This window comes from Podarcis erhardii (assembly GCF_964252035.2).
Source record: "Podarcis erhardii genome assembly, chromosome: 2".
In the NCBI taxonomy this organism is placed as follows: domain Eukaryota; kingdom Metazoa; phylum Chordata; class Lepidosauria; order Squamata; family Lacertidae; genus Podarcis; species Podarcis erhardii.
Window position 1 is genome coordinate 77169530 of NC_138498.1, and position 243793 is coordinate 77413322.

Genomic DNA, 243793 nt, shown 5'->3' on the forward strand with positions numbered 1-243793 from the left:
TCCATACTGTACTGAGTCATCTAGAACGACAGGGAACCTACGCAAGGCTGTTGTTTGTGGACTACAGTTCTGCCTATAATACAATTCTACCAGACAGGTTATTCCTTAAAATGACCAATTTGGGTATACATCAGAAGATCTGTTTGTGGGTAAGGAATTTCCTGACCGATAGGCCGCAGACAGTGAGAATGGGACCTTACTATTCTTCTACTCTAGTATTAAGCACAGGAGCCCCTCAGGGGTGTGTGTTAAGCCCCTTTCTCTATTCCCTGTACACATTTGACTGCACCCCACTGTATAAGTCCAACACAATCATCAAATTTGCGGATGATACAACAGTGGTGGGGCTCATTAGTGAGAATGATGAGGCTGCTTATAGGAAAGAAGTACAGGGGTTAATTCAATGGTGTAAAGAAAATAATCTTATGCTTAACACCAAAAAAACCAAAGAACTCATAATTGATTTTAGGAGAAAGAAAAGTGTATTTTTACCATTGCACATAAATGGCGAGGAGGTGGAGAGGGTTGGTAGTTTTAAATACCTGGGCACTTACATCTCTGAGGACCTCTCATGGACTGCAAATATTAATATGGTTGTGAGGAAGGTGCAGGGGAGGTTGTATTTCCTGAGAATGCTCAGAGGATTGAATCTATCTCAGCACCTACTTCTGTCCTATTATCATAGTACCATTGAGAGTGTCTTAACCTATAGTATATTATCGTGGTATGGGAGCAGCTCTGGAATGGATAAAAAAGCTTTACAGAGAATAATTAAAATTGCCCAGAATGTTATTGGGCTCCAACTACCAACCCTGGATGAGATCTTCACGTCTCGCAGCTTGAAGAAGTCGCACAATATCCTGAGAGATCCCACCCATCCTGCTCACAACCTCTTTGAACTGTTGCCTTCGGGCAGAACCACACGCCTTCTGAATAGTTTCTATCCAAGAGCTCTGATTGCACTAAATAATGATCTCAGGGCCAGTTGTAAGAAATAGCAAGCAGTGAGTAGTAAGGAATGAGATAGGTTTTAGGTTATGCTATGCTTTTAATAGGTTGTGTTATATTCTGGATTATGTATGTTTTAATAGATTATGTCTGAATAGGATGAGAGTGTTGGAGATACGTGCAAATGTGTATGTGAATCCGGTCTTGGGTGTTTGATTTTCGTTGTTGTGTATACTGTGTATATACGGACAATGACAATAAATTTATCTAAGAACCTTGAGCTCCTTGGAGACAAAGGTGGGATATAAATGCCATAAAAAAAGGATTGCCGTACTTTCTCTAGAATAGGTTTACTGAAGGGTCGATGCCCTAAGAATGCCAATCTGCAGCCTGCCTTTAAAGATGGAGAAACTTTCAAGTGTTTGTCCAAACACTGCAAGAGTCATGTTGTGGAAAAATTAGCATATACAGTGGTACCTCTGGTTCTGAATTTAATTCGTTCCGGAGGTCCGTTCTTAACCTGAAACCATTCTTAACCTGAGGTACCACTTTAGCTAACTGGGCCTCCCGCTGCCACCACCGCAAGGTTTCTGTTCTCATCCTGAGGTAAAGTTCTTAACCTGAGGTACTAATTTCGTGTTAGTGGAGTCTGTAACCCGAAGTGTTTGTAACCCAAAGTACCACTGTATTCATTTCCAGTAAAGAAACTTGAGCATGGTACCCATTGGGGCAGGGCTTGGGATAGCTTCATTAACTACAAACCCCCAAATTTGGGATTCCTTCCAAACCATTGCCAATTACACAGTTTGGAGGGGGGCACTGCAAAACACCCCCATCGTTCAGCCCAGACACTGAGGTCCAGCTCCGAGGGCCTTCTGGTGGTTCCCTCACTGCAAGAAGTGAGGTTACAGGGAAACCCAGCCAGATGGGCGGGGTATAAATAATAAATTATTATTATCACATTATTATATAACCAGGCAGAGGGCCTTCTCGGTAGTGGCGCCTGCCCTGTGGAACACAACTCCCAACAGATGTCAAGGAAATAAACAACTACCTGACTTTTAGAAGGCATTTGAAGGCAGTTTTTTATGTTTGATGTTGTATCGCTTTTTTATTATTACGAATATTCTGCTGGGAGCCACCCAGAGTGGCTGGGGAAATCCAGCCAGATGGGTGGGGTATAAATATATTATTATTATTATTATTATTATTATTATTATTATTATTATTATTATTATTAACATAAATTTTTCACTGCAAAACTATTGCAAGACTTTGGCACCAGTTTGGAGGGCATCCCAAATTTTGGGGTTCTTAATTAATGAAGCTGCTTGAGAACAGCAGGGGCTACCTGTTCTAGCTGCTTCTTGCTTGGGGTTGCCCCACTCATGGAAAACAGCTGAGCCAGACACACATTAAGGAAGAGCAAACCATTACTAGAAGAAACTAAAGGGAACCATGTTGTAAATGATTTGCCATTAGCCTTTTACAAGCTTTCATTTTGTGTTTGCAATTAATTCATTAGCTGTAAAAGAACAGCAGTGAAACATGTTAAAGCCCATATTGTAAAAAAATCCTTGTAAAAGCAAAGATGCCAAACTATTTTTAGCATTTTAATGGCTGAAGATAATTTTTTGTACAAAGGTCTTGCATGCCCATTAGAAAGGCATCTGCACTGACAGCTTGAAGAATCATTCACACAATTAAAAAAAAAAAGAAGAGTTCATCAAGATTGAAAAAAGTACGCCTCTGTTAAATTGAATAAAATTTTTAAAAAGCAACAATAAGGGACTAGAAAAACATTTCATATGGAGAAATGCATCAAACAGAGTGTTTTCATAGCTCATTTTTATTCTATTTGCAGGTTTCATCTGTAAGCCCCAAATCCACAGAAACAAACACTTAATTCTCATGGGAAACCGCACTAAAATCAGTGGGAAAAAGTATATTATTTTAGTTGCACTGGGGGCCTTGTTTTATGCCATGTTATATATGTTGATGAACAGTCTCCTATAGGGGCTGAAATGCAGTTTGATCTGTTTGTACAACCAGGAACTTCCTTTAGGTACAAAATGATGCATCAGTGATACTGCCAGCTAAAATGCGCTGACTGTTGCTATGGAGGCGAGAATGAGCAAATTAATAATAAAAAATGTGCGCCTTACCATAAAATCTTGCAAATCTCACACTTCAAACCCCATGATAAGAGAAGTCAGTCTCAAAACTCTTAACCGGTTTCACTGGTAAAAAAAGAAAAACTGTTATTCATGCTTCAAAGAAACAGACTGCCATCCTAATCCTAAGCATTTGCATGATAATTATTTGCCTGCAATGTCAGTGCAACGTCTCTGCAATATCATCATAGCATCATAGCTTGTTACTTGCATTGCAATGGCACAGCAGTTAGTATGCCTCAGCCTAAGCACTTATCTGCTAACACAGCAAGTCTCAAAATTGGGCTGCAAATTATTCCAAACACACAAACTCCTTATGCTATGCCGACATTCTGTACTATTTGTGGACATACAGATCATTTGGAAGTGTAAATAATAATAAAAAAACCTACATGACTATGGGGAGGGGTTTTCAAACACAATGGAAAACAACTTTCCATTAAAATTTAATATAAGTCAAGCACCTTTATGCTATCTTTTCCCTGGTAAATGTACCTCTAGGTAAGTAATGAAATATTTAAACACCAAAGGACATGTCTGATTTTTTTATTTATTGTGAGAATATAATGAGTGAAGAGCTTTTTTTTTTTTTTTGTACAATTATGTAGGATGATTTTAACTGTATTTATTTATTATATAGATACCTCAAGGGGAAGAGGAGATTGACAAATGATTCCTGGGTGATCTCCCATCTGAGCAGTTTCATGGGGCCAGGTGCTTAGCCTCAACAATTAACCTGTTTCATGTACTTAAGATCATTCTTTGAACTTATTAACAGGAGATCTATTCTATTATACATATTGAAGCCAGCTGCTAGCCAGCCTGCACACTGTCTCCTAGAGGAAACGCCATTCCTACCCAGCAGGTCCATGATCACATCAATGAACAAAAGCCTCAATGCATGTCGGCAAACCTCAGTCCCTGGAATTAAGTCTGGATGGTGTGGGACTTCCTGCTATGCAAATACACAATGATCTTTCTCTGCTGGGATATGTGGGACGATGATCAGATAGAGAAGACAGCAGCAGGGAAGGCTCAGAAAGGAGAGTTCCCTCCTTGAAACCACCCAAAGCAGGCAGAGACTGCACCAGGCTAGTAAAAAATCAAGCACCTGCAAGGTGAGTTTTGAGCCCCACATGATACTGTTCCCTGCCAAAGTATATGGACGTGTGATGTATCTTGAGGCCCTGGTGCATTCACTTTAACAAATATGAAGGACTGACAACAGGTTGACCACTTGGGATACTTCTGTGACACTTTTTCTTCTCTGGTCCAGCACTGGGAACATTCAGCAGTTGCTACCATTCTCTAGCCTGGCCCATGTTATCCCTGCTCTAGCAAACTTCCACATTCCACAATGCATCGTAAGTGGGGCTGCCTTTGAAGACTTTTGGAAACTTCGGTTAGGATAAATACAGCTGCCAGATTACCAGCTGGGACCAGTCTTTGAGAACATGTCATCCTGGTGCTTCAAGAGCTTCAGTGGCTCCTGATGTTTCTGAACACAACTCAAAACAGTTCATGCTTACCTTTAAGATCCTGTATGCCTTTCGGCCCAAGGAGCTGAGGAAGGAATGTCTTCTTCCAACGCTGTGTGCACATCTGTCTGCAGACTGAGACCTTTAGAGATCTCCTCCAGGCATTGCTGCTATCTGAACTAGAAAAGGGGCCTTCTTAGTGATGATCTCCCTATGGAATTTGTTCTTCAGGGATACTCACCTAAGTTGATAACTTTTTGTTTACCAGGCATTTAAACATTTGTTGAGCTTTTAACACGTTCTGAGTTTTTAATGCTCCTATTTTGCTTTCCTGGTTGGTTTGTTTCAATGTTTTTATGATTATATCACCATTGTATTCTATTCTTTTGTAAGCCCCCTGGAAATACTTATTGAATAACAACATAGAAGCCCATTCAATAGAAAATATATATAATATTAATGCTTTTTATTTTTATTACTTAAGTAGTTCTGTATTAAAATGCAAACGAAAACAATATGCTCATATTGATAAAATTAAAACTATATCTAACCCTATTTTTCTATCTCTATAGCTTTCTTTCTTTCTTTCTTTCTTTCTTTCTTTCTTTCTTTCTTTCTTTCTTTCTTATTATTTTTATTGACGATTTTTTTGGCTACAAAAGTACCGGTACATACAGTGTCTCTGCTTTCAAAGAATCCCTCCCACTCTTAATTTTGAACAGGCTTCATAAACACAGCTGACCTACTGACAATATGTATAAGAGTAAGCTTGAAGGTTCTTTTAATGTAAAATTCTTGACGCTCATTGAGAAATCCTTGCAATTCTTTCATAGCATTGTTATTCTTAAAATCCATGCCCACATTGTAGATACAATTGTAGATTTCGAATGGGGGGGGGAATTCCATGTAACTTTCTTCTTGTTGTTGTTGTTGCTCTGGGTGTGTGGTTTTGACAGGGGAGATCCGGGTATTTGATACAGAAGGCCTTCATTTGTATTTTCAAGCACTGCCAGCACTACATGTTATATGTAAGACATATTAATTCTCCACTCCCGTCCTCCTGCAAATAAATAAATTGTGCAGCTACTGCTGTTAGAGTTACCATTGCTATGTGGAATTTGTTTTAGGTCTACAAGCACCTATTGGTGTGGACAACAACCATCACACCAGCCGATCCAAGACCATCTGCTTCCTAGAAGACTTGATGAGCAGCTGTCCAGTGCTGAACTCAGGGGATGAGTGAGTAGTATTGGAAAGTTTGGTGGGGAGCTTTCCTGCTAACATTCCCTCAGAGTTGAAGCACAAGTTTTAATGGGCAGAAACAATATGCAATTGTTTATAATTTTGCCACGACTGGTTTCATTACTGTAGCTGTTGTGATTTTAAATATGATTTAAAGCCGTCTCCAGTGCAGGATGAGGAAGGATATTCATATCTAAAAGAATGGATGGGTAAATAAATGGAGGGAAAAGGGAAGCATGATCTGCAATAATTTAGAAGGAAAACAAGAGATATTTTTAGATCAATTTCCAGCAATAAGATAGCTGGGTTTTATTTTTATTTCATTTTATTTTTTACTACTGCAACCAAAATCATTGCAAGACTAATTAACAGAACAAGTACAAATGGATACAAAGTCATAAGCCAATTAATTACTGAACATGTGGTGTTAACACGTGTATGACAAGTCATGGCTTCTGAGTTGTTGTTGTTATTATTATTATTATTATTAGCATTGGATAACTTTAAAACTAAAGCTATTCTATCTTTTCAAAGAGCAGCTCCTAGCAGAAAGCAGGAAGAAACTATTTCAAAAGATGAAGGAACTGAATATGTGTGTTCACATATAGCTATAGCTATAGATGATATAGATATAGATACTCAAACACAAATATGCATATGCAGTTAGCCTGCAGTGACAGACAAGCCACCTAACTCCATTGGAGCATACAGGTGACAAAGTGATCAGCTATCTGCTCCCTGCTCTTTTATATTTGGCTCAAAATGTCACTTTAGCTCAATGATTCTGTTAACTGTGGGCTACGATTAGGTGGAGCATGTCGAGGGCCAGAAAAGGTGTGACGAATTGATGAGAAGGAATAAGCTGTTCCTGAGATCTAGGAAAGGAACCTGACATTTGGTTTCCTGGTTTGGAAAAGAAAGCTCCTTTGGGCTGAATAACTATCTCATCCCCATGCAGTGGCAGCTCCACCCGGCTACCCCATCCCAGGGTGCCACCCTGAATAAAATATTGGAGGGGGACAGGGAAGCCCCGCCCTGTATAATCGATCCCAAGACGCAGGGCCTACACACACACACACACACACACACACACAAACACCATTTTATCAGCAATGCCCATCAACTTTGGGGGGACCCACCCCCTCAAATATTTTAGGAGGGCGGCAAAAGGACCTAAGGACTTAGGAGTTTTCTCCTATGACCTAACCATATGCTGATGGGGATGGCTGTGGCTCCTCAGACTTTGAGTCCACAGAAGAACTGGAAAATAGCACAATGTGTAACAGATGAATAAGCTGGCATGTGAGAAGGCAGCCCATGTCATGAAGGAAGCATTTCTGACAGCCTATTCTTACCATGTTTGCTGTAATGTTTCTTTGGAATGATGTGAAGCACCACTTCCATGTATTTGGCAGACAAAAGAAGACCTAAGGCATGAGTAGGCAAACTAGGGTCCAGGGGCCGGATTCAGCCCAATCACCTTCGAAATCCGGCCCACAGATAGTCCGGGAATCAGCGCGTTTTTACATGAGTGGAATGTGTGCTTTTATTTAAAACGCCTCTCTGGGTTATTTGTGGGGCATAGGAATTTGTTCATTTTTTTTTTTTTCAAAATATAGTCCGGCCCCCCACAAGGTCTGAGGGACAGTGGACTGGCCCCTTGCTGAAAAAGTTTGCTGACCCCTGACCTAAGGAGATCGGGCCATTCCCAGCCCTTCCCATGTACATCTTCTACATCCCCTGAAGACATCTGTTAGTTGACTCTGATGTCTTCTGGAGCACTGACTTCTCAGAGGGTCTGTAAACACTGAGAAAATTCTTCCCAAAGCAGTCCCCACTGCCTGGAAAAAGCAACTAGCTGCAGGAAATGTCACTAGTCCTTTCATTGGCCAGATGCCACATTCAGGGGAAAGAGGTTTCCTTCAGACTACGCAGCCAAGGCTATAAAGCTCTGCCAGTTGTTCAAATATGTGCTACAGTCACCAAAAGATTTCTGACCATGTAAAGATTCATTCTTGCTCTCCCGTGTGAATCAGCCAAAAAGCGACAGGTTAGCTAAAACAAAGTGCCAATATGATTGAATATGTTACCACACAATAAAATTAATATTAATGGCCTCTTCCTGATATTTAACTTATTTTTTGTTTATCTTTTTATTTCAGTTTTTCTACCCAGTGTGCTTAGCTAATAAAACCTCCATTATGAGGAAGTGGCACTTGTAACATTCCATGCTACATCAATTATTATGACTTTATTGTGACTTATTGGAGTTCAGCAAATCCCAGAAGACTATGCTGATGCCTTGGAAGCAATTAATTTTTGATTGATCTAATTCACTCCAGTACTGCATGTAAAATGTTTGCAGGCGTTTGAATAATTCTATTATATGTGGGAGAACACTGCAGGCAAATCATTTGAAAATTAATTGCATAGTTATTTTCAGTAAATATAATTTATTCCACTTCTATTGTGGTAACTTATGTAGTTGCTTTATGGAGTAAACTAATGAAACAAATGATCTTTGGCAAATTGAAGGGTGGGGAAGGGATAGGAACAGACACAATATTCCATTTCTTTCTCAGAGTTAACTTTCAACTCTGCATATGTGAACCAACAGGACTGGAAAAACAATTAAACATAAAAGTACAGAAATGAATGTAAAGGGAGTGTTTAAAATGGTTCGAAGATGCAAATTCTATATCCTTTGTCAAGAGGAGCAAGAAAGCATCTAGATCATTCATGTGCATCCACTCACAGTACAGTCAATAGGAGAGAAGTTTTGACTAGAAGAGTATATGCAGCAATGGCCAGTGGGGAGGGATGCACTGTCGCTCAGCCAGAGGTGAACCAAGGAAGGGAAAATGTATATAAAAAATTCTCTCACATGCTTTTTTATCCTAACCTTTCTCTAAAGAGCTCCTCGCTGCAGTTTCCCTCATCCTCACAACTGCTTTAGAGCAGGCACGTCCAACAGGTAGGTCACTGGACGCCTGTGGTACATCACTGGCTCCCCCCAAAGAGGCTCAACAACTTTGGCTCAACAATATCACCCTGCACCCCTTAAAAATGGGGCTTTCCTCGTCTCGAAATAAAGCTCAACAACTTTGACCTGAACCCCCCCCCCCCCCAAGGGGTAGATCACTGCCAGTTTTTAACTCTGCGGGTAGATCGCAGTCTCTTGGGAGCTGGCCACCCCTGTTTTAGAGTTAGGTTAGTGTCAGGAACTGCTGGTCACTGCCCCGTGTGGTTAACTGCATAACTGCAACCTATCAGGGAAGAACCTTCCAGATCATCTTGGCTGCACCTAAGCTGAACATTGGCTCCTGCTGGACTGGAAAGGATCTACATGGCTTCCTTTTCCAGCTGAGGTTGAGCAAGGAGGTGTATGTGAGTGTTAGCATTTGCTGTCTGACGCTGGTGGTGCTTTGTTGTGACCTCTACTTGTTTCCCAGTCCTGCCTTTTCCCTTCAGTCCTGACTCTTTCCAGATTCCGCCCATGGCTGTCCCTGATAGGCTAAGGTCTGTGGCTGAGCAGGGATTTGTTTTTGTTTTTTTTAATAATATTTATTCAATTTTTTAAAAGATTACAAAGAAAACATGGGGGGGACAAAAAATACACAATACAACACAAAAGGCAGAGAAGAAAAAGAAAAAAGAAAAAGAAAAAACAAAGCAGAAAAATACATTGAAAAAATGCAATCATTAAAAAAGAATCAAGAAAAAAAAATTAAATCCTTTACATGACAACTTCCCTTTACTTATTTTCTTGACCTCCCCACACCTCCCATTTCTGTATTCAAGTTCAAATTTTTATTTCAGCAAGTCCTTTCATATGTTATTCTTTTACTTTCTCTCTTTCATCCATTTCTCAGTTCATTTTTGCTTAATCTTCTATATCTAATCATTTTTCTTATATATCCTTCCAACCTTATTTTCATTTAATTTAGTTCATTTTAAAAACCACTTTTACTTTATCCAATCTTAACTCTCATCCAAACTTGTACATCAATGCTTATTCTTAATACATTTCTCTAAGGTCGACCAAAATTCCCTTCCACAAATTTTCCATTTTTCAAACAGATAACAAGACAAAAAGGAAAACAAATTATATTTATATACCCTTTGAGTTCCCAATTTTATTCCACCCATACCCCCTTCCCGGTATCAGTCCCCAACATATGTCCATCAGTCTCAATATACAATCAGCCTGGAGATCTTACATCCGAGGCTCTTAATTCCCTCTCACTTCCTCTCTGCCGGTCTTTTTGATAGTCTTTGATATTGAAAACCAAATCTCGGGAAAGCTCCGGCCCAACAGGATCCATATTTCTTCCAGCCAGGCCTTCATACTTAAAGGTAAAGCCTATGGGGTATTCCAAATCTTGTTTCATACTCCTTTCAAATCGAAATGTCCCCAAAGCTTCAACTTCCATCTTGATCAAATTTGTAATCCTTAGGTCTTCAGATCTCCACACAAGGAGATCTCTCCATTTTTCACTCTCCAATTCAGGCCGGACTTTCCACATCAAGTTTTTATTTTCCTTTATTGCCATCATGTCAGGCCTCAAATTACAGCTCTCCTTTAACATCTGCAAGTTTGCTGCTCCCCCTTCCTTTTCTTCAGGGACAACATATGTCTCCTTCTCCACATTCTCAGAGCTCTCAAATTTCTCTATTTGTCCACTTAAGTAGGCTTCCTGTGTCAAATCCTTATCAAATTCAATGAAGGTATTCAATGTTAAATCCAAAGTTGTAACACTTGTAGCCAAAACATCAATTTGACCTTGCAACTTTCCCAAGAGAACAAATGCTCTGTTCAGTTCAGCCTGTATTTTTCCTCCTCCAGCCATTCTTTGTAATGTCCCAAAACCCCCTCTAGGGGAATTTTAGTTCCTTGCTGTTCCTCTCAGCTCAAATCCAAAGGTCCGGTTAGTTTGTATCAGCCCTTCCTTTTTTTTTTCAGGAGCAAATTGTAACAAATTGTAACAAATGTAACCAGCAGAAGCAACAGAAACAAAGTCCTCTTTTTGCGTCTTGACAGCTAGCTTGACAGCTGTCAAGATCTTCTATATCTCATCACCAGGCTCTCGCGGAACACTCCCGGGTCCAGGGGGGTGGCACTTCAGCTCCCAGAATTAATTCTTTTTTCTGCAGGCTCCCCTGCTTCCAATAAGATTTCTTATAGTGCCAAACCGTGAAATTAAAGTCTTTTACAAGAAAAAAGAAGAAAAATTCTCCTCGACCTTAGTTAACAGGTCCTTCGCTTTAAATTGTTTACAGAGAGGGAAGGCGGACTTTCTGTTAGACCTTCCCCGATCGTGCCGAATTAAAAAAAAATTCTTTAAAATTCCAATTTCCGTACTACTCACGGGTTGTTGCTTTAAAGTCCAATTGTTCACAAGAAGAATAGATAGATAGATAGATAGATAGATAGATAGATAGATAGATTCTTTATTGTCATTACACAAGTGCAACATTGCACAAGTGCAACGAAATTGGATGCCATCCCTTAAAAACAACAAAAGCAAAACAACAACAACAACCAAACAAACCACATTCCAGCCACACCCACACCCACACCCATCAAACTCCCAGGTCACACTATCGAGTTACTGCATTTAAGAAGGCCACAGCTCTTGGATAGAAACTATTTTTCAGTCTATTTGTCCTTGACTTGATGTTTCTGTATCTCCTGCCAGAAGGCAGTAGTACAAACAGACTGTGTCCCGGGTGAGATGCATCCTGCAGGATATTGTTTGCTTTCCTAAGACAACGGGAACCGTACAGTTCTTCCAAAGATGGGAGGGGATGACCAATAATCCTTTGGGCTGTGGTTATGACCTTCTGGAGCACCTTCCTCTTCCTAGCTGTACAGCTGGAGAACCAGGCACAAATACAGTATGTGAGAATGCTCTCTATGGAGCCTCGGTAGAAGGACACCAGCAGTCTCTCACTCAGATTGTTCTTCTTTAAAAGTCTGAGGAAATAAATTCTCTGCTGGGCCTTCTTCACCAGAGCAGTGGTATTTGCGCTCCAAGTCATGCCCTGATCGATAGTCACTCCCAAAAACCTGAATTCCGCCACCCTCTCCACCCGTTCCCCGTTGATATACAAGGGCTGAATGTCCGCCTTTTTTTCCTGTAATCCACCACCAATTCCTTGGTCTTAGCCGTATTAAGAGCCAGATTGTTCTTTCCACACCAAGCACAAAGCCGCTCCACCTCGTCCCGATAGGCGGACTCATCCCCTCCTGAAATGAGCCCCACCACCGTAGTGTCATCAGCAAACTTGATGATTTTGTTGCTGGAATAAATGGCTGTACAATCATACGTATAGAGAGTATAGAGCAGGGGACTCAACACACAACCCTGTGGTGAGCCGGTGTTAAGGCTAAGGGCTGTGGACATATGTGACCCTACTCTAACCCTCTGAGAACGTTCTGACAAAAAGTCCAAAACCCAGAGACAGGTGGAGTTGGAGAGTCCAATCGCCTCTAGCTTGGACACCAGTCTATGGGGGAGGATAGTGTTAAAAGCAGAGCTAAAATCCACAAACAGCAGCCTCACATAACTCCCCGGCTGCTCCAGATGGAACAGAGCAGCATGGAGAGTGGTAGTGATAGCGTCTTCCGTGGATCTATTTGCCCTGTATGCAAACTGGTAGTTGTCAAAAGTTGATGGAAGACAGGAAATAATGTGACGGCGCACCAGTTTCTCAAAACACTTCATGATGATGTGCACTCTCAGAAGTCAGCACTCTCTGACAACGGCTGTGCGGCTTCACTCCGCGGAAGAAGCAATTGACTCTCAGCACTGCGCCGCTCACCCCGTCCCGTTCCGGAGCCTTTAAAAAGGCTTCTTCACGGCTTGGGGGGGCGCAAATGGTGCCCGCCGAGTCCCCACGCTCACAGGCTTCACCCGCCTGTGATTTTTAAGGGTCCCCGCTTTGCCGCAGCGGTAAGACCCGATCCCGCAGAGCCGATCCCTCCGGAGCTCAGAGGGAATCCGCCATTAGTCGTTGGCGCTAACCCGGAAGTCCGAGCAGGGATTTGAATCCTGACCTTCTTGGTCCAGGTCCAGTACTCTAAGCATCATGCCATTACTGCATCATGCCAGGATGCATTTTGCTTGGCTGCTCTAGGGAAGATGCCAATATCTTCCTAAAACAAAATTTAGAATGGGTTTGCCAGTTCTGAGGGATGCGAAAGAGGTTTCAACATGATTACAGTCATATTTCTCAGGAGGCTTCACAAATCTGTACTATCCCACACACACATGAGCTTCAGGGGGATTTGAAATCTGAGGCTCATAGAATTGCAGAAATGCTCAGTGGTCTATTGCAGGCATCCCCAACATGTGGCACTCCAGATGTTTTGGCCTACAACTCCCATGATCCCTAGCTAACAGGACCAGTGGTCAGGGGTGATGGGAATTGTAGTCCAAAACATCTGGAGGGCTGAAGGTTGGGGGTGCCTGGTCTATTGCATACAGTCCTGTGTATCAGCCACCATCATTTCAGATTCTAAAATTGTGGGGGGGGGAGGACTTTCAAGAAATTGGCCAAAATGTAGTGGTAAACTTCGTCCTGCATGATGAGCACTGCTAAAATGAAATGTAAGAAACTATCTCTTCATCACTATGGTATGTGTACACTGACTGGCAGTAGCTCCCCAAGAGCTCAAACTGGGGCCTCCCCCAACCCTATCATAACTGACAACTTCTGCGTACCAAGCAGATGTTCTACCACTGAGCTACGGTCCTTCCACCCAAATGAGTGGAAGCTACACAACACCAGCTGGAGGTTGAATTTGATTCCCTTTTTGATCTCCAGTGCATTAAGTTTAGTAGGGCCAACACCAATACATGACATACGCTGGCAAATACTGCAGCCCATGAAGGGTCTACTGCTGACACAAGGCCTGTGAACATCCTTTGAATTGTAGCATAGAGTAGTTAGATTTTCTGGCACAACCGGCATTTTATTTCCCCCACAATGCAATGCCTCCTGTCAGAGACTGCACTGTGGGGAATTTAAAATGGCAATCCAGGTGTACAGGCCTTTTGTCCAGACCATTGCTGCTGCCTTATTGCCCACTAGGCTGTCTTCCTAACAGCAACACTGAAAGGAATGCCAATCCAGTAGAACTGGACTTCCTGGGTGTGGCAGCCATTTCACTGTATGCATAATGTGACTTGTGTTGTGAGGGACTTAATGGCTGCTGGATCAGCAGATTCAGTTACATGGGTATTGTTTTGTGTTCTGCTGCGCTGCCACTAGGCTACCCACACCTCCACAGGATCCCTTCATGCTGCCTGGAGCTAGTTAGACCTGAAGGCTGCTGCTGCCTGATACACAACTGTCCCAAATTTACTTATGAAGATTTCTGCAAAAGGTTCCTCTTCCAGCACAGAAAACGCTTCACCTCAAAATACAATCCATCATCATCAGACACATTTGTTACAGTTTCCAGCTAATGTTATTCAAAGGTTATTGACTTTAAAGAGAAAGCCATGACTTTAATCAATACGTATTTACAGTGCTGCCAAAAACAGAATTGGAGATGAAGAAGAACTGTTCATCTTATGTCAGTGAAACACAGTTGGAAAGAAGATGCAAAGCAACTATAGATGACAGGTTAAATTAAAGGAGAGACCTTTACCATTAAAACAATGAAATAGTCCAATCCCTTAAAACAGCAAACGTTTTTCTGCCATGTTCGGGCTAACCAAGGGAATGAATTCTCATTGCCCAGAAAACACACAAAGTAGGTTGAAGAATAATCGATTAAAATGAATTTGTTCTAAAGGGTTCTTTCAAAAGTCACTTCTGATATTTTTATTTTTGCAATGCTTAAAATTCTGCAAGGCAGGCTTAAGCAGTATGTGGACCAAGAACTCCCAGAAGTGCAAGCTGGATCTCGAAGCAGCAGAGGAACCAGAGACCAAATTGCAAACATGTGCTGGATTATGAAGAAAGCCAGAAAGTTCCAGAAAAACATCTACTTCTGCTTCATTGACTATGCAAAAGCCTTTGACTGTGTCGACCACAGCAAACTATAGCAAGTTCTTAAAGAAATGGGAGTGCCTGATCACCTCATCTGTCTCCTGAGAAATCTCTATGTGGGACAAGAAGCTACAGTTAGAACAGGATATGAAACAACTGATTGGTTCAAAATTGGGAAAGGAGTACAACAAGGCTGTATATTATCCCACTGCTTATTTAACTTATATGCAGAATTCATCATGCAAAAGGCTGGGCTGGATGAATCCCAAGCCGGAATTAAGACTGCCGGAAGAAATATCAACAACCTCAGATATGCAGATGACACAACCTTGATGGCAGAAAGTGAGGAGGAATTAAAGAACCTTTTAATGAGGGTGAAAGAGGAGAGCGCAAAATATGGTCTGAAGCTCAACATCAAAAAAACAAAGATCATGGCCACTGGTTCCATCACCTCCTGGCAAATAGAAGGGGACAAAATGGAGGCAGTGAGAGATTTTACTTTCTTGGGCTCTATGATCACTGCAGATGGTGACAGCAGTCACGAAATTAAAAGACACCTGCTTCTTGGGAGAAAGGCAATGGCAAACCTTACAAGACAATGACAGCATCTTAAAAAGCAGAGACATCACCTTGCCAACAAAGGTCCGTATAGTTAAAGCTATGGTTTTCCCAGTAGTGATGTATGGAAGTGAGAGCTGGACCATAAAGAAGGCTGATCGCCAAAGAATTGATGCTTTTGAATTATGGTGCTGGAGGAGACTCTTGAGAGTCCCGTGGACTGCAAAAAGATCAAACCTATCCATTCTTAAGAAAATCAGCCCTGAGTGCTCACTGGAAGGACAGATCCTGAAGCTGAGACTCCAATACTTTGGCCACCTCATGAGAAGAGAAGACTCCCTGGAAAAGACCCTGATGTTGGGAAAGATGGAGGGCACAAGGAGAAGGGGACGACAGAGGATGAGATGGTTGGACAGTGTTCTCGAAGCTACCAGCATGAGTTTGACCAAACTGTGGGAGACAGTGGAACACAGGAGTGCCTGGCGTGCTCTAGTCCATGGGGTCATGAAGAGTCAGACACAACTTAACTAAACAACAACATTCTCTGAATGTGTGGATATTGTTGTTGTTTTTAATTTAAACCATTTATATATCACTTAACTGCAATAGTCTCTAAGCCATCTAGAAAGATGCTTAAAATAAAAATATAAAATTAAACTTCAACTGTTGTAATTGAAATAGAAGCAGCTGCCTTTGGTAGGCACCAGAAGTTCAGTCAGGACGGGCCTGTCTGACCTCAACTGAAAATATTGCCTGAATATTTGAGAGCATTGACATATTTTACTTCAGTATCTAACCCTGGATAGTTGGGTTGTTTGACTGGAATGGTCCCAGCACACTCTGCATTTTGTTTCACACAGGCACACCTTGCATGAGCCAACCCTGCAAATGAATCAGTCAGGCCCCCTCACCCTTGGCTCAGCACCACCCCATCAAGTAATGAACTAGTGTGTGTGAGCCAGAGCCAGCCTAAGACATTTCGCTGCCTGATACAAAAGTCAAGGCAGCAACCTGCTCCCATTTAAGGCCAACTGGACCAGCAGCTGACTCTAACTTTGATCCTGGAGAGGGGACATCCTCCATAGCTGGAGGTCAGCAGGCTTGGTGACTGCCTGGCCCCACAGCTCCATTCTCCAACACCTTGCCATTGCTCCCAACCCCTCAGCATCCACACTTGATGTGGCTGCCTCACTCTACCTAATAGTCCTGCCAGCCCTTCATCCATTGCCTGAAGCACTGTGGTCTTCCTCCACTCCCGTGACTTGAGTTGGCTAACAAAACCCTGCAATATGATCAGTGCTCTAAAAGGTACCATTATCAGTCTGGGAGTCATTGTTGCACTCCAGTTTTCCCAAATTACATGGCGCTAATATAGCTATCTATATTCTTCTCAAACCAGATATGGTGTCATTGCCGTCTTTCTTCTTCTTTTTCCAAGCCGCATTCATGGGCAGCTATGAGTGCTTTAGTGACAAAGCAACATTATATTTGGTTGCTGCATTTCTCTCCCCAGCCCTCTAAAGCCTAATTCACAGCTGCAGGAAAACCTAAGCAAACCCGCCGAAGCAATTTACGAAACTGATGAAAATGATTAGGCAAACATTCTTAAGCATCCCAGCCCCAATTCTGGTGGCTGAAGCAATTTGTTTCCGGAACAGTGTTTTTGCTTAGTGCCCTGTGATTTCACAGCACATCATTTTCATGTCCTGTGTTTCAATCGTTATATAAACTTTACCATGTCAAGTAAAAATCACACACTGGAATTCACACTAGCATTAGATAAATGCTTGTGAGACATTGATGTGCCTCGTTCAATTTTCCCTTCTATTTTCTGAACAAGCAGGCTCACTCATGTTGAAAGATAGCACCTAAAGACCAACGCCAGCTTGCAAGAAATTAAAAAAGCAAGAGCCAAATTGGTTGACTGCTTACAACAGCAGCAACACAGGACCTAAATCTGAAAATCAATAAACCTTAGAAATGGCCGCTGGAAGGAGAATTGTGTAGAAGCCTGCAGCACTGTAGGGACTGGGACTGGGTTTACAGGAGGAAGAAACAGACTGGGATGGAAGTGTGGAAACCCAAGTTGGAGGAAGAAGGATCTCTCCTTTCCACCTTGACTTCAGTCGCTTTGGGGGAGAGCAAGGATACTGGCTGCCCTTCAAACCTTCCTGCAGAGCACAGAGCCTCAGTGGATTTTGGGAAGGCCTTTGAGGAAGTGAGGGGGGAAGCTGAACAGAAAGCAATGTCTGAACCAGAGCCGGAACTGCAGGGTGTCACCCAGGTGCCTAAAAACAGGTACTGCTTCCTCAGATGGGAGCAAACTCACTGGTCCTGACAAGAGCAGGCACTCGCTATTTCAGCATTCCCACAAGGCGAGTCTCACAAGCGAGCACACCACTAGGCAGCGGGAAGCGGGGGGAATGAGGAAACTGTTGGGATATCTTCCATTTCCATCCAGTTTTGAACTTTCCCTCCTACTCCTGAATTGTGACTCAGATAAACATTATCGCGGATCTGTATTCTGCATAATGCTGCTGTTGTGAGTCTGCTCAGGTGCCATTTCCATCATACTGTGTGAGAGACATGATTCTTCACCTCTGTGAGCAAGCTAGAAGACAAGATACTTCTTTGTAGAGACAGCAGTCTGTGTGTGAATCAGATGAGGATGGAAGAGAAGTGAGATATAAAATGGGTGTTTGTGAGGGCCTAACTCACACACTCTCTTCTTTGGCATAGTAGGCCCTACACCTATTTCTGTTTCATGTGTTCATAGAGAACACAGGAAACAGAAATAGGTGTAGGGCCTACTATGCCAAAGAAGAGGAAAAGATTCAGAATAAGTAACCAAAACGAGCAACGTTTGGAACTTTTTAGTCCAGAAAAAAGGCAAGTAAGGAGGAATATGATAGAAGTCTATAAAATTTTCAAAAAAAGTAGGTGGAGGGCAAGTTTTTTCTCCCTCTCTCATGATGATAGAGCTCGGGGCCAGCCAAGGACACTGAATGTTGTAAGACTCAAGAGTTGACAAAAGCAGTTAGTATTTCACACAGTGGATAAACTGTATCAGGCATAGGCAAACTCAGCCCACCAGATGTTTTGGGACTACAACTCCCATCATCCCTGACCACTGGGTCAGGGATGATGGGAGTTGTAGTCCCAAAACATCTGGTGGGCTGAGTTTGCTTATGCCTGAACTATATGGAATTCCCTACCACAAGGTGGAGTAACAGCCACCAACATGGTTCATTTTCAAAGGTTAGCCTTATGCTCCAATAATCTGTCTTTTAGTAGCTATTAAGTCATGATAGCTATGTACTACTGCTAGTAATGTAAGTGGTACGCTTCAAAATGCCAGTTGTGGGGAACATGAACAAAGAGAGTGATGTTGTGCTCATGTCCTTTTTGGGCCTTCCCATAAGCACCTGGTTGGCCAATGTGGAAAACTGGGAATAGGATGCTGGATGGGATGGGCCTTTCATCTGATTCAGCAGGGCTTTTCTTTCCTCCCGGTGGAAGAACACATTGCATGTTGACCACACATACCCTGATGCTGCTACATAAGGGTAGCAAAAGAGGCCCTTGCTTCCCACAAATTAAGCCAATTCCTCTCACCTTGTAAGAAATTATTTGTTTTCTCTTGTTAACACTTCCAGGCAGCAAGGTTCATTGTTATTTCTTTATTAAAAAAAAAACACTTCTCGTTCTCATTAGTAATTAGCTCTCAACTAGCACATGTTCTGCTTCTAGCTGTACTCAGCCTCACTTCAGCTGACAGTTCGACAGAACAAAGGGCTGCATTTGTAAGGCATTTTCTCCTAGTGAACAGTTTCAGAACAGGATTGGTGAGTCCGTCACATACAAGAGAGTAATTAAACAGAATTTGGAACGTAGAGGTTTCAACTTGGCATCAGAACTGAAAGCACGTAAGCCATCCATGCAAAGTTTATTAAAATTTTGAAAAGCATTCATTTTTTATTTCTACTTTCCACAATCCACCAGAATTTGCACATGAAAATATTCAGGGAACATTTGTGAAGAATACCTCCAGTGGGCTTGGTGTACTTTCTAAGGGCATTTATAACTTATAGCAACCACATTGCTGTTATATATTTTGTTGGCTAATCCCAATGTTTTGACTTTTAGGCCTAACATAAAGAGGACTGGAAAATAAGTATGGCTATAATATAAGGTCCATGATGTCTTGGAAACTGAGTGCATGAGCTGTACACCAAGAATAAAAGCCTGGTTGCTCTTTCTTTTCTAGTCATCAAAACTGCCCAAGAAAGAATAATCATGAGGATAATTTATACTGTACCAAAGTCTGGCCCCGACCTTAGAGCCCTGTCTTGGTGCCTACCTCTGGCCCTTTCAAATCTTGTTGTTGCTTTTAGACTTGACCTAAGCCTCTGGCCTCTAATATTTTGATCCATTTGTTGCCATAAGCTCAAATTATTTAAGATCTCATTGTTGTTAGCTGTAACAGTGGCTCCTGGACTCATACAAACCATTTGCAAGTAGGATCCTGTCTATCCAGTACCCTCCTGCCTTTACAAGTGCAGTTAGTTGGTAGGTCTACTCAACCTTGAAAATACAGGAGTGATCACAAAACCAACACTGATCAGTAACTTTCTCCCAACCCCATCCCTAATCTCTTAGCACCAGACTACCCTGGTGGTACAATTTTTGCTCCACCAACTTTAGTTCAGGTCCAGAATCAGCCTTTCAAAAAGGCATTGTTACCTTGAAAGTTCTTTTAAAATCAAAAGGCATTTTAAAATTAAGGGTAGGGGTTGTTCCTTAACACCCATTCATACACAAAGCATAGCCAGATGGTTTCTATTTGCAAATCAGCTCACTGCTCCAAGAACAACATTTGCCAAGGGCAAAGTCAGTAGAATGTAAACATCTTCATGAATTGACCATGTAAAAACAGAAACATATAAACAATGGGCAGTATTTGAGCCAATTTCCGTCATTTTGAAGGGCTTTAATGCAAACTTCTTAATGCAGCTATCAGAACAGCATTTTGTTAATTAATCCATTTGCTCAATTATTGCTGCATTCCTCTTCATATTCCATGGCTTTTTGATCAAAAAATTAAATAAAATGATGGAACTGATGGCCATGAAATAACTGAACAGTGACAGATGAAGCAAATTAATCACAGGAACCTTCTCACCTCTCAGTTTCATGAAACACATTTCCTTCTGTCCAACATTCAATTTTTATAATAATATTAATTATTATTATTAAGCCCAAATTTCTTTTCAGACATATGGCACAGAGAAAAGTCTGATAATCATCTGTTTTACAGGTCTGGAATCAAAATACATGAAATTCAATGCTCGTCCCTCATCCCCTCCTTGGTCTACAGCCTTCCAATTCCTTTACCAACTCACTTCCATTGTCCTGACTGCAGGCAGTCTTTTCCTCTTTCCTCAGTTTCCTTTCACTCTTGTTTATGTAAGCTCTTTGCCTTTCAACCCAGTATCTGCTCTGTCTTATTTCATGTTCTTTCCATTTAGAACTTTAGCCTCAGTTCCATAGCTGCTCACAGGATAAATACTTCACAGCCCTCCCCCAAACTGTTTAAACTGTTTTTCAGTTTAAACTGGAGAGCCAGTTTCACACTGGAGAGCCAGTGTGGTGTAGTGGTTAAGAGCAGTGGACTTGTAATATGGTGAATCGGGTTTGCGTCTCCGCTCCTCCACATGCAGCTGCTGGGTGACCTTGGGCTAGTCACACTTCTCTGAAGTCTCTCAGCCTCACTCACCTTACAGAGTGTTTGTTATGGGGGAGGAAGGGAAAGGAGGATGTTAGCCGCTTTGAGACTCCTTTGGGTAGTGATAAAGCGGGATATCAAATCCAAACTCTTCTTCTTCTTCCAACACTCCAAAGGGGGGGATCCAATACAGTCTCTGCTTCCATCAGTGCAAGGATTTCTCTTTGTGCAATTGCATGTTCTTCTCACATCTCCTCTCCCTAAATCTTTTCTAAGGATCCTCCAACCGTCTGAGGCAGATTTTGAGAAGGTGCATGGGGAGGAGAGGGGGGGAAGTCCTACTACACAACTGGAAACCTTAATGCTAATAGGATGTGGTAGTTGAATGCCTCCCACAGTTTACAGCAAGAGTGGGGAAAATGTAACCCTCCAGATACCGCTGAACTACAATCCCACCAGCCCCAGCAACTATAGCCAGGGGTGATGTAAGTTGTAGTTCAACAACATCTGGCCTGATTCCCATTTTAAGGAATTAAGAGACCACCGTTCCTTTATAGACCAATCTTTGGAGAAGGAAATCTATACGAACTACAAAGAATTATCAAAACAGAGTAAGATTTGCTTTTTTTATTATAAATAAAATGAAGACAGGAAAGAAAATAGAACCAGACTTGCCTTCACTTTTAGAATATAAAATATTCCAACTTTTTGTTTTATAAGGCAGAGCTTCAATAATACATATTCAGATTACATCAAACTTTGGAGAAATGTTAAAACTAATTCCAGAGAGGCAGTTTGTGTTGTTTAGTCTATCTTGTAGGATACGTACTTGCTGTGGTATGGATTTTTGTAGGTAAGATTACATGTGAAAATTAATCAAAATTAAATAATTTAAAGATTTGATTTACAACTCGTGCAGTGCCTACACATGACCCTACAAGGGCAGAATCAGGAGTGTGCCTGCAATGGGTCAAAGATAGCAATGAAAAAAGCATCTTTCAACACCATACATTTAGCAACTGCCTCACAAGTTTCATAGAATCATAGAGTTGGAAGAGACCACAAGGGCCATCGAGTCCAACCCCCTGCCAAGCAGGAAACACCATCAGAGCACTCCTGACATATGGTTGTCAAGCCTCTGCTTAAAGACCTCCAAAGAAGGAGACTCCACCACACTCCTTGGCAGCAAATTCCACTGTCGAACAGCTCTTACTGTCAGGAAGTTCTTCCTAATGTTTAGGTGGAATCTTCTTTCTTGTAGTTTGGAACCATTGCTCCGTGTCCGCTTCTCTGGAGCAGCAGAAAACAACCTTTCTCCCTCCTCTATGTGACATCCTTTTATATATTTGAACATGGCTATCATATCACCCCTTAACCTCCTCTTCTCCAGGCTAAACATGCCCAGCTCCCTTAGCCGTTCCTCATAAGGCATCGTTTCCAGGCCTTTGACCATTTTGGTTGCCCTCCTCTGGACACGTTCCAGTTTGTCAGTGTCCTTCTTGAACTGTGGTGCCCAGAACTGGACACAGTACTCCTGGTGAGGTCTGACCAGAGCAGAATACAGTGGCACTATTACTTCCCTTGATCTAGATGCTATACTCCTATTGATGCAGCCCAGAATTGCATTGGCTTTTTTAGCTGCCGCGTCACACTGTTGGCTCATGTCAAGCTTGTGGTCAACCAAGATTCCTAGATCCTTTTCACATGTACTGCTTTCAAGCCAGGTGTCCCCCATCTTGTATTTGTGCCTCTCATTTTTTTTGCCCAAGTGCAATACTTTACATTTCTCCCTGTTAAAATTCATCTTGTTTGTTTTGGCCCAGTTCTCTAATCTGTCAAGGTCGTTTTGAAGTGTGATCCTGTCCTCTGGGGTGTTGATTGACATTTGCTACCAAGTGTGCTTTCCACTAGCACTTTTACATTCACACAAACACCCAAGTTAGCAACCAAGGATGCTTTTCTTTCAGAAGTACAAATTTAAGGACTTATTCAATTTTAACATTATTATTTTTTTAAAAAATTTTTTTTACTCATTTTGGGTCCTGCTTTACAATCTTAAGCACGTTTCTCAAGAGGTATATCCCGTGGCATTCAACAAAGCCTGCTCATTAGTGTTTTAGAATTACAGTGAAAGGAATGCAGAATGTCTAAAATCCAGCAACCCAAAAGACAGACAATTTTAACCAACAACAAAGAAGAACAGGCCCATTCGCTTTCATTAATCATAGCTTACAATTGCAGGTATGTTTTGGCCCCCTACAACTTTACTGCATTCTTAAATGTATATCCCTGCCATACAAGATAACAAGCAGTTGCAAACTCTGGAGACAAATTATACATTTAACTAAAAAAAAGGCGTTGCCTCTATAGAAACCTTTTAATTTGTTTCTGACATTTTTTGAAACAGTGAATTGGCAATGTATGCATACTTATGAGCAGAGAACAGAAGTCAATCCTGATTCCACGGAACATTTCATGAACATGCTAGAAAACGTATATTATAAAAAATACATTCAATTAAACAACCTTTTGGTTTAACTGTTAACATTTTGGACAACTCTTCAAGGCTGAGGCCTGGTCTGTGTGAATCTCGCCTAGCAACAGCAAGCTTCTGTACTTCCTGAGGCTAAGATTGGCCAAAAACTGTTACCTGGCAACAGCAGAATAATCAAGTCTATTGACTAATATTGGCCAGAAAAATGTCTCTTCAATAAGAAAAAAAACTACATACCAAAAGTACTATTTGTCAAAACAGCACATACTAGATGTGCCCATTAAACTAACACAACAAACCATTTCCCCAGTACAAGATGCAGTAAAAATGGCTATTTTAAAAAAATACCCTAGCATAGTCCATAAAAGAAAAATGCACAGCATCTGTCAACATGCTACTCTCTTAGCAAATGTTTAACTCATTCATAATAATAATAATTTTCCCCAAATTTTGTATGGACCACCCTCAAATTATGTCTCCTACATGTCCAGTTTTCAAAACAAACAGCTGAACCATTTTCTAATTGTAAATCATAGAACATACTTCCTCAACCATAGTCTCATTATACTTCAGAATATGATTCAGCTGAGACTCTTACCATATCACACACACACACTTGTTATAGTCTTGTTCAAAATTTAGGTGTGATGAGGCCTTTATAGTGCAATCCTATACATTGCAATACCTCAAGCTGAAGGAAATAGGAACAGTCGCTTTTAGGCTTGATTTGTTTGCGTTAAACAAAATAAGAGATGTTTATAGTAAACAGTTATGTTCTTAATACTTTTCAAGTTTCAGTTTTACTGACAACAAACCTTATTTGTCCATATATATTCTTGTAATACTGTATCCTGGCTTTTGTTTTTACCAATTCTCCAGATAATCTTCCTGTTCCCCTATAAGGCTTTCAAAACATTAGCTTACAGCAGTCCTCAAAACTATTTTTAAAATAGTTAAGGCATCAATATATGAAAATCCTGAATTTAAACGAGGAAAACTCTCCTATGCTTATTTTATGCCTCTTCTATCCATTTTTACTAACAACTGTTTTAAGAATTACTGGTAAATCATGATATATAGAATACATGGAAAAAAATATCTCATTTTCTTCAGAGGTCCCAATGTAGTTAAGGGGTTTGCTGCGATGTGCTACAAATAGCACTTTTTACAGGGGCCAGAGATGCTTGTCTAGATTACAATAATCTTATAAGGGCAGCAAAAAAATTAATTTAAATTCTTTTATAGTGCCTTCCAGGCTCAGGCACAATAAAGTAAAGTAATTCAATCCTAAAATGCGCCATAGTCCAACAACAAGTTTGCATGGCTACATGACATTTCAGACAAACTACCTATTAAACACAGCAATCCAGCAAACTGAAGGGTGTTTTGATGAGGCAGAGCTGTCCCATTCACCACGTTCTGTATGGTTGTCCTGGCATGGGGGCCGCCACCTCTCTCCTGGCTGGGCCCACCTAAACTGCAGGTAAGCAAAAGATACCAGTAGCATATACCTCTCAAATGGGGCATTCTGGTTTGTTACCAGAAATAGGCCTAATCCAATCTCTCTGCTGCACCAGCCTCATGCTGCCACAGCAAAATCCACCTCCCCCCCCCCAAAAAAAAACCTTCCGCCCTGGCCAGTGCAAATAGCTGGACTCCAGTGTACTTAACTATTTTTTTGTCTTGGGATTAGAATAAAATTTGGGAGTAAACTAACTGTCAAGAGTTAAGAAGCAGTCAGGTGATGTGCACCTCCAGTCTCTAAAGCAGTGTTTCCCACCTTGTGCCGCCAGCTGTTTTTGAACTACAACTCCCATCATCCCTGACTAGCAAGACCAGTGGCAAGGGATGATGGGAATTGTAGTCCAAAAACAGCTGGAGGCACAAGGTTGGGAAACACTGCTCTAAAGTATATATTACAGTTCAATGTGACATTAGTGTAGCATCACAAGAGCAATGCCCAGTGCTTTCCAGCTACTAGCTTCCGCAAGTGAGGATTAAGCGTAATATTTCCATTCATATACCGGGCAGCAGTAACCTTCCGCTGTAAACTTACCAAGTTGCTTGCCACGGGTGTAATTTTGGTGTTTTGAACAAATGTATCAGCTTAAATTGCTGTGAATTACCCTGTTACCAGTTGTGTACATTTCACGGACAGTATCACCTGTATATTATAGTAGTTACGTATTTAATTCTCCGTATATCTCCTCCATAGCAAATATATACATTTCATATACAGTCATACCTCGGCTTGAATGTGCTTCAGGATGAGCGCGTTCAAGTTGGGCTCCGCGGCAACCCGGATGTAATGGAGCGCGTTACTTCCGGGTTTCGCCACTTGCGCATGCGCAGATGCTCAAAATGATGTCACGCACATGCACAGAAGCGCCGAAACATGACCCGCGGACACGGGTTACGTTTGCTTCTAGATGCGAACGGGGCTCCGGAACGGATCCCATTCACATCTAGAGGTACCACTGTACAGAAATTAGCTTGTACACGATTATTTTAGCACTTCTTTGGTATATCTTGACAAAATGTGTTTCCTAACAAAATGGATCAGCTTGGTCTCTGTGAAGAATATAGTGGCAAGAGTTGCTGTAAAACACAGTGCTCCCACAGCAACGTGAATTAACCTGGCCAGCCACCCTTTATCACAGCACAGGAACACCTACGAAGAAAGAAAGTCAGAATGTTAACTTACTGTTTTAAGAAATATATTATTTTAAGTTACGGTTCATGCTCCGATTCAGAGATAAGACAGACCCGGTAATTCTCTTCACAGTAATGTGAAAACTAAAACCCAGTAAAGCCTCCCTGTGTTTATAAGATAGTTTAGGTAGGCCAAACAATCACATAAAAGCTAGTTTAGGTTCTGCAAACTTCTGTCACTCTGTTTTACGGAATGGTGTTCCCTCAGAGACTGTTCATTAGCACCTTCATTCGTGTTTCCACCAGCAATTTTATTCACCCAAGCATTTGAATCATCAGCTCACTCATTCATGTCTACTGATTGCTGCACCTTTATGAGTTTTATATTTTTGTGTGTGCATAAAAATAAGTTGTGCACTGCTATGATAAACTGAGTGAGAAGCGCTGGAGAAACTTTTTAAATAAATAAATAACACAAAGAAAGAAATAACATTTCAAAGCGTTAAAAAATTAATTCTCTACATGTGGGTATGTTTCAATATCTTATGCATATCTGTAGATATGCTCTGTGTACATCATAAACCGGAACTAACTTGCGGGTTACTTACTAGCAAAAAAAAGGACTATTAACTTGTTCTGGCAGAACAAAAGCACAAAGAAAAAGCACTACCCACCTCTGAAAAGCCCGTGGCCACTCCACAGATGACATAAACAACCAACAGCAACGGTGATATAAGGAGGCCCTTTAAAGGCTTGTAAGGGCTCTGTGCAAAATAGTTGTGGATGTAGCGGATGCTGTGTGCGATTCGGATCCCCATGTTGAAGCAGTTTGCAAAGATGAATCCTATGCTGCCTTGCCAATAGGTCAAGAAATAGGACATGCACAGAAAAACCAAGGACAAAGCGAACATGACAAAATTGTACCTAAAAACAAAACAAAAAAGGAACAGTTCGTATGGTTTCAGTATTTGTCTTTTACGAGCTTGACAAGTTGCTTTCTAAGATGAATGGGATGGAGGAGGAAAATTCATTATCAATGGTAAAGTGCAGCAGACCCATATCTGGTAGCATATATGTTAAGTCTCAATTGTTAGTAGTTAAGAGATTTGTTTATGACTCATCAGCAAGTCAACAATAAAAATCTTCCCGTATCTATTAACTCAATAGATAGCCACAGATGAGCTACTATATACCAGCTTCCTATCTGTAATATGAGAATAGCAATAGAGATGGATCAACTCCCAACCATTGGCTCAGAAAGTAAGCCGAGCTACCTCCCACCCACCCCCACCCACCCCCACCCCCAAATTAGAAATAGATTGGCTTATTTTCTGAACTAATATGACATTCAAAAGTTGTCCACTTTCTCCCCTAGCCTCTTTAACCAGACAACTTATCCATCTGAGCAAAAGCAGGAGTGCTCCAGACATAGTAAGAGAGAAAGAGATTCAATCTCTTCCGCCTGCGCTTCATAATCATAATACCTTGAACATTCCGTTTCTGTCTACTTTACAAATATAACCACTATTATACCATTGATGTTATTATACTATATTGGGCAAAGAGGCAGGATATTACTTTCAATATTTTTATATATGAAATTGTGATTATTGTGACACTGGAGATGTAGATTAAAAAGTAATGGTCAAAACACATCTAATATTGTTACAAAGGACTTCATGTTTGTTTATTTTAGTGACACAATAAGCTGTTTTTAAATATAATTATGTTGTTACAAAATGTGCTTTATAAACATGAGTACACTGAGATAGATAGATAGATAGATAGATAGATAGATAGATAGATAGATAGATAGATAGATATTTCTAACACTGCACTCCCCAACTTGGTAGTTGTTCTTTCAGAGCAAAGGTAAATTTGGGCACCTGCTGCCACAGAAAGACTTGCCAACTTTAAAAGTGCTGCATTATAGCTCGAAAGGAAGAACTGGGAATACATGCTTGTGCACTCCTTTCAAGCTGAATCACTTGACGTTATGTGACATCAGGTGAATGACAGGTAAACATACCATTGTTAAGATTAAACATGATTTTGAGTTTAGAGAAAACAAACTACTTTTAACTGAAAAAGAAAGCACTAAGTTCTGATCTCCTCCTGCCTACCTGAAAGAAAGGGGGGTAGGCACATAAACCTGGGGTTTGTAACTCTAAACCAAGGTTGTGGAACCCTAGGCCTGGAGTCTGACTGTGGCCCTTCAGGGAACTCTGTCAGGTTCCTGGGAATCTGTCCAGGCCACAGCACTCACCACGAACAACATTAAAAACCCAATATGAAAAACAGTTTAAAACAACTCCTAATCACATAAATACATATGCTGGAGCCTAAAAATGTACACCTCAAGTGTATATTTAAATGGTTATTTGGTATCTCTTCTCATCTCAGCATTAAAGGTTTCTTCAGTTAAATAGCTACAAAGTTTTATTTCTAAAAGGAAGTGCTCATAAATTCTTGAGAACATTGTTTATTGGTGAGATTACACATGTGATAACTAGAACAGCTAGTATCAAAATAACATTGATTATGCTGAAGAGAAGGACAAGGGTCTTAAAATTATTGTCTCTCAATATTTATTTTTCTGCTCTGTGGTTGCAGGCTTATAATGGTATTTTGGGATGTCCCAAAACGAAAGTAAGCAGAGGTTGGATGACCATCTGTCAGGAATGCTTTAGTTCAGATTCCTGCATTGCAAGGGGATGGAACTAGATGTCCCTCAGGGTCCCTGCCAACTCTACAATTCTATGATAGTTCAGAACATCGTCTTCCCCCTCTCCATTTACATTTAACTTGCAGAAATATTTTCCCAAGACAAGATCCCTGCATATTATCCCAAACTTTATTCCAAATGAGTTCATATCTCTACTTGACACACAGTTGTACTATGTCAGACGGCTTCATTAGTTCACAAAGACACACATGTAAAGGAAATGTGAGCTAATAAGTAATTCATGAAAATGATAAATGAGGATAAGTCAACATTGTACTGATCTTCGTCTAGAATGCTGTAATGAGCATCTTCAAGGATGCTCTCTTTCACTAGAGGATACATTTGCTGGTGCTGTAGTTTCCAATTAATCACATCTTACAAATCCACAGCCTTAAAAGTGCATTGTACTTGGAAAAAAGCAAATTTAAAATGAAATAACAAAAAAAATCTCTCTCACTCTCTCAGTCGCAGTGACAGTAGCCAGCAATTGCATTACCCTAAATATGTAACTCAAAATCTCAAAACAGCATGGAGCTCAACATTTGTTTTCAGCAATGTGACATTTCTATAAAGATAGATGGGACTTAAAAGATCCTTCAGCTACTGCAGCACAGAAGGTACCCCAAGCAAGCACAGACGTCTGTAGAGCACATGGCATTAGAATCTACACACTGAAGAGCTGCACTGAAGAGATGTCTCACCATGAGGCCAACCACAAGAAGAAGAAGAGTTTGGATTTGAGATCCCGCTTTATCACTACCCTAAGGAGTCTCAAAGTGGCCAACATTCTCCTTTCCCTTCCTCCCCCACAACAAACACTCTGTGAGGTGAGTGAGGCTGAGAGACTTCAGAGAAGTGTGACTAGCCCAAGGTCACCCAGCAGCTGCATGTGGAGGAGCGGAGACGCGAACCCGGTTCACCAGATTGTCGCGAAATTCCTTGCGGCGCTTTCAACAGAAACGCTCAGAGTCCCAGGTTTTTCCCAGTGCAGTCTTTTTAATGTGAGCTATATACAGGTATTTACAAAAACAGTCCATACAGAGTACCTGCTCCTTAAGGCAAACGAATACTCTCCACACAGCCTCACCACACCACAGCACAACCACCACAGCAACCACACCCACTGTTAAACAGGCTTTCCTTTTTAAAACAGGTGATAGCCAATCACATTAATCACACACTCCTGCTGAGTCACTCTGACCCAGCACTTCACAGAGTATTGCATCATCCTGTTGAAGCCTGCAGACTTATTCAGTATCCTGAGAATCCCAACACAGATTACGAGTCCACCACTCTTAACCACTACCCTACACTGGCTCTCCAGGAAACTCTGTCACAAGCTTTATAGGTGCTCTTATCTACCTGTGCCCTCCAGTAATATGCAGCTGTGTCAGATAGAAGCTAACTCAAGGACCACCTCTTTCCATATGAACCTACCCAGACCCTGAGATCATCTTCTGAAGCTCTTATTTGCGTGCCTCCTCCTCGAGAGGTTCAGAAGGTGGCAACAGAAGAATGGGCCTACTCTGCAGTGGCTCCATCTGTGGAATGCTCTCCCCAGAGAAGTTCGCCTGGTGCCTTCATTATACACCTTTAAGCGCCTGGCGAAAATGTTCCTTTTTAACCAGGCCTTTGGTTGATTTGATTGACATCCTATGCCCTTTTAAAATGTGGTGGGTGGGGGAGGCTTTATTGGTGTCAGGAACGTGGCTCACCAGTGCACAGAAGAAGAGTCAGACTCAGAACTTGAGCTAAGTGGAAGAGGGACAGACTGCAGATGAGAACTGGCTGACAGTTGAGAAAGAGTAGTTCGACTCCCCTTCCAGAGGAAGACAGTGTTAGCTCTCAAGAAGAGGAAGCGTTGGAAGGCAGCCAGAGAATTGCTAGGCAATCAGCAGATAAGCAGAGGTCTGAGACTGTGTCGAGTGAAAGTGCAGAGGGCAGCCTCTCAGTCCCTTTTCTAGGAGACTGGATAAGAGGGCAACGGAAGGGGAAGAGGGGAAAGGTGGGAGTTTGGCGTCCTTCCTGCTGTGGGAGGGGCAATGATTCAGACTGACCAACTATCATCAGTGCGAGCAGGCAAGAAACCATGTTCTGGATGTGTCTTTTTGTTAATAAACGTACATAAAACTGCCAGAGAGTCATTACTTATCGGGCTTGCTTGCCTGCCAGAGTTCATTACAATTGGGTTGGTTGTTTTTATTTTTATTTTGATTATGTGTTTTGTGGTTTTATATTTTGATTTTATTTTGTGAACCGCACTGAGACCTCCGGGTACAGGGCAGTATACAAATTCAATAAATAATAATAATAATCTAAGTACGTAAGGAGAATCCGCTGGATCAGTGCGGAGACCCATTTAATCCAACACTCTGTTCTCACAGTGGCCAACTATGGCAAACCTACAAACAGGACCTGAGTGCAACAGCATTCTCTCTTGTAATAATAAGCACACATCTAGATCCGTAAGTACATATACTTAAAAGTATATTATTATTTGAACATAGCAATTTTTTTTTAGTACCTACTGAATTCTTTCAATGCTTTTTATAGAATGCACCACTTTAAATCCCATTTCCTATGACAGTGAACAAGTCTAAACTATCAGCTAAGCAGGAATGGGAGAGTCTAGTCAGAAGAAAGATAAATAGCTCTGAAACAGAAAGAACAGAATATATGCATTCGATTTCAGAGAAATACCTATTCAAGAATCATTATAACCCACACCCTTCAGAAGGTTCGCAGGATTCCCAACAACATAAGATATTCAAATGTAAGCGCTTATTCCTCATATCATTACATTTTCTAGCAATGGGACACATCAAGCAGTTATCAGGCACATTATTCTGAGGTGTGTATTGTATAAAATATCCTCAAACAAAGTTACATGCAATCAAAGAAAAGCTAAATAATAGTATGGAACTATGCCCTTTTTAAACTCACCTGTCCACTTCTTCTTTACACATTGAAGCAAATGTAAAACATTCTGTTACCCCATTAACAGCAAGCAGCAAGACATATAAACTATAGCAACGCAGGAGACTTGGCCCTGTGAAAATATTATGACAAGAAGATTAGTAAAATGAAACCCCTCATTGCTGAGATCTGTGCATTAACGCAATTTAACATGTCATTAATGAATTATAACAGCATCAGACTGTCAACTTGCAATAAAAAAAAATCATGTTCAGAACAAAATATATCTCTACTGTTACTTGAGCAGCAAGACACAATGGCCAATATCCAATGTTAGTAATACTCTGAGAAGGTCCATTTGTTTTCATACTCTGAGCATGACTTAGTTGGAAATCACCTACAGTAAAACATTTTGTACTAAGTCACAGACAACATTTAGAATTTAGTCCAGGGTTGTTGCCACTCTTCTGGTGGGTCTTTGACAAGCAGTTATAAGACCCAGTCTAGAAAATGTTGCCCTTTTTTGTTGCATTGATCCAGCCAATATGAGGGAGACTGGAGTAATTTATTACCACAATACTTTGGAGAGCTCCTTGATTTCTTTCCCCACCCCCATATCACTCTTGGCATCTGCAAAATTCAATATATGTTCAAGAGAGGAAGAAGACCTTCCTTTCTTCTGCTTTGTTACCTTCCACTCAGTCACCTGGTCTCACAATTCAAATGGACACATGGCCTCCTCCCTTTTCACTTCAACCATGATGAATTATCACTTCTAGTTGGGGAATTTATTGAAATAAATAACAGAAGCACAAAAAGTATATTCCACCTGATACCACTGTACCCAATTCTGACTGAAACTAGGGGCATGCACCAAATACAAAATTCAATTTCAATGCCACTTCAAGAAGTGAGTCAGTTCAGTTCAGACTGCTTTGGAGGACACTTTTCACTTTGTGACTGAATCAGAACTTCACTTTAGAAAATGTGAAGCTTCATGCCACCCCATTGACTATAACGGGAGAATCAATAAGCAGTGACAGCTTATTTGCTTTTTTACAGAATTGGATGAACTTGACAGAAACAGTAGCAGTTTGTGAGTGGATGAAGCCTACAAAATATCAGAAAAAAATAGGTGCAGGGATGTTTGTGCATGTAGACTTTAAGTTTTGAGTTTACTTAAGAGTGTGTGTGTGTGTGTGCGCGCGCGCGCGCACGCGTGTGTGTGTGTGTGTGAGAGAGAGAGAGAGAGAGAGAGAGAGAGAGAGAGAGAGAGAGGAGAGAGATATGTCATGGGGAAATTGGTGAAATGCACAGGGGATGAGCAGTCACATTTAAATTTGATATTGGAAGAGTGAAGATGGGATCTGCTCCATTGGGAACAAGGGTGAAATAGAAATTTTATTTACTTCTCTGTTTTTTGATAGTGCTATCAATCACAAAGCTCCTCCTCCTTCCCTCCCTGGCATTTTGCTTATATGGAGAGCTGGGGGGAAAGTATGAATTTTAAAAGACCCAGTGTCTATGTGCCTCTGAATTAGGCCTGGATGTTCAGGAACAGTCTGATTAGCTTAAAACCAATCTGAAGGGCTTCTGCTTTGCTTCAAACAGCTACCAAATCTCTCCAAAGCAGCCTGATTCAGTCTGGGTTCACAATTTCTCTGAAGTGAGTTCACGCCCCTAACTGGAACAGGACAACAATTCTTACTAGGAACCCTGCCACACAGTTTCAAAGGCCTTTTTGAAGACAGTATAGCAGCTTTGCTAATACAGATTGATCTTATTCATGTTTATCTAGATAAATAAATGAATGTAGCTGCTGATTATTTCCAGTTAACTGTTCTAACTGATAATTTTTAAAACCACAAAGATCAAACTGCATGCCAGGAAGCCTGATCTAAGTCCGGTTCTGCTGAGAAGCAGCATATAATATAGAAAATGAACGTTCCTCTATTAATCAGTATTGGATCAATTTTTTGAGGAATCCATCTTATCTTCTTTTTATAGCTTTTAAACATTTATATCCCAATATTGTAGTGATTACTATCTTCAAGAGGTCTAAGTACTCAAGAATACAATGATTAACACTGCTGAAAAGAGATGTCCTGTTTCTCTCAGCACTAAAAGCGACATGCAAAATGTTATACTGCAACCATCCTAGATTGCTCTTCCATAAGGTATACCGTATTTTTTGCTCTATAAGACTCACTTTTTCCCTCCTAAAAGGTAAGGGGAAATGTGTGTGCATCTTATGGAGCGAATGCAGGCTGCGCTGCTATCCCAGAAGCCAGAACAGCAAGAGGGATTGCAGCTTTCACTGCGCAGCGATCCCTCTTGCTGTTCTGGCTTCTGAGATTCAGAATATTTTTTTTCTTGTTTTCCTCCTCCAAAAACTAGGTGCGTCTTGTGGTCTGGTGCGTCTTATAGAGCGAAAAATACGGTACATAATGAAATTTCCAAACACAAGGAAAAGCACCATTTCTGAAACAGACATCGTAGGGCATGCAATGCAAATGGATTGGATACTCTGCGTTAGTTCTTCCATGTGAATATAGTACTTTCATATATGAAAAGCAAACTGAGGAAGCTTTCACAAAATGAAGCTACTTTTCAGAAAGACAGCTGCAATGTGACATTACCTGATCCCAAACTGAGCATTGAACCTCCATAAAGATCCAGTGCCAACTGGGAATATGCATAACCAAAAACTGTAATAGTCAGGCCAATCAGAAGCACAAGTTTCAACAGTGATTCTAATACAGCTGCTGCCATGGAGATATCATCCTAAAAAAGAATTGCATTTATTTAATAGGCAAAACAAAACAACATATGCCAGATTACACAAATACACATTCTTCAGTTGCCCCAAATCCTTCTTTTAACACAAATACACATTCTTCAGTTGCCCCAAGTCCTTCTTTTAAACCACAGACCCCCCCCAACCATATAATTTCAGTAGATTAACAAATATACACACCAGGACCACAGAATTATTTAAATTTACTGGTTTGTACTCAACCAACATTTAATTTCAACAGTTCTACTGTGAGTAGATATTCGCTGAATACAACCCATTATTTTTATTTATTTATTTCAACATGCATACTCGTTCTATGATAAATCTTACTCAAGGCTACTTATGAAGAAAAAAAGTATTAAAGACCATTCTTAAAAAATGAAACAAATAAGACAACAGCTATAATCTTATCATCTATTTATCTCTGATAATGCCTGCACAATTAACTTTTATTCTCACTTCATCCCCCATAATTATCTGTGAAGCCTAGTATTTTGAAAGGATTTTATCCAATGGTACCCTGATAACAGAAAACTTATTGGTTTAGAGGAGGCTTCTGTCAGCAGAAAACAAAAGGTTTCCCCCCCATATATTCACCCTCCCCTCTGCAGCCCCCATCACTTCCCCAAATCTGGTAGAGAGGACCCATCGGGACAGTGTGGGATGTTTTGGAAGTGAAGAAAAGGGGCAAGCAGGTGAAAATAGCATTCTCCCCATCAACAACATTGGCTCTAACCCCAGGAATTATTCTATTTGTGTAAAATGCCCAGTGAAAGTTGGCATATACTTATTTTAAATCAGTAAACGATATTTATCCTTCGCTTTAAATGTACATTTTCAGACTACTGAACAATAAGACTAATTTACCTGTTTTTGAAACCTGGTATCTTTTCCACGTTCCAGAACCTTAGCAAAGTAAACATAAAAACTCTCCTCTATTGGCAAAAATATAAATCGAGCCGTCAGAGAACCAAGGTTGTTCACTATGTCATACACTCCTTTATAAATAAACAGAAACATCTAATTAAGTGTTTAATAGTAAAATTATTGCTTGGTTTAAAAGAAGGAGGGGAAAAAATTAAATGGATGCAGAACTTAAGGCAACCGTTCCAGTACAAACATTTCTGCTTGCTCAACGGAACAATTTCCCCACTCTTCCCCTCCCCCATGCATTGTTTTGAGGGTTCTCCTGGCCCTCCAGAGTGGAGTTGAGGGTGGTGTGAAGGGTGCATGGGGGTAGAATGGTGGAAAGTCCTATTGCACTAGCAAGAGTCCTTGTGCTGGCTTCCACTAGCACAGGGGTGTCCAAGAGGTCAATCTACCGGTCAATCGCGGGGTGCCCTTGGTCGATCCAACAACTTTGGCTCATCCTCCCCCCAAATAGCTCAACAACTTTGATGAAGCTTTTCCAAAAAAAGCTCAACAATGGATAGATCACTGCCAGTTTCTTGGAAGTTGGACAGCCCTGCACTAGCAGAAGAGGTAAATCACTTTTAAAGTTCCAAACATAATTAAATGCATTTCCATATTCAAATTAAAAAGAAAGCTGCCGCCTTTGCACTTATTTTATAGCCATTCATCTGCAGACTTACCACATTTCTAAATGAATGTGGAATCAGATTACCATTTACTGGCCTTATTCACATGAATAAACTGTGGTTTAAAGGAGAGCATGAAAGCATGCTGGTTGGTGCAAACAAACCACAGTAACAGTTACAGATAGGTAGCCGTGTTGGTCTGCCATGGTCAAAACAAAATAAAAAAATTCCTTCCAGTAGCACCTTAAAGACCAACTGAGTTAGTTCTAGGTATGAGCTTTCGTGTGCATGCACACTTCTTCAGATACCTTCTTCAGGTATCTGAAGAAAAAAAGCTCAACAATGGATAGATCACTGCCAGTTTCTTGGAAGTTGGACAGCCCTGCACTAGCAGAAGAGGTAAATCACTTTTAAAGTTCCAAACATAATTAAATGCATTTCCATATTCAAATTAAAAAGAAAGCTGTACTTCTTCAGGTATCTGAAGAAGTGTGCATGCACACGAAAGCTCATACCTAGAACTAACTCAGTTGGTCTTTAAGGTGCTACTGGAAGGAATTTTTTTATTTTGTTTAAACCACAGTAAGTAAGCCAAGAACGCTTCTTCCAATTTCAAGAACCAAGGTAATATAAAAAAATGTCTTGCTTACCCTGGTCTCCGAAATTTAACACGTTCAGGAACGTCATGACATACCGTTCACCTACAAAAGTAATACTTAATATTAGTATTTATTTATCTTTCCATTATACTTACAAGCGGCTGCACAACAAGAAACTTCAAACTTATCCTGAGCACAAGAGATGTCGGACCCAGTGACTGCTATTCAGTATCACAAAATCAAAGAGCTGGTAGCCATCTTGGAGGTCATTTACTCCCAGCTTGCTCAATGCAGAATCTGCAGCGCAGGATAGCACTATGCTGAATCTTGTATTCCAATTTCTCGAAAATTTCCTTTCTCCTGCGAAAGAGGCTTCCATTTTTTTTCTGCATCGTTCTCAAGGTACTTCAGAATTTTTTTAGGATTTTTGTAGATTTCTCCAGGATTCTGAAGCCTCCATTTCCTGACCCCAAAATATCTCATAGGAGACGTTACCACATGATATCTTCCCCATAGCTTTTAACTGACACTTGTGAAGCTGGGGAGGTTAGCTGCAGAGATCAGTACACTTCCTGATTTTGTCTTTAATGGAAGAGCTTCCTCTAATCTTAAAAAAAAAAAATCTCTCTGTACTGATTATTTCTTTAGAAGTAAAAAAGGCATCACTTTAAAAACAAACAAACAGTTTTCAGGCACACAGTAGGCAGTCTCCCCACCCGCTTGCTCTTAGAAGGAAGCCCAGCTGTGGAAATCAAATGAACTTTTAGGAAGTACAGGCACTTGAGAAGGCTGCAAAATATAGAATGGTTACATTATGCTCAGATTAAAGAAGTTTTTAAAAATGATAAAAAGTTAGGGTTCCAGGTGGAGAAATCGAAGTTAGAAACTGAATTGTTAGAACCAAAGACTAAGGTTCTATCTAGAATGTATAACTTGCTGTTAAAATGGAATACACAAGACGAAATGGTTAAATCGGCTATGATAAAATGGGCACAGGACATTGGGCATAACATTATGTTTGAGGACTGGGAAAGGTTGTGGACCACTGGGCTGAACTTCACCGCATGTAATGCTCTGAAGGAAAATGTTATGAAAATGATATATAGATGGTACATGACCCCAGTTAAACTTGCTAAAATATACCATTCGTCTGATAATAAATGTTGGAAATGTAAAGAAAATGAAGGAACATTCTTTCACCTCTGGTGGACATGCCCTAAGGTGAAGGTCTTCTGGGAAATGATATATAATGAACTGAAAAAGGTATTTAAGTATACCTTCACAAAGAAACCAGAGGCCTTCCTCCTGGGTATTGTCGGCCAGAAGGTGTTAAAGAAGGATCGAACATTTTTCATGTATGCAACAACGGCAGCAAGGATTCTTATCGCAAAAAACTGGAAAACTCAAGATCTACCCACACTGGAAGAGTGGCAGATGCAGCTGATGGACTATATGCAACTGGCCGAGATGACCGGCAGAATCCGTGATCTGGGAGAAGAGAAGATGGAGGAAGACTGGGAGAAATTCAAAATGTATTTACAAAAACATTGTAATTTGGTTGAATCTTAAGAAGGATGCTGGATTATAAAAAACTGCTCACCACTAAATTAGATCTAAATTTGATGATAAGTGAGACTAAAGAAAATATAAAATTTTTTGGGAAGAAGTGCTAGATTATATTTGAATGAATGGACATGAGATTGAAAACAAGTTGATAATTTGTGTGGAAAAAATTTTAACAATGCAAATGGGAGCGGGAGACGTGAGGGAGTCCAAAGAAGTGATGAAATTGTTATGACAGAAATAAGATTGTTTATTATGTGTGCATTTATATTTTAAAATCTTAATAAATATTTATAAAAAAAATATAGAATGAAAGGACGGATGCTAATAAAACACACCTTGACCATCTCAGAAGATAGATACCTGCAACAAAAAACCTGTGTTCTACCCGTAAGGATTTATCTCCCTTTTCTTTTCTTTTCTTTTCTTTTCTTTTCTTTTCTTTTCTTTTCTTTTCTTTTCTTTTCTTTTGTTTATTTTTTTCAAATCTACTTTACTAAACCTTCTTAATATAATTTTCAAATGCAGTTCCTTCTCTTATTAATTGGTGGAGAATTGTTTTTAAAAGGAGGATTTTTCAGTAGGATGCAACTGCAGCATCCTTGAAAGATAACTATCTAGTTTCTGCATAATTATCTCCAGTATAGGAGAGTTCACCACCTCCTAAGGCAGTGGGTTCCCCTGTCAAAGAGCTCTTACCATTAGAAGACTTTTTCTAATGCTTTGCCAAAATCTGCTTCTCAGCAGTTCCATCCCTGCATTTGTTACAGCCCTGCATTTTGGAGCAATAGATATTTGTAAACGTATTGCTAACCGCGTAAGGAAATAAAAGAAGTTGAAAAATAAGATCTAAGCAAAGTGAATAATGTAACGACTTTACTATGACAAAACTTCTGAAGCTGTGGAACTAGAACCCTAGGAATGATCTGAGAGGTATCTCAGGTGATAGATACTTGAGAGGGGAAAGGGAGGGAGAGACAGCTTTTGTTAGAGACATCTGATCAATTATTATTTCAACATCAGCTCAGAGCCAAGTCCAATAATGATTATGAGCTGCTAATAAATTTTTACCGAAGGTTACAAGTGCCAATTGTACAATTTTTGGTCCATATGAATAAAGAGATATTATATACATACCATGTCATCATTTCACCATAGTGACACAATTCCACTAAGCATTCAGTGCATATCAGAATATTTTTTTTTTAAATAATTTTTATTAATTTTACAACACAAACAAAAAACAAACAAACATAACACGACTTCCCCATACCTCCCCTTCACTGCATCCTTGTTTTAAAATTTTTTAGCAATCCTTCATCCATTTTTATATTTAATTCTCTTTAAAAATTTTCTTAATCTTAAATTTTTACAGCTGTAATTCTTTATATCAAATCCCTTGACATCTTAACATTCCGAAATTTTACAACAGTTTTTAAGATAAATTTTAAATTTTTCCCAGTCCTCTTCCACTGTCTCTCTCCTCTGGTCACGAATTCTGCCGGTCATCTCTGCCAGTCCCATAAATTCAGTCACCTTGGTCTGCCATTCTTCCAGAGTAGGTAGTTCTTTAGTCTTCCAATACTTTGCCAAGAGAATTCTTGCTGCTGTTGTTGCATACATAAAAAATGTTCTATCTTTCTTTGGAATCATTTGGCCTACCATGCCCAAGAGAAAAGCCTCCGGTTTCTTTACAAATGTCCACTTAAGGATTTTCTTAATTTCATTATAGATCATTTCCCAGTAGGCCTTAATCTTCGGGCAGGTCCACCAAAGATGATAAAAAGTTCCTTCGCATTCATTACACTTCCAACAGTTGTTATTGGGCAAATGATATATCTTTGCAAGCTTGACTGGGGTCATGTACCATCTATAGATCATTTTCATTATATTCTCTTTTAAGGCACTACATGCCGTGAATTTAATACCTGTGGTCCATAACTGCTCCCAGTCAGCAAACATAATATCATGACCAATGTCTTGTGCCCACTTAATCATAGCTGATTTGACCGTTTCATCCTGTGTGTTCCATTTTAGCAGCAGATTATACATTCTAGACAGATTCTTAGTATTGGGTTCTAACAATTCTGTTTCTAGCTTTGACCTCTCCTTCTGGAATCCTAGTTTCCTGTCCTGCTTAAATGTCTCATTAATCTGGTAATAATGTAACCAGTCTCGGACTTTAGGTTTTAATTTCTCAAAACTCTGTAGTTTCAACTTTTCACCATCATATTCTATAATTTCACAATATTTTGGCCAGTCTGAATCCATGTTCAGTCTTTTTACCGCCTTAGCTTCCATTGGTGACAACCACCTGGGGGTTTTACTCTCCAACAAATCTTTATATCGATTCCATACATTATACAGTGCTTTCCTGACAATATGGTTTTTAAAGTTTCTATGAACCTTTACCTTGTCATACCATAAGTATGCATGCCAACCAAAGTTGTTATCGTAGCCTTCCAGATCCAAGATATCTGTATTCTCAAGAAGTAGCCATTGTTTCAGCCAGCAAAAAGCTGCTGCTTCATAATAAAGTCTTAAGTCCGGCAGGGCGAAGCCCCCTCTATCCTTTGCATCAGTCAAAATCTTAAATTTTATTCTGGGCTTTTTGCCCTGCCAGACAAATTTAGATATATCTTTCTGCCACTTCTTGAAACAGTCCATCTTGTCTAAAATTTGCAGTGTCTGGAACAAAAATAACAATCTCGGCAATACATTCATCTTGATAGCAGCAATTCGGCCTAACAAGGAAAGTCTCAGCCTAGACCATATATCAAAATCTTTCTTCACTTCCAACCAACATTTCTCATAATTATCTTTGAATAGGTTCACGTTCTTAGATGTTAAATTCACCCCCAGATATTTCACTCTTTTTGCAATTTCCAAACCGGTTTCTCTTTGGAAACTATCTTTTTCCCCCATCGTTAGATTTTTTTTCCAGCACCTTTGTCTTATGTTTATTTAATTTAAAACCTGCTACTTGACCAAATATTTCAATTAATTCCAGAACTCTTTTTGTACTGGCTTCTGGCTGTTGCAATGTCAAAACTAGGTCATCTGCAAATGCTCTTAACTTATAATGTTTAGTTCCGACCTGTATTCCTTTAACCAGCTGGTCCCTTCTAATCATATTCAGGAAAACCTCCAGTACCGATATAAACAATAGGGGGGATATTGGGCATCCCTGTCGTGTCCCTTTCTCAATTGGGATCTCGTCCATGACCATACCATTTACAATTAGTTTAGCCTTTTGCTCAGAATATATTGCACCTATACCGTTTTCAAAATTTTGGCCTACCCCCATCCCTTGAAGATTCCTCTTCATAAAGCTCCAGCAAATATTGTCAAAGGCTTTCTCTGCATCCACAAAAATCAACACAGCTTTTCTATTTATGTCAGTTTCCAAAAGTTCCAAAATGTCTATAATGTTCCTCACATTATCTGACATTTGTCTGCCTGGTAGAAAGCCTGTTTGGTCCCTGTGAATCTCCTCTAACAAAACTTTTTTAAATCTTTTTGCTAAAATGTCTGCAAAAATTTTGTAATCCACATTCAAAAGTGATATAGGGCGGTAGTTCTTAACTTGATGTTTCTCAGTTTCTGTCTTCGGTATAAGTGAGATGAATGCTTCCTTCCACGATTCGGGAGCCTTTTTCCCCTCCAAGATTTGGTTACAAACTTCTTTCAATGGTTGTACTAACCATTCCTTCAATGCTTTGTAGTATCTCGCGGTTAGCCCATCTGGTCCTGGTGATTTCCCTAGTTGCATATCCTGAATGGCACCCTCTATTTCTTGATCTGTAATTTTCTCATTCAAACTCCTTCTGTTTTTTTCCGAAATTTTTGGCAGGCCGTGTTTTTCAATAAATTCTTCTATCTCTTGTTCATTCTTTGGCCCTTGTTTATACAGTTTCTTGAAAAAACTTTGAAAACAATTACTTATCTCATTTGGTTTATTAATAAACTTCCCATCTACTTCGAGTGATGTCACCGTATTCAGCTTTTGTCTCTTTTTCAATTGCCATGACAGTAGCTTCCCACATTTATCTGCTGACTCGAAGGTCTTTTGCCTCATTTGTTTTATTTTCCATTCTATTTCCTGATTCATCAGTTCCATATATTGTGTTTGATGAAACTTTATTTCTCTTAAAATCTCATGAGACTTAGGTTTAGATCTAAGTTTCTTCTCCCCTTCTTTTATTAGGTTCCAAATTTTCTCTTTCCTCTCATTCTGTTTTTTCCTCTTTATTGAATTCTGTTGTATTAGGAAGCCACGCATCACGGCTTTGCTTGCGTCCCAAATTACTCTTTTTTCGACATCTGATCTCAAATTTATCTCGAAGTAATCTTTAAGTGTCTTTTGGGCCTTTTTACAAATTGCTTCATCTCCAAAAAGGGTGTCATTCATTCTCCATCTAAAGGTTCCAGCTGTTGTCAGTCTCATTTCCATCTTCACAGCATTATGGTCGGAACAGGTTTTTGGGCAAATTTCTGTTTTTTTAACCCTTGATGCCAGATTACTAGAAATCCATATTTGGTCGATTCTAGTCCATGTCATTTTTGCTTCAGAGAAAAAAGTCCCTTCCCTTTCCAGAGGGTTCCTAGTTCTCCAAATGTCAATCAAGTCCATAGTGTCAGTCAGTTCAAAGAAAGTCTTTGGTAGTCTTCCATCCTTAGATATTACTTGTCTTTGGGCCTTGTCCATGTTTGTGGAAACAACTCCATTCATATCGCCAATCATTATACTTGAGAGGGGAAAGGGAGGGAGAGACAGCTTTTGTTAGAGACATCTGATCAATTATTATTTCAACATCAGCTCAGAGCCAAGTCCAATAATGATTATGAGCTGCTAATAAATTTTTACCGAAGGTTACAAGTGCCAATTGTACAATTTTTGGTCCATATGAATAAAGAGATATTATATACATACCATGTCATCATTTCACCATAGTGACACAGTTCCACTAAGCATTCAGTGCATATCGGAATATTTAACAATGAAACCACAGCATGAAGGACTAAGGAGAAAACCCAAAGTAAGTATATGCCTCCCTAAATATTTTATCTACAACTTTCACATTCCAATGAATATGCAAAACCAAATTGGTATCTTTCAACAACAAACACGTTTCTCCTAGCTGTCTAAGCCCAAGCTATAAAAACAAACAATTCTGGAAACCGGAAAATATTGGGGGTAGGTGTTTGCAGAGAGAGGCTAAATTGATGTTGAAGAGGCTGTCATACTCACCCTCTGTTAAAACTTGCTTCAAGAATGATTGCTTAAAGAAACTCCAAGTCAATTTAGCCTCTTCCCAGTTAACAAATTCCTGAAAGTTAAATAGATACAAAATTACTGTGAAGTATTGAAGGAATTAATACTCCTAAGACATCAATATGACTAGTAAACTGTGTACAACATGCACGTAATACTATCTATTGCTGGTTCACACAGGTGAACAACCTTGACATGGCACCCTGAGACGTATTCTAGGTGAAAGGATTATGTTGAAATGGATTCACATATAAATTCCTATCATGATTTCTACAGTCACAGCACTTTGGGAGATGCTACATCACGGCAACTGCAGCAGAACTGCATCCATGGAGCATCAGTTCATACAATACTATCATCCGTGAGAACTCTGTAACTGGCTACTCAGAATTACAAACCCAATAACCTTTTGGTACTCTGCTCAGGGCTGTACAAGTTTCATGTAGCCCACGGGTTGTTACACTGTGGCCCTCCAGGCTGCCACAAAATTCCCTGCACAATTAGGGCAGGCGATAGCTAACCGCCACAAAGACATGGTTGGTTCAGCTCCAACACCAGAGCTCCATCATCCAAATCAGACACAGCATACATTTTTGCACCAAGAATACAAACAAAAAATTCACTTGACTTTGTAGATAGGAACAGTTACATACTCCTCAAGCACATATCTCAGAACAGCAAGCTTCAGCTTTCTGATAAGCAAAGCAGACAGACATTTGTAAGACAAGGCCTTTTGAAGTGAAAGGTATTTAAATTATTTCAGTTGCCTAATTATACCTTGATGCCATGGCAGGATGCAAAAAATTATTGATATTAAAGTCTGCTCAAAGTGGTTTCTAGCCAAGTATGCTTTTCGAAATGATAATTGCTTGTTGGTATTTGATCACTCTCAATATTTTTGTGACCATTAAGCTTTACTCTGAAAAACAGTTTCGATGAAGCTTGCATTTTATATCAACTGTAATTGAGTAAGTACATGAAAGGGAGAAGCATGCAATTATTAGAAATATTATTTGCAGAAAGAAAAAAGGCAAATTGTTGCTATTTAGAGTTCTGACTGATAAACTTTCTGCTGCATTATATTATAGATCTGGTTAGGTACAATTAATCTTATAACTAATCAAATATTAAATTCAAGAATACAATCTAATATGCTATGTAAACCTGTACTCTCATTCTCTTATTCTGAACTGCAATTAATATTTTGCTAGTAAAGTAATCCAGGCAGCTTGGTCTCAGAAATGTATTCTTATAAATACTCATCATAAATATTTCCGTACAGAATATGGAAATTCCTCCTTATGTTATGGCGACTGCACTGTTAGTTTCCTTCACAAGTATGTAAGCTGTTTTTCAAAATTCCTAACAGAACAACCAAAGCAGCTATACTTCACTGCCATTTAAGCTAATTTATGCTTTTGCATAAAAGTCAAGTGTGCTGCTTTTTATCACAATACAGTGTTAATATTTTCTTTCACTTCCCTGCAATACCATCCCCACTAAGGAAGATTTAGCTAGGATCAGCTATAGACAAAAGCGGGTCAGCTATATCTACTGTGCTATGAGACAAGAATAGTCTCTGGAGATTTAAATGTAATACTTTGGTTATGTAAATAGGAATTCTATGGAGAAAAATTTTAAATCTAATATTAGAGTAGCTGAAACTGTATTCTTACTTAATAAGGCTGGTTTACAGTAGTTCATTCCACCTCAGCCCTTTCCTCTCTGAAATATTTCAGAGTAGTTTTACAAACTTTATGCAAACCAAGCAATGTCAAGTTCCATTAAAGTTAGGTCTGTTTTCACCTTAATATATTCAATGATACAGAGGCTGAAAAATGGGACCTTTATTTCTTTTCATGCATGGATTTCTTAACTATATTAAATTTAATCTCTGCTCCACAATTTATTGAATGTATTGTGCACCAGATGAGTCAGCATCTTCAATTCATGCAAGTCGTCTTTTATAAATGTATCTGGCACATATAATCAAAATACTGGGGATAATACTGTATTTCTATAGCTGAAATATTAATTTAAGCATAAAGGTTTGTAAAGCTCCTTTTGAGATAATATTTTGGCTTAACGTAATGGAGTAAAAACATGTATATAGAAAAACCTTATTTCATCCAGAGTGTTGGCTTCTTTTAAACATTTTTGCTTTGACTCACAGAAATAATGTATTATTATGGAATTTGTCAGAAGAAATTACACTACCTGTGGTAAAATGGCAGCAAGATATAGCAAAAGATGTAGGGAAATCAAAATAGCCACTATATCCAACATTCTAAGAAAACATTTTAAAAACGACAATTACATGGAACTTTAATATCTAGAGAAATTTGGAAATATAAATGCATATATTTAAAAGCTATGCTATGCTAAAAAGAAGACCATACAAAGTGAAAATACACACTAATATAAATTATGTAGAGACTTATAAATGTAATGCAAGAAATACTGGGATCCACACATGTTTTTGTTAAATTATAAATTTTGTTAAAATCCACACATTTTTGTTAAATTATATATATGAAATTGTGAGTAGCTGGTGAACAGAGGCTACTCTATTGGAAATAGAAATATACCGGAATAATAGCTTCTAAATGAAAGTCAGAAAGTCTGTCTATAGACTATTTGAGGGGGGGTTTCCTACTTTTCTATAATTTGAGGGGGGGGGTTCCACTTTTCTATAACTGGTGCTACATTCAGAAATGGATTTGTTGTATGAATGAAAGCAACAACCGGGGAAATGCAATTAAAGAGACTTTGAAAATGGCAGCATGCCCCTGATTTGATTGCCACTAAGCAAGCCACCTATAATGAGATTCACTATAAGAATTAACTTGGGACAATGGCTGTACATGATCATCATATTTTCTTGTGTCAAAATTATGGATAGTTGGTTTTTAACATAAAGCTGTTTTACTTACCCCATCTTGTCCAAAATTAGGTAAAACAGATATCATACGAGTAACTGGAAATGATTTTTTGGTTGCTTCAGGAGAACCCAGAAACATCATGAAATACATTATATAGCACAAAACCAGAACGCTGGTATATAGAAGCTGCAAGAACAAAACCTCATTAGCTACACAGCATACCATTTATTGCAGCATTTCCACTTCAGCAACAAAATAAATACCAGTAAAATTCAATTGCCAAGTACTCAGCTCCAGTTCAGACATGATGGCAGCTCCCAGGCTTAAGGCCTCACAGCGCTGGCACTGTTTGCATGAACCAGCGCCTCCATGTGGGGATTGCCTAAACTGCAATTGCAGTGGGCCTTTTTCAGACTGCTGGAACTGCAGAAACCTCATCAACAGAACACAGGTGACTGTGCAGTTCTCTCAAGGCCTTTAAGGACGTGCAGTCCTAAATCAAAGCACTGAGATACAAGCAGTTGTAGAGGAGCTTAACATGCTGTTGACTGTTATTACAAAGATGCTCAAGGAACAATCTGGTATTATGATGCTCAGTTTATGTATTGCAATTCATAGAATCATAGAATTGTACCCTGAGTATCAGCTAGTCCAAATCCCTGCATTGCAAGAATATGTAGCTGTCCCATACGGAGATCGAACCTGCGACCTTGGCATAATCAGCACCATGCTCTAACCAGCTGAGCTATCCAGGCTCTGTAGTTACTTCTTGCACTTTTATCCTTACCATTAATCTAAATTAATACAATTAAGAAAATTCTCAAAAATTAGAGCCAGGGTTTTCATGAGTTCTATTTCAAGTTCATTCCTGATCCTTTCCACACCAGTTTTTGTGGGGGACTTAAATGGACCAGAAAAAGGTCAATTGCTTATAGTTTTTTCCTCCTAAATTAACAACACAATTCTATATATGTCTACTCAGTTCACTGGGGCTTACGCCAAAGTATGCAAGTAAAGCGTTGAAGCCTAACAGTCCAAAATAATATTTTCTTTATATGCTTAACTGAAATACAACTGACTTTAAACTGATCTACCCAACAGCCTTATGAACCATGTATAATGGGTCGATTTTAAGTAAACATCTGTTGAATAAAAGTGCATTTGTGTATGACTATGCCCCTAATCTGACGTTATCTTAAGCTAGCCTAATATTGGGATACAGGTACTAATAGTGTGGACTGCAACATTGCTTTTATCCATGAAAAACTGAAGGGACCAAAGCATGGAAGCTATAGCAAAAATAATGATAATTTCTTCAACTAAAATTATTATATCAGATCAAAGAGACAATAGTAAAAATTGCAGAAATCATACCTGGGCCAAAGAAAAGATATAAAGCCCCCAGTGAGGATACGTAACTACTAAAATAACTGTCAAAAAGCATTTGCAGATGATTGAGAGACTTTCAGCAATTACCTACAAAGAATATACAAAAAGCATGTTAGACATAGACACTATGTTCCTAATGGTAATTCTTACATGTGTTGGCTTCAAAAATCCTGTGATCAGATTTTGCATTTCAAACATCTTTAAGAATGTTTAATTGTAATAGTGACAAATAGTCTCTGCAATTAAGCCTATTTTCATAAGAGGTAAAGTTTAGTATGGCATGTACAAGCCATACTTAAGCTGCTGAGCAAGGTTTGAATACAACACTAAACCATGGTTAAATAAACCATGGTTTAGCATTGTGTGCAAGTCAGACAAATTATTTATATCAGCTCCTAAATCAATACTTAATACAAGACAATGAAAAAAATGTTTTGTTGTTGTACATCACGCTCTCCAAATTTAGAGTGAAACTAGCTCTTTTTAAAAAACAAACACTAAACAGCTTTTTTAAAAAAAAGATTCACTGCTTCATTCATCAGTCCATATAAATATATATATATATGTCACATTAATAAAAACCCAAACAAGAACAATGCTGCATACATTTTACTAACCTTTAGCCTTACAAATAAGTGTACTTGGGCTAAAACCCAAAAAGGTTCACCTAGAAGTTCAATTACAGCGGAAAGACCAAAGGCAACCACTCCAAAGTTGTAGTAAGGAACAGCATTTTCATCAGGAACTTCAAGTATATCTAGCCAGACCCAGCCCAGGAATACAGACCAACACACGCCCAAGGGGACTCTATGAAAGTTGAAAAGATGAGTCCTTTAGACAGAATTACATGTTGTCCTTTTCTCTGCAATTTTTATAAATGAGCTGGTTTTGCAAGCCAGGAGGCCAAATAAAATCAACATCAAAAATATGTGCATCTGTTTTCTATACATCTGTATTTATAGGCTACTTCTAAGTTACTTACACTACCCCTTAGAATGCATGGGAAATTCATCAGCCATCTTATTATTTATACCCCGCCCATCTGGCTGGGTTGCCCCAGCCACTCTGGGCGGCTTCCAACAAACATAAAAACACCATAAAACATAAAAAACTTTCTGATACAAATACCCAATTCCTCAAGAAATCTACACTTTTCCATTTGATATACCCCCAACCACTACATCGATCTAGGGCAGCTTTCTGCACACCGACTTAGAAGCTACATCAATCCCCAGCTGTGTTTCATGTAGACATGGTAGTTAATATATGCATTAGATTCTCATGAAACAAGAGTTAGATCCCCAGAAACGCAGCACCGCAGATAAGCTCAAATATTTCATTTGCAGTTTAGATAGGTACTGAGTTATTTACCGATAAGTATTCCATTTTCTGGGGACTGGGTAGCGCTGTGGGTTAAACCACAGAGCCTAGGACTTGCCAATCAGAAGGTCGGCAGTTCGAATCCCCGCGACGGGGTGAGCTCCTGTTGTTCGGTCCCTGCTCCTGCTAACCTAGCAGTTCGGAAGCATGTCAAAGTGCAAGTAGATAAATAGGTACCGCTCCGGCGGGAAGGTAAACGGCGTTTCCGTGCGCTGCTCTGGATCACCAGAAGCGGCACAGTCATGCTGGCCACCTGACCCGGAAGCTGTACGCCGGCTACCTCGGCCAGTAAAGCGAGATGAACGCCGCAACCCCAGAGTCGGCCATGACTGGACCTAATGGTCAGGGGTCCCTTTACCTTTACCTTTATTCCATTTTCTACCTTAACTAAACCAAAAAAACTAAACTGCTTACTCTTTTATTCATTCATGGTTTGAAAGCAAGAGGCTGCCTTACCTTTTCAAAAGTACACGTAAAACTCAGATAAATTAAACAGGCACTTCAAAAGGATTTAACCTTTCTGAGATTATCAGAAGTGCTACAAACTGAAACTAGGATGGCCACCTGTCATTCCAGGCATCCTACCTGTTCCCTTAAAATGTAGGGAGCCAAATGAGCCAATGTATCCTATATTACTTCACTGCCTGCTGTAGAATAAAGCTTCCTACAGCAAGTGGAGCATCTGCTTTGAATCTTTGAAAATGCAAGTATGAGCTCCAGGATGACAGGTGAAACCCTTGCCAGAGAAAATAAATTAGGATGGTAGTTTTTTGTTTTTACTATGTACTTAGACATAAGAGGAGAAATGGGGGAAGGGTTAACTGAGTGAGCTAATGAGAGTAATTAATTTGAGGATTCCAATGTCTTATTTAAACATACATTGTCCACAAAAGATTAAATGTTTTGGTCCAGTTTCTCCTTGTACTTCCACTCAGACAAGCTCTTCGGAATGCCTCTCTGGCTAAGAAAACAACTGTAGAATAAAGCAGCATCAGCCTAAACGTTTTAAAAAAGGAAAATGAGTAATTTCAGTACAAGATGAACTGTCAACGAGACAAAAACTTCCAATAATAAACAGCACAGAAGGTTGGGTTAACCAACCAATCCAAATTTTGTTTGTCCCCTTATAAGTGGTTGGGGGCAGAGAATGCCAACACTTACAGTAACATATCACCAAATGCAAAACTATACTGCTGCCTCAGACAGACAAATGTTTCAGCAGTATATTTTGTATCAATTATTTTTTATATGTTAACATTGCTATTGGCATTGTTATAACAGTACCATCAAGATAAGAACAGTACAGCATGCAAGCAACTTCAATATTTCATTTCACTGCTAGCAAAAAGAAAAGAAAAACCAGAGAACTTTGCAGTCCAGAAGACAGATGAGATTTTCAATAAAAATAGATATATGTTTCAAAACTCACATTTGGTGGAATTGGAATGCCCGCCCCAGAAGAACACCATGAGAATATAATAAAAATCAGAGAGGTACACACCACACATCATATTTCAAGAAAGACTAAAAATTACTGAATCTCCACCCAAGTCATAAACTAGTGCATAAACACAGCACTCTCAATAGTACTATAGATTTGCATACTAGAGGATGGAAATTCATTTGTCCAAGAAACCAAATCACAAATTCAAATTTGCATTTAGACAACACAGCAGACATTAGTTCAACGAAACCATTCAAAATGTCTCTCTGCAGCATCCCTGCCAAGCAAAAAGTTAAGTGGAGTAATTTACTTTGTCACTGCCAAGGTTTAAAAAGAAATCAAACAGAACAGAATATAATGAAACAAACTGCCGTAATTTGGAATCATGAATCACGCATACCTTAAAAGAAACAGATTACTATTTATTACCTTACATTCACAATGCCAATGATTTCCTTTGAAACATATCGTAGGGTAAAAGCGTTTAACCCAAATGTAATTAGGCGGAACAGTATCTGTAAAAAAAATTAAAAAATAGAGTGAAACAGGAAATAGAATCATAGAATCATAGAATCATAGAGTTGGAAGAGACCACAAGGGCCATTGAGTCCAACCCCCTGCTAAGCAGGAAACACCATCAGAGCACTCCTGACATATGGTTGTCAAGCCTCTGCTTAAAGACCTCCAAAGAAGGAGACTCCACCACACTCCTTGGCAGCAAATTCCACTGTCAAACAGCTCTTACTTACTGACAAATAAATTTCCACCAGCTTTCAACTCATGTAAGCAAAATCAGATTCAAGGAGCAACTTACTAATTATGTAAACTGGAAGTCTTGAATACAAATTTCACCTCAGCCATACTCACTAAGGCTGCAATATGATAGATTTACACTAGGCCCACTGAAGTTAACACAGCTTACTTCTTGGCCTGTATAGCATTGTAGTATTATACTCCTAACTGCAGTTATGTGAAAGCAAGCCCAGCTGAACAGAATGAAGCTAACTTCTATTTTCTTTAGTATTAAATGACTAGTACTTATAATAAACTTCGAATTTATCATTTGTAGTGTGCAATACTTAATTGCAATATATATGGAATCTTTAAATATTTTCATTATTGTTGCTTTTATACTAGTTGCTCAACTTATCTGGATCCTGGTTATTCAGCTAGCTGGCAAACCATTCCCTTCTTCAATGCCATTGTTTGCTTCCCATCTGCAAATTTGTAGACCAATCCCTTACAGTATTTGTAGCTTTACCTATCATTTTTATATATGCAGATTGTTTCTGCCCTCGGTTTTCTCTTCTATGACATTCACGGGATTCCTCACCATAGTTCACACAAAAGACTAAACCATGGTTTAGCAGGAAGAAGACAAGCCATCAGGAGCATGACAAAGCTTTGCTCTTACACACTTCCACTCTCCATCTGCCAATTTAGCTTTCCTTTAAAAGACTCTCAAACCAAGGGTTATGAAGTTGGCTTCTTAAACAAAGATGGTTTGTTTGAAACCAAGCTCTGGTTCATAGGTAACACTAAGTGAAGATTCTTCAAAACCAAACTAAAATCAAAATTCATCCTCCCAGCCACATGGGAGGGAGCGGGACATGATCCACAACTTTAAATCATGATTTAGCATTTCATGTGAACTTGGCTCTGTCTTCCCATGCTCCAACCTAGAGTATAACCAGCAGCATAACTCAAACTTAGGAAAACATAGACACCTTTTCTCTTGTATAATAATTTTGAGCATGGGAAGACAGCCATGTAGACTACACAACTACAAAGATTCTATGCAGGTTCCTCTCAGTACCATGCTAGGCAGGACACTTAGATCATCACTTGAAAGTACATCAGGGTTTCTTTGATTTTAATTTAGAGCAGGTGAGGAAAGAACAGATTTTCTCAGGACTGAAGAGTGTAGGGAGAAATGTGTTCCTTCCCTGTCCAGCAACAATCCCAGTGAAAATCCACCGGATGCCATTAGTCCTGGGGGAAATGGTCTCCACTGTGTGCATATATATGGTTGTGACCTGAGGCTTCTAAAACCACATTCCTGAAATGGAAGTCACTTTATTATTGCACTCATATCCCAACTTTCATTCAAGGAGTTCAAAGTGATGTGCGTGGCTCTCCTTATTAACATCATAACAACCTTGTAAGGTAGGTCTGGCTGAGAGGTGACTTAAGTCAAGGTCACCCAGTGAGCGTTATTGGCCTAGTGGGAATTTGAACCTAGGTCTTACTCAGACACAGGGAACCAAACACTAAATAAACAATCTATTTATGCTGAGACATACAGAAAGCAAAGAACGCAAACATGAATATAAGGAACAGTCCTAAAATCACATGATTTTGTGTTGTTGATAAACAGCTCTCTCCTATGCACATATTCTGCCACAAGTCACAAATTATTTGAAGCAATTAACTGAATCGCATGAACTCACAGCTTTCTGAATTTATTCCAACAACTAAATACTGGGCATTGCTGGGGAATTGATGCTCAGGAACATTTTGCAAATACTACTTATTCCTAGAGAAGGCACTTTTGTGAAAGATGCTCCGAAATACACGTGAAGGAGACTGCACAAACCCCATGTATAGAACATGTCCATACTATACATGTGTGTACTTGTACAGGGACACCAACAGTCCAATAGACTATTGGGAAGCCAATAGTCCTGTTCACATTTGGTGAAGAACACTCATGACAATGAGGTACAGAGACAATACTATCTGAGGAGACCCAATTGGGTCCGGCTCCAAAAAAATGCATGCCTCATATTCTTCCATGACCACAAATGCAAATGGAAAGCAAATGTGTGGATCCTACGCAGGATCATACAAGGGACTTCTAGTCCAACCCCCTGCCAGGAATCCTCTTCCCAATGTGGGGCTTAAACCCAGGACCATGAGATTAAGAGTCTCATGCTCTACCAGAGTGTTTCTCAAACTCGAGGACCCAGCTGTTGTTGCACTACAACTCCCATCATCCCTAGCTGGCTGCGCCAGCGGTCCGGGATGATGGGAGCTGAGGTCCAAAAACAGCTGAGTCTACCCACTGAGCAAGGTAATGTGCCATCGCCGGCGAAGGGTCTTTTCTGCGAGGGAATAAAGAGATGTGGATGTCTCTCTCACACGCACATCTAATAGTTTGGAGCTGGAAACAGGTGACAGGGTGCAAAAGCAAGCAAGCAAACCAAATGCAACCAAGCCACAGGGGTGGCCAGTGAGTCCGTTGCGCAAACCTCTTGCAGGGAGGAGGCAAGCAATTCAAACTGCGGGAAGAGGCATCCCTGACTGGGTCGAGAGGGCGTTTCTGCAAACGAGTCACCGAAGAGAAGCCAGGGAAAGGGACGAGGCTAGGGCTGAGCGAGCACCGCCTCGCCTCCGTCCTCTGCCACGACGGATACCTGCAAGAGGGCGCTGGAAGAGGCCAGCCGGCTGGTCTGCCGAAGCACGTCCTCAGAGCCCATCTTTGCCTTTGCCGCCTCCATCTCCTCCCTGCCACAGACAAGCCCTCCGCCGCCGCCTCAGCTGGCGCGTGCATAAGGGGAAGGCGCTCCCGCGGCCCCGCCAGCCTCTTTTCCTCCCTTCCTCTTCCTCTCTCCCTGTCCTGCTACCCGGCGAGCGCCGCTTCCCAGTCAGAGGGCGAAGCCCAACATGGCTCCTCCCCGTCGCGCTCCGAGCGCGTCAGCCCAAAAGGGGAGGACGAGAAAGAGGCGGCCGCTCGGCTTAGTTGCAGCTACGACGAGCTGGGATGGGGTGAGGCAGGAATGCTCTGCCTGCTGCTCGTCTTCCATAACTGGGGAATACGAGGAGCCACGCTGGCAAAGCTGGAAATGAGCCCCCCCTCCACGCCCCATCTTTCTGAAGGCTCTTGGAGCGCAAAAAGCCCGTGTAGCGCCTCTCCCTCCACGCTGTGCCGGTGCTTTCTGGCACGGGAGGACGGCTGGGCAACCTTTCTCTGCCTCACCACAGTTTCGGGGCGGGGGTCAAGTTGTTTGCCAGTTCCCTGCTCGTTCTGTATTTCCTTATCGAACACACAAGTGCAGGTGCAGCCGGGTTAAGGAGCAGGGATTTATTTGAACAGCCTTGCACCCCCAAGTGACTGCCAGTCATCCGTATGGAGAGGGTCGGGAGTTTAGTATTGCAAGGTGCCCTGATAATGTGGCTGAAAGACCCAGGGTTCATGTTTCCTTTTGGAAATGAGGCACAGCAGCGACTGTGGTGCCTTTATGATACATGGTTTATTTACACTATATGCAACCTGAACCTAAGAGGGAGGAGTTCACAGCATTAACGTCCCAAAAGTCTCTTGTTTTTTCCATATGCAACCCTTAAATGTTGTTTTTGTTTAGTCGTGTCCGACTCTTCGTAACCCCATGGACCAGAGCACACCAGGCACTCCTGTCTTCCACTGCCTCCCGCAGTTTGGTCAAACTCGTGCTGGTAGCTTTGAGAACACTATCCAACCATCTCGTCCTCTGTCCCCTTCTCCTTGTGCCCTCCATCTTTCCCAACATCAACTTCTCCTTGTGCCCTTCATCTTTCCCAACATCAGGGTCTTTTCCAGGGAGTGTTCTCTTCTCATGAGGTGGCCAAAGTATTGGAGCCTCAGCTTCACGATCTGTCCTTCCAGTGAGCACTCATAGCTGATTTCCTTAAGAATAAATGTATGTTTAGTCAATTGTTCAGTCAGACTTGGTCCCATGTTAACTGATATCTTCATGTTAACTCGCTATCTCTACAATGTAACCGTTTTTGTGTTTTTTTAATGATCAATATTTTTCTCCGGCTATAGTATTGATTTCCATGGGAATGAAATTATTACTATCACATTTTTAATGTAGAGAACGCCATCACCCTGCAGCAAAGACTTTGCTTGATTGCATTTGTGGAATAGCTCCACTGCATGTGAACCTCTACCCTGAATGCTGGTACTTGTGGTTAAAAGAACGGATCTAAATGATGTGATGCTAGCACCCAATACCAAGATAAAGGTCTACCAGGCTTGTCTGTTGAGGACACTGCTTTATGGAAGCAAGCTGTGGGCAACTTACCCACGAGGAGCGACGCATCAATGCCTTCCATAGGTGCTGTGACAGGACGATTTTGGGCACCCCCAGAGGTGCTCTCCCAAGCCCACATTCCCAGTATGTCCACTCTTCTTTCTCAGTGACATCTACACTAGCTTGGTCACATACACAGAATGGAAGAATCTAATGGTAAGCAAGAATTAGCTTAGCAGTTAGGACTTTTTGTGTGTTTGGATGTCACACTATGCTAAACTGGTGACTTTGTGTTTTGTTTTCCTACTCGCTAAAGGAGGGAGCAAGGCAGAAGTGCTCAGGCTGCATTAACTAGCACAGCATGACTTAATAAACCTTACCTTCTGGCTTAGCGTAATAGGTAGAAATGGTCACAACAGATAGTTTAATGGAAAAAAACCTGTGACATCTAAAGCTATTGGTGCTAAGAGCAAATGTACTTTTATGATCACTGATTTATAGTCCTGTATCACATCATACACTTTCTAAAAGTACAGGGGGGGAAATGTATAATAAGATAAATGAATAACTGGAACAGTTAAGAACTTAAATTCACTTCTTTCAGTTGGCATTAAGGGGTCTTTTCCTCAACATGTTTTTATCTGTTGGATCCACTAGATGGCAAGCCTTCCTCAAGGCAATGAGTAGGAAAAATTGCTGCCTCAGTCTTATTTCAACCTTGTATCCTAGCATCATCTTTTCTTTTGTGACCATCTATCATATCATTGTAATTGTGTTTTATTTTGAAATTGTGTTTTAACTAAATGCAACAACCTGTAAATGGGAAAGTTGTAGTATGGGGCATGGGTCCTTTTGCATTTCAGCAGAGAGGACATTCCACAACATGTAATGAATTTGTGCCTCATATCCAAAACTAGCATCATGAACAGCCTGTGTTATTCCATGCTGACACCTTGTAAAGGATTTGTGGTTTATTTTTCCATCTCATCATGGCCAGTGTATAAAGAATTCTGCTTAGGCTACAAACCATGCGTGATAACACTTCTTGGTGGCCACTCCCAGACTTTGGAACACCTTTCCTAGAGAAGTTAGACTGGCTCCTTCTTTGTTATCCTTCCTTCAGCAGAAGAAGACTTTCTTTTTCCAACAGCCTTTTGGGAACTGACCATATTTAAGGTAAGGGATGGTACTGTGATGTTTTTATTGTAGTGACCTGGATGATGTTTTAATATATTTAATATTAATATAATATAATAAATATTGGGGGGTGTTTAATTGTTTTTAATGATGGTTTCACACACCCCATGTTTTTAGCTGTTTCTGTTTTGTCTGTAAGCCACATTGAGTGCCTGTAAGTGAAAAAGGCAGGCTATAAATAAATATTTTTATAATTAATAATAGCCCAGAGAAAACTAGCTCTGCCTGGTAGTACAGCCACCACCCCTGTACTCCCCCAATCCTGAGCCAGGATTGTTTCTCAGATTGTTTCTGGGTGCCCCTGAAATTTGGAGAGACAGGAGCCAAAGTGTCCACTCACTATCTTTTGAGCCTCAACCTCACAAATTACTCAGTAGTGTATGACCAAGCAGCCATGTGCTGGATTCAGGCCCCAGCTTACTTCTGTTGGCGCAAATGAAAATATAGAAAGGAGAATTCCTGGATGCCATAATCCTAGTTTTGCAAGTACTCTTTTGGTGAGAGAACCCCGGCAGAGATTTAAAATCATGTAATATGTAGCAAAGTAAAGCATGGAAGTACAGTGGTATCTTGGGTTAAGAACTTAATTTGTTCCGGAGGTCCGTTCTTAACCTGAAACTGTTCTTAACCTGAGGTACCACTTTAGCTAATGGGGCTTTCCGCTGCCGCTGTGCGATTTCTGTTCTTATCCTGAAGCAAAGTTCTTAACCCGAGGTACAATTTCTGGGTTAGTGGAGTCCGTAACCTGAAGCGTCTGTAACCTGAAGCATCTGTAACCCAAGGTACCACTGTATTGGTATAGCATGGTTTGTGAGAGCCATGCAACTAAGCTGGAGCAACCAGCTGAAACCTCTTCACATGCTGAGTTCATCTACAGTGGTGGGCTTTGGTGTCTCAAATTTCTCGTCTTCCATTGGAGTAATAATGGTGGCATCTGCTCTGGCATCCCAGAAGCTCCACACTGCACTTATCTAGAGCCACCTCTTATGTAGACTAGTTCTCTACAATATTTCCAGTTTCAAAAACTGTAGAAAACCATTGCTTGTGTTACAGTTCTCTGGGGATGTCGTCCTACCCTGACAACAATCTTTTTGGGTAATATACTACACCTACAAAACCCACAAATGTACACATGTTTGTGGTCATTATACTCAGGTTGTTTGGGCTAATACTTATAAGATTGGCTGTGCTATTGTTCACTGTCCTGCGTCAACTAATAGCAAAGGAGCCAAGACCAAGAATTTTTCATATTTCGTTTGTACTTATGGTCCACCGGGCAACTACGCGGGAGTTCGTCCTTATAAAGCGGGAGCTCCATGTAGCCAGTGCCCAAAGGGAGACACTTGTCAAAAGAAACTCTGCAGAAATCCTGAACGTGAGAAAGAAAACAGCATATGCTATTCACGATGGTATCCACCCTTTGAATCCCGGATTATATGTGATGAATCCTGCATTGCAGTTGCAATTTTAAGACCGTTATTAATGTTTCTAGCTTTTGCAGCTGTTTATTACTTAAAACTCCGTTATCCAGGTTTAGGTTATAAAGCATAATTTTTGATAGGCGTATATAACTTGAATATAACTAACAATAATATTTATAAGAATATTTTCCTGCATTTTATATTTTAAAAGTAGATTTGGTTTGTTTCTACGATACTTCAATTTTTCTGAACTTGTAAAAAGTTACTTGTTGCATATTAATGAGTTGTAAATACTTTAAAAACTAGAATACATTAGTGTAAGTAGAATATATGGAGTGGTGTTCAGCTGTGTTTTACTCGGAGTGGACTCATTTAAGTTAATGAACATGATTAAGTTAGTTTCATTAATTTTAATGGATTTATTCTGAGTAAAGCTTAGCTGAATGCTATCCATGGCCATATCTAGTATGCCATGTTCAACATTAAGTGAAAATAAAGGCTAAGCATATTAAAAGGGGGGGGACACAATATTTTTGGGCCTGTGGACACATTTACAAACAGCAGAAAAGTGACTTCACTTCACCAATACAGGATTATTAACAAGGTTTTGTATAGTTCCCTCTAGGCCTGGGGTATCTCTACTGAGAACTTTTAAGAAAGCCCTGTGGCAGTCAACACTCAGAGACATTTATTCAGAATGCCTTGTTTTATTTTTAAAGCAGAGCTAAATGGAAGCTGCCTTTTCGAGAATAAAAGATGAAGATAACCTAAAATACATCCACCCATCAGGAAAACCTCAGCTGTGCAATTCCGCCTTCCACAACCTCCTCAGTCAGGATGATGATTATGGAGGACTGTACTCATGGCCAGGATCTCATTGCTAAGGCAAAGGAAGGCACCATGTTCTCCAAACAATCACATGCCGGAAGTCTAATTACTGGGCTAGTCAGGATTTGCTTTATTTGCTGAGCTATATTAATCCCAGTATAGAAATAGTCAACTTTGTAACCAAATCATTTTCGCAGTTCCTTTTTATAGTTTCAAGAGTTTTGCATCACCTTAAAAGGCTAAGCGATTCATTGTGGTATAAGACTTTGTGGACTAAAACCCACTACATCCGATTGCATGGGCACAAACATAGATGAAGTATTGTCTTCAACTGGCCTGTAGATACAAAAATAGATATACACACATATAACATGGTACGGAAAGGGCAGACATATACATGGCATACCCTTCTTTCCTGTTGTATGTTAATTTCACACTTGTATCAAGGAAGAAAGCTGTTGCTGCTGCGGCGGCGGCAATTTGCACATAAAATAATTTAAAACAGTTGAAAAACAGAAAAACAACATGTACAACTCTAACAAATGGACCCTCATGTTAAAGACTCGTTTGTCCCATTGGGAAAGCCTTCCAGAACAAAAAAAAAGGTCTTCAACTGTTTCTATAAACTGCAGATAGTGAGCCCTTGTTGTATCTCAGTGGAAATGCTGTTCCACAGAACATGGGTAGCCACACAAATATATCTGCTCTGTATTTCTGTGGAGAGTAATTCCAAGTAAATGTGTTTAGGATTGCAACCTTAAATACAGGGATGCATTCTTATCACTGCAAGTCCTACTTTTTAATTGTTCAAAATGAATAACGACCTACAGTTAAACAGGGCAGCAGGTCAGGTGAATAGTTCCAACACATGGTAAGTTGTAGGGGCAAGCCATATAGCCCAACGCTCTGTTTATTTGAAAAATAAATTCTGCTGAGTTCAATGTGACCGTCTTGGGTAAATGTACAGTATAGAGGGTTCGTGTTAGTGTTTTATGCTAGATGTGATTCCTGCAACACTGGAGAAGTGTGGGAGCTGATTCCCTGTGATTCACTCCCACACTGCTCCAGGAAACATCTCTGCATGAGCCAGGCAAATTACACAGTTCCTTGCCTTGCAAGTGTCACTCTTCTGGGCAGATGGGTAATGCTTGTGTGGGAAGGAACCATATCATGCATCCTGCCCATACAGTTTTTCCACACAGCCATTACTATATTGTCACTTGGGAACGAGTTGAAGGCGTGGTACACCCACTGTGGTCATGAATGAATCAGGACTTAGTCCAACTCTACAGGAAATAGATAAAGCAGAGCACAGGGAGAAAGACCAACTTGTTCACATGCCAGGTACAAAGGTCTCATCAGCTCTTCACAACACAGTGCCTTCTGACGAAGTCAGTTCACATTTGATGACAAGTTCATTGAATGTGCCTCACTGTGCTTAAGCCTAAAGACTGTATTTCCCTATATACAGGGGGCAAAGTTTATTTTCCCCAATTGCAGTGTCTGCAGAGGATTCACTTATAAAACTATATATTTGTAAGCATCCTTACCGTAAACTACTTTTCTTTCCTCTGGAAAATATAAATGGATGACATGAATCAAGAGACAGACAATGATCATTGACGGCTAAACTATCAACGCTGAAGATTTCCTCCAAATGCACTAATTAACGTCCTATTTAAAATCCACATCTTATTTTGTGGTTAACACACATCAAGGTACTCGGCAAGGACATCTGAGTGTTTTAAAAACCCTGCTTGGCACAGCAAATGGGTGATAATAAAATAAATTTCTTTTGTAAAGTGCCTATTAAAAGAAGGTTATCAGTGGAACAAATTGTAGCAAGTGGCACATAATTCTGCTTTGCAGTGCTTTAATCCCTTCATTTTATGCTTTTGTACACAATAAATCTAAGTGCATTACTGGATTACAAAAACAGAAAGGCCTTTTATCCATTCACGGCTCAAAGTAATGAACACAATAGCGCATTAGTCTAGTCAATTAATGGGGATGTATTTAATTATAAAACATTCTAATCAGGGCATTGCCCTGAGATTGGAATTAAAACCCATGCTAATTCTGAAGCATGGACTTTGCTTTTGTGCTGGAGATTTCGCAGGCTTTAGCTCCTTAATGCACCTCCTAGCCTCATGCCGAGTTGTTCGCCACTCTGAAGCACCTTTCTTCCTCGTTTAGCTATGATACTTGGATTGACAATGTACAGAAGCAGTGGGGGATTTTGGCCATATGTACAAAAGAAAGATGTTTTCCCATTTTTCGTGGGGGAACAAGTAAGAAGTTGCATATTATATACTAAGAGTAATTTCATAATCTATTTCAGGATAGTTCAGACATTTGGACATTTGTTGTTGTTAATTACGCACCATTCACCCTAAGGTCCCAGGGCAGGTTTCAACATTAAATAATAATAAACAGTTTAAAAACAAGTTACAGTCACAAAAACAAGGTGGTACCTAAAAATATACATCTCAGGTGCCTAAAGCCAGAGTAAAAAGATGATTAACTATAACCTTCATCCATTCTTTCTTCATTTTTACATAGATTTTCTGTCTGGTTACTGAAAACATGCAGTGTGCTGAACCAGAACAGGAGCTGAAACTGAGCCAGTTTGAATGTAGTCAAACAAACATTGCCTTTGTTTGAGTTCTGTACCTCCATTTAACTACGGTGTAATCTTTTGAAGCTCTTGGGGCACTGGATATCAAAACACTGGTCTTTTTCTTTTCTTTTTAAAGTAGCCATGCTCAGTGAGTTTAATCAGCAGCAAATGTATAATACCCCTTTGGAAAATGCTCATGGTGCCATGGCACAATAAATTTGTTTCCAATACTTTCTTAGGTAGTACATGAACAAATAAAAATGATAAGTCAGCGATGACTTTTTCCTTGGTTAGATCACACAGCTCAAATAACAGGGAACTGTTTCATGTGGTAAGTAGTCCAGATTGCTAAATGATAAAAGGAAAAAATTCTCTTCGACAGATAGGTGAATTTGCCAGCTCGGTGGGGGGGGGGGAGACATACCCTTTTTTTCTTGATGCAGATCATCTATTCAAACCTGTGTCTTTATTCAAACTAGAGCGATTTTAAAATAAGATCTGCTTTCAGATGGTGGTTCTGCCATCCCTGAACTATATGACTAGAATGAAAAATAATCAGCAAAGACACCATAAATATGTCTTCCCTAATTTGACTTATTTGCATTCTACAGTGTCTAATTTTATGTTGAGTCAAACTTAAAAGAGCTTAGGTAATCATTTATAGTGAAATGACACCGAATAAACTTGGTATGTAAATTTCCTTTCTATCACAGGTATTTTAGCAGAGGTGTCACATGCTGTCAGCTACCTAGCCATTGTATTCTGCACCAGGTGAAGCTTCTGAACCAGGACAAAGGGCAGCCCCATAGCAAGTGCATTGCAGTAATTTAGTCTCAATGGATCGCCAAAGAAGAAGTCTGCTTCTGTTTTGCTATCATTTTTTTGTGGTAGTTTATGTATGTATGTATGTATGTATGTATGTATGTATGTATGTATTTGGACTTTAAATTTGTGAAGAATCTTGGAATGGGGATCACTTTTGGTTCAAAATGTGGGCTATACATATATACAATTAAATTTGCAATTAATAATACAATTAATAATAAGTGACTTGTACAGAAATTGCACTAAAATATTTAGTAAGAAACTGCTGGTGCATAAAGAAGCATAAAAAGAAGCAAGCAAAAGATCCAAGAAGTTTCATTTCTCCATCAAGAAGGAAAAAACTGCATGAGAGAACAGTTCTTTGTTTGAGGGGTTTTAGTTTCAAAGGGGAGCAGAAATATTCTCCCCAAGAGAGCTGACTTTAGGCCAGCTATTCTGTTCTTAAAATACTAGATGCAAAAGCCTTCCCCTTTGTTCAATCTCCAGTCTGTAGCAGCTGGATAATAACTGAGCCAAGTTCATTTCTGCAATGGATAGCTAGTAATGTTTCCAAGCACAAAGTTTGGAAATTATTAGTCATCCCTCCCACCCCCAAGAAAATCATTAATCTGAACAGGAAAATTGGGGGGTGCTTTTTGTGTTTTGACCCTAAACTATGCTGTAGTCAGGTTTTCAGGTTCTGAAGAAGATTGATACTTATTCTAAAGCTTAATATTTTATGCATCACACAAATGAAATCATAATTTAGGGATAATTCACTCAAGCAGCTCTTGGGCTTATTTTCAGGCCTTGTATACATTATTGCTTACTCCAGCGCACTTCAACTGCTAGTTTTTGAAGCCACATACACACAACATTAGCCCCAATCCACACTCATCCTGTAGTTTCTTGCTCTTTGATGTTTTTTCCCCTCAAGGGAGCTTCAATCTGACTAGAAAACTTAAGTCACATTGACTTTGTACTTAAGCTGAGCATGTACATTTGAGACAGCTGGCACACATGTGCAGAGGAGTGCACATGCACAGACAAGAACTTCATGAGTACCAGTATGTGTTCTGGAGCATTGGTGGGGCAGGGAAACAAAACAGGCCATGAGCATTGGGTGAAGACATCCCTGCCCCTCTCTGATGTGCACAACACTGCAAATTCAAGTTAAAATGCAATGGGGGTGGGGAGTGGGAGCAAACTCGCTGTGTTTTATGCCTTTAATGTGTACAGAGCCACAGTCCATTCTGGAGTACTGTGCTCCAGTAGTTGTATGATTTGTTTAGGTGCCTGAACACAGATTAGTCACCTGTGCATACCGAAATATAGAAATACATACATACTGTGTGGTCATAGATTTGGCACAAGACGCAATTGTGTGAATCAGACTTCAATCTGTGTAAAGGGAAAAATAAAATATAATTTGTTTCTAGTATCTATATTTTTGGGATAAAAATATTTATTTTGATTCATGGCACATTTGCAATGTCAACACCATTGGTTCAGCATTTACACAAAATGATGGGAATGGATCAATTCATGCAAATAAGGAAACAAAAAACACTTCATTTTCCAAAAAAGGCATGCTGGGACTGGTGGTTGTTTGAAAGGAATGGAATGCTTGAATGCCTGCCAATTACCCTCCTTCTCAGATGCTCTCCTGTTCCCTTGGTGAACTGCTCAGTTGAATTCCATTCTGGTAGTTATTTTTGTAACTTCAATTACTCGATGTCTTCCACCACTTAATGCCTATTTCATCTGTATATCCTTCATATAAAGGTTCTCATTCATAATTTTTAAAAATATGCTTTTTTCAAGTTATTGTCTTTAGAACATGTGAATTATGAAGATTCCCTCAAAATCTACTGGGAAACTCCCATTTCATTGCAGCGAGCTCCTCATTGTGTCATGGATTTCTAAGAATAGTACAGCTTGGTTAGCTGAGGTGTCCTCCAGATATTCTTGGACTACAACTCCCATCAGCCTTAGCCAACATAGTCCATGGTCAAGGATGATGGGAGTTTTAGTATTGTAGTTAGAGGAACACAGTGACTGCAATATAATAAGCAGATGCACCAGTCAGTGAAATGTTCCTTTTGTTTGTATCTCTAGTGCAAGTATGGGGAACCTGTGGCCTTCAAATGTTATTAAGACTCCAACATGACCAAAGATCAGGAATGATGGAAGTTGTAGTCCAACAACAGTGGGAGGAGCCACATATTCTCCCATCCTTGCTCTATTGTCTTCCTACATTGAACACAGAAGTACAATCCCGGTTGAGAGCCACCCTATGTGTAAGAACTCCAGAGTCAAATTTCTTCACATGATTCTGAAGTTACCAAAGGAATTGATATGAATATGTGAACCAGCCCTAAGACTAGAAAAAGACATTCTTTTCTCTCTCATTTTCAGGGCAATGTTCTCTTTATTTGTTCATTAAACCATGTTCATCCCACTTAACTAGCCCATGGGATCCCTCAAAGCAGCATATATCAGATAACTTCAGTACAGTACAATAAAAAACACAATTAAACACTAAGATTATTGTTTAAAGTCAGCTGCTGAAAGGAAAACGAGCAGTGCAATAAAACAACCCAGAGTCCTAAATGGTATTGGTTTGTTGTTGTTGTTGTTGTTGTTGTTGTTGTTGTTGTTGTTGTTGTTAAAAAGGCCATAGCAACCTTTCTAAAAATTCAGAGATAGTCAAAAGGGGCTCCCTAAAAAAGGTATTTCAGCGAAAGAACCTAGTGTCTGGCAGTCACCTCAGGCATTGAGTGTTGTGGGGACTTAGCATTGAGTTGAGGACAGTGCTGTGTGGGTAACGTAGACTGCCCTGCACCCCTAAAACTTGCTTGCTACCCTCAGGAGCAGTGGACAATGCTGGCCCATCACTACCAAGGAGATAAGATTCAGCTGCCAGTCAAATCAGCTTCTCTTTGTGGTATGGGGTGGGCTGCCATCTTGTCCATCACCCGAAGAAGCAAAATATCTTGATTACACCCACTGCTCCTCTTGTGAAGTAGAGTGAATTAGAAGGGCCATGTACGAGCAGGAGCGGCTGTTCTGGATCCAAACCATTTGCAAGCAGATTTACATCCTCAGTTCTAGGCTGGCTTGAAAGAAGCCTTGCACATGACTTTACTTGGGAAGCTCAGCTGTACTTCACTTGAAAACTAAGGCAAGCATTTTGTTAAGGATCTAGACTCTTTAGTGAACTGCAGCTAGTAGTTCAAGAAAGACAGCTCAGTGGTTTGTTCCAAACAGAGGCTCACCTTTCAGCATGTTTGGAAAAACTGGACGGCTTGCTACAATGCCACTCAGCAAACCCATGAAGCTTGTGCATCTCATTTTTTAATGCTAATACTCATTACTTCTCTGCTGAACTCTGACCCAGTTAATATCTATTTGAAGCCTGTTGGAGGATAAGAAAATAGAGTCATCTTACTGTAGAGCTGTTCTATTGACTTGAATATGATTACACTAGTGTATATTAGTGGTGAAGCTGCAGCTTCAGGCTTTTCTCTTTAATTCCAGATATCAAATCCAGAAAAGGTCCCTGCACAAGAAAAACATATTATCTTAATGTATCTGATGACTGCAGCTATTTTCTTTCCCAATAAGGCATTTTTCTCTGTCTCAATCTCGATGCCTGTCTTGTAAACTTTTCATCTCCAGGGAAAGCCTTTATTTTGGGAATATGCTGGCCAACGTGTATATATAGTGTCATGCATTGAAAAATCATTCTGAAGGCTAGCATGTAAAATGTGTGTTCAAAATATGTGGCAAATAAAATAGATGGGTGTGTACCTCTCCATGCGTCATGGGAGGGCCAGCCCTGAGTGCAAGTGGCTGGTGCGTTCAGACAAAATGGCACCCATTAAATGTGTGCTTTGGGTGTGGCAAGTGTGACATCTAAACGGGTCTTCAGTGTATTTTGAGGGCCACACTTTTCAAGATTTTCAGTGTCAGACATGGTGATTCACTGTACATTTAACTCCTGCAGCACTGTTGGGTCTGTGCTCCACGTCTGAAGGGCCAGTGGTAGACAGCAACTCTCAGTGTCAGAACAGGTAACTGAACCCCAAAGGAACGCTATTAGGTGCACATAAAACCTATTCTGCTTGATATCTCATAGTAACTTGTTTCCTAATTCAGATTTAGCACAAAATTAGCAAGGAGAGAAAGCTACCACCTGGTAAGCTTTTGGTGAACTTCTTTGATGGCACATGGTGAACATTCCTATGATCCAATATCTATTATCACCGGTAAATGGGCAGGCAGGTGATGACAGCTTAATGTGGAGCCAGCTAGGGGACTTTTTTGTATCACTCCGAGGAGTCGGGCAATGTTAGACTAAGAATACAGCCAGAAATCATATCTTATCCAACCTTACACAGTCAACAATGAAAAGGCAATCAAGCACTTTATGAATAATAGATAGCCAGCAGCAGCCTAATTGAATGGGATGATAGGATTTATTCAACAAGTGGCTTTTGCCCCAACAAAAGGGTGAAAACGAAGAACCTTTTTCAAAGGCTTTGCAACATTTCTAACAGCAGTGAGGCCTGATGCTCGTCCTGGAGAGCATGTTCTGGGAAAAGGCCTCTCCTCTTTAAATGAATAACATGAAACACAGGAAGTGAAGGGGAAAAGCAACTTCATTCTTCAGGTTGCTTTTGGTAGCATGAGAGGACTCTAAAGCCTTTATAACTATGCAATAGGAATCCTGTATATAGGAACATGATTAAATATGTTTATGCACAGAGCTGACCCAATACATTTTGGCACCTGAGGTGAACCACGAAATGGCACACAGACCAGGGAAGAAGGGTGAGCTAAGATCTCCACTGGGGGCAAGGGTAGGAGGAGACCGGCAGTGCCTCCTGTAGATGCAGCATGGTGCTGCTCCAATCTTGTATAAGAGAGAGATGATAAAGTTCTTGTATAGCATCCTGACTGGTGTATCTCTAAATGGGCAGGGGGACCTTAGACCCAGGGATCACAGGTAGCCTCCCAGCCTTGTTTATTTGGCACTCATAACTCTCAACAATGTAAAACAGGGCTGTGTTCTTACCCCAACTCTCTTTGGCACGTTCTTCTCCCTGTCTTAGCCAGAAGACTAAGTGTATCTCCATTCCAGAGAGCAATGGGGGTCTGCTCAACCTGACACATCTACACACCAAGAAAAAAGTGTGGCAGGTCCTTATCCGAGAGATGTTGTATGCCTTGACAGCGCACTCTGAGCAAGCTCTACAGAGGCTCATCAAAATAGGCTATTGCACAAAGGTAAAATGTACACTTGTTGCCTGCTAGCTTTTGTCTCTGGCCTTACACACTGCTAGGGCATGACCCCTGGAATGATGCCCGGAAGGTACAGCAGCCCCCAGGCTCAAAGAAGTCCCCACTCCTGCTGGTAAGTCATTCATACGACCTCTTTAGTCATGCTTAAAAGAATTCCAAATGGATAGAAGAGATTCTTTGTCTCAGAAATCTTTAAAGTCTTTTAAAAGTCTTTAAAATGTTACAGGACTGTTGTTTTTGCTGCCACAGGCCAACATGGCTACCCGTCTGGGAGTTATACTTTGTTGTTTCTCGCTCTATATGAGTTCTGGCGTGGCAGAAATTGCTTAGCATGAGGCCAAATGAAACAAACTGTCTCATCTATTCAGTCCCATGTGTAACACCAGAACTGTACCTGTACTCCCAACATATACTGTTACTGTCGTGCTTGGCCAAACATGTGTCATTTCACTGTACAACCCATACATTTATGGATTACACAAAAAAGCACAAAAATGTGTGTTCTTAGGCTGCCAACCAGACAATATATACAATTTGGAATGAGGCGAACCTTGTGGAAAATGCTGATCAAAGCACAAATTAAAAACAAGGAAAATAAATACTTCAGGCAGGGGTTGAAATCTGTGAGCTCTACAGATTCTTTTCAAAATTACTAAATCTGTTTTCTCCAACTGGGTTTCTTCCAAAAATTTTGGACTCCTACGGTGGTGCTGTCTAGGGCTGATGGGAGTTGTAGTTGGTGGAGGGTACAAAAGCTCCTAGTAGTGACCATGTGTTAAGCATACTTAACTTGATGGACTATATGGAACTGGCCGAGATGACTGGCAGAATCCGAGACCTGGGAGAGGAGAGGGTTGAAGAAGAGTGGAAGAAATTCAACATTCATTTTAAAAAATACTGTAATTTGGTTGAATGTTAAGAAAGGATGCTAGATCATAAATAATTGTGCACCACTAAAATAGAAGGAATTAAGATGATAAGTAAATTTGAGGAAAAATTATAAACCTATTGGAGAATTTATAGATTATATTTAAATGAATTTGACACAAGAGTGTAAACAAGATGATAAATTGCTGGCAAGAATTGAAAATGATGCAAATGAGAGCGGGAGGCGTGAGGGAGTCCATAGATGTCAAGAAAAGATGTTATGATATATGTTATGCTGATTTTATTTTTGCATTTATGTTTAAAACCCAAATAAAATATATATATATTTTTTAAAAAGCATACTTAACTTGAAACCAGTAAAAGATAGTAAAGGTAAAGGTAAAGGGACCCCTGACCATTAGGTCCAGTCGTGGCCGACTCTAGGGTTGTGGCGTTCATCTCGCTTTATTGGCCGAGGGAGCTGGCGTACAGCTTCCGGGTCATGTGGCCAGCATGACTAAGCCGCTTCTGGCGAACCAGAGCAGCACATGGAAACGCCGTTTACCTTCCCGCCGGAGCGGTACTTATTTATCTACTTGCACTTTGACGTGCTTTCGAACTGCTAGGTTGGCAGGAGCAGGGACCGAGCAACGGGAGCTCACCCCGTCGCGGGGATTTGAACCGCCGACCTTCTGATCGGCAAGTCCTAGGCTCTGTGGTTTAACCCCCAGTGACATAGATAGATTTAGGACCAGAAGTTAAACAGCTGCCCCGCACACCCAAATCCTCCCCTGAACCTCTAAGTTACCTTGGCAAACGTGGGCTCAGGAACAGACTTTGTGATGTTTTGTCATTTTATTTTAATACATAGGATTAGAAATCAGTTCTTTCTGTTTTCTCTCTCTTTGACCTTGCATTTGTGTTCTCTAGTCATTAGATTAATAATATTCATTGAACTGTGTTGAGCAAATTTTGAAGACCTGCATTTTAATGGACATGTATATGGTATATGTCATTATTCAAGAGGAGAAGGGTGGAGCAGCACACGCAACCAGGGAGGGGATCTTGGCTGGATCTTCTTCCTCTGAAGGTATCCAGGCAAAGGGGAAAGGAGGGCATGTGTGCTAATCTCCCAGTGATGAATCCCATAAGTTAGAATCATGGAAAACCCTTTTCCCATCACATAATCCTATTACACAAATACACATCACTTTTAAATATTACCGTGCAGCTAAAAACAGCAACCATACCCCACAGTATTCCTAAAGAATCCAAAGCTAAACAATTATAAAGAACATTTATACTGTTCCTTGTGAATTAGGCTCACACTGACCCAGCTAAAAATGAAACCAGCTGCTGCCTGGAAGCCATTCAGATTCAGAAGAAGTGGCTGGGCCACAGCAGCACACCAGAAATAAATGTGCCAGCCATTTATTAAACTATATACTTCTAAAACAATGCTGTTGAAACTCGGTTAAACTGTTTCACGAAAACAAATTTATGAGGTTGAATGGAAAAAGAAAAGTCCAATTTGTTCTTCGAATTGAAAGGAGGGAGGAGGAGTCCAGAAATAAGTGTCCTGGGAAAGCAATAGCAGACTTTACACATGGGTAGTTTTACAATGCTCCAGTGTCGGGCTGTGCAGACTTTTCTACCATGTTTAAAGCTTTCAGGGCAATGTCTCATCATGTCTAGCATTGCTAAACAAACAACATCTGCTTCTCTTCAGTTACAGGACTTAACACCACAGTAATATAATGCCAGTAGTAAGTAAATCCTGCTGGATGTCTATGCAGTGTTCTGTTCTGATTTCCCAGTTAATGGATACAGAAATGCTCTGATGTACAGAATGAGGTTTGTTCCAAGATTTGGGGGTGGGGGGGGGGGTTCAAGCATGTCACTTGAAGTGGGTTTGATTAAATAAGAAAACCCATAATTCAAGCTGGACTAGTTTTCTCCGATAAAGTTGACACCCCTGAAGTCTTCCTTTATTTCTGCAGCTTCCTGAACAATAAAGGTAAAGGGACCCCTGACCATTAGGTCCAGTCATGATCGACTCTGGGGTTGCGGCGCTCATCTCGCTTTATTGGCCGAACAATATTCCTGAACAATAGCCTTGCTAAAACAAACAGATTATCTGTTTGATAAAGCCTGTATGCGAAATCAAACAAAGCAGCATGCGTATGGCAAGGGAAGGAGCTATTAAGCCAGTGACACGACTATGTGGATATGAATGGTAAGGTGGCTGGGAGTAATTGGTCCTGGTGGATTGCCATTCTCGGAATCTGAGATTTGCAGAGTTCTGCGTTGGCTCAGGAAATGAGTCTCACAAAATGTGATTGCCTGAAAGTCCTCGCTGCATTCTAAACTATTGCCACAATCCTCAAGCCTCTTACTTCAGAGTAGTCCTTATGGTTTTAGTAGGATTGCTCTTAATAGGCTTTAAGATTACAGGTGGCAACTGAATTTATATTGAAACAGAAGACGCAGAATGAAATAGCGGAGAAAGGGGCATGTTCATACCAACTTGATGCCGTCCAGATATTTTAGCCTACAAACCTCCCATCAGCCCCAGCCAGCATGATTTGAGGATGCAAATTTCATAGTTTAACTTGGTACCTCTTCTCGTATGTCTTGAATCTTCCAACATTCAGCTTCACTGGAAGGCCCTGAGCAGGGATGAAACTGGACTTTATTTCAACTGGGACAAAGACCAAGTTTGGCATCCCCACACACATTTGCGAACACACACACAGGCCGGCAACTTCAATGGTGGCCCTATGGAGGCTTCACCTGGGGCAAAAACCCTAGCTAGCTACCCCCCTCCCCCAGTAGCTACAGCTGAATTGGAGGATTATGAGAGAAGGAGAAAAATAGATTTCTATATATACCTTCTCCACCCTAGGCTTAACTTCTGTTTCAACCTCCACTAGCATTTAGAGGAAACACTGCAGTTATGGCAATGCAAGTGTTATTAATCAAACAGAGGGTATTGTTACACGCCACCCCAATCTCCAATTGGCAAGTGATTGCAGGGGTTCCAGTCACTTACCCAGGGTTCAGTTTGCAGAGCCTGTGTTGTCTTCTTGATGTAGGGTTTAGTGCCTGGCGTGCTCTGGTCCATGGGGTCACGAAGAGTCGGACACGACTAAATGACTAAACAACAACAATAACAACAAACAACCTGAGCCTAAGATGGAGGGGCTCACAGCATCAACAGCCTGAAGGGTCTTGCTTCTCCCATAGTCACAGCCTTAGAATCAAGCAGAAATCAAGGCTGGCCTTTGTCTCCCAGCTCAGTTCTCACACCCTCTGCTTTTGTCTTCTAACTACAGTGGTACCTCACGTTAAGAACTTAATTCGTTCTGGAGGTCCGTTCTGAACCTCAAACTGTTCTTAACCTGAAGCACCACTTTAGTTAATGGGGCCTCCCGCTGCCGCCGCCGTGCAATTTCTGTTCACATCCTGAAGCAAAGTTCTTAACCCGAGGTACTACAGTGTATTTTGGGGTTAGTGGAGTCTGTAACCTGAAGTGTCTGTAACCCAAGGTACCACTGTACCAGCCAGGCAAGGGAAGGGGCCCACCCATTTTCCCTCTGGCACAGAGCAACGTATTTTGTTATATTAACAATACTAACTTAGGTGGCACTTCTTAGGTGACAAGTGCAGCCATTACCTCACAAAAAAACATGCCTAACTAGTACAACAATGGAATCCCCCCATTAGATTTTAACCCTTCTGGAAGTAGAAGGAACTCAGAGTATCATGCAGACTGACCCCCCTCAACTCACAACAGTATCTTCACATTTTCCCTTTAAAGCACACAGAAGTCTGTTTCACCCACTGCACTTTGAAAGCAGGCTCCCCATTGCTGATTAGTCTCTGATCCATTTCAATATGTGTTCTCACCCGAGGGCATTGATGGAGTAGTGGTGTTTTCACCCTCGGTGCAATGTTGTACTCTCTGTTCCACCTGTGCATGCTCAAAGGTTTGAAAGCAAGAGTGGTAATCTGGATGTGATGTAGCAGTCATCTGCACACCACTCTCTGCACACCTGTACTCTGAAGAATTTGAATTTGGTCCTGTTTACTCTCACTATCACATCACATCACATCACACACCACTCTCTGCACACCTGTACTCTGAAGAATTTGAATTTGGTCCTGTTTACTCTCACTATCACATCACCAGTGTGGTGGAGTGGTTAAGAGCAGTAGTCTCGTAATCTGGGGAACTGGGTTCGCGTCTCCGCTCCTCCACATGCAGCTGCTGGGTGACCTTGGGCCAGTCACACTTCTCTGAAGTCTCTCAGCCCCACTCACCTCACAGAGTGCTTGTTGTGGGGGAGGAAGGGAAAGGAGAATGTTAGCCGCTTTGAGACTCCTTAAAGGGAGTGAAAGGCGGGATATCAAATCCAAACTCTTCTTCTTCTTCTTCAGTGTAGGACCACCTACAGCAGAAGAAGTGGCTTTGGTAAAGAGGTTCACACATTAGCTAAAGATGATATTGCATCAGCTTGTGGATTCCAACTGTTGTGAAGCGAGTTTGAGAATGAGCACTTCAATCGTGTTTTTTCTTCAAAAATAAACAGGATGCACATGCATTGCTGAGAACATCTAATGAAAATACGGTACGGGAAACATGGTGAGTACACATTGATCATTAGTGCAAACATACCCATAGTTTCGCTGCTTCTGTTCCTTTGACTTAACAAACTTAACAGCAAAGAAAACATTATCTCCTAACATGACCACCATGCAAAATAATATCTCAGCATGTAGCTATGTGGGTTTGCCTCCCATGAGAATGATTGTCCCAACTGTCAAGAGTAAACATGCATGATTCGTGTGGGTGGCAATGCCCACACTGAGCAGTCATCAGTAGGTTCAGAACTGACATGTGGAGTGACGTTTTCTATTTTGAGAACATCATAGGATCTTTTTAAATGTACATTTTGTTTGTTTTGCAAATAAACGGGCTCATGGCGAGAAATACAGCCAAACATATTATGTCTTGACTAACGTGAGCATGACTCAATTTTGTCATCACTGGGATCAGATATCTCTTAACAGTACAGTGAGACAGTACAGCCCTGCTCACAATGACAAAAATTACCAACTGAGCACAATGAATGTGGGGGGGGGAGGCGGGATTGCAGGAGGAGGCACTGCCCTTCAGCTCTTCACTAGTTATTCTGCACAGTCTCCATGCACAAGTCTATCTGCAAGTGGGGTATGCGGGTGTGATTCACATACCATTTCCTTGTCTATGCACAAAACCTTCAGCATGATCAGAGCTGATCTTTGGTCCTTAACCTTTCTAACTCATCTGCTGAATAGGGATAATAACACTGAAGTCTTTTATTGGCTAGTTGTAAAGCCACCAAGTTAGATGGCTTTAAAAAGGGCTAAGACATATTAAATAAATAAAGTTATTATAATAAATAATATAATAAATAAATAAAGCTATTAATGACTGCTAGCCATGATAGCTTTATATTTCTTCCCTCTAGGTCCGGGAATAAACAAACCATAATCCTTGCTTTACCGTTTCCCATGGACCTAGGATTCAAATTTGTTTCACTCCAAACAAGCCACAATCTGTAGCCAAGGTTTGTTTTTAGCTTACTCAACAAAGTTTTCTGGATATGCTACATTTTGTTTATATGCTGGTTTTTGTGCTGTTGTGTGTAATAATATTCATTAAAGTTCAAGTTACAGACCTTATACCTGCCCTTCTTAAATCTCAGCTCATCTGTAAGCTCCTTATGCAGCCACGCTGGTTTCTTTAGATGCCTCCCACTTTCTTGTTGGAATTGTCTCCCTTTGTGCCTTCAATATTTCACCTTTAAGAAACTCCCACCCATCTTGGATTCAGGTATTTCTGACCATGGGCCCTCACCCTGTAGCTCCTTAAGCTTTTTGAAATGAGCTTCTTAAAATTCAGAATGCATGTCTGACCACACTCAGCTTTCTCTTGCCTCTGTATCATGAAGCCAAGAGGGCAGGATCACTTCCTCCCAAGGTTCACATTACTTCCACTTTGTTGATCAGCTCCTCCTTGTTGGTGAGGACCGGGTCCAAGGTAGATGATCCCCTTGTTGCTTCTTCCACCTTCCGGGAAATGAAATTGTCAGCGATTATTGCAATGAGCTTTCCTTGGGGCTACCTTTGAATACAGTCCAGAATCTACAGCTAGTGCAACATGTGACTGTCAGTTATTAACTATGGCAGCAGGGTGAGATCATCATGCTAACACCAATTCTAAAAACACTGCATTGGCCCTGTGTGCTACTGGGCCCAGTTCAAGGTATTAGTAATGTTGCACGAGGCCCTAAATAGTTTGTTGCTCAAATATTTGCAGGAGTACCTCCATTATCAGCCAAAGTGTCTTTAAGACCAGGGTTGGGGGATTGGGGATGTATGCTCACTGTCTGTACCATGATCTAGTGAGTACTGATAGGTCTTTTCCCTGGCTGGGCCCCCACTTTGGACGGTCTCTCCCCAAACGCTTTCGTTTAAACGAATCTCATTCAAGATGTGAATCTAGCCAGTATTGCACTTGTTGATTAATTTTCTGTATAGGTTCCAGACTGGGGTGGTTGGTGACAGCTAGCGTTGTGATCAATGTGGGTGTCAGGACTAATTGTCCCAAGTAAATACCAGGAGTTATTCATCTCCTGTTTGTCATTTTCTAGGGAACAGGAGTGTTTGTCTTTTGAAGAGCGCGGCAGTTCATTTCAAGAAGCTGCGTAATGAAATGATTAAGTGACATGAGAAATGCTCCCACAAAAAAAGGAGGGGGACACAGCAAATTCTACATGCACCCAGAAAAAAATAACTGGAAATTATTTATGCTAATAGGACATGGGTTGAAACTGTATGCTAACAAAAGTTGCCATTTTTATCACTTGTCCTAAGAATGGGTTATGTCCAATGCCGGTGTTGTGCAGGTTGAAACCACTTCCATGATGTCTGATTTTTGCTTCCTGCTACATACTGCAGTTCTTCCTCCAGCTGGGGACTCTCTGTAACATATTGAAGATGGCACAGAGGGTTGAGGCAAGGGGGAGGGGGCATGGAAAACTGGGTGTCTTGCCTTGTGCATAATTAAAAAGGTAAAGGGACCCCTGACCATTAGGTCCAGTCGTGGCCGACTCTGGGGTTGCGGCGCTCATCTCGCTTTATTGGCCGAGGGAGCCAGCGTACAGCTTCCAGGTCATGTGGCCAGCATGACTAAGCCGCTTCTGGCGAACCAGAGCAGTGCATGGAAACGCCATTTACGAGCAGCACACAGAAAAGCCCTTTACCTTCCCACCAGAGCGATACCTATTTATCTACTTGCACTTTGATGTGCTTTTGAACTGCTAGGTTGGCAGGAGCAGGGACCAAGCAATGGGAGCTCACCCCATCGTGGGGATTCGAACCGCCAACCTTCTGATTGGCAAGTCCTAGCCTCTGTGGTTTAACCCACAGCGCCACTGTCTCCTCCTTTTTTCATAAATGTGGTTGAAAGAATTCACTTGTCTGAAGACCAAGTATACCACAACATTTTGATGCTGTAGGTACAAACTGATACTTACACATAACCTTCCCTTTACAATGTCCCCAGTTAGAATTTCTTCCCCAATTAGACTTACCAGAAAGGAAGCCATATTTATCTGTTGCAGCAAAAAAAAAAAAAAAGTAGTGATGAAGTCTAACAAATTTCTTATGACATAAGCTTTTGTGGACTAAGTGGTCCCCAAAGGTTATATCATGATAAATTTCTTAGACTTTAAAGTTCCAGAAGACTCTGTCAATAAAATGACACTCTGTATTAAAGTTTCTGCGCAGTTACAAAATTCAGATTCCATATGACATAAAGATTCTAACAGTTTTAGAGAATTGCTAGAAAGTACTAGATGACGGGGTAATAATGCTGAACATAAGGGAAATCAAACTTTTAAAATATTTTAATAAGGAGAAACTCTTAAGTTAAATGAGGAGAGAACTAGTTGTCATTTTAAAGCACTGCCAGCACAATCCTATTAAAGGAAATGAAAATGCTTTGGGTTGTGGCTAGAGGCATTAATCTCTTAAACCTTTGAAACCACAGGAAACATACTTTCTCATTTTCCTCAAAACTGCGATCATTTGTAATTACACCAATATATAATGGTAACAATGTTCTCCTGCTGATACATGTAAATGCAACACATTCGGTGAAAAGTGGCTCTACATACTAAAGTTGATACAGTATCTTCTGATACTGTTTCTCTCTCATTGTTCCTTATGTTTCAAACACAGGGATGGGGAACCAGACACCCTGGAAGCAGAACTCCCATAATTCCTGGCCATTGACCAGTATACTGGCTGGGAGCTGATGAGAGTTGGGAGTCCAAAACAGCTGGAGGTCACCACCTCTGCTTTGCTATCTCTGTGCTTGAATTACAAGAGGTCAGAGGGAGGGTACCCCCTTATCTTCTGTGACTTCCCCCTTGCTTCTGTTTTGCACACCTACAGTAAAGTGACATGATTTGGAAGGAGGCTGGGGCAGGGTTTGTGGATTTCACTAATGCCTGCCCAACCTTTCTACTATAATTTGAATATTGTAGCTGAAAAGCTGTTGTCCTTGAAACAGTCTCTGTTTTAATTGCCATGTATCTCCTTGATCCAAGCAGATCTCTTGAGCTTATGAGGGGGTATTTTGTAATTCTGAAATGCCTGCCTGTTAACATTAGGCAGACATCCTTGTTGCACTGTTTCAGAAACGTTCATATATATATATATATATATATATATATATATATATATATATATATGAGAGAGAGAGAGAGAGTGGTTATATTACATTACTATTGTTATTTTTTATGAGTGGAATGGTTATCTGTTCCATATAACAATCAAATTTATTTTATTTTACTTTTATGCAAAAGCATTGTAACTGCTTAGCAGACTAGGCCTGAAATATATTTATTATTTTTATTTATTTATTTATACCCCACCCATCTGGCTGGGTTTCCCCAGTCACTCTGGGCGGCTCCCAACAGAATATTAAAAACACGATAAAACAACAAACATAAAAAACTTCCCTCAACAGGGTTGTTTCTCTTGTTGTGACAGTTCATGAGTAATTTAAATGTCCCACTGAAGAAGACCTTTCTAGAGTCAAAGTGTGTTTGATTTCTGTCACATATTGTTGGTTGCTGAATATCAGCACGTTCATTGCTTTCTTTCCATGTGATAAGTCATTTTAAATATATTTTAAGACATCAGTGTTCATAAACATTGAGAAGCTGGCTTTTAAAATATATTTAGAATTTTTGCAAGTGCCCCCCTCCAAACTGTTCGCCGGGCATCCTGTGGCATTAGACCACTTAGGTGTGCAAATGCATCTCTGAGCAACATATTAAAAGGTTAATGAAGAAGGGGTAATAGCAGTTATGTGGTAGTTCAAAAGCTAACAAAAAGTAGTTTGTTGGTAGGCATAACAATATCACAATTTAGCTGCCAAAAAAATATATATATTCTAGGTGAAATACAGCAGAAATGCTTTAAGATGTATATTTTCTATGAATGGAGAAGTACAAATAAGAAGCGATATTCAATATATATATATAAATTACTCTTAGAACTGAATTAAACCTAGAAATCAATGTTAACACATTGCTTAGAAAATAATATCGGAGAGGAGGAAAGCAGAGAAAAAAGTACTGTTTCCATGTTTTCTTCTTCAACTTGAAATCATATTGATATTCAAGAGTGGTGGCAGAATTGCTGTGGACTTCTTAAATATCTAAGGAGCAGTAGAAATATGTTTGTGCAGCTGCATGGTCTCCTGCTGATTCCTAGCCAACTCGTTCTTGAATACTCAGTAGTTTACATTTTTACCAAATGACTGAGCTCATAAGGTCAGTCACAGAAGTTCAACTGAATGCAATAATCAATGCAATTCTTAGCAATCATTTTTCCCAGAAGTCCTTAGATGGATACTAGGTGACTTTCTTCTACAGCAGCGATGGCCAAAGTTGGTCCTCCAGCTGTTTTGGGACTACAATTCCCATCATCCCTGACCACTGGTCCTGTTAGCTAGGGATGATGGCAGTTGTAGTCCCAAAACAGCAGGAGGGCCAAGTTTGGCCACCACTGTTCTACAGGAATGGCTCTGTAATGCCTCAGAGAGAAGCCATCTCCTTCAGGCAACAGCTCCATAAATGGCAGAGGGTACACGAAGGCAGGAGTGGTGACAAAAGACTTTGTTAAAGTGTTGACTTTGGCATGGTAGGGCTGCGGAGGGATGCCCCATTTGGGATCTGCTTCAGGCAGCAAAATGTCCTGAGCAGGTACTGTCCTTCTGCTCTCTCCCACCCAACTAGAAATGATATCCACAAGGACCTGATCTTATTGTGGGGAGGAGTTTCAAATGCAGGTGTTTTCCATCTTGCCTGTTTCAGACTTTCCAAGGATCATAAAAACCCAATTTAAAGTGTGAAAGGTCTGAGACAACACTGGGATGGGGAGGGTGTTTTGTAGATACCTCTACATTAGTGAGGAAACTGATTAGTGCAAATCCTCTATTCGCTCTGGTGTGGCTACACCCTAAGCGAAAGAGCAGGCAAAATGTTCCTTTTGGAGGAGACGAATGGATAGAGAAGGTTTGCAGAGGTGGCAGGGAAAACTTACACTTGTTTTGAAATAAGAAATATGTGATTTCAATTTGACCAATGTGATCCCTATAATAAAATGATTAAGCAGGAAGGACAGCCAGAGTTATACCTGATGTTAGTCCAGTTGTTTGTCTCCATCAAGATGGTGATAATGTGGCAAGAAAAATTAGGAACACGTAGAGAGGAACGTGCAGAAATGTATGCCAACAATTTCCGACGTGTTTTCTCTGAAGTTTGCAAAATCTCCAGACATACTTGGTGAATTTCCCCTTTTCTAATGACCTACTTTCTGCACTGGGCATGCTGTAGAGAAGAGAGAGCATGTGACTTGGGCATGCAATGGCAGCCAACAAAGTGAGATTTTCTGTTCCTTAAACTGCTGGTGAATAAAGTCACACTCTTAGATTTTAGGCAGCAGCCTGAAAGCCAAACTACAAAGCCCGCACAACTGGCTTAGCCAAGACACTAAACATAATCATCCCTTCACAGAGATTTCTACAGTAGTAGAAATTCTAAATCTTATGTAAAATAATTTAATTTCCAAATGTTGTCTGCATTAGAAAGAGTTTTCATAACTTGCATGAGAAATCAAAAACAGATGCATTTGAACTGCATGGATAACTTAACCCCTTTTAAAAGAAGATGTACCATACAGGATTTTGCAACTAAGATGAAATAGAGGCTTGTATTTCCATACAACAAAAGACCAAGCAGTGACAGAAACTGTCAACCCTATCTTTGATATATTCTCATGAGAGGAATGAGGCCCCCTGTGTAACATTTCCAGCAGTGTGTACATAGGGAAATGGCAATAGGCTGTTCTTGTTCAAATATAGTGACGGCTTAGGCATATCTGATACTGGTTTGCTTTGTGCTTTGAATGTCAAAAGAATAGAAATTGTTTGGTACAAGTTGAGGTAATTTTAATCTGCTTTAGCATTTTAACTTTTGTATGTTTTGAAGTAAGGTTGTAAATCTTGCTTGATTTTACTGTTTAATCTTTTGTAAACCTCTTTGAGGTTTTGGGGGTTTCTTTTACAACCAAGCAGTGTATAAATTCAATGAAATAAATAAATAGTTTATTATTGTATACGCTGACTGGCAGAGAATCTCCTAGGATTCAGATGGGAGATACCTTGCCCTCCCTGCCTAGATTGTCCCTGCGACATTCTGCATATAAAGCAGATGCTTGAGAACTGAGATACAGAATACATGCTTTTGTTCTGACAAGGGCAGAAGGCAGATACCTAGTACTTACACCTAATCTTCCCGGTCCAGAGGTCTCATGTTATCTGGCCAGTCACATGTGCACACCCTTATTCCATATATATAACTTCCCATGGCCTTTGATACGTGAGGATTTTTTTTAAAGGACCCACCCTATTCTTCTGATTCTAAATTGTTTTCACTGATTTTAATTTTGAATTATTACACTGTTGTAACCCGTTCTGAGACCTTATGTTGAAGAGCAGGTAACAAATGTTATAAACAAGGGGGGAAAACCCAAAAAAGTCTATAGGAACTTTTCAAATTAAATGAGTCTGTTAGTCTGCCATTTTCTTTGTTCATTATTTCCTCCATTAGTTAAGCCACTGCAACTTCCCTGTGTGTCTGGACAGTTCATATAATCTCAGCAGGCAAACCAGCCTTCAGTCAAGAGAGAGAAAAGGAAGGGTTTCCTGAACTATTCTAGTTGCTGTTGTCATGTCTGCTTGTTTGTGCAAGATCCTCAGATAAAAGTGACCAAACTAAGAAACCTTAGACCACAAGGTGTGTCTGCTCCAAGACTGTGGTTGGACAGATCTGCCATAAATGCTACTGACCACAGACAAGACCTGTCTAAAAGGCAAATGGTCACCATTCAGACCTGAAAGAACAATATACGTTGTAGGCTTTATCACATATTTGTGTTATTTCCCCAGAGATTTGACAAAACACAAAAAGCCGTCATTTAACTGCAAGCCGGCCAGCGTGACGAAAAGGCCACATTTATCTTTAAAAAGAGTTGCATTCTATTTGCGGCATGCGTACAAATCTTCCTGGTGTCGCTCAAAATCTGGGTATGGTTCCAGCCTAGGCACACTTTGGCATTTCCCAGTTTTAGCACTTAAATTATAAGTTGTAAGTGGTTTCTTTGACACAGTTCCAGAAAACAAGTGGCAGGCTGAATTTGTCTATGTAGAAGAATCCAAGGACAGAGCTGGTCTGTGGCTGTATAGGTAAGTGTATCAGACAGTATGAGGAACCACATATGCAAGCATGCACACAGACATGCTTTACATTACAGGTATAAGGTCAGCCCAACCCAGCTCAGTCTTTCACCGTTCCTGTTTCTTTAATTGACTTCTGGAAGTTTTCCAGGAAGCAGCTTGCAATGTGTACTAGGAGAATTCCTGATATGTAGGTTTCTAGCTTTGTTCCATCTGGGCTCCTGCAGAGCCCCAGTAATAAAGCAGCGGTCTGGATATATTTGGAAATCTTAAAAATGTCAGAACCTCTGCCTCCACACACACAAAAGGACAAAAGCCCAAACAGCATAAAAAGAAAAAAAAAGCTGGCAACACTTCCTACTAGATAAATAAATAGATTTCAAGTTTTTAAAATTAATAATTAGGAGGGGCAGGGGGCCTTAAGTGGTGAGAGCCAGTGTGGTGTAGTGGTTAACAGCAGTAGTCTCATAATCTGGGGAACCGGGTTCGCGTCTCCGCTCCTCCACATGCAGCTGCTGGGTGACCTTGGGCCAGTCACACTTCTCTGAAGTCTCTCAGCCCCACTCACCTCACAGAGTGTTTGTTGTGGGGGAGGAAGGGAAAGGAGAATGTTAGCCGCTTTGAGACTCTTTAAAGGGAGTGAAAGGCGGGATATCAAATCCAAACTCTTCTTCTTCTCTTCTTAAGTGACCCAAAGTGGGGTTTTTTAGTACCCCAAGGTGCCCACAGGCACCACATTGAGAACCCCATGTATAGACATAGCTTGTTGAGACTGTTCTAAATGAAGCTAGTTTCTGTTACTAAAAAACACTCTCAGCATCCCTGTGTTTACACAACTCCAAATGTGTCCTGAGTGGAGAGCACTTCACAGTATGATACTAGAAGTATGATCACAGTATGATACTAGAGTCTTCCCTCCTCTTCCCCCTTTCGATTGAGAGGCCTGGGATGAATTACGTACCACACAGTGGCAGCACTAAGCTTTGTGGGAGAGTCTCAGAAGGCCAGATATGACTCATAGGTTTTACATTGCCAATATACTGATAAGCTGCCCCAATGCCAAATGTCAGCAGTCTCGACTGCAAATGCACAAGCTGCTTAGTTGCCAGTGACTTGTGCATTTATCTCATTAAAGGCCTCCTGAGAAAGAACACATGGAACAAACTCAGGAAGGAGAGAAGGCACTTGCTATCACTATTCTGTTTTGCTTTGTTTTTTTACTTTAATATTTTCACCACCCTAAAGCTCCAGGGGTTCTTCTAATTTAATTTAATTTAATTTAATTTAAAAATTCTAATTTAAAAAATTAATGCCTACTAAGACTACTTCCCAGTAGTGATGTATGGAAGTGAGAGCTGGACCATAAAGAAGGCTGATCGCCGAAGAATTGATGCTTTTGAATTATGGTGCTGGAGGAGACTCTTGAGAGTCCCATGGACTGCAAGAAGATCAAACATATCCATTCTTAAGGAAATCAGCCCTGAGTGCTCATTGGAAGGACAGATCCTGAAGCTGAGACTCCAATACTTTGGCCACCTCATGAGAAGAGAAGACCCCCTGGAAGAGACCCTGATGTTGGGAAAGATTGAGTTGAGGGCACAAGGAGAAGGGGACGACAGAGGATGAGATGGTTGGACAGTGTTCTCGAAGCCACAAACATGAGTCTGACCAAACTGTGGGAAGCAGTGGAAGACAGGAGTGCCTGGCATGCTCTGGTCCACGGGGTCACGAAGAGTCAGACACAACTAAACGACTAAACAACAACAAGACTACTTGCTTGTGTGAAGCAGTTCTAACTCCTGAGCTCCTCAGCTGAAGCAGAGCAAATTGCTCTTGGAGAGTTATTCATTGCTTCTGGAAGCAAGTTTGTTTTTCCTGTTATCCTGGGCTGCTGATAACCATACTGCTGACATCTACATGCTCTAATCAGTAAAGCTGATCAAACCCACGCAGAAAGTAAGAAAGCAAAACCATTATGCAAGAAGAAAATAAAAAGTGAGCAAACCATGTAAAGTTAAAAAGCTGACTACTGCAGGGCTACCTTCCTGAGTCATTGCCTGAGCAAACAAGGAAGTCCTAGCCGAAACAGTCCAGCACCAGCACCCGAAAGCAAAACAAAAAAATCAGCTGGGAATTTCCTCATGTTTATGCTCATGGATCAGGTTAAATGCAGAGGAATAGCTGTGCTAATTTGCTGCAGTATTAACCTTCCCCTTGCCTCACAATCTACAAATAATAAATGTGGTGTTACTTTAAAACAAATTCATATAATTGTGGACTAGAGCAGGCTTTGGCTGTGTAAACGTGATACCTTTAATGCGCGTTTGAAGCACATTCCTTCGCTCAAAGAATTCTCAGCACTGTAGTTTAATTCTCCCAGAATTACAATTCCCAGAAATCCTTAACAAACTACAGTACCCAACATTTTTTGGACGGGGGAAATGTGTTTCAAATGTGCTTTAAAAGTTGTCACATGTATGTAACAAATGGTCAGCTAATCATGACTCTGACATATTTCTTCTCCTTTTTCATTTCCTTCCCCTTGTCCGTGTCTGTCTGTCTTTCACTCTTTTTGGCTAAAAGGGGGCTATTTGGGGCATGCTCACTGTCTGACCTTGGGCCATTTGCCGTATCTCTGCCCCTCCTACCTCCCAGGGCTGTTGTGACGATAAGACGGAGATGGGGAGAGTACATCACCTTGAGCTCCTTGAAGGAAAGGTGGAGTATAAATGAAATAATAAATAAATAAGGGAGAAGGGGATGTTAACTTGCCCCCACGCCACTTCCTCAATGGCAGTCACAGAGATGCACAAGTTGGTCCTGACGATGGAAAGCAAAATACTGCATACAAGTGTAAATTGTTTGCCTGTATGTTTTCCCCACCACAGCTAATAACAGGAGGTTGGTTACAGACTGTGTCAGAGAATTGGTATGGGGTGTGTAAAACGGTTAGATCTTCTGTCATACTCTGTTATTTTCTTCTGGGCTCCTCTGGCACTCGGGAACTCCTTGTCAAACTCTGGGTGGTTTTATTCTGTTCTGATAATGTCTGGTGTAAATTCTTCAGGCTTGAATCTCTTTCAAAGGAACTGGGTCAAATGAAGTCATACTGTCGGTTCCACTGTAGACAAAGAACTGCAGAGGGTGTTTTGTGTGGTAGCAATACATTCCCCATAAACTGCATCTATAGAAGAATGAATAAGAGGCTGAACGTACTATGTTAGTTTCATGGTGGGATTTAAATTAACAAAGCATCCTTTGTTAAACATTTGCTATCCTGCCTTCCCTCTACAGTATTTACTCTTGCCTAAGAATTTTTTTCCAAGACTTAGAGTAGTTATATAACACCAGTTAATCAAGAGTAGATCCATAAGAAGGGTTGTCATGAGGGCATGTACCTTAGTCATGAAACTTAATCAGTATGTAGTAAACAGCACATTTCCTGGAGAGAAATTTATCCTGCGGGAGAATTTATCCAAAGCACAAACAAAACACGGCTTCATTTCAACTATGCCTCAGCTGGAAAATAGGCATTTTCTCCCACCCAATCCTCAAAATGGTAACATTTTTTTTAAGGCAATAAAGCAAATTAGAATTGCAAATAACAATCTCACAGGGAAGCATGCTGCTAATGCTGGAACCAAATTCTCTCCATAAATAAAAAGTCATAGAACAGAGGAACAAAGAAAATATACAAATTAATATTACTAAGTTATTTATTAACAAAAAAAATCCTTGCATACTGAACTATGGCAGCTCTTCAGAATGATGTTTAAACAATGAGTAACTCCACTGATTACAGCATTATTAATTATCTGACTGAACTATAGGCAAATGCAGTTACTCCTGCCAGACACAGGTCCTGCCAAAGGAGGGGGGAACCTTATGGTCAAACTCTAGAGTAAGCCACTGCATTAGAACAATGGAATGAAAAGGAAAAGGAACCACTGGACCAACATCATGACTCAAACTGTCATGTTCTGTTTGCAGAGAATGGCCTGAAGATTAAATGGCTGAAGAGAAGGGAGTTTGACTCTGAATGGTGCCTGGGTTGGAGACCAGTAGGAAAATTTATTGATTTATTAAGGTACAGTCATACCTCGGGATAAATAGGCTTCAGGATAAGTATTTTCGGGTTGTGCTCCGCGGCAACCCGGAAGTAATGGAGCACATTACTTCCGCCTTTTGCCGCTCACGCATGCGCAGACAGTCAAAATGACATCACAAGCATGCGTGGAAGCGGTGAAACGCGACCCACGCATGCGCAGACACACAGTCACGTCTTACGTTCTGTTCAGGATGTGAACGGGGCTCCAGAACGGATCCTGTTCGCAACCCGAGGTACCACTGTATATACAATCCTCTCATAAAATAACCTAGTGGTGTACATAACAATACATGTAATCCACGCTGAGTTGATGTTAGGGACTGGACGGAGGAGGAGTGGTGGAGACTGCCTCCCTAGTCTCAACTTTCCAGAGAAGAGGAAGACAATATAGATTTACAACATTGGTTTGCAGGAGGTCATAGCTCAGAAGCAGATGAAGGCCAAAGTTGGGAAATAATAGCAGAGGCGGAGGAAGAGCTGGAACAGCTGGCTGACATGTTATCACAAGAAAGCATTCCAGACCCTCCTTCTCCCAAACGCTGGCGGGCATTGAAAGTAGTAAGCAAAGGGCTCAGAGACAAATGACCCTAAGCGACCACTGTAAGGTGGGTGATGCTGTTGACAAATAATGAAGCGGAAAGAAGGGAGGATGGAGATTTACTCAGAGCAACACCATTAATAGAAGAGGCTGCGTTTCTAAGACTCTCTCTGTGAGTATTGAATAAAATATATTGGTAAGAACTTTCCCTGTCTTATCTATTCCAGGCAGCCTACTATGCGGGGATCAGATTCCCTGACACCTGACAGCTCTTGAGAAGAAGAATAGGGTATGGGGGGAAGGCAGCATAGCACTATGGCATTTATTCTGTCAGTGCAAGCTCTCCTCTCCTCTTTGCACACAATGTTTTGAGGGACTTCCTGACCATTTGTTTTTTTTTTGGGGGGGGGGATGTGTGTGTGCAGGTCAAGACAGGGAGGTGGAAAGCCCTGTTGCACTAGCAGGAGCCGTTGTGCTGGTTTCCACTGGCAGAAGTCGATAAGTTGAATCCTGCCCTGTACATTTAACAAACAGATAAAATTGTGAACTGACTAAGAACATCAGGCTTGCCACTGCTGCCATCACTCTATTGTACAGAACACTGCTCTGCAATATGAGTAAAATGGGATCCCTAATAAGGATTGGCACAATATGACCCAACAAGTAGTAAATTTGGCTACCTGATAACCCAGCAGGTGTTTCTCCTTACAAACCCTTGTGCATTCTAAATGGCTTAAGGCAAATTTTTATCTCCTGCTCTTCATATGAAGCAAGATAGGCCATTAGACAGGTTAAAAAACAAACTGTGGCATGAGCAGGAAGGGTTCCACCTCACCTTCTTTTAGTTTATTCAGTTGTCTTTGAGTACCTTTCCTAAAGTGTTTGTTCCCCAACATTTGGCCACTCTTAACTATGGCCTTTGTTGCCAATGCCTTGCCACCTACTAGCAAAAATAAGTTGCATATGTGTTTGGTCTGACCAGTGGCGTAGCGTGGGGGGTGCCAGGGGTGCCGGCCGCACCGGGCGCAACTTGGGCAGGGGCGCACTCGCACTAGCAGCTCTCTGCCCCTACTAAATCCACTGGTTAGGGAGCCCGCGCTCGCTCGGCTTGGCGAGGAGGTCGCAGAAGGGGGAGAGCAAAGCCTTCTGCCGCTGGCAAAAAAAGGAGAGGAAGCCGGGCGGGCGGGCGGGCTGGCTGGCTCGCGGGGGTCTGGCTGCGCCTGCTGCTGCCGTTGCCGCTGCTGCCGGGCTTTGACAGCTTGGCGAAGCGGAGGGAGAGGTAATTGCGTCTCTCTTTCCACTGGCCGCCTGGGTAGTGAGCCGAGCGGAGCAGGGAGTCTGGCGAGGGGGCGGGAAGAGACTTATCCCCTTTTTCCCACCTCGCCTGGTCAAAAAGGAGAGCGGAGTCTCCTCAGGGTGCCCTCAGGCAGGGCAGGGCAAGGCAAGCAGAGCGAGGAGGAGAGAGAGGGGAAGGGGGGGGGAGCAGCCAGGAAACGACGCGGTGTGGAGGGGGAATCATTTAAGGAGAGAAGCCTCGCTGCTGCTGCTGCTTGGGAGAGTAAATTACTGTACTTGCCTTGCCCCGGGTTAGGGGGCGCAAATTATTTGCCTTGCCCCGGGTTGGGGGGCGCAAATTACTTGCCTTGCCCCGGGTGCTGATAACCCACGCTACGCCGCTGGGTCTGACTACCACAGAAACCACAGCAAGCTCAAGTAATTCTTCATGTCTTGACCAATGAATGCAGAAACCTTGAAAGATACATTTCAATGGAATTGTAAGAACTGATATTATACACCTTGGTCTTTTCAGTACTGGGCAGTTCAAAGGATTTGTAAGAACTGATGTGCAATTCAGCCTTTTCAGTCCTGGGTAGCTCTTTTTGAATATAACAAAAGACACTGAAAGATAAACCTGGTCCAGAATCTTATCATATGTTCCACCTCAGTACTTTTACATTGTGTCTTCAAGCTCTTCACAATGAAACATTTATACACTAATGAAACCTTAAAATCTATTACTTTGGAAGTGTGGTTTTCAGACTATACCCTATTGCTTTCAAGCTCAAGAGTCTGGAAGTGCTTTCATACATGAATCCCAGCTGTCTGTCCTACCCATACGGTTGTTTTGGAAAAAACAGTAGTCCACAGCAGTTTTAAATTACCAGGGTTATGAACAGAACCAGATTCAAATGCTGGAAGCAAATGCAGGGGATATCCTTTGCACAAAATGAGATAGATACAGGACAGTGAATGCAGAACCTACCTTACTCTCACTTCCTAATTTACATTAAAGGTAAAGGTAAAGGACCCCTGACAGTTAAGTCCAGTCGTGAACGACTCTGGGGTTGCGGCGCTCATCTCGCCTTAGAGGCTAAGGGAGCTGGCATCTGTCCACAGACAGTTTTTCTGGGTCATGTGGCCAGCATGACTAAGCCGCTTCTGATGAAACCAGAGCTGCACACGGAAATGCAATTTACCTTCCCACCAGAACGGTACCTATTTATCTACTGCACTTTGACGTGCTTCCGAACTGCTAGGTGGGCAGCAGCTGGGACCGAGAAACGGGAGATCACCCCATTGCAGGGATTTGAACTGCCGACCTTCCAATTCACAAGCCCTAGGTTCAGTAGTTTAGACCACAGCGCCACCCGCGCCCCTTTTACATTACATTACATTATATTAGACGTGCCTAAATTTATTGGAATAGATGTCATTGCCTTAACTAATAAATGAACTGCTTCTTTCCAAATCATGTTTCTATCACTTAACACCCAATTTGCAGGTGTCAGTATCATTTACCATAATGCCCTCAGGCACACACAGAGAGCCAGGCCCTCTGCCCCTCCCATTTTTTATTTTTGTTTTACATTGATTTGGTTTTGCTTTTCACTCATTCTTTGGACTGGGTGGTGCAAGACTGGCTGGGGAGTGAAGAGCAAGCATCCAACCATGCCACTCCACCTCTCTTTCCTTTCCCCATAAGGCCCTTGGACCACATTTCTCACAGGAGGAATGTTTAGAGATCCCACAAGGGCCTCCAGCGCCAGCCCTTGCCTCTTCTTCTGTAAGCTGAGACTGCTGAAGAGGCCAGAGACCATCTAACTGTAAATCCTAGAAGACCAGCTCTCTGCCTTGCAGGCCTTCTCCCACCTGGCCAGGGAAGTTGGGGTCCTGACTGACTCCAGCTGCAAAAACTGAGGCTGCTGAACAGATTACTGGGCTGGGGTGTTGTTTGAGGTTTTTTGTTGGTGGGCGGTTGTTGCTGGTGCTGCTGTTGGTTTTTTGTAGTGTTCTGAATTTATGGGTGATAGACTTCTCTAAATTCCTGGATCAAGTTAAGCGTTATAATTAAGCTTGGAGTGTTAAGCTGGGTGCCAGACTTGCTTTTCACCAAAAATTCCAAATTCAGCAAAAGCTCATCACGTATCTTGGTGTTTATACTGCATAAGCAGTTTTTACCTAGATTTTATTGATTTTTGTGGTTTACAGTCATATCTTGGCTCCCAAATGATCCCTTGGGAGTCGAACGTTCCGGCTCCCAAACAATCTAAAACTGGAAGTAAGTGTTCCAGTTTTTTCACGTTCTTTTGGAAGCTGAACGTCTGATGGGGCTTCTGCAGCTGCCAGTTGGCTGCAGGAGCTTCCTGCAGCCAATCAGAAGCCGCACGTTGGAAGTTCAATGCTTTGGAAGTCGAATGGACTTCCAGAATGGATTCTGTTCGACTTTTGAGGTATGTCTGTACTTTGATTACATAATTTACTTTGCTGCTGCTACTCCAGCTGCAGCAGTGGCAGTGGTTGTGCTTACCTCAGGCAGCATCTCGATCAGGGGTCAGCAACCTTTTTCAGCTGTGGGCCGGTCTACCATCCCTCGGACCATGTGGTGGGCCGGACTATATTTTGAAAAGAAAAAAAATGAATGAATTCCTATGCCCCACAAATAACCCAGAGATGCATTTTAAATAAAAGGACACATTCTACTCATGTAAAGACACGCTGACTCCCGGACCATCTGCGGGCCAGATTGAGAAGGCGATTGGGCCGGATCTGGCCCACGGGCCTTAGGTTGCCTACCCCTGCTCTTGATCCACCCAAGGCAAGGGGATCTGGCTGAGCAGCCTAAAAACTGGGTAGAGCACGCTGGCCTGAATGAAAAACTCCATGGCTCACCTCTAGCTATGAAGGTCTTCTGGCTACTGGTGTCTCAGGTCACCTGAGCTGGATCTAGACACATCAAAGAAGTGTTTCAGGAAAACGCATTGTAAACTTTGAATGGGAAATCACATTGGCAAGAACAGAACTCCACATCACCATCTGGTGTCACAGTATTATAATGCATATACAACGCATATAAAACACTTTTTCTTTGCCAATCTAGCTGAGTCCCTGCATGGAGCTAAGATGAATTCCAGCAGCCTATGTAGAGGACATGGGAATAATTATATTGGCTTTACAGATAGATAACTGGTTCAGAGCCAGTGTTGTTTCCACAAATGGGAGGGTTCCTTCCATCTATTGCTACACTGTACGGTTTTCAGGAGAGCACAGGAAATGACAGTGAAGGCGGGCAGGAAATGATTTAAAAAAATCCCTCTCCCCTTTTTTGTCCAGCAGAAGTCTCCCATGAGCCAAATTCTGCTTACAAAGACTGAGGACCCAAGCTAATATCTTGCATCTCGTTTGTTTATAGCGTAATTGTTTCCTTGCACTCAGGTGGGCAGCCAGACATTTGCTGGGCTTGGATTTATGTATTACTTTATTCATTAATAAAAGGCCAGGAAACGTCTGTCTGCTCACTGAGTTCAGGCAACACACTCTCTCCTTGAGCGCGATGGGGCCAGCTCCAAAGCCTCCAGGCAGGCGGCATGATTAATGTCTTCAAGGTGACTTCCTAGGCTTTCATCAACATCACCTGCCTGAAGTTCAAGGCGGCCATCCAAGCTGCCTCTCGTTTCCAGCTCTAGGCAGATCCTGCAGAGACTGGTTGGACTGTCTCCCTTGAAGTCTTTTCTCCTGTGAGGGAAAGCAAGCTCAGAGAATCAGCAGCATTTTCATGATCTGCTTTGTGTTGCATGTTTCTACATGCGTATCAGATATTTAACATGAGCAAATGGAAGAAGCGTTCTTTGATAGACCCATATCTTTTATTCTCTCTGTGAGACAAAACCTTAGGTATCTCTGAATTCTCCTGCTTGGGGTTTGACTAGTGTTGTAATCTATTCTAGTTATTTACATTCCATTCACAGAATTAATGTTCTGGGCTTGGATCACTGTCAGATTTCAGTGGGTATGGCAGGGTATTATGGCCTCATTCTTCTCCAAAGCATCCTCTGAGATGAATAATTGAGCTATTCGCAGCACATTTTCAGATGGTGAAACTGTGCAATTATTTAGTGAGCTTTCTGGCTCCAATTGAACATTATTGATCTAGTCAAATAAAGAGGACCCTTTTTTTTTATCTTATCTGAAACGTAACTGAAATAGTAAGTTTTGTAAAAGCAAAAAAACAATATAAATTGTCCTGAAGGTAAAAAAACAGAGTTTTTTCTCATCATCCAGTGCTTTAATGTGGGAAATTTATGGCATAAATTGTACTACAATGTAACATGACATCCTGATTTTGTGCAGTAACAATAGGTTGTGTCCAGTGCTGTCCTTCTGTTCACAGAAGGCTCTTTACTGCAACGGAAGCTGTGTGCCACGATGTGAAAGTATTTGAATGTTTTTATGTGGTCTTAAATGTTTTAGATGGATTTGATTGTTCAAAATATGATTTATTTTATTTTAAGTCGTATTTGTTTAACATTTTGATCTTTGCTGCCCTGGGCTCCTTTGAGAGGAAGGGCATACAAGCAATCAATGCTTATTTTTGCTGCTTATTTAACTGCAAGCTGCACACTTGGGTCTTCAGCACAAGGAGAATGTTAAGTTCTCCCACAGCTTTCCCAGGATAACTTAAAGACCATGTGCTCACAGAAAAGGGCAGCAGAGGATTTGCCAAGGTCAGGGAGCTTGTACTATCAACTATCAGAAAGACTCAAAATGGCCTGAGATGATTCTGCTGTTTCATTGTTTTGCCTTCTGCCTTTTAAATATTTTTGGCTTTAAATTGCAAACCACTCTGAGTGCCATAGCACTCAAGGCAGTATATAAATGAAGTAAGTGAGCAAGCAAGCAAGCAAGTAAGTAAGTAGATAATGCATATTTTCTAGGCTCCAGAGTCATTCCTGAATATGTACATTATGCCTATGGCAAAACAGAAGTTCTGCGTAATTAACCCATAATCATTTTTGCTAATCAGATGCATTAGCAAAATTAGTTCACGTCAGTTATGATGAACTGATGTCCTTACTTGATATTCCTTGCTTTCACAGAAACATATTTGCAAAGACTGATATTATTTACTGATACTACAGAATGAAAGCCACAGAAAAGGGACTAAAGCATATGTGCATATTTCACTGGACTAATTAATTAATTAATTAATTAATTAAATGTCTTGTACAATTAGAGACCTGGAATAATCCCTCAACAATGGCCTTTAAACAGTCAGAATCAGTAGAATATTTTCCCTCTTTTTTGCATGATCAGCCTGACAGGATTCTCCAAGCATCGTAAGGAAATGAATGTTGGTTCCTATGTAAATAACTGGGGAAAATACAGGGTCACCCAACCCAACTTGGTTGTACTCCATACAACTCCCATCATCCTTGATCATTGGCCATGCTATCTAGAGCTGATTGTTCAAACAGGCTCCTTAGCAGTGGGACTATACTCACAGCAAGATGCTGCAATTTTACACCATTGTGACTACTAAAGGGGATTCTATAAAGGGAATTATATAAAGGGACCGTTTCTTACAATGGCGTCTTTGCATTTGCACATTCTTGGTGGTTGCCAACTACTGCAAACTTCCTCTGGTCACTGTGCCGTTAACATATGAGAGAGTGCTGGAGGTGAAATAGTTAAACAGGTTGCCCAGTCAGGACCCAGGGGGGTGGAGTCAGAGGGACTATAAAACCAGCTTGGGGGGGGGGTGAAGGGTGAGTTCGTTGGGAGTTGGGTGGTTGGTGGGACTGGGAGTGAATTGGGCTAGAGTTGTGGGTAGGTTGAGTTAGTGTAACGAAATAGGCTGAGTCAGGAACAGTTAGGGGCTAGGCAGACAAGTAAATATCGGAGAGGTGGTTTAGTGAGTGAGAGCAGGTAGCGAAAGTTATAGGACTGGATAGGCACCCCATGAATGTAATTGACTGATACTGTTTATGAAACCACACGCTTGTTAAACTGCAATAAATAAACAAAAGTTTATGTTTCAATTTAACCCTGACTGGACTCAGTATTGTCCCAGGTAGGGCCTGGGTGGTAGCAGCAAGAAAGAAAGTGGTGGCACAGGGATCAGTAGACAGTGAAACGTCCGGGGACCCTGTGTGATCGCCACAGTCACTCAAAATCCAAGGGAAGAAACGTTTCATTATGTCACCTAATAGCAGGATGGCATATTCATTTTGTTCTTGTTGCTGCTGTTGCTGCTGCTGCTGGATGAGTAAAATATTTCATCCAGTCTTTATGCTTTTTTATATATATAAAAAAGGGAAACAGCTGGTGCCCTAAAACATATGATGACAAAATTAGGAATAGCTGCCTATGGTGTTGCTCTTAATCTTTGTGTGTATCTTAAAATAAAGTGTAGGTAGTCATTAGCTAATTCAATATTTCCTGAACTGCTGTGAATCTTTTGAGCTGTTTTTCTTCTTCTTCTCACAAGTGGGTTGAATATACAGGCACTCCTTAATAAAAGCCTTTCCTCATAGGGAGGTATCGCCATCCCCTTTTCTGAACCTACATTATCCTTTTCAAGGTGAGGTGACTAAGGATATTGTAGTTTAGAGAAAATGTGAGTAAGAGGTAACATGACAGAAATGTATAAAACTAGGGATAGCATGAAGAAAGCGGAAAGAGGAAAGTTTTTCTCTATCACTCATATCACTAGAACATGTGGACATCCAGTGAAGCTGAGGGCTAGAAGATTGAGGACAGACAAAATAAAATACTTCTTCACAGAGACCATTGTTAAACTATGGAACTCTCTCCCACAGGAGGCAGTGATGGCCCCAAGTTGGATGGCTTTAAAAGAGTGTTAGACAAATTCATGGAGGATAAAGCTTTCAATTGCTATACACAGTCAAAGGCAGTATGTTTCTGACTACCACTTGCTGGACACTGCAGGAGGGGAGATTACTCTTATGCTCAAATCTTGTTTATGGGCTTCCCATAGGGCACTTGGTTATCTACTGTGAGAACAGAAAAAAGTAAAAGACTCCTGGACGGTTAAGTCCAGTCAAAGGCGACTATAGGGTTGTGGCGCTCATCTCGCTTTCAGGCCGAGGGAGCCAGTGTTTGTCCACAGACAGCTTTCTGGGTCACGTGGCCAGCATGACTAAACCGCTTCTGGCACAATGGAACACCATGATGGAAGCCAGAGTGTACAGAAATGCTGTACCTTCCCGCCACAGCAATACCTATTTATCTACTCGCACTGGCATGCTTTCAAACTGCTAGGTTGGCAGAAGTTGGGACAGAGCAACGGGAGCTCACTCCGTTGTGGGAATTCGAACCGCTGACCTTCTGATCGGCAAGCCCAAGAGGTTCAGTGGTTTAGACCACAGTGCCACCCACATGTGAGAACAGAATGCTGCACTGGATAGGTCTTTGGTCTGACCCAGCAGGGCTTCTCTTATGGTCTGGTTAAAATGACTAATATGGAGTTGATCAAATTAAAAAATTAAATGCCAATACATGAAAGGAAACAAAAAACATAATTTAGGTCCAGGAAAAAAATATGTTTTTTATTAGCTTTTGGAATAGCGAGCCTGTACATTTGGGAAGACTAAATATATGTTCCTCTAATAGATTACAGCACAACAACAACAAATGGTTGGTTGGTACAATAATTATTTCAGATATACAGTATGTAGTTCTGTAGTGGCAGTGGAAAGAAGAGAGGAGACGTATGAAAAATGGGCCATTCAGCTGGCTGTGCTTACTTTCCTAGACTTTTCAAGCAATTCTGCATGGTAGCACACTGAGCACTGTGTCCTATATGTGCTCAGCCTAAGAGGGGAAAGTGAAAGATATCACTTGGGAAATAATTAAATGCCACAAAAATGGCAGCCATGCCCTCAGAATCCTTAGTAATGCCACCAATTAGGAGTTGTGTGGCTATGACTCCCACATGCCATCCACACACACAGGGAGACAATGAATCCCCAATGACAGGGACACCCACCCACCCACCAGAACACACATAACGCTGTTGCACCACCCTTTCCATGATCTCCTGTGCACAAGCACCAGCAACCCCTCTGCTGTGAGTCTTCAGGCAAGGGTTGAGTCCTTTGAACAGGCATCCCCAAACTCAGCCCTCCAGATGTTTTGGGACTACAATTCCCATCATCCCTGACCACTGGTCCTGTTAGCTAGGGATGATGGGAGTTGTAGTACCAAAACAGCTGGAGGGCCAAGTTTGGGGATGCCTGCCTTAGAAGAACACAACTCAGATGATGGGACATGCTTCATAGGGCTACATCTCTCCAGCACCATGCTGTGTGTGTTACAGCATCACTAGCTACCAGCTTATTTTCAGGCACAATTGTGGTAACTAGAAGATGTACAACCAATGTTGAGGACAGGTGGAACAAACGTCCTCTTTGCTGAGCTTCTAGTGCATGATTGAGACTTTCTTGTTCCTGCAGGCATTCAAAGGTAATGTTTGGCTTTATGACAATTTTAAAAATCATTTTATTGTCCCATTTTCTGTGGATTTTTTTTTTAATGTTTGCTTAGAAATGTGAATACTTAAGTGTTATATAAATGTATTAAATACATAAGGAAATGCAGGTTAGGACTTACAAAGCCCAAAGAGTTTGGGATTATGTTACCTGATGGACTGCCTTCTTCCATACAAGCCTGTCCAAGTTATGAAACTTCCCAGTTGCTTGTCTCAGTCACACCAGTAGCAGAGGCAGCTTTGACAAAAACACAAGAAAGGGCTTTGTCAAAGGCTGCACCCACTGAATTTCAGAACTCAGACTCTACAGGGCCCCTCTATTTATTTATTTTTGAACTTCAGGCAGGCCTATCCTAAGGGCTCAACAGTGAATAGAAACTATTTAAAAACAACAGAAGAATTGAAAAGAAAAAAATCACTCTAGATTTACATGTAGCCACTTTGCATACGGGCAAAGCTATGGCAAACCTAACCTACCTTTGTGTGAAAATAGCAGGAAAATAAAGTTCTACTACAATATTTAAAAATAAAATCACCTCAATTAAATTAGAAAAGAGGAATGGAGAGCAGGAAAAGGTAAAACACAAGAAATTATGTTTCCTTTATGAAAAAGAGGTTGCCATAAGGACAGCTGTAATAAGAAATTCATCAGTACTTGGGGAAAGAACACAATGATACCTAATAAAAATATATACTTTTCTCTTTCTTTTACTATCTGTTGCCTGCTAACATCATGTAGCATTTAAGTGGTTTTTTTAAAAAAGAACAAGGAGATTCATCAACATCATCTTTATTACGGTCACAGACCAACATAAGTTAAAATAGAAACACACAGTAATTTAGGAAATAAAACAGATAAAAGGAGTGACTCAGAGAAGGGGGGATGCATGAGGGAAACTTAACATCAGCTAGCGAGTTAAGAGCAAGCAATTGCAAAAGTAACTACAGAAGGGAGGGTGCAAGAGAGGGCACAGGTCTTGCGTATGAGCCTTCAGTTTAAGTCTGGTGCATGACCCAAAGCATTCTTCGGCGAATGTCCATCATAGCAGCACAAAATCTGGCTGCCGAGTATGTTACGTCTAGGTTTCCATCTTGAAGTAGCAAGGAGGTATAGAGTTGCTCTGTCTATCCAGGGAATTCATGTAGCTGACTTTTAACTAAAACTATTGTAAAAATGGTTTGATGATAATTAATAATAAATATTCTTCTTATTAAGAAGTTTATTGTACAGGAGCAACCTTTATCGAGCAATACACTAGTCTGCAACACTTTGGGTAAGAAAGTATATATAAGATTCACTGGGTACATTTAGAAACCATGTATATTTTACTAAAAAGTTAAATATCAGGCTAAATAATAATTGTCAGAAATATTTTGCCCTGCATATCGTTCATCCATCCCATGTGCTGAACAGGTGTGTCAATACCAACCACAATAAGAAGCAAGTACGTTGAAGATAGGCAGTTCCGGTTAAATTTTTCAAGTGATTTTAGCTGACGAATGAAAGCCCAGGAAAGTGCTTTGACTGATTTTTTAAAAAAAAATCAATATTCGTAAAACTTTTTGTAAGCTTATGTATGTAGGAAATAATCAGAAATCTAGATACTTGTCCCTCTTCCGCTTCACTTTCTTGTGTGACATACCACCACATAATCCTATTTTACACATGAAAATTACTACATGTGTATACACAGGTGCACATGAAGGATACATATCCATTCTGTCAAGTGTGGAGATGTATCTGCAGAACTGAGGGAGAGTTGTTTTATCTATCTGTCATCTACCTACCTACTAACCTATATAAAAGCAGCAGATTTTTCTCCAGCACTAGTGTGATTTGGAAGTAAATGTATATACAGTATACACACTTATGTTTGAGGAAGAACAGATGGAATTCTAGAGATGCAGCTTCAGTTGAGAAAAATAGCACAGTGGGCAATGAAGCTGAAATGAACAAAGGACTTTAAAATTCCAGAATTTATGTCTTCATTTCTCAAGAGTTTAGCTGCTTTAAAACATAACTGAATTTTGAATCATTTTAATGAGAAGGATTTGTTATTAATTAATTATTATTAATACTTATTCCTGATTTGGTAATTCTGAATAAAAGATTTTTGTAAAAGCCAACAATTGCTTATAGAAGTTCACATAATGCAGCTTCTTTGGTAGCTTCTGACTGAATAGGACGTTTGTTAATTTTCCACTCTGTTATTGAAATAACCTTATCTGATTTCTGTGGAAGAAATGATAAAAGTTTTGCCGTTACGAGTGGATTTACAGCTAGTTAATTCAGTTTTTTCTTTTCTATTTTCAAGAAATACCATATTTTTCGCTTTATAAGATGCACCAGACCACAAGAAGCACCTAGTTTTTGGAGGAGGAAAACAAGAAAAAAATTATTCTGAATCTCAGAAGCCAGAACAGCAAGAGGGATCGCTGCACAGTGAAAGCAGCAATCCCTCTTGCTGTTCTGGCTTCTGGGATAGCTGCGCAGCCTGCATTCGCTCCATAAGATGCACACACATTTCCCCTTACTTTTTAGGAGGGGAAAAGTGAGTCTTATAGAGCAAAAAATACAGTACATACTCCAGGAGTCTCGCAGAATAATGTAGCCAAATGCATTACATTACGTCTACTATATATTTTAGGAAATGGTTTGTTCATTTGCTCTCTATAGGATTTGGCCTCCTCTATAGTTATCATTGCCAAACTTAGCACATTGGTTCCTAAGGTGGGGGCAACATGCTTTATTGATATTTGGATGCTGACCACCATTTTGAATCAAGATGGCAGACCAAAATGTCACTTTGGCATGACTTCACCTGTTTTTTGACATAGATTTGGCTGCCTCTTGAGATACCGCTGCCAAACTCGGCATCCGGGTTCCCAAAGCGAGGACAGTGGTCTTTACTGAGGCTTGGGTGCTGAGTACCATTTTGAATCAAGACAGTGGACCAAGACATGACTTTATTTTTGGTGTGAAAGATCAAAAGTAACAAATTACACTATCCTTTAAAAAAAATCCAGTATTTTTTGGTTTTTAAGAATTCCTAGGTAATGCCAGGCACACCCTGCTAGTATTCAACACGTTTAACTTCCTAGTAGAAGTGCATTTTTAAACAATTCTCTCAATATGCATAAAACTAGCCTTGTTTCATTCTACTCCTTAACTTTGAAATTGACTGTAACTGTAACCTTACAACCATTACCAGGCAGTAAGTTCTACTGAGTTCAATAGGACTTACTTCTGAGTAGACATGCATAGGCTTGCTCTGTAAGATACATGAGAGATATCTTATACTTGAAGGGAGAAGGAAGCTCCATAAATTGAGAAACCAAAATACTGGAAGTTATGTTATTTTAATATTTATCAGCATGATATGAGAAGGTGGCAATGGTGTAAGTCTTTAAACCCATCTCCCAGATTGAAGAAGCAGACTTTAGAAAGCATTTTCATAAATGGTAGTAGGAATGGAACTTCACATGGGTGTGTTTTGGCAAGCAGGTTTTTTTATTAGGATAAACAAACCATTTATACAGTGGATCAGAATTTGTCTGCAAATTGAGTGACCCAGCATTAGTGACCCAGCTTAACAATCAAGTCAGCATGGACAACAGCCCAGATCTGTGCCCTTTCCTCTGATGCTCTGGAGGACCAAGCTCCCCTTATAGCCCTTAATTTGCATCTGGAACACTTCCCAGTTCCTCCTCCAGTTATGAAAAGAATATTGCCATCCTTCTCCCTAACTCACTACAGCTGCAGTCACATTCTGAAGCTGTGCTTTCCAGACTGTAAAAGCAGAGTAAGCATACTGCACCTACTAAACAAAAGCAATACAGTTTCCTTCTTCTTCCCAATGCTTAGGGAACTATTAGAGGGGTGGGTACAATTGCTGGATAGATCAATTTAGCCATAGAGAGAAGTGGAATCTACACACATATTTTAAAAATGCTGTGAAAATGTTTTTTTTAAAAAAAAATTGAGAAATACATTGAATTTTGCATAGCTCAGTATCGCCATCTAGTGTCACATTTGTAAATTGCCCTTTACAACACATTTAAAATGTTTTATTTGCAGCTGAATAGCTGGGTCCTGGACTTCTCTGGCAACAGGTCGGTTCAGTATGTTTATTCTGTAGTTTGCTGAAGTGGTTTGAAATGTTTTACAGAAAAAACTATCCAGCCGCCTAAATTAGTTTTGACTCCTGCCAGAAACCTACATCCTCTAAAGTTTAAACTTCTCCCACAGGCACTGCAGGGATCACAATCCCAAGTTCTGGGATCACACTGAAATTGGGATCCCTGCAGGTATCACAATCACAATGGCTGATTGCTGTCCTCAGGAGTGAAGACAAATCTGCTAAATTCAGCTGGTGGGATTGACCTTGTGGTTCAGCTTTGGAATCATAAAATGTACACTTTTCATTAGTGTCAAATTTCACTTGCTACTAAAAGTTAAAAAGTTCCTGGTCAACTAACCTGAGGCATTGGTTGAGGAAGAGGTACAAAAATTCCTGCATAAATAACTACCGGTATTCACAGTTGTATATGTACGCAGAACAACTTCAGTTGCCAGACATAGGTATTTTGATTCTGATGGTCTTAAATAATTGAGATTTATAGCCATGCTAATAAATGAGGTTCAGTAATATATTGTGGACACACATTTATTAGCCAGTACTTGGTCTTAACCTTTTTTTTAACTGTAGGAAAAATATAATTCTTCAGTATAGATTAATATACCTAAGACTAACACATAATGATTCTCCTAATTATTTACCCAGGTGTTGGATTTTCAGTTATCTGAACTGACAGGTGATACTGTAACAACCAACTCGCCTTCTGAAATTTTACAAAGAAAATATAGATTGTATCAGGATAAGAAATGGTTTGTGGATACCATGCTGCAATTAACCTCTGTACTATGCTTGTTTGCGCATTCAGAATATTTTTATATACTTTGCTGCCTTGTAGTGTTTGAGGTTCCTTACACAGGCATGGTCAGGATTTATGTTTGGGGGAGGGGGCAGAACAGAGCTATCTGCCATGCAATTGGTTAGTTAGTTAGTTATTTTTATTTACTTACCATACTTGATTGGGGGGCAGCTGCCCCCTTCTGCCCCCCTTGGCTATGCCCGTGGTTCCTTACAAAAATTGCCTGCATGTTGCAGGAGACAATGGCATAGAGGGAAATCAATATATTATTTCTTCTTTTTTTTAATAATAATTTTTTTATTGATTTTCCAATTTTAAAACAGAATAACAAACAAACATCAACAAACTAAAACATACAAACAAGTATAATTTCATATCCTCATTTTCATAAGCCTTCTTTCTCGGACTTCCCCATACCTCACCCTTTCTGCATCCTTATTTGACAGTTTTTTCAGCAACCCTTTACTCCAATTAAGTTGTAACTTATTTTCTTTCTCAGTTTCATCTTAATTCATCAAACAGTTTCAGCTGTAATTCTGCATCTTCCTTTCCCTTGACATTTTAGCACTCATCAATTTTAAAACAGTTCTTAAGATAAACTTTAAATTTCTTCCAGTCTTCCTCCACCGTCTCTTTCTCTTGGTCACGGATTCTGCCAGTCATTTCTGCCAATCCCATAAAGTCGATCACTTTCGTCTGCCATTCTTCCAGTGTAGGTAATTCTTGTGTCTTCCAATACTTTGCTAGAAGAATCCTTGCTGCTGTAGTAGCGTACATAAAAAAAGTCTTGTCCTTCCTTGACACCAATTGGCCGACCATGCCCAAAAGAAATGCCTCTGGTTTCTTATGGAAAGTACATTTAAGTACCTTCTTAATTTCATTAATTAATTTCATTTAATTGATTTTTATAATGTAATATTTTTAGAATGTGTGAATATTTGATTGTTTGATTGTTGATTGTTGTTAGCCGCCCTGAGCCCGGCTTCGGCTGGGGAGGGCGGGATATAAATAAAATTTATTATTATTATTATTATTATAGATAATTTCCCAAAAGGCTTTAATCTTTGGGCAGGTCCACCAAAGGTGAAAGAAGGTACCTTCAGTCTCATTACATTTCCAGCATTTATTATTGGGCAGATGGTAAATCTTCGCAAGCTTGACTGGGGTCATGTACCACCTATAAATCATTTTCATAATATTTTCTCTTAAGGCATTACATGCCGTAAATTTAATGCCGGTGGTCCATAACTGTTCCCAGTCAGCAAACATGATGTCATGACCAATGTCCTGTGCCCATTTAATCATGGCTGATTTAACTGTCTCATCTATTGTATTCCACTTCAGCAACAAATTATACATTCTTGATAAATTCTTAGTATTGGGTTCTAACAATTCTGTTTCTAGTTTCGATTTCTCCACCTGGAAACCAGTTTTCCTGTCTTGTTTAAAAGTCTCCATTATTTGATAATAATGGAGCCAATCTCGTACCTTGGACTTTATTTTCTCAAAACTCTGTAGTTTAAATTTGCCACTTTCTTGCTCTAAAATTTCAAAATATTTTGGCCATTTAGATTCCATATTAAGTTTCTTCACCTCCTTAGCCTCCATTGGTGATAGCCACCTAGGGGTTTTATTTTCCAACAAGTCCTTATATCGCATCCAAACATTGTATAATGCTTTCCTAACAATATGGTTTTTAAAACCTTTGTGAACTTTAACCTTGTCATACCATATATATGCATGCCAACCAAATCTATTGTCAAATCCTTCCAAATCCAGAATGTCTGTATTCTCAAGAAGTAGCCAATCTTTCAACCAGCAGAAAGCTGCCGATTCATAGTACAGTCTTAAGTCCGGCAGGGCAAACCCCCCTCTGTCTTTTGTATCAGTTAATATCTTAAATTTTATTCTGGGCTTTTTGCCCTGCCAGACAAATTTAGATATATCTTTCTGCCACTTCTTGAAACAATCTAGTTTATCCACAATTTGTAATGTCTGAAACAAAAATAACATTCTGGGCAATACATTCATTTTAATCACAGCAATTCGACCTAACAAGGAAAGCTTCAGGTTCGACCATATTTCTAGATCTTTCTTTACCTCTGTCCAACATTTATCATAGTTATCTTTAAATAAGTTCACATTTTTAGATGTCATATTAATCCCCAAGTATTTCACTTTCTTTGCCACCATTAACCCAGTTTCACTTTGAAACCTCTCTCTTTCAACATTTGTTAAATTTTTTTCCAAGACTTTAGTTTTTTGTTTATTCAGCTTAAATCCTGCTACCTGACCAAAAACTTGAATTAGTTCTAAAACTCTTTTTGTACTAGTGTCTGGCTCTTGTAAAGTCAATACTAAATCATCTGCAAATGCCTTCAGTTTATATTGTTTGGCTCCGACCTGAATTCCTTTTACCAGCTGGTCCCCCCTAATCATATTCAACAGAACCTCCAGGACTGATATAAAAAGTAATGGGGATATTGGGCACCCCTGCCGTGTCCCTTTTTCTATAGGAAGTTCATCAGTAACCACATTATTTACAATTAACTTTGCCTTTTGTTCAGAATATATTGCACCTATACCATTTTCAAACCTTTGGCCTACCCCCATCCCATGGAGATTCTTCTTCATAAAATTCCAAGAAATATTGTCAAAAGCTTTCTCCGCGTCCACAAATATTAAAACTGCCTTTGTATTGATTTTTACTGTCAGCAATTCCATAATGTCAATTATATTCCTTACATTATCTGATAAGTGTCTTCCTGGGAGAAAGCCTGCCTGGTCCTTATGAATCTCCTCCACCAACACCCTCTTCAGTCTTTTTGCTAAAATGTCAGCAAATATTTTGTAATCCACATTAAGTAATGATATAGGGCGGTAGTTCTTGATCTGATTTTTTTCAGTTTCAGTCTTTGGTATAAGTGTAATAAAAGCTTCTTTCCACGATTCAGGTGCCTTTTTCCCCTCTAGTATTTCATTACAAACCTCCTTCAACGGTTGTATTAACCATTCCTTCAAAGCTTTATAGTATCTGGAGGTTAGTCCATCTGGTCCTGGAGATTTACCTAATTGCATATTTTGAATGGCACCCTCTATTTCTTGATCTGTTATTTTCTCATTCAAAACCAACATACTTTGTTGCGAAATTTTTTGTAATCCATATTTCTTAAGAAAATCTTCTATATCTCCTTCGTTTTCCGGCCCTTGTGCATATAGTCTTCTGAAATAACTCTGAAAGCAATTGCTAATCTCATTTGGTTTAAATATGTTCTTTCCTTCCACCTCCAAACTTGTAACTGTATTCAATTTTTGTCTCTTCTTCAATTGCCATGCTAGAAGTTTCCCACATTTGTCTGCTGATTCAAATGTCCTTTGTCTCATTTGCTTGATTTTCCATTCTATCTCTTGATTCATCAATTCCATATACTGCATCTGATAAAACTTAATTTCTCTCAAGATCTCATGAGACTTTGGTTTAGACCTCAATTTCTTTTCTCCTTCTTTTATTTTTTCCAAAATCTTATCTTTCTTCTCATTTTGTTTCTTCCTCTTTAAAGAATTCTGTTGTATTAGGAAACCTCGCATCACGGCCTTACTTGCGTCCCAAATCACTCTTTTATCGACGTCTGTCCTCAGATTTATCTCAAAATGGTCCTTCAAAGTTTTTTGGGCCTTTTTGTGAATCTCATCATCTCTAAATAGGGTGTCATTCATTCTCCATCTAAAGGAACCAGCTGTTGTTAGTTTCATTTCCATCTTTACGGCGTTATGGTCAGAGCATGTCTTTGGGCAGATTTCCACTTTTTTTATCTTTGGAGCCATTCCACTAGTAATCCATATTTGGTCTATTCTTGTCCATGTCATTTGTGCCTCAGAGAAAAACGTTCCCTCTCTCTCAAGAGGGTTTCTTGTTCTCCAAATATCAATCAAGTCCATATTTTCAGTCATTTCGAAAAAAGTCTTAGGTAATCTCCCATCCTTAGAGACCACCTGTCTTTGTGCTTTGTCCATATTGATAGAAACCACGCCGTTCATATCTCCTAACAAAATTACATTGTAATCCAGATAGTCCATTAGTGTCTCATGCAATTTCTTAAAGAATTCTGCCTTCCCTTCATTTGGTGCATAAATACCAACTGTCAGAAATTTTTCTCCTTGGATTTGTATCTCAATTGCCAAGAATCTTCCTTGTTCATCTTTAAAAATCAATTTTGGGGCCAATTTCTCCTTTACATAGATCACCACTCCTCTTTTCTTGACTTTATCCGATGAAATAAATTCCTGTCCTAATCTTTTATTTATAAGCAATTTTCTATGTGCCCTTGTCACATGGGTCTCTTGTAAACAAATCAAGTCCAATTGTTCTCTTTTCAAAATATGAAAAACCTCACGCCTTTTTCTGGGAAGGTTCAGTCCGTTACAGTTCCAGCTTATAAATCGCAGAGACATTGTTATTTAGTTAGTTACCTCCAGCTGCTCCCTGCAGCTGTTCTTCTTCCATTGGTGATTTAAGTCCAAATGTCAGGTTTCCAAGATCTGTTTCAGAGGCCAATTCTACGACTCCTTTCTGAAGGTCCTCCTCGTTTCTATCCAGGAATTGTTCTTTATCTTGTACTGTTCTTATTTTAACTTTCTTTCCTTTGTAATTAAAGGACAGACCTTGTGGAAATTCCCACCTGAAAGGTATATTGTTCTTTTTCAGCAAGTAAACCAGGTTCTTATAATGAGTTCTTGCCTCCAGAATGTATTTTGGGATGTCCTTATAAATTTGCACAAAAGCGTCTTCAATCTCAAGAGTTCTATGGTAATGTAAGTTTAGTATTTTATCTCTTTCCTCTTTAGATCTCAAAGTTATTAGACAATCCCTTGGAGTCTTTCTGTTTTGCCTTCTACCCAATCTGAAGGCGGCTGTTATCTTAAATTCTTCTTCCTCTGAGTTTACCTGCCAAAATTCTGAAAATTCTTTTGTGAGAAAGTCCACTAGGTTGTCCCCTTCACTTTCGGGGACCAGTCTTAATCTTAAGTTCCTCTCCTTCCTCTGCATCTCCCACAACGACAAGGCCGCCTCATGTTCGTCCAACTTCTTACAAACTGGTGCTAATTTTTCCTGTGTAGTATCTGCAGTAGATTTGGCTTCTTCAGCAATTTTTCGAATTGTAGCGTTTTCTTCAATCAATCTATGTATAGTTTCTGTGTTGGATGTAATGCTTTTGGTGTTCAAGTCTAATTTTGTTGTAAGTTCTGTCAACTGTCTGGTATTTTCCGTACTCTGCTTTGTCAAATTTTCTAGAGATTCATTTATTTTAAGTAGTGCTTGTGTCACTGAAACCATGAATATATTTGTCCCTTTTTCCTGCCCAGCTGCGCGTGTTGGCAGTATGCCTGATATTGAGCCCCTTTTCTTTTGTGTGGCTTTAGCTTTAGATCTTGTTGCTATCTCTTCTGCTGAGCCGCTCATGTCCCAAGGTCGTTCCCACAGGAGCAGCTTTTGAATGGAAAAATCCAGTGACTTGTTTTTTACAGTCTGTGTTACAACTGTTGCCTTTCAACCCTCTAGAGGGAGCAATTCAATGTATCCAGTAAACAGAAAAAACAAAGAAACCAAAAGCCCCCAGGGAGAGAAAGTTTTTAACAACGATCTTCCGATCTTCTAATTGCAACAGACTGTCAATTTGTTGTTTCAGTAGAATCCCAAAATTGTATCAAATAAAGTCTCAGCTTTGCAGCAGATCTTATCTGACAGTCCCCCGTCACAGTGTTTCACCCAGGCAGTCTGTTCCCAGAGTCAGAGACAGCAGAAAATTTTCTCTTTTAATATCCTTTCATGCAGGTTAAACCAAATTCCCTTTTCTTCCCCCCTTGCTCCTGCTTGCTGGGGGGGAGGTTCAAGTTCAATGTCAAAGTTAAACAGTTCAAACAGTTCAAAGATACTTTTCCTTCAATTGCAGCTTTCTAGTTCCGTTGCTTTAAATATCATGCAGTCCGGGGGAGGCAGACTTCCTTTATTTACCGTCCCCGTTTTCGGCCAAATTTCAAGCAATTTTTGTAATCCCAAGTAAGTTTTCCAATCCTACTTACGGGTTTTCAATTTCAGTCCAAATTTCAGGAAGGAATCGGCGCTCTCCGCCTATGGCGACGCGGCTTCACTCCACGGGCTGGGTAGCGACTCTCAGCACCGCACGCACCCCCGATGCCACTCCGGAGCCTTTAAAAAGGCTCCTTTACAGTAAGGGGGGGCCCAAATGGTGCCCACCGAGTCTCCTTGTTCACAGGCTTCCGCGCCTGTGATTTTAGGGGTCCCCGCTTCGCCGTAGCGTTCAGACCCGAACTCGTGAAGCAGTCCTCCTCCGGAGATCGAAGGGAGGACCGCCATTAAGCGCTGGCGCCGACCGGAAGTCCATCAATATATTATTTCATCACTTTAATAAAAAGGTCTGTTTTAAATATTTATTTATTTATTTGTCACAAACATTACTTAGGCAAAAGGGCACCTTCCCTCTCTGTTTCCTAGCTCTGAGTGGGCATTTTTGGTGAAGAAATCAAGTAAGAAGATATGATGTACTGTAACAGAGAACTGTGGTTTAAAAGAAACCATACTAAAATCAGGGTGAAAGGAAGGGGCAAGGGGGAGCACATGGATAGTTTCCAGTTTAATAAACGTTATATTTTGTCAGAGTTCCTGAGATCCTGTAATACAAAATTAGGCTGTGTACACACCATACATTTAAAGCACATCCCCTCCGAAGAATCCTAGGAACTGTGTGATAAGCCTGATAAGTGTGCTGGGCATTATAGCTCTGTGAGGGATAATTTTGGGGTGGGTGTGTACTTGAAATGTGCTTTAAATATACGATGTTTGTGCAACCTTGTTTTTGTATTCCAATATCTCAGTCTTCAAGATAGTTATCTACGGTATATTCATTCTCCTTTGAAAACAAGTATAACCATTAGGCTGCCATGTGAGCTTAAATCGTTTTGTTTGAATCACCAATATCATTTGTAACATAAGATCGTTTAGTTATAATTTATTACATTTTTAACCCACCCTCCCTCCAAATTCAGAGTGGCATACATTGTTTTCTGCCCCACCACATACGCATACATTTTATCTTCCAAGCTACCCCATGGAGCTAGTTAAGCTGAGAGATAGTGATTGGCTCAAGGTCACAGTGAGCTTCATGGCTGAGTAGGGATCTGAAGCTAGGTCATCCTAATCCAGCATTAACCACTACACCAGGGGTCAGCAACCTAAGGCCCATGGGCCACAAGCAGCCCATGGGGGTCGTTTAACTGGCCCATGGACCCCCACTGCCCACTCAGTCGGCTCCCATGTGCCTTGCTAAACCAGCATGGAGCAGAGCGGGGACCGCCTTCCGCAATGCTGGCTGGCTTCCCATTGGCTGCAGGAAGCTCCTGCAGCCAATGGGAAGCCGCACACGCCTCCTCCGTGCCAGAAGGAGCACGCGAAATAGCGTTTTCACATGCATGGTGTGCACTCCGGCCCACCGCACCGTCTGAGGGACTGTGAACCGGCCCAAGCCACAAAAACTTTGCCAACCCCTGCACTACACCACTCCATCTCTCCGGTTTATGACATAATCCTCTGTTTGAAGTTCAAACATCAGCTTGAACCTGCTGTTTTGAAAGGGTAAAGGCAAAAATAAGCAGAATACAGCGCAATGTGATTTCTGAAGTAAGGGCTCTTGGACACCATGCTTTTGACATTTCAATAGGCTCCACAAAGCACATTATCAATGTTATTTTTACTATAGAAACGATTAAACAGGCACACTTCCTGTTTCACTCAACACTATTGAAAAAAATGAAAGATAACGGACACAGACACACCAGTTCTGCATAGTTTGAAAGGGCTTAATGTAGACTAAATATTGCAATTTGCGGTATTTTTAAGAAATGTAAAGTGGATGAAATATAAAAGACAGGTTAGGTCAAAAGAATGTTTTCCAATTTTGTTGCTTACTTGGTTCTGAAAATATCTACCACCAGACAGACACCCACCCACATCTCTCTCCCTCCCTCTGTCAGGAAAGAGGAAGTGAGACTTTGAATGACATAACTGCCAGTATTTTAAGGCCTAACAGCAGAATCCTATGCATGTTAACTTTGAAGTAAGTCCAGTTATTTCAATGGGGCTAACCTTGGGCCGATACATGCTGGTAGACTGGCATACAACCTACTTGAGCTGTACAGTTGAATGTTTGACTCTTGCTGTTGAGTACAAGGATATCCCAGAGGCAAAATATGCTTATTGTGTTCCTGGTTGAACAGCATCAATGCACTCCACGTCACTTGTTTCCAGAATGATGAGGAACCATTAGTGAGCACTGTTTGCATTTGGTCAGTTACAGATAGGTAGCCGTGTTGGTCTGCCATAGTCAAAACAAAATAAAATAAAATAAAAAAATTCCTTCCAGTAGCACCTTAAAGACCAACTAAGTTAGTTCTTGGTATGAGCTTTCGTGAGCTTTCGGTATCTGAAGAAGTGTGCATGCACACGAAAGCTCATACCAAGAACTAACTTAGTTGGTCTTTAAGGTGCTACTGGAAGGAATTTTTTTATTTTGATTTGCATTTGGTCAGTCAACCTGCTACAAATCCATCTAACAGTGACCACATCCAGCCCACATTTTCTAGGTTCTGCACAAGAGTATCATGGGGGGTTATGTCAAAAGCCTTACTGAAATCAAGATGTACTATGTCCACAGCATTCCTTTGATCCATCGAGCTTGTAACTATATCAAAAAAAGATCATTGCTGCTTTGCTGCTTCCAATATGACTCTTGGGTATAAAACATTCAGGTAGAATATTGCAATGAATTAACATTTGTGTTTTCCTAAGAGCTACAAGTGTCCAAAAAGCAGAGAATCCTTTACAAACTGGCAGTAGGATAGGGCTTCTGCTAGATCTGGCAGTAAAGGAACAAGCAATAATTAGCAGATGGAATGCCAGTAATAAATCCAACAACATATGGCTTGCATTCTTGGAATTGTTTGAACTGTGCTCTGTTTTTATATAGACTCACAGCTAACTTTCCTTGTTTCCTTCTTCCTCCACCCCCCCTTTTTTTTTTTTTTTTTTTGCTTTCTGCATAAGATTTTGTAAGTGTATGTGACTATCAATTTTGAAATAGGGCTAAGTGAGTTAGGCAACAGGAAGTGTCACTTGTTCAGGAAGAAAGTTTATCATTTATCGTTATTTATTTTTTAAATGTATATCCCACCCTTCCTCTCAAAGGAGACTAGTTTAACGTGGGACTGCTCTGCATTTTATACAAAAATAGAAAACATACATTTCTCCAATGTTAATGTAAAACAGAACTATGTGCGCCCTTTCCCCTACTAAGCTAGCCTTAGGCCCTCAGGAGTAGCAGAGGACACTATCCCATCCCTAGTGTTGAAGTAATATTCAGCTTTTCTACATGGAACGGGAAGGACACCATCTTGTCCTTTGCCTCAGGCAGAAGTTAGCCTGGGGCCAGCCTCCTAGATTCCACGAGAAGAGAAAACGATAAACTGCAGAGAGCAGTGTAGAAAGGCCTTTATAGGTACCAGATGTGTCATGCAAGCCAGCCAAGCCAAATGTTGCAGAGAGAAAAAAAAAAGTAAAAATGCAAACTTCTATCAGACCTAGGTCTTCGTTTTTTCAATTCAGCTCTACACTCTCACAATCAGCTGCAGACTCCATCCATGGTTGGCTCTGCCCTGACTGCCCCTCACAGAAAGTCAAGCACCTCACCTTTCCAGGGCAAATGCACCACATAAGTCAGCTTACATTACAACATTAACAATACAATATGTTAGGGGTGGCAACACAGGAGAGGGGGTTCTATGTGGCAGCCCCCACCTTGTTGAACTCCCTCCCCACCAAGGGGAATCTGGCACCTCCATTATACAGCTTTTGGTGAATGCTGAAGACACACCTCTTCACCCTGGCTTTTGACACCAGAGGTGCATATTTTTAGAACCCACTGCCCTTAGGGAGAGAGACAATAAATAAACAACAACAACAACAATTTAATAAACAATTTTACTAAATACTGCATTGTCAATAAATACATTTTACTCTTTGTTTAATTATATTTATGAATGACTTCCCACAAGGCATATCAAAGTGATTTACAAAGGTCTGTATAGTTAAAGCTATGGTTTTCCCTGTAGAGATGTATGGAAGTGAGAGCTGGACCATAAAGAAGGCTGATCCCCGAAGAATGGATACTTTTGAATTATGATGCTGGAGGAGACTCTTGAGAGTCCCATGGACTGCAAGAAGATCAAACCTATCCATTCTTAAGGAAATCAGCCCTGAGTGCTCACTGGAAGGACAGATCCTGAAGCTGAGCCTCCAGTACTTTGGCCACCTCATGAGAAGAGAAGACTCCCTGGAAAAGACCCTGACGTTGGGAAAGGAGAAGGGGACGACAGAGGATGAGATGGTTGGACAGTGTTCTTGAAGCTACCAGCATGAGTTTGACCAAAGTGTGGGAGGCAGTGGAAGACAGGAGTGCCTGGCGTGCTCTGGTCCATGGGGTCACGAAGAGTCGGACACGACTAAACAACAACAAAATACCACTTGGAAATTTTACGCAAGGGTGTCATATACTTTTTAGAAATAAAATCATGGGCATAGAAACAGTTCAAACAATTGCACAAATAGCAACTAACACCCCTCCCCCCCAGACAGAGGACAACACATACGTAAAATAGTATCAATTCCAATGCCATACGGTCTAAAATATCGGTAAGTAACCAGGAAACGCGATATTAAAACAGCATTACTGCACCAAAGGCAGCGGTTCCAGAGCCGCAAACATACTGATGTTATTAATTAATGAATTTTTAAGCAAACCTGAGAAATAGTGATGCAGAGGGTATGGTAAAGGAAGCGGAGACCACCTCCTTCCCCGGGCCAGCCTCTGCCACCCAGCTTTAATCAAACGAGACACTTTTCCCCGCTCGGCCATGACCTCTTTGAGCCCCGAGCGACTGCGAGGTCTGTCCCGCGTGGCTTCGAGAGCCCGCGCCCGCAGCATCTCCACGGGGAAACCGCCCGGCCGCGACAGCCCCACGAGGCGAGGTGCCGCTGAGAGCGGGAAGGGGGAGGCCGGCCGACTTTAAAACAAAGCGAGAAGACGAGGGAGCTGCCGGGTCAGGTAAAGGCGCGCGGAGCTGGGCGCGCCACCCACCCCCGGGCAAGAAAGGCCGGCCAAGCACAGGCCAACCGCGAGAGGCCTGAAGCCGCGAAAGAGCTCCATTCGTCCCGGGAAAGTTCCTCGACGGCGACGGGAGAAACCGGGCGAGCGGCAGAAGAAGCAGGAGGAAGAAAGAAAAGCGAAAGGAGACGCCTAAGCCTCCAAGCGCCTGCTCGGTTCGAGGCGGCCCGCGCGAAGCAGGGGATTCCCGCCCCTCAGCGCGCGCCCCCGCCCCGCTTTCTTCCCCTGCCCGGCTGCAAGAGCAGCAGGTGAGCGCGTCCGGCATAAGTTGAGGCGGAGCGCGCGCGGGCGGAGGGCGGGGCGAGCGAGCGGAGGGCGGTCCCGAGGCGGAGGCAGCGCCGCTTGACTGCCTCTCTCTTATCGGGGCAGCGCTCTCGGCCTCGGAGTGCCGAGCAAGTCCTGCGCTTCCTCGCGAGGGTCCTTCGCGCGAAACGGGTGAGTGACTCGTTCGTGCGCGCGGGCCGCCTCATACCTGCTGCGGCGGGGCCGCCACTTTCGCAGGGGCCGGTGGGGGGGGGGGAGTAAGGAGGACGGCGAGGTAGTTCCTACTCCGCCTGCCTCCTCGGTGAATGAGGAAGCGGCGCGGGCAGCGCCTCCCCATCCCTTTTCGAAGTGAGCGAGTGTGTTTGTGTGAGAGAGAGATTTTATCTCTCGCCCACCCCACTTTCCGGCGCTGAGGGGTTGTGCGAATGGGCTGAGCGCTTCTCGTCACAGGAGCGGGACCCTCCGGCGCTCGAGGCGCTGCCTGGGCTGGGGGAGTTGGGCGCCCGCCTGCCTCTCGTCTGGGTGTGCTGGGTGGCACACTTTCGCCACAGGCGCTCGGAGTTGCCCTTTCTCTCTCTCTCTCTCTCTCGCCCTCTTTCCTGCTTCTCGCTTCGCAATCGGGGGCAGCCCGGCACGGGGCAAGGCGCGCGCGCCCTCCAGCGGGTCCTGCCCTTGGCGGAGGGGGCGCGTTGCACAACCGGGGCGAGAACACAGGGCGACGGAGTTTTAACATCCCGCGGAGGTTTGTCTCCACCGGGACTTCCTCGTTTTAAGAGCCTCCATGTTTTCTTTTAAGTGCTCCGCCAAATTCTTGCAAATCGAATGGCTGACTTAGTCAGGGGAGGGGGTGGGGCTGATGGGCTCGGACTTTTCTCTCTAGCTCACTCACTGCATATACTTGCATGGTGCAAGTTACCAGCTCCTCCTCAAATTTCTTTTCTGAATGGTCTTCTAGCACCTTTAGGGAGTTGTTGTTTTTTTAAAACCCAACAAACTTAAAGACAAACTTTGTTTAACTAGAAAAACACACACACACACGGACACTCCCAACTTATCAAAATCACTTGTAAAAGCTGCTGTCTTTTAGTGTGCCAGAATGGCACTGTCTGAAATCTGGCCTCCGCAGCTTGGGGTTTGTAGGAATTGGGTTACCTTGGCAGAAGCGATGCAGGAGTCAGGACAGGAAAAATACAGCGACAGTGTTCTTCAGCTGGCAGTTATTGACATGTTAAAACTGAAAGGCAGCCTCACATGACCACACTACTGTATCTGATAGAAGCATTCAGCATTTGTCTGTTTGCCTGATCTTTAGACTTACTACACCAGTGGGTGCCTGGGTGGAACACAATGGCTGTCATCTGTATTAACAATATTCATTGCATTTATGAAGTGTGTATTATGATTGCTATTTCGATTGCCTCAGTTGTGCTTCCCTGGAGTCCTGATGGTTTTCACCCCATTTTCTCTACCCCACAGCTAGAAACAGCATGTTGAGTGGTTTGGGGTTGAGGATTAGAAAGGGTTTTCCCCCAAGCTTGGTTAGTATCTATAGGCGTTTCCTTAGTTTGGAATGTGTTTGCCTTCCCATGCAGCGTACAGCTAGGTTCGCTTGCATTTAGTCATCTCAAGTTGTTTGCCATCTGAGTTTGTTTATGTTGTGCACCTGTTCTCTTGAGCAGTGGGTGGGATGATGTTCATGGACTGGATGTTCATTTGGTATCTTCCAACAACTTCTTTGTCCTGTGAATGCAAACCATGTTAAGTGTTTCTATGGTGCTATACCAGCATTGCTGAGAAATTGTATCAGATGCTTCAAACAGGTACAGGAGTAGTGGCCAAACGTTTTGATATATGTGCAGCAAATGAACTCTCAATTTGTGTAACATGGACATTTAAGGGCATATTAATAATAATATAGAGGGATGCGGGTGGCGCATCCACTGAGCCTCTTGGGCGTGCCAATCAGAAGGTCGGCAGTTTGAATCTGTGTGACGAGGTGAGCTCCCATTGCTGTGTCCCAGCTTCTGCCAACCTAGCAGTTCGAAAGCAAACCAGTGCAAGTAGTTAAACAGGTACTGCTGTGGCGGGAAAGTAAACGGCATTTCTGTGTGCTCTGGCAGTCCTCCATGCGCCAGTAGTGGTTTAGTCATGCTGGCTACATGACCCGGAAAGCTGTCTGTGGACACATGCCAGCTCTCTCGGCCTGAAGTGAGATGGGCACCACACCCGATAGACACCTTTGACTGGACTTAACCGTCCAGATGCCCTTTACCTTTACTTTAATAATAATATGTAGCTACGCACAAATGCTTGCTGTAACAAATTTCCAGTTGTGAGACCCATGCCGCAGGTTGACTGCCTGCAAAATATGCCAGCAGCTTTTTATTTATTTATTTGCCTTGATCTTTAGACTTTCTATACCCGAATATGACATTTTTGCACTAGAGAAAAATCAGCAAATTGAGCAACATGTTGCTTCTTCCTGACATGCTAGCCATTAAATTTCTAAATGAAATGGCTGAATGATCTGAACAGATGGGTTAGTCTAGGCTTAAGCCATAAAATAATTAATTCCAGGAAGTGTAGCTAGCTGTGTCTGGAGAGCATACATGGATGAGTTAATAACTTTAGTCCTAAAGATCCAGGAATACGTACTATGGATTGCTGCAACTTGCTTATCTTTAAGTTTGATTTAATGCAGATTGTGAAAATGCTGTGCCATTAGGTTAATGGGAGGGTGAAGCAGCATGTTAAACAATGTAATTCATTTACTCTTTGGCTACAGTGCTATGTACACTTTTCTGGGAGTTTCATCCGTTGAATCCAGTGAGACTTACATCTGACTGAACATGCGTAGGATTTTCCTGTATTCGCTGAACAAATTGAGCATGATAATCACATCTTTAGTGTTACTTAAATTATCAGAGCACATGCCAAAGAACATAGGGTTCTGAGTGAAGAGAATGCATGAGAACCTATGTGGTATAATGGATGGAATGTCAAGAGTAGGATTGAGGAGGCCCAGGTTGAAATCCCTGCTCAGCCATGAAGCTGAATGGGTTACCTGGGCCTGTTGCTGCCTCTGAGGGTAAAAATGCTGGGGTGGGGTGGGGGTACATTTTGATCATATCTTAAAATGTAGGAAATAAAGGTCTACATTCTTGGTATTTGTGTGTGTTGGGCAGTTGTACTTTAAGCTTACATTTATTAGAATGTATTAGCCACACCCACCCACCCACCCTCAAAGCAGTTCTTTTTTTAAAAAAAGTAAAACAATAAAATTATCAGTAAAAACAGTTTTAAAAACTCAAATGTTTTTTTGTAATCAGGTCAAAATTATATGTTTAAGAATGCAGCATATAATAGGAAATCAGATTGTGTACACTTGGTGTATAGAATACTAAACTTTCTTTGTTCCTGAGTAGTCAAATGGCTTTCAGATTTTGAGATGTGAATCAGTGAAGGGTTGCAGCCTGCTGTTATTCATTAAATACGAAAAATGTCCTTAATTTTGTCTGTTCCCTTGATCTGGCAACTTGAGCCTATGAAGTACTGTAGCTTTCAGGAAGGCAGGTGAAATGGCATGTTGTACTTGTCAAGTAGTCCCTTTATATAATTACATATTACGAAGGCAAAGTAGTGCATTCCTGACTCTTGGGCTTGTGGATGATTGGATGCTCTACATTGGAGTCAGTGCACAAAGCAGGAAATGAATCCACCTTGAAGTGTTCAAAACCAGCCTTTGCCAACCTGGTGCCCTCCAGATGTTTTGTTTTGGACCACAACTTTCATCAATACTAGCCAGCAAGTGCACTGGCTGGATCTGATGGCAGTTGTATTTCAGACTGGAGGGCACCAGATTGGTGAATATTGGTTTAAATAAAGAAAAGAAGTAAAAGAATGTGACCCCAAGAGATTTTTAGTAGCAGCAACTGCATCTGTGGACAGGAACAAGACTATTTCCCTGGAGAGCTGGGAAAATTCAGAGGCACGAGGAAGCAGAGTGGGATGTGCGGCGAACACGAGACCAGATGAATAAACAAAGGGAACAAACATGTCCAGAGTTGGGCTTATTCACACTGAAGCAATTCATCAAAGGTGCCTTCGGTTAATCAAATGTATTCTTTGTTATTAAAAATAATTACCAAAGAAACTTTTTTTTTATGCTGTTGGTTTGCATACAAGAATTGACACTTGGTGGTAATATTGTAGTTGCAGCAACCTTTTCTAAGACCTTTTCTGTGGTGGCACCCTCTCAGTGGAACTCTTTCCCGCCCTTCATAGCTTCCAGATGTTTTCAGATCCAATTAGTTCCACTTGTTGTTTTATACCCCACTACCACCACCCCGGCAGGTGCTATGATGTTGTCTTAAGAGTGTAGTTCACCTGTTGGGCCTTTTGAGGCCAGAAGAGCAGCTCATAAATAAATTTATAAATAAATAAATATAAATGCTGTGGGCTCTAAAATGTCCCTTATCAGTTTAGGAATTAGCATATACATATGTGTGCGTAGCATTTCCTGTTCATTTCCTGGAGATGTCTGTAATCTGAATGCCAGAAAAGATTCTCAAAAGTATGATTGCTGTAGTGGCCATCAGCCAAAATGACAATGATAAACTTGGGTGGAGAGGAAAGTACAGTAAATAAGATTAGAAGGCAGCTTTGAAAACCATAGCATATTTAGCTTTTGTAAATCAAGGTGCTTATTAAATCCATATAAAAAGTTCAGAAAAATATATTCTTATTTTTATAATTATTTTGTTACTTATCTATCAAAGTTAAATGTCTGCATTTGAAGACAGCAAAGTGATAATAAAAAGTAATGTTTGAGATTTATTCTACAAATTTTGACACCACAAATGTTTTATAGTTCACCAAAATGTGTGTTGTTGACAGTTACTTGCAACTACTCCTGTGGCTGTAGAGACCAGTATAGGAGAGACAAGTCCGGTTGCAGCTGGGGCAGATGAAGGCATCTGGTTATACTGATGTAGATGTACCATGGTGTTGCTTCTTTATGTGTTCCTCCTCTGGTCACTTCTATGGATTCATGACCTGACTGTATATCTCCAGGCACTGTGATCGTCTTCATGAGATTTGCACATGACGGGTTTGATGTCGCCAGCCTTCATGTCTTGTTGTATGCGTGTGAATACTTGTTTAAATCCACCTACAAGTTTTCTAAATTGTGTTTGTGCCTGCTTGCTGAACTTCATGCATTGAATATTCCTTTGGAAAATGAGGAGATCCCACTCCAAACACTTGCAGGTATTGATGTGTCATCTTCAAAATCTCTGAATGGGAAAATGAGGTTTTGAATGATGTGAACCGTATTATGCAGAATAGCATGCATATACAACCGAAGCTTCATTAATTCATTATAAATGAACACTATCAATGCTGTATGCATCAGTATTCTAGCAGAACATGTTTGATAGGCCAAATTATTCTTCACCATCTCATTCTGTAAATCATTACAGTGGTACCTCGGTTTACGAACAGTCCTGTTTACGAACTACCGTATTTTTCGCCCTATAGGACGCACTTTTTCCCCTCCAAAAATGAAGGGGAAATCTGGGTGCGTCCTATGGGGCGAATGCAGGCTTTCGCTGAAGCTTGGAGAGTGAGAGGGGTCGGTACGCACCGACCCCTCTCGCTCTCCAGTCTTCAGGAACACATCCACAGACTAGGCAGCCCTGCGGGAGTTCCCGCAGGGCTGTCTAGGCTGCAAATAGCAGCCTGCTTCCCGGAGCGCCAGGCGTGCTGAAAGCAGAGCACCCGGCGCTTCGGGAACATATCTGCAGGGCTCCCCACGCTGCGGATAGCAGCCTGCCGCCTGGCGCCAGTGGTGCCCTGAAGCAGAGCGCCCCGCACGCCGGACAGACATCCGCAGCGTGTTGAAGCCCTGCGGGAGTTCCCCGCAGGGCTCCCCACACTGCGGATAGCAGCCTGCTGCCCGGCGCAAGGGGCACCCTGAAGCAGAGCGCCCGCCCGCCGGACAGACATCGGCCAGCCCCACAAGCTCGGGGGACAGCAAGGAGGCGCAGTGCCGCCATCCCGCTGTTCTTCTGTTTCCCCGACCTGGTTTTGGGGGGGAAATAAAGGAATTTTCCCCCTTTATTTCCCCCCAAAAAACTAGGTGCGTCCTATGGGACGGAGCGTCCTATGGGACGAAAAATACGGTATTCGGTTTACGAACTCAGCAAAACCGGAAGTAGTGTTCCGGTTTGCGAACTTTACCTTGGTCTACGAACGGAAGCTGAACAGTGGAAGGGCACCAGCGGCAGGAGCCTCGGTTTAAGGACGGATTTGGTTTAAGAACGGACTTCAGAAACGGATAAGTCCGTAAACCGAGGTACCACTGTATATAGCTGAGATCTAATGTGAAAATTCACGATCCATTTCCTTAAAATCACAACTTTGCTTAATATATGGTTTTCAAATAATTTAAGAGGCTACTGCATTTCTCCTTTCTTCTTGCATGCACTGCTGCTATTTCATTTTCAGCCACGTACCCTGCTTCTCTTACCATGCCAGAGAGCAGACTGGCTTGTCCTACCTCAGGCTGTTGTACCTTTGATGCTGAGATGGAGAATTCAATTCTCTAAAACAAAACAAAACAAAAAAAACCTTCAGATTTTTACAAGCAGGAAAGGGGAGCCTCTGGCTCTCAACTGTTGTTGGGTTCCCAACCTTCAGCCTCAGCCACCAAGTTGAATGGTCAGAGATGATGGGAGATGGAGTCCAGAAACACATGGGGGGGGCACAGGTTCCCTCATCCCTGAGCTTCATCCATTCAGAGAAAAACACAATCCTCATGTGGAACAATAAAGCCCTAAATCAGTATAGCAGCTGAACTTGTCAACATACAGTCCTTTTCATGCAATTGTTACTGGCAGGCTGCTATAAAAGTAACACCAGTTTTTGTAAGCGGAATTTGAGGGCAGTTTAGCATAAATAGAAACTTGGCTTTTAGGTATTTTAGTTCTCTGAATTACTATGCAATTTGTTTACCACACTGCCCAGTCATGTATTTTGGTGTTGTTTATGTAAGGTACATTCTTGGACATATTTAGTGGTGATTATATTGCGATTGATAGTGTTATAAATAATTGTGATGGCCATGTAAAACCGTAAGAATCTTGCATTGCTGCATTTACTATTCGTATTCTAAGTGTATCTAAAACATTTAATTCACTCTGGAAGTGTGCTGCTCTGCATAATCTGGTTTATGATTATGCCTTTTAAACAGATAAGAAGCAGCAGGGAATCAAGCCTGTGCGAACTGCCTATGAACAGTAAAATAATAGATAGTAACAAAATGCATGTGTCTTCTAATTTGATTGCCACATTTTCCTGCTAGATCCAAGTTCTTGCTCCTTCTTCCATGTGACAGCCCTTCAGATATTTGAAGATGGCTCATATCTCCTCTCAGTCTCCTCTTTTCCAGGCTAAACATACCCAATTCCCTCAACCTTTCTTCTTAAGGCTTGGTTTCCATACCCCTGGTAATCTTGGTCACCCTGCTCTGTGCATGTTCCAGCTTGTCAATATCCTTCTTAGAACACCATTGACATGTGCTTCCCTGTCTTCAAGTCTTGCAAGAGGATTTGTCAGCTTTCATTTTTGTACATAACCATGTTTAGCATTATATCTACACTAGCATTTTTGCTAACCATGGACATGGCTGATCCAGTTTTTCAATCATGGCTAGGATAAGGTTTTCAATTTGTGGCTTGATATAAAAATGATTATCGTGGTTAATTCATAAAATTACTTTAAATGAGTAAATCATAGAAATGATTATCATGGGTAAAAATGACCATGGGTAATTAAAAAAAATGGAAAGGGGGTCAGTTTGGTGTAAGAAGGGTACTATAGGGTACTGATGATGCAGTTCACAATTCCCAAAATTGTATTAAATGAGTGGATGTTCCCTAGCATGAATAAAGGAGAACACTCAGAAATAACCATGCTGTTGCAGAAATCCCAAACTAGGCAAATCACATTCTTTCCTCCAATAGTTCTTCTCCAGTTTGTAATCCAAGCCCTGCTCTGCTCATTTATCTCTCTGTGGATGGTGCAGCGAGGAAAGTCTCACTCCCTCTTTCTTTTAGCAATGTTACAAGGGTGACATTGTAAGCCCAGTTCAGCCCTGGTCTTAATCCTAAGTAAGCACAAATATGATCTGGTTGGGTCCTTGACTCTAGCATTTGCTCCACAGTTGAGAGAAACTACAAAACTCAAAACAACAACACCTGTCATTTGGACACTTAGTGTACTCTCATGACATAACATAAAAAGAACTGTGTTAGATCGGACCAAAGGCCTATCTAGTGCAGTCTATTCTTCTAGTGGCCACTGGCCAACCAGCAGCTGGACATGAGTGGACTAGCACACTCCCACTTGTAAATCCCAGAGGCATGCTACTTCTGATACTAATATTCATTGAGGGCCATATCCTCGTGAATTGTGTATTTATACATTAATAAATAGTAACAATACATTTGTTGTCTGTGACACAACATGCAGTGCCATCTTAAAAGAAGCACTGCATCTCTCTACCTCTGTGTGCTGCTGTTGCCATGTGTGGTGTTGCATTGGGAGCTTCTTGGTGTGGAACTGAAGCAAGCTCAAACCTTCCATCTCTAAATGACTGCCTTGAACGGCTTTCTTCATCTTGCTTGACTTATGATAAGGCTGCCTCTGAGTCCTATCCGAAATGTGATTATTTTGGCTGCACTAATATGGTGACTGACTTTGTAGTGATCCCACTTTATTGACAAAGTTGAAGGTTAGGTGCCATGATGCATGTGACACTTGTTGTGTCTTCATGAGCAGGAGAGTTAAAACTCCTGTGAGGTGGTGGTAGTCTAGAATTGTGCATTTTGCTAATTAACAAGAGTTTTCTTTCTTCTGTGCTATCCCCTTTAATTCTGAAAGTTTAGAAGAGGGACATGATTAAGAGCCTTTATAGATACATGAGTAGCTGTCTAAATGCAGTGATTGGAAATTGCTTAGTGTGGGCAATATGTTTTGTGGGTACATTTTTGTACATGGGAGAAGAGCACGCAGGTTTTTAATTAAACAAAGAGGGGGCAATTATGCTTGGACACTTGACGAGCTTAAAAACTGAGGCTGGTAATTCATCAAGTATTTTTTAAATATTAATATTGTAAGAACAATAAAATTATCAACAAATTTCATACTTAGGTTAATAACAAAACCTGAATCAAATAACTATTATTGTGAAACAATATGATTTCTTTTAAAGTTAATGTTCATGAACTATTGGTTTTATTACTTTTTTGTTCTGCGCTCTTCTCCAACCCTGTCACTGAAGGTTGTGTGCAAGGTCTTTTTCTCCTCACAAAAAAATCTGGGGAGAGGCTAACCATGTGGCTGGTCTAACTTCACCACTGAATGCCATGGTTGAGTTTCCCTCGTTCTAATCAATTTACCCATGAAGCAGTGACCTCTGTCACTGATGGTTGCTTGTGTTCCTCCTGTTCATATAGCTAGTAGTTATTGCCCTATTGCTGCAGAGGCAAGCTGTACCTGCTCCTATCCTTTCTAGCAAATAATACCAATCTTGATTTAAAATTAAAATAAAAATGTGTGCCATCTACACAATGGAGTTCCTGTAATATCTAACAGGCCAAATGGAAAGAGGGCCCATTGTGGTAGAAGGCTGTAGCTAGCCATGTTGTCATTTTCTAGTACTTCCAAAAATAAACAAATAACCTATTTTCTGTATCTTAGCATTTTATCTATAAACAAAGCATTACTAATGGCAAACAGTAGTTTTAAGGAAAAACAACCACCTTAGCTGCTGCTAGTACATAAAAGCACAAGTCCTGTGCATGCATTCAGTGGGCCTTATTGCAGTGGGAGTTATTACTTGAAGTGGAACTTATTCCTTAATAACTTATTGCTGCAAATATGCAAAACCACAGTTTCCTTAAAACACAGGTTTTGGGGACATGCAAGACTATTCTATGTTTGTTTGGAATGCAACATTCCAGTTTCATTACTCATGTTTTCTAGAGTCTTGTTTAATAATCTGGAAATTCATTTACCATTGGACACATTTTTTAAAAAAATCAAATTTACAAGCCTTAAAAAAAAAATACTCAGAATGTCCTTTAAATGTTTTGTAAAACAATTTTGTTGAGTTTACGTCTGCTGCTAATGGGTGATGTAATTAGAATACTGTGGACTGAACTAGTGCAATTTCACCCCCACCCCCTGTATTTGACTACTGATATAAGAATTACCGGTACTTCTGAGACAGTAGCACTTTCGAATGAATAGAGAAGTAATCTAGTGTTGCTCACTGGAAGGACATGGCGTGGGGAGGGTCTATAAATGTAAGGATCTACGTAGGGCATAATACAATTATTCTCACATCCACTAGCATCAGGCTATTCACATTAGAGCAGTGTGCCTGTTTTCTGTAATTACCTTGTGTGATATTATGTATGTGCAGCCAAGGCAGGCAAAAAGGGAGTTTTATATTGTTCTGAGGGAATCCTGCCTGTATGAGGCAGGATCAAGCCCTAAGCGTAGGCAAATTTAGGAGTCAGGCCTAAAAAAAACCATGAAATTTGAGAATGAGATTTTTCTCTAACAAAATATATTAAAGGCTCCTAGCTTTGGTTGCTATAGTGTGACAGTATAAACTATGTATGTTTACTCAGAAGTAAGTTCCACTATATTCAGTGGGGCTTACTTAACCTGAGACATCTTTATTTTGGATGGAGTAGGGGGGAGAAAAGCAATTTTGTTTTCTGCATGAGTTTGTATTCAAATGGCTCGTGAATGAATGCTAACAGGGATATTCTTGTGCCCAAATAGTTAATATATAATGCAGATATGTAGTTCATTAATTTTGAGTTATTAACACTGGTCAAATAAATGAGATTCTAACATTCAAGTATTCTCTCATGTCTATAGCGCGGAGAGCATACACAGTAGTCTTGGCTACTGTTATTTGGGATGAAACAACTTGAGTGCTTTCTATTATAACTAGCAGCTCTCCATATTAAGCATGCATGATATAGAGCATATAAAAAATAGTTGTTGTTTTTTAAATCCAAAGGACACTGGTCATATTTCTAATCTTTTTCTTTAAGCGTTATCTCAGCCCAGTCATATGCAGATTTAAGTGGGGTGCACAGTGCAATCCTAAACAATGTCTATGAAGAAGCAGGTCCTATTGAGCTCAGTGGGTCTTACCACGAGATAAGCATGCATAGGATCACAGTCCAAGTCTATGGAAATAAATGCCTTTAAGCCCATCTTAATGCTGCTGAGGATCAGACTGTATTGATATAAACTCCTTAAGCCATGAAGCAGACATCTCTCTGGTTTACTGGTTTCTTTTAAGATCTTAAGTTTTAAAGCATTTAAATGTTGATACATCCTAGAATAGGGTGGTGGCAGAGACACACAGTAAGGGTGGGTGCAAATGGTTAAATGAAAGCAGTTTCAAGGATGAATTAACAGTAGTTCTTAGTCTTCCAGCAAACATCTGGGGGTAATTTTTGCATGTAGCCATGACGCAGCCCCTTATTGTACATACTGTATTTGTACAGTCGTACCTTGGAAGTCGAATGGAATTTGTTCTGGAAGTCCGTTCAACTTCCCAAATGTTCAGAAAGCAAAGCGCAGCTTCCGATTGGCTGCAGGAACTTCCTGCAGCCAATCGGAAGCCGCGGAAGTTCTGTCGGACTTTTGGCTTCCAAAAATAGTTTGCATACCGGAACAGTCACTTCTGGGTTTGCAGTGTTCAGGAGCCAAAATGTTTGAACTAACATTTCGAACTAAGCTGTTCGAAAACCAAGGTACAACTGTACTAGTTTTTGTAACAGCACTTTATTTATTCAGTTGCCGGCTGTTGTAGGTATGATAAACTTCCATCAACACACATGAGCATTTGCTATTCTCTCTTATCAGTGACTAATGTGACTTTATTAATATTACATTTATATCCCACCTTTCCTCTAAGGAGCTCAATTCCCCCTCTTCCCCTTTTATCCACACAACAACCCTGTGAGGTAGTTTAGGTTGAGAGACAGTGACTGGCCCAAGGTCACCAGGTGTGCTGGATCACCAAGTGGGGTTTTGAACCCCAGTCTCCCAAGTCCTAGTCTAGCACTCTAAGCATTACAGCACACTGGGAAATGCACTATTGGCCTTAGAGCTGTTATTGCTTATTATACCCACCATACTGGAACAAGATTCTGTAGTGCAGTGCTGAGGAACCTCCAGACTGGGGGCCTAATTAGGTCCTCCAAGCCTCTTCATCTGGCCTGTTAAGCCATTTAGACCAAGCCACACCCACCTGTCATACACCTGATATCACATAGTATCACATGCGACGTCAGGCGTGTGTTGGGTAAACTAGTGGGTGGACCAATAAGGGGGTTGCAGGCACCACTGATCTCCTTATTGTTGACAACTCCAAAATCCTATGTGCTACGCTTTGCAAGTGAGCTTTTATAGAGCTGTGTGCAGTGCTTTGATGCCCCAACAACCAGCTGATTGCCAGTGCCCAATTGTTGGGGTTTGAGCACACAGTGTTTACCACACAGGTAAAAGTTGGTCATCTGACATCAGATGATTGACAGTTCCACTTCCCCACCCTTTTGATAGTTAGAGGTGGTAAGTGGCATTTTGTGAGAAAGCTTTAGTCCCTTCAAGGGAACTGCCTGGCCCCTAAGCAGCCAAACCACATCCCCCCTTTTCTTCTTATTTTTTTGCTTTGAAACTGCTGTTTCGGGCAATGGTAATTAAGAATGGGAAGGAGATAACTGATGCAGATGCTCCCCCCTCCCCCAGCACTCCCCTCTTCCTCTTTTCTCTCCACACTGCTTGTGAGAGGGCGGGAGTGCAGATGAATGAGTAAGAAAGGATGGGTATGTTTTCATGTTTTCTCCCTCTTATCATTTATGCAACAGCTGCTTTCCAAAATGCTCCTTCCTGGAATGTGAAGAAAGATGAGAGGGAATTCTGGGCAAGCGGAGCCATTGTTAAGCAATGGCTTCTTGCTGCTAATAAGAAACATTAGGAAATTGTGCCACTCAGGGCTGCAGTTCTCTACCAGAAGAAATGCAAGGGGGAAAGGAATGAGAGCTGGGAGTAGGGGTGCATCTTGAGAAATGGGCAGTGGAGAGATAGGGAAGGCATTGCTTGCGAGATGCCTATTATGGAATTAAATTGGTTTGTTCCACCACCTCCCAGCATCTTCTCAGTGGAGTCTGCCAGAGTTGTTGGAAAGTGAATTCTATTTTATGTGCAGGGCTGGGTCCAAGATATTTTGGTGCCGGGGCAAAGGACAAAATTACACCTCTCTCCCATTCCATTTACAAAAGGCAAACCAGACCTGAGAGCAGCAGACCAGCTGCACAGGGTGGATAGCATTATGCACACAGTTCTGTCTTCTACCATGAGACATTATTTGGGCAGTACTTCAGCGTCTGATTTATTTATTTTTTGGTCAGTTTAGTTGTCAGCAATCAAGCTTAAATACATATAAAATGTGACCCTCTTACTGGAAGCTTAAGATAGTTTCTGGGGTCTCCAGGTGGCCATTGTGGTGGAATGTGATAATTGTATGTAGGCTGAATCCCTATTTCTGACTTAATAAAGCTGGCGACTCAAAAAGATAGGCCTGAACATATTGCATGACAGGACTCATCACAGCTGGAAGCTGCAAATATGCTTCCTGGTTGTTCCAAATACCACTGAGGTGTGGACAAATTAATAAGCACAGGTCAGGGTGGCACATGCTAGGCACATAGCTTTGGGTTTTTTCTTATTTCAGGTCCTAGTTTGAGTTTCCTGTCTTCCATTAATTTCTTCCCATGAAGATGAAAATGTATTTGTCATTCAACGTTGCCTCAAAGTGGCACAAATCCATATCCCTTGGACACACCAGTTCTGATGTTTATCATTCTCACTTCTTTTACGAGAAGCAAAGCTACAGGGAACCAGGCAGAGGGCCTTCTCGGTAGTGGCACCCGCCTTGTGGAACGCCCTCCCATCAGATGTCAAAGCGATAAATAACTACCTGACATTCAGAAGACATCTTAAGGCAGCCCTGTTCAAGGAAGTTTTTAATCTGTGATATTTTAATGTATTTCTGGTTTTTATGGAAGCCGCCCAGAGTGGCTGGGGAAACCCAGCCAGATGGGCGGGGTACAAATAATAAATAATAATTATTATTATTATTATTATTATTATTATTATTAACAGAGCCATAGCATGCAGAACAGCTCTGACTGAAACATACTGTACATGAGAGTATTTGGGTTGTGTTCAGTGTTCTCGACGAAATGTCTTCTCAGTTTCAAGAGTGCCTTGTGAAACCCATGTGTTCTTACCTTTAACAATATTATATTGATCCTGATGCTGTAGAGGAGCTTGAATCCTAAAACAAAATGCCACTACATAATACAAGGCATACTGTGCCAAGAGCACAATTTCAAACTAAGGCTTCTTTTAAAAAATTGGAAGTACTTTCCACTTTGGTGCCCTTTGTTTCTTTTAATCCCTGACACCAGTAGAGTACTACTGGAAGGAGTATCTATGGTTCTTTTATGTTAAATTTCACTACAAATAATTGGTATGTATTTGTGAGGTTAAGCACGATAATAGCTGCTAACATCCTGGTCATAAGTTCATTGCTTAGAAATGAAACCCTACTAGTTATTTCTAGTAGAGTTTGTTGAGGACCAGAGCCTAAACCACATGGTCAACAAATAATTAGAAGTTGCCAAGAACTAATGCCTGCTTTATTCATGTATGGAAGATAAGAGCATTTTCCTTTTGGCCTGGGAGATGCATGCTCAAATCCCAGCCCAGTCAGTGTTGTTCAAAATCATTGTGCAAGCTGAAGGCAGTCATTCATTGAAAGCCACTGAAATAATAACTGACTGCCACTTCTTTTCATGGTTACATGTTTAGAGAAGATGAAGCCCTAATGCACTTGATAATTATAGGAAAAGCTTCATTTTAAGGCTCAGCTGGATATTGTACAGAGCTGTAATGCAACTGCCAAAATAAAAGTGACTATCTGAGTAACACTCTGATGATCAGTAGAATGATTCTTTTCTACAAATATAAACTGAATTTAATAGGTTGTTCATATGGGTATTAAAGTTTATTCCATATTGTTCCCGGCAACCTCTGAATTTGGTGTTGGAGAAGTATGTACAAGCTTATTAGTTCTAGGGCAGAGTGCAATAAACAAAGAAAAAGAAAAGTTGAAAGGTGTTACCAGCCATTGATTGACATGCTAGGGCGTCATACTCAATTACTTCTAAACTGTCCTCAGACAGAAGAAATTGTGTATCCATCTGTTCCTCAAATTTGAAACAGAGTTTACAGTCAAATGCACCAGCAGGCTGTTCTTAGTTCAGGACCCTAAGAATGATATCCATGACTAGACAGGTAGCCACTCAATGGTACCAGCCAATGCCCTGATTTTTTTCTTTGAACTAGGAATCAATATAGGTTTTTAAGAAACAAACACTTAATGTGGGCAGAATTTCTGTCCCATCAACAATTTCCTTGTAAAACTGCCAAAAGATTTCTTGGCTTTCTCACAGTGTTGTTATCAGTCCCTGGATTAGATGTGGAGCAGTGAGAGACATACATCTTTAGGAAGCCTCTGGAACTATGAAAGAATGTAATCCTGAGAAGTGTGTGTGTGTGTGTGTGTGTGTGTGTGTGTGTGTGTTAGTTAAATGGCATCATACTTTCCCCCTGCCCCAGAATGTATGGGGGAAATGGATTTTTAACTTCTGTGTATTTTATCCATTGAGGATAAAGGAGGTTTGAGATGAGAGGTTGGATTGTGGGATAATTGGACTGGCTGGGGGTTGATTCATAGCAAGCCACTGATTCAAATGGAAATGCTGCTCACAATCAGCAGTGCGGGAAAATGGCCTGAATACTATTCCTCTCTAGTAAAGGAAGTATGATGAGTTGCCAGCTACTGCATAGATTAAAAAAAGAAATGATGGAAAGAAACTAAATTCTAGAAATGCTGCAGACAAGGAAGATCCATTCTAGACTTGGACACCTATGAGATTCTGGTGATTCTATGCAAGTAGAGCATGAGAGTTGCACCCATAGCCCTACAAATGAGAGAGAAAACTCAGGTCTGGGATTTTTAATTGGCAACAAATTTATTAGAAAAACTCTGAAGGATCTGCAAATAGGTATTGATGCTGCGTGAAGTGGTTCAAAACAGTGTGGGCTCCTCTAAGTCAGAGAATCATAATACATAATCCTTGTTTTTTTGGACAAGCTTTAAAATGATTTACTTAGTTTATAGGTCTCAGATATGCATTTTCACTATGCAGCAGCAATAAAATAATGCAGGCAAAAATAATCTTAGTTGAAATTCAGCAAGATAGCACTCCATTATTTGCAGTGTGAAGAGTGGGGTGGATGACAGGAAACAGGCCTTATTTACTTCCTTTCAGGAGAAGAGAGTGTGTGAACTAAATTAGCCAACTGTAGCAATTAGAACTCTGTGGTCCTTAACTCCTTCATATACTAACTAGGAATAATAATAATAATAATAATAATAATAATAATAATAATAAAATTTAATTATAAATACCCCCCCTCCCCAGCCGAAGCTGGGCTCAGGGCGGCTAACAACAATCAAAATAATCCAACGATTCTAAAAACATTTCATTATAAAAATTAATTAAAATCAAATTGATGGCAACCATTAAGCAAAATTCTGTGCAGGTTGCCAGAGGAGGGGGGGGTCAGGCCTGGTGGAACAGCTCTGTCTTGCAGGCCCTGCGGAAAGATGTCAAGTCCCGCAGGGCCCTAGTCTCTTGTGACAGAGCGTTCCACCAGATTGGAGCCACGGCCGAGAAGGCCCTGACTCTAGTTGAGGCCTGCCTAACCTCTCTGTGGCCTGGGATCTTCAAGATGTTTTTATTTGCAGACCGTAAGTTCCTCTGTGGGACATACCAGGAGAGGCGGTCCCGTAGGTATGAGGGTCCTAGGCCGTATAGGGCTTTAAAGGTTAAAACCAGCACCTTAAACCTGATCCTGTACTCCACCGGGAGCCAGTGCAGCTGGTATAGTACCGGAAATATGGATTGTTAGGTTTGACTGCAAATCTCCCACACCTGGGACCTTCTGCATGTAAAACAGATGTGTTACTTTCATCTCCTAGAAGGTGCCTCAAGGTGTTCACCATTTTTTCCCTTCACACCAATTCACCTAACCCAGCATTGTATCTGCCAAAATGGGGAAAAGGTGGGAGCCTCAACAATTGCCAAACTTCCCAAGCCCAGTGTGACTTAGGCAGAAAACCTGTAAAATCCAAAAGTAATCAGGAACTCCAGGGAAGGAAAAATTCCTCTGTGGCTGCAACAATTGGAAACTAGAAAAAAAAAATCTCTCACTGATTCAAGGGTAGGTGGGTGGGTACTGGTCAAGACCCCACTGCAGAGGCTGCACTGGATAAAACCAGTCCCAACCCGCGTCCTTCCCATCAAAACAAAACCAGTCATTTTGCAGTTAGTTCCAAGGTCATCTCTGGATGGTTGGCCAGGTGCAAACCATGTTCCCTCCCCCCCCCTGCAATTCTGAGGGAGGAGAAATAGTGTGATTTGATCTGCATGGAATTCATGTCACAGCAAACATGGTTATGGCAGCTAGCAAACAAAATGTTTGTTACTCTAAAGTGAGAGTGTGCAATAAAGGGACAGTGTGAATTTCTGATCACGGGGGTGATATGAATGAGTGTTTACATCCATCTGAACTCTCACGTCAATGCTGCAGTCTTGCTGGGAAGCAGCTACAGTCTTCAAACCAACCAACTATGTGAGTGGGAGGAGATCGCTGATTACCATCAATTAGAAACTCAACAAAGAGAATAGAAACTAGAAAGCTAGCATTAAAACTACATCCTCGGGCATGCTGCTAAATTCGATGCCGTTCTTTTAGTAGCAGGCACTTATAGATATATTTATCTTTTCGCTTTTTGGGGAGGGCATGTAGGGAAGGAACTAGAAAATATCTGAAGATATGTGCTGGGGGGTGGGAATATCTTATTACTGAGGGTCAAACTACATGTGCTTGTCTTTTGTGTTATATGTAAATATAAGCCAAGGGAAAGCCTGAGCAGCCTTGCCACTGTGGAGGATGGGGAAGAGAAATGTAACTCTTCCACTCCCTGACACAACTCTGACCATCTCAACATGTCTGGTAGTGCTGGGGAGCAGGAGTCTGTTGTCATTGTGCATGTCGTAACCAATAACATGGGGGAAATGTAACCATGCAGTTCCTGAAGCAAAGGTTTAGATAGGAGATTAAAATTTGAGGTAGTTGTCTCAAAAGCATGTGTGCAGATGCTGTGAAGAAGGTAAATTCCATGTTAGGTATTGTTCAGGAAGAGATGAGAAATGAAGCTGCTAATATTATAATGCCTATGACGTGGCCACACTTGGCATGCTGTCTAAAGCTTTTGTCATTTTTGTCAAAACGGATACCGTGGAGCCGAAAAAGGCACAGAAAAAGGAAACTTGAAATGATCAGGAGCAACTCCCTATAATGAAAGGTTACAATGTTTGTGGTTTTTCAGATTAGAAACACACACACACACACACACACACACACACTTAAGTGGGGAGATGATAGAGATGCATAAAATTACACACAACGTGGACAGAGTGGGTAGGGTTACTAGAACCCAGAGTAATTCAGGGAAGATGGGAGATTCACAACAAACGTGAGAGAAAAGGTACTCCTTCATTCTCTTATGTAGTTGCACTGGTGAAGCCAGTGCCACAAGATGGGATGATGGCCACCAACTTAGCTTAAAAGTAAAATTAGACGAATTCATGGAAGATAAGGCTATTGATGACTACTAATCATGAGAATTAGCGGGGACACGGGTGGCGCTGTGGGTAAAACCTCAGTGCCTAGGGCTTGCCGATTGCATGGTCGGCGGTTTGAATCCCCGTGGTGGGGTGAGCTCCCGTCGTTCGGTCCCAGCTCCTGCCCACCTAGCAGTTCGAAAGCACTCTTAAGTGCAAGTAGATAAATAGGTACCGCTTTATAGCGGGAAGGTAAACGGTGTTTCCGTGTGCTGCGCTGGTGCTGGCTCGCCAGAGCAGCTTCATCACGCTGGCCACATGACCTGGAAGTGTCTCCGGACAGCGCTGGCCCCCGGCCTCTTAAGTGAGATGGGCGCACAACCCTAGAGTCGGACACGACTGGCCCATACGGGCAGGGGTACCTTTACCTTTAATCATGAGAATTATATGCAACCTCCAGGATTAGTGGTGACATTCCTCAGAATACCAGTCTCTGAAGGGGAAAAGATTGTTGGTGCATTCATGTCCTGCTATTGGCCTTCCCAATGACATCTAGTTGAGAATTTTGATGCTGGACTTGGATGGGTCTTTATTCTAATACAGGAGGGATCACTTGTGTTTTTATCTTCCTACGTGACTTCTAAGAGAAACCCCCATTGGACACTTTCATTGAAATCAAAATGGTAACTTCAAATATCAGTCCGTCCGTCCCCGTACCTGGCAGAGTGATACTTAAACTCCCCCCTCTATAGACCCCACTGTTCCAGGGCTGCTGAGACTTCCCTTGGCCTTCTGTTTATGTAACACACATCCTGATTGCATTCAGACAAATAATATATCTAATTTAGCCCTGAAAGCTTATCTCATTCTGGTTTCTCATACATGTTCCAGAATTGTTTTGTCAAATAATTAATTCTTGAATTTCTGCTTTAAAAAGAAATAAAAATCGGTTTACAGTATATCAACTGATCACTCTGCAGTCATTGTGACAAGTTCACAAATCTTAAATAGTTTGCTTACATCCAAGTATCTTACCTTATTTTTCTTTTTTCTGATTGATTATAAATCCTCTGAACAGGAACTGCAATCATTTCTTTGTTCTGGGCAACATCTAGTACAGTCAGTGCTTGTTCAAAAGAAATCTTGCCTATGAGAGGAAGCTAAAATAGAGATTCAGGTTCAGAGTAATAGATTTAATCCTTGAATTAAGGCACCTTATACTCTTTGGTTTGCTTTCACAGTTTTTTGGTGTATAGCTGGGAGAAAAACGATCTAGCTTGATCCCAAAAATTGATAAAGAATTGGTTTATTTCTACGTTCACCCCCCTCCCCCACCCATGCACTAAATTATGTGTATATGGTCCAGATGCTCATTATTCACACTTACATTTTCTTTCTGTTGAGCATAATCCCCTGGAGACGAGTAACTTTTCCACTGTAGATTTTGTATTATATTAAAAAGTCATGTTATAATGGAAATGTACTGTTTATGGATTGTTCAAAACAATTTATCTGAAAAGAGCTAAATCCAACTCTTTGGTCTGTGAAATTTCCATTTGGTCTTCGAGAGCGGGGAGGAGGATGTTGGAAAGCAAAATATAAATGGAAATTGCTCCATTAGCTGTTTGGGACTCCTTAACATTTGTGAACTATTGGTGCAGCAGAATCCCTGTAGTTAATCCATTATTTCAATTATGTTAAGCATTGAAGTTAGACTTGTGAAGGAAGTTGGCATTCAGACGGAAAGTACCGCGGAGCATAACTGTAAATGGTAGAAGGCTAAAGGCTGCCTATGCAAAAGCAAAAAGCAAAACCACTAACACTTTCTACAAGCATTCATTATTCTTAACATAAAGAATCTTTAAGTTGTTTTACACATCTTGGGAGTTGAAGTACTTTAATGAGAGGAAAGAGGGATTCATAAATAGATGAAGTACATTCCATCTTGCCCAACATCAGGGTCTTTTCCAGGGAGTCTTCTCTTCTCATGAGGTGGCCAAAGTCTTGGGACATGTAGGAATGGAGAATAATTTTTCTCATCAAATAAGCTGTTCTGTTCTTGTTATTTATTGTGTTTTTATATTTTGCTGGAAGCCACCCAGAGTGTCCTGGGCAAACCAGTCAGTTTGGTGGCATATAAATAATAAAATTGTTGTTGTTACAGATAGGTAGCCGTGTTGGTCTGCCATAGTCAAGACAAAATAAAAAAAAATTCTTCCAGTAGCACCTTAAAGACCAACTAAGTTAGTTCTAGGTATGAGCTTCCGTGTGCATGCATTGGTCACAGGACATATGCCAGAAAACCTTTTTTCCATATTTCCAGTCAAAATTACTGTAAGTTTGACACTTGCCCATGAAACATTAGCTCATTGTGTATATTGCTGTAAGTGGAATTTTGGTTTTGATTCATGTTTTAGTGAGAACAGTTGTCATGAAGTAACAGATCAATTCTTGATGTTGCAAAACTGTTACATGAATCACATTGATTATATTTGTAGGGAAGATCAAGCTGGTTAACGAATAAATGGTTTAATGTTAATTGGAGTTCAAATAATATGAGCTAAAACACAAATATTATGTAAAGAAGCTTACAAATGTTACATTTGTCACTATGGATTTACACACTGCAAACAGAAAAATGCCAAAACAAACCATACAATTCAACTGAATTAACTGCATAACTCTCTAGATGTGTTGTATTGCATCAGCAGCCCCGTGCTAAGGACAAATCTAGGGGGGAAACGTACCCACATGCTATTTCTGCATGTTTTGAACCCACTATTATTCACCACGGGTAGGAATCCATAAAAACAACATGAAGAACTGGTCCTTCTGCTTAGTTCTGTTGATTTGGAGGTACTGAATTTACAGTAGTTTCAATGTTGGGTGTGCCCTGATTTCCTAGCACGCACCCAGCTACATTTCATCTTTTTTGAACTAGCCAATAAATTTTACATTGTGTGGCTATGCAGCTTTCAAGTGTGTAGCATACTGAGAGGGGAGACCTGTCAGGCAGTGCTGGAAAAAATGGATAGAACCTTGGTATAAAGAATAGGAATAAAATTGTATTTCTACTCACACTGTTAGAGGAAGGTTGTTGTTTTTAATGTAAGGCTGCAGTTTTAATATGACAAAAGCTGGGTGATTAATTTGCCAAAGAAAAAACAATTTCACTTGTCTTCAGAATAGAGAACAAAATGTCACTGTTGTTGCCCTCCTGGTAGAACAAATTGTGAGATTATTAACATTCCAGTTTGCAACAATGTCCCTAGTTATGATTTTTTTACACATTTAATTGTATCACTCAATTCAGAACACTCTTCTAAAAAGGAGCTAAATATGCTTTTTAAGGTACATTTCATTCCGCCTTTTAAAACAAATGCTTGGGGGGGACAAGATTTGTACATCACAGCCAGTGTTGCAAATTGAGACATGAAAGCTAAGGAGCTAAATGGCACCTTAAACCTAGGTTATGAGCACAACGGAATGTCTAGGCGCACTTTTTTATAAGAAGAACACAAAGTTGAAAATGAACTACAGCTAAAATATGTTCATTTTTCACATGGTCTAGTCCTTCCCCTGCCCACACCCCTAATATTCTTAATAGGGTCTTTTCTCCAGCCTTCAGAGAGTAGCTGGAAGTGAGGAGGCAGAAAAAGGTCCTCCTTTCCTTCCACTCTGCAGTTTTAATTTGAAATCTTAGGCTCAGTACTGTGCCCTGAGCTCAGAAACTGCTCACACTAATGAAATTCCCTCTCGCAAAATGCACCTAGAAGTTTCAAACACTGATTACAGTATAATTTGCTAATCAAAGCCTGCTACTGATCTTTTAATCCCAACCCTTTCCAAACACCAAAGCTTTGCATAATAAGTTGTGGTTCTAGTATGTTTATTATCTCATTTACACAAAAGCATCTATAGCAAATAGCAACCTTTTAACTACTTGTATATTGGTAGAAACATAGCTTACACTGATACAGGAGAAAAACAAATAAACAGGAAAAGAAGATATATAAATATTGATCCAGAAGTATAAGTGGCTAACTTGTGAAATGGAAATACATATTTTATTTAAATACATATTTTATGTAACCAGCAAGTATATAAATGACTGTTTATATATAAAACAAAATGTCTAGTCTCAGTAAGAGCTTGCTTTTTTCTTTTTCTTATTTTTGAAGACAGGGTTGGGGATTGCCTGACAAGGTAGCAGGGAGGTCAAACTTGGGCCTTGGTAACACTTTCAAATCCATTTTTGCCTTGAGAATTGCAAGAGATTCTCACTTTGAAAACTGATGTCTGTACCTTCCAAGCTTTATGCATGTGTATAGAGTGGCTTCTGGGGGTCTTTTGGCCAGATAAGAAGGTTCCAGTATACAGTGGTACCTCGGGTTAAGAACTTAATTTGTTCCTGAGGTCTGTTATTAACCTGAAACTGTTTTTAACCTTAGCTAATGGGGCCTCCCGCTGCTGCGCCGCGCAATTTCTGTTCTCATCCTGAAGCAAAGTTCTTAACCTGAGGTACTGTTTCTGGGTTAGCAGAGTCTGTAACCTTGAAGCATCTGTAACCCGAGGTGCCACTGTAGTTCCTTAAGTTTTTTTTATAGCATAAATTCATATTTCTTTTTTGACTGAGAGGTTATCAACCTTTTTGGGTCCATGGCTCCCTTGACCAACTACATTCTTTCTGTGGGACTCAGGAGCCCAGTTAGGTCACCCCTTGCCTGCAGAGCTGGCAGCCTCTCACCCTTTTTTGAACACCCTCCCTTGTGAAGTATTCCCTCAGCCTCCTCTCCTCTCCCCTCTCCTTAGGAGTCCTCTGGGCAACTGCAGCTGCCACCCTTGGTCTCTGAGCTTCCCCCCTGCCCCAGGTGTACTATGTTCTGCTGCTTCTCATTAAAGCATAGCTTATTTTTAATGGCCATTTAATGTGATTTGTGAACCAGGCCAATATATTTTCCACAATGCACTGAAATATTGTGACTAAATCTTTACTTTTATTTCTCATAGATTACTGAAATATTGTTTCTACATTTTGTAAGTAGCTTATCCTCCCACCTTAAAGCTATCACAAACAAAATATATTAACATTTTGTTTTTGTTTTGTTTTTTTAACAGATAAAGCACTATGTTTCATTCCAGTAAACATTGTTTTGTTAGCAGCTGTTATGTTCCTTGGAGTGCTATGAGAGCTGCTGTAGAGACCTCTGAAATATAGGAAAGCAAACCGTTTCCGCTCAGCTTTTGTCAGTCTAGCAGTACTTTGTTTTAAAAATGGGAGATATTGGTCCAGTTCATGCACAATGCTCAAACATGGAACAGCATAAATGAGTAAATGTGGATTCCCAAGGTGAAGTTTGTATCTACTGTGTTCCTCATCTGCTACTGCAGCAGCTGCAGAAAACAAATATTGCTTACAGCTTGAGATTTGTCTGGACAAGAAAAACCACAGCCTTGGTTCAGATGTATTACAGCTGTACCTCTTGTTACGTCAGTCTCCGCCTGCGTTTTTTCAGGATACGAATGCGGCAAACCCGGAAGTGTATACTTCCAGGTTTCGTCATGCGTGCATGCACAGGAGCGCTCTGCGCATCTTGCACGTGTGCAGAAGCGCTCTATCATGCTGTGTGTGTGTGCAGAAGTGGCACTATAGTTGCGGACTTTTTAGGGTGTGAACAGCACCCTAGAATGGATCGAGTCCATAACTAGAGGTACCACTGTACTGAGCCCAGCAACAGGACTGGGGAAATAATGCAGCAGGTGTGATCTTAAGTTTTGGCACCCATTTGTGCACACTGAATCATGATTATGTGTGAACCAGGCCAGCGAGTCACCAAGTAATTGGAAACTATCAAACCTGAATTCTTCTTTTCCTGTTCTTAACAGTCAATGATATCTTGAATAAAATTTGTGGAAAGCCTGTTGGCTCTTAAATGTATTTTAGGATCCTTGCTAAACACCACTTGCTTGCAGTGGGTGTATCTGTATACGGTACAAAAAACTTATGCAAATATCAGCTCAAGGAGTAGATAGGAAATGCTGACTTCTCCCCCTAAATGGTAGTCGAATAATCATGTTGGCAATGATGAACATTAGTTTACTAGGAAAATGCTCACCACAGCAAAAATAAAAAGCATTTGATCCACATTACAATCTCTTCCTCTTTAAAATAATATTTCATTTATCTTCAGTTTTATAGCCTGCTGTAAGAGCTTCCATTTTCAAAGAAGGATATGTACCTTGGAATGAAAGGGTTTATAATAGTTCGTTCCCTACTCAGTAGCAAGCAAAGCATATTATCTGAGAATGTCAGTTCAGGAATATGTACTATATTAATTCAAGGTTTGTAACTGTTTAGAGAATATGATTCAGAAAAAGACCTTCAGTTTGAACTGTTTAAAAGGATCTGATTCATACTCTAGAAACTGTGTCTTTCACATATATGTTTGGGATAAATAGAAATAATTGGTGGTGGGTGTAATGGTTCTAGGGGTTGCTTGTGCGTAAGTTGCCGCCACTCTTGTCTTGGTTACCTGGCTGAACCCTTTCTGTCTGGACAGCCCTTCACTTCGTGGCTGTATCAGTCGCTAGCAGAATCCGTCAGTGGGCGTTTTTTGAATCTCTTCCAGCAAAGGAGTTGTTTGACGCCAAGTCTCCTCCTACTCTCCCTGCGTGGAAGTCTTCTGCGCAGGGAGGGAGTGGGCAGCGGAGTGCCCGTGCTCTCCCCGCTGGTTTCTGGTGAAGAGTCTTGGAGCTTCCTCTCCGAATCCCCCATCTGCCCCCTTTCTCCACTGGTGTTACGCTGATTTCCTTCCCCAGCAGATGGGCTGCCTCTCTCCCTACTGGGACCCTCTCCGGCATCCCTCTGGAGCCTTCCCTCCGCCTCTAGCTCTCATGGCAGTTCCCTGACAGCGGGGGATCTAAACTCACATAGTCAAATACACAGCTAGGAGATGTACTGGCAACACCAAGAAGTGCCTCTGAAAGATGAGCTGCCAGTGAGAAAGGCCTTTTCCTGGCTTTGTTTCTGGCCCTCCCCATCACCTGTGCTGTTCTTCTAGAAAGAAGAGATGCCAGTACTCATCGTGAAATTGTTGTTACAACAAGTGCCATACTTTTACCCTTGAGCGCCCCCAGAAAAAGCACTGCCCATCACTGATACTGTCTTAACTCATGGCAGCAAGGGATAATAGGCCTCTGGCAAAGGTTAGAATCATAGAGCTGGAAGGGACCCTGAGGATCATGTAGTCCAAACCCCCTGCAAGGCAGGAATGTGCAGCTGTCCCATACAGGGATCAAACCTGCAACCTTGGCGTTATCAGCACCACGCTCCAACCAACTGAGCTATCCAGTGTTATGTTATTACTGCAAAATGCATGTTCTTCTCACTTCCATTTCGCTTTGAAATCTGCTCCATTCATAACATAGTCTGGAGTGAAACAAAAAGAAAGGGGGACTTTCTGCAAAGTGGAACTGGAAGAATCTGGAAGGTGGCATACCTGTGCCAATGACTGGAATGACCAAAGGATGGGATGGTGGTGGTCTGACTAATCAAGACTGGAAGAATAACCCAAGAAAATCTTTAATAAAAACATTTTTTAAAAAAATGAAAAAAGAATGGAAGAATTGAAGGCTGGACCTCCTTCATTTATTCACACCAGCCATTCTGTGAGGTGGCAAATGGTGGCAAGGAATTTGTGGCATCATTGTGTATCTTATGGTTGGCTTTGCTTATAGTAATCAGGGTGTATTTCTCAGTTTAGGTTATAACATAATAAGTGGTGCTTATTTGAAATTATACACCAGTTATTTATGGTTATGTTAAAATACAACATTAAAATACGACATTTTTAATAATAGCAAATGAAACCCTTCTTTGGTCTAACAAAACAGTATGCAAGAGTGTACTGTGCATTTAAAAAAATGGTTTTAAGCAAATTTAAGACAGAAGGGACACTTTGCAACAATTCGTGTTGTAGTATGGTTTCTGGAGATCAATTACTGATACAGTGGAAAGAGCGCCACCTACTGATTTGCCAGGATGAGCCACTGACAAGCAAGTTTTTTGCAGATCTCATGTGGAAATCTACCTGTGGAACAGAATTGCTCTGTGATTAAGATTGACTTCAGTGTAAGGAAATAGGAAAGGTTATATTTGTGTGGTTGCTAATGCAGGACAGGTGAAGAGTGTTACTAAAAGCAATGGAGAAATTAAATATATATAGATATACTGTATAGATATAATGGGGATTACAATTGTGAATTCATTTTTGTCTTTTAATTGAGGAAACAAAGATGTGTGTTTGCCCTGCAATCTCATGCCAAAATACATATCAGATCTGAAAATATTTTTATAATAATATGCATGTAATTGAGAGAACAAGCAGACAGTAGGAAATGGGATACAAATAATTCCAAATGATTTAAGCAAGCAAATTGGGGAAAGAAGAAAGACAGGATAGAACCTGATCTGATTTGTGGGTTGGAGTAGTAGTTTTTTTTTTTTTTAAAAAAAAGAAGAAGACTGAAACTACTAGGTGGCAGGGGAAAGTACTAAAACCAGATGCTTTTGTACTTCATGCATATTTCACAAGTGAAATACTGGACTTCTTAATTATGCAGGCAAATAGATAACAGAAGTTTATCTGTGTGAAAGTTTTCCCGTGCACATGAATGATGATTCAATCAAGCTTCACATATTTTGAGGTTTAGATCATAGTTTCTGGCTGTAATGCTTGAAGCTTGTACTGAGAATGTGCAGACTGAATGTCTTGTGATATGTTAGAAAATGTAAGGATGACCTCATGTCTATTTGTAAACATCTAACAGACTTCTTTTTAGTTTATCTTTCATCACAGATTTTGTTTTTCTTTTATAGTAATATTGGACCACAGGCTTTCTAAAGCAGAGTTTTCTCTTAGGTCTGAAATATTTGTCATCTAGTGTTGCTTTAAAAGATGTATAGCTAATATGTCAAATTGGAAGCATTTTAACTTTAATGTTTATATTTAAGTATGCATGATTTGCTTATAATTTTGTACTGTATTTATTTATTCTATGATATGCTTTTATGTAAGCCACCTTGATTTCAATTTGGGGGTTGGGTGAGATATTAGTGTTTTGAATGAGAAGACTTATAACATTAAAATCTTGATACCAAGCCGTCTAGACAAAGTAGGGGTAGTGTTACCGGAGAATCCGAGGGCTCTCTTGGACAAATGAAGACACCAACCAGAGCAATTCAGAGCAAAACAGCAGCCAGTAGGCTCGGTCTTTATTTAAAGGAAAAGACTGTCGCGACAGGACTCCCACCGCCCACGAGGTGAAGCAAGATGGAAGCCCCGAACAAAGGAAGACCCTAACTTTTATTAGTTGCTAATCCCCTAAGCTACACCCTCGGAATTACATCATATTTACATCATGATTACATTAAAATTAGGAGGAGTCGAGGAGGGGCTACCCAGGTAATCTGAGTGTCCTGACACCTGGCCAGAGCCTCCTCTCCCTCCCCACATGAGTCATCTTTCAAGAACAAAGGAGAAGGGCGAAGTTTCCTGCCCCCTGAGGGGAATCCGGTCAGTGTCCTTTGTGAGAGTCCATGTGGAATACACTAAAGGGTGCAGCTTATTGTGTCTTGATAGCCTTCTGTCTGAGCCCATCACGATGGCTATCAAGGTAGTCACGTCAACTGAGAAGGGTCGCTGAGTACGTGACCACTCGGTCGAAGGATTACGGCTGTCCAGCATCAGGCCACCCCCCTTTGATAGTCCTTGAGATATGTAGTAAAATAAAAGTGGTCCGATGAAAATCCAATGTACGGCTGATTTTTGGTGAATATAAAACGACAAAGGCTTTGAAGTTCAAACCAACCCCAAGTTTAGGAAACAATGTAGCAAGGCCTTGATTGGATTAGTCATGGTTGATTGAATTCGGAAACGTTGTATCAGCGGGCTGTCAAACAGGGGAAGCAGCAGATGCCGGCTGCAGTACCAGCGCAGCCGCCACCAGGGGCGCTGTTCGCTAATGCTGATTGGTTGAAGCGGCAGGCAGCTGACCCAGGGTTCGGTCGCCCGGTCTACTCATGTTAAAGATAGGGCGATGTGGAGCGCTAAAACGAAAAGCTGTCAGGTTAGCGCTTCCTTATTTACGGAAGGCTCTGAGAGATGGCCCTCTAAAGAGACATCTCTAGGGTCAGGGAGGGGAGGTGCATGCATGTGTGAGTGTGGTGCTTGTGCAATACACGTGTCAAGGGGGGGGGTGATTTCCGGCGACAGTAGTGATTTATTTAAAGTAAGATGAAGCAAACAAATGAACAACATTTGTGCTCTCATTTAGTCCAGAGAAGAATGAAACATTCTACTGATGACTTCTTTTTGGTGCTCGTGTCAGCCTTAAACACAATGACAGAACTGCAGGGAGCCAAACACATGTTTGCTTTCTGTTAATAAATTTGTCATTAGCTAAATACTGGTGGGGCTTAAGTGTCTTATCAAGATGGACAGTGATCTAGAGCAGTGTTTCCCAACCTTGTGCCTCCAGCTGTTTTTGGACTACAATTCCCATCATCCCTTGCCACTGGTCTTGCTAGTCAGGGATGATGGGAGTTGTAGTTCAAAAACAGCTGGAGGCACAAGGTTGGGAAACACTGATCTAGAGCAATAAGTTTCCAGCAGCAGGATAAGAAAAATGAAGATGATGTATGATGTGTCAGTTAGAAAGGTTAATTATGCCCACTAGCCAAAGATATGTTTGGTTCCAAAAAGTGTGCACTGCTCATCCAAGGAAGGCGTTCCTGCAGTTTTCAAATCTTTCGCCCATCTGCAGCCTCTCTTATGCCATATCTCACACCATTTCCCTGGGTCCTCAGACCTTATAGATCTGGGTTTTGGGGTACAGAAAGTGTGAAAACCTCTATTCCATGAGAAGAGCAAGACACTTAGTTCTTAGGATCTGAGACAATATGCACACAAGAACATGATGCATTTTGGGGTTTGGTTTTAAAAAGCTATATGTGAACTAGAATGTCTGGATTCAGATTTCCTCTGAATTGGATTTATTATAACTTTACCAGAAAGAAAGAAGCATCTAATCTTTTTCCTATAAATTTAGCCAACTCAGCAGATGGGTCTCAGAGCACAGCAGGAGCTGATTTCAAGCAAGGTTTACTGAGTCCTTTCTTCGTCTTATTTTCTCCACACAGCCCAATTTTTAACTCTAGCCTTAACTTTTTTGTTTGTTTTTCCCCCCTGTGTAGGTTTACAATTGTGCTATGAGAAATGGCTCCCTTCTTACGAATATCATTCAACTCTTTTGAGCTAGGACCTATGCCGAATCAAGGGGAGCAACTACAGCCATTCTGTGCAATAAAAATGAAAGAGGCCTTGACTACAGGTAAGAAGATTGATCAGTTGAATTGATTCCATTCGTGGTCTGGAATTCCTCACATATGGTCTGGCAGGACCAGAGTCTAATTGTGTGCTTGTTTATGAGAAAGGAAATCTCACTGAGTCGGTAGCGATGTACTCCAAAGTAAATGTGTATACAATTACAACCTTAAGGTGTCAAAGGATGCAGTTTCTAGTCTAATGTATGTGGCATAGGCCAGTTTAATCCCAATGACAGGGAAAGAGTGAAGAATATGGCTATTTGTGTACAGCATCATTTGGATTTAAGTCATCTGATCATAGGCAATGTATCAGGAAGAGATGATAATAAAATAATAATAATAATAATAATAATAATAATAATAATAATAATAATAATTTATTTATACCCCACCCATCTGGCTGGGCTTCCCCAGCCACTCTGGGCGGCTTCCAACAAAATATTAAAATACCGTAATACATCAAACATTAAAAGCTTCCCTAAACAGGACTGCCCTCAGATGTCTTCTAAAAGTCTGGTAGTTATTGTTCTCTTTGACATGAAGGTTTTACATGTTGATACAGTACTTCCGTGTGTGTGTTGTGTTGTGTGTATATATGTGTTTTGCACTGAAAACTCTCAGCATCTGGGAGGAAGGCTTTCCAACTAAAAAAAGAAAAAAAGTCACACCTTTGGCTAAAGAGGTCAGGGAAACAAGATATGCCTGCATCTTAGGAAACAGTATCTTGGATGGCCTTATATCAGGATAAGGAGGTTCCCTAGAGCTTCTATGGATAAACCCTGGCCCTGTGTGACTCCTTTCTTAGAAGGCTCAGGAGTATTGCTGGCCTTCCTTGCTGAACTTTAGACCCTTAAAAATATTCTTGAGGCCTTTTCTTTTGCACTGCATGAAAACCAATTGTCACCCAGGGCTTGGACTAAAAATAGTTACATAATAAGTGCTTTCTTTCCCTCTAACTTTAAGCTAATAGCTGTTACTATTAGAACTAGAAAAGCTTGTTCATTTCCATTCTATTTGTTCCATGGATCCTTTTTGGAAAGAAATGAATGGACCCTTTTTGTTTGTTTGTTTGTTTCATTTATTATGGAACAAATGCATATCCATACTGTGAATGAAGATTTAAAAGTATTGCTCTGGTTTATTTTGAATACTTTTGGGTACACAAATTGTTCAGCAAAATGGATAAACTGAAAATCTTTAATATTTTATCTGTTCATAAGTGGTACATATACACTTTTATGTCAGTGTAAACATTGTGGGAGAGCATGTTGAAGTTGAACAAAAAAAAAAAATCATTTGCCCTCTGTCTCATAATTAACATTTTCTAATTCGGGTCCATGTACCAGTAAAATTGGTACACCCAAACGTCACTCAAGTGAACATTTTCTGGCAAAATGTAAAATGAGGGAAATATTTTCTTAGGCCCAGGCTGATTGCTGCATAGTTGGATTTCCTCCTTTTAGGCCAACACAGTCAAGCATGTGTTAGATCACCACGAGAAATGGATAGGGTTCCTTTAAAATCTTCAAGAAAAAATGTAACAGATGCTGGAGGGGATACTAGAGCAGCATTTATCTTTATCTGGAAATTCATGGGCTGCCGATCTGCCTTTGAGGACATTGTTATAGAAGTTGCCACAACAAAATTGCAGAAAGGGTGGAGGTTGGGAGCTCTGGAATTCACTTTTCATTAATTGAAAACATCTGCTCTGAGTAGCTGTTACTAGAAAGGATCTCTGAGACCAGGTAAAAGCTTTTTGGCAGAAGCAGAGGAGATAAAGCAGAAGTCTGCAGAATGCAGAATATCCTCAGGTGGCTATTTGTGAACATTTGGCAAGCTAACATCAGCCTGCTTGTCAAATACCTAATTTATAATGTTGGTTTTGGCAGTCCTTACCTAATAAAGCCAAACTGAGGTGCTATTCTTTACTACTGTTTGGACAGTCCATCATACTGAGAGACGTGCATCAAACAAAACAGCTGTTGGATAAACATAAACTTAACTCTGAACTTAAATCCTATGTCAGAATATTAAGGAACCGATCACTCTCCATACAGTTTACAGAGATTCAGCTATTTATCATGGCTCAACTAACACAGTTGCCAAAATTGGGCCTGGATATTAGGCCACATTTGGAAATCTGAGAAACTCTTGTGGGCACCACTATAAAATGGCTACCCTTGGGCATCTATCTAGTCACAGAAAAGCTGCCCAAGGGATCATAACTTTGCAAAAGAGAGAGGGAGAGCATGCCTATAAGAGAGAAGTTGGCTCTGAATCCCAACTTTCAAAACAGACATTTCCCATGCCCCAAAGCACAACCACATAACCCATTTCAGAGAAGTAACACACATCCACCCCCCAAAGCAGCTAAACAATTTTGGCAATTCCCCAAATCTGGAAAAGCTGTGGGGGCATTGGGAAAATCAGGGGAAATCCACTCACGACCTTAAGGCACAAAAAACAGGCAAACTCTACTGAAGAAGTCAAACAAGTGAGACCCACCTATGTACCCCAAAAAGCAACACACATGTTGAAGGCAAAATCCATCAACACATACAAGAGAAACATCCCACATGGGTCCCAGTGTCATTCTGGGGAAGGGGAAGGGAAGAGGGGTGATGTGGTTGGAGGCCTGTACTTGGTTTTCCTAGGAGCTCAGTGCCACCCAAAGCACAATAAAGGAAAATAAACTTTTTAAACAATGAGAAGGGCCAGGGTTCTCCATTGGGGCAATGGGCTGGGGACCCTAGGGATAAGGGACTCTAAACAATGACTAAAATAAGACTTATTCAATGTTCATTGGCTGTTATTGCAGTTGATGTGTTTGGAAAATATCCTTCCTTGTTATCTTAACATTGTTGAGATTATTTCCTGGCTATAGTTCTAATAAAATTAAAATCATCTGTTGGTTGTGATTGTGAAATTTAGTGTTTTCCTGGCAGCTCTTCATTTATACCTTTTCTGTGACATTTCCAGACAGAGGCAAAACCTTGATTCAAAAGAAACCCACTATGTACCCAGACTGGAAATCTTCATTTGATGCCCACATTTATGAGGGCCGCGTCATTCAGATTGTTCTCATGAAAGCAGCAGAAGACCCATTATCTGAGGTGACTGTGGGTGTATCTGTTTTGGCTGAAAGATGTAAGAAAGGCAATGGGAAAGCAGAATTCTGGGTGAGTATGACACCATGTGATTAATTATTTTCTACTGTGTTACCCTAGGTCTATACAGCTTAGGACCAGATCTCTAGAGGACCACATGCTCATAGCATATGAATTTTTCACTTGTTAAGATTATTCTCAGCAGAACTTCATGTTCTCAAAAAATGGGAATGCTCCTTGTCTAGTTCCTTAGAAAAGGAACATAATGTGTGCTTCAACGTGCCTCATGTCCTTGATGTCATTACTGTGTCTTATTTCCACAACCTTCCAGTTACAGATAGGTAGCCGTGTTGGTCTGCCATAGTCAAAACAAAACAAATTCCTTCCAGTAGCACCTTAAAGACCAACTAAGTCAGTTCTTGGTATGAGCTTTCGTGTGCATGCACACTTCTTCAGATACACGTGAAGATACACGTGTATCTGAAGAAGTGTGCATGCACACGAAAGCTCATACCAAGAACTGACTTAGTTGGTCTTTAAGGTGCTACTGGAAGGAATTTGTTTTGTTTCCACAACCTTGTTCTGTATCCCTGACGGGGATAGAGAAAAGATTAGGCTAATTTGTGATAAACTGATGGGCCTTGCAGTTGTGACGTGTGCCCTCAGGATTTTAATCTGTCGGATGAAGTGCTGGTGAGCTAGTGGATCTGAGGCTGATAATTTACCCCAAAGTGAATTTGCCAGCAGTGGGTGGCGTTGTAACCTGGTAGTCTATAAATCGGGGCAAAGCTCAAATGATGTTCTGCTTATTTAGAGAGGCGCTCAGTGGGAAAATGTGGGAATCGGTGGTATTTGGGTTAATGCAAATGATGTGGAACTTCCATACAGCCAGACAATCCTTGTATGGTTTTATTGTTTACATTCAGCTGACGATAAATGAAATGTGGGGTGACTCCGTAATAATTAAGAAACTAACAGTATCAACATTGTTGTCATTGTGAAATAGATGTGAGAGAGAAGGAAAGTAGTCTTCAACTGTGACTTGCCCCTCTGCATGTGATATTTTCAGAATGTAGAACAAGATGTTTGTAGGAATTTTAGTGTAACTGGAAGGTAATTTGTTGATTTTGTTCTTCTTAGCTTGACTTGCAACCTCAAGGGAAAGTATTGATGGCTGTACAATATTTTCTAGAAGATGGAGGTAAGGAAATGGGTGAATATTAATATTATTATTCTTCAATATGATGATGATGATGATGATGATGATGATGATGCAATATATAGTAAACATTAACTTTAAATTGGATGACGTTAGCTTGGATCCAGAGATGTGAGAATGGAAGGTGACTTCCCTGCTCCTCCTTCAGCAGCCTTCTAAGTCCCCTGAAGAGCCTCTTGGGATAGCCTATGGAATGGAGTGAGTTGTGGCATGGGAGCTGAGGGTGGGGAAATCTTCCCAGATGGAATGGGAGGTTCCCCAACCCTCAGAAAAAGTTTGGGGGCATCTCAGAGGTCTGCCAGGGGAAGAGTGTGAGCTTCTTTGCCTCGCCCAAGTCAGACATGTGTGAGAAGAGGTTCTGTGTACATACTCACATGAGCATTCTTCCATGCAAGGGGGAATATGCAAAGGGCCACAGCTTAGTGGTAGAGCATTTGCTTTTCATGCAGAGGGTCCCAAATTCAGTCCTCAACATCTCCAAGTTGGGCTGGCAATGTGTGAAGACCTGGAGAGCTGCTGCCAGTCATTGTAGAGAAAGCTGAGCTAGGTGGAATGATGATGTAAGTCAATATAAAGTACTTTTCAAGGTTGCACATAAATGAGCGTAGATGCCCTTCTGATGTGTGCATGGACATTGATGGATGGGTGACTGGCCATGGGATGTGGTGAGAGGCCAGCTGATAGGGACTCTTAACCACCTTATGCGCCCTTTTATGTGTTGTGGTCATCTGGACACAAACTCAGAAGCTTCTGCTTCATAAGCGTTGCTGAAAATTCATTTTCTATACCACAGGTGTTCCTCAGCCTGTTATCAAAGTGTTCTTGTTACCCGAAAGTGCACTGGCAGACACTTTGCTTCAGCAAAAGAAGTCACTTTGATCCTCTGCCACCCTCAAGAGGTTGCACAGGGTATGAACATTTCTACCGCTGTTCTTCCTTTTTAGCCCATCATGGTTGCTCAAGGAGTTACAAAATCCAATGATTTCCTTGGGCCTGGCAGGACTAGAACAACATTGGTTGATACATTTGCATACTATGCCCAGTTTAAATAAACCAGTGTTTTGCTTCCAGGGAAAAGGTATTGCATCAGCACCGAAAGCTCCCTAGTTTGGTGAATTTTTACTGGGTAAACTACCAAAAGCACATCTTGTCAGTCACCTGAGGTACCATGATCTCCCGTGAAGTGTATTCTTTTGCCCATTTGATTGCAAACGACATGGACAAAGAAATTCTCAAGGGGTTGCAGGCACCATGAATCATTGCCTGTAAAGCCTGCTCCCATTGCCTGCATGGTTTGATTTCTGACTATGCAGGCAAAGCCTTGGGGGATTGCAAGCAATGATGGTCATATGGTTGGCATATGGACTGCAAGAGGCCACATCTTTACTTGCCCCTATGTGTGGGCATGTCTTGGGAGAAACTACCTTGTGTGCCTAATTAGGACCTTTGCTGGGTCCACAAGCCAGAGGTTCCTTGCTGATGAATTAATCAGTTAAATGTTGTAGCCTTAGTTTTCAAATGTGGGGGTAAATTAAGAAAAGGAACGTGTAAGCAGAAAAATATTCTCATATATAGTACTTGTAATTTATTATGCAAGTTTATGGCAAGAAATTTTACAATACATCCGGTCCAGGAGCTCCCTGCACATATCTCCAATGCACACATGGCACTCTTACATGCTAAGGATCTTCACCTATTCAGTGGTATAGGCAGCTTGCTGCACACATTTCATTAAAAAAATTAAGACATTTATTCAAAAGTTATAGTACAATTACTATACAATACATTTTCAGTCAATATATCCCCTCCACAGACAGCTCTGTGATGATGGTGGCATTAAAATATTCTGTTCCTCTTCAATAAAAGAGAAAAAGAAAGACCAGATTGTCTCAAAGCTATCTTTTTTAGAGATGCCTTTGATTAGTTGCTGATGGTATGTGAGGCATTCTGATAGAGCAATGATCCCGATGTTATTAACCCAAGCCTCTATTGGTATATGAGAAGTTTCCTTCCATAGTTTCATGATGTACAGAGCAATTGGCTTGTCATTTAACTAAAATGGCATGTTTCCAAATTGATGTGCCCTAGATTAAATTCTCTTCTCCATATGAGAGCAGAAAGAATATTCCATCATTCCTGGAATTGATGGGTAGAAGGTGGTTGAACGCTAGACTTGGGGTCCCACAAATGAGTCTTCTCCCCTCCCCCCCATATAAAAATGATGCTTATAAGAAGTAGAACTGGTTGCCAATTTCTTTGTTTATTTTAATGAAGTTATTGACCTTATCCAGTCACAGAACTTAGCACCTCAGTGGTTGGTTTACTTTCATACTGAGTGTCTCACTCTCTGTGTTAAGCAGCTTTGGAGGCAGCAAGAATAGCTTTCTCTTTCTGGAATTATGCCGCGGACTTCAGCAATAAAACGGAAGGGTTTGTCAATTGCTTTCTTTGAAAAATAGGTAGTTTCAGTAGGGAACAAAGTATTTTAGCATTTTCAGTGGGTGGGGAAGATTATATGGATTATCGAATGCTCATTAACTGCAGGTTAATGCAGGAAAGAGTTATCTGAAAAGTGTTGCCTATTTCTGTGTGATTTATAGATTGTATTAATACGTATGCATGTTTTCCATAGCTAAATTTCTTTTTAATAGACCCACAGTAAATGGCAATAACTGGCAATATTTCCATCTGATAAAACTCTTAATGGGAATTGTAGCTTTCTTGCACTGTTCATTCACTACCCCCATTCATTTCAATGGAAACTGTGCCAGAGGTCTGAGCAAAGGTTTTTCCTTTGTTTGGTAAGATGTGAAAGCTTGGTGGCATGTTCTAATATTTATAGGCTTTGACAGCTTTCCACATTTTTTTCATGCTAGTTGCTATCACTTGAACTGCTGTACATGGCAGAATTCCCTAAATAGTGTGTAAGAAGTGTAGATTTCCATTTTTTAAAAAGATTTTGCTAAACGTTGTCCACATCTTCATGGCTTCATAAAAATAGAATGCAGGGAGGATGAGGGGTGGGGTAAAAGGGATAATTTTCCCTTCCACTTTGTTCCAGATGCCTCCTATCCTTGATTCGGTTAAATATAGAGGACAACTTCTGCTAGGCATGTCACTTAGTGGATCAGGGATTATGTTTGTGAATTGCATCCAAATGCAGATCTGAATGTGCATCCCATTGAAAACAATGTAGTGTTTACAGACTAGCTGTGCACGTTTTGGTGCATTTGTATGAACATCTGACACAGTGAGTGACTATGCATGGAGATGCATAATTCTGAGCACGGATCTCCTTTCCTGGATTAGTCCATAGTACTGGCGACAGATTCCATAGCCCACCTGGGCTTCAGAATGCCTATAAGGGTGGGGGATTCTGTGCATGTCCTCCAATACCAGTTCTTCCCTTGTGATCCTTTAAATGGCAATGGGGAATTATTGTGGCCAAGCTCCCAGACTGAAGGGGAGCAAGCACCAAGCCACTTTATTCACTTCAGCCAATCTCCCATTTCTGACTGGATGAAAGCTGATCCCTCAATTATAGGGGAAAGAGGTGTACAGTCCCTGCTCTTGTGTACAGTCCCTGCTCTTGCCAGCCTTTGGGAAGCTCAGTATTATCTTTTTTCCTGCATACCTCAGGAATCCATCTCCCCAAGTATGCAGGAATCTGCTCCTACCCTCTTCCTAGAACTGCATTATGCAGACCTTTTTGGTGCCTTGCATACATACATAACACTACACCATTGTTTAATGCTAGATGAGCTGCACTTTCCCTTTCTTCCTCCCTCATGACCAGCAGGAGGATTTCTGCAGTCATTAGAGTCCCTTTCACATTAGTGTCATGTTGCATGAACCAGAAATCCTGCCTTAAACTCTGCAAAGTTTCAACACAAGCCACCTTCAAACCTGTGGGCTTGTTTTGAAGCTTCCTCAAGTTTGTCGTAAGTCTGGGTTCCTCTTCCATATAACATGACAAGCCGCCAAAGGGAAGAGCATGTGAGCCCAGTGCATTGCCTTCTGCATCTCATTTACATAGCGCTAAACTATGGCTTAGCATTATGCGTAGGGTGCAGTCAGTGTATTACATACAAAGCACTCACTTTACTGAAGGGGAAGTGATGCTTTGTGAGGTTAGCAAATACATGCAACTTCCAGCAGCATCTAGTATTACACCAGTATCCTGATGTGTATATGTGGATGTATTGTAAAAAATGTTTCTTTAAAAATGTGGAAAATAAAGCATCTCGATTTTGGGAGAGAGAAAATTATTGCCGCTCCTTTGACTTTGACTTGGCCAGTGGTGCAGCAGTAAAACTGCTAGTACAGTTTGCAAAGCTAAGCAGGCTCCAGTATGGTTTCAAATAGTATGGGGGACAGTGTGTTGAGTTTCCTGCATTGCAGGGGGTTGCACTCAATGACCCAACTGTACAGTTCTATGATTCATCTGGTTACCAACCAGATGAATTGACTGGTTGCTTCAAAAACAGTTCTCTTTCTAATTCTAGTAATTTATTTTTAAATAGAGCATCATTTTTGCATATATATTGTTAAATATCATTGGCATTTCAGAAGCATTTTATAAATTTTAAATGTTACGAGCCACATACAAAATCTAATTTTGACTAGTAGCTGCAGTTCCTCCTGTTACTTCCTTCCTTTGCAACAGAGCTCTCTGTCACTTCTTCTTTCCCTGACACCCTTACTTTTCCTACTTCTGCTCTGTATTGATGTTCTTTTTCAGATGTACCTTTTATACACTTGATGCATACATTCGTAAATGAGTAAAAGAAAAACTTAGGGAAGCAGTTTCCTTCCTTTCAGCATACAGAAGAGATCCCTACTGGCATTCAGCTCTCATTCCCTGATCTTCAGGCAGACTTGCTGCAAAGCATTCAGCCATTCCAACTAATCCAGGGCCCTTCCGCTCCTTCTTAATCAGCTGCTGGTCTTCTCTTCTACAAGACTCCAGCCCACATCACTCTTTATACTCTGAATTGTAACAGCTTGGGGGAAGAGCCTGAAGAAAGCACTGGATATAAGGGAGGCAGAGGGGGACTTGGGGCTCACAGGAATTGCTAGGAGTGTTGCAGTGAATTTGTTACAGTGGAAGCACACCTTCGAGCACCAGGATTGTTCCAAAAAATGTGTCACCAGAGCAGACAATTTTGTAATTCCTGGGCTGCAATGGAGAAATGAAACAGCTTGGACTTTTATCTTGGTCCTAAATGCATTTGCTAGATTTAAGTGCAGCATGTATTTATTGAGATCAGTTTGAGATTACAAAAACTAAGGAAACATTGGAATAATTTTCCAGACTTGCAAATGTACTGGTTAGTATCTTGCTCCTGTCTTCCAGGCCTCAAAGTTCACAGAAACTAACTGTTGTTCCATTCACTTTGAGAAAGACAGAGTGCTAAAGCCATAGAGAAAATGGTGTCTATGTACTGATACTCTTTTAACGGGAAACTCATCAAACTCAGGTTGTCTCTAGCTTTCCATTGCACAAGAGGAAACAGCACTTGTGTCGGAAGATTGAAAAGGTCAGAAAGGGGATTTCCCCTTGTCTTTGAGACACATCCACAATTTAACTGTTTCTCCCCTATTGCTAAAGGAACACATTACACACAGCAAAACCAGATTAGTTTGGCACTTTGCTGTACATGTTTTGTGCATGTGGGGATAATAAGGAGTAGGGAGATATGGGAGAGAAAGGATAGCAGACCAAGCAGAGGGAAGCTGGGGCAAATTTTGCATGTTGAGTCAGTGTATTTGCCAAGTCCTTCAATATTTGCTTAAAATGAAACTGCAGGGGAACAAAACACTTTTAAAAAAACTACTACTCTTGTGTATTTACAGAGAAATGATTTCCTAATTCCATCAGTTTGAACTAATGCTACCAGAAGTAGCGCCATCATGCTTCTTAAAACACATATCCCCTTCTTTTAATATACTAGTGCCAGGCACTGTGGTGTCATTACTTCCCCTACACTGAGAGTAAGTTGTTTGGGATCCAAGCATCAATCTTCATATTCTTGCCTAACTACAAACACCTTGCACAAGGATACAGAAATTGTGCCCACTCTCTTGGTTGTGTTTTCAAGTGATGTTAGCTCACATTTCCATCACCTTTATTTTCTCCTCCTCTGTCTTCTACAGACTTTCAATCTTTCTACATCAGGGGTGGAGAACTTTTTTCAGCCCAAAGGTCATAGAAACTTGTGGGGAATCTTTTGTATGCCTGTGTTGGGTGGGACCAGAAGCAGAAGTGGGCAGCAGAGCAATGGCTGTGATTCTTATCTGTATGCAGTAAGCAACATTCCAGCCATGTGCAGGAATCAAGACTTTCTGCACACGTGAAAATATCCATACACATTTTTCTATTGTTTACACAGGCAAGCAAGCAGCACAAGTCAATACCGCAATGCCACCAGACAAAAGTAGTCAAAGTGTGCGTCGGCTGGAGAGTCTCAAGCTGAATAGTGGGTCGGGCAAGGTGCAGGTTCCCTAAGCCTGCCCTAAATAAAATCATTTGATTTCCCTTTGTGTACTGAAAGGGCATTTCTATAGCAGAATAAAAGAAAAATGATGTATTCATTAATCTAATTCCAGCCTTTTAAAGGTATAGTTTCACAGTAGTTTGGTTCCGGAAGTTGGCCAACAAATATTGTGTACCTTTTTGCTCATGGTAATATTTGGAATTGTAAACTGTCTTGGGTGCCTTGGCAGAACAGGAAAAAAAAATGCAAAAAGGGATGTATGTGTTCAGATCATTAAGTTTTAGTGGTCAGCATGTAAATAGGGGAAAAGTTGGGGTTTTGTGCCTTTCCCCCCAGCACTGTAGTTCTGGCTAGAGTGCCTGCTATCTGATATAGAATTTGCATATTGCTGAGTTTTTCTAACATGCTCCATATCTTCAGTTCATTTTAATTTTTATATTACTGCAGCAGCACTTGACAGAAGGCAGTCAAAGGAGAGGAACAAGCATGTGCTCTTCTTTTTTTAGTGATAGTGCTTTATCACTAAGTTAAAATGTACCTGTTAAACTAAATAATGAAACAATTATTCCTTTTATAAATACAAGTTTCACTGTTTCATTTCTTTGCTTCCAGACAGCAAGCAGTCAATGAGAGAAGATGAAGGAACTGTGACTATGAACAGGAGAGGAGCAATCAAACAGGCCAAGATCCACTACATCAAAAACCATGAGTTCATTGCCACCTTCTTTGGGCAACCTACATTTTGCTCTGTCTGTAAAGATTTTGTGTGGTGAGAGCTATTGTCTGTGTTTTATCTATATGTTGCACACAGCTCTGGCCTAGAGCAAGAACTGACGGATTCAGTTTTACCAGCATTAGTTTTCCATGGAGTAACTGCCTCTAGGAAACCCTGAAGATTCTTTTTTTCTGACCTGAAAATGAGCTTTTTAAACAGTTTACAAGGATGGCTTAAGTGGGCTTCTTTAACCAAGAACCTTCAAAACCACATCAAAACAGCAACAAACCCTGCATCAACCACTGATGGATTTCATCAATAACCTTCCCCAACCTTGTACCTTCCAAATGCTTTGGACGGCAACTTCCACCCAAAACATCCAGAGGGCACCAGTTTGGGGAATGCCTGATCAGAACCACAGTTTATTTATTTGACAAATTCAGACACTGCTTCTCATCATGAAGTCATCAGAGTGGTATACAAGATGCACAAACAAGAAAAGCATCTCTACAAAATCTAGAAATCAAATCCAATCACTTCTGCTGATGTACAGTTAATATTTCATACGGTGTTCTGAAAGTTTGTGGCAGCTGACTTCTTCAGCTTGACTGTTCTCTCTCATCCACTTGGGTACAGCCTCCATTTTCTAAGACAGCTTCTCCCATCTGGGACCACTTTGAAATGCATAGCTAGGTATTAACAGCAGGTTGATGTTTCCCTACTTCAAAGGTGTATTGTGACTTATCTAGGGAAAGAAAGATTCAAATATTTCAGTGGGATCAGCTGCATATTCTTAATAAGACCTTGGGCTGATAAAACAACTTGTATGTCTGAATATTTTGTTTTATAAGTTTTGCTTGTGACTAAACCCTCCCCTCATTTCCTTTACAGGGGCCTAAACAAGCAGGGATATAAATGTAGACGTAAGTTCATTGCATTGTCTTTTATTCTTGGGTGGTAATAGTCGGTGAGAAACTTTAGTAGATGTAGTACAAATTGTTGATAATCACTATAGGTAACCTATTCTTTAAGATGCCAGGTAAAACGCTACTTTTTCTGTCAGGCTTTTAGAGGCTGATCATTTAAGTCATTTTTATAATGCTGTTATGTGGTTTATGAGAGTTATTTTAATGTTTCTGTTTATCTTGTTACCTTATGTTTGTAAACCACCCTGTGACCATTTTGGGCGAAGGGTGCTATAGAAGTAGCTGAATAAATAAGATTAAATAGCAGCAGTTCCTAATTATTCATTTTTGTTTTAACATTTAAACACCTGCTGAAAACATTTCTGTGCTAACAGGCTTATGCAGACAATTAAGAAAACATGTTCCTGTAGTACTTAGTTGATGCTGGTTTTAAATTTTATGTAGTTTTTTTAATTATATCAAGATATCATTGTAAACTACTTTGATTTTTTATAATATAGTGGTATGAATATATTTTTTAATTAATAAATATTATGCTTGTCTAGGGCTACCATTTTCCAGACAACAAAAGGGCCTTTTATTTTTTTGTCACAGAAAAACAAGAAGGCATCTTGTGATACCTTAAAATGCTTACAGATATATTTAAAATTCAACCCTAATAATAAAAGCTTTCCAATGTATCATTTCTACTGATGTATATAAAGTTGTAACTATTATACAACTGATAAATGGAAATCAGAGAAAATAACATTTTTGTGTAGAATACTTTATATATATCTCCCTCCATGAAACTTAACTGCCTGTATCTTTCTATTCCTGTTGCTCTTCTGAAGAATGTAATGCTGCTATTCACAAAAAATGCATTGATAAAATCATTGGGAGATGTACTGGTACTGCAGCGAACAGCAGAGATACAATGGTAAGGAATAAAACATTTTATGTGTTCATTAACCGCAGTATGTATTGTGTGTACAAAAAAAATACATGCAGAGGTAAAGAAAACCAGATATGTTCTTTTCACATATTATGCAAATTTGGCATGCTTATTTACTTTTGCCTATTATTTTGTTTCTTAAGAATCAAGTTATCAGAGATCTTGAATGTGAATTATTTTTTGCAAGTGGGAAGGCAAGAAAAGACAACATGTGGGTCTGAGCAACTAAGCAAATTGCTGTTCAGTTTAAAGTTTTGTCTTTTTGTCCAGGTCCTGCAGTTCAGCAGAAGTTATCCAAAAGGCCCCAGAGAATTTTTTTTAAGTCTTTAAGGAACTATGCAGTCTTACCCTGGGAGAAAGGGATTTGTGCAATCACTACCCTAAGTCTGTCTGACCAAGCACAAAGAAGCTACTGAGTTTAAAGAGACAAAAAACATATGCTTCCTTGTTTTGCATAATTTGTCAGAATAAAGGCATTCTTCTTGACTTGCTCAAAAACTCCTCTATTCATTGGCTCACCTGTCATTTCCCACATGTATTGATGTTTTCCTAGATTTTGTGGCTGCAGATATATCTGCTCTAAAGAAATGCAGTGTGTGAATGAGTGGGCAGGATAGTGTGCTTCAGATTTGCCATTTCAGGCACAAAGAAGCACAATATACACACAACACTGTCCATGGAGACTTTTTCTTGGACATTTTAGAATACGTTCTTATTTAGGATTCTTGTGGGCAGTGTCTCTAATATGTTAAATTCTATGAATTATTATTTTTTATTTCGTTCAACCTGTTGCTTGTGTCAACCTTCTGGCTACATGATCTGATAAATAATGAATTTCTCGTTCCCTCTCCTTGAAAATCTTGTGTGAGAGAAATCTCCAAATACTTGTCTTACTTTCCCCCCTTAACATAAATGTGTCTTCAGTTTCAGAAGGAGCGCTTCCACATCGATATGCCTCACAGGTTCAAAGTTTACAACTACATGAGTCCTACCTTCTGTGATCATTGTGGTAGTCTTCTCTGGGGACTTGTTAAGCAAGGATTAAAATGTGAAGGTACAGTCTGTTTCTTTTGGCCATTACAAGCCTAGGGCAAAATAGCAGTACTAGGGGGAATTTTGAAGAGGGAAGGGATTAGTTCTGTGATTACAGTAGCACCTCGGCTTACGTTACCCTTGGCTAACGTAAACTTCGGGTTGCGAAAGCAGCAAATCTGGAAGTGTTTCGCTGCGTTCGCATGCGCAGAAGTGGTTTACCGCTTCTCCTCCAGTTGCGAAAACCTCAGGATCTGGCCGGACCTCTGGAACGGATCCCGTTCGCAACCGGAGGTACCACTGTATATGCTTGTACTGTATGTAAGAGTTAAACAGAAAAGTATGTGCATGGTTTGCGTTTTCTAAAGGTTTTTTTAAAAACAACATGACAACCTTCAACTGTGTTCACAAGTGAAAAGAAATAGATGATCTCCAAACCAAATGCTGTTCTTCCTGGGTTTTTTTTTAATGCATGTAGTAATGTTTGCTTCTTTTTAATCCTGAGAGTAAAAATGGGGGAAAGGCAAACACAGATCTCAGTTTGGTTAAAGGACCCAGTGAGCAAACTGATCACAGTAAAAATGGTTGATTAATCAACTGTGCTTATAAATTGCATTATGCTGATGCTGTTCATAACTGTATTTCTTCAGAATGTGGAATGAATGTGCACCACAAATGTCAGAAGAAAGTGGCAAATCTCTGTGGGATCAATCAGAAATTATTGGCAGAAGCTTTAACTCAAGTTAGTCAGGTATGCTGCTTAGTCCTTTTCCTCATATCATATTTTATGATCTAATGGTCAATACAAATGATAATTTTCTAGTGATAAATTCCGTATCATATGTATAACCACTTAGTAACATTGACATCCAGTTTACCCTGTTAAGTGATGGGGATATTACCACCCCCTTGCTTACTTGGATTTCAGATGAAGTAAGTGCAGAATTGTGGTAAGATTATCCTCAATATTTAGCAAGAGGTTCAGATGAACAGCTAAAGTCCTTACAAATGCCCCTATGCAAATTGGCACTTGTGTAAATGTGAATTTGTGGTCACTCTGTGGCTGCATTCAGACATCTGGTGGATCAGGGACAAACCCTGTGTTACACATTCAGGGGTGGAGGGGGCAGAGAGCAGGTGGGTGCATGGCTGGTGTGCATCCCAGGGGCGTGGCGTGCCGTCTGTGGGGGGCATAGCACCCAGTGCAGGCGGGGGCAGCTGGTTTTCTGGTTTAATCAAGTCACAGTCTGCCATTTAATCCAAACCAACAAAGTGGTGTAAGCAACTCTTCCAGACTAGGGCTGCAAAGGGAAATCAAGCAGGCACAGAGCTGATTCACAATCCTCCAAAGTGATTTGGAAAACTGGAAATGTGACAACTGAACACAGCCTCTGTCTCTAGAAATGCAGATTTATTGACATTCAAGTCAAATGTTCGAATGTTTAAAATAAGAATCAGCAGTCCATTTCCAGTTTTCATAGTTGAAGATGGGGATGTGGGAGAAGCTTTTGGTGACAAGAGCCACTGTTTCACAAACTGTCAGATTTAGCAGCTTGGTAACCATGAATTCCTAATGTGACAACTGTGTCTAAAAGCATCATGTGCAGAATACATAAGTTTGCCACTTTGCGTGTAATTTGCATACACAAAAAGACTCTCGGTGTAAGAATTCATGTACACACTTGTGGCACATGCATGTTTCACATCATCAGGTGCCCATTCTCTGTATTTGTGTCCCCACAGTTTGCAGAAATGGTTTGCAGAAAATGGTCATGTGCACTCTGTTCTGGTAAAATAAGACCACAAACCCAGTGGAAAATTAAAATCCTCCATTCTTCTTCTTCTACACATACTACTCATATTACATAAGAAAATGCCTTACACCATGCCAAACAATGTACTAATATTTAGCCTGGTTATTTTGGTGAAAAGCAATCATTTCTTAATTTAAGTATAAAGTAATTCTGAATATTCATTGTTTCTTTTCAGAAATCTTCCAGAAAATCTGATTCTGGGTCAGTAGAAAGTGTTGGAATTTACCAAGATTTTGATAAAAAACCTAAATCCTTGAGTGGCGATACAACAGGTGAAAAACATTTTTTCTTTATTGTGTATGCATAATTCTAACAGTTAACACGTTAATTTAAAACTTGTCAATACCCATATAGTACAAACAATATTTTGCCACTTGGTTTGATGGTTTATTCTTAAAGTAATTATGCAAAGACATGGACAACAAGTAATGATATGCACAACACTTCTTCACATGTAACTACAGCATCCTACCTTGTAGCTGAGAACCTTAATTCGTAGACAAAGATTGTGGAGAGCTCTCAACTTAATTCAACTATAATTCAATCTGACTATAACTTTTGTTGGTGGGAGAGAGTTTTTCAGAATCTCCTTGCCTATGAAATCACCTTTGGCTTGGTACCGAAAGGACCAGCTTGCCACCTGAGACAACTGCCTCACCCGAGCCTCATGAGCAGGCTAGCCTTGGCAGCTAGTCTTCGTTTATGGACTGTTTTCCTAGGAAAGGTGAACTGTCACAAGCTGATGTCATTTTTTGGCACCAGGCAAAAGTATTCGTTTTATTTGTAGGTGCATTTCAGCATGTAGTGCAACATGGTTTGCTATTATTAATGGCTTTAACTTTTCTGCCAGATCCTTTCTTTATATTTTTATTGTTTGTATACTTTTATTTTATGCCTTAAGGGTGGCATAAGAATTATCTAAATAAAATCTGCCCCCTTCCATGCCCCTGTAAGCAGTGTAGGCAGAAATGTAACAGCTTCCCTAAACTTCAGTTATTAAAGCCTCTAGTTAAGAACCCAGTCAAGAACTGTGTATAATGCAGCTCTGATGTTTTGAATTCATTTTGAATTCATACCTGCATGGAATTTGAACTTATAATTCCATGCATACATGTACATGCATGACAGCCATCCTTCCATCCTTCACTCTAGTGACAGGAACACATTTATGGAATGGTCAGTGTGATACATCAACACTTCATAGAGTCATGGAATAGCGTGCCATTTAGGGAGAAGAGAGAGAAGCTTCCTGGTCCTAATAGAAAAATTTGCATTTTGCTTTTTACAGATAATAGTGAGTATGATAAGCTTTGGGAGGGACGTTCACTGTCACGACCATCTGGTAGGAGGAAATTCAACATAGACAGTTTTGTATTCCACAAAGTTCTTGGGAAAGGAAGCTTTGGAAAGGTAGGTAACTGGTAGGGCATGATTTTCTTTACATGTATAAACGACTGCCAAACTGCTGGTTGTATGTTGCTAGAATGCCGTATTTGGTGTGGGAGAGAGAGAGAAAGTGATCCATGTGATTCTTCAGGCCACTAGCAAAGTGGGACCGGGAAGCTAAGACTCAAGGCAACAGGTGCCTAGGACCTTGGGTGGCTGTGAGGAAAGGTGTTGTTCCACTCCCTCTACATCCCCACCTTCAGTTGTGGCTTTGTTGTGGCTTTTAATATTTGCTGTGAAATGAAACATTTCCTAGTGCTCTGCCTTTTCGCTGCTTGGCTTGACTCTGGGAAGGAGATCCCAGGTACAAGGGGAAACTTTTATGGCTTGTTGGCCAACTCTAGGCAGCACCTGCTGTACCTGATGTCTATTCTAACCCATAAAGGCTTCAGTCACACTCATTTCTTAGCTCAGGATGCCATGAGACTGTTTCTGATTTTTATGAACACATATGACTATAGGCTGCAAAATGACATGTTTATTTGCCTGAGCACAGGGTATTGTGTTGTTAGCACTCAGGTCTAATTCCACTGTTGCACAGAGGGGCAAATCCAGGACATGATCATCTGGTGAGCTTCTGAAGCCTAATTCGCATCCCAAAGTAATCTTTTGTTTTACAGGTACTACTTGCTGAACTGAAAGGGAAGAATGAATTTTTTGCAGTAAAGGCTTTGAAAAAGGATGTGGTGCTAATTGATGACGATGTGGAATGCACCATGGTAGAAAAGCGGGTCTTAGCACTGGCATGGGAAAATCCATTTCTAACCCATTTATACTGCACTTTTCAGACAAAGGTACACTGCAATCCTTAATTTGCTGTTGCTGTGACTGGCAATGTGAAATATGTGGGTGACTTATTTGAAGAGAGTATGTTTGCTTAAAGAGCATATCATTACATCTGTGTATCTTCTTGCATACTCCTTAAGTATCCATTTGCAGGCTCTGCATTATTTGCCCATTAAACAAACAAAGGATACCATTGGACTTCAGCTCATATTTTGGGGCCCATTCCTGGGTTGCAGCCTAACCTAAGGTGGGTCGCAACAGTAGTACCGGCGCCACACAAATATATGGTTAGAAATTATAAAGAAGGTTCCCAAATGCATGTTTGAGTTGGAAGGGATCCTGAAATAGACACGACATGAAAACAAAACTTTTCCTGAAAAAATGAGCCTGGTGCAACTTTTTCATTAAATACAGAAATGAAAGATAGATTCACGAAAGGCTCTGGTATCTCGTAGAGGAGAAGCAGTCTTCCCTTCTGTCTAAATGGTTTGGGTCTGGGATACCCAAAGGCCATGTCTTCCCATACCAAACCCCCAAATCTATTGGAGACTCTTCTCTCTATCTTGTTTTGTGACTGAGGCACAAGTAGTCCACATGAGAGAAAGGACCTTCTCAGTGCCTGCATCCAGACTGTGGAATAACCTACCCTGTGAGATCCTTGCTTCCAAGCTTCCCATAGGCATCTTGTTGGCCACGGTGAGGGGAGGATGCTTGGATAGGTGGGTCCTTGGTAAATCCATCAGTGCTCTCATGTTATTGCTTTCTGGGCCCCTCTCTTAACTGTTTTTCACTGACTGATTAAATCTTCCTTGTTCCAATTAGTATTTGTCATGCCAGGCAGATGATCTTTACACAGCATAACCTCATTTTTAAAGTGTTGTCATCTGCTGCTGTTTTTATGGCTTTTGTGGAATGGTCTTGTGCTTAATTGTTGTCAGCCTACATGAGCAATGCACACACATTGGAAGGGTGTCATACAAGTTTTCTACATCAATGAACGTCTGACGCTGCTTGTTAAGATTTCCAGCCAGAGGCTGCCACCAATATACGACTCGACTCACTTGAAGAACAACATGTTCATACTGTGTATATAGTGACATCAGTCAGCTAATGTTGTGTTCTTTCCTGTTTGTAAACAGGACCATCTGTTTTTCGTTATGGAATTCCTTAATGGCGGAGACCTAATGTTCCATATACAGGACAAAGGCCGCTTTGATCTTTTCAGAGCTACGTAAGTGTTGATAACATAATGTTGTGGCAAGGTTTGTGTGCCCGATTCTAAAACTGCCCTTCTGTTTAAGATGGTATGTGCTTTTAGCTTCTGCACCTATGCAACGTAACAGCAAGTGTTCTACTCATATCACAGATTGTTGCACCTCCACAAGTGCTTAGCTTTACGGCACCGTTGCCTTGCTCAGTTTTGCCAAAACTGTCCCTATTAAAGGGAACAATTAGATTTCCAAGAAGTATACTTGTGGAAGGAGCTGACTTAGGAATAGCCTTTTCCAACTTAAGCTGTACCCTAGGGTGTTAGACAAACTCTCCAGCATTTAGTGGCTAGGGGAAAAGTGAGAGGTTTCTGAAAAAGTAACCAAAAAAAAATGAAGTACTACATCATCAGTAGGCCCCTACTTTATTTAAATTAATCCCTCCATTTAAAGTGTTTTTACTGTGTTTCAGGTTTTATGGAGCTGAAATACTGTGTGGCCTACAATTTCTTCATAGCAAAGGCATTATTTATAGGTGAGTGCTGATTGACCTTGGTAAGCCTTGTAAAACATTGCAACAGTTACGTCCTGAATCGGTGGATTCTGTCATTAACCGACAAGCAGAGTGTTTTACAAGGAACTGTTCCCTATTAAAAATCTGATTTTATTCCAAATGTGTTGAAAAGAAGCAATTCAGCAAGCACTTGAGGCCAATATAGAATTGTTTCCTTGTGTTTTTCTCCTTGGCAACAAGAATAAAGAAATGTTATTTACATTAGACAAAAGACCCTTTGTTTCACATTCTTGATTGCCAAGCACTTAGACACAAGACTGAGATATTTTGTCTTCCTTCTAGTGCCAAAGGAGATTGATAGTAATTAATCCAGGATACAATCCTGGAAAGGGGAGACAGCATCCTCAGTGGGTGACTGTTCATGAGAGGCAGAGAGAATTCACATCTGTCTATGTTACCGGTGTCTTTTCCCTATCTATAAAATGCAGAAATGTTCTTTGATGACACAGTTCATACGATAACGTTACTTGTAGACAGACTGATGCCAACAAGTCTCAGGCTTGGCTGACATCTTCAAGTGATGCCTCGTTTTGAAATCTCGGCCATGTTCACCAGATCTGAAGACTGTACTAAGCGGGCTACAGTTTCATAAGCCGCACTATTAGCTTTCATCTAAGAGTTGGTTTGAAAGCTACTCTGCAGCATTTTATATTTAGCAACATTTTCTGAAACTGCAAGTTAGCTATTTGTTAATGTCCTGTTTTACAGAATGAAGTAGTTATGCAAATAATATGAAAGAAGTTTTTTTTTAATCTACAAGTATCAGTCCTGTGAGTGGGAGGGCTGCTAACTTGAACTTAAATAGAGCTGTATTGTCTGCTTCTACAGAAGCTTTGTCTAAATTTTTCATGCTGAGAAATGGCAGTTGACTGTGCCTTGGCAATGGTTGCTGCTCTTGGGAATTCAGCTGCCAACAAGGAAAGAATTTCTTGATGTCATATGAAACACGGGCTTTCATGATATCATTACTGGCCAGTAACAGCTATTGGCAGCCTTTCGCTTTAGTACAATGTTAAATGCAAACTGCTAGAGATTGGGGCTGTTGCAGAGTTAATTGCTGGATATAAACTTGCACATGAATAAAACAGTTTAAAGGGGGGAAGCACATTGTTTTTAGATGTGTTAGGCATATGTACATGCCTGTGTTTGTGTGTGTGTTGCACCAGGCAACATTTTAGAAAAGCTGCTCTACCCTATTTGAGAATGTATTTTCAAGGATAATGCCTGGCACTTTTATTAAAAATAAGTACTTATCAAAATAAAGCATTGCTCAATTAATGAGAGCACCTTTTTAACTAATCAGAAAGCTTTTAATTAATCTCAGCAATGAATTGACTGGATGTTGCAGCCATTCTAAAAAGGAAAAGTTGTCAAAAGTGGGTAGGGAAATACCATTTCTTCCACCCTCCTGTACATATTTCAGTACGGAATTATCAAGCTTCATTAAGATGCAGTATTTTAAACTTTTGAAAGTTTTTGTTGATTGCATGCATCCTTAATTCTCTGCTACTGGCTTCTTGGCAGTAAGTTTTTTGGAAGTGTGCTTTAAGTTTATTGGCAACTGGTTCTTATGGCTGCTGTCTAAGACCAGAGTGCAAATGATGAACACATGTCTGTAGGATAGAACCCAGACTATAGCTGGAGCTTTGCTTGTTGACTCTTTTGCAGCATTTACCCCTCCGGTGAAAGCTATAATTAATTGCACAATGCAATGAACTATTCTTAATGTGGCTTGATAATGGATCTGTGTAAATTAAAACAAATGGTTTATGCACCATAGGCAAACAAAAAATATGTGACTAAAACTCAGTATTTCTGTGTTGGATGGAAACGTGATAAATAACACAACTTGTTGAATCATTTAGAAGTGAAGGCCTTTGTTGCCAATGCAAAATTTCATTGTGCCCCAGGGTAGACACATTAAGGATTCTACATAGTGCCTCCACCTCAAAAGCCTCAATTTTCATTTTCTCATGGATTTGTTTTAATTCATGCTTTTGACATGGAGTTAGCATTGGAGCCCTTCTTCTGCCTTAGTTTTCATTTTAAAAAAATTGGGAAAATTGTTTGTTTACTTATCTGCCAACTTCAGTATCTTCTCCACTCTGGCAGACATGCCATTAAGTATTTATTAATGCTGAAAGTATCCTATGAGGTTGAAAGCAAATATCTTTAAGTGGATGAAATTGCTAAGTCATTGGGGTGCTTTTGTCCAATTTGAATGGTTGTGCTGATTAGTTTTATTTTTTTCACACAGAGACCTCAAACTAGACAATGTGATGCTTGATAAAGAAGGTCACATCAAAATTGCTGATTTTGGGATGTGCAAAGAGAATGTGTTTGGTGAGAACAAGGCGACAACTTTCTGCGGTACTCCAGACTACATAGCGCCTGAAGTAAGGAACATACATGTGTAACATACCAGCTCTTGAAATAGCCATTTAGAATTCATTAAGTCCACAATTAACTTGTGTGCATTCAACTTTACACACTTGGCAAATATTATTATTAATTTTTTTTAAGGGGGTTGGCATCTGGGGGGAAAGACTGGCTATCTCATCCGCCATTGCACCCAGAATGTTTTGACTATACATGATTTTGGATTTAGGCGCATGGAACATAACCCACATGTAAGTTGTGGGCTTACTGAATATTATAATTAATAAATAGTGTTTCATGTTATCTCCTAAGGAAGGGGTTGCTAATCTTTGATCCTCCTGATATTACTGAATTCCTATTATCCCTGACCATTGGCCAGACTGGTTGGGGCTGATGGGAGATGGAATCCAACATCTGGAAGTTCACAGATTTCCCACCCCTGCTCTAAATAAAGCCTAGTTAGACATTGCTTAGGGAACCCAGTATGAGAGGGAATGACCATACCCTGGGTAGAAAATTACACCTGAGCCATCTATATGCTGACTTTATTTATTCCTAGGTTCTTCAAGCTCACGGTTTGTACCACAGTTGAAATAGTGGTACGTATTATGGGTTCAGGCCAGAATGTTCAGTACAGGTAAACTTGTTCAACCCAATTGGATGTTACTATTTGCCACAACATGGTGGGCAAAAACATGACAGCCCACATCTCATTCCCTGTCAGAGGTAAACTCAAAAGTAAATAGTTTAACGTTGAGTCCCAATGCAGCCAATGAATCAAAGGTGATTCATGCTGATAAAAGGACTGAGAATGTGATAAAAGGACTGAGAGAGAAAAATTGCTTTAAATTGTGAAAAGCCGAAATCCTGATTTGTACAACTCTTGAGGAGTTAGGAAAGCTTCCCATTGCATTTTACATTGTTGTTTTCTTGTATCGACAACAGATTCTGCAAGGCCTAAAATACACGTTTTCTGTGGACTGGTGGTCGTTTGGAGTCTTGCTGTATGAGATGCTTATTGGACAATCCCCTTTCCATGGTGATGATGAGGATGAGTTATTTGAGTCAATCCGTGTGGACACACCTCACTACCCTCGCTGGATTACCAAGGAATCTAAGGATATACTAGAGAAGGTATACACTTGTTAAGGCTGAATCATTTTTCTGTTTGGGAAGATGGAAAGGGGCCTGGAGAATATCTTAAGCTAGTAATAGATCTTAAGTGCCCTGCATTCCAGGCAAAGATTTTTGTGAAATAATCAGTAATTATATAACCAGCTACAGGACTGGAGGGTCTTGTTGCATTGTCACATGCAGCCTAGTGATAATATGCCCCCTTGTTGCAGATTATGTTGTATACACCAGTGTTTCCCAACCTTTTTTGGGCAAAGGCACACTTGTTTCATGAAAAAAATCTCAAGGCACACCACCATTAGAAAATGTTTAAAAAATTAACTCTGTGCCTATATTGACTATATATAAAGTAACTCTCTTTAATAGGAATCAAATAAACACAAAGAAAGTATTTTATAATTATTATGAAATAGTAAGTAAACAGAAATATGAAAAATTATAAAATACTTTATTGGCATACAAGGCACAAAACTGCCCACGTATTAAGACAATCCTCAGAAGCTCTGACCTGGGTCCCCCACAGTTGAAGAGATGCGCAGGTCTTGGCTGGCACCAAATTTGATATCTGTTTGGGGCCAGGTTAAAAGGCCTTTAGAGCTGCCAGTTTTGTGTGGCACCGGCATCTTCCTCTGCTGTTTTTTTTTTTTTTAATGCATTGTTGTTATTTTTCATAGTTCTTTCTGTTTTCGTTGTTATATGACTTTTATTCTTTCTGTAAGCTGCTCTGCGCAGAAGGCTATGAAGCACTCAAACGCATAATGCATACATGCTGTGCTAAGTTACAGGTCTTCTTTCTCCCCATTCCTGAAAACTTTCTTCCTACTGCTTCCTGGACTCTATCTAGCATCCCAACTCTAGCCTTTCCAACCTGGTGTTCTCCAGATATTTTGGAGAACAACTTTTGGGCTGGCGGCAGCTGGCGAGTGTTGTAGTAGTCTCAAAACGTCTGGAGGGCACGAGGTCAGGGAAGATAGCCAGCAGGCATCCCATTGATTTAAAACAGAACTTTATTCCCAGGAATGAACTCAGGTCTCTGGGTTGAAGCAACCTGCTGTTCACAACTAGGTGTGTGTATGGCGCGGGGGGGGGCATATAGCCCCTGAGAAAAGGGATTAGGAGCAAATTTCAAGCAGAAATAACGCCATATGGGATGCATTGCCCAAGGCAGCAGGCTAGCCCTCTCTGCCACTACTTCCTGGGGGTTCTGCTCGCCAGATCCACACACCGCCTCCCTAAAGCATGATTCAAGAACAGGGTCCCCTTCCCCCTGGCAGTCCTTGGCTTCCTCTGCCGAGTTGTGAAACTGACCTGCTCCCTCCACGCAACTTGCACCGAGTGTCTCTGCAAAGCCAGAGGCTCCTGCTCCAGACTGTGACCCGGACTCGGCTCAGGAGCGTCAACCGAAGCCTTTGCTTGCCTCTTCCCCCATCTTTACTGCGCCCAAGCCGGAGAAGCTGAACCGGCTGCCAGGCTTCTAACACAGGAGGCCAATCCTGGGTGTGTTTCCTCCTTCTCCTTCCTGGTTCTCGGATGCGAATTGAGATTGGGGCGAGAAGGCGGCCGGGAGGGGGGGCGGTGAGGCTGAAGGTCTGCTAAGGAGAGTGGTTCCTTGGCAACATGCTAATTGCGACGGGCTCCAGCCGTTGCTGTCGGCGCGGGGTGCGGGGAGAGGCGGGGGGCGGCGGGGGGCGGCGGGGGGAGAGAGAGAGCCGAGGAAAGGGGAGGATGTTTCCAAGCTCTGGAGGAAAAACAACCCTGAAACTGCTGGAAGGCTGCGGCGCCAAGCAACCCCCGGGAAGCCAGCGGAGCGATCATCCGCCTCGACACCTCGGCCGTGATTTCCACGCCAAGGAAGCCGAGGCGCCAGGCTCGCCCTTTCCTGAAGGCAGCATGCAAGCGGAGCCTGCCTTCCCTCAACGCACCTCCCCCCCCACCCCGCACATGCACACACCCCTCTCTACCCCCGGGGGGGGGGGACAGGCTCATGCTCCCTGCTGCCCTTCTTCCAGAAAACAAACACGCTATAACGACTCGCCCGCCTCCCTCCCACGGCACACCAGGCAACGTCTCGCGGCACACTAGTGTGCCGCGGAACACCGGTTGGGAAACACTGGTATACACAACAACTGGGCAGTCATATGGCATACATACCACCCCTTCTCCCCATCCAAAGCAGCTTTTGCAGCTGCCAGCAATAGTGACTAGAACTGGCCACAATGGCTGCCCTAGATCAATTCCATTGAGTCCAGCGTCTTATTTTTCTGAACAGCAGCTAACGTCATAGTTTCCATCAGAAATGTGATCTGCAGGCCAAGTAACTGAAGCTGGATGCGCATTATATTTTGTAGTTGTTTGAAAGGGATCCAACAAGACGACTGGGAATAACTGGAAACATCAGAGATCATTCTTTCTTCAAAGCAATTAATTGGACAGCACTTGAGAAGAGGGAAGTGGAACCGCCCTTCAAACCCAAAGTGGTAGGTATCCTTTTGAATCTAGCCAAGTGTAAAACTGTGATGCTTTTATCTGTTGTTTTTTCCCCAATTTTTTTTTTATTAAGTTTTCGACAATTATACCACATAACCAAACAGAGAACACAATATTTAAAAATATAACAATAAACAATATTTACTTGTTGTGCCAAGCAGTGGCCCTTCCCCTATGGGTAATGCTGCTCACTGTTATATTTTTAAAAGTGATTTCTTTTCAGTTTTAAGTAAATCAGTGCAGGGTTTTTTTTTAAGGTAAAGGGAAGGATTTGGGTCTGGAAGGTATCTGGAATTGAAGCTGGAACCTTGTGTATGCTGATTTGTGCTCTGCCCTCAATATGTGGTTGATCCTATTTCTTACTGGTAGCAAATTATGGCTAGATGGCAGATATGCATGACTTTCTGGATTCAAGTATTACTAGACATTACAGGTGATTGCTTGATAAAACAATCTCCACCTGATGTGTGATAAATTCCTACTTATTACTTGCTGGAGCAGTGCAGCCAACCAAACTCATACTGCAGTTGTTTGTCTGAGCTTGTTAAAATGAAATGGGACTCCTACTGAGCAAGGGCAAGATGGATTGAAGTCACTTTGACTAATTTTTTTCTTTCTTTCTTTCGGTCCTTTTCTTCTCTTCTGTACAGAAATCAGCAAGTGACTACAGCAATTTTGACAGAGAATTTTTGAGTGAGAAGCCACGGCTATCATACAGTGACAAAAACTTAATAGACTCTATGGATCAATCTGCATTTGCTGGGTTCTCTTTTACCAACCCTAAATTTGAACGCATTTTAGAGAAATAGTTTATCAGCACAGAGGAACTTTCAGGTACTGCTGTAATGGAAGTTTTCGAGCACTCCATGTGAAATGTGATCAAAGGATACCATCGTCTCTTTCCTTTCATTCCGAACAACACTCAATAGCGACTAATTGTCCTCATTCTGGCGGTAGCTTCATTGTGCATGGTTGAGTTTAAGTATCCTTGTGAATCATATGTAAATGACTTCCTCTGCAGTAGGGAAAATGTAAATTGTGTACGTGGTTACTTGAATGTAGTTATCCGTTTGGGGGGGGGGGGAATTATGTATATGCTGTATATTTTGCTCAAGAGGTAAAAGAGGTTATTGAAGGGTACTACCCTTCAAATAAAGTGAAATGGCTAGGCAGTTTTTAACGTCCATGAAACTAAATAATTTGAGTTGATTCTGAGCTTCAAATATTGCTATTTTTAATTAATAAAAAGTGGCATCAATTGATTATGGTGCTTCTCAGGCCCTCAGTCCAGCAGGTTTACAGCCTTTTAAGTTGTTCTTGCTTTGCTGTTCATGGATGAAGCCCCATCTAAAAGACAGTGAAAGTAGTATTTTTTTAATTTAAAAACATGTGGGCCTTTCCTTATTAGACTACAGCTACCACAGGCCCCCTATCTGCAACTCAGTGAGTGAGGAAGTGAAGTGCTAGAGAACAAAGCTGCGTGTATGAGTGCCATTTAGTCCCCCGCCCCCTTTGAGGATGCTGTCCTGTCCTCAGTGTTGGAAGACAAATAGAACTCTCAACTTAGTTGTGTAAGTGGGGGAGGAGGTGCCATCTTGTCATTTATTTTTCCAGGTATCAATCTGTATTGGGCACACAAGTGAGGTAGAATGCAGTTGGGCATGCATGAGACCGGGCAACACACCTTTAATGAAGGATGGTGGGCAGGTCTCATTTCAAAGAACCTGCCGTTAAAGACCTGTGTGGTTTGGGTCTAACTTTGGTCTCGTTGCCAGCCAATATAGATCTAGTCAAGCCTCAGCACGCTTGAGAAGATGAAGGCTAGTTCCCGTAGGAGTATTTAAATACACAGTATGTGATAACTAATCATTGCTACCTTGTATCTTGATCCAGATAACAGATTTTTAGGCTAGGCACCCTACAACATGTACAGCATGTTGAAACTGTGGGGTGGGTGGGATGTGGGGTAACAGGGAAGGAATGCTGTCAAACCGATGTATTGATTATGGATTGTTGAAAAACTTAGAAGGCTAAATAAAAATACATCTATTATCTGAAACGCTACCCTTCCTATTTTACCCTCTGAAAGCTAATGACCTGGACACTAACCCACAAAGCAGGCTCTTTTAAGCACGAGCCACCACTGACTTGGTAGCTAGGGCCCCTCCAGGCTAGCAAGAATATCCTCCAAGTATTCCTACTTCCCCCACTCCACTACCATAAATATTGCCTTCCCTGCAATGGCTTCCCCTGAGGCCTAAAATGGATACCCCTTGGAATTAATCCTCAGGGTGTCGATGCCAGAGCAACACTCTCTTTTTAGCTCTAATGCCAACAGTGTTCTGGCATTGGTTCAGCCCTAGGCTTTGGAGGCACCAACATTAGAGCTCTGGTATCCATTAGAAAGGCTATGGTCCCCTGGGATGCTCTCTCAGGGACACATGACAGCATTTTTAAACATTCATGATTCGTTTTAAGATACACAGAATCTTTAGCTTTAATATTTTTGCTTCTTGAAAGTTGGGTTATGCTTCAAGGCAGAAGCGCACCACTTGCAACTTGAAATATCCCTACTGCGGAAACTCTTTGTTTTGATAGCTACAAATCTAGCCTTACTCTTGTTGAAACTCACATGATTTGTTAAGTCCAGCTTGCTGCAAGACGTATCTTTCCCATGTGCCAGGTTTCATAGGTTACTAAAAATATTTATTCTCTAGGCATCAAGAGCAGACACTTTGGCTAAAGAGTCAGGCAGTACAATACTTCCTAGGAGTTTGTTTTTATAGGCAAAAGCACAAGTTTCCACAGCTACAAATACCACTATGTATTTGTAAACTACTTTTTTAACACTGAGGTAATACTAAATTAAATATAGGTCTGTCACGGTAGTCTACACGAGATTTGCCAGCTAGGACTCTGGGTGATTATCCAGATATTTCATGAAATTAAGAAGTTTAAAAATGACTCTGGGCTCAACACTGGCCTGATATAAACTGAATTCTCCTCAGGCAACTTCCTTCGTAAGAGCAATTTCTAAATCTTCCATAAATTCAGAATATACCTGTGGACATATTAGGCCACTTCCTAGAGCTACAAGTAAAAGTAAAACTGTATTAACTAAGGTATTTCCTATGGAATGTAGGTTTTATTATTTATTCCATAATTGATTTCCCTCCATCTGATTTAACACTGACTAACATTACAGAAGCATTACAGAAAATTGCCAACTGCCTTCTGTAACATTTAAACTAGTTCTTTATTTATACTGCCATCAGAAATCAGGAATCTTTTTCAGCTCAAGGGCCACACACCCTTCTTGGGGGTGCATGCGAGTGTTGGAAGGGGCAGAGAGGCAACTCAATTTAACTTTTGTAAATCAGGCTAGTTTCTACACACAGAGACACACACACACACACTTTCTATTCTTCATGCAGACAATCAAGAGGCATTAGGCTACAAGAACACAGTCTAATCAGACAAAAACACAGCATGTGCAAAGAAGGGCCAGTAGGAGGTCTGGACTAGAAAGTCCAGGGATAGTTTTGCCTCCCACCCAGGCCTAACTTTCCCCATTCCTGCACTACTTTGTCAGCTTATTTCCAAACATCATAGGATGGCAAAGGAAACTGAAAATTCCTTGATCAGCTGAGAAAAGAAATACAATAATACTATGAATTACAAGACAGCAGCTGGTGATGTCTGCAAAACTACCTGGTTAAACAAGACAATTTGACACATCAACATTACAGTGGTGCCCCGCAAGACGAATGCCTCGCAAGACGAAAAACTCGCTAGACGAAAGAGTTTTCCGTTTTTTGAGTCGTTCCGCAAGACGAATTTCCCTATGGGCTTGCTTCGCAAGACGAAACGTCTTGCGAGTCCTTGCGAGTTTTTTTCCTTTTTCTTAAAGCTGCTAAGCCGCTAAGCCATTAATAGCCGCTAAGCTGCTAATAGCCGTGCTTCGCAAGACAAGGATTAATTTCGTCTTGCGAGGCACCACTGTATTTGAAACTGAAAGCTGGCCACACAGGAGAATGGGAAGTGGGAACATGAGAGCCAACCCTTTACTGGGTTTGGGGCACATAGTTTAATCCAGCTACTGACATACCTTAATTACATTAAATTATATTACTTTACATTTTTAAAATGAATTATTTGTGCCACGTTACCAAAGCATGGCTTGTACTTGCCAACTCAGTGTCCCATTACTCATCATCAACATCAGGTACACAAACAAACATTCAAGAATTTGTAGTGTTAGATGCCTGGTAACTTTCAGGGAAAATAGAACACTTCTAGGCAGATCTTTCCTAGCCACCAGTCTGTGGTTAATGCAGACTACACAAGATAGAGTGAGCAGGGCAGAATTGATCCCAGGATCATCCCATTGGTCCTAGGAGGAAAAGTACTGACTAGCAGGAAGGGTCATTTTCTGTTGTTTTGTTAAGAACAAAACAATCCTTCAAAAATAAGTTTGGAATAGGGTGAAAAAAGGATCCATCACACCATTTTCCAAGTTTTTAGATTTTTTCAATAACAAAGACTCAGACTAAGATAAAATAGGAGAGCTTTAAATACTGAGCAGGGTGGAGTTCAGTCTGCTTTAAGCATTTAAAGCCTCCAACTTGTGAGGAACAATTAACAGATTACTCTCTAACAGCAATTATCTCCATCCTAAACAAAAATGAAAAGAATCCATCATCTCAGCATCTTATAAACCCTGACTTTGTGGAACCAGCTGGCTAAAATCTGTTAAGCGGTTATTCTCTGTGGAGTGAAATCTCTCAGCAATTCAGTTTAAAAGGAATGATGCAAACACAGAGGAAGATGGAAAAGAAGGGATGGCAGAGGAAAGAGCGATGAGTGATGTCAGCTGGGAAAGTGATGAGAGTTATAGATTTGTTACATAGCAGGGGGACCTAACTGCTGTTGTCAGCTCTAATTATTATTGGGCTCTACCCTAGTCACAGGCATTTTAAAAAAGCATACATTTAAGACAATGTATTCTGGCCAAAGACTGCTACAATGACTTAAGAAAAGAGAGGGATGCATGTTGATAGAATTATCATACAGCAGTCATGAAGACAAGAGAGTTTGTGATTGTCCTAATGCTTTCCTTTTGTCCCAGCGGCTACAAACCATGTGGGTTCTATGCCCTATAAAATGGACATGCCAGGATACAGTGCTACACTTGCACCACTACATTAAATAAATAGCACTCTTTGATGTAAAAAAATGTAGAAAGATAGCTAGAAATAAGGTTCTGATTCTCTTTGATCCAAATTAAACCAGCATTTTCAGGAAACAACCCGAAACAATGACAGTGCTATTTAAATGCTGGCAATGGCAGCCTAAAAGAAGAGTCGTTTTATGAGTAATGGCAGGAGGTAAATAAATTATGGTTGAAGGAGGAGTAGGTGTTTAAAAGAAGCAGTCACCTGTTTCTGCTAGTCTCAAGTGCTAGTAACACTTCAAAAAGCATATGTAAATGTTGTTGTAGAATATAAAAACCTGGAAATGACTCAATATTCATCAATAGCACTTGAAATATATGCTTGACCCAATCTGACAGATTTCAGTTTGAACATCGTTGCACTTGAGCTGGCCATGTTTGCACATACCTTAAGTGTAAAAAAAAAAAATCCAGGAGAGAGAAAAGTCAATTAGCATCCCTCACAATTTAAAACAATGTTTATTAGCTTGGATAAATCTCATGTAAGATTAAATTGAAGGCCAAATATATCCTTAGAACTAGGTGAGTTAACAATCACATCCAAATTAGTCTCATTTAAAATCATTTGGGTCGACTATACATGTTATGACAAAAGGAAATAATTTTCATAACCTTTTCCATTTCTTGTACCTACTGAGAGGAATTTCACATAAGCAAAGCCACCAGCTATCATTCAAGTGTACACTTAAAAGGAAACGGCTAGTAATGGCAACTCTCTGATAAATGTACCTGTCAGATCCATATTTTTAGAAACACTCTTCACACTTTCAAAAGTAGAGGATGAAGCAGTCCTGTGGATCAACAAATACAAGAGATCTTCTGGATTAGTTGATCACTAGAAACCCAGATGAAGCTGGTGGCACACCAACCATCTAACATATCAGTTTTAAACTCATTTACTTTGAAGCAAGCAAACTCATTTCAAAGGGGCTCATTTCCAAATTGTGGAATTAGGATCACATTTTAAGTTAAATTAGAATCCAGAGCTTCGAAGTATTTTCATTTTCAAGTATCAACGTACATTTATAATTTATTCTTGCACACAACGATTTTTTCAGTTATACAATCTTGTAAATAGAAACTACTGTTATCACAGTATATTTAGATGTAGCCTATAAAAATATCTACTATACATAAAATATTTAGCCACAGTTTTACAGCACGTTGAGAAATATGAAGGGGGAGGGGGAGAGAAAGCAAATACTTCTGGTTAAGAAAAGGCTAGAAGAAAATGCTACACCCGCCAATGAAGGCTAACTTGCAGGCTTAGCTAACTCAGAGGAGAACATTTTCTTACAGGAATCACATTTACCACTTAAAATCCAAAGTTATACCTGCACAATTTCCTGCTCATTAATCCTCAACTTTACAAGGATGAAATCAAGCCCACTAAGTAGCCAATAATAATAATAATTACTTGTGGCTCACATCTAGAGAAGTTAGGGCTAGGCTGTTGACACGAATCATCTGTGATTTAAGCCATTACCCAAAATCCCCTTCTCCAGCTGACACTGTACTGTGGGCCAACAGCAGAATGCTCCCTTTTCATCTACTCCAGTAAGTAGTGATCTACCTGAATAAATACATTATGATGTCAAGGCATATTATCTTAAAGGATGGAGTACAGCTAAAGCGCTTTTGAAGTGTTTGATAGTTTAACATAGTCCTTTTTATGTTTCTGAAATAAGGTTGGCTTTATGGCTTATCTCCAGAACGCTGAATATATTGCTAAGCTACCTTATTAAAGAAATAAAGAACACGGCAGTATGTTATATTATAGCACCCAGCCACATAAACGAGTCCCCACTTGGCAAAGCTTACATAGTCCATTGCAGAGAACTCTTAACATTAACAGCATGGCAAGGTTTGATGAGGTACCAGCACAGACAGCAAGGCAAAAAAGCATTCAAATCACACGGGACAAAGTTTTCTTCAGTTCAAGAACAAACAGGCACCTAATCTGCTGCTTGCTGATTTGTATCACATGGACAGATTATTTACACTACACGCTGGCTTAGTACAACAAACACAACTGGCCTAACATGCATGAAGTTTTATCACTAACAGGAATTTCTTTCACATGCCTCCCATTCATTGCAACAGGATATATCTGGAGCGTATCCCTGTTGGGTTGTGACCCTAAAGCAGGACTGATCCAATTTCACAAGTTCACTTATAGCATAGTATCCCTCTTTGCATATAAATACTTGAAAATCCTAGAGGGCCCTGTTCTTCACTAGGCTCTTGAGCTCCACTCAAGGAATGCACCGAGGCAAAGATGTGGCTGCTTAAGGTTCACGGAAAGAAAGAATCCTGAGTCCTCTTTTTTGGGGGGGACGGAAGATTGTTTCTATTTATGAATGTGCAAATCCTGTTCTCATCAATAAAGTAAAAGATATGCAATAAAGGATCGCTTTCATCTTACCCATCCAATGCATTTTAACTTAAATATCACCAATACATAATAAAAACAAAAACCCAAAACAAGTAATACTTCATCTGTGACTTTGGTTCAAGAAGATGGGTAAGAACAAGCTTGCATTAATGCCAATAACTCAGGAGCGCTTCATAATAATTTGGTCTCTCTAGTAATTTGTCTTATACCTTCCCTGCACTGTTATTGCCATTCACCTCTGGTAACCACCTAGCACCATGCTAATTGTTTTATTGTTATTATTATCTGCTCCACTTGGAGCAATGTTTACATTAGTGTCAATTAAAAATCCTCCCTTTTCATAGGCTTCTCTGCTTGGGGTTTGGAGTTTGAGGGGGTGTAAAAAGGGGAGGAGGACCAGGGAAAACAGTTAAGTAAAATATGCGGTTTTTAATAAGCAGACAAAATAGGTTTGCCGTGTGCATGATGTGGAAAGGAAACTATTCACATACTTCAAATAATAATAATAACCCAGGAGTTCTGGAACATTTCAAGATAGATGGAATGCATCTGGGAAAATATTACCTATTCTGGCTTTCCATTAAATGATGTGGAGCCTTTAGTAAAATTACCTAGAAACTAGTGCAGCTACCCAAAAAAAAGAAAGAAAATCAAATGTTTCACTGCAAAGCAATGACCTGAAGTGGGCAACACTGCTTGTTGCTAAAATTGATATATTAACTGGATTAATATATCTCACAAGGAGACTGGTGGTACCTTTTGTTGTATACTAAAATAAATAGTTGGAAGAATCCTCAGTTGAAGAAACACCTGTTCTATGTTCAGTAAAGATTTTATATATAATATAGGAATAAAACAGGAAATCACAGCAAGAAAGGCTTAGGAAAGTATTGCAGAAGAAAGTTAAGATACAGCATTAAGAGGGACACCAGCATTTCACACTTTTAACATCCACAGTCGAAGAACAACAGGATAAAGACAACATATATTAATTTAAAAGCAATTTCATTCTCTGTTCCACAAATACTTGGTCCATTTCAACCTTTAATGCCAACTTTGCCTTGTGCCAGACCCAGGCAGTTGAAACACCGTCTTCGAGAAGAGGAGTGCATGCATTTCTGTGTTGCTTGGTTTCCTTGAAGGCTGCCTTCATTCTCAGGTCCCTGAGTGGTTTCCTTAGCACTGCTTCAGCAGTTTGGGACGGTGCTGGCAAGGGGAGGTCAAAGGTGCTACAAATGATTAGGTACAGTCCTCAAAGCTTCTTCTCGAGAGCGGCTAACGCATACATTCTGAAAAGAGAAAAGACAGCAAGCTTTATATACTTCACTCAAACACAATGCTTGCCCTTTGGCCAATTCCTGAACACTTCTCACTACCTATAGGCTTTCCTTTGCTAGTTCATGGAAATATGGTGAAATTAAGGCTGTAATCCTATGCACATTTACTTTAGCAAAAGACCCACCAACATCAGTGAAGGCTTGCTTCCCAGAAAATGTGCATAGAGTTGGGTTGGATAAAATCACAATATTTTGTCTTATCTGGTTCCTCTATATATTCAAGCGTTGTAACAAGTTCCATCATTCCGGAATACATTTCTCAATATGCATCTGTCTTCAGTTCCATTGTTCTGAAAACCAGCTTATCAGAAACTCAAAGAGATTCCAATGTGGGTTTAGTTGCACTTTGAATGCTTGGTCTTAGACCTCTGGGCCCCTCATGTAGCCCTAGGTATAAGTCTGTTTTTTTTCCAGTGTTCACTGGGAACTACCAACATAAGCACATGCTGCTAGCTGATTGGACAACCCAAATGAAGTGTTTTCATTATCACAGTCAGTGCAATGACACATGCACAAGTCCAGGAGGGAGAGATCCTTGAGAGTCACAAGTCTGAACCCAGCTACAATGCCTATACACAATACTCTTCCTTCCCTTTAAACCAATAACTTTATTAGGCAACAAGCTATGTAATACTACCACCTCTCATCACAGATAAGATATGTCATGACACATTGAACACTCAACATACTAGTCTTCAGGCATTCCAGTGACATGTGAAAACAACAAGCAAGCAGAGGCAAATTGCTAAGCTCCGGCTCCATCACCCTCCATAAGTTGGGATGTTAAACATCTGAAGCAGACAACCTCCTACAGTCATGGAGGCTTCCAGCATGATTAAGGACCCAGGAAGATAAAGGTTTGAAATTGCTTAAAGAAGCCTCCACAGATACAAGAGGTTGTACATGTTAGATCAGTTTTCTCAACCTTAGGTTTCCAGATGTTGGACTACAACTCCCATCATCCTTAGCTAGCAGGACCAGTGGTCAGGGATGATGGGAGTTGTAGCCCAGCAACATCTTGGTGACTCAAGTGTTGAGGAAAACAGTGGGTGAAGCTTAGTGCACTTCTCCCCTCTTGCAAGTTGTTTTTACACACAAGTAGAATGTCTGAACAACCAGAAATTACCCTTCAGGGACTCAAAGGCTGCCAATTGCAAATCTCTATCCTAGAAGCTCAGTCTATCCTAGACTACAGTCATTCTAGCAGCTGCCATTGGATGCAAGTTGCTACCTGATCCTTGAGGTCAAGTTAAACCGCCCTACATAGTTTTTGCTCAGGCCAAAAAAAGCCATTTATATATAGGCTTTGTGTTACCAGATCAGGGCTATTGGACAAGGTAGATCCCATGCATTGTATGCAGAAGATCCCAAGTTCAATCCCTGAGATCTCAGCTAATGGGCAATACAAAATACCTCTGACTGTGACCTTAGAGAGCTACTGCAATACTGGACTTACATGGACCAAGAGCCTGATCTAATATGCAGCAGCTTCCAACATTCCTTACACATTTTCAAACTCCTATTGGAGTTTTCAAAGTTTGTCCTGTCCAACTGCATCCGATACTCAACTCTTCCGCACAATATGAACATTTTGTCCTGTTAATGAGCCAAACAGACATGTACCCAAGGAGCTCTAATGAGTGCCCCAATGATCTTTACCTACCATCAAGCACACCATCATTTTATTCTAAAAACCTGAACCAACTTTTCTCCACCATCAGAAGTGGTACATCTCCCCAAAAGCGAGATTTCCAGGTAACAGATTTGGGAGCAGTGAACTCATCTCTTTGCAGGAGAAATGAGTCATCCTACTCGTCAATGGAAGTATGAAACACAAATGTGTAAGGCACCCTAATGATTATACCTGCTCCAGTGTAGGTTTGCATGGTTCGTGGCAACTTTTAAGAAAATTGCTGCTAATACGTTTTCCATTTATCTACACATCAACTTCTACAAACTGACTACCTGGTGCAGAACAGAGATCAAAGAAGTAAGAAGATGACATTCATATGACCCCTGTGTTTTCCGCAAGGCCTGCTAGCCACTAGCAGTATAACAGTTGTTGTTGTTTTTCTCCTCCTCGGAGATTACAAAAAAAATGAGCTGTTATTCTACCCTTAAGTGAAATAGATAGGTTTCAGTTAACAAGAATGAACTAAATCTCTTAGAATGAAGACGTTGGTAGTATCCATACTCTTCAAACACAAAATGTGAGGTGAGAACACACATTCTTATCAAAAGGGCTCTTGATTTAATCTGCTAGGGTTTCATACTACATAGCCTGATCTTCCAGATCCTCTCTTCCCTGTATTACCTTGACCAGGCATAGGCAAACTCGGCCCTCCAGATGTTTTGGTACTACAACTCCCATGATCATAACATCTTTCCACCCACCTGCTGGTGCCATTAAGTTAAAGAAAACAAAATGGAGAGAGTGATACCACCCACTTAGGCAGGCCAAAGTTCAGTGTCTCCCATCTTCTAGGGTCAGGTATCCCCAAACTCGGCCCTCCAGCTGTTTTGGAACTACAACTCCCATCATCCCTAGCTAACAGGACCAGTGGTCAGGGATGATGGGAATTGTAGTCCCAAAACATCTGGAGGGCCGAGTTTGCCTATGCCTGACCTTGACTATTATCCAGGAAAGACATGAGATCCCTAATCAAAGCACTGTAGAGTGTTACAGGTCTTGCATCTGGCCTTTGAGATTGACATCACTTAAACATCTTAATGGAATCCAAGATATACATAGATACATAAGTCTTAACCCGTCCAGAAGAACAAAAAATCCAGTATTTAGGACCTTTTCTTTCCGTTCTCAAATGCAAGACCTGCTAGAGATTCACAAGGATATGTGCTCCTTTCCCTTACTTTGCCATGAGATATCACCATAATCATGATATCGATCTTACAAAACTAAAACTCCTGGATTTAAGCCAGGGGGGTTAACCTTTTCCAGCCAAGGGCTGCACTGACCCATGCCCAATGCTGTGAGAAGCATGGCAAAGTGGGCTAAGGCCAAAGAAGGAAATTAATCCCTTTTATTATCTTTCCATCTAAAATCAACCCATTTCTTTCCTTCCCCAATTCATTCTATTTGTATTTTCTTTTATATACTTTTAACTGATTGTTTTCCCTCAAAGTCCCACTTCCCCCACTCAAAATTCCCACAAATTCATTTTATTTATTCCCTGTGATGCTGATGCCATTGGTTTTCTTTGTTCTGTTGAAGCAGGGAGGGGAGAGAAATTGCCAAAAACGTTTCAAATAAGAAGCCATCAAATCTCTTAGCTGATGGGTTGGCCACTCCTGATCTAAGCAATGTAACCATCAGCACCACCAAAGCTGATTCTCCAGCCCCAACCCCCAACATGATCTTAGTCTAGTGAAAATCGGTTGAACAAAGCAAGTGCCTCTGCTGGGGGAGAGGCTGTTCCTGGGAACATCTCTGGCCCCTATAATAGTTTTGTTTATATGTGGCAATGCAGGATTCAAGTGACAACCTTTTTCTAATCTACCAAACCTGTTTACAAGATGCTTAGAATTTAGAGTATGTAAGTTAGCAGCAGCTACACTGCTTTGGTTTGGTTTTGTGAATCACCCTGGGAATTATTTGGCTGGCAGGAAGTATGAAATGATTTACAGTGGTATACCTCGGATTACATATGCTTCAGGTTACATATGCTTCAGGTTACAGACTCTGCTAACACAGAAATAGTACCTCGGGTTAAGAACTTTACCTCAGGATGAGAACAGAAATCATGCTCCAGTGGTGCGGCGGCAGTGGGAGGCCCCATTAGCTAAAGTGGTGCTTCAGGTTAAGAACAGTTTCAGGTTAAGAACGGAACTCTGGAACAAATTAAGTACGTAACCCGAGGTACCACTGTATTTATTTTTTTAAGTATTGCAGTTTACTGGCCCACATATGGGAAAGCTCCACCTTTTTCTTTTTGGAATTTTAGAGCATCATCTTGAGGCACAAATGCTATTGTGTGCACTAGAATGTTTCTTCTCAGCCCGCTGCTTTCAAATCTCCAAGGAGGTAGATTTATGTCAGGGGTTGGGAACTTTACGCCTGAGGGCTTCTCTGTCTGGGTCTCAAGACTCTCCTCAGGCTCCTCCTCTTCCTCCTCAGCAACATACCCTCTCTCCCCAGGCTACACCCCTGCCCAACTTTGCACCATCTACAGCAGCGGGGAAAGGAGTAGTTTTGTATTATTCCTTTCCACAAGTGCCATTTCTTTACTCCATATTGACAGTGGTTCTATCCAGAAGTGTTCCAAATGCATGTTTACCCTGGTATTAGTAATGTCTAGTAACTTCACGGGAGTAAGCAATAGCAGTTTGCCTCCGTTTGCCAAACCGTAGAAGAAATATATTTCTATGTTTCTACTTTATAAAGAAAACAAATAAAGACATTACGACTACGAGTCCTCATCATATAAATTGTAAATTAGGGCTTCTACCCAATTAAAAATACCTTAGTTGACTGATTGAATCTTATTGATTAGCGGACTAAAATTCATGCCATTCCCAGAAATTGCATCTGAACAGAATAAAAGAGTCCTGAAGCAAGAAACATATTTCTTTTGTTCTTATATAACGTTTAGCTTTGTTATAGCAGGCAACTTCTTAGAAGAGGCATTCCTTCTCGTGTGAACGAAAAGAGAAAGGCCTCTTTTAAATGGGTGTTTAAAACAGTCTTAACACCACCTGTAGTTTTTTTTTTTAAAACTAACAATATTTTAAAAATAGCTTCTAAAAATTAGCTGTCAAAGTAATTAGAAGAACAAATTAAACTTTAAATAATCAATTAATCCCATAATAGATTAAATTTTGCAGAACTTTTTTTGAAATCACAGAAATACATCTTCCACAAAGTCAGGGGCAAGAACACTATTTCCCACAAGCTACTATTAAACAGCCATAGAATTCTATGGTTCTATGAATTAGCAGACTATCTACATTGCCGATACTATTCACTAGCTGTGAAACTAACTGTAGAAAGACTATTAATTATGCTCCTCTATGTAAAACAATCCAATCACTCAAGAGAAAATAAAAATACTCATTAATAGACAACTGCCCCATATTATCTCCCAACAGGGTTTGAGTGTTTGATCAAGCTGTAATGGAGATAAAACATCAGGTTTAAAATTAGCAATCACCAATTGATCAAGTGTTATATCAGAGAAGCCAGTAATCAGATGGCTCAGCCAATTAGTTCCAATGCAGGGGGTAGGGGACAATAAGATTTGATTGTTTCATTTCTAAAAGCCACGAGCTACACAAAAACTGGTATTATCTGTGGATGATTCCAAAGTGATTGGAACAATTGAAATAATTTTAATATAATATGATGAAAAGAAGCACCACACGTTTCATAGCTGATCAGGACACAGGCTTCACTGGTGAGCAGGGACAGTTACAAGGGCTTCCTCGGGAGGTCTTGAAATGTCTACATTCTGTGTAATAATAAAAATACAGAGGAAAATGTTTATCATGCAACATGGCCGGTCAGCTTTCTTCACAAGTAAACAGCCGAGCTTGTTAAATTAACTAATATAGTCACTTATCTAGAGCAATAAAGCTTTTTTAAAAACAGAGACAGCGGAATTGCCTTTTTTATAGACTGCATTTAATAATTCTGTGGACCACAGGCTAAGTGCTGGCAGCTCTCCTCAAAAGACACACACAGAAACTGCTTATGTTTATAACTATATTTAAAAGCTTGTGATTCATTACATTATGCATAGCACATTCATACTGCAAAAAGCAAGTCTTATCAGCCAGATACCATTAAATAAAAGTGAACAATTGGGAGGGGGTTGGGTGCCAGGAGAAGGGCCATAGCTCAGTGGTAGAGCATCTCTTGACATCTGCAAGCAGAGCTGGAGAAAAAGCTCCTATCTGAAAACATGGAGAGAGTCACTCACTGAATACAGACAATACTGAACTAGATGGACCAATGGCCGAGTCAGTATAACACAGCTTCCTACATTCCTATGTGCCCTGGTCATAGGTTCTACTGGAATCATTTTAGTCATATTTATTGTGACATTAGCCCCTGTATATTACTGTATTTTTCCATGTATAATACTAGGGTTTTTCCCTAAAAAACAATGTCAAAAATTAGGGGACGTCTTATCCACGGATCCCTCTCCCCTCATTTTCTTAAACCTGAGTCCCCCAAAATAGGGGGTGTTTTATACACGGGGGCGTCTTATAGACTGAAAAATATGGTAGTTCCTACTGTCTAGGATAGCATACATTTCCATGTCTTTCAGTCATGAAGGTATAACTACAGCCCTCAAATTATATAGAGAACTTACCAATAACTGAGTATCTGGCATAAAATTAGCTCAAATCCTGCAACCATTAAGAGACTGCTCTCTTCTTTAAGTTACTCAGAATAAGTACATGAGCTTTTTTTTTTTTTAAACTCAGCCAGATTATTATAATGCTTCTGCTCATTGTGAGGAAGGACAAGATTGGACAACTTCACAGAGGAGAGGACTATTGATGGTGGCTAGCCATGATGGCTATTCTCTGCCTCCACAACTAGAAGCAGCAAAGCTTCTGAATGACAGTTGTTGGAAAGCACGGGAGGGGAGAGTGATCGAATCCTGCTTGCTGGTCTCCCGCAGGTCAGCCACTGTGAGAACAGGATACTAGACGAGATGAGCCATTGTCCTGATCCAGAACGCTCTTCTGATGTTCTTATAAGAAGCTCTAATGGGCCTTAGAGCCGAGCCTCCTCTTCCGCCCCCTCAGCCCTGGAAACCATTTCCTTTTATTGGCCCCTTTCAGGTTTCTGAAATGTCACAAGTTGTGCCTTCACGTTCTGAAGTTTATCAGCACAGCAGGAACAGCTAAAGACAGCTGAAGACAGAACTCTAAAGTCAATTCACTGCTGAAGCATCATGGTTCTATGCTAGCACTGCATCATGGTTGTGCCAGTGCAACTGCAGCAGCAGTATTTATGTATCAGGAGCACAAAATGCTGTGAACTTAAGGTACTAGAAACCTCCGAACAAATGGGTTCAGAACAAACGACGGAAGAACAGAACACTATCCGTTGCCTTCTCAGAACCTTTAAGGCAGGAGTTGTCAATGCACTGCCCTCCAGAGGCTGTTGGACTCCAAATCCCATCAGCCCCAGCCAGGACAGACAACGGTCAGGTCAGGGATGATGCAACTTGTAGCCCAACAACATGTCAACCTCCCTTGTGGCGCAGTGGGTTAAACCACAGAGCCTAGGATTTGCTGATCAGAAGGTCGGCGGTTTGAATCCCCGCGACGGGGTGATCTCCCATTGCTCGGTCCCCGTTCCTGCCAACCTAGCAGTTCGAAAGCACGTCAAAGTGCAAGTAGATAAATAGGTACCACTCCAGCGGGAAGGTAAATGGCGTTTCCGTGTGCTGCTCTGGTTCGCCAGAAGCAGCTTAGTCATGCTGGCCACATGACCCAGCAGCTGTACGCCGGCTCCCTCAGCCTGTAAAGCGAGATGAGCGCCACAACCCCAGAGTCGGTCACGACTGGACCTAATGGTCAGGGGTCCCTTTACCTTTACCTTTAGCAGTGCCTGAACCCACCCTGGGTGCTTTGGAACTCTTCAATTGTGGTTAAAGAAGAAAGAGGAAAAGTTTCCCTTTGGGATAACACTACCTGTGCTCGCCATAACAGTCCTGATTAATGCAAAACAGAAAAACAACAAACATGGCTGAGAAGCAGGAAGTGGAGCGGGAGAAATGAGGGACTAGGCCACCACCTGGATGAGGGCACACTCTCTCTCTTATTCACTCACTAGCCCAAATGAGTATCTAATCACAGGAACTGCCTGCTGCAGCTGATGAATATCGTCACTACTTTCCACATCTCTCTCCTTTCTCTCCACTGATAACCAGAAAGGCTAAGAGGAAAAAAATAAGCAGCACATTTTATTTATTCATTTCCTTTAGAGCACTTCCGTACCCCTGAATATATAAAAAGACCTTTAAGCAGCCTACAGAAAGGGGGAACCCTCATATGAAACAGTTAACAGAAATTACTAATAAATATTTACAGACAGCATATTCACCTTCTACAACACCTCTCAGCCTCCTGGCTCTCATCCATGGCCCAAACAAACTTTCAGACTAACCCCAAAATAACTCACAATAAAGAGGGTTCCTGGAACGTGCTGGCATTACCATAGTTCTTTACTCTCGGGCTTGCTTTTATGTGCAATCAATCCTATACCTGTTTAGTAAGAAACAGGTGGAACTGTGTTCTATGGGATTTACTCCCAACTATGTGAGTGGGGAACTGCACCCCTGTGTGTGTACACAGGTTGGCTAGTAATATTGGAAGACATGTATATGGCCGGCTTGTATTCTTATTGTGACAAAACATCGTTAAACCTGCTACCCAAAACTGTGCAGCTTACAATACCTACTTACTTTCAGTATCCAAACATTGTAAAACAGGAATTTGGCAGCCAAGGCTGGCTAAAATTGTGAGCAGCCTTGGAAAAAAGTCTTAGTGGCTGTTTTGATTCATTTGATATCCAGTATCATTTTACCATAATCAAGAATATGATGGCAAGAACATGGTAAAAAATCTCCCATGAAACATCACTAAAAATAGAGTTACTGCTCAATCCTAAAGGACAATCTTATCACTGTCAAGAGTATACCTACAAGTAACCAAAAGATGTTCATTTATGATGAGCCAGAGACCCTGCTACCTAAACCTATGAGACACTGAGCAGCTGACAGAAACCAATCCTAAATCTCAAAAATATATTCTAATGTTTTCATCCAGGTTCTGTTCTTCCTGCAGTTTCACACAATTAGGCACCATGAAGCCAGATCAGAACTGAATGCTGGTATTGTGCCGCTGCATCAACCAACCCAAACAAACAAACAAACAAACAAACAAACACATGGTAGCCTTTCAAGGACTTGCACATTTTACATAACGAGTGTTTCTTAAATGCTTCAGCATGTCCATAAAAGCTTCTCTCTCACCTTTTTATTCACACACAGTTTAAATAGACACCGTTAACAGCTGCCTACCAACCAAGTGGCCATGGATGAGTCATTCGTGAAACACTCCTTGATCAAAAGAGTAAGGCAACACTGTTAAAGCTGCTAAAAACACACAGCATTCAGATCCAACAGAGCGACTTAATGACTGAAAATACTGTCTTGAGTTAAGCAAACAACTGGGTGGCAGCACAACTGCAGCACAATTCCTAATTGTGGCAGTTTTTAGGGCTTTCATTGAACAGCTTGCTGTCTGCTCTGCATCACTGCTCACCATAGCATCACCTGAATGCAAGGCTACAGACTGTCACAATTGAGGCACTGTTATTTCTCCGAAGTGGAGTCGTATAATTAGCTGCCAAATTCACTCAGATGACATACGGTGTATTATGAAAGCTGGGTGCAGTTAAAGAGTGTCATAATGTTGTCATGAAGGAGAGAAGATTCCATGAAACGCCAGTAAAGCAGGCATGAAGATGATGAGTTGTCAGAGAATAAAACAATTTCCTTTGTTTTGCAGAGCATTTATCTGAAGTTCCAAAATCCACTACAAGCTTCATTTTAAAGAATGCTCAAATTAAATGACTGTTGTATGCGCCACTGCACATGACCTCTTGTTCTATTTCATTTCTCCTCAAGTGATGCCAATAAGTCAGAGACCATGTGCAGAAGGTGATTACATCACAAAAAATAAGAATATAATGAAGATCTGGTCATTTTCTAGCATCACAAAGGAGCAAACATAGCACATCTTCCTCTATTTCTCATGGTATATAATTAAGGCATTTGTTTGCTAATTCTCTAGTAGAAATAATGACATGTTAGGTGGGGGGGGGGGAGCTTCCAATCCTATGATCACCCCAGGCCATTCAAACCAAGATGGCTCTCTTGATTGGCAAATCATGTAGACACCTCCCCACGCAGCTAGTAGCCTCTTATTAAGTACAGTCATCCCAACTTTCAGCATGCCAGAGAATTCAGTGGGGGGCTTCCTTCTAAAATGAAGAGCAAAGCATAAAGTCAAAATCAAACAAAACCAAAGTACGAAGAAAATTGGTCCGAGCTCTGCATCACACCCAGACAGGCAGCTAGCCATGGAGAAGCACCCACACAATTTGGGTATCTGGCATTAACGAGGCTGCTTCAATAATGTTTGAAAATAGTCAGGATGGCCTAAATAAGGCATAATGCAGGAAAAAGGGTGGGAAAAAGAAGAAGGGGTTGCAACAAAGGTTGCGGTAACATGCCTGCAGGGCATTAAATATGAGAGAATAGCAGCATACTTTGTCATATAATATAACATAACATAACATAACATAACATAACATAACATAACATAACATAACATAACATAACATAACATAACATAACATAACATAACATAACATAACATAACATAACATAATAAAATAATACAAAATACAATACAATACAATACAATACAATACACTTGGTTGTGTACAAACCTCTACTCCAAGGGTGAAGCTAGATATCAAAGCACAGGCACCTACAATATTCCCACAATATCCTTTAGGAATGGAAAACTGGGGCAGGAGAAAGTGCTTAACTCTTTCCCTGCTTTTCTTTCTTTTTCTCTTTTTCCCAGTTATTCAGCTTTAAACCAGTCTCCATTACCACCACCATTCCTCCTGCAGAGTTCCAAATTCACATTTGTGACAGCAGAAGACACCTACCTGTGGTTTGTCTCTGTGCGTATTTACAGCTTCAACATTCAGAAATATAGATTCCACCTTGCAACCTGTAAACAGAAGTAAACTTTTAGATGTTTGTCTTCCTTGCTTTGGGAGGCGCCATCACTGTAAAATCAGTTCTTGTTTTCATCTCCACATTGGGAATGATAATACTTTAAAGGTCAGTAATGACTAACTTAAGCCCATTGAAACTAATGGATCTACTCAAGAGTATGACTTAAGATACAAAAGCATTAAGATACAAAATGAATTTGCTATTCACAATTTCTTTTGGACGCTAGATGTCACTACAGGCTTCTGTTTGCTTAAAAGAACAACCATGTATTAAAAGAGTGCTCCACTCTGGCTGCAAAGAACAAGAACACAATGAATGGTAGGTACCAATGTACTTTAGTTGAACCAGCTAGAATTTCAAAATTCAGGATTCAAACTCTCTCAGGCTTGAGATCAGAAAAGGAAAAGGAAGCCAAAGCTTATGCCGCTTCAGAAATTTTATAATGGGCAAAAGGAAACGGAAGATAATACTTAAGATTAAATCAGTTCACAGGGCAAGCATTTCACACACAACAGTGATGTCAATTCACAAATACATCATCAGCGTGAGTTCTAATTTTTACCCTTCACACACCAATAATAAACTCAATGCCCTAGTGTATACCCTTTGGTCAAAATGGCATCATCTACACACAAGGTGGTGGTAGCAGCAGGGTTCGTACAGGTACAGAGAAAGACCACACAAAAGAATGGGGAAATCACCCCCAAACTGCCCAATGAGGACAAGACATAGAATGCTGACTTGTCTGCTAGGCAGGGGAAGACTGAAATTTGGGAGGGAGGGACATGGAATAGAGTTTCCCCAAAGAGAGCATGGCTTGCTGGCATCCTTAACACCACCACACTACATTTTATTGCCAATCTGTTTCATGTAAATTCCTAGCCTGCCCCAATCTGAAGACTCAGGAAGAACAGAGACAAAAAGAATAAATTTTAATTTTAATAGGATGATTAACTAAGCAATCAAATCCCAATGATGACCTGCACATTTACAATTTGCAATGTGCAACTCTATTCACACTAACGTGAGAGTAAATCTCTCTGAATACAATGGGGCTTACATCTGAGTAGGCATGCATAGGATGGTGCTATGAAACACTGTCATGGACTTTCTGGTAATTTTATTTAAAAAGTGAACAATTCCTTTTGATATACAAATAACTTTAAACTACTGGATACCCGCCATCGACAAATGTGATGTTTTCCATAATAATTCCAGTCATACCTCGGGTTACAGACACTTCAGGTTGCGTTTTTTCGGGTTATGGACGCGCTGAAACCCAGAAGTACCAGAACGGGTTACTTCCAGGTTTTGGCGGTCGTGCATGCGCAGAAGCGCTAAATCGTGCTTTGCGCATGCACAGAAGTGCCGAATCGCAACCCGCGCATGCGCAGACGCACCGCTGCGGGTTGTGAATACTGCAGGTTGCAAACATGCCTCCTGCACGGATCACGTTCGCAACCCGAGCGTCCACTGTACAGTTAATAGCTGAAATACAAATAGATTGATAGAATACATTTTGAACAGCTTACCATAAGCCACTGGGGTTAGCTTTAAGACAGTATGCAGTGGGCACTTGAGATAAGGCAGTTGTTCTAAAACAGATGGAGAGAAAATAAACTTAATAGAGAGCAACAGAAATGCCCCTCTTCCAAACCACTAACCATGTTAGTGCAGCAATGGAACTGGTCCCCAACATGGCACCTGCACTTGCCATAGTACCCTTAGACACATTTTACAATGTGTCTACCGGGGCTCCAAGCCACTCACAATTTTTTTATTTTTTTATTTGGGGGGGGGGATACAGCTTTTCTTGAAAGTCTCTCTCTCTCTCTCTCTCTCTCTCTCACACACACACACACACACACACCACATTTAGCAGTGGTTGTGCTGCAAAGGAAGAGATGTGTAGGTCTCCAGCTGCTCTGCCTGCTTCCTTTTTGTTTCCCAGAAAGCCTCTGGGCCCCACATATGCATTCTTCATTGGAAGAGAAAGAAAAGAGTGGGGGGGGGCTCTCAGGATGGTGCCTGACCTTCCTGTGCCCCGTCCCCAAAACACAACAGAAACAAAAAGAAATAAAGGGCTTCTGCCACCGCTTGCATTTTGTTTAATTGTCTCTCAGTGTGTATATCTTGCTGCTGCTGCTTGCTTGCTTGCTTGCTTGTGGCGGGGGGGGGGGGGGGTTGCTTGTTTTTTGGAAGATATTTCCTGCTTGTTTTGTCCATGGGGCAATTTGGGTTATTTGCCCTTTTGATCATCAGGTTGTTTTCTTCTTCTTCTGTGAAACTGAAGAATTTTGTGGTACCTGTGATAGCTTCTTAGATTTCCAAATGTTCCCCTGAGCCCAAAAGGATGGGGATCCCTTATTTATTTATTCAATATAGTTTTATACTATCTCAAAGAAAACTGCAGAGACTTCCATCATAAAAACAAACAGGCATGATACAGCCATGCCGTCTCTTTGCAACAAATCCTTTGAGAACTCAGATATCCAAAATTCTAGAAGTTGCAATAATAAAAAGTACCCAGAATTTAAACTCCTGAATAAAAGCTCCTCACTACAGGCTTCAGGAACGCAGATTTAAGGAGGGCATTCCACAGGTGGAGCACCATTATGGGACAGGGATGGGGTGGAACAGATCTCCCCTGCCCTGACTACAGAAGGCTGAAAAACCCAGAGTGTGTCTTCCCTAGATGATCTTAGAGCATAGGAGGTTCACAAAAGCAACCCTGATACCCCAGAAAAGCAAGTGCTTTTGACCCATGCACAGGTGAAAATGTAAGTCTGACATGAGTCATGAAGAGCAGCATTTTTCCGGCTCATTTAGGATGCACACGAAATAATTGTGGGACGAAATTGTTACTGATTGACCAAGGTAAAAATTCTCCATGTTAAGGCAAATATAATTACCTGCAGGCTTGTCCAGAAAGTAAGCAAGCAGACAGCGCATAACAGCTTGGTGACAGATTACAAGCACATTTTCCTGCCTTTCCAACTCCATAATCACTGGCTCCAACCTTTGAACAAGATCTTCGTATGACTGGGGGAGAAATCAACAATATAATCAACCTCTTGACTGTATACACAGAGCAAACAAAGAGCTGTCCATTATAGGCAAAACATAATAAGATGTTCTGCAGATAAGTGTGTGCACACACGTACAAGACAAAACACTAAATTTAAACCAATTTATCTTGAAAGAATGCACCATCACAGAAATCAGTACCAAAGTGAGTGTGGTTAAGCTGTATCATATACTTAATCATTCCTATTTTATTTCATTTCATTTAAAAAGCTCCACTTTTAAATAAATTTGTAGCTTTGCTGTCTCCCTTCTCTGATTTCCATCATGATTGTAAGCTTAATTGAGTAAGCCATATTGAATGCTCTCAAGCACTAGAGTCTTCTATATAAGGGAAGGTTTATCTTTATCCATTTTGTGACCGACAGAGTCCTGCTGCTGTTAAAGATCTCCATAATAGTTTGCCTTTTATAAACCTAATAAGATAGCCTGTAGGTCCACTGCAAATCAAAAACTGTAATTGTTATTTCCCTTATGATGAAACCCCAATTATCACTTGATCTGGGGGTATGACTAAAAATATGATACTAATAATAATAATAATAATAATAATAATAATAATTTATTATTTATACCCCGCCCATCTGGCTGGGCCTCCCCAGCCACTCTGGGCGGCTTCCATAAAAACTAAAAATACAGTAAGATATCACACGTTAAAAACTTCCCTGAACAGGGCTGCCTTAAGATGTCTTCTGAATGTCAGGTAGTTGTTTATCGCTTTGACATCTGCTGGAAGGGTGTTCCACAGGGCGGGCGCCACTACCGAGAAGGCCCTCTGCCTGGTTCCCTGCAGCTTTGCTTCTCGCAATGAGGGAACCGCCAGAAGGCCCTCGGCGCTGGACCTCAGCGTCCGGGCAGAATGATGGGGGTGGAGACGCTCCTTCAGGTATACTGGACCGAGGCCGTTTAGGGCTTTAAAGGTCAGCACCAACACTTTGAATTGTGCTCGGAAACGTACTGGGAGCCAATGTAGGTCTTGCAAGACCGGTGTTATATGGTCTCGGCGGCCGCTCCCAGTCACCAGTCTAGCTGCCGCATTCTGGATTAGTTGTAGTTTCCGAGTCACCTTCAAAGGTAGCCCCACGTAGAGTGCATTGCAGTAGTCCAAGTGGGAGATAACCAGAGCATGCACCACTCTGGCGAGACAGTCCGCAGGCAGCTAGGGTCTCAGCCTACGTACCAGATGGAGCTGGTAAACAGCTGCCCTGGACACAGATTTGACCTGTGCCTCCATGGACAGCTGTGAGTCCAAAATGACTCCCAGGCTGCGCACCTGGTCCTTCAGGGGCACAGTTACCCCATTCAGGACCAGGGAATCCTCCACACCTGCCCGCCTCCTGTCCCCCCAAAACAGTACTTCTGTCTTGTCAGGATTCAACCTCAATCTGTTAGCCGCCATCCATACTCCAACCGCCTCCAGACACTCACACAGGACCTTCACCGCCCTCACTGGTTCTGATTTAAAAGAGAGGTAGAGCTGGGTATCATCCGCATACTGATGAACACCCAGCCCAAACCTCCTGATGATCTCTCCCAGCGGCTGCATGTAAATGTTGAAAAGCATGGGGGAGAGGACAGAACCCTGAGGCACCCCACAAGTGAGAGCCCAGGGGTCTGAACACTCATCCCCCACCACCACTTTCTGAACACGGCCCAGGAGGAAGGAGCGGAACCACTGTATGACAGTGCCCCCAGCTCCCAGCCCCTCAAGACGGTCCAGAAGGATGTTATGGTCGATAGTATCAAACGCCGCTGAGAGATCCAGCAGAACTAGGAAACAGCTCTCACCTTTGTCCCTAGCCCGCCGGAGATCATCAACCAGTGCGACCAAGGCAGTTTCAGTCCCATGATGAGGCCTGAATCCCGACTGGAAGGGATCCAAATGGTCCACTTCTTCCAGGCGTATTAGAGTTAAACCGTATTAGAGTTAAACCTCTATTTAAACCTCTACCTCTGTTTGCACATATATTTGTGGTATCAAATAGTACCTGAACATCAGTCTATAGAAATTCTCTTTTATTGTTGTGTACAAGGCAAACAGCTAATCCCATGCTGAAAGGATTATCTTTATTAAACCTTTTCCCCATTTTGATTAATACAAATTACCTGATTTATACAAATTACCCGAGGTATCTAAATTTGCTGTTAGTTTGTAAATTGGACTCAGAACATGTTTAGTTAAGTTGTTAGATATCAAGATTTGATCTAACGATTCATTTTGTAATGATATGTTTACTTTGTAAATATTAATAAAAACTAGCACTTCTTGGGGACTAACCACCCTGAAACTCTTAGTCAGTAATACACCATTGCTACTTCTATGAATGCATGAACAAATTACAGCTAAGAACACCAAAGGTTAGCCATTAAGCATGGGTGCATGGCCGCTAACACAAACAAAAAACCCATTTCTTTTTTCTGAAAGGTTAGCAAACAACTCTAGAAAGCTTTCTCTATTATGACATGGCTGCTTAAATGTTCTACAAATAATGGCCACCTGGGATCCAGCACTGTTATGGTGATCACACAGCCAACTCATGGGAGGTGGAACACTCAGCTAACAATAAGGCATGTTGCACATATTACAAATATTGGAACAGCTGTTCCAAGCACAGCTTAACGCTTGACCTCTAATGCAAGTATGTAGAAGACTGGACCAGTTGATGCAGAATTAACTCTGCTTCAACCGTATGAGTTTATTTTAGCCCCCCTCAGAAATTATTTCTCTATACATTCAAGGAATACATGAAAGGTGGTGGGCCCGGCTCAATATTTTCATCCCCACTGCCTACAACTTTGAATGGTTAAAAAGGTATTAAAGTTTTACAAAAAAAAAACACCCTTTGAAACAAAAAGGTATACCGCAATGAACATAAAACAAACTGCTATCCTTAACACATGTGTATACAAGTGAGAACTTGAGACTGAGATAGATATAATGGGGGGAAATATGCCGAAAGACTTTTGTAGAGCTAGTATTAAAAAATCGCTTTTCCCCTTTACCTCAAAAGCTCCCCCTCCCCCCTTTAAACATTGCACTTAGCATTCCACTTGCTGCTAGGTATTCTTACACACTTCGCATCCAAGAAGAGAAAATATAACAAGATAGCATACCTCCCCCTTAGGATATCTATATCTGTATTTGTCCTGGTCTCTCAAAGCAAATTCTAATGGATAATGTTCCTGAATTTCTTCATATGTCATTTCTTCACAGACTCCCTAGGGAAACAACAAAAACATGAGAATTAGTGTAGGTTTATGGCTAAAAGACTGGGCTGTTTATAGAGGTTGCTCATCTGACATAAGACACTCTCAACATCAGACACCCATCTACTGTACTATATGAGAATAACAGTATTGACTTATGTTACATAGGTTGTAGAAAGAGCTACAAAAACACTATATGTACCATATTTTTCGCGCTATAGGACGAACTTTTCCCCCTCCAAAAAATGAAGGGGAAATCTGTGTGCGTCCTATGGGGCGAATGCAGGCTTTCACTAAAGCTTGGAGCGCGAGAGGGGTCGGTGCACACTGACCCCTCTCACTCTCCAGGCTTCAGGAAGCTATCAGCAAGCCTGGGGAGCCCACGGGAGTTCCCGCAGGGCTCCCTAGGCTGCGGATAGCAGCCTGCTGCTCGGAGCGCGGGGCGGGCTGAAGCAGAGTGCCCCGCACTTCGGGCAGATATCCTTTTCTCCTCTAAAAAGTACGGTAGGTGCGTTTTTAAAAGCTTGGGCTTCCCCCGCCCCAGCCCCGCGGCTGGGAGGGAATAAAATTTTTTTTTCTTTATTTCACCCCCCAAAAAACTAGGTGTGTCCTATGGGCCGGTGCGTCCTATAGGGTGAAAAATACGGTAAGTGGTCTGGATTTTCAAAAAGAACTATGGAAGTATTTTTATTACTATTACAACTACTACCAATTTCATAAGGGCACTGGAGTTTACAACATCATATACATTTAAAGAGTGTTTGTGGCATCCCCCCCCCCGAAGGTACGCATTGTATAACACACTTTTATGGTGTTGCAAAAATCCTGGGTTTTACTGCGACTTCACTGCCATGCCGTCTTAAGCGTCTTGCTACCTGAAGCAAGTGCTTGGGTTACTTGTACAATCTATACAGTCCTGCCAGCTATCCTCGCGGCAAAAGCTGCAAGAAGAGAAGACACACTATTTTCATCTCCCATTCCTTCTTTTTTTGCCAGAGATAATACAGAACATCACACACTCTGCACACTTTCCTCACCGCACACTCCCAATGCGTTTTGAATTGCAGGATGGGGAGCATGGTGTTCTTCATTTAGAACTTTGAGGGTGTGAGCTGATCAATGATTTCACTTAAAAATACCCTGAAGTAAGTTGTGAGTGATGCTTCAATGAGAAATACAATGCAGATCTAATTGAACTAATAAAGCTAAGTTCCAAAATGAGATACAGTGGTACCTCTGGTTACGAACTGAATCCATTCCGGAGGTCCGTTCGTAACCGGAAACCATTCTTATCCTGAGGCGCGCTTTCAGCAATGGCATTTCCCGCTGCGCGCACGCCTCCGGTGCACGATTTCCGCTCACATCCTGGGGCAAAGGCCACAACCAGGAGCAGCTACTTCCGGGTTAGCAGAGCTTCTGCAACCAGAAGCGTTCACAACCAGAGGTACCACTGTAAAGGCTTGAAGGACTTCTCAAGGATGGTGGACTAACATGAATCTAATCATTATTACTTTCTAATCCTAATAATGATGACAAATACAATACTGTTTTATAATGCATATGTATAGCTAGGTGCCACTCAACCTATAAATTATGAAAACGAGTCCCTGAAGACTTACAATCTAACCGGAACACACACTGGAGAACTCCTACTGATGCATCATAAAGTAAGTCTCTTTCCATCATACAAATTCAAAACCATTTCAGATGTGACCATGAGATGATCTTACCGCATCTATTTCATTCAGAACTTTCCACTGCTCGTAAGGCACTCCCAAAGCCTCTGCAGTCTGAATGGTCCTTTTCATCTGGCTCGTCCATACTTTCAGATCTTTGCTGTTTTGCTCGTTAATGAACTGTGCCAAACTCTTGGCAAACTGTAAAAGCACGTCAAATAATAATGTCATGAGGAAATTGCAGCTGAAGCACTCCAGTCAAGTTAGATGCCAATAGGACCTAATTCTCTAACCATGAGGTAATGGTGTCTTTCAAAAAGGCTCTATGTATGCCTTCAACAAAACAAAGTCTCTCGGTCTGTGAAATGAGGGCCACAGCAGATATTCAGCTTTTCTTTGGCTTGGGTCCAATTGAGCACTTCTCCAACTACAATACATTTCCCACTTGTGCAAAAGGGGCGGGACATTCCCTAATCTATACCAGTCTTCGCTTCTCACTGCACCCCCCCCCCCGTCCCCTGCACTTCTATGTCACATTGGACACCAATCTTGAGGGTCTTATGACTTTGAGTAGTGGTTTTTCACAGGATACAGGGGGCTACAGAAGGAAGGAGGCAGCCAGGGGGAATCCTGCTCACAAAACAAGTTTAACCAGTTAAAATTAAATTTTAAAATACAGTCTGGGGTCAGCCCTCCCAAACCTGGTGTCTTCCTCCAGGAGCTTTGGGTTACAATTCCCATCAGCCCCAGCCATCATGGTTGTCCTGGCTGCAGCTGATGGAAATAATAGTCCAAAAGAGGCACCTGTAGGGAAAAGCTGGTCTAAATATAAATTGGTTGAAGGTAAGAAATGAAAAAGAATCCCTACATTAGACATTACAATCCCTACCTTTTTCCCTCTATGAGACAGCCCGGTGTCTCCTCCTATTCTTCCCTTTAGATTGAGTTCACTTTCACCATGCCGACAGAGGTAGATGGAGCGAGGAGTTACGTGGATATTCATGAGGTAGTAAACAATCCGACTCTGAATGTGGTCCATCACTCGGTTCACGAGGTAACTCCGTCCAACATCCATTATTTTAATATAAGAAAGATCCCTATTCACGGTAAGAGACAAAACTATGTGTAAAAACTACAATATTCAGACCAGTGCTTCATTTATCTCCTCCAAAGGCACCAGAAATAAGGGGTTGTTTTTACCATGTGCTAGAATATGATGGAAACAACTTCCCCAGAACGACTAGCACGGGGAAGTTGGGTAGTGTGCAATTATACCCTAACATAATTTCTCTTGGGACTAAGCCCAAGTAGATGGCTTTTACACATGGGAAGAACTATCCAATCCCGATAACTTGCCATTAGTTAAGGCAAGCTTGACCAGCAGCAACATATGGTGTTCCTGGTTATAGTGGTGGAGGTAGTCAGGCAGCCATGCCCTTTTGCAGGAGATACCAGCGGGTATAGACGGTATATAAATGTAATAAATAATAATAAATAATAATTCCACACCCTTCAACAGTCAGTCAGCATTCTGTACCCATTTAGCATCCCCAGTCCTCATTGAAAGTGTGTGTGTGGAAATTTTACTTCTATTAGGGCATAGGTTGCCCACCAAGCATCCACAGGCACCATGGCAAACATGAAGGCATTCACTGGTACCCAAAACTCTCGAGTTTTCATTCATTCATTCATTATTATTTTTTTTAAGGTTCTAACCATCCTAGAAAGGAGGTTATTGGGCAACTGTGCAAGCAACTTCTAAGCAATTTCAGTGAAATGATAGTAAGTGCGGTATGGACACTTTGTGTATTTTTCCTGGTACTGAGGAATGCTTCCTGTTGCCGCTAGACAGCAATAGGGGTGTGGGTGTGGGTGTAAAATCATTATTATTGTGTGATCTCCACAATCTGGACCAACAGGACATAGGTGACTTTCCATGGTAAGCATAAGGTTGTTAGGAGGTGGCTGTCTCTCTATTTTTTTATTCCAGTGAGGGGATAAACCTGTGTCTTGGCAGCACTTTAAGGCTGCAGAACTTGGCTCCTATAACTGAGTGCCTCCCCATGGAAAAATATATCCCTACATGTAGAAAACTAAAATGTCAAGAAGAAAGCTGGACTAGATTATTTTCCCCTCCGAGTTTTCCAAGTACAACTAATGATTTTGTTATGCATGGATGAGAATTCAAATCGAGTGATCCCCACCTGCAATCTGAAGCAGAAAATCTCAAATAGGCATAGATTTAATCACACCAGTGAGAATTAAGCCACACATAGGCAGAATTAAGTTTCTGAAGGTAAACAAAGCAACACGGAGACTTACTTGTCTAGATTTTCATCTAGCGTCTCATATGAATTCTTGTAACACTCAATTCTTTTCATGAAGTCTTCTGCAGCTTCATCGCTACCACAGTCAACATAATCAGGACTTCCCAGCTTCACTTGCTGATTGAGAAAGAAAGTATGGGGTTCTTTTTTATTTTAAAAAAATTACTCTTGCTTATTTAATGAAATTTGTATACCGCTTATCTATTAAAAAAAACCTGTTCTAAGCATAAAACATAAAATTAAAGCATCAATAAAAGTCAGTGTTAAGTTATCCTATTCTTTTTACAAAACATAAAATCAGCAGTTAACAATATACAATAAAATTTAAGGGTTTTCAGTTTAGAAAAAGAGAAGTCAGGAGTGACATGATAGAAGTGTACAAAGTGTATGGATATAGTGTGGAGGAAGTGAATAAACAAAGTTATTCTCCCTCTCTCATAACACCAGAAGGCTGCAACATCCAATGATACTGATGTCAGAAGACTCAGGAGAGACAAATGGAAGTATTTCTTCACACAGAAGATAGTTAAACTATGGAATTTGTTCCTACAAGAGGCAGTGCTGGTCATCATCCTTAAGAGAGGATTAGACAAATTCATAGAGGCGATCATGGCTACAAACACTGACCGCCATGTTTGACTTCCACTGTCAAGAGGCAGTATGCTTCTGAATACCAGACACCACAGATGTGGAGAGTGCTAATGAGCTTAGGTCCTGCTTGAAGGCTTCCTGCAGGCATTTGCTTGACCACAGTGATAACCGAATGCTAGACTAGATAGCCCACTGGCCTGATCAAGTTCAAGGGAAATACTTTTGCTGGAAACCTTGGGAACAGGCTGCCTGTCAGTGTGGATAATACGTAGCTGGATGGACCAGTACTCCAATATGGTCTAATAGCAGCTAAGATAACAAATGTGCACAACAGCAAACATCACGTGTAACCTGTATTGCAAGAAAAAAATGGTTGCCTGCTTGTAAGTTAGGTTTTTTCAACTAAAACGTATCTTGAAACTTCCTTAAAAAAAATATATGATGATTATGAAGAAACTGGAGTGGACATTGCAAGAGATTTTGTTCAAAGCAATTCTGACAAAGCCTTGCATCTAACAATGTGCAAGATTTGCCAGGAAGCGGAATGCAGGATGCATTGTGGGCCAAATGCCTTCAATTGCAATCTTCAACAGAAAATTGCAGAAACAGATTGTGTGCAATCCATAAATCCAAACAATTGTATAAAAGTAGGTAAAATGGAGAAGGGTAAAAAGAAGCAGCTGTACCATGTGACTGATTTTGGAAATTATGTTGAGACATAAAACCTTTTCCTTCTTTTAATAGCAGAAGTTGATACTCACCACAATATTTGCAGCAATGACTTCTGGATCAACACATACTGACTCCACGAAGAAAGTCTTTGAGCCAAACAGGAACAAACAATTATGGAAGTGACAAAAGAGGGAAAGGGTTAGAACAGATCCAGTGGCTAATACTGCAAATGCAGGCTTGTGTAGTCAGCAGAATATTTAGTCTTACAAACTATGTTTTGCCTTTAAATACGCCTTCTGCTGAACATCCCATCAGAGATCAAACTTTATGCATTTCTCCTGTTACTTTTGGGCACCTCCAAACAGCATAATATTAATGAAGCAGTTGCAAATTAAGAGGGCAAGTCATTGAAAGGGAGTCAGGCGGCACATTGGCTTAGAGCCTAAGGCACAGTAGCGAAGCCTTACTGTAGCCTGACATAACCTCTGATCAAAAAGTACAGCTGCTTTCCAAAATTGCAGCACAAAGTAGAAGCCTGGGGTGTTGACACACCATACTACTTCTCTGTCAGTGAAGTCTGCTGTGATGAAGAAGCAGCACTGGTGATTTGCCAGCAGCAAAGACAAAACAGACACAGAAAGTAAGAGGTGTATAAAAAGGCCGTTCCTACCAGCAAATGAAAGTATAAATACAGAATACTTATCTGCAGTATTACAAACTGTTAACAAACATAGATGCTTTTGAGATGAACTCTATGCAAGGTGTCTTTGGGAGGATGAACAAAGAATACAGGCCCCAGTAGTGGTGTGTGGGGTGAGGCAGAGTCACAGAGATGCCCTTTGGAATACTGACATCATTGTTGCTTCACTGGACAAAGCAGAAGCACCAGTGGAAGCACCATGGGTGGGGTGGGTGTTGCACAGCCTCAACCCCATTACTACCCCAACCCAGCTCTGTCAAGGTAAGGAGAAGATGCCTCTGTGTTGGAAAGGCAGCCCTGCAGTTTCATCCCACCACCTGCATTGCAACTGCGTGCTCCCCCATAAAGGAATACACCCACAGAGAAGCTGTACTGACAAGGGAGTTAAATGCTAATAAGACAACTATTATATGCTAAGGAGAAAGACAGTTTATTCCAGCTCACTGTCTGAAATCCTAGAACAGGGTCTCAGAATCCTGTCTCCCAGTCAGTGGCAGTAACCATTAGCACAGTAGGACCCATTATCAGCAAACAGGACTACTGATTAACTACACAATAGGAGCTGCAATTAGTATGGTTTAATGGAGGCGATACTTATTCCACAAGACTGCTACTGGAAAATATCACATGAAGTTCCAGGCAATGCCATCATGTATTGAGAACAAAGCATCAGTCTGCACTCTCCTATACGAGCCATTTCAAACATCTTGGCTCTTAACTCACCTTATACCCATTTTCCTCCCCAAACTTATAGATGGTTTCTCTGCGTTCCCTTGTTGTGTTTGTGGCATCAAAAACCTAAAGGAAAAATAAATGCTATATTAGAAAATAGACAGCTACAACCCGGAAGGAGTAGATCTCATGTAACAGCAACCAAAGAGAACAGATTTGTCACAAACTACTTTTCCCCACCAAACTTTTTACATGTACCTGTAAAAATGAAATACAGGCACAGAGCAAATTCATGTTACTGGATCTGTGAAGCATACATGTTTAAACACAGAGGTACAAAGTTTATTATTGGTTCACTTCATGGAACAAGGATAGGAGGCAGTCCAAATAGCCCAATGCAAATCCCCAAATTTGGTATCCCTTCACCCCAAAAATTCATGCTCGCTTTTTGTTGTTTTGTGCAATAAACTCAACAGTTTTGTACCACTAAACACAAGTATATACTGAGACATCAAATCAGGTTTATCATTTAGTCCTCACAGTTCAGGTCATTTGCCAGGAGATCACAAATGTTGGACTAGACAATTAAGAACTTCCAGTGGGTTTGACTAAGGTTTGATTCATAACATTTGAGAGCTGGATTACGTAAGTGGACTGGAACCGATCATTTCTGAACAATGAACAATGGTAAGTATGAAATATGTGGGGAATTCTTCTTTCCTGGTAAACTATGCCTTCCCACACATTTCATCGTTGTCCTTGTGTAACACCACAACATGCTTTCAAGAAGCTTTTTCAACAAAACCATGCAAACAAGCATTACAGGCTAGAAAGCTGAGGGGCAATTTTAAAGATTAAAATAAGGAAACCAGTAAGTAGCAAAAGGCAGAAGTTCATCAACAGGAAGGGGGGGGGATCAGCTGCATGAATGAGGGTCAAGGATGACTACTGGGTTATCATTTCTTTCTGTTCTTAGAGAAATCATACAAGGTCTACGTCATCATCACAAACTCTATGCACCACAAACTGTAAACTACACACCTCACTGGAATTCGAAAAGCAAGAAGAGGAGAAAATTGGAAACACTGCAAATTCTGTTGAACATTTGCTGCACCAGAAACTTAACATCACATTTCAAACAGGAGAGATACTTCCAGAAGCAGAATTTATGAGAAGAGGTTCATGGTCCTAACTTGGTCTCCCCCCCCCCCCACCTTTCCATTATAATTCATAAAAATGTCATCCTAATCTTCATCTAGTATGGAATCAATAATTAAACCCCCACTGGTCTGAACAATATTGCAATATTAATTTTGCATTTAGAACGGTGGTGTCAATAACTAATATCAGAAAATGCAGCTAGTTAATGGTTTGGGGTGTTGTTGTTTTTTGCAAAGGGGTGAGAGAAACACTTACTGCCACATGCCCATTTTCTTCACAAAGGTATCGCCGAACATCATTCAGTGCTGCTAAGGCACACTGTCTTAAAAAGAAGAGATAACATAACAATTATATTCCCGAAAAAATGGCATCATTAAATATACATGGCACTTACTTTGTCTACAGCATGCTTAAAAGCAAAATACAAAATTTCGGAATCAATTAACCTATATTACACAGGCATCCAAGACACACACTTAAAAAATGTAGAAACAAGTTAAAAGTTTTCTTTCAGACCATATAGCTAGTATAGCAGTACTAAGATTATAATCTGTATGAGGAATGCAACCCTTAGGGCTGGTCAATAATTTGAGCCATTGTAGGGTCGCTTTCCTTGAATTGATAAGAGCTGGTAGCAGCTGCCTCAAATGCTGAAAACACAAAACATTCCTGCAGATAAAAGCAACACTGTGAAGCAAAAGGAAAAAGACACATTACAAACTTACTTTCGGATTTTCAGGCCTTCTTCATTGTCTGGCAGGAAGAACTCAAAAGACTTGTATGTTTTTACCAAGTCTCGCCGATACTGACCAACATTAAATTCTGCATGGGAAAAAAAATCAAGAGACTTAGCTTTAAAACATCTGCTTTCTCCTATGATGTATTGGTGAGCCAGCATAGCATCAATCCTGATCCTACGAATCAGGAACCCTACCCCCACCCCGGTTTCAATCTCACCTGTGCCATGTACTCAACAGGTGGCTACAATCTCTCTGCTTCAAATCATGTGCAATATAGGAAGACAATAATATTGATTGACCTTACTGGGTTTTGTAAGGAGTGCAACTAGATAATGCATGTTGGTTCTTGCTTCCTATTGTATTAGGCTGCAGCCCAGTGTTCATACCTAGAAGCAAGCCCTGTGAGAACAGCCTCATGTTGCGAGTCTCACAGACTAACACCTGTAGGCTGCATGATTCACAACCCTCAGGATTCTTACCGTATGAAAGGCTTCGCATATTGTGTCAATGGGTTGACACAAGGTCTTGGTAGTTTAGTTGAAGCCTGGCTGCCTTTACTCAGAATGAGTTTGTAGAAGAAAACAGTAAATAATGTTCTGTTTTTCTAAAACAACTTGTATCCTGGTTTAGATAATATTGTGACTTGGGAGTGTATGAATCAGCCTTCAGGTAAGGCAACCTTTGGATCCACAAAGTAATAAAATACGTAACACTTGCTGACCTGTAGCAAACGATAACAATTCCTAGCAACCTCAGTAACTTTCTAGATTCTTGTCAATATAATGTTCATCTAAGAACAAAACAGCAACAGCTCAACTTTAGACAGTAATACATAAACCACCAGGCTGATTTTAAGCAACACGGCCATATGACAAGCCGTACGAATGAGAGGGAAGTTCCCCCTTTCCTCAATAGTCATCATAAGACTGGGCTGCATGACAAGTTCAAAATTTAAGGAAAATAAAAACAGAACAGATGAAACTGTTTGTTGATGAAACTCATTTGGGTTTTATGCTTTTGCATGGGTGCCCTTGGGTTATATGAAAATAACTCATTCCTTTCCCTTCTCAAACTAACATATTATCACGCTATGCTCTCTGCAAGCGGTCCAATCAGGAGACTCCTCAGATCTTCCCAGCACCAATCAACTGGACAACTGGGAAGGGGGAAGAAAGCACTTGATGGGATTTCAGGGATTCATCATACCCCTCCCACTGCCCAGCTTTTTAGTGCTGGAAACTTCTGAAGAACACACCAATTGCTGCACTCCTCAGCTGTTCCCAATGTCAACCAGCTCAATGGGTGGGGGGGGGGGGAGAGGAGAGAATCAGCTGGGGGCCACAGGGGAATTAGTCAAGAGATGAACATGGTTTGCCCAGGTGTGTCCCAAAGTGCCGTGCACCCAGATAGCACTATAAAAAATAATCATAATATTAAAGTTAACAAAAGAATTTTAAGCAACCTACTCCCAACAAAATCTGTACCATACATAGAAAAAAGCGGTCACCTTTTGTGGGTACTCCAATCCAGTTTAAGTAGCGTGTCAATTTCTTTGAGATGTAGGTCTTCCCTCTTGCTGGGAGCCCAACCATAACAATCAGCGTAGGGCAGTTGGTCATACATACTGAAAATAAAAATATATACTTGGTAATCATGCCAAGTGAAAGTTCAGGTTACAATTAAGTCCATTTAGGAAACAGCTGTGTTTTTTTGGACAGGATATGAACATACTGTCATTCCCACTGCGGTTTTGTTTTGGTTTTTTGGTTTTTTGGTTGACACAACTCTTGATGTTTTCCCAGCAAAAAAAGCCTGCCTAACTGGATGAACTGTACAAAGCTACATTTTACTTTTATCAGAAGAGATGCTTAGAAATCTAACACATTCCTAATCCTTGCTATCAGTACTACATGTTTATTCTTAAATTTCTGTAAAGCCAAAGGTTTCCCCTTGAGTCATCTTTTCAGTTTTTCTCAATCCTGTAAAAGCAGGGTAGAAAACAGGCAGCAGCACTGACAAATGGATTTAATCCACTTAAAAACTTTTGATTGCAACCAATACACTTATTATTCTTTCAGGAGTCCCTAGCCTGTGCTAATTGGCCTAAGTGAACATATATCTCTCTTCCTGACATAAACAGTCTTTTTCAGCATTCAAAATAATCACACAGTGTTCCAAATACAGCAGAAAGGTCAAACACACTGTTACGGCAAACTTGAAAAAAGGGTTACTGAGAAACAACCACCAGCTGAAATTCTAAAGCAAACTTCAGCATCTCTGGTTACATTAACAAGCCCTTTGCTAAGGGCAAATTCAGTGCAAGCAATCTAACTTTAGAACTTCTTAACAGAATTCAAAATTACAAAACAAACAATGTGTAACGCTATATCCATGTGTCAACCACTCGCTTAGGAAAGTGCCTGAAATGTTGTGCAACAGTCTTTTCAAATAATTTTAGTATGTGACAACAGAAGCATGTGTTGAGAAACAAAAACAAGAAGGAACAAAGTGCAAACATGTGAAAGACACATCGTGTCCCTAAACAGGTTAAGAAGCACTGGTTTATCAGTCCCATTTTAGTCTCCCTCACTAAGTACTTTTGTTGACTGAGTGTAAAGGAAAACACAAGAGAAAGCACACTACAGTGGTACCTCAGGTTACATATGCTTCAGGTTACATACGCTTCAGGTTACAGACACTTCAGGTTACAGACTCTGCTAACCCAGAAATAGTACCTCGGGTTAAGAAATTTGCTTCAGGATGAGAAACCGTGCTCCGGTGGTGCGGCAGCAGTAGGAGGCCCCATCAGCTAAAGTGGTGCTTCCAGTTAAGAACAGTTTCAGGTAAAGAAAGGACCTCTGGAATGAATTAAGTACTTAACCTGAGGTACAACTGTACTTTATACTGTAAGAGGTGCTGGAAGGAACTGTTCCGCAGTAGTCAGAAATTGCTGGTCAGCTTCCCTCAGGCTCCACAAAGGTGACTAGTACAGTGGTACCTCTAGATACGAACGGGATCCGTTTCGGAGCCCCGTTCGCATCTAGAGGTAAAAGTAACTAGCGGTGGCACGTCTGCGCGCACGCACGCGTCGCTTTTTGCCGCCTCTGCGCATGCGCGTGACGTCATTTCGAGCGTCTGCGCATGCGGCGAAACCCAGAAGTAACAAGCTCCGTTACTTCCGGGTTGCTGCGGAGCACAACTCAAACGCGCTCAACTCGAAGCGTATTCAACCCGAGGTATGACTGTAGAAGCAGCAGCAGCATGTTTTCGAAGACTCTTTTGCCATTACTCAAGTCACCTCCATAGCTCTACTTACTTACAAAGAATGATGGCTGCAAGACAATATCCAGTTCTCAACTCGAGGTAACTCTTCCAGGTTAGCAAAGTTTGTAACACGAAGCATTCGTAACCGGAGGCATTTGTAACTCGAGGTACCACTGTACTGCAACTATTCTTCACATCAGAGGTGGGTAAACTGGGTTTGGCTATCACTTCCCCCCACCTCTCACGACGGAGCCACCCACCAGCCAATCCTTCAACGTAACCTGACTGTCTGGCCTTGAGAAGCCCTTTCAAGATACTATTATTACCCACAATGCTTTGCAAGAGGCTAAGCAAGTGATGCCTGCAAACTCCCTTTTGGCTGAGTGGCTGATATAGAAGCAAGAATATGATGAACTGAGAAACACAATGCATTCATTGCAATATGCGGGCGGGTGGGGGTGCTTTGAGCAACCAGAAATCAACTAAGGATTACACAAGGCACATATGACTAGGGAAAAGGCAATAGGAGCTTATCACAAAATGAAATGGGAATAAAAAAATTGGATTAACTAGGTGACGTCTAGGTGTGAAACCATGGTTACAGAAGCCTGCATGTTCAAAGCTGCCAGACTGTTTTTTTTTTTTTTACAAATATCTTTATTGAACAGCTTTTAAAAAATATCATGAACAACACACACTTTGACAGATAAATATCGAATAAAGAAAGAAAGAACAAAAAAAACCCAGCTACATACAAGAATAAAAGGGAAAAGAAAAAAAAGAAAAAAGAAAAAAGATTAAAAAAAAGAGGAGAGCGGAAAAAATCAACATCAGAATCTAACAGGTTTACAAACAATGGACCTCCGTCCAACTCGGTTTAGAAAGATTAGAAGATTACAAAGCTGCCAGACTGTAACCACTGAGTATCTAAAGCAGGCACAAGACTTGCATATCACTTTCACTAGGACCATGTCTTTTATTCCAAGGGAGGAGGAACTCTGCATTTAAAGAGCAGGGTTTGAAATTAACAGGGCACATTTTGCACCCAAAGATTCTCCATTTGCAAGCACCTCAAAAAGTCTGGGTGCCAATTTTTTTTGCGCCTGGCTGACGCTCAAGTATTACTGAAATGTATGTGCTTTGAAGCCTCAAAGTATACGTTAAGGATAGACGCAATATGTTAAGGAATTTAACAATAAAGAGTAGAGTGCTTTGAAAACTAAAGTATGGTACCAATACAATTGTAGAGAACTAGGGGTCTTAGTAGACCACAAGGAAGAAGGTTCTGGCAGTAAGAGCTGTTCAACCGTGGATCGGTCTCCCTTGGGAGGTGGTAGACTCTTCTTCCTTTGAGGCTTTTAAACAGTGGTTGGATGGCCATCATCTAGTTGAGATTCCTGCATTGGAATAGATTACCCTTGGGGTCCCTTTCAATGCCGTAATTCTATGATTCCATAACCCCCTGCAAAGAAGGAATCTTTATTGATCTTTAAAGCAGCCTTCCCTAACTGGGTGCCCTCCTCATGTTTTGAGTACATCTCCTGTCAGGGAGTGGGTGGCGCTGTGGTCTAAACCACTGAGCCTAGGGCTTGCCAATCAGAAGGTCGGCGGTTCGAATCCCCATGAAGGGGTGAGCTCCCGTTGCTCGGTCCCAGCTCCTGCCCACCTAGCAGTTCGAAAGCACATCAAAGTGCAAGTAGATAAATAGGTACCGCTCCGCCGGGAAGGTAAATGACATTTCCGTGCGCTGCTCTGGTTCGCCAGAAGCGGCTTAGTCATGCTGGCCACATGACCCAGAAGCTGTCTGCGGACAAACCGGCTCCCTCAGCCTATAGAGCAAGATGAGCACGCAACCCCAGAGTCATCCATGACTGGACCTAACGGTCAGGGGTACCTTTACCTTTTACCTGTCAGTTCAAGCTATCATGGCTATGTGGCTGGGGGATGATGGGAGTTGTAGTTCAAAACACCTTCAGGGACTCAGTTTGGGAAGGGTGGTTTAAGGTGTCATGAGACTGCTGGGATCATCTAGTCCAAACCCTTGCCATGCATGGAGAATAAAAACAAGAAGTCGGTAGAGAAACCACAAAGAGTAACTAGAAGCCATAACAGGTGACTGAGAAACACAAGGCACAATTATTAAGGTTTTTAGACTTCAAATGTATCATCAATAAACTGAATACTGAATATTTATGGTAAGTGACTTTTGTAATGGATATGGTAAGTCAACATACAGGATGTTGGGGGGTGGAAGTGATATCTGATCCTTGGGCCCATACTTTGTGGGTATTTTTGCCCAGTATACCAACCTGGGGGGCTCAAAATGAATTGGATTACAATTTCCATCAACTCCAGCTGTGCTGCAAAGCACGAGGTTCGTGATGTAGCTGGTGTAGCTACTTCTGTTTCCTGCCTGCTATCCTATCTTGTCTTCCTGTTTTTCTACTTAATCCTAGGCAGTCACTTCTGAAATATATATCTATTAACGCAGTGGTGAATGTTAAGCTGATAGTGGTTCTAGATGTCAGGTAAAAATTCTGATTGTTACGTTGCAAGGTTAAACAGCTCCATTGCACATTTCATGGTTGTATTCAACAGATCTTCTGAAAAGAAAGTAACATTTAACGAACCGGGATAATCAGCTATGTGTTGCCCCAATTCAACTAAGTAACAGTTTCAGTGTGCTGCCTTCAACATTCAGCACAGCGTCAATGACTCTAGTAAAGGGCTGGTATTAGATTACATCTGCACCAACTATCTGTCACTCCCCCGCTCCGACATCCACAGTTAATAAAGCAAAGCCAGGCAAAGCAATATTTTAACTGCTGCATTGACACTGCTATTCCTTTCATAGGAGTTATTTTCCCGGCGATGCTTGGTTTCTTGCATTGTTTCTTCATAAAACGAAATAAATTCTTGCACTATTTCAGCATAAAACTAAATTGCCATTGCTCCTACAACAGATAAGGATGTGTTAGATTTCCTTGTCAGAATGTCTGTCCCCAGTTTGCATGCAAGACTAAATCAAACCATGGCTTAGCACAAATGAACAGATAGGCCTCCCAGAGTAAACACTGAAGCTGGCATCTAAGCCATGGCTTGTCTTAAGTGTTGTGTATGTACCCAGACTTATAGTTTGTCACCCCCAGGCCAGCTATGAGCACTAAACCAAGAACAAACATTGGTTACAACTTCTGGTTTGTTAGAGCAAGACAAACCATGAGTATGGGTTCAATGTAATGCTAAGTCAGCCCATGGCTCAGCCTCCAGTGCAGCAGCAGTACAAGGCAGGAGTGAAGCAGCTGCAATATTCAGTCCAGAAACCTGCACCTTTGCTTGTTTGCACTAAGCCATGGTTTGGTTTAACCTTATGCGTCTCTTTGTATTTCTACAGCCTGCATTGGAACTATGATATGATGACCATTACTTGAGTGGAGTAATAAAATGAATTTTAATATGTTGTTGTAAAAGTAATGAGAACCTGTGTTCTAGAAAAATATTCCAAAGTTTAATAGTCCACGGACTTTATCAATGACAACAACAAACACTTTCATACTTTCAAAAGCTAAAGCGCTTAATCAGCTTCTTATTAACTGGCACTGTAAGCTTGCATTTATCTGCCTTTGAACCCATCCTGTTCAATTAGCCAGTCACTAAATGACAAGGTCCTTGTTCACATCAGATTAAACAACTTGCCAAAGAGCTAGAGAAATAAACCTGTTATCCCAGTGTACACAACACTCTTCCCCCCCAGGGAGATAGCCAGCAATTACTGCAATGCAGCACAACAACCACAAAACTTTCCCTTTAGCAGTTTTACTCTTGGTTACTTGTGGTCAGCTTGGGGCAGTGTTGCGTTCGGACAACAACCTCAAGTACAGAATGATAATACTTTGTCTTTTTCTACTACACAAAGTGTTTCTCTAGGACGTTGAAAGCACTTCATGTATATTATTTGGAAGGAAATAGATTCCCCATCTCTGTAGCAAAGCCAGCCTCTGTAAATACTTGGCATCGAGCCCATACTTCTCTTCAGTCCTTGTCTCTTTTTTTGCCCAGGCTTCAAAAGTACCAACCTTTGCACTGAGTGTCAAACAGTGCAACAACATTTATGGGTCAGTCATCTATTTTTAATTGAGCTCTTTTACTCAGCTACTGTAGACATAGTAACCTTGTGCATTCCTCTTCACTTTCATCAGCCTGTTCCATGACAAGGACGAAGATAACCATCACAACCTGAACTCACTCTCTCTCTCCACATCCATTTTCACATGAGGGAAGGCCTGGACAATTGTTTTCCCGATGTTTAGAGACATCCACTATGATAAATGTTTGACAGTCCTGCACTATTGCTATAGAGAAGGGCCAAAGTCTGGTGGCAGAGCACATGCCTGCAGAAGGGTCCAGTTTCAATACCCAACACCTCCAGCTGAAAGTCTCAGGAAGCAATTGATGCACCATATGGTTCGCAATTGCTTGAGAACCATAGACCATACGGGGCTAGATGGACCAAAGGTCTGAAGTGGCATATCTGCTATTTGTTCATGTGCCAGTCTCCTTAGGACAGAAAGGAAGAACCTGTGCTCTTCTCAGATGTTGCACGCCTACATCATCCTTGATCACGCACTGTGATGACTGGAGCCGGTGGGAGTGGCAGTCCAACAGACGGAGAATCACAGGCCCCCATCCCAGCCTTAGAAACTGTACCATCTATGCATTTATTTTATACTCAGTACTACCTTTAAGATCTTTGCACGTATGCCTGCTGGTTCAGAAGAGGCCTAAAGCCCTCTCCTGTAGTCTTAACAGAAATATTCCATTATTTTGACCATATCTTATTCCAAATGCACACTTAAAGCACTAGTTAAAGTGTTAAACTGTGTTCCAAGAAGCACTAATTCAAATAATTCCAACAAGAAGCTGTTTGAAACCATTAACCAGCCAAATCCTTCTGGAATACTGCCAAAATGGGGCCAAACTGCTGTATAAATTTATTCAACTCCACATTCACGCACAGGTTCCGGGACTGTGCAGATCTTAAAACAACCTGAAAGATTAACTCAAAAATAACTTTGGTTCATGCCAATTATAGAAAGGCCAGGTTGCACTCAGTTTCGGCATAGAACAAAACATCTTCAGGATTAGATTACTGAAAACAATAGCAGATGGATATCACACTCTTTCATCATTAATGCTTCAACTTAAGCTAAGATCAGTCTCCCCCCCCCCCCCGGTTAGTCAGTTCAATGTCACTTTTTAAAAGCTCCTTCAATTTTTATCTTCATTTTCTTAGCCTTCAGCCTCTGTGGTAATAAATCACTCTGTTCAAAACACTAATATTCCCATTGTCCCAGCACCACTAAAGGTTTTTTTGGGGGTGGGGGCTAGTGCATTAAAAATCCATGTTAGAGGAAAGTAGGAACACAGAAAACAGTAACATCTACAGTACTGTTTTTGCCAAATTATAGTTAATACACATGGACGCACACACCCCTCCAGGAATTGAGCAAATTGATGTTGTTACTATGAACTATAGTCTTCTTCTGCAGTTTTGTTTTACCCTTCCTTTCTCAGCCATGTATCTCCATAGCAGGGGTAGGCAACCTAAGGCCTGGGGGCCAATCACCTTCTCAATCCGGCCCACGGATGGTCTGGGAATCAAGAGTGTTTTTACATGAGTAGAATGTGTGCTTTAATTTAAAATGCATCTCTGGGTTATTTGTGGGGCATAGGAATTCGTTCATTTATTTTTTTCAAAATATAGTCTGGCCCACCACATGGTCTGAGGGACACTGGACCGGCCCACGGCTGAAAAAGGTTGCTGACCACTGCTCCATAGCCTCTTCCTTCCCCTATACTAGTGGGAAACACACAGCAATGTTTGGACATATCACTAAACCATGGTTTACCACTACAAGCCAGTGAGCCTTGCATGTACACACACCCCTCACCTTCCTGCAAGGAGATCAGAAGCTTCCATATTAGATGGAACTGCAGTCCTCTGAACCCCAAACTGTAGTTAATCTGAACCATGATTAGTTGAAACAATCCAGATGCATAAAGTATGGTTTGAAGTTGACTTGCTTCCATAAACCGTATACCCAATCTGGGATGATAAAACAAACTGATGTTACTCCCCACTCAGCCATGAAGCTCACTGGGTGACTTTGGGCTACTCACCATGCCTAACCTACTTCACAGGGTCATTGTGAGGATGAAATGGGGAGGATCAGAACCATGCACCTTGAGCTCCTTGGAAGAAAAGGGTGGTATATATAAATGTACAGTGGCACCTTGGGTTACATACGCTTCAGGTTACATACACTTCAGGTTACAGACTCCGCTAACCCAGAAATAGTACCTCAGGTTAAGAACTTTACTTCAGGATGAGAATAGAAATCGTACTCCGGCGGTGCAGCAGCAGCAGGAGGCCCCAATTAGCTAACATGGTGCTTCAGGTTAAGAACAGTTTCAGGTTAAGTAAGGACCTCCAGAACGAATTAAGTATTTAACCCGAGGTACCACTGTGATAAATAACACAAATAACTCCCAAACAGAAGCAGCTGCTTCCAATCTCCTCTTCATAGCCATACTGGAGGAGGTGCATGCAAACCAGAGATTAGCGCTGAGGCAAAAAAAAAAGACCCAAGAGTAGTGCATTTTACTTTCAATATCAGGAATTAGATAAAAAATAGTATATTTGTTTGTAAACTGTTTGGGGCCCACTGCCATTCAGATCATAACAACATGCCATTGCCTGTATCAAAGATGCAAATAACCACTTGATCACTTAGCTAGGACAAGTAGCAATCCACACCACCATTTTAGACATAGGCATAGAAGTGACTTGTACTGCTCATGACTTAACCCTGCAACCTGCCAAGTGGCATGCTGGACATATGCTGTTATTTTTTTTCCAATGGCTGCAGCCAACATGGGGGCTGATATACCTGATAAGGTCAAAGGTATTGAAACAAAGGAGCAGAAGGCATCTGTAAGCTTCCAAAGACAGATTTCGGGAGAAAAGAAATTGCCAAAGGGGACATGAATCTATGTAATCTTGAGACAAGAGTATCCTCTTAAGTGAAAGCCAATTTGATTATATATGACTCCAATAGGCAGGCAGGCACACTCATTCTTTCAATCTACGTCGGTTCGCACCTGCCGATATATCTGATTTTTTGGGTGGGACAAAGTAGGCATTCTACTATAGGTGAACAGATATCCTGCTTACAAGCAGCCCACCTCTTCTCAGGATTTGCCTCATTTTCCAGTTGTTTGGTATTTATTACTGGAACGGAACCAAACCAAAAATATTGACACCCATTGCCTGCATGTGTTCTTTAGTGCAGAAGCAAGAAATCCACAGGCCTGAGAAACCCAGAGTCCCAGAAGGCCACATGCAGGATCACTGAATAACAGCCTGTTGGATTAGGCCAATGGCCCATCTAGTCTAGCATCCTGTCCTCACAGTGGCCACCCAGATGCCTGTGGGAAACACATAGCAAGGATCTGAGCAGTTTCCCATCCTGTGGTTTCCAGCAACTGGTGTTTAGAAGTATTACTGCTTACAATTTTGGAGGCAGGGCATAGCAGTAGCTTCCGATAGCCATCTCCATTAATATATCTAAATCCTCTTTTAAAGCCATCTAGGTTGGTAGCCTTCAAGGCTTCCTATGGGAGCGGGTGCCATAGTTTAATTATGCACTCCCTGCATGAAGAAATACTTTCTTTTATCTGTCCTGACTATTCCATTTTCAGCTTCACTGGATGGCCATGAGTTTTGGTGTTATGAGAGAGGGAGGAAAAAAGTTCTCTCTCTCCATGCCATGCCTGTCCATGTACATGTCTATCATATCAAATCTTACCTTTTCTCTAAATTAGTCGCAGATGCTGCAACCTTCCCTCCATCCCCTTAATCATTTTAGCTGCCTCTTTTTGAACCTTTCCCCAATCTACAATATTCTTTTTGAGGTGAGGCAACCAGAACTATACAGTATTCCAAATACGGTCATACCCGAGATTTGTACCAAAGCATTTTGATACTGGCAGTTTTGTTTTCAATTCCTTCCCTAATGATCCCTAGCAAGGAATTTTCCTTTTTCATCACCACTGCAGCACACTGGGTCAACATCTTCATTGAACTATCTACTAAGACCCCAAGGTCTTCTTCCTAGTCCATCAACCCCAGTTCAGACCCCAAGAGTATGTATGTAAAACTAAGATTTTCAGCAGCACCATGTGTAAATTTACACTTGTACATTCAGTTGCATTTGCCATTTTACCACCCATTCACTCAGTTTGGAGAGGTCCCTTTGGCACTCTTTGCAATCTCTATTTGTTTTAAGGACTCTGAAAAAATTAGTATCAGCAAACTTAGCCACCTCACTGCTCACCATGGGCGTAGCCACAGGGGGGCAGGGAGGAGCAGATGCCCACATAATCAATAAAAATCAATACAAATACATAGCTAACTGAGGTTCTGCACCCCTAACAAAAGGCCTGCCCCCCAAAAAATCCTGGCTACGCCCACTGCTGTTCACTCTAAACTCTAGATCTTTTATGAGTAAGTTAAAAACCACAGGTCCCAATATCGATCCTTGGGGGACTCCACGTTCTACTTCACTGCATTCAGAGAACTGTTCATTTATTCCTACTCTTTGCTTCCAGCAGCGTAACCTATTTATGATCCATGAGAGGACCTTTCCTCCTATTCACTGACTGCTAGGCTTACTCAGCAGTCTTTGGTGAGGTACTTTGTGAAAAGCTGAATTCCTCCTAATAACACTGCTGCTGAAAGGCAAGGCACCTCTATATAGTCTTTATCTCGCCCTTGCCTTTTTTTGTTGTTCATGTTGCTCCTGCTATAGCTTTTATTTTATTTTATTTCTTTCTTTTACTAGAAAGCAAAGAGTGTGCAATAGAGCTGGGGTAGACCGAGGCTGAGGAACGGGGGGGGGGGGGCAAAGGGGGTCGAGAGTATGTCAAGAGTATGGAGAAACCACCTGATTTCCTCCCAAAAGGTGGAAGTTATCAAGTATTTATTGGCAGGATCTTTAAGGCGAAACATATTCTATGCACTTTTTACTGCAGCCTACCAGAAAGTGAATCGCAGCTAGCAAATATCTCCAGAGCCTGTATGAGTCACGAAGCCCTTGCGCCCAGAATAACGGGCACTCAGAGGGCATCGCTTCGATCCCTCTGAGCTGTGCCTCTCCAGGACCCTAATGGACACGCGTTGGCCGCGGCGCTCCGGCAGCGAGGAGCACAGCCACTCCGGGCACCGGCGGAGGGAGGGTCATCCAGCTACCCCGCCTCTCCTCGGAAGACGCCGGCTTTCCTATTCTTTCTGCTGAGGTGTTAAGATTTTCGCCCCGCTTCTCGTTCCCCTCAAGAGGCCTCCGCTACCACGTCCTGCTTCCTCAATCCCCGGCACACACCCTCGTGGGCTCCGGGCTGATGCAACTCCGGTGTCCCCGCAAGCCAAGGCGCCCCGAGATCTGCCCGCCACTACTCGCTCGCTTGCTCGCTTGCTCGCTCACTCACCGCCTCGCTGCGCGCTGTGCTTTGCAGGCAGCCCGTTGTTATAAGGCACCCAGATCTTCTGCAGGGGATTCTGCGTGAGCTCTCGAGCCGGCGGAGACGCCATTCTCGCATCGGGGGCTCGCTCCCTCCTGCGGTCCCGCCTGCTGCGACAAGCTCCAAGGAAGATCCGGGAAGGTGTCCTGGATCCTCGGCTACAGCGGGGGGGGGGGGTTGCTAGCAAGGCCACCGGAGGGCGGGGCCTGCAGGACGCCCCGCCCCCTCAGGCCAGCGCGGGGAACAAGTTGCGGAGCAGGAAGACTCGCCCCCAACTCCGGAGCGAAGCAATGCGCGCGAGGCGCCGAGGCTGGGCTCCGCCCCCTGCGCGCTTCGCCGAGACAAAGGGATGCCTTGGCCGCGTAGGCTTTAGAAACGGGCTGGGGTAACACAAGGCAAAGCCGCACTGGGGCCCACGGTGCTTACTCGCAGGTAGGCGCATATGGGTAACGGCAAGCATCAACCCGCTTTAAATGCCACTTAACGTCTGCAGTAATGTGCTCAGGCTAATCCGCAACTGTCCTTAGGGATTGGGGCGGGGGGGAGAGAAATACAATCATTCACAGGTTTGTTACGCCTTAGCATTTTGGGAGCTGTAGTTTTAGGAGAGGGCTCAGTGTGGAAGATCGTTAAGAGTCCTTAACGACTTTTTTAAAAATCCAACATTACTAACCGTGCAATCCTGTGCATGTCAACTCAGAAGTGATCCCCGTTGAGTTAAAATTCGACCGTAGGTTTACATCGGATTGCAGCCTAAACCACTTTAAATCTAAAGAGGGGTAGTCAAATTGGAGTGCAATCCTAATCACTGACTGGCAGCGCAGGGGTTTATACAACTCCATCGCTCAGGTTGTAAGGGGGGGGGGGCAGGAAAAAAATGTCCCTTTGCTGCAGCGGTCATGGGATGGCAGCAGATTCTATCAGCCAGGCCCTGCAAATGCCCAGTTTCTGGGATTGCCAGCAGAAATTTCCAACCACCTGATTTAAAAATTGAGGGGAAATAACATATTGTCATTAGCTGTGCTCAGTGTGCTTTGGGTGGGTGGGAGTTAAAACTGAAGACAGAAGCCCCTGCTTTAACATGAATCATACTGTATGTGCAAGCATTTTATTTAAATAGGTAATGAACATTTCAAAGTGCAACCAGTCTGCCTGCAACTCTAGAGAACATTAATACATGCAACAGAGCCATGGATTTGTTCTGGCATGAGGTCTAAGGCGACTGACTGTTGCAATCTGATAATTAGAAGAGTTGTTTTTTTTAAAACTAGGAATCCAAACAAGCTTCAGCCTCACCTCTGACCGGCAGTATTAACAATGAACTAACTGCATTTCTGCCAGCCACTCTCTCACACAGAACAGTCCCCTAAATTCTTACCAAGGAGCTCAACCTCACTACTCTTTTAATTATATCTCGGCACTTTTGACTCAAAAAAAATTCAGCACTGTCTGGGAAGGTGAACTAAGCTGATGCTTAGGGAGCCATAACAAGATCAGTCATTAGCTTCTACAGCAGAAGTGACTGAGAACTCCAGAATAGGAAAACACCTTCCTTTCTTGTCCAAAGGTAAATGTAAAGGAACCCCTGACCGTTAGGTCCAGTCGCAGACGACTCTGGGGTCACGGCACTCATCTCGCTTTACTGGCCGAGGGAGCCGGCGTACAGCTTCCGGGTCATGTGGCCAACATGATAAGACGTTTCTGGCGAACCAGAGCAGTGCACGGAAACGCCGTTTACCTTCCCGCTGGAGTGATATCTATTTATCTACTTGGAGTTTTTGGCGTGCTTTCGAACTGCTAGGTTGGCAGGAGCAGGGACCGAGCAATGGGAGCTCACCCCATCGCGGGTATTCAAACTGCCAACCTTCTGATCGGCAAGCCCCAGGCTCTCTGGTTTAACCCACAGCGCCACCTGCGTGGCACCTTTTAATTGGTTTCTGAGCCCTGGCCTAGAGGAAGCTCCACTACAAGTACCAATAAACAGGTAATGCCCATTATCATCCATCAAGGTTAATGTTCTCCCTTCAAACAGGACACCTTATTACACCCCACACAGTTCTGCACTTGTCATCCATGGTAGGCCTCTACTGTTTTAAATGCTCTCCTCCTTGTTTATCCCCTGCATTATTGGTTTTGTTTTAGATGCTTTTATACTGTAGTTTTATTAACTTTAGGCTGAATTTTTTGTTTTAATGATAATGGATGTTTTTAATATTGTACACTGCTTGGAGATTTTTAAATATTAAGCAAATTACAGGTGCTTTAAATTAAATAAATATCTAGGGAAATTGCTCCCTCACATAACCAAAATCTAAAAGGATCAAAAACTAAAAGCAGTGTTCAGGCCATGCTCATTCAGTCAAGTTAGTTAGCTCTGCTCACCCTTCCTACCTTGTTCTCTGGTTCTTTATTAATTTGTACTCTTCATCAGGGTTCCAAGGGAAACCGCAACCTTGAGTTCCTCTTCTATGCCTTCACCCAAAAGGGCTTGCCCCCCTGTTACCCTATTGCAGACTGGTCAAGGATCTACAGTACAGCATCCTCCCTCAAGTGCTGATAAGTCAGGGGTAGCCAGTGTGGTGCTCTCCAAATGTTATTGGTCTCCATCTCCCATCAGCTCCAGTCTACATGTCCAATGGTCAGGGCAGATGGGAGATGGAGTCAAACTATATCTGGACAACAACATATTGACTACCCTGGGAATTGATAACAACCATGTTCCGGGTTCTTTTCCCTCTTAAATTTTCTATTTTTTTTTTGTCCTTTCTGCTCTCCAAGGAAACCAGGAACCTATGCTACTTTAGGCACCTGAACTTAATCTCTAACCCCAATTTGATCCTGTACATGCAGCTGGCACCTACTGCCCTTCAATCTCATTATTTGGTATCCATCTTTCTCCAGTCTTCTCATAGCACATTGCTCTTTCTCACTCTGTACGTCTGTTATTATTGTAATTATTTTACCATTAAGCTGTCTGTCGGTATACTTTTTACTATGTTTTTTCCATTGATGTTTTGTAATATGTTTCTAGTGTTGAACGCTGCCCTAAGGTATTTTGGTAAAGGCCTGTAGATAAATTGAATAAATGATGATGATGATTAATATTATTAATAATTATGTCCTGATCCCCTCTGTCCTTCATACCACTTACCCACATAGTTGGTGCTAGACCAATCTGAATATCTGGGGTTGCCAACATGGTCCTTGTGTGTGCAATGACACTTTTGAGGTGCCCATGAAGCCTCAAAGCTCACCTTCCTTGAAATACTGAGGAGGGGTACCTATTTTCCGCACTGAGAAGTATATGGAGCTTAAGGAGTTAAGCTGGAAGAGTGACTCTCTTTCCCATCTCCTCTACATATTTTTCAAGGCTCAGATCAATAGCTGAACAGAAAGTGGAGCAACTGAGAGGGTAGGAGGGAAAGGGGTTAAGACAGGCTAAAAGGGAGTGAACTGCAATATTTGAGGGGAGGGAGGGAAATGGAGTGGCCAGGGCAGGAATCAGGAGAAATACAGAGTGCCAAAGAGCAAAGGTGCATGAGCTCAAACACCTTGGACTCAATAATAGCTCCTCTTGGAATGGCATATCATTCTTGCTCCTACCAAACACAACCAAATCATAGATCACATCTGTCTCCATTGACATGAGTCATAAACACCACAGGTCAGCTGCTTTCCAAAACACGAATTCAAGGGTTTATCATTTTTACAAGGGACTCCTTCAAAGCCACTATCAAATCATAGGTCACCTCTGTGTCCACAGAAGTGTCAGTGATTTGTTGTTGCCTTTGTTGTCCACGTGTGTAAAATCCATGAGGATCCATGCTTTGGCTTGGGTCAAAGTTTCTGTGGTGCTGGCAAGTACCAAATCTTTTACTCAGCAGTCTATTTACTGTTAAGGTTTAATTTTGATGGTGCGGGAGATGGGGGATACTGTCTAAAATAATGCACATTTAATTCTACTGGATCCAACTCTTACCCAGATGCCATGGAAAAGCACGGGGAGGGGGGAGAAACAACCAGAGGGGTCATGTCAGAGGCACTCTCAAAATTCTAGATGTGCGCACAAGCCCAAAAATGTTAGCAACCCTGCAATTAATTGACCTTTCTGTTTCTGTAATAATAAAGTATATTTGATTATTCTGTCTCATTGCTTATTCTGCCTCTTTGGTGCCCAACTTTTAGATAAAACATCAAATAATTATCATTCAGGTGCACCTGTACTAACATGGCATCCAACCACCCCTAATTTTATTTGTATGGTGCCTTTCCACAGTGCAAACCATGCTCAAGGCAGCTTACAACATTAAAAAAATACAGAACTACAATGTAATGAAAGTAGTCCTAAACAGTAAGTTAAACATTTAACAATACAAAACCAAACTGAACAATTTCCACATAAATCGCAACAAAATCTGAAATAAAGATACAGAGCAGCAACAGCAACAACTTCACCTCAATAAACAAGGACATGCAGTAAAAACATGCTCGAGGTTTTAATCTCTGAACAGTACTGCAGATCCTGCACTATTTGGCCAGCCAATCAGATCTGCAGTATTGGCTGAAGAATCCCATGCCCATTTACTGGAAACCAGCCAGAAGATCAGTTGGTAGCTCTCGATTCCCGTCTACGCAAGGCTTATGAGTTCCTGGAAACAAGCAGGAGGGAAAAAAGGTATTTAACATAATTGTACAATTATCAAGTAGGAGTTGTACTTTCCCACTAGAAAACTTACATGTTTTGTTTTATCCAGCTTCTTAAAAGCTAGATGTGGTACTTAAAAAGGCATGAAAAACCTGTTCATAGTTTCGCTGCAGATCCATTTGCAGAATGTTCATAAGATAAACAGCTGAGAGCTAAGCTTTATATTAGTCTTTCCCACACAATTACCTTACATCATTTTAAGAGGGAAAACAAAATTTAAACTAAATGTTCTGTTCTGGTCCTGGATCATGGGGCAAGACAGTAGTTACTACAGTGTGTGAGAACTCATTTAGTCCCTCTGATGCAAATCAGGGATTAAGCACTTGCTTTCTTGGGGTGCAGGTGGGGAATTTCCACTTAGCCCAGCTTATTTTCACACGTGTTGAAAATCATGGTATAGAAGTATAAAAACAAGTAAGTCCCATGACACTTTAAAGCAGCCTTCCCCAATCTGGTGCCCTGAAGGTGTTTGGAACTACAACTCCCATCAACCTTCACCCAGCATAGCCAGGTTAGCTTGGACTGATAGGAGACACACACCAAACATGTGGAAGGCGCCCAGTTAGGGGAGACTGGGAGTTAGGGGCTGTCCTTGATATCACACTGAGCCTTGGAAGCCTCTCATAAAGCAATGGGAACTTCTTGTTTTTTAATTATTTCCCAGGTGGTAGAAGTTTCAGTACTACTTAACTTCAAAGCAAGTGAATGTTGCTGCAGTCTTTGTGACCAAATATGAAAGCTGATTGGGTAGACATTTCCTTTTCTAGTGCCATTTCCTTTTCTATCATCTGGAAGATGGCCTTGACCATAACCTAACAATAAGAGGGTCAGGAAGCTATAATTACTGCAGTAAGGATTTACTAATTGTTCTACTGCTGCCTAGCTAAACTGCTTACCTTCAAAGGTGCTTTACTACTGTATCTTAAGATTATAGGGGCAAGACAATACTTGTGCAAATAAATAAGATGCTTTAAATATTTTAATGTAAAAAATAGGTTAAAATCTTGTCTACTGAAAATAGCCAATCTGTACACAAAACATACTCTTCTGCGAAGTAATACGCCTGCGATAATGTGAGGTTGTAATGACATTCTTTAAGGATTATTTTGCTCTTTGGTTTTTTTAACATTTAGGGCTATTAAAAGGGTTTATGATCCTAGTGATAATATGAGATTCTAAGGCTTGACTCAGGTGTAATGATATTGGTTGACTCTAAGCATTGTGATCTTGTGCTCCCCCTACCTCTCACATACTACATTGCAAGGCCAGGTCTAAACATTACATGCACTTCCTGATGTTTGGGAGCTCTCACGTGAGGTCTTTATTCGTTTGCAATGCTGGCATGTTGCTTGACCTGCTTTTCATTCTCAGAATTCCATGGTAGTGCAACATGCTGTGTAGCAGATACAAGATTTACATTCAATTACTTGAGATGAGAAAGTGATTTGCTTGCCGGGACAGTTTCTGTAGTGGCTAAAGTGATGGATCTTGCAAATCTCTTTATAATATTGTGGTTTATTAAAATTATTGATCAGAATGTCTGTCAAAGTCCTGGCACAAAGGAAATAAGTCTTTACTGTGCCTGAACATAGCAACTATATTAGATCAGGAGAATCAGGTAGGTAAAACTGCATTTCAATATTACTTGCGCCCAATGATATATGTTTGCACAATGCAGTGCAAGGGCAAATTGTGAATAAGAAAAAGAAAACGGTAACACATGGTGAGGGTGAGGAACCACAACCATATATCTATCTACAAAGCTAACAAACATTCTTTTTATATACATATAAAAAAATCACTTCAACAAAAATATTATATACATTATTACACTATTCAAACTTTTTATTAGAAAATCAACCAATCAATCTTAGTATTAAGTATCACTCCCTTGCTCTCTTTATGTCTGTGTTTATATGAATTCAAGATGTGGCCTGCAGGATCAAGTCCAGCATTCTGTTTTCACAACCAGATGACCATGAGAAGCCTACAAGCAAGACCTGAGCACAACATCACTCTTCCCATCTGTGGTTCCCAAAATGATATACAGAGACTTACTGCCTCTGGCAGTGGAAAGAGACATTTTATTATTACTATTATTGTTGTTTTTGTTTTTGTTATTTATACCCCACCCATCTGGCTGGGTTTCCCCAGCATGGTCAGTTAATCAGTAATAAGCAGAGTTCTGACAGCAATTATATTCATCAGTATCTGCATTATATCTGTTTATATTCAGTCAACAGGAGTAATTTACTTCTAAAATTTACCCTTTAGTCTTCCATCACAGTTGAACCAGCCAATCAATTAAATTGATCCTGTAAAGCAAATATGTATGTGTATGTGTGCATTACTTGATTTCATATAATTAAAAATTAAAGACATGAAATATCACACATTTTTTATAAAGTCAAATATCACCAGTAGATGGCACTTCATAGTCACATAGCCAAGCACTATGCATATGAAGATTTAAGGAGACAACAGGCCAGTTGTAATCAAACTAAAAAGGTAACCAACCTAGCAGGTTGAAAGCATACCAATAGTTCCCATAGTCACCTTTGACTGAACTTAACCATCCAGGGGTCCTTTACCTTTTTACCTTCACCTGTTATGAAACTCTATGCAGAAAGTTTGGGGAAAACAACTTTATTGCTCTAGAGCAGAACTGGAGCTCATTTCCAGATCACCTAGCAGGAAACAAAGATTTAGAGATTCTCTCTACAACATTTTCTGGAAGATTTTGTGCTCTGGCTCTCATTCATTTATCCAAAGCAATAAGAATAGAAAACGGACAAAGGTGAGCTAATATGTGGAAGAGGGAACGATGCTAGAACCCATAACTCTCATATGTTTAATCTGTTTAGCCTTCATATTATAATCCTGGGTTAAATATTTCAGGTGGTGTAATGGGTCAGTGCGTCTGGCTGTTAACCAGAAGGTGGGTGGTTCAAGCCCACCCAGAGACAGCTGCGGACAGGATTTCTGCATTATGGAAGTTGGACTAGATGGCCCTCAGGGCCCCTTCCAACTTTGCAATTCTGTTATTCTGCCATTTAAAAAAAATCATCTGATGGTACTTTGCACACTGTAAATGAGGAAGAAATTAAGCTTTGAATAACAAATCCCAACCATCCAGAAATGCTTCGCGTGTACACTAGCAGTTACATGGGGGGAACAGACAGAGCAGGAAAGTCCCATAGTATAAATGACCTCCCATTCACGCAATTGTGGATCCAACCACCTATTTTTAGCTCCCTGTTCAAAGCCTTAAAATTAATGTCCTTCATACTCCCAGTATGAGACACTTAAAACATGACCAATCTAGCCAACCTACGCTTGTAGATTCTCTTTCTCTCTCAAACAATCTGGTTCATGTAATGGATATTTCAATGCCGAAATTCAATATTGAGAAAGACAATCTCAATAGCTTTCTATCAAGAAATGCTGGAGAAAACGGTTAAGTTTCTCTATCCTAAACACCACTGCACTGGTACAATCCTTTGTCTCAATTTGGCTCCACCAGAGCAAGATAATAGCTAGTGTCATTTAATTAGATATGCTTAATAGTCCTTAATCAGAAATATAATTTCCACATGTGATAAGCGATGCAACTGTTTCCACATCTGTGTGCCACATGCCTCTTCTAATACACATGATTCTGTAACAAAACTGCAGCTGGCTATCCAAATAAAGATTTTGTTTTATATTGCGTATTACACCAACCAAAATTTCACAAAACAGCGTGCAAGCTTTTGAGTTCTCCAGAGCTTGTCATTAGGCTACATGAAAAACAGTTCCAGCAGCCTTTAACATTATACAGAAAGGCACTTCTTTCTATTTCTTTATTGCCTGTCCTACCAAGCAGCAATCCAGGATGGTAAACAATATAACTTAAACATCATTTAATTTAAACATCATTACAAATATTCCACAATAGCAATAAATAGTAAATAAAAACACAAGCATGCTCAAAATTACAGTATCATTCTTACAACTGTTGGGCCCCTTAATTCCCAGAAGTAAATAAAGTCTTTAACAGCTGCCTTCAAGGCCAATTGAGGGGCACAATTGTAGCTCTCACACAGCCAGTGCATTGCTTTAAGGGTAAGCTGAACTATGATCCCATGTGTGCTCATTCTACAGCCTCTCCTTCCTCTTGCAAACTCTTTAAAATCAGTGACCCTGTATCATCCTCCCACAACACTGTCTAAAAGTCCACTGTCTAAAACGGGTGGATACAGTGGTGAGGCCGGGGAGGGCAGGGAGGCAGCTGCCCCCTATAATCAATACAAATCTGATGTTCTCCCCCCCCCCAACAAAAATCCTGGCGATACCCATGGGTGGATAACTCATGGACCACAGGCTGCATCTGGCCCACCAAGATCTGCTAAAAGGTATATATGCCTGCTGCTTAAGAGATAACCCCAAAAGAACCAAAGGATTTCTCTCTCTCTATTCTTTGTCCGAAGAACCACAGTGCTGAGACAGGGGTCAAAGCCTGACTGCTCTTCAAGAGTAAAAAAAAGAAGAAGAAAGCAGCATTTCCCTTCACCGCAGTGCTGGAATGGGGGTGGGCAGGAAAACTGCCTTTCTGTGTAATGTTAAAGATTGTGTTTTCAATCAGCTGCACCCCAGTGGGGAGGGCTGGAAGTGCTGATTGTGTGTGTGTACGTACATCCGCCACAGACATGCAACCCTCAGAGGCATGGCTAATAATCAAGGCAGCTGTCAGGCCAAAAAATGTTAGGCACCCTTGATCTAACCACTAGAAGTTACAACACTATTACAAAAAGAAAAAAGGTAGTGCCAGTCAATTTTGCAAGAAGGAAAGGAGAAGCAACTACAGAGAACTAGAATGAAAACTTTAAGGGACCATAACTACAGTGATATAATTGGAACCGTGGCCTAGAGTGCTTTGCTGTTGTACTGTTCAAAAAGCCAGGGAGTTTGGGATTAGTGCAGGAAACCCAAGTTCAACTTCCTGAACCCTTAAAGTTTTGCTTAGTGATATTAGAGAAGTCACTACTATATTCAGACTTACATAACTAACAGTACTCTTGTCAGGCTAAAATCAAATGAGTTCCAAGTATATAAATGCTCTCTCTCGCTCTCTCTAGGGCATGAGCTCAGCTTAATTGCCAAGACTATGCAATTAATGTTTTGTAGCTGAGCAGACAGGAGAGTAGGAGAAAACCATTTCTGAATTTTACGTATTTCCTAATCCCATTAGATTCACTTAACGCTGCCCAAATCCCAGTCAATGTAGAAGGTTTGCCACATACTGCATATGTTTACTCAAAGTGATCTTTTAACTATGCATCACAACACAGAATGAACAGTACCTTATCTCCAGCAATTAAAAACTAATATTGTGATGTCTAGTCACCATGCTAAGCCATTATGTTGCTCTGTCCTGTTCACTGCAAGCTTTGTTTGAAGGTCAGTCAAGGGGTAAATCCCTGCAGTGTCAACTAGGCTCTGCCCAAGCTTAGAATGAGGTCAGAATGCCTTCTGTCTTCAATTCTCAATCCTTGCTTACATGATGGTGCAGAGTAATGAGACTAGAAACTAAAACACTACGTCTCATTTCCCAAACAACTGGTAAGCAAGTTCCTTTTTTTCTTTTTAAAATCCAAATAACCGCAAAGTTATTTAATCATTTTGACATAGGCATGCCTCCCCCTTCCAGATAAAGACTCCCCCCACTTGTTAGAACCACAAGTTAATAAAATACATGTTTCTAAAGAGAGTCAGTGTGCTCCACAAAGCTTAAGTGTATACTGTTTATAAGTTTGTGCACAGTTTTCAACAAGATTGCCTATCGGCATCGGGATGTAACCAAAGGGAAAGGAGATGACACTGAAGACAACACAAAATAATCTGTCCAGATTAAAAGCTTGTTAAGAAAGAAGTGCATATCCTAAATGGCTACATTTAACCAAATTTGTGTAATCTCATTCATATCCATCAACACTTATATATTCCTTAAAATTCTACTTCTAGGATGTTGAAAGTGCCTTTTTGGTACATTTATCTTGCCAAACTCCATAGCTGCTGCTATTTTCTTTTCTTTTTTAACATACTAACTACCTTAATGTTATCATGACAATTGGTAATTAACAAGTCCATTTTAAAAAGTATTTTGCAATGAAGTATATTATAATGATGTTTGAAAAATAAGGGTGTTAACCGCTTCCCCCCCCCCAAAAAAACTAGTTGAGAGATCAAAGGTAAATCCCAGATCTTCAAAAGAAGGAAGATGCTCTAGTGACTCAAAAGGTCACATATCTTGTTTTATAGCCATGAATCATATTATGCAGAAATGTGCAGAAAAGCAGGAATCATTTCACATATTAATGACGTATGGACAGATTTCTCCACTTTACAACTTCTCTTAGGAAGAAAATAATAGTTATTTGACAGTGTTAAGAATAGTGAGACACAACGTCCATTTTTGAATTAACCCTTTATAATTTGAAATGTTTGGTTTTTCAAGCAAAGTTTTCAGGAAAAAAATTATCTATAATCTTCGAGGTGAATAAAATACAGAGAGTAAATCAGAGTTAACTCATACTTCTACACAGCAAGGCAACTCCCCTATGAGGAAAGGTTTACAACATCTGAGTTTGCTCTAATGAAGACAATATAAAGATTCATTGGGCAATACACATTGATAAAGTGCCCTTTCTTGTCTCAGGTATGGCATTTGATCAGGGTAACCAATGTAGTGTACTCTAGATGTCTTGGACTACACTTCCCATTGGCCATGCTGCTAGGCTGTTCAGAGTTGTAATCCAAATCATCTGTAGGCCACCTTGTTGGCTACTCCTAGCTTAAATAGTCAATACAGTACTGTATATAAAAAAGAGGTTTTGTTGTGTTTTAATATTTCAGTTACAAGGTGTCAGCCCACACAAATCATAACACAGTTCGGCTGAAATGAGAATAGTTCCATTCACAATCTGTGTCCTGACCTAAGCCCAATGAACCTACATTCATTGTACACACTCTTCCAGATAATGGCTGATAATGGTCACAAAACCAGGAAGGCCAACAGTGGTTGTTTGCTCTGCTGTGTGTTTTGTATGAGAAAACTCACGCCCTGCTGCAACTTTGTAACCAAGGCTATGCACAGGAAACTGAAGCAATTTCATACTCTACCCTGTTTAGCCCTGCCTTTACTTCCCCCTTCCTCCGCTTCCCCTGTGTCAACTTTTAAACTTTAAGCTATTTGGGACAGCGATCTGTCATCTTGATTTGCGTGAAGCACAATACACACCAACTGTGCTAAATAAATAATTGGCCACAACATAGATTTATTTATTTCCAATATTTATTTACCACCTAATGACAAAAGCCCTCTGGGTAGTTTACAAATAAAATTTTAAAAAATGAAATACAATATGAAAATAAAATCTAACATGGAATAGAACCAGAAAAAGAGAATAGAAAAAAGAGCAAAAAATATTTAAGATGGAAAGTATCTTCACCTGGCACCGAAGTAGGCACCAGGCAGGCTTCTCTGATGGTGCCAACACCAAAAAGGCCCTCCCTCTAGTAGCCAACCTCTTTTTGTTTGTTCACAATCTGTCCTGCATTCATACATGAGACAACTAGTTAAAGGGCGGTTCAGAGGCACTATGCAAAATATTAATATGCAAATTTGCATGTAGGGCAGGATCCTATGAGACTTCCTTAGCCCACCCTCTGTGCAGCAAACCCCCTCCCCCCCAAAAAAAAGCCGCCACCAGAGAGGGTCAAGGAATCCTCTTGAACAGTAATGATAGAGGGGCACAGAGGCTGAAGCTGGGCTGCCAGAATTTAGAGAAGCTGCTTTGCACAAGAAGTGCCTTTACATTGGTGCAAGCCACTGCTAAGTCCAAGCCACAATTAACTGGGGGGGGGGAATGGGGCCTGAACGTTCATTTTTCCATCTTCCTCTTCAAAATACTTGGAATTTCTGTAAGCGTTGGATGTTCTGGAACAGGACAATAAATCTCAAGTCAGGGAAGTAGCTGACAAACGAAAACACAGTGTGCTGTATCAAAATTTCAAGGCGGATTTTAAAACACTTCCCAACACCCCCCCAGTCTAAGCAAGGAATTGCATAATGCAGTACGTGCTGTTTCTGTGGCAACATCAATGATTACTCCCAGGGCAAGGCATGAAAGGAGAAAAGATTTCTCAAAATACTTCCTGTCCTGTGCAAGGAGCATGCATGTCTCAAGTGATCCTAATGAAACCTTTGAAACAAATGACGTATTTATTTATTTTTACAAGCCTTAATTCATCTGCCCTGGTGATTGGATATACCCTTTTTGAGAATGCATCATCTTACACTTTAAAGGCATGACACACATCCCTCCCCCAAAGGGGAAAAAAACCCCACACACAATAGAAATGTCTCAATTCTCTTTTCTTTTAAAATAATTTTTTATTAAGATTTTAAAGGTTACAAAAAGAAAAAGAAAAAAAGACAATCAAAAAAGAAAAAGAAAAAACAACACACATCCTCGAAAAACAGAAAAAAGAGAAAAGAAATACATTTTTAAAAAAAACCAAGTCAAACCTTTAAGTCACTTATTTACATTCACTTATTTCCTTGACTTCCTCACACCTCCCATTTTTGTATTCTAGTTCAATTAGATATTCTGGTTCACAACTTACTTCTTTAAATGCTTGCCGTGGCTACTCCGAGTCTTCTGTGCTGTTAGCTTTACAACAAACAGCAATAAGATATACAATTCAGCAAATTGATCCAGGCATGTAAATCTGGCATGTATTTTAATGCGTGATTTTATTTTACAGTGGTATCTCGGGTTAAGTACTTAATTCGTTCCGGAGGTCCGTACTTAACCTGAAACTGTTCTTAACCACTTTAGCTAATGGGGCCTCCTGTTGCTGCCGCGCCACCGGAGCACGATTTCTGTTCTCATCCTGAAGCAAAGTTCTTAACCTGAAGCACTATTTCTGGGTTAGCGGAGTCTGTAACCTGAAGCATATCTAACCTGAGGTACCACTGTATAATGTTATACTGTATTTTTAAAATAGCTGATTTTATTTTGAAAAATGTTAGGCTATCAAAGGTAAAAGGTAAAGGACCCCTGACAGTTACCGGTAAGTCCAGTCACAGACAACTCTGGAGTTGCAGCTCTCATCTTGCTTTACAGGCCAAGGGAGCCGGTGTTTGTCCGCAGACAGTTTTTCCAGTTCATGTGGCTAAGCCGCTTCTGGCCCAACGGAACACCAAAACCAGGGCAGCACATGGAAATGCCATTTACCTTCATGCCGGAGCGGTACCTATTTATCTACTTGCACTTTTTGGCATGCTTTCGAACTGCTAGGATGGCAGGAGCTGGGACAGACCAATGGGAGCTCACCCCATCACGGGGATTCGAACCGCCAACCTTCTGATCAACAAGCCCAAGAGGCTCAATGGTTTAGACCACAGTGCCATTCTTAAGTAGTTAGGCTACTACTCATATGATTTTATTGGTCATTTTAATGTAAGCCACATAGAAGTTGTGAGGATTAAGTGGTACATAAATCCTACTGGTTAATTAAATCATTTCACCTCCATTAAATACACAGCAGACATGTACCTTCTCTACATGTCTGGATCTGACCATATGATCTTTTGCATTTCTATGGACTGTTCTATAAATGTCTGCTTTGAGCTGTCAAGTCTAAAGTCACACCATATTTGTGAATGAATAGCTCAGTCACTCCTTCATAAACAAATAAATTTGTTGCAGCTCACTCACCCATACAGATAACTGCAGGCTGTCCTGCTTAAGTTTTTATCTCCTATTTTTCTACAACTTGGCAACATGGGAGTGCCTAATTACTGAGCTGATTCAACCCTAATTCTGAGACGGTCTGATACACATCACTGACAGACACAAGCACTTTCCTTTGAAGATTGGCAACTTCCTATAAATATTAGTTACGGTACTGTAAATTCTAAACAGTTTTAAGGTTTTAGTGATGTTTGTTTCTACTTACGCTGTTACTTGTAACAATGTCCAAACATAATTTTGCTATACCCAAAAATATGAGAGCCTCAGCCCAAATATGTATATGGATTGTATTATGCAATGGCAATTTGCAATCTCCAAATTTTTGAATTCCTTTGAGAAAATTTCACAATAATTAATATTCTCCACATGATATATACACAAAAGCCAGGCTAAACCTATCTACACACATTTTTCAGGTTCACCCTTGCAGGAAACTTCTAGGATTCACTAGAGGTCTTTTTAAAAGAGGAAACCACATGCAGTGTTGAGGTGGTTTTTTCATGCAAAGAGAACTGATTATCAGTACTGTATCATGTTTTCTCATTCATCCATTCCTGAACAAGCATGCATGCTAAGTAGTACCTGGGGGAGGGTCAATAAAAATGGATTGTACCAGATGCTGTTCTTACATCAATGGAAGGCTCTTGGATCCAGTTTTTGCACCACCTCTCACACTGTTCTAGATGTCCCCCCAACTCTGTGATGCCGAGAGAGAGTGTGTGTGTGTGTGTGTGTGTGTGCGCGCGCGCACACACACACACACACACACACACACACACACACGGGACTGTAGCAAGAAAACTGAATTTGTAAAAATCACCTACCTCTCTCTTCCATTTACAATACCCTCTGTGACTTGACTCATAGCATTAGATATACAGTGGTACCTTGGTTTACAACTATAATCCATTCCAGAGGTCTGGTTGTAAACCAAAACAGGTTGTAAACCAAGGCGCGCTTTCGCCAATGGGGCCTAAAAAAAAATGGTTGTAATCCAAAAAAGGGACACCCACTTCCGGGTTTAACGTGGTTGTAATCCAAAATGGTTGTAATCCAAAATGGTTGCAAACCAAGGTACCACTGTGTTCCTTAAATTAACAACCAATTCCTTTAGGGATAGATGGGAAGCAGAGCCACTCAATCAGGTCTACTAAGGTGACATCCACACCATACATTAAAGTAACCTTAGCCATGGAGAATTTTGGTTTGAAAACAAAGGTTAGCAGCAACTATAGTTTGCCCAACTCGCGCATCACAGATTACTCTGGTTATCATAAAGCCTGAAGTGAGTAAGTGCCTATGGATGAGAAAGACACATGGCCCCTCTGCATGTTCACATTGGCCTAACCATAGTTTAGCCATCATGTCTTAACTGGTCCTAAAGAGTTCTTTCTACAGTACTTGAGTTTTGTGATGCTAAGCAATATCATACACTAGAAGAAGAAGTGCCAAATATTTGCTAGATGCAAAGGCTGGAAGGCCCTCAGCGTAACATTGTTTCCTCATGACATGGAAGCTAAATATCTGAGCCATTTGGCTGATAGGGGTGAGGAATGCAATGCATCCCTCTAAACCTCTCTGACTATCCCTCTGGTCACCCGCTAGGCCACGCTCCCTCACCAGGCTACACTAGTCTTGCTCTGCGCCTTTCTCTGGGGTTTTTGTCTAGCTGGAATGCATCTTTGACCTGCAATAATGCCTCTCTGGCTTGAAGGGATGGAGAGAGGTGTGACTTTTGTGTGGCTCGAATGTAGGCTACCATACAAAGTTAAGAGCTACATCCATTGCTACCCCATAGACAGAGCACCATATGCAGCACTTTGAGCCGCTCAGAATGGTAGCCTTCCTCTGTTTATTACATTCAGATATCTCTTTCAGTCCAGGTTATTTTTAAGTGACAGTTAACATAACTGATTTTTTAAAAATCAAAATTGGTTCTTTTAAAAAATGACTACTTTTTAATATGTTTTTTCTCCCCATTCTGCAATAACCAAAATGCAATTTCATGGCATCCCTCTCCTTAAAAGTACATATTCATTTCAAATCTGATTTAAGGTACACTACAAAAATGTCCCATTTCCTGCCATTTACATTATTATTATACTTCTACATTGTGCCTTCTTTTTACAGCAGTATTAGCTGATGAAATGTAAAATAAGATAGGAACAAAATGGCAAATAACACATTCACAAACCCATCCTTTTCATGTTTACTTAGCTAAGTGTGCATTAGACTATAGCCCAAATCTTGTACAGTGGTACCTCGCAAGACGAATGCCTCGTAAGACGAAAAACTCGCAAGATGAAAGAGTTTTTCGTTTTTTGAGTTGCTTCACAAGACGAATTTCCCTATGGGCTTGCTTCGCAAGACGAAAACGTCTTGCAAGTTTGTTTCCTTTGTCTTAAAACCGTGCATTCAGGGGGTGCAGTTGCGACTTGACTTCGAGGAGCAACTCATAGCATGCGGTGTGGTAGCCTTTTTTGAGGTTTTTGAAGACTTTGGTGATTTTTGAAGCTTTTCCAAGATCCGTGCTTCGCAAGACGAAAAAATCGCAAGACGAAAAAACTCGCAGAACGAATTAATTTCGTCTTGCGAGGTACCACTGTATCTGTTTCAAAGGCAATTCCAGAATCATATGCTAAAACCTGGGGCTTCTATATTCAGGTTAATGCAGAGTGTTGAGATGCTTCTCTTGCTTTGGGACAAGGGACGGCTATTTGGATTGAAAAGACAAACATTTAAAAGAAGTCTTCTGTACAAGGAACCACATGTCCTCTCACACTTTGGCAGACATTTGACTAGTTTGTGAACATGCACGTCAAGAGTTCAGCTCAAGCCACAGTTTTCTTTTCACCTTTAAAAATCACATTAACCCAAAACAGCAGCATTCCTCAGATTTCCTTTGTTTTATCCAATAAAAATTTATTTGGGAAGGAGACAGTATATTCTTCCATTTCAATTATCTGTAATACCAGAGAACATTTTTATTACAGCTTAAAAGGGCAAACTCGGCGTTCTTATTACAGTATCACAGCTGAAGGGTACAGTAATGTATTTTAGAGAAAGGTTATACTGGCTTACGGGAAGTTTAAGCAGGTGAACAGAAGTGCCATATTCTTCTTCAAAGGTATACCATCTGTTCATTTACCAAGTTAAGACACTTTGGTATTTTGGCATTTCCTCACCTAACTAGTTTGTAGCTGAGAGATCAAAAAGACACATAAGTATTTGTTATTTTCCACAAACAAAAATGTTGTTTCTTTGGGAAAGAATGTTTCCAGTGTTATTTCCCTACAGTTATGTCTTGCAGGAAACAAAGCATTATTGGAGCTCCTGGAGCATTCTCATTCATCTTGTAAAATCTGATGACTTTTAATTAGGTATTAGAGAATGGAAGCAGAATATGAGCAACTGAACCTCATTGCTGATGATCCACAATGCTGGACCTTCCCCAAGTTAAGCCCAATGCAAATGTAACAGAACCACATTTCAAGTGGTACACAAGAGGTGTATTTTTCCTGTACTAGAAACCAGGCTTTTAGTGTTGCAGCTCTAACTCTCTGGAATCAATTACCAGCTGAGATCAGACTGACACCTAGCACAATGATGTCTATGCCTCTACTGAACACAGCTTTGTTTAGGAAGGCTTTCTCTGTGGTGCTAACCCCATCATTTATGGAAAATCAAATTTATATTTCATGAAATGTTTCCACTGGTTTTTGAGTTTACTGAATTGATTTTATTGTTATTAAGAGTTTGCATTTTTGTGTTTTATTCTGTTTTTACTCTCTATACTTCATTGATGCCTTTTTGCCATGAAGTCTATAAATCTGTCAAATAAGCAAGATAAAAGCTAGTTAAGAGATCAGAAGTGCCTGATACATGGGTGAATTCTGCCGTTCCTTCTCAGAGTTAATAGCATTCCCTCTCTTGGGCTTTCTTTCAAGTGGTAGAGTCTAGGCACAAATTTACCCCCTAGGTGAGAATTAGGCCCAACAGTAGAATCCTATACATAGCTACTCAAGAAAAAGTGTCACCAATTTCAGTGCAGCTTAGTCCAAGGCTTGTACAGGCCTGCAGCGTAGGTCCCACTGATCAGAGGGGGGAAATATGTCCCATTAAAAGCAATGATACATTCGAGTTCTCAGTTTTTGTTTTTAGTGAAAACAAGCACACAAGGCAGGTGTCACAATGATACTTCTTTCTTATAAAATATGCTAAACATTCATCAGCCTAGGTTGATGTTGGAGAACGGGTCATGGATATATAGTGAAAACAACTGCAAAATAATTATGTGTGTTTTTCTTCTTTTTTACTGAATGTATTCTTGAACTGGATGTTTAAATCTTTGTAAAAAAAATAAAGCTCTTTAAAAAATCAATAAAATTATTCAAACAAAAAAACAATGTCAAGAGAAAAGAGAAATGTTTAACTCAGAAGACAAGACTGACCTTTTTTTGTTATGACACATTGCCATGCTAATGTGGTATTCCTTTCCAAGGAACTCCAGCCATGGAACTGAAAAAGGTCATGACCACTTTTTTCCCTTAGAGCATGGGTTTTCACATTAACAGTGAAGCAACTGTCAAACTATTTTTAACTTAATACCAGAGAAAATGATTTTTAGAATTATTTTCACTCCTGTTGAAGTCATGTTAGCCATATTAAAATAACTAGAGAGATGTTTTATTAATGGTTCTATACACTAATGCAGAGTTCACCAAACATTCTGGACTACTGAGCACATTTCAGAATTTGAGAGAGTTCTGTGGGCACCAAACACAAAATGACTGCCATAAGGGGCATGGCATAAAACAAAATTAGAGTGAGTACAGCTACCACCCACCAACCCACTACCACCCACGAACCCACTCACGTCTTGGACAGCCTCATGTTTATCATGAGAAGTCAACTATGTCCTGCTTGTTCTGATGGTGGAGATACAGCTGTTAAAGGCACAACAAACCTGTTTTCCACAATGCCAACCCTAAACCAAAGCTTAGCCTGCCAACCTGTATCTGCTTACGTGGGAATAAGTGCCATTAATACCAAGAGGGATACTACTGAATAGACATGCATTCCATCGTACTGTAGGTTAACTATACAGTGAATTCTTAACACTTACATCCTCTGTACAGCAGGAGGCATACCTAAGCCTCTTTGCAAAGTTTTCCCATTTTTCATTTACCATTTGGGAAGGGGATTCTTTAACATTCGCCACACTTTTTGTGCAACAGCATTTGCAGAAAATGTCTTCTAGGGCAGTGGTTCCCAACTGGTGGTCCACAGACCCGTGGGAGTCTGTGTAATCTACCCAGGGGATGCATGGCACATATCTGTCAACTGTCCATGACATTCCTTTGGGGGGGCATCCTCTCACATAACTCACATAACACGTGCAAGTGTGTAGCCTGGAAGGCACATGTCCCGGTTTTGCACTAGAAGGTATGGTGGCATCAACATTTTCAAAACTAGGGGGTCCATGGCTTGGTTTTCAAAAAAAGCACAAAATTAACGGGTCTGCAGTACTTAGCTAATTGGGAAACACTGTTCTAGGGGGTACCAAATTTCAGAAGAACTCCCCACAGGAAAGATGCATCCTGGTTGCTAGGGCAAAAGGAAGGACAAACTACAGAGGTTTTAGTACCGTATTTTTCGCTCTATAAGACGCACCAGACCACAAGACGCACCTAGTTTTTGGAGGAGGAAAACAAGAAAACAAAATATTCTGAATCTCAGAAGCCAGAATAGCAAGAGGGATCACTGCGCAGCGAAAGCAGCAATCCCTCTTGCTGTTCTGGCTTCTGGGATAGCCGCACAGCCTGCATTCGCTCCATAAGACGCACACACATTTCCCCTTACTTTTTAGGAGGGAAAAAGTGAGTCTTATAGAGCAAAAAATACGGTAGTTTGTGCATTTTACTTTGACTTTGTAAAACATGCTGGAAGCTTCATTGAAGGACAGCACATAAATCCTTTAAATAAATAAATAGAATTATGTCCCGTTCCTGCCAACACTACATAATCTATGAATCTCATAGTTCTCGTGGTTCTCCTTTAACACAGGGAAATAACAATAAATTCACTATTATAGGAGTTGATGGTATTTCACATGAAACAGAAAAGTAACTGTAGTTAAAGCAAAGATTGTTAAACAAGCTCCATAAACATTTGTTATGTTGTGTGCAGCAAAACTTTGTTAAGTTTAATGACAAAACATCATTATATTGGTGCTGTCCCTTATATCTTTCAATAAACAGAAGTAGACAAGCCAAGGTTTATAGGGTATAAGCTCACTCTGTGGGTTAAACCAGAGAGCCTAGGACTTGCCAATTGGAAGGTCGGCAGTTCCAATCCCCACGACGGGGTGAGCTCCCCTTGCTCGGTCCCTGCTCCTGCCAACCTAGCAGTTCGAAAGCACATCAAAGTGCAAGTAGATAAATAGGTACCGCTCCGGCGGGAAGGTAAACGGCATTTCCGTGCGCTGCTCTGGTTCGCCAGAAGCAGCTTAGTCATGCTGGCCACATGACCCGGAAGCTGTACGCCAGCTCCCTCAGCCAATAAAGTGATATGAGCACCGCAACCCCAGAGTCGGTCACGACTGGACCTAATGGTCAGGGGTCCCTTTACCTTTTACAGCAAAGTGCCAGTTCAATTCAGAGGGAGAAATTGCTGGGATTAGACTCTAAAAAAGAGAATTAGAATTATTTAAAAAGAATAAAGTTTAGTGCACTGTTAACATATGTTCACTTTGAAAGACTTTTTCTCAGTTTATGAAACTGCGCAGTATGATGAATAAGTACTTCATTCTCCATTCTTCTAGCAATTTTAAATGGAGAAGGAGGCACCTGATGCAGTTATAAAGTTGAAGGGGGAAAGGATGGTTAACTAGATGGAATGAGAATTAGTTTACACATCATGGGCATGAATGCTGCTTACAGTCTTTCCAGATGACACATAATAGGCATAACACTAGCTTAGCTTAGATTCGTACCTCTGTCAACTCCACCTCTGACTTTTACTCACTTAGCAATCAGGATTCCTCCTGGTTGCAGATAGGCTCTTAAGTGCATTCAGTTGGAGAAGGGATGCAGGGGGGGGGGGATATGATGCTGGGAGATAAATAACATTAAATAACAGGAGTTATTTAATCTCATTTCTGATTAAATCTGAATAGAGATGCAGAGTGTGATTAACACACATGTCTTGGTTGGTCACCTGCCGATCTTGTCTTGTGCTATTTACCCTTCCATTGTTTCATCAGCAGGCAGGCATTACAACTTGAGAGTCCATGTCCTCTTGGTGCCAAACTGGTTGAAATTATCCATTCAGGAAAGCTCTAGTCTGTGTTCATTCAGGGCAGGGTGTTGCCCCTACTCTTCTCCCGCCCCCAGGCATGATTAAAAAATTAGTTTATACCTTAGACCAGTGTTTCCCAACCTTGTGCGTGCCTCCAGCTGTTTTTGGACTACAATTCCCATTGTCCCATGCCACTGGTCTTGCTAGTCAGGGATGATGGGAGTTGTAATTCAAAAACAGCTGGAGGCACAAGGTTGGGAAACACTGCCTTAGACTATACCTTAGACCAGGGTGGTCCAACACAAGGCCCTAGGTGTTTTGGTGGCTGTCAGCAACATTTGACAACCCCTAGGTCCTCACCCTGCCTTCCCAAAGCTGAGTAAGCGAGGTGCTGGGCTTTGGGAAGGAGGCATGAGGGCAATCTTAACCCCTTATCTGTGCAGGTGATGGTAGAGTTAGGAGTAGTGGAGGCTTATTTCCACTAGGTTCTGCTGGTGAGTGGGTCTCCACCACCACAGCCCCCCTTCTTTGCCTACCAACAGACAGCATGGACTATTGACAGGATATGACATGGTCCTCAACAAGTACTATTGCAGCCCACTTGGAATGAAAAGTTGCACCACCCTGCTTTAGACCATTTTTAACAGGTACACTAACAGCCAGCGCAGTTGTAAAAAAAAAAAAGCCTTAATTGTGCTTATGAGATCAGGAACAGGCCATGAAATTATGATATCACACACACAGCCCAATCTTTCTCTGCAATGGATCCCCCACTTAACCAAACCTAAAGGATGCATTAGAACCAATGTTTAAGACTAAATATGACGATTAAGACAAAATATTCTTATCCAGCTACAAGCCTTGGCTAGGAATTCTGGCCAGGGGGAAGCGCCGCCATTACTGAAGGCACCACATAATTCAAAACCGAATAGATCCATAAATAATTCCTGCTTCTGAAGTAACTGAAAAACTATACAGCCAAAACAGAGTTGTCCACAGGAAACAAGCCTCATCATTAAGCAGGTGTAGACTGCCTTCCAAAATAGCAATAAGCAGTGGGCTGGGGTGATAGATCTCTCATAACTGTGGCTATCACTATGGCCCCTTCAGTTTCCTTAAGCAGGTTAGCAGAAGAGCTTTTTTATTGCATTTATGTCCCACCTTTTTCTCCAAGGTGTACATGGTTCACCCCCTCCTCAGTTAATCCCTACAATGACCCTGTGAGATAGGTAAAGAGGCTATGACTGGCCCAAGTTCACTCAGTGAGCTTCATGACTGAGTGGGGATTTTTGAACCCTGATCTCCCAGGTCCTAGTCGAACACTCTAACCAAGGGGTCAGCAACCTGTGGCCCATACGGGGGTCATTTAAACGGCCGAAGAGCCACCCACGAACTGAGCCACCTGCTTGGCGTGCCCCAGCACGCTGCACTAAACCGGCACAGCACGGAGCAGGGACTCACTTCCATGGCGCCAGAAATCGTGTCTGTGCAGATGCGATCTGGCCCACAGAGTGATCTCTGTGGGAGTGAACCGGCCCAGGCAAGGTAAACCTTGGCGACCCCTGCTCTAACCACTATACCACACCAAGTTCCTAGAGTACTTCTGCTATGGGGCAGCTACATAAACAAAGCAGGTAAATATATATGGGGAAAGCAAACTGTCACTTACAGAAGGAGCTGAAATATTTTCCTTGACACTTGAATTTGTTTTATTCTGGATTCTTTTATTTGACGTTTTAATGTGTTGTAAAGAGTTTTTCTTTAAAATATAAAGCAGCATAGAAATGAAATGAATAATAATAACAACACACTTCATCTCCAGGGGGAGGGGGAAAATGGTGCCTAGACATTCTGTTGTGGCAACCATAGCCTAGGTTTAAGGTGCCACTTGGCGATCTGTTTATATATCTGAGTTTCGAACACTGCTCCGGCCACAGCCCACTCTTTCTTCTATCTTAAGCCTTGAACTAGAGAGGATGACCTTCTGATGCACTCTGTCTTCCAACTCAATCAAAGGCTGCACTCTGTTTCTCAATAATTGCATAGGAACTGAAAGACCTAAAAACGTATTCTAAACTAATTACCGTCTCTCACTGCAATCTATGGCCCTAACTTAATCTTGATTTGCGCTTTCAAGCAATAATAATATTGTTCTGTACTCCACAGGAAAGAACCCTATATTCTGACCAAGAAAGAACCTAGTAAATAACATCATATGTGACGTCTACTTCGTTTTAACTCTGAATTGTACACTGGGAGAATTCTCTATGTTGACAGGTATAGGAGAAGGGAAGGAGATTGATAGCACAATTCTATGCACTTCTATTCAAAGTGGGACCTACACCCAAGTAAGTGTGTACACACCTGCAGTCCTATACACAGTAACCCGAGAGGAAGACCCATTTACCAAAATTGGACTTTGAAACTTCTGAGTAGGGATTCACCGAATTGTGCTATTAATCCCTTTTTCTGAGTACACAGCACAGGATAGGATTGTGTTGTAAACCAACCTATGGAACGCAGGGATCCACTGTGTAAGCTGTCCATTGCAAATACTAAACAGTGAACAGTGAACCAGAAACTAAGAGGAAATTGCCATAGATCACTCTTCTCTATACAATTGAACAAAATTATTTCACACTGGTGTGTCTAATTATAAGGCCATTTATCCCAAATCTTAGTTCTATTATTAATGAGAAGGCTCCTGAAATTCACAGATGTATCAAAAAATATAACAGGGGAATAGATCAGAATGAATCTATTTGCACAGAAGGACCATTTCACATTATTGTTGATTTCCTACATCGAAGCCACGTGTGCAGACAACGGTGTGCAACTCATGCATAACTTAATAATATACTAATTCTGTGCACATGTTGATAATTCATTGTGTGCATACACACTGAGAAGCTACACCCAATCATTGCTTTCTAGCACAAGGCAAAGCAATTCACATGCATATAGCATTGGCAAACATTACAACTTAAGTGCTGTAATTACATCCCTTTCCACACAGGAGTGACCAGAGTTCAGCGTATTAGGAAACGTTTACATGGAAGCATCTCCCAACTCCCAACTTCCTTTCTTTCTTAGCCTTTTATTTCTACACCAGAAATGCACTGACTGTATTCTTGGTCCATCAATGAGCCATGCTGCTACCAGGCAGGGAACTAACTCAGGCTGAGGGACCTGCATTTGACCCAGAGTTGGTACTAGAGGCACATTCAACCCATGACACAAAAATGCATGCAAACTCATCTCTACCAAAAGGGATCATGGCAACTAGTAACAAATCTTGCTTATAACTGTATTTCCTTAGTTTGCTGGACAAGCACAACGTCATTGTTTCACAGTCCTCAGGGCTGTTTACTCCCTTGAAGCGCCTGGCAGGAACTAGTCACTGTTATATACAATATTTGTATCCATCACACCCAATACTAGCACTGCTAGCAGAGAACTGAACAGAAAATGGAAAGGTGAGAGATGTCTACCTCACCAAACTGACAGCCCAAAACAATGCAGTCAAAAAAGATAACTAATGGTTGGGAGACATTTAGTTAGCTTTTTCAGACAGCCACCATAAGCTCAAAAGGATGCAAAGCCCAACATCCCTAAAGCAGCAGAGGCCTGACCTCCTCCCAATTTTTGCAGCCATCTCTCTGAAGCCCTGAAACATGTCTGCAGAGTTTAAAATAGGAAATATACCCATGTGGTGCTCATTAGCTGCTTTTCTACTTTAAAAGTGTTCAAAGCACAACAAGAGATGTTGTGTCTTTGCCTCTGAGCGCGTGTGGAGTGCCACTCCCTTGCCACTAAGCCTCCATAACGATACCATGATCTAGTTGAGAAGATCTAGCTTACAGTCCTCTCTGCACATCCAATGTTTTTAATAAATTAACCACTTCCTGAATGGTAGTGTGTTTGGAGGGAAGGAAAAAACGAGAGTGGATTTGGAGGTCAGGAGCAGTTCCTGTCGGCAACAGAAACAGCAGCAGCCCAGCCTAGCCCAGCCCAGCCCAGCCCGCCCCGGGCAGCGCATGGTAAACACAAGGAGGGGCGGGGGGCCAACAGAAATAAGAGCAGCAGGGGGAGGAGGGGCGGAGGACGCCACGCTCCACACGCTTCATAACATGGGACTGGCGCCCCGGGATGGAGCACTAGGAAGCCTCCGGGTTGTCCTTGCCACGGGAGGAAGACCTGAGGCGAGGAGGAAAGGCGAGGGAGCCCGCTCTGGGAAGCGGGGCGCCGCGCCACCTGCCCCAAAGGAGAGCGTCTTGGGGGGTGGGGGGTGGGGGGCCACGTTCCCCCAGCCCAAGGCAGCCCTCCTTCAAGCAGCCAGTTCGCAGAGTCGCAGCTCGCCCCGGCGGGAAGACGAGCGACATGTTGAGCCCCCCGCGACCCCCCCCCCGGTCCTTCCAGCTTCCTTTGGGCGAGGCCAAGCAAGGCAGGCTGCAAACAAGCCCCTCTCCTCGCTTGCAGCAAGTCATAAAAATAGCCCCGGGCCAGGAGGACAAGCCACACGCTCCCAGGCAGGCTGCAAGAGGCGGGATTCCAGCAGCTCCGGCGCCCTCAGCTGCGGCGCCGCGTACGTGAACGCCGCCTTGCCCCGCTCCCCAGCGCGCTTGTACTTTCCACGCGCGCCCTGTCCCCCCCCCCCGCACTCGCAGGCAGACACGCGCCACACGAGCGCGCGCTGCGCTCTTACCTCTCCAGTCCCGGCCTTGCACAGAGCGCGCGGGTCGAGCGCCACTGCCACTGCCGCCGCCGCCGCCGCACCTGGACACCGACATCCGTGCGCCTCAGGCGAGCCGCCCCCCAGCCGCGTTTCGGCGCTGCACCGGCTGCTAGGGTAGCGGAGCCCAGCCTCAGTCAGTCGCCGCCCCGAAGCGGGTGGAAGGAGGCAGGGAAACAAGCCCGGCAGCAGCCCCTCTCCTCCTCCCGCTTGCTTGGGCACGGCCGACGCCGTTGGCTATCCGGAGCTGAGAGGGTCCTTCTGAGGCGGCTCCTGAGCGCCGAGCAGGAGCATCTTGCTAAGGGCGCAAAGCCCCGGGAGAGGCTTCCCCCGCCTCGGCGTGGAGGGAAGGAGGGAGGGGGCGTGTGCGCGGCGGCGGCGGCGGCGGCACTCCAGGGCTCCAGCCTCTCCCGCCGCTCGGGCAAGCCGATTGGAGGGCTGAGACGAGAGGGGCGGGGAAAGGGGCGGGGAGAGCTCGCCACCATCATAACTGGCTCCTTCCGTACAGAAAGGTCCCAAAGCGCCTCGTGTATCACTAAGAGAAGAGCGGGAGGGGGGAACGGTTGGCAGAACGGCCACGGCTGGTTCTGGTCTAATTTGGGGGGAGAGGCTTCCTAGAACGAGAAATTTTTTAAAAAGCAAAGGTGTTGGTCCATAAGACTCAGTAAAGCAACACCACAAATAGCACTTCAGAAATGTTCAGTCAAGCAACAGGACTGACCGAAATGACGCGCAATGTGAGCAACCTTCACTAGG

At 41.3% G+C, this 243793-nt stretch overlaps 3 protein-coding genes and 1 long non-coding RNA gene across 10 annotated transcripts; 1 reads left to right on the forward strand and 3 right to left on the reverse strand.

The window, feature by feature from the left end:
- Positions 1–23326: 23326 nt before the first annotated feature.
- LOC309334388 lies at positions 23327–25383 on the reverse strand. Its single transcript, XR_014153068.1, has 2 exons — positions 24434–25383; positions 23327–24398 (listed from the first exon to the last, which is right to left on the reverse strand). It is a non-coding gene; the product is annotated as an uncharacterized lncRNA (long non-coding RNA).
- A 410-nt stretch (positions 25384–25793) lies between these two features.
- RFT1 (RFT1 glycolipid translocator homolog) lies at positions 25794–54467 on the reverse strand. Of its 4 annotated transcripts, none has more exons than XM_081848236.1 (13): positions 54199–54451; positions 51212–51297; positions 50218–50334; positions 48576–48765; positions 47944–48045; positions 46621–46755; positions 43664–43742; positions 36901–36951; positions 35580–35710; positions 34555–34699; positions 31943–32048; positions 26949–27198; positions 25794–26293 (listed from the first exon to the last, which is right to left on the reverse strand). In XM_081848236.1, exons 1-13 carry the CDS (start codon positions 54280–54282, stop codon positions 26126–26128), a joined length of 1644 nt encoding a protein of 547 aa, XP_081704362.1. In that variant the 5' UTR covers positions 54283–54451; the 3' UTR covers positions 25794–26125. The 4 variants fall into 4 exon arrangements, with proteins under 4 accessions (XP_081704362.1, XP_081704365.1, XP_081704363.1 ...); XM_081848239.1 differs by having other exon boundaries at positions 51217–51297; positions 54199–54257; XM_081848237.1 differs by lacking the exon at positions 51212–51297 and having other exon boundaries at positions 54199–54466.
- A 58132-nt stretch (positions 54468–112599) lies between these two features.
- PRKCD (protein kinase C delta) lies at positions 112600–170677 on the forward strand. Of its 2 annotated transcripts, none has more exons than XM_081848051.1 (18): positions 112600–112737; positions 142678–142814; positions 145789–145988; positions 147057–147129; positions 154245–154401; positions 155239–155270; positions 156107–156192; positions 157132–157261; positions 157890–157990; positions 159229–159325; positions 160342–160463; positions 161120–161293; positions 162425–162516; positions 162966–163028; positions 165325–165463; positions 166392–166580; positions 168929–169057; positions 169718–170677. In XM_081848051.1, the coding sequence occupies exons 2-18, from the start codon at positions 142700–142702 to the stop codon at positions 169874–169876; spliced, it is 2058 nt and encodes a 685-aa protein (XP_081704177.1). In that variant the 5' UTR covers positions 112600–112737; positions 142678–142699; the 3' UTR covers positions 169877–170677. The 2 variants fall into 2 exon arrangements, with proteins under 2 accessions (XP_081704177.1, XP_081704178.1); XM_081848052.1 differs by having other exon boundaries at positions 112601–112737; positions 147057–147117.
- A 4063-nt stretch (positions 170678–174740) lies between these two features.
- Positions 174741–243394, reverse strand: PFKFB4 (6-phosphofructo-2-kinase/fructose-2,6-biphosphatase 4). Of its 3 annotated transcripts, none has more exons than XM_081848334.1 (15): positions 243011–243394; positions 205166–205282; positions 203644–203740; positions 203174–203240; positions 201809–201883; positions 200475–200531; positions 199118–199239; positions 197685–197892; positions 196850–196996; positions 195027–195131; positions 191741–191870; positions 190361–190423; positions 188756–188820; positions 183411–183497; positions 174741–177984 (listed from the first exon to the last, which is right to left on the reverse strand). In XM_081848334.1, exons 1-14 carry the CDS (start codon positions 243093–243095, stop codon positions 183438–183440), a joined length of 1398 nt encoding a protein of 465 aa, XP_081704460.1. In that variant the 5' UTR covers positions 243096–243394; the 3' UTR covers positions 174741–177984; positions 183411–183437. The 3 variants fall into 3 exon arrangements, with proteins under 3 accessions (XP_081704460.1, XP_081704458.1, XP_081704459.1); XM_081848332.1 differs by lacking the exon at positions 243011–243394 and adding an exon at positions 216469–216639; XM_081848333.1 differs by lacking the exons at positions 183411–183497; positions 243011–243394 and adding an exon at positions 216469–216639.
- Between the last annotated feature and the right edge of the window lie 399 nt (positions 243395–243793).

Coding starts and splice junctions, on each gene's coding strand:
- PFKFB4 (XM_081848333.1), bottom strand. CDS start 216,571: ATGGCGTCTCCGCCGGCTCGAGAGCTCACGCAGAATCCCCTGCAGAAG. Junction 195,132..196,849: donor TTCTGAATGAAATAGATGCG/GTAAGATCATCT, acceptor TTGTTTCCCTAG/GGAGTCTGTGAAGAAATGAC. Junction 191,871..195,026: donor ATAGATATCCTAAGGGGGAG/GTATGCTATCTT, acceptor TTTCTCCCCCAG/TCATACGAAGATCTTGTTCA.
- PRKCD (XM_081848051.1), top strand. CDS start 142,700: ATGGCTCCCTTCTTACGAATATCATTCAACTCTTTTGAGCTAGGACCT. Junction 166,581..168,928: donor CTAAGGATATACTAGAGAAG/GTATACACTTGT, acceptor TATATTTTGTAG/TTGTTTGAAAGGGATCCAAC. Junction 169,058..169,717: donor CGCCCTTCAAACCCAAAGTG/GTAGGTATCCTT, acceptor TCTTCTGTACAG/AAATCAGCAAGTGACTACAG.
- RFT1 (XM_081848236.1), bottom strand. CDS start 54,282: ATGGAGGCGGCAAAGGCAAAGATGGGCTCTGAGGACGTGCTTCGGCAG. Junction 51,298..54,198: donor CTTCCAGCGCCCTCTTGCAG/GTATCCGTCGTG, acceptor TTTTTTTTACAG/ATACTGTTCCGCCTAATTAC. Junction 43,743..46,620: donor CTAATTTTGGACAAGATGGG/GTAAGTAAAACA, acceptor TTTAACTTTCAG/GAATTTGTTAACTGGGAAGA.